General features: G+C 48.2%; 1 long non-coding RNA gene across 1 annotated transcript; it reads right to left on the bottom strand.

The window, feature by feature from the left end:
* Window positions 1-128819: 128819 nt before the first annotated feature.
* LOC140391398 (uncharacterized) lies at window positions 128820-279550 on the bottom strand. Its single transcript, XR_011935042.1, has 4 exons — window positions 279234-279550; window positions 138791-138916; window positions 130465-130526; window positions 128820-129091 (listed from the first exon to the last, which is right to left on the bottom strand). It is a non-coding gene; the product is annotated as an uncharacterized lncRNA (long non-coding RNA).
* Between the last annotated feature and the right edge of the window lie 8808 nt (window positions 279551-288358).

The following is a 288358-nucleotide window of genomic DNA, read 5'->3' as shown; positions in this document are numbered from 1 at the left end:
GCCTGCCATTGACATATTGGAAGGATTTTGCAGGTTGATAGTCTCAATTGTTTGACCACATTATGAATGCACCTTCCTTGGCCATCAGGTCTTGTAGTGGGACCCAAACCCATAGTTTGTGGCTCAGAGGCAGGGACGCTGCCCACTGCACCACAAGACCACCACCTGATTGTACTACTGCTCTTTTATTATCGTCATATAGTCATAAATGAAAAATCCTGAAGTCATCAGCTACTATGCTGTTAATGGGCCTCCCAATGAATTAGGTAAAACATAATGTAAGATCTAATCAATAGTTTTAATAACCTATATGTCACACTTGCGTAATGTTAGAACTGTGAAAATAAGCATGAACCTAAAAATGACGCTTAGCGATATTACTGCATAAATTACTTGGTGCATTATTTTAATGGAGACAATTATCTAGCTGAAGTAATTGGGTTAACACCATCATTAAAATAATGGACAAAATAATTTCACACATATGCATTAAGTAGTCAAACAGTAAAATGGCAGTTAGTCCTACTCTAATATGTCCTTTGTTCATTTTAAGAAAAACGTGTCCTTTATGGGAAGCCTCATGTTAAAGTTACATCACTTGACCAGATGCCCCGGAAATTGCTCAAGAAATGGAGAATTGGAAGGGTTAAGTATTTTTCAATGAGGTCCAAAACTGAGTTAATGAAAACAGGTGCTACCAGAGGTGAGGCCTGACAACTTGACAGACAATAAGAAATAATGGCTTGGACTTTGGAGTCAGCAGCAAAGAAATCATAGAACCATAGAATCATAGAATTTACAGTGCAGAAGGAGGCCGTTTGGCCCATCGAGTCTGCACCGGCTCTTGGAAAGAGCACCCTACCCAAGGTCCACACCTCCACCATATCCCCATAACCCAGTAACCCCACCCAACACTAAGGGCAATTTTGGACACTCAGGGCAATTTTGCATGGCCAATCCACCTAACCGGCACATCTTTGGACTGTGGGAGGAAACCGGAGCACCCCGAGGAAACCCACGCACACATGGGGAGAACGTGCAGACTCCGCACAGACAGTGATCCAGCCGGGAATTGAACCTGGGACCCTGGAGCTGTGAGGCAATTGTGCTAACCACTATGCGACCGTGCTGCCCCATTGGCTGAGAAGAAAACTACCTACAGAAGAGATAGTGAAATCAATCAAATATTTATGGTTCCAGCTATGGAAAAATCCTGGTATCCAGGAATGGTGAAATCATTGAGCAATCTTAGCAGCCAATCAGGTTGAAAAATTCTCACAGATAACAAACCAGGATTAAAAAGATATATATTTTTAGGATCTCTGAAATCTTTATCATGGAAAAAATTGCAGGCTTCTGAAATTATTTTTATCACGTTCAGATAGGTTATTTAGTAGTAATGATGACATAGTATGCCATTAAAAACTCAGTTGCTCCTCACTCAATAAGGCATAACATTATCAAGGGTGTTTCTGCTGGGAATATTAGGTAAAAAAACTGGAATACATGCCAAATCCCTAATTTATGTGCTTCTTGCATTGGGAAGATTGTAAAAGTGCACCCTGTGGAGGAGCAAGGTATTTCTCTGATAGCATTCTTCCACATTTGATTTCACCTGTTCAGATGCCAGAAGTTGCACTCAGCTTCACAGAATAAAGACAGGGAATTCTGAGAATTTTGCCGCCATTACAACTGTAAAACCCAGACCATGGTGAAAATACAAGAAAAGAAAGAGAAACATTGAAAGACAACAGCCAAACTAGACAGGGACACAGTGAAAAGCAAGCCTGAAAAGGGATCATGAAAGGATCTAACTTATAAGAAGACAAAGTGAGGCATTGTAAAGGAGGAATTAGAGGGGAAACATAACTGTGGGAGATGTTGAAAATCGGGGAAATAAAGGAAGGAAGGAAAATGTGCAAATCAAAACTTAAGAGAACAGAAACATAGAGAATGAAAGAAAAAGAATAGAGGCTGAGGGTGAAGCGAAACGGTGATACTTTAATGTTTGTGATAACTACTGACAACAGCTTTTGGACAAAAATGTAAAACATGCAGAGGACATGTTGACAGAAACATAAAATAACGAATGATATTTGATCAAAAACTGAAGAATTACATATCACACTGACTCTTATGAATGTTGAGTTTAATTGCTGATGTTGTTTATACCACATGTTGTAGGATATAATTTATGATTATCGCTCAGTAGAAGGCTAGATTGGCGAATACAAGGCACGATACTCAGTAAGAATTGAGTCCTGGACCTGATTCTCTGAGCCTCGCTCCAGTTCAGTGAAGTTCTGAACTAAACAAGAGAAAATGTGTAAAACATTCAGTGGGCCAGGCAGCATCTGTGGAGGGAGAAATAAAGTTAATGCTTAACGTTGATGACTTTTATTAAAAGAACAAAGAAAAGAACAAAGAGCAAAGAAAAGTACAGCACAGGGACAGGCCCATCGGCTCTCCAAGCCTGTGCTGAACATGATGCCCCGACTAAAAAAAACCTTCTGCCCTTACTCAGTCCATATCCCTCTATTTCCTCCCTATTCATGTATCCATCCAGTATAGAAATAAACTTAGACCTTAAACCATAGAACTATGGAAATATTACCCTGCAGAAACAGGCCATTCAGCCCATCATCTCTGCCAGCAGTGTGTTTGGGAACACACTCTTGAATACATTTCTGAAGTAAGTACATAGATATAGATTGGTTTCCCTAATGTTACTTGCTGCTGTAGCATTGGGCTGGAGGGTTATGCAGATTGAGGAGCTATGGCTGCTTGAAGCACTTTTCTCAAAAGGACTGAGGGCAGCTTGACAGGCAAAAGATGGAATAAGTACGGAAAGATGAGCAGGACATCAAAAATTGTGAAACGAGACTAGACACGAGTTAATCCATAGGAGTCAGCCTTCTTTTGATACATATTTGAGCTGTTTTTATCCTGAACAAGTGGCATTGGAAGTTGCAACATAATTAATTACATTTTAGGCCCAGAAATTCTATGATAATGTTTGGGAGTAAGCTGCCTGTGATATTAGAATACAAATAAATATTTTTAAGACATATCTCTGGCTACTATTTTAGTGAAGATATTAATCTGAAATAGATCACACCTTTATTAAAATGACAGACAAGTTAGCAAGTCTCATGGGTCCTCACAAGTGCACATGTTTTAATATTCTGACTGCAATGCTGGGCTAATAAATAGTAAGGAATAAACTGCTGGCGTTATCCGTTCTTTCAATTCTGCATGTGTACAGAAAAAATTTGAAAAAAAATAATCACAGAGGGAATCTCTGAATGGCCACGCTTTAGATGCTCTTAACCCAAAGTAATATCGGAGTATGTGCAGGATAACTATTGCAACAGAGAGCTACATAAAGGAGAATTGAGAGTTATATACATGGTTAATTCATTCTCGTTGCCCCCACATAGAAGCCTGGCTTTCCTTGCTGCAATTAATGAGACACTTCTAATCGGCTTAATAACTCTATTATTTCCCTGTCCATATAATATTTAATCTTAAATTCCAACAGCCCTTGAACTGACTCTAATCTGTTTACAGCTCTTATTATAACATTATGTATCAACATACTTTTAAATGAGTATTGGTTAATACAATCAGAGAAAAGAAAACAAACTGTGATTTGGTTACTTTCAATTCAGTTATATGATACTTCTTTCGTTCTATGTTCAAAATTTATTACAAGGAATACATCACACTCTTGTGTGTTTAATTGAATATTCACCTGACTCAGAGGGCTGAAGTCTCCTGCCCCACTTTAATGACCTGAGCACAAAATCTAAGCTGGCACTGTAGTGCCAGCCCTGAAAAAATGCTGCACTGTCAGATGTCAATGCCGTCCAAACACTATTTGAAGAAGACCAAGGGACTTCTCCGAGTGCCCCATCATCCCTCAACCAACACCGAAAAATCAGTCATTTCATCACAGCTTGTGGGAGCTTGCTGTGCAAGTTGGCTGCCACCTTTCCTTTCATTAGTACTTAATTGGTGGTAAAGTGCTTTGGGACATCTTACGGTCATGAAAGGCTCTATATAAATGCAATTTTTCTTTCTTATCAATGTTTTCATCGTAAGTATAGCTCACATATTATTTTCTTGGTTTTCTTAATTGGCAGAATTTTCACATAAGAATTCCGAAAGAGAGTGAAATTGTTGCCCATATTTCACATTTTTAACCCATGATCAATGTAATATTAGAATCATAGAATCATAGGAAAGTTACAGCACAGAAGGAGGCCATTTGACACATCTTGTCCATGCCAGACTGAGGACACCCACATGGCATTCCAAATCCCACTTTCCTGCACCCGGTCTATAGCCTTGTAGCTTAGACCACTTGAGGTGCAGGTCCAGGTATCTTTTAAAAGAGACCTCTGCCTCCATCACCAGCTCGGGCAACAAATTCCCGACTTCCCACTACCCTCTGCGTAAAAAGGTTTTTCTTCATGTCCTCTTTACACCTTCTGCCATTTACCTTGAATCCATGTCCCCTGGTTCTAGAATTCTCCACCAAGGGAAACAATTTTAACCTGTCCACAAATGAATATTCTGAATGAATGCAATGGGCCAACAAGTAGAAATCCAAACAGCTTCCTGAAAAATGAATCTTTTATATATTTTGCATTAATATGTAATTTCTTCCTATATTTGGACGAATCAATTAAATTTAACCACTCATACTTGTGTTGTAAAAAATGTATTACCCTTTCCCCATTATCATTAAGGATTTAAGTTTGCTTTTGATCATACATCCCATAGAGAGTATTTTTTAGTGCTTTGATTATTTTCTCTTCAACATTTTAACAGTGGCAAAGTTTTAAAACAGGAAGGATGCCCTGTAACACATCCTTTTAAATGCATATTGCATTAATGACCTAGTAATGATATATTTGCAATATGCAAAGGTCAAACTATCTTCCATAATATTTTGTTGGCACCTAATCCAAGTCTGCTTCACCAAGAATAACAATCTCACAGTGAACTCGTGAAAGCTTCTATTCAGTACAGAAATGCTGCAGTAATTGAGAGGATTACTCCTCCTCCTTAAATGTCTCATGAAGTTCCTTTTACCATGTGCTTCCCTCCCCACGTCTTCCGCTTTTTGCACTGAAATCAAAATAGAAAATGCTGCAAATACTCAATGGGAGTGGCAGGATGTGTGGGGACAGAAATGGAATTGATGGGCCGGATTTTCAAGCCGTCCCTGCCCGCGGGATTGTCGAGTCCCGCCGATGGCCAGCATCCTCTCCCCCGCCATGGATACCCTGGTGGTGGAGGATGCGAACAATGGCAAACCCCCTCAACAGCAGTGGGACATGAACATCCTGACGACGGTTGAATGCTGGCCACCTCTGGCGCTGCAAAACACACCACGGTGGGAGGGTGTCGGGAAATCTTGCCCAATGTCTCAGGTCAATGAATTCTGATGAAAGATCATAAGATAGAATCATCCCCATGCGTTTAGTGGCAGGGACTGTGAGAGGAGACGCTGCCACCTTCTCCCTTCCACACTGATTAAACCAGTGGACAGCCTTTGTACCCTGGTGCCAATGGTTATGTTAAATTGCCCCAAGGTGGGGTTATGGAGATAGGGTGGGAAATTGGGCCTAGGTAGGGTGCTCGTTCAGAAGGTCAGTGCAGACTCGATGGGCCAAATGGCCTCCTTCTGCACTGTAGGGATTCCATGATTCTATGAATTGATTTCATTTGATTAGATTTATTATTGTCACATGTATCTGTACACAGTGAAAAGTATTGTTTCTCGCATGCTATACAGACAACGCATTCTATACATAGTGCCCAGTACCCAGTTAGCGTGCACAAAACTTATATCCTGGCACACTCTGTGGTTCCCGGCATCTTCAAGGCGCTCCCTCGGATAAGGGGCTGGCTCTTGGGCGACAATCGTTACCCACTAAGGTCATGGCCAATAACGCCTGTTCAGAGGCCCCAGACTTAGCGGAGACTCGTTATAGCGACACTCATGCAGCAAACAGTAACGTCATTGAGCGGTGCATTAGCTTACGGAAGATGTGCTTCCGATGCCTGGACTGCACTGGTGAGGCTCTCCAATTTAGCCCCAGAAGGGTCTCAAGCATCATGTTGGCCTGTTGCGTCCTTCACAACATAGCACAGCGAGGAGCGACATGCTGGAGGAGGAAGAATAATGCCAAGCCTCATCTGACGAGGAGGATGGCCAGGAACAACAGGTCATGGAGCTTGGGCTGGTACGGCAGGCTGCCCAACTTGTACTCCAGGACCAGCGCACACGGAACAACTTGATCAATTCCTGATTTACCAACTAGGAGACCTGGCCACTGGCTGCTCCACCACACTGTCCCACCTATCCATATCTCTAATCCACCCTTCCAAGTAGAACCCCCTTCCCCATAGACACTCACAAATCCCTGACCATCCACCTTCACTGCACCTTCCCTGTGCCTCCTCCATTCTCTGCACCTTCCCTGTCATTCCTCCCGTCACTCGACCTTCCCTGGCCCACAGCCCTTCACTCCACCTCACTACCCCAGCTTCCCCCCCCCCTCTAAAGGTCCTAACAGCAGGTGTTAGCCCTGCGCAGGTGTTTAGCCCTGCGCAGGCAGTATCAGTCGGTCTTGTCCAGGGGATGGAGGATGATGACGACTTGCTGTGAGATAAGCTCTGGTGCTCCTCAAAGTCTGACTCCTGCATATAGGATCCTCTTCTACTGCCCGCCCGGGTGACACCTGCATGTGCACTGGCCAATCCATCTCATGGGACCATGTCGCTTTGTGGGGGGTGGTTATGGAGATGGTGAGCGGTGACGGCTCATTCATTCGGTAAGCTGTCATACAAGGGGGCCTCACTCTTCTAGCCCCTTTCCCTGATACCTCTTGCTGAGGGTGACCCCAGGCGGGACGTTCAAGTGTTATGGGGGCCCATTCTCATGTCATCCTCCAGCCCCCCCACCCACAAATCAAACACCACCCCACCCCAAACAAGGCCCCCCCCCCCCCCAACATGACACACCCTCTATACCCTGGCCCAGCCCATTCCTGGATCCCTTCAGACAGAGGAGAGAGGCAGGTTAGAATGTAGGTGAAAAAGTGTTTACTGGTGGCTATATACATTGTTGTGCCCTGACCCCAAACGATCGTCTATGTGCTATAACCGATAGCACTATAGAATTCCTACAGTGCAGAAGGAGGCCATTCGGACCATCGAATCTTCTGAAATAGAACCCTACCTAGGACCACTCACCTGCCCTATCCTTGTAACCCCATAACCCCACCTAACCTGCACATCCCTGGACACTAAGGGGCAATTTTATCATGGCCAATCCACCTAACCTGCACATCTTTGGACTGTGGGAGGAAACCAGAGCATGTGGAGGAGTCCCACACAGACACGGGGAGAAAGTGCAAACTCTACACAGTCACCCGAGGCTGAAATTGGATCCGGGTCCCTGGCGCTGTGAGGCAGCAGTGCGAACCACTGTGAATTAATTTTCCGTGCTCCTTCAAGCTGCTACCCCAGACCGCACATCAGACATGGAGGCGACATGCTGCGTGTCTCGCCATTTAACTTGAGATGCCTTTGGCGGCCGTCATCTGGAGGACCTGGACATAGACGGACGCAATTCTCCGGAAAGACTTCTAAGTGTGGGAGCGAGCTCGAATTGACACGAGCTTCCCGGCACTCAGCCCAGCAAGGCTGGCAACACTATTCAAAGTTAATTAGTCCACTTAACAAGGCCTCACGGGCTTCTTGCCGCAAATTAAGGCTCACCAGCTGTTTCACCGGCACCGCGCTCGCCAGCCCCCCGCTAACAAGGTCGAGCAGCCAAGGAGACCCAAGATTCGGTGATGCTGACCTGGGGAGGTTGCGCGACGCTATGGAGGCCAGGAGGGCTGTCCAAGTGTACAAGAGTGCCAGCCAGAGGGCAGCAGGTGGCACCTAGGACAAGGTGGCAGCAGCAGTGAGCTCGGGGGTGTGACCAGGAGGAATAGCCTCCATTGCATGAAGAAGGTCAATAACGTACAGTGGGTAGCACAAGTGAGTAGACACCAACGAACCCCCCCCCACCCCATCCCCCCACTCCCTTTGAGACCTTTTCACCTCCACGAGAGCATCCACCCCCCCCCCCCCCAACTTTCCATGTGAACCTCAACCCTCCCTCCAACCTCTCCCCCTTCAACAACCCCAGCCCTCCCTTCACAACCGCCTCCCCCCCCAATCCCAGAACTGTCAACCACGCATGTGGCTAACAATGCCCTCTTTGTGTCTCCTCAGGAATAGCTCTCCCAAAATCGCCGGGAGAGGGCCCAGACTGTTGGAGGGGTGCCAGACATCAGAATCCTCAGCATCTTCAAGCAGCATGCCCTGGATGTGAGCAGTGTGGCTGACGACAGGGCGGTCACCAACATGGATGCCGGTGGACATCGCAGAGGTGAGGAACCACTGGGCTCCACCCAGAGGACATGTCAAATATTAGTTCTTATTGCCTTACTGACTGACCCATCCCTTCCACTGCCCGCATGTCCATTCTCCCAGAGGCACTCCAGCCGACGATGCAAGCCCATCCTGGGCAGCACACATTCCAGCCTCCCAGGAGGTCACCTCGGAGGAGAGCTCCGAGGATGCCACCATAATAGTCACATCACAGCTATCATCCCTACCATCCCACAGCACAGATACACCCACCTTGGTGGGACATGTTAGTGGTCAGGCTTCAGGAGCACAATCTGGTGAGGCTGCAAACCCCAGGTGAGTCAGCAATTGGAGGTCTGCTAGATCCCAGGACCCAGCTGGGTCCCAGCCTGATACTGAGCCTGTGGAAGAGGTTTCCCGGAGCTGATGGAGATGTTAGGGAGTCAGAGGGAGATGTCAGCGACTCCAGCAGATTCATAGCAGCTTGGAGGAGCACCAGAAGGTACAGGCGCTGGAGATGTCGCCGGCAATGCGTGATAACAAGGCCAACACTGCTAAGGTGCAGAGCCTGGTGCATGATGTCGGCACCATGAGTGAAGTTGTCCAAGGCGTCATGCCGACATCATGCACCAGGCTATGGCCATGGCTGAGGGTCTCGACAGAATAGCCGCCTCACTGGGGGGTGTCACCCAGTACCAGGCTGACCTTGATGAGATTCTGCAGGACACGTCCCGCTCTCAGATGGGCATGACCGAGGGGCTGCGGAGCTTGTGCCAGTCATAAGTGGTCATTGCCGAGACTCTGCAGAGCATGTCTCAGCCACAGAGGAGCATCGTCGAGGGCATCGACATGATGGTGCGGACCATGGGGAACCATCAGAGCTGGCAGAACCAGATGATACAAGGGCAGCCGAGGCTCAAACCCGCTGCTCCTCCATCCCAAGGTGAACACCAGGGCCCCATGGCACCGATCGGGAGGAGGGAGAGCCGGGTGCCAAGCCAGACCCGTCCCATGGAGAGGGAATGATGGGCATCAACTCCTCCTGCGTTCCACCCTTATGATGAGGCCGCGTCTCACAGCCAAACCACTGAACAAGGCAGCACGTCAACAAGTGAGCCGGGGCCCTCCGGCCCCAGAGGACACCCGCCAGGGGTATCATAGGCCATGAGGCCTGGTAAACAGCTGGCTGCCTCCACTTCAGATCTGCATCCTGGGGATGGATCTAGATGTAATGGTAGATCTAGGAAGGCCTTCCCAGCCTCGTCCACCAGCCCCTGTTGGTTCATCACCACCTCATCACCCTTGTCCTTGTCCTCGTCCTCCTCCTCCTCCTCTTCCTCTGTGGCACATGTTCCTCATCACCAACCACCAGCTCATCACCACGCTGCTGTGCAAGGTCTTCGATGGCACAGCAGATCACCACCGGGCGGTGTACTGCAATACACCATAAACCGTACCTTGAAGAGTCCAATGCACCGCTCAATGACAGCCGGGTGGCTGCATGGGCCTTGTTGTACCGAGTCTCCGCTTCAGTCTTCGGCCTCTGCACTGGCATCATTTTCCAGGTCCTCAGTGGCTATCCCTCCCCAAGAGCCAGCCACCCATCCTGGGGTGGTCCTCAAAGCGGCCGGGGATGACCGACTGCCCCAGGATGTAGCTGTCATGATTACTCCCGGGAAGCGTACACACACAAGCATTATCCTCACCTGGTGGTTGAAGGAGTGGAACCCATTTCTGTGAACATAGGGACCCCCAGATGGCCAGGTGAGCGCAGGGCTATGTGCGTGGCATCTATAACCCTCTGGACCTGGGGCACCCGGTGATGGCGGAGAAACCTGTTGCCTGGGCACCTTGTTGGGCTTGGTCCATGTCAAAGATGATAAAGTCTTCCACCCGGGCATACTGCGGTGACCTTGATGGCCACCAAGAGCAGATGTCCTCCTCCTGTCATGGGAGTGTCCCTTCAAGAAAGGTTTTTGTCTTATCACGTGGCTTCAGTGATGTCATTATGTGGCTCTGTGAGTTTTACTTTCCCTTTCACATTTGGCTGCCGTGGACTTAGAGAACAAAAGTGTTTTGGCCTGTTTCTCTATTTTCATTTTAAAGAGTTGTTCCAAGGAAAAAACCCATTAATTATAGCTACCTGCTGTTTTGGTAAAAAGGGGTTTTTGTTTAATGGGATTTTGTTTCTGAAATGGAACAGTTAAAGGGGAATTCATTAAGGGTAATACATAGACTACTGTAATGGTGTGGGATCTTTATGTTTGTAATTGATGAATATTCTTGCTGTTTGTTTACATATAAATGTTAACTAAGTTCTTGGAATAAAGCTTGTTTTTGATTAAAGTGTCTAGGCAGACTGTTGAATCATACCTCAAGTGAAGGCGCTTGTGCTCACCCTAGCCAAATTCAACAAATTCAGGTGAACTCGATAATGCACTTTGGAGTTTTTAAATTGAGGTCTGACACATGGGCCGCTGCCTCAAGCACCTGCTGCTGTCTCCGGTGTCTGGTCACCCGGCCTAGCAGCAGCATCATTAGGGCAAGTTCTGCGTCCAATATCCCTGCCACAGCATTCAATATCTGTGAGGAATTGGGAGAGGGTGTGAGATTGACAAACAGCAGTGCCTCCCACCCCAGGACCCTCCAATCCCCCATTGATCCTCCCCCATACAGAAAGCCTTGCCCATGCATTATTGGCCGCAGCGGGCTCCCTTTTCCAGACCCTAAATCCGGTACGTGAGACACAAGCTCATAATGTCACCTGGACTGGGTGCTGGCCCTCTCCCCATTGCACTTAACAGCCTTCCGGCCGTGGACATGTCCCCAGAGCTGAGTCTCATCTCCTGGGTGTTTGGCTGTTGGCTGCTGTGTGTGTGGTGTTGCCTCCTGCCGTGTCCAGGCATCAAGGTGTGATTGGGATGCTAGACAATGATTCCCACATGTGACATGGCCCGCTCACCCACAGGAATACACTTGGGTTGTGTGAAGTGTTCACTTAACCATATTGCCAATTCCCTATTACCAATAGCCTCAGCCACTGACCACTGGGGTGGCATGCTGAGCGCCCCCTGGGCTCTTTGCTTGTGAGCAAAGATGGCTACTCTCCTCCTCGGCTCCCCACAGAAGCCCTTCTATCAGGTTCACTCTGGTTCTATCAGGAATAATAATCGGCGCCAGCATGACCACTTGCTGGGGAGGCCGATGAATGATGGGAGGACATTGGATGGGGCTTAAATCGTGATAATTGATTTCTCACCATGCTACGGCGAGATCCTGCTTTTGTCTACGGGAGCGGGTCGGTTGCATCACAAACTGTTTGGCTCCTGATGCAGTGCTCGTTTTCTGCTTCTCCCGCTATTGACGGGCCTTGTTTCGCTTGAGTGAAAGTGTAGTGAGGCCGGAGAATCGCGCCCTTCTAATCTTGCCAGTGCCATATCATGCCGGCACCAAACCGGATTGACAGCCCTCAGTTGGCAAGAGATTTCAAGGTGAGTGCAACAAAGATTTTTGCCATAGTGTTGTGCTGCTCCTGATGTGCTGTTCACCACTCTGCCAGGACAGACTGATTCCTGCCCTCCATCGCCAGGCCGAACTGGTCTTCATGGACAGTGCCATATTGCTGGACCGATAGACCCACCTGTGTCACTGAGTAAGATAAGTATTGTGCCTGGGGTTAGGGAGTACAAGAGTCTCCTTCCTCTGCTGGTGTCTCACACCAGTGTCTAGCACTGTGCTGCAGGGCTCACTCTGCCAGCATAACAAAGGTCCGATGTTGGACCAAGGGTGAAGTGGGAGGTGAAGGGTTTGGGTGGGGAACGGGGGGCTTGGGAGGGGGGAGAATGCTGGTGGCCTAACAAGGAAAAGGGGGAAATGTGGAAGGAGAGTTGCTCAAGGGAGGATGATAGGGTGAGGTCTCACAATGGCAGTCATACGGTGAAGGAGCTGGATGAAGATGAACAATGAAAGGTAAAGGGAAGCTAGTCCTCACCAAGGCTACATGACAAGCTCACAAACAAGAGGTTTAAAGGGATACCACATTGTTTTCTGGAAAGGGATGGATGAAGACTCCACAGGCGGTGGGTAGGTAGAGATCCAAGTTGTAATGTTCTCTATGGTCACGGATGGCGATATCTTTGTGGTTGAATCAATTAGAGAACATATGACTTTGTTAAAGAACAAAACTATTTATTAACTAATTAAACATGATAAAGGTTTCTACAATGTGAATAATAAATACAGTTGGATACTATGGCTAAAAACAAATAATTATGAATAACTAGTATTAATCACTATTGACTAAGGAGTGACTCGATATGCGACTGGGTTCTCTGCCTGCTAGCCACGTTATGCTGCACACCTCGTGCGTTCCAGTAACGTTCTCCTGTCGTCACTCCACCTAGTGGTCGGATGCTTGAAGCTCAGTCTATGCATCCGGCACCTATCTTTACTTCGAGTTCGGTTATTAAATTATGCACAACTGATATTCCACTTCGGCATGGAATGGGGGGAGGGGCTGTTTCCTTTTTGTTCTGTTTCCTTCGTTTGGCTTTGTAACTGGTAATCAGCAGAGAGAGGTCCAGAGTGCATTCTGGGAAGCAGGGAGAAAACCAGGGAGCACCCTGGGAAGGTAGGTGATATAAAATCTTACCCCCAGGTTCCAGCGGCCTTCATTTTCGGGAACGAGAGAGAGAGAGAGAGAGCCGGGGAGCAGCTTGGGAACAGGTAAGTGATAGATATTCTGCTATTCTGAGTGATCCAACTGTGGGGGAGGGGGGGGAGTGAAAAAGTGACGTCACAGGAAATCTGTGACCTGATTGGCTGATAGGGAATCTGCACTAAATTTAAAAATTAAACATTGTTAAACTAATTAAACATAATTAATTAATTACGTAATCGTAATTTAGAGAGGTATCTAAGCCAGAGATTGGAGAGTACTGTATTTAGCATTTACATTTCTAGTAAAAATCTAGTGTTAGGAAACATATAGTTAACAGTAACTTTTGAAAAAAAAATTTAAATTTAATTTACCAATTCATGAATGCAATGTCAATTAGAGGGGTGCAGTGCTCTGACTTTGAGATGTGGCAGGTCCGGGTGGCTTCCAGCGTCCCGGATGGCTACATCTGCAGAAAGTGCACCCAACTGGAGCTCCTCACAGACCGCGTGGTTCGGTTGGAGCAGCAGTTGGATGCACTTAGGAGCATGCAGCTGGCAGAAAGCGTCATAGATAGCAGTTATATAAATCTGGTCACACCCAAGGTGCAGGCAAAGAAATGGGTGACCACCATGAGGGGCAGGCAGTCAGTGCAGAAATCCCCTGTGGTTGTCCCCCTCTCGAACAGGTATACCCCTTTGGAGACTGTCGGGGGGGAACAGCCTATCAGGGGAAATCAGCAGCAGCAAGAGCAGTGGCACCACGGCTGGCTCTGATGTTCAGCGGGGAGGGTCAAGGCGCAGAAGAGCAATAGGCATAGGGGACTCTATAGTCAGGGGCACAGATAGGCGCATCTGTGGGCGTGAAAGAGACTCCAGGATGGTATGTTGCCTCCGTGGTGCCAGGGTCCAGGATGTCTCAGAACGGGTAGCGGGTAGATGTCCCAGAGGACTGGAGAATAGCCAATGTTGTTCCTTTGTTTAAGAAGGGTAGCAAGGATAATCCAGGGAACTACAGGCCGGTGAGCCTTACTTCAGTGGTAGGGAAATTACTGGAGAGAATTCTTCGAGACAGGATGTACTCCCATTTGGAGGCAAGGGGTCGTATTAGTGAAAGGGTTTTGTGAAAGGGAGGTCGTGTCTCACTAACTTGATAGAGTTTTTCGAGGAGGTCACAAAGATGATTGATGCAGGTAGGGCAGTGGATGTTGTCCATATGGACTTCAGTAAGGCCTTTGACAAGGTCCCTCATGGCAGACTGGTACAAAAGGTGAAGTCACACGGGGTCAGGGGTGAGCTGGCAAGGTGGAACTGGCTAGGTCATAGAAGGCAGAGAGTAGCAATGGAAGGGTGCTTTTCTAATTGGAGGGCTGTGACTAGTGGTGTTCCGCAGGGATCAGAGCTGGGACCTTTTCTGTTAGTAGTATATATAAATGATTTGGAGGAAAATGTAACTGGTCTGATTAGTAAGTTTGCGGACGAGACAAAGGTTGGTGGAATTGCGGATAGCGATGAGGACTGTCAGAGGATACAGCAGGATTTAGATTATTTGGAGACTTGGGCGGCGAGATGGCAGATGGAGTTTAATTCGGACAAATGTGAGGTAATGCGTTTTGGAAGGTCTAATGCAGATAGGGAATATACAGTGAACGGTGGAACCCTCAAGAGTATTGACAGTCAGAGAGACCTTGGTGTACAGGTCCACAGGTCACTGAAAGGGGCAACACATGTGGAGAAGGTAGTCAAGAAGGCATACGGCATGTTTGCCTTCAGTGGCTGGGACATTGAGTCTAAAAATTGGCAAGTCATGTTGCAGCTGTATAGAACCTTAGTTAGGCCCCACTTGCAGTATAGTGTTCAATTCTGGTCTCCACACTACCAGAAGGACGTGGAGGCTTTAGAGGGGGTGCAGAAGAGATTTACCAGGATGTTGCCTGGTATGGAGGGAATTAGCTATGAGGAGAGGTTGAATAAACTTGGTTTGTTCTCACTGGAATGACGGAGGTTGAGGGGCGACGTGATAAAGGTCTACAAAATGATGAGGGGCATAGACAGAGTGGATAGTCAGAGACTTTTTCCCAGGATAGAGGGGTCAATTACTAGTAGGCAAGTTTTTTACACAGAGGGTAGTGGGTGCCTGTAACTCACTGCCGGAGAAGGTGGTGGAAGCAGGGACGATAGTGACGTTTAAGGGGCATCTTGACAAATACACGAATAGGATAGGAATAGAGGGATACGGACCCAGGAAGTGTAGAAGATTGTAGTTTAGTCGGGCAGCATGGTCGGCGCAGGCTTGGAGGGCCGAAGGGCCTGTTCCCGTGCTGTGCTTTTCTTTGTTCTTTGTTCTTTTATATCATTACACAAGTCAGGTGAGGGTGCCGTACAGGCAATGGGCTTGTGGGAGGGTGCTTATATCAAGCAACAGACTTCTGCTTGAGGTCTGCTGACATCCCGAGTAGTCTGAAGAAGATAGGTGGGCTGGAGAGAAAGATAGGAGTTCGGGATTTGTATTTGAATATGATGCCAGGACCTTCAGAACTGTCAGCTGAGGTGGCACGGTGGCGCAGTGGTTAGCACAGCTGTCTCACGGCAGTAAGGACCCTGGTTTGATCCCGGCCCCCAGTCACTGTTCATGTGGAGTTTGCACATTCTCCCCGTGTCTGCGTGGGTCTCACCCCAAAAACCCAAAGATGTGCAGGGTAGGTGGATTGACCACCCGAAGTTGTCCTCAAGTGGAAAAAGCTGAATTGGGTCCTCTAAATTGACTTTAAAAAACTGTCAGCTGAAGGCGGGAGGGCAAAACAGCTGCTGGCCAGCCAGGAGAGGTGGAGGGGGACATGTTGGTCCATAATTAATGTGGTTTCAAGTGCAGAATCTGTCGTGTGATCCTGCTTTCCTGGTCAGCAGGATAGATTCCACTGGAGCTGTCTGGCACTGCACTTAATCTCAAAATGGGTGAATTCCCATTTGTAAAGTCAATGCAAACGGAGGGCGCAATTCAGCAACTGCTTTGCGCCTTGAGCAGATCGAGGTGCCCCGGGCGAATAATGGGAAAGGAAAAATAGAGATTCACGCGGGTGCAAACCATTTTGCGGTTCACCCAGTTCGTTTCCAAAGGCGAGTTCATGATCGTGTCCAAAAATGACGAGAATATCATTAACCCTCACTTGCATTCATTTCAATTTCATTAACCAGATTGAAGTTGAATGCAGCGGCCTCCTGGGAATTACTCAACTCTCCAGTGGGAAGCCACAGTCGCACAGTGGTTAGCACTGTTGCTTCACAGCTCCAGAGTCCCAGGGTCCCAGGTTCGATTCCCGGCTTCGACCACTGTCTGCGCGGAGTCTGCACGTTCTCCCTGTGTCTGCGTGGGTTTCCTCCGGGTGCTCCTCCCACAGTCCAAAGATGTGCAGGTTAGGTGTTTTGTCCATGTTAAATTGCCCTTTGTGTTCAAAAGGATTAGGTGGTGTTTCTAGGTTATGGGGATAGGGTGGAGGTGTGGGCTTAAGTGGGGAGTTCCTTCCAAGTGCCAGTGCAGACTCGATGGGCCGATTGGCCTCCTTCTGCACTGCAAATTCTATGATTCTATGATGTGGACATGCACCCTGTGGAGGAGGAAGACCATCGCTTCCAGTGGCCATGAAGGTAACTGCATCCCTCAACCTCTATGCCAACAGGTCATTCCAGGGCTTGAGCAGGGACCTGTGTGGCATGTGCCAATCTTCCACCCACATGTGCATTCAGGAGGTGACATATGCTCAGTATGTCTGGGCATCAGACCACCAAGATACCCGGGCTGCAGTATTTGCTGTCATTACTGCGATGCGATCGATGGAGGCGATCGATGGCACGCACATTACCCTGCAAGCACCGGGGCACAGTGAGTGCCCTGTATTAACAAGAAGGAGATCCACTCCCAGAATATTCAGATCATATGCGACCACCACATCAGAATCATGGATGTATGTGCCTCTTACTCTGGAAGCATGCATGACAGCTACATCCTGGGGCATTCAGAGATGACCAGTGTATTTGGAGACCACCCCAGGATGATGGGTTGGCTCTTGGGGACCATAGGATACCCATTGAGGTCAAGGCTTGTGACACCGGTGCGGAGGCCTGGGACCCATTATAGTGTGCTGTCATTGTGCGATGCACGGCTGCTCAAAATGCGGTTCCGATGCCTTGACCACTCTTGTGGTGACTTGCAGTACACACCCTCGAGGGTCTCAGCCTTTGTGGTGTCTGCTGTGCTCTTCACAATCTGGCACAGCAGCAAGGCGACATACTGGAGGAGGAGGAGGGATAGGTGGAGTGACATGCGTATTCATCTGAGGAGGAGAATACGGACAAGGAGGTGGCCCAGAAGGGGCTAGGGGACAAGCCCGAGTAGGAACCGGAAGATGGAGAACAGACGGCAGCAAGGATCCGACTCACCCTGAGGACCAGGGAGGCCTTCATCAACTTTGTCCATCAACTCAACCCTCCCCCTATTTCCCTTCCCATATTCCCCCCACTCTCCCCATTCCCCTCCCTCCTCCCACCAACCACCACCCTTAGCTCCCACACGACCGCATGCACAACACCCCCTCCATTACACATCCCCCTGCGGCACAACGGGCTGGGCTCTCACGATTGCTAGTGGAAGCGGGTGTGGTCCATGGCGTGGAGGATGTTGGCAACCCGCTGTGTGATGAGCTGTCAGTTCCAAATCGTTAGACAATGTCTGACTCATGGCCACAGTTACACCCTCCACCTGGGTGGTCCGTGTATGTGTGCTGTGCACTCCATCACATGGCCCTGTCGAATCGATGGGGTGCCGTGGACGTCCGGGGGGTGGATGGGCGGGGGCGCATATTACACCCACCGGGGCTCAATGTTCCATCACCCCTCGACCACAGGGACACTCAGACCCCTACACGACCCCGCAGGCATCGAGTACAGTATAGAGGCAGCTTGCATTGGTGTAACAGTGAGTTTAATTAGGAATGTTATATACACGTGCGCTAGCCCCTATAACTAAACTGTGCCCTGCATCTGTGCCAAATTACTAGGGGGGAGTCTGAGGTGCCGCAGTATTCCGGGGCCTCCCCCGCAGGAGTCAGCCGAACGTGGCCCAGTGCCTCCTCCTCCCTCGGCTGCCCAGTGGCCCCGGGCCTCTCTGTGGGACAGGGGTGCGAGTGGAGACAAGCCCCGAGGCACCACCGACACCTGGCGCTGCCAGTCCTGGAGGCCCGCTGTGGTATCGACCAGGGTCCGTACATCAGCAGCAATGGAGCTCACGTAGTGGACCATCCCTGCCTGGGACTGCACCACCTCCCTCTTGGCTTGTGTGATGCCACCCAGTATCTGGGCAAGGCCGCCGATGCTCTCAGCGATGGCCTGCTGAGACTGTGCCAGACTGCGGAGCGTGGCTGAGACGTCCAGCTGGCTCTGCCACATAGCTGCCTGTGAGAGGGCAGCCCTGTCCTGGGCCATGGATGACTCATGCAAATGAAGCCCCACGCCTTGCATGACCTGACCCATGGCCAACACCATCGTCCCCATTGCCTCCACCGTGGACGCCACTCGTGCGGTGTCGGCCTGGGTGGCAGCCATGACCGGCACCACACCCTGCTCCTGGACACGGATGGACTCCTCCACCTGCTTCTGCAGCTGCTGGAAGCCGGCCGTCATCCCGTTATCTAGTCCCTGGGTGTCTAACTGCATCGGGCCTATGGGTGGGTCTGATAAATCCAGGAACCCGAGAGCCTTCTGGGCGGCAGCTGGTTGCTGGGACTGGGCTGCCCTCCGACCGTCTGGCCCCCCGTCTGCTCCTACCTCCACCTGCTGTACTGGAGTGGCTGTGTGGTGCACACCAGTCTGTGCCCCAGAAGCCTCATCACTAAAGTGTCCAACCGAGGTGAGAGTCTCTGTGATGGTGGAAGGTGTGGGAGACAGCAGTGATGAGAAGTCAGGTTCGTCATCGGAGGCAAAGTCCGGGCTCCGATGGCCCCTGTGTCGCCCCCTTCAGCGTGTCACTGTCCGGTCTGTCCGTCCTCTGGGTTTCGGTCCTCTGTGTGTCCGTCCCCTGGGTTGCCGATCTCTGTGTGTCAGTGTCCTGGGTGTCAGTCCTCTGTGTGTCCGTCCCCTGGGTTGCCGATCTCTGTGTGTCAGTGTCCTGGGTGTCAGTCCTCTGTGTGTCCGTCCTCTGTGTTGCTGTGCTCTGTGTGTCAGTGTCCCGGGTGTCAGTCCTCTGTGTGTCAGTGTCCTGCGTGTGAGTCCTCTGTGTGTCCGTCTGCTGGGTTGCCGATCTCCGTGTGGTCAGTGTCCTGGGTGTCAGTCCTCTGTGTGTCCATCCCCTGGGTTGCTGTGCTCTGTGTGTCAGTATCCTGGGTGTCAATCCTCTGCGTGTCAGTGTCCTGGGTGTGAGTCCTCTGTGTGTCCGTCCTCTGGGTTGCTGTGCTCTGTGTGTCAGTGCCCTGAGTGTCAGTCCTCTGTGTGTCCATCCTCTGAGTTGCTGTGCTCTGTGTGTCAGTGTCCTGGGTGTGAGTCCTCTGTGCGTCCGTCCTCTGGGTTGCTGTGCTCTGTGTGTCAGTGTCAGTCCGCTGTGTGTCCGTCTTCAGGGTTGCTGTGCTCTGTGTGTCAGTGTCATGGGTGTCAGTCCTCGGTGCCTCAGTGTCCTGGGTGTCGTGTGTATCTGGGTCCTGGGTGTCCGTGTCCTGGCTGTCGGTGTCCAGGTCATCTCGTTCAGGTCCTTGTTTATTATGCTGACCAGGGTGCGGTGGTCAGTTTCGACCGTGAACCGTGGAAGACCATAGACGTAATCGTGGAACTTGTCTAAACCGGTTAGCAAGCCCAGGCATTCTTTTTCAATTTGCGCGTAGCGCTGCTCTGTGGGGGTCATGGCCCGCGATGCACAGGCCACTGGGGCCCATGACGACGTGTCATCCCTCTGCAGGAGCACTGCTCCAATGCCGGATTGGCTGGCATCAGTTGAGATTTTGGTGGCACGAGACGTGTCAAAAAACGCCAACACTGGTGCCGTAGTGAGTTTGCGGTTGAGCTCCTCCCATTCCAGCTGGTGTGTGTGTTGCCACTGGAACTCTGTGGAGTTTCTGACGAGGTGGCGCAGAATCGTCGTGTGGGAGGCAAGGTTGGGAATGAACTTCCCCAGGAAGTTGACCATGCCAAGGAAGCGTAGGACAGCCTTCTTGTCAGCCGGCTGCAGCATGGCTGTGATGGCGCTCACCTTGTCTGCATCCGGACGGATCACTGACCGGGAGATATGGTCCAACAGGAATTCCAACTTGGTCTGGCCAAAGGAGCACTTGGCTCGGGTGAGGCGCAGGCCGTTCTCCCGTATGCAGGCAAAACCGCGTTGGAGACGATGTATGTGCTCCTGTGGTGTGGTGGACCAGATGATGACATCGTCCACATATACGCGCACCCCTTCGATGCCTTCAATCATCTGCTCCATGATTATATGGAAGACCTCGGATGCCGAGATGATGCCAAATGGCATCCGGTTGTAGCAGAATCTGCCGAAAGGGGTGTTGAAGGTACATAGCTTTCGGCTGGACGGGTCCAGTTGGATCTGCCAAAATCCTTTGGAAGCATCCAGTTTCGTGAATATCTTCGCCTGGGCAATTTCACTGGTGATCTCCTCCCTTTTGGATATGGGATAATGTTCCCTCATAATATTATTATTGAGGTCTTTGGGGTTAATACAGATACGGAGCTCGCCGGAGGGCTTCTTGACACACACCATGGAGCTGACCCATGGCGTGGGCTCCGTGACCCTGGATAGGACCCCTTGGTCCTGGAGATCCTGCAGCTGCTGCTTGAGGCGGTCTTTAAGTGGTGCAGGAACCCTGCGAGGTGCGTGAACGATCGGGATGGCGTCCGGTTTGAGGCGAATTCGGTAGGTGTATGGCAGTGTTCCCATGCCTTCGAATGCCTCCTGGTTGTGGGCGAGGTGCGATTGGAGCTGTGCGTAGAACTCTGCATCCGGGAAGTCAGACGTGCCTTCTGGAGAGAGAGAGAGAATTTGTTGCACAAGGTGGAGAGTCTTACATGCCTGTGCGCCCAGCAGGGAGTCCTTCGATGAGCCAACTATCTCGAACGAGAGTGTGGCCATGTGTGTTTTGTGTGTCACCTGGAGCTGGCAGGATCCCATGGCCAGGATAACGTTCCCGTTGTAGTCGACCATCATGCACCGGGATGGCTGGATTGGTGGTCTGACCTTCATGGCGTAGAATGATGACCATGCTATGAGGTTGGCGGAGGCCCCAGTGTCCAGGTGGAAAGTGATCGGCGATCGGTTGACCGTTAGGGTGGCACTCCATTCATCGCTCGGATTGATGGTGTTGACCCGGTTCGCATCAATAACCGCAACCCGAAAGGCGTCTTGGTCATCTGTGTCGTCGGTTTGGATGTCGTGATGTGGAGGCTGAATGGTCCGCACGTTCCTGCGAGGTTGTCGGAGATGTGGACGATCAACAGGTTGAGCCGCTCGACAGTAGGCAGTGTAGTGGCCCACCTTGCCACAGCGTAGGCATTGTCGGGTTTTTGCAGGACATTGCCCTTTTAAATGTGCAGCTCCACAGTTGCCGCACGTCATGACGTTATGGCGTTCGTTACGCCACTGCGCATGCGCAGTTCGCTCTTGCGTTGGGCGCGCCTGCGCAGCATGTCCCTCAGTGTTGCCGTAGATTTTGGCGCGCACAAACGCGGGAGGCCTTAAAAAGCGCGTGAAATGGCTGCCCTCGTCCGGGCCGCGGTCCGGGAGAAACTCGATTGCCTGGACGCGTTCGGCCTCGTGGGCGGCCTGGCTTGCCGATTCGATCGCGTGGGACCCCCTCCGTGCCGATTCGGTCGCCTGAAATTGGGCATAGCGGCTGGTCGCATTCTCATGCAGGACATAGGCTTCAACTGCAGATGCTAAGGTCAGGCCTTTAATTTTTAGAAGCTGCTGGCGTAGGCCACTGGAGGCAACGCCAAAAACGATCTGGTCCCGGATTAGGTGGTGTCGTAACCGCAGGACTGCGCGAGTATGCGGAGGTGCGTCAGGAAGGACTGAAAGAGCTTATCCTTACCTTGCAGGCGCTGCTGAAAGACATACCTCTCAAAGCTTTCGTTGACCTCAACGTTGAAGTGCTTGTCGAGCTTGAGGAGGACCGTGTCATACTTAGCTTTGTTCTCGCCTTTCGCGAACACCAAGGAGTTGTACACATCGATGGCGTGCTGACCTGTGGTAGTGAGGAGCATGGCAATCTTTGTTTCGGCCGAGGCGCCCTGTTTTTCATTGGCTTGCATGAAGAGTTTGAATCGCTGCTTGAAGAGCTTCCAACTTGTGCCCAGGTTCCCAGCGACTTGTAACGGCTGCGGTTTGTTGCGGGTGTCCATGGCTCAGGATGGCAGATTTGCCGGTAGGTATCGATTCACTCCTGGTATCATGAGGTGTTGGGTGCTCTGAGATACAGACGAACCAACACGGCTGCGATTGGTACAACGCAGTTTTATTCCATCTAACTATTTATACATCAGACTTGGTACTCAGCACGTTGTGACTGTGTGAGTGTCTTGTTATGAGGTCCTGGCCCTGTGCTGTCTCCAGATGGACTGCCCAGGAAGTGTTGTGTTTCTTGTCTTATACTGTGTCTGCTCTTGTCTGTGATTGGCTGTCTTTTTATGTGTGCTAATTGGTCCGTTGGTCTGTCTATCATTATGTATGTGTTATGATGTATGTTTGAATATCATGACAACACCCACACCCTGAATAGGATCTACATCGGAACTTGTGCTTTTGGACCACAATGCCCAGTGGGCAGAGGTTTGGGGAGCGGAGCGTAACAGGGGGTGGGAGTGCAGGGTGGGAGTGCAGGCAAGCTCGCTGTGAAGATTAACGTGACAGAGGCTTCACATGCATGAGGTGTGACATGTTTTAATAGTGAATATTTCACTGTGACAGATTTCCATTTGCCCAGCTACAGATAGTGAGCCCCCCTCCCCAGCCCCCCACCCTGCCCACTCCGCAAGTTCCCACTCAGTGCTCCTCACTCTTCTTGATCTCCCATGGCCTCCTGCTATGCTGAGAGGAGTCCCCAGGATGCACTGCAGAGGTGGCGACAGCCTGCTGCTTTCTGTGGTCTGCGACCTTTGATCCCTTGGCAGACATCATCTGGACGACCTTGAGTTGGGGGCGGGGCCCAGCCAGCTTACTGTTGTCACTGGCGTCGCCATGCCACCCTGTTCTGCCTGCCGCGCTTGTGTCAGGAGCGGGGATTCAAAGAATTGGAGGTCACTGTAGTCTCCTTGGTGGCAGATCCCGAGTTGGCCTCCAGTGCTTCCTCCTCCCTGATGGTGCCCATAAAGCCCAGAGGGATTGAAGGGGCAGCTGACGTGAGCACCAAAGGCCTCTGAGTCATCAGGTGCTGCCAGACTTGGAGGCTCCCCATTGTCTACGCCACGGTTTTGACACCCTCAGCGATGTTCCTCAGTGACTGGGCCATACCTTGCAGTGCCTCGGCAATGTCCACCGGTGTCTGGGACACGTCCCTCAGTGACTGGGCCATACCTTGCAGTGCCTCGGCAATGTCCACCGGTGTCTGGGACACATTCCTCAGTGACTGGGCCATACCTTGCAGTGCCTCGGCAATGTCCACCGGTGTCTGGGACACGTCCCTCAGTGACTGGGCCATACCTTGCAGTGCCTCGGCAATGTCCACCGGTGTCTGGGACACATTCCTCAGTGACTGGGCCATACCTTGCAGTGCCTCGGCAATGTCCACCGGTGTCTGGGACACGTCCCTCAGTGACTGGGACATGACATCAAGGCCCTCAGCCATGATCATCACAGACTGAGCCATGCCTTGGACACAATCACTCAAGACACTGATGTCGTGCTTCAGGTTTTCCACTGCGGTCACCACCCTAGCAGCGTTGACCTCGGTCCTAGACGTTGTTGGCACCATCTCCTACGTCTGCAGCATTTGGGACTCTTCCAATCGGCGTTGCGGTCGCTGGAATGTCACTGACACTGCCTCCTGAATCTCATGGCTGTATCCTATCAGCTGCACCAGCTCTGGGAGAACTTGTCCAGAGGCTCGGCATCTGGCTGCGACCAAGCTGTACACTGGTATCCAGCTCATCTCTCACTGCTATCTCTCTTGGATGTTCTTGCTTCAGCAACTATGTGGCGCTTGCCAGATTGTGTCCCAGAAGCCTGTCCACTAATGTCCGTGTGTATCTCTGCACTGGTGGAAGGTGCGGGTCATAGCTGTGATGCCTCTCTGGTGGTCTCCTCGGGGCTCTCCTCTGAGGTCTCTCTTCCACGGCAGTGGGGAAAGGGACTCTGGATGGCCCAGCCTCATCAGATGGTGATCCTGCGAGATAATGGACATGTGGTCAGTAAGGGGGTAGGACAATTATGTCTGACATGAACAACTCACCTGAATCAGGTCATCTGGGTGAAGGGGCAGTGGATCCTCATCTCTCTGGCATAGACCAACCTTGCTGTCAGTGACTGCTCTCTCCTCGGGCAACCCCACGACTTCCATGGCCCGTTCCTCATCGGGGGTGAGGACTCAGAGCTCTGGGATTCCTCCCCCCGTCTTGGCCCTTGTCCATTTATCATGGGCTATCTTCTCCTGCAGGGACAAAGAGAGGGCATTGATAATCACACGCCTGATGGGTCAGGGGTGTCTATAGCAGGTGGCATGTGTGGACACCACACTGGATATGAATGGCTTGTGCTTGTGGGTGCCAGGGGTTTCTGAGGAACAAGCACGAAGGTTGGATGTGGGAGGGTGCGAGGTGTCAGCCAGTTTATTCTGGCTGGAGGAAGGGGTGTTTTGGAAATTTGAGGGATGGCCGGCGGAACTTACCCTTGCAGCTAGTTGGAGGTCATCGGTCTTCTTCTGACATTGGACAGCGGTCCACCTTGTCATGCTGCCCGCACTGTCAGCTGCTGCCACTGCCTCCCATCGGACGTGCCAACCCTGCTGCTGGTCCTCTGACCCCCGTCGGTGGAACAGGGCCTTGCCTTTCATCCACAGCATTGAGAAGCCTTGTGAGGTCCCCAGCCTAAAGTAAAAAGCAGGTCAGTGTGCAGCCATGCTTGTGTACTGACCAGGAGTGAATGGCGGTGGTGGGGGGGGGGGGGGGGAGTTTAAAAGCAGCACCCCCTTGTTAGTGATGAGCAGCTGAGGTGCAAGTTGGGCAAATCAGATGGCGAGGGAGCCAGTAATGTTGAGAATCTCGTCGGGGCTCATTTTTGGCAGTAAGTGGCGTTGAATACGGGCTGCGATCTCGCCAATGTGGCCACCGTGAAACGTCCCTCAAACCGCGCCCCAAATCAGACCTTAACTTGAGTCCACTGAATGGCGTCCAGCATTTGCTTTGGAGTCAACTCAGGTCTTGATAACTGTTTTAAATTCACAAATTTAAAAGCAGCACAAAGTGGTGTTTAATGTGTCATAGCAAGTATTTTTATGTGCCTTTAAATAAGCTGGAAAAGATTATCAATGATACACTGAAGGAGAGTGGATGCCATTAATAACGTCACAAAACTGTAGTTTTTTAAAAAAAATTTAGAGTACCCAATTCATTTTTTCCAATTAAGAGGCAATTTAGCGTGGCCAATCCACCTGACCTGCACAACTTTGGGTTGTAGGGGCAAACCCCACGCAAAAACGGGGAGAATGTGCAAACTCCACGCAGACAGTGACCCAGAGCCGGGATTGAACCTGGGACATTGGCGGGCTGAGGCAGCAATGCTAACCACTGTGCCACCGTGCTGACCACAAAACTGTAGTTAACTATAACCAGAATATTCCTGCTATAATCAGGGTAGACAACTCCTCCAACGCAGTCCAACTGTGTGGGCAGCAGCACAGAAGCAAAAACCGATCAGTTGTCCATTCAAAGGATTACCAGGATTTACCTGGCTCAGCTGCTGTGGCCTCCTCCATTTTTCTGCAGCAATCAGCTTTCCCGGTGGCACAGCTGAGTCTTCAGAGCTGTTGGTCCTCTGATTGGACTGGAGCCTCAGGAGCATGCCTGACGGCGGTCCTAAAAGTGACCAATAAGGAGGCCTGTGGTAACATTGCCAAATTGGTCCCATTTCTGGCAAAAGATATTTCATGTGCCGTTCTGAGATTTGAACAGACAGTCCTACAGAGAAAATTTGATTAAAAAAAACAAAACATAAAGACTTAACAATCAATTTTTTTGTCTTCATAAACTGACTCCAACTTTGGTTCCAGGGAATTGGAATCAGTAAGTTACCTGCAGTTTCCATTTGTAATAAATACTTTCATGAGTCATGAGTTGGAGATACATTGGAAGACCATATTTAAGGGGCTAATGGGAAAATAATTTCCATTAATATAAAATTTTGACACAAGATAGATATTTTGCAAGGTAAGTGCAATGGATCCTGAGGTAGGTAGGTAGACAGCGATGATTGATTAAGGTGTTGAAGAGATGATATACAGACCTCAGTGTGTTCTCTTTGAAGTGATCCTGGTGAACAAGTTTTGTGGGAGACATTTATCTCTCAGGTGATTATTTGAGGGAAGATTAATGATCAAGGCACTTGCGTTGGGAAAAAAATCAACCTGCTCTTATGCACTTTATGAGCAGTGGGACAAAGTAACACATGCATTGTATTTTAGAAATTCCAGTACCTATCTATAGAAATTTATCAAATAGAATCATAGAATCACTGCAGAAGAGAAGGAGGTCATTCGGCCCATCGAGTCGACACCAATCATTTGAAAGAGCACCCCACCTAGGCCCACATTCCTGCAATCCCGTAACACCAGCTAAACATTGGACATTATGGGACAATTTAGCATGGCTGACCTGCCGAACTTGCTTATCTTTGGACTGTGGAGAAAAACTGGAGCACTCGGAGAAGACCCACACAGACATGGGGAGACTGTGAAAACTCCACTCAGACAGTCACCCAAGGTCAGAATCAAACCCGGGTCCCTGGCGCCGTGAGGCAGCAGTGCTAACCACGTTGCTACTGTGCCGCCCAGTTAGTAAAGATATGTGGCATATCTTTACGAACTGACTTTATATGATGATGCTTTGGCCAGACAACAATCTAATGAGTAATTGGAGTAGGCATTTGCTGAAAGCTAATTTCCACTGGCTGGTGTTTTGATAATGAATGCAAGTAAATTTTGGATCAGTAGAAGAAGCAGAAAGGGTAAGGTTCAAAGCCGGTTTTTCATTAGATTCAGTTGGGTTATTAGAAAACGGGCTGCATTACGAGAAATGTCTTTTGATGACATCAGTTCCATCATTCAATATGGAATTGGATGAACATGAAGAAGAAACATATTAAAGGTTATGTGAAAAGGGCATAAAATGGGACAGAGGTAGACATTTCCAATGTGCAGTGCCACAGGCAAAATAGGCTAAGATTACCTCCTTCTGTGCTTAAATTGCTCAGATTCAGTGAAATGGTTTCACTGCTGGCTTTTCAGCTTTGTAAAACATGGACCTCCCCCAAGCCATGTGAATGAACCTTCTGAAGATAAATGATGTGGGAGGAGGCTGTACACATAAATAATGAAATTGGATACCTTTAAGGCATGGTCTTGGTTGGAAGTAGCATCAAATCTTTGGGGGGGGGGGGGGTCACACCATCCCTAACTGTCAGTTGTAATACTGGGAGAGATGAGTACAGATACGATGGGCAAAACACTCCAAAAATATAATTTCAATAAAAACCTTTGAAAGAAAATATTTCAAAATGTCTGTTGGTTTGACTTTTATAAACTGACTGGAATTAGTGTCAAAGAATTAAATAGCTGAAGAACATTATCAAACAACACTGAATACTGGAAATTCTGATGCATAATTTTCTGAATATTATTTCAGATTGTTGACAGAAATTGTCCATGCTTGAGTAAAGTGAGAAAATTATACCTCAGTGTACATTAGACATGGGCGGTCAGTTTAATAAAAATTGTGTGCTTTGACAGAGTAATGTTCACTTACACCTGTTATCTTTCAATAGGTTTTATATTTCAAATAAAACATTGAGTACAAGTTTTACAAATGGAATAATTTCTTTTCCACGTCTGGATGTCCATCACTTACCAACAAGTCATCATTTGTGAGGTACATGTTTGGTGTTCCTCAAGAAAATGAAACCAAAACCGCGGCTGAAATTTTACACTGGACCAGGATCCCCAAGCCCTCTAGCGCAAATGTTAGGGGATGCCTGCCCGTGCTCTGGCTGCTCGTCCCGCAGCCATTTAACAGTTGACAGGGCATCAACTGGTTTGGAGAGGTGGATGGACAGAATGGGGGTGGCGGGGAGGAAACATGGCCGAATGAAGACTTAGCAATGGTTGGGATGGAGGAGGGTGCGTTGGGGGTGGGTGCAGAACTTTGATGAGCACATTATGTGTCACCAGTCCGAGCAATGGAAACCCCAAGTTTTCAAAGAAGTCCCCGGTCTCCAGCCGTCAAAGGTTAAATCCTAGTTAAGGTGGGAAAAGACCCTGAATCAGCCATTATTTGGTTACTTCAGGTTCTCAATTAGCCCGCAGGTAGGTGGGCCTACAAACATTTTGACCGCCACTGGTAGAATTGTGGGGTGTGGTCGAGTGGCTAGGCAATGGGAAGATTGCCAAAGGCGCTGTGCCCAATTTACTATCTTCACCACCCTCACTCCCCCTGCCACCTGCCAATCCTTCGGGGGCGGGGTGGGGGGCGATGTGTAAACTTCAAGCCCCAATTTCAGCACAACCCACCAATGCAATCAGGGCAGGTTTGAATTGGATGTGAAATGTATATCATCCTGATTTTACATCCTATTTTTGAAGGGCATCTTATTTGAACATTTGGGAAATATATCCTAATAAATTATTTCTTTATAGTTTTGATGATTTTTGTAGTAGCGGTTACCCATAGTTGATGTCCAGCTGTGCAATGCTACAGTGGTGGCATGGTAAAAATTTAGTGGCCCAGAGACCCAAAACCAAATTCCAACACTGCAATTGTGACATCAAATTAAGTCCGGTAATTTGGGGTGGAAACATTGAGAAGGTTAGATGTTGGAAGAAAAGAGACTCACTAATGTGCTTTAGGGAATCACGTTTTGTCGGGCCATTCACTTTCACCTCAGGGCAAATCAGAGCATCCTGAAAATAAATTTTAAAAAATAAATATAGTTCTCAGCATATCCTGCTGGGGATAAATGAGTTGATGTTGGATAACAAAACAAACACTACTACATGACCTGAGCTATGCTGTTGCTCATCTCTGGTACAAAACAATGTCAAACAACTTTACAAACATGCAAAGCCATGTTATCAATGTGTCTTACGTAAAAGACCTGTTGTGAATATAAGAATTAAATCTGGTATTTCATGGTTGGGGAGCAGTGTTCACAATGAGCAATGTGAAACTCGCTCTGTGAAGTAATTGAAGCAGATGGCACTGGTACCATGAAGGGGAAGTTTCTTGCATACATGAAGAAGGGGACTGAAAGGAGTGGGAGTGGAAAGATGAGACGACAATGGGACGAGACTTGTGTGGAGTACAAACACCCACTCAACCAGGTGTGCATTGCAGATGCACGGTAAGCTCAGGAAATTGCAGAATCACTCTTATCTACCACAACTATCTATCATTGTGAAAACAAGTGTATGTTTCTTCAGTTGAGGCTTGATTGTGAGACTTTTGGGCTGTTTTCATGTTTGAATTTGCAATCTGTTTATTTGTAATGATTGACAACTTGGAACAAAATAGTTGAAAGAAGGTGGAGTGTGCTGGCCCATTTTGTGGTCTGCATTTGACATTGTGATCGGGAGTAGTCAGGCACAGGCTATAGTTTTGTTTTCTCTCAGCTCCTGTAGCTTATATTAAGCTTTTTTGTTACCATATGTCTCCATGTGCATTTTACTGCAAACCAGGTGTTTTGAATCTAGGACCTTACCATCAGTGGGAGGTAAATGTTCACAGCTGCGGCTTCAGGTCAAGCACATTTTCATGTTCCACAACAATTGCTGAGCCGCAGGGGGAAAGAAAATAAAACCTTTTTTTGCAGTATGAGGGAGGCAGAACAAAGTACTTCTGCAGGTGCTGGAGAAAGGGAAGTGGGCCATGAACACAGCCGTAGCTGTGGGATCTGCATCAGAACCAGATGTTGCTGAAACTGAGACAGAAAAGTTGCTACCGATCAAAGAACAGAAGCACAATGACAGATCACAACTAAGGCAGACACTAGCAAGAAAGATGTCAGCAGGAATGATCTAAAATATGGATCAAAGAGAGAAGACAATGATTGCTGATTTGCTGACACCAGCTCAGCTCTCCTTTCAGTGAAAGTGGCTTTCTGAGTTTGGCAGTGAAAGTATACTGCATTTAGAATGGAAGTGCGTGTGTGTGGTCTGAAAACTGGAGATATTTCATCACAATTTTGTGAGTCCAGAGTCAAGCCATTCAACCACTTTCCCACAAAAATCACTGAGCAAGTTAAGCCTCTGGTCCACCAAATTTCACAATCACAATTGTATTCCAGCAAGGTCATAAGGGTTGGGACTGCTCGCCACCACGGAAGAAAAGTTGGCTGTAAGCTCTGGCGAAGCCCACCTCGCAGCCATAACATTCTGTGGCTAGCCGAAATTTGTTAGCAGTGGGACGTCAGCCTCTCATTGGGAGGAAGTCCCACTTTCGGGAGCTGCTGGTCAATCAAGTTGAACACAGTAGTGGGTGTGGCTGGGACTCCAAGGAGGAGCGTATTAGACAGGTATGCCCCAGGGTTTAAGGGTGGTCAGAGATCGTGGATGTGGAGATGCCAGCGTTGGACTGGGGTGAGCACAGTAAGAAGTCATACAACACCAGGTTAAAGTCCAACAGGTTTGTTTCAAATCACTGAATAAAAGTAAATTACTGTGGATGCTGGAATCTGAAATGAAAGAGAAAATGCTGGAACATCTCAGTAAGTCTGGCAGCATCTGTAGGGAGAGAAAGGAGCTAATGGTTCGAGTCCGATGACTCTTTGTCAAAGCTAACAGACAGAGAAAGTGGGAAATATTTATACTGTAGAGTGAGAATGAAAGATGAGTCATAGCCACAGAAACCCAGGGAAACCGGGTGCTAATGGCCACAGAAACAAAGGGGAAAGAGTGCTAATGGCAGTCCCCAGAGAGAACAAAAGATGTGAAAGGTCAAACAGCAGAGAAACTAACATCAGAGGATGAACTGTAGATGTTGGGGGAGGGGAAGGCGGAAGCAAAGAAGAGAAAAGTTAAAGATGGGGGGGGATTAAATATATATTAAGAAAGAAAGAAATGGTAAAAGACAGTTAAAATGAAATGGGATGAAAACAAATGGGTCGAGGTGGGGTAGAGCTGATCATCTGAAGTTGTTGAATTCGATGTTGAGACCGGAAGGTGAGATGTTGTTCCTCCAGTTTGCGTTGAGCTTCACTGGAACATTGCAGCAGGCCAAGAACAGCCATGTTGGAATGGGAGCAGGGTCTTTTGTTAAAATGGCAAGCAACAGGAAGGTCAGGGTCCTGAATGCGCTCAGACCGAAGGTTAGCAGCAAAGCGATCACCCAGCCTGCGTTTGGTCTCTCCGATATAGAGGAGACCACATTGGGAGCAGCGAATGCAGTAGACCAAATTGGATGAGATGCAAGTGAAATGCTGCTTAACCTGGAATGAGTGTTTTGGGCCTGGGATGTTAAGCATGGAAGAGATAAAGGGAATTGCATGGGAAGGTGCCATGGGTGATGGGAGAGGTACTGGGTATGGTGGAGGAGTGTACTAGATTATCTCAGAGGGAACGGTCTCTGCGGAATGCTGACAGAGGGAGTAAAGGGAAGATGTGTTTGGTGGTGGCATCACGCTGGTGTTGGCGAAAATGGTGGATGATTTTGCTTTGCATGCGGAGGCTGGTGGGATGAAATGTGAAAACGAGGGGGACTCTATCCTTGTTCAGGGAGTGAGTGGAGGAGGCGAGGGTAGTGGCGTGGAATATGGACCGTACACTGTTGAGGGCCCTGTCCACAGTTGTAGGTGGGAAATCACGGTTGAGGAAGAAGGAACACATTTTCGAAGCACCATTTTGGAAAGTGGCATCATCGGAACAAATGCGACGGAGTTGAAGGAGTTGAGAGAAAGGGATGGAGCCCTTACAGGGTGTAGGGTGCGAAGATCTGTAGTCCAGATAGCTGTGGGAGTCAGTGGGCTTGTAGTGGTTATTAGTGGATAGTATATTGCCGGAAATGGAGACAGAAAGATCAAGGAAGGGAAGGGAAGTGTCTGAGATGGACCAGGTGAAAGTGACGGAGGGGTGGAAACTGGAAGCGAAGTTGAGGAATTTTTCCAGGTCCGGACGAGAGCATGATGCGGCACCAAAATAGTCATCAATGCATCGGTAAAGGAGTTGTGGGAGGGGGCCCGGATAGGCCTGGAAAAAGGAATGTTCCACATACCCCATAAAAAGGCAAGCGTAGCTAGGACCCATGCGGGTACCCATTGCTACACCTTTGATTTGGAGAAAGTGAGATGAGTTAAAGGAGAAGTTGTTGAGAGATAGAACGAGTTCAGCCAGGCGGAGGAGAGTGGTGGTGGATGGGAATTGTCCGGGCCTCTTTTCAAGAACGAAGCAAAGAGCTGTCAGGCTATCCTGGTGTGGGATGGAGGTGTAGAGGGACTGCACATCCATGGTGAATAGAATGTGGTTAGGGACTGTGAGCTGGAAGCTGTCGATATGACGCAGTGCATCAGAGGAATCCGGGATGTAGGTGGGGAGGGAGTGGACCAGAGGAGCGAGGACGGAGTCAAGATAAGAGGAAATAAGCTTGGTGGGACAGGAGATTTCAGCCTGTTCATTTTTGGCTCCCCCTTGCCAGGTAAATTTCCTAAACCTTGAAGCTGGGTGGGAAACAGCCCTTAAGTGGCCAATAATTAGGGCAGCATAAAACTGCTGTGAGGTAGGACAGGCAGGAACCCAGAGAGAATATCAATCCTTCAATTTCACTCCCCCCCCCCCCCACCCCCCCAAGCCCCCACCCCACCTCACACCCTTCCCTGCCTAAAAACCCACAGGCGGGGGAACATTTCAGGGCACTAATTCAACGTCAAGGGGAGTATTGCAGGTAGTTCTGGGTGCCTAACGTTAGCATGGATGTGCAGGCTTTAGAGAGAGTCCAGAAACGTTACATGAGAATGGTTCCAGGGATGAGGAACTTCAGTTACGAAGATGGATTGAAGAAGTGAGAATATTTCCCTTGGAGAAAAGAAGGCTGAGGTGAGATTTGATGGAGGTATTCAAAACTGAGTAGATAGGGCGAAACTGTTCCCACTCATGAAAGGATCGAAATTGAAAGGGTGCAGATTTAAAGTAATTGATAAAAGAAGCAAAGGCAATTTGAAAAAAAATCATGCAACGGTGAATAATGTTTGGAATGCAGTGCCTGAGAGTGTGATGGAGGCAGATTCAGTGGAAGCATTCAAAAGGAAGAATGTGCAAGGGTACAAGGATAAGGCAGGGGAATGGTAATAAGGGAATTGCTTATTTGGAGAACTGGTGCAGTCACTATGGGGCAAATGGCCTCCTTCTGTGCTTAACAATTGTATGGTTCTGTGATTTTTATCTGCCCCATCTCCCCCGTTGGCGGGGGCATGTAAAATCCAACCAATAGAATTTCATAGCATGGAGAATGGCCATTCAGGCCATTGTGTCTGTTCTCTTGGGAAAAGCTATCCTCTGAGTTCCATTTCATTCTCCGTAGGCCGGAAAATGTAACCTTTTTAACTACTTATCCAATGCCCTTTGGGACGAGGCCACTGAAACTGCTTTCCCAGCTTTTTCAGGCAACTAATCGAGATCAGGATAACTCTTTGCTCATGTGATTTCTTTTCATTCACCCTGTGGCTCTTTTTCCAATTATCTGAAATACGGATAGCATTCCCTCAGTCATTGGGAACAGTTGCTCCCGATCTACTTCTGTCAAAACCCTTGGCAGTTTGAACGCATGTATTAAATCCTCACTCACGGTTTTCTGATCTATGGAGTACAATCCCAATGTTTCTCATCTCTTCATACAGAGATGCCAAGTTAAAAGCAGAACCTTGCCCACTGGCAAGGGAAAGGGCAGACTGACTGCAGAAATTGTTGCCCCTGGGCTGATCACATGTGACTCCTGATCCCACTCAAATTAATAAACTTAGCCAGCATTTCTGGCAGTGAAGGAATGTGCACTGAGGGATCCACAAGTGGGGAACGCCATAACTACACTTGATTTAAATTAGATTGGACAAAACTATTGTTTCAGTTTTCACTTCTTCTAAGATTTTGCTGAACAATTGAAGCAGATAAACTGGAATATAAATATCTCAGAACATGGTGTTATATATTGTTGTGAAATAGCACAAAAATATTTTACTTCAGAAAAGCACACCTGTGGGCAGGATTTTCCACACATCTTACCGCATATTTTGCAGGGGCGGAGAATGGACGACCGTTGGCTGGTAACATGAACTTCTGGTCCTAGTGTTGTCAATGGGGTTTCCCTTGAGAAACTGGCCCCAAGGGTGTGCAGTCAGCGGGACCAGAAGATTCCACCTGTGTGATCGGACGGAAAGTTCCAGACAGCGTTATCGAAACACTTAGGAAATTCATCTTTGTTGAAATGTGTATCACAATGCTTCTTTTTTCACGGGCACCCACCTCAGGCATCAAAGAACTTTTATTTATTTTAATAATAATCTTTATTATTGTCACAAGCAGACTTACATTAAAACTGCAATGAAGTTACTGTGAAAAGCCCCTAGTCGTCACATTCCGGTGCCTGTATGGGTACACTGAGGGAGAATTCAAAATGTCCAATTCACCTAACAGCACATCTTTCAAGACTTGTAGGAGGAAAACCGGAGCATCCTGAGAAAACCCACGCAGACACAGGGAGAATGTGCAGACTCCGCACAGACAGTAAATCAAGCCGGGAATCGAACCTGGGACCCTGGCGCTGTGAAACAAAAGTGCTAACCACTGTGCTACCGTGCCGCCCATAAGTGCTGAGCTCAGACATTTGTTGATGATTTTTAATTTGCTTTATCCTGCTTTGGTCTCCTCGATTTCATGCAACTTGGTCAGGTCATTGGGACATAGGAATGGAAGAAAAACTTATATAATATAGAACCTTTCATAGCCACAGGATGCCCCAAAGAGCTTTAGCGCCATTTCAGTGGTTTTGAACTGTTGTTGTAATCTAGGTTAATGCAGTAGCTAATAGCCTGATAAATAGAAATTGCGCATTGACCAGATCTGTTTTTAAATTGATTGGTTGAAAGAAATATTGTCCAAGGCATTGCGCAAATCCTTCTTCGCCTTCAAAATGGTCAAAAGTAAACGGGCAGCTTTTACACCCCATTGGATTTCCTTTTCTATTGACCTTTCAGGAAAATAAAATTGGGTTGTGTATTAGATGGGCGACGGCTTCATTATTATCCATTTTGCCTTATTGCTGACTTTTAGTATCTGTTTGCATGCATGAGATTGAATTGAAAACCATCATGGAGAGTTATTGAGTGGTGGAATGAAATGTGTGTGTGAATTTCTGAAGCAGGGGCATTAACATTTATACAGCGCGAGCAAGCAGAAAATAATATAGTCATTTATTCCTTGTGAACATTTTTTCCAATAACAACCATAACTATCACAATTTTCTGTGAGCCAACGTGTTGACATTGACAGATTGGTTACACAGTCTGTCAAAATCAATACCAGTGTTGATGAACTGATGATAGGATTGGCTGATGAGAAATATACAAAACACTTACAGAAAGAATAAAGAGATGTTTATTGTAACGATATAGCCATCAAGAAAATTTGCTTTAATTTGACAAATTGTTGATTTAAAACTCCCTGTTGGCTGGGAGTGATATAATACTTCATTGCTGTTCGGCATGCATCCAAATGGCCAGTCCCGCAAAGGATATCATAAACTGATCGTGCTGTTAACCTTCTACAACAAGCCACATATGGTAACGACTGGAGATCAAATCAAGTAACACCTTAATTCTGATGAGAAAAGAGCAAGAATGAATTGAAAAGTTTTTAGAAAAAACCTGTTGTAAAATTCTGTGCTGCCATCCTCAATAACCTGCATTTCTCTCACATTTTTAACATCCAAAAACACATTGCAGGATCATTATCAGATAAAATTTGACAAACATGGCTGAATTTCTGCTCCTGCTTCAGGTTGCAGAGTTGGGAAAATTCCTGACTCCCCAAACCCAACTCAGGATAAACTTCCCCTGAACGTTTGGGGATGTATGTTCATTCTGGTTGGATGAGTGCATTCTAGAGTCGGGCCCTCGAAACAGTGGAGAGGAAAGCACAGAGGCTATTGTGTGCAGCGTCACACGGTTTGACACATCTGTCTGGGTGCTGTGCACTTTGTCTCAGTTACAATAAAAACAGGAAGGCCCTCTGACCCTCACAGCTCCCATACTCTCTTTGCTCTATCAATGCCAACCCACGCTATCTAATTCCCCCAACTACTTCCCCATTACCCCTCTTACACTTCATGCCACTTCATGCCCTTCGATTCATCCCCTTGTCTCCTCTTACCTTCCATGCCACCTTAGTGCAAACACATGCCCATCCATGGCCTCTCATACATATCCATGTATCTTTATAGCCCCTATGCCAGTGGTTCCCAACCCTGTGGTCCACAGGCCTCCAGTGGTCCGCGAGAGTAATACAGGTGATCAGTGTGTCATGTGAGAGTACCTTTAAGAAATAGGTGTTTATAAATGGGTGTGTATATAAATATCTGTAGTGAGAGTACCTTTAAGAAATGGCTGTTTATTACTGCAGTGATGTCAGAGAGTGGGTGGAGCTAGGCTGTCTGTCAGCTTTTTACTATCGCTTTAGGCTTTTTGCTGCAGGGTGGGTTTGGTTTCATTTTAGTTTTGGAGAAGCTGCAATCACAGCAGGATGCGTGTGAATCTCTGCAAGCTGATGAATGTCCATTTGCTGATTTCAACGTGGTAACTGTTCTCAGTAGTGCAGTTAAACCTGAGGTGCTTCTGTTAAAGGTGTTTTTAAGTCTTATGGATGTTCAATGGAAAGCTTAAAGGATTACTTAGTGTTGTAGTCTTTGGGGTTGTATTTGAATTAATGGTTGCTAAGATGTTCACTGTGTGTTTTAAAAAGGTTAACTTGAATTCATAGTATAAACATTGTTTTGCTTTAAAAAATACTTTTCCATTTCTGCTGTACCACACCATGTAGAGTGGGCCATGTGCTCACAATACCACAATCTATTAAAAGTTGTGGGTCAGCTGAACTCCATGAAATACTTTGGGGTTCTTTAAACCCTGGCCCATAATAAATTGCGGGCTCGTCTGGGATAAAAGTCTATCTATTGGATTGGCTTAGTGAACTTAAAGCCAGTAAGGGGTGAGCATATTGTGGTGCTTTTCAGATGTGGTATTTTAGTTTAAGTAGGGAGTGTGGTGTGGACAATGGCTCTTTCAGAGGCTCTGAAAGTTTTGGGGGTGGAGTACCTTATGGATAGAGACTAAAAGCAGACTGTTAGATTTGGCAAAAACATTGCAGTTAACATTACCTGACAAAATGCGAAAAGGTGAGGTAATTATGGCAGTGGCTAAGCATTTAAAGTTGCCTGAGTAACAGTCTGACTCATTAGATCCAGTTGCAGATTAAGCAACTTGAACATAAGAAAGAATTAAAGCAGCTTGAATATGCAATGAGAGAAAAAGAAAAGGAGAGAATAGAAAGAAACAAAGAAAGAGATAGAGAGGAAAGGGAAAAAGAGAGAGAGTTTGAATTGCCAAGCATAGCCAAGGTTTGACGAGAAGGAGGTGGAGGCCTTTTTCATTTCATTTGAGAAGGTAGCTAAACAAATGAAATGGCCATAGGACATGTGGGTATTACTGATTCAAACAAGGCTGGGAGGTAGAGCTAGTGAAGTGTTTGCATCACTACCGGAGGAGGTATGTGGGACGTATGAGGAGGTGAAAAAATCCATCTGAGGTGCATATGAACTAGTGCCTGAAGCCTACAGACAAAGGTTTAGAAATTTAAGGTAATAATTTGGTCAAACAGAAATGGAGTTTGAAAGGATCAAACAGAGTAATTTTGATAGGTGGATAAGGGCTTTGAAAATAGACCAAACGTATGAAGGTCTCAGAGAAATTATACTTTTGGAGGAGTTTAAAAATTCAATTTCTGATGCAGTGAGAACTCATGTGGAAGAGTAGAGGGTTAAAACTGTGAGGTTAGCAGCAGAAATGGCAGATGATTATGAATTAGTTCATAAATCAAAGCTTGGTTTCCGACATCAGTTTCAGCCTGTGAGGGATAGAAACTGGGGCCATGAGAAATACTCAAGTGGTAAAGGTAAAGGTGATCTGATGGGAGATAATAAGGAGAGTGTACCTCAGATTAAATAAGAAATCCAGGAGGGTGGAAGAGACATGCAAAGTTTCAAATGTTTTCACTGTCAGAAACTAGGCCATGTAAAGTCTCAGTCTTGGTGGTTGAAGAAAAGCACTGGGAAGGCTGATGTGGGAAAACAGGATAAGACAGTGGGGTTTATTAAAGTGGTAAAGGAAAGCCCACGGGAAGTGAAGGAGGTGCAAAAGATTGTACAGCCTGATCAAGAGGTGTTTGATAAGAAGGCGCCAGATCTCTTTAAAGAATTTACTTGTGTGGGTAAAGTTTACTCATGTGTATCAGGAGGAGCAGGTAATTAAGTCACAATTTTAAGAGATAAGGGAGCTAGTCAATCTTTAATGGTAAGAGATGAGGAGTTATGTAGTTTGGGAAGAATATTGCCAAAAAAGGTGGTAATATGTGGAATTCAGGGTGAGAGGAGTAGTATTCCATTATTTAAGGTAAGGTTGGAAAGTCCAGTGAAGAGTGGGAAAGTGGTAGTAGGAGTAATAGAGAAACTATCTTGTCCAGGAATAGAATTTATCTTGGGTAATAATATAGCTGGATCGCAGGTGGGAGTGATGCCTGCTGTGGTAGATAAGCCAGTGGAAAATCTGACAACTGAAGTGTTGAAGGGCGAATATCCTGGGATTTTTCCGGATTGTGTAGCAACAAGGTCGCAAAGTCACAGGTTAAGACGAGAGGAGAAATCATAGAGTGAAGATAAAGTGGAAGTGCAATTATCAGAAATGATTTTTGATCAGATGGTTGAAAAAGAACAAGAACAGGTGGAGGATGAGGCGGATATGTTTAGTTTAGGAAAATTGGCGGAAAACCCACGCTTAAATAAAAAAACATTTTTATTAGCCTTCACTACATAAAGATGTAGCTAAAATTTGTCATTCATGTCACACATGTCAAGTTATAGGGAAACCTCAAGTAGTGATAAAACCAGCGCCCTTAATACCCATTCCAGCAATTGAGGAACCTTTTACAAGGGATTGCGTAGGACCGCTTCCTAAAATGAAAAGTGGGAATCAATATCTTTTGACGATAATGGATGTGTCTACTAGATTTCCAGAGGCCATTCCAGTACGTAATATTACAGCTAAAAAGATTGTGGAGGAGTTATTTCAATTCTTTACTAGATATATTACCCACAGAAATACAATCGGATCAAGCTTCAAATTTTACCTGAAGGTTATTCAAAGAAGTTATGGATAGTTTAGGAATAAAACAATTTAAATCAACTGTGTACCATGCAGAATCACAGGGAGCATTAGAAAGGTGGCATCAGACATTAAAGACAGTGTTGAGGGCTTATTGTCACGATTATCCAGATGATTGGGATAAAGGAATTCCATTTCTATTATTTGCAATTAGGGATGCACCAAATGAGTCAACCAAATTTAGTCCTTTTGAACTCATTTTTGGTCATGAGGTAAGAGGACCACTTAAATTGATTAAGGAAAAATTGATGAGTGAGATATCAGAAATTACATTATTGGATTATGTGTCAAATTTTAGGGAACGATTAAATAGAGCAGTGAATTGGCGAGACAACATTTAGAAGTTGTACAAAATGTGATGAAAGGGGTAGCGGACAAGAAATCCAAAGTTCGTAGTTTTGCCAGTGGAGAGTATTACCAGTGGTAGGTGAACCTTTAAAAGCACCTTATCAGATTGAAAGGAAATTGTGGACCTTATCAGATTGAAAGGAAATTAAGTGAGGTGAATTATGTGGTAAAAACACCAGATTGAGGAAGTCCCACCGAGTGTGTCATGTGAATATGCTTTGAAAGGGAAGGAGGAAAAAAGAGGTTTTAATGATTCTAACTCAAAGTGACGAACCAAATCCAGATGACTGTGAATTTGACATACCTCAAATTAAATTGGAAAATGAGGATGTTCTTAAAAATTGGGGTAAATTGTTGAGTTATCTTCCGGAGGAAAAACAAACTGACCTGAAAGAGTCAAGGGCAAGTTTGAAACATGGGCAAGTTTGCAGAGATAAATTGGGAAGTACTAAAATGGCTATATGTGATGTAGATGTGGGAAATGCTGTTCCAATCAAACACCACCCAGACAGTCTTAACCCTTTAAAATTGGCACAGGTTGACAAAGAGATTGAGAATGTGCTTAAAAATTGCATAATTGAAGTGGGTTGCATCCAATGCAGCTCACCCATAGTGATGGTACCTAATCCAGATGGTACCCAATGGTTGTGTGTGGATTATAGAAAGGTTAATACAGTTACAAGAACGGACTCTTATCCTATCCCACGTTTGGAGGATTGCATTGAGAAAGTGGAATAATCAGCTTTTATTTCCAAACTGGATTTACTTAAAGGTTACTGGCAGGTAACTTTATCCGAAAGGGCGAACGAGCTTTTGTGACTCCAGATGGTATATACCAATTCAAAGTTATGCCATTTGCTGAACAACACCCTAGCCACATTTCAACGGTTACCTAACAAAATCGGTTCAGGATTGCGCAATTGTGTGGTATACATCGATGATCTGGTAATTTTCAGCCAGACATGGAAAGAACATTTAAAACATCTGATGGAGTTATTCGATCGACTTCAGGAGGCGGGTTTAGTGATAAACCTAGCCAAAAGTGAATTTGGAAAGGCCAAAGTCACTTTCCTTGGCGATACAATTGGACAGGGTCGAATGGTCCCACGGGACGTGAAAATAAAAGTTATTGGTGAGTTTCCGATACCCTCGACACGACGGGAAATAATGTGATTTCTTGGTATGAGTGGATTTTACTGGAAATTTTTACCGAATTTCAGTAGTGTGGTCGCTCCACTGACGGACTTGCTCAAGAAGCGTAACAAATTCCAGTGGACAGTGGAGTGTCAACAGGCATTTGACGGCCTGAAGGCTGTGTTAACCAATGCTCCTGTGTTAGCCATCCCAAATTATACCAAACCATTCAAAGTGACTGTTGATGCGAGTGATGTGGGCGTAGGTGCGGTGCTTCTACAAGACGACGACGAAGGGCTAGAGCGGCCTATTGGTTATTTTTCAAAGAAATTGAATTCTCACCCAAAATAAATATTCAACGATTGAGAAAGAGACTTTGAGTTTGGTACTGGCTTTGCAACATTTTCACATTTATGTGACCAGAAATCCATCTGACACCATTATATGTACTGAATATAATCCATTGAAGTTTTTGGAGCGATTCCGGGATAACAATGCAAGGCTGTTTCGCTGGAGTTTATTGTTACAGTCATTTCATTTCAAAGTAGTACATATGGCAGGATGAGAAAACGTGATAGCTGATGCTTTGTCAAAAATGTGAAGAACAGAAGCAGGTCCAGATAGAGGAAGAAGAACAAAAAACACAAATGGACTACATTATTATTCCAGTGTGCGTGTGTTTGTTTTTTGAAACAAAAATGGAAATTTACTGTGTGCATTTCTTAAAAGATAGTGAAAAATGAAACCACCTTGAAGTTGATGGTTTATTTATTTTCTTGGGGGGAGGTGTCATGTGAGAGTACCTTTAAAAAATGGGTGTTTATAAATGGGTGTGTATATAAATATCTATAGTGAGAGTACCTTTAAGAAATGGGTGTTTATTACTGCCATTTGTACTATTATTACCACAGTGATGTTAGAGAGTGGGTGGAACTGGGCTGACTGTCAGCTTTTTACTTTCGCTTTAGTATTTTTGCTGAAGGGTGGATTTGGTTTCATTTTAGTTTGGGAGAAGCTGCAATCACAGCAGGATGTGTGTGAATCTCTGCAAGCTTATGAATGTCCATTTGCTGATTTCAATGTGGTAACTGTTCTCAGTAGTGAAGTTAAACCTGAGGTGCTTCTGTTAAAGGTGTTTTTAAGTCTTATGGATGTTCAATGGAAAGCTTAAAGGATTACTTAGTGTTGTAGTCTTTGGGGTTGTATTTGAATTAATGGTTGCTAAGATGTTCACTGTATGTTTTAAAAAGGTTAACTTGAGTTCATAGAATAAACATTGTTTTGCTTTAAAACATACTTTTCCATTTCTGCTGTACCACACCATGTAGAGTGAGCCGTGTGCTCCCCATACCACAATCTATTAAAAGTTGTGGGTCAGGTGAACTCCATGACACACTTTGGGGTTCTCTAAACCCTGGCCCATAACAAGTGAAAAGAAAATACAATTACACGTACCTCATAATAATAATAACCTTTATTGTCACAAGTGGGTTTACATTAACACTGCAATGAAGTTACTGTGAATATCGCCTCATCACCACATTCCGGCCTGAGGGATACACTGAGGGAGAATTCAGAATGTCTAAATTACCTAACAAGCACGTCTTTCGGGAGGAAACCGGGGCACCCGGAGGAAACCCACGCAGACACGGGGAGAACGTGCCCACACCACACAGACAGAAACCCAAGGCGGGAATCGAACCTGGGATCCTGGCGCTGTGAAGCAACAGTGCTAACCACTGTGCTACCATGCCGCCCTATGTAGTGTGATTGATGTTACATTATTTTTTGCAATGTAATTTGCTTCACAAACATTCTTGTGTAATATAATTTGCAATGTGCAGACTCGATAGGCCGAAGGGCTTCTTCGACACTATTATTCTGTGATTCTGTGAATGTATTTGTGTGTATATCATAAACCATAAGAAATAGCTGCATTTTTAATACCTGTTGATGCATAAGTTTGACTTCCACAAGAAAGAGACGATGTAAAAAAAATGTTTAAAATGGCTTGCGTACTTTGGGACTACAAAAGCCTTTGATGATAATCTATGGCCCGCACAATGTGGTGACTAGGGGCTTTTCACAGTAACTTAATTGAAACCTACTTGTGACAATAAGCAATTATTATTATTATTATAATAAAGGAAAAGTTTGGAAACCACTGCCCTGTGCCAACTTAGGAGCAACTCAAGCCAACCCATTCCCACCCACCCTTTGCCATTACACTCTCCATACCAACTCAACCACTATCCACAATGGGTGAAAGAACCAGCTGAATTGAAATGAAATACATTTCTAACAACCCATTAAAGACTTTATTGCATGAAAAAACACTCATTCGTGAAAGCTTATTTAATACATTTAATTCCCTTCAAGTAATTAATCACTTATTAGGTCAAATATTTGTATTCATTGTCCTACATCAAAGCAGTTAATTAATTTATAACCAATTGGAGCTGTCACTAAAACAATAAACTTACAAACCCCCCACTGCAATAATGATAGGTTGTGAAACAGTCAGTCAGCACTAATATTATCATGATAAGCCTCAGATTAATGTCAACAATTATCTCTTGAATTACTTCACATCTGTCTTCACCCAAGAGAATCAGGATGGAGGTATGGAACTCAGGGAAAGAGGTTTCAATTTCCTTGAGTACATTGACATAGAGAATGACAAGGTATTAGAGGTGGGCATGCTTAAAAGTGGACAAATCTCCAGGTCCAGATGTATTTTGGCCAATGCTGCTGTGGGAAGTGAGGGAGGAGATTACACGTGCTATGGCCCAAATGTTTAGTTCCTCTCTGGCTATGGGAGAGGTGCCCGAGGACTGGAGAACAGCTAATGTGGTCCCACTATTTAAGAAAAGTTGTACAGATAAGCCAGGTAACCACAGACCAGAGAGTCTCATGTCAGTAGTGGGGAAGCTATTGGAGAAAATTCTGAAGATAAGAATCTATCTCTACTTGGAGAGGTACTGTTTGATCAGGGATGGTCAACATGGCTTTGTCAGAGCGAGGTCGTGCCTCACAAATTTGATTGAACTTTTTGAGGAGGTAACCAGGTGTGTAGCTGAGAGCAGTGCAGTTGATGACGTTTCTATGGATTTCAACAAAGCCTTTGACAAAGTCTCACTTGGGAGATTTATAAATGAGGCAAATGCCCATGGGATACAGAGTAATTTGATAAGATGGATTCAAAATTGACTTAATTGTAGGAGACAGAGGATGACGACAGAAGGCTGCTTCAGTGACAGGAAGCCAATGTCCAGTGGCGTACCACAGGAATTTCTGCTGGATACCCTATTATTTGTCATTTATAAAAAATGACATAGATGACTATGAGGGAGGTAGGATCAGTATGTTTGTGGAAGGCACAAAGATTGGTCGGGTGGTTAACAGTGAGTTTGAGTGACTTGAGTTACATGAAGATTCAGAAGATATTGTCAAATGGGCAGAAAAGTGACAGATGGAATTTAATCAGAAAAGTAATACACTTTGGAAGGAGTAATTTGACAAGGAAGTATTCAATGAATGACACAAGGAAGTTTTGAGGAACAAAGGCACTGTGTCATGTTTGTCCACAGATCTTTGAAGGCAGAATGGCAGGTTAATATTTTTTTAAATTCGGTCATAGGATGTGTACATCGCTGCCTGGGCCACCATCCTCAAGGGCATTTAAGAGTCAACCACATTGGTGTGGGTCTGGAGTCACATTTTGGCCCGATCTGGTGAGGATGACAGATTTCCTTTTTTTTTGTGACAATTAATAGCAGCTTCATGGCCATCATTAGACTTTTTTAATTCCAGATTTTGGTTGGATTCAAACCCAGGTCCCCAGAACAATATCCTGAGTCTCTGGATTTCTAGTCCAGCTGCAATACCGCTACACCACTGCCTCCCCTATAGGGTCATGAAAAGGGCATATGGGACACTTGCCTTTATCAATCAAGGTATCGATTGCAAAAGCAGGGAGGTATGTTGGAGTTGTATCGAACTTTGGTGAGGACGCAGCTGGAGTACTCTGTGCAATTCTGGTCACCACATTACAGGAAGGATGTAATTGCACTGGATGGGGTGCAGATCACCAGGATATCGGCTGGGATGGAACCCTTAAGTTATGAAGAGAGGTTGGATAAGCTTGGGTTGTTTTTGCTGGAGCAGAGAAGGGGACAACCTGATTGAGGTGTATAAGATTCTGAGGGGCATGGACAGGGTGGATAGGGTGCAGCTGTTCTCCTTTGTTGAAGGGCCATTTACGAGGGGACACATGTTCAAGGTCACGGGGCAGGAGGTTTGGGGGGATTTGATGAAAAAATCTTTTACCCAGAAAGTAATATCAGTCTGGAATGCATTTTCAGGGCAGCATGGTGGCAGAATGGATAGCATTGCTGCCTCACGGCACTGAGGTTCCAGGTTCGATCCCAGCTCTGGGTCACTGTCCGTGTGGAGTTTGCACATTCTCCCCGTGATTGCGTGGGTTTCGCCCCCACAACCCAAAGATGTGCAGGGTAGGTGAATTGGCCACTCTAAATTGTCCCTTAATTGGAAAAGGTGAATTGGGTACTCTTAAAAAAAATTTTTTTTTTAATGGAATGCACTGCCTGGGAGGGTGGTAGAGACGGATGCCTCACGTCCTTTAAAAAATACTTGGATGAGCACTTGGCACCCCATAACATTCAAGGCTGTGGACCAAGTGCTGGTAAATGGGATTAGGTCGGTAGGTCAGGTGTTTTTCACGTGTCGGTACAAACTCGATGGGCCGAAGGACTTATCCCGCACTGTGTGATTCTGTGATTCTGTGAAGCTGTTTCCTTTTCTCCAAAATTTAAAGAGCAAGGTGTGCACTGCCAGCGGGAAAAGGGAATCACGATGACCGGAGAATTCCGGCCCTTAACTGAAAGGGGAACTGAACCTTTAGATATTTGTAGGGAAACTAAAACTGAAACAGAAAGTGTGAATCTGAAGTTGGTTGACCTAGTGGTGCAGAACAAACAGTTCTAGGATCATGAAGGCTGGAAATGGATGATAAAGTTATTGCTTCCGTTATTTTGAAGGATTTAATTGACTGGCAACAGCAGCAGTGCAGAAAAGGTTGTTACTGAGGTGTCAGATCAAGGAGCTGGTGGATGCATACTATCAAAACTATTGTGAGCAGAGCTGAGGAGGTTCTGGTGATGTTTGCCATATTTAGTGACTATCATGCTGGTGAGCTCGGGTTGATTGGAAATTGCTTTTGGATGTGAATTAGTGGCTAAATCCTTCAAGGAAAAGGATCTGGAATTCCTCCTGAGAAATATTGATGTCTTGAAGCATTTTGTGACTGAAATTGGTGCCATGTATATTGAGTGGACTGTCCATATATCCATGAGATCTATCTTTGACGTATTAAGTATGTGATGAGTAAATTATAGTTTATAGCAACTGCAATTTCCCTGTTAATTCATTTGCAATTTATGTTGATTTTGGTTTAATTGCGAAATTAAAAGTTATGAAAATGAAATGCTGGATTCTTCATTCAGGACACTATGTTCTCCCATTGGAGCTGAATTGCTTCTGGATTACACAAATAAATAAAATAAAATAAATAACCTTTATTGTCACAAGTGGGCTTACATTAACACTGCAATGAAGTTACTATGAAAAGCCCCTCTTCGCCACATTCCAGCGCCTGTTCGGGTACACAGAGGGAGAATTCAGAATTCTCAGCTGGTACAGGAATTGAACCTGAGCTGCTGGCCTTGTTCTGCATCACAAACCAGCTGTCTAGCCCACTGAGCTAAACCAGCCCTTATGCAGAGTGGGGATCGCAAGGGATTCTGTTGTGAATCACACTATCAGGCTGCCATTTTGCGTGGGCAGCCCAATAGCGAGGTCCGGTGGCTGGCCCCCCTTCCCGCCACAATACAAATCCTGCGCCTCCCCGCATTGTCAAGTTGAGGCATCTACCCCCCCCAACCACAGGAATTGCTGGTTAACCCGCTCCCCACAGAATGCATGCATGATGTTGAGCCAACCTCTTCCACCAACTCTCCTTCAGAGACCCCAGAAGAGACCTCCAGTAGAGACCCCCATCAGACACTCACCAGACTCCCATCAGGCACCCCCACCGGAGACCCCAACATGTCAGAGAACCCCCACCATAATAGAGAATGCCCCATAACAATGATTACTCCCTGCCAGAGAACCCCCAATAGCAGAGATGAGGTCCCCCATCAGTCACCACTGCCTGTAAGCTAAAGAGCAGTCCAGGCAGAAAACAGTGAAAAAAAAACATTGCTTTCTCACTTATCTGTGCCTTCCACTGTTGCCTCAGACAGATGCCTAGAAATCAGCAGCTGTAAGATAACAGAAAGCCAAAACCACATCCCAAGGCTTTCCGGTTTACAAGAATGCTGCCGGGCTTGAAAATTGTGGCTACGATGAGAGATTAGATAGGTTGGGGTTATTTTCCTTGGAACAAGGGAAGGCTGAGGGGTGACTTAATTGAGGTGCAAAAAATTATAAGGAGAGCAGATAGGGTGGACAGGATAAAATTGTTTCCCTCGGTGGATAAAGGGGATCTAGAACCAGGGGACATAAATTCAAGATAAGTGGCAGAAGATGCAGAGGGGCATGAAGAAAAACCTTTCTGCAGAGTGTAGTGGGAGTCTGGAATTCACTGCCCGAGGTGATGGTGGAGATTAGAAAGGGCACCTGGGTGGGTCCTCAGGCTGGCATAGACAAGACGGACCCAAAGGCCTCCTCTGTGCTGTAGCATTTCAATGATTCTTTGAAACTCCCTCAGATCCTTTGGTCCGCATGCTTCTATTCACTTCAAAAATAAATAGCTTTTAATAGCCTGTAATTGGCACCTTCCAGACAGACAGATGTCTGGATTGTTTATTTTGATCTCCATTCATGCTTGAATGCATCTCAAGTAGCCTGCTTACATCCAGCTATGATTGACAGGTCATCACCACATCAAAAGCAGCTAAGTGCTTTCTGCTGAGAAAAAGCGGAAGTGAAAGCATTTAACCCCTAGATGTTTATAAACATTGCAATTCGGTTCAAAGCAGGCTACTTGAGGAGCATTGAAGCATGAAGGCAGATGAAAATAAATAATATGGGGAGTGCTGAGGAGACTTGAGGTGTTATCAGGATTTGCATTGTGGGGTGGGGGGCCCTCTGATGGACTTTGGCGCCTACCTTAAATACTTACCCCCATCATTCATTGCGAGGGTTATCGCGTCAAGGCCTCACTGGCAAATATTTGCACCAATCCACGGCCATCTGAATCCTAGCACCGAGGGCTGGAGCATCACGGAAGCATGGAGAATCTGGTGCCCAGCCCATTAATAGGATGCACATGAGTCATTTGAGCCATTTTCACCCTCCCACTGGCGAGGGGCATGAACATCGATGCTACCAGTTGTGGGAGACTGGAGCATCACGACAGGGCACCAATCCCGTTTCCCTCCCCCACACGGGATGCTCTGCTGCATCGGGAACTCTGCTATCAGCAGTGGGCGGCAGAAATTCCTGCCCGACATCTTGCTCATTTATTCTTTTTGTTGGGGTCATTTGGGAAATTTGGTTCTTTTGGTTTGTTGGGCTCTACACGGGTCATAACAAATGACATCCAAGGTAATTTGGAGGAAAATGTAACTGGTCTGATTAGTAAGTTTGCGGACGACACAAAGGTTGGTGGAATTGCGGACAGCGATGAGGACTGTCAGAGGATACAGAGGATTTAGATCGTTTGGAGGCTTGGGCGGCAAGATGGCAGATGGAGTTTAATCCGGACAAATGTGAGGTAATGCATTTTGGAAGGTCGAAGACAGGTAGGGAATATGCAGTGAATGGTAGAACCCTCAAGAGTATTGACAGTCAGAGAGATCTTGGTGTACAGGTCCACAGGTCACTGAAAGGGGCAACACATGTGGAGAAGGCAGTCAAGAAGGCATATGGCATGCTTGCCTTCATTGGCCGGGGCATTGATTATAAAGATTGGCAAGTCATGTTGCAGCTGTATAGAACCTTAGTTAGGCCACACTTTGAGTATAGTGTTCAATTCTGGTCGCCACACTTTAGAGGCTTTAGAGAGGATGCAGAAGAGATTTACCAGGATGTTGCCTGGTATGGAGGGCATTAGCTATGAGGAGAGGTTGAATAAACTTGGTTTCTTCTCACTGGAACGAAGGAGGTTGAGAGGCGACCTGATAGAGGTCTACAAAATTATGAGGGGCATAGACAGAGTGGATAGTCAGAGGCTTTTTCCCAGGGTAGAGGGGTCAATTACTAGGGGGCATAGGTTTAAGATACGAGGGGCAAGGCTTAGAGGAGATATTCGAGGTATTTTATTTACATAGTGGGTAGTGGGTGCCTGGAACCCGCTGCCGGAGGAGGTGGTGGAAGCAGGGACGATAGTGACGTTTAAGGGGCAGCGTGACAAATACATGAATAGGATGGGAATAGAGGGATACGGACCCCGGAAGTGTAGAAGATTTTAGTTTCGATGGGCGGCATGGTCGGCGCAGGCTTGGAGGGCCGAAGGGCTGTTCCTCTGCTGTACTTTTCTTTGTTCTTTGTTCTTTGTTCTAATGGACAGAATAGCTGAAACAAGAAGGGAGAGGTCTATTTTTAATGAAAAACACCTCAACTTAAATGCTTCATCACAAAATATATTTATAAACAATAAAAGCGCAGGTGCATCAGCTCATCTGTTATAAAAATACACAACAGGAAACAAGGTTCACCCAATTCCCATGTGAATCTTTCATAATCCATTCTTGACTTTAACCACTCTTAAATTGCAAAGTCTCCTCGTATATGCAATCTCATTAAATATTGATATTTGTCTATCACAGAACCTGTTCAACTTTTATTATTACTTGCTGAAGAAATACTGACATTTAAGAATCTTGAGCCCGGGTAGGCGCCTTGGCTAAGAATTTTACATGCATTATTGAAGAATTCAATATACTTCAGTAGGTTTGGTGAGGGAAATATTATTGACTTTAACAGGCTTTGACGGAATCCAACAATATCCAGAGTTCTTTTAAATATTTGATAGATTGCAACAAACAAGAATCTTTCTTGGGACTATAACAAGCATTGGTATCACCATAACAAGTTATATCAATTATTTTAACGTAGGAAAATCTGACGTTTTCAAAACCACTGTGTAAGCATCCACTACAGGGCTTTAAAGAAACATATTAAGTTCAAGAATATGTTTTAAATACCGTTGGTGCCTTGCTTGATATTGACTGCGAGGTAGATGTTTAACACACGTTTGCTCAAAAGCCTTCCCTTCAGGTTTCTAATGGAATGCAGGATACCGTTCTTTTGGTAACAAGAGCAGTTTATTAAACAAATTGTGCTGCAAGCATATCATTCACATTTTGTACAGAAGGCACCACATGGTGATCTCCAAGCTATCTCCCTTTGACACACATCTACTCATCATTTAGCGTGATACCAACACATACTCCCAGGTCAGGCTCAAGGCCAAAGCCTTAAGCCTGTCTCGATAACACTCAGTTAATACTCCATCTGCTGCAATGCTGTTCCCTTATCAAATACTTTACTGCATATGCATATGTGGACCAATCCATTCGAGGCAAAGAATTAATGGGTTCACTTCTTTTTGCTCAAACATCAGCAAGGGACTACAAGTAACCATCCAATAGTACTACAATGCTGTAATAATGACTTATTTAGCACCATTAATGTAATGAAATGTCCCAAGATGCTTCCCAGGAGAATTATAAAAGAAGATGTGAAATCGAGCCCCATAAGGAGATGGGCGTGATTCTCCGTTTCTGAGACTATGGGCGGGATTCTCCGACCCCCCGCCGGCTGCTGAATTCTCCGGCGCCGGTTTTTTGGCGGAGGCGGGAATCGCGCCGCGCCGGTCGGGGGCCGTTGGCAGCGCTAAGCGGCGCCAACCCCGCTGGCACCAGCCTAGCCCCCGAAGGTGCAGAGTATTCGACACCTTCCGGGCGGCCCGACGCTGGCCTCGACTCCTCGGCGCCATTACGGCCCGCCCGGCAGTTACCGGAGAATCCCGGCCTATATGTTGACCCGACGCAGAATCCGTGAAGTTCCACGACAGCAAAACTGGCGGCGCACTTGCAATGATTCAGCTACTGTTAAGGGGCTAGCACCGGTGCCACGTGGAACACAATCGATTCCAATGAGAAACGAAGTGGGATTTACACTCAGGAGGTTGCCACTCAGGATGTTGACAAGCTGCAGCCGCATATAGACACTTCAGCCGCCGCCATTCGCCGTGCCTGCGCCCACCCACACACCACCTCCACCACCCATACTCCACACTCTGCCGACGGTCTAATCATGAAAAATGAAAAAATGAAAATCGCTTATTGTCACGAGTAGGCTTCAATGAAGTTACTGTGAAAAGCCCCTAGTCGCCACATTCCAGCGCCTGTTCGGGGAGGCTGGTACGGGAATTGAACCGTGCTGCTGGCCTGCCTGGGTCTGCTTTAAAAGCCAGCGATTTAGCCCAGTGAGCTAAACCAGCCCCTGCATCTTCTCTTGTGTCTTGCAGGGCCTGCCGGAGATGGAGCGGGTCCATCTGGCGCCCCAACCAGTGCCACAGCCGGAGCGCTCCCCATGAGCCGCGCAGCAACGAGGAGAGCAGCTCGGACACCAGCCTTCCGCCCGAGACCCAGGATTCCCCGGAGCTTGAGTCTGAAGATGACACGTATTCCCGTCACAGCCGTCTCCAACATCCTCCACCATCCCAGAGACACTCACCTCGGTTCGGCACTTTAGTGAAGAGGCTTCTGGGATACTCTCTGGTGCTCACCACACAGCTGATCTGGTACAGCAGATGGCGATAGGAATACCTGAGTGGGCAGATGGTCAGAAGGCAGGCCGACCCCAGGGACTAGCTGCCATCCAGATGGGTTTCTGGAACGGACAGTCCCTTCGATTGTGAAGACGTAGTCGCAGATTCATGAGGGGTTGTTGGCGACCACCCAGTACCCAGTGTCCAACCGCGTGCAGGAGCAGGGGGTGGTGCTGATCTTGTGTGCCAACCATGCCAACACCGCACAGGTGGCGTCCGTGGTGGAGGCATTGGGGGCGAAGCCGTTGGCTATGGATCAGCATGTTGAAGACCTGGGGTATTCTGTGCGGGCACCGGCAGAGGCCCAGGTCAGAGTTGCCGCCTCACAGGCAACAATGTAGCAGAGCCACCTGGAAATGGTAGCGGCGCTCCTGAGCATGGCCCAGTCACAGCAGACCATGGTTAGGAACATCGGTGGCAATGCCCAGGCGCTCACCCAGTCCCAGAGGGAGATGATGTCGTCACTCGCTGATGTGACACAAAACCAGAAGGTGGTCGCACAATCAATAGGTGATGTGGTGCAGTCCCAGCCGGAGAAGGTCCACTCCCTGTGCTCCATGGCCTCCACCATGCAGACCCTGGTCGAACCTAGAGTGGAACTCCAGGACAGGCAGGGCGAGGTGGCGGGGGATAGCTCCGCTCGCACCCCCATCCCATGGAGTAGCCTGGGATCAGGCACCCCGAGGGAGGAGGAGGTAATGGAGCCTGTGGTGGTGACTCCTGCAGCGGAGGTGCTGGAATGCCACAGCAGCTTCGATTCCCTCCCCCCCCCCCCCCCTACCCCCCCCCCCTACCCCCAACCCCCCTCTTGTCCCTGTTGCATTTAGTGGGCAGCGAACAGAACAGGGTGGCTTGGGTGACCCTCCCCCCGCCGCCCATCCCCACCACCGTCGCCCCAGAGATTCGATGGGACCGTGTGATGGAATGTCCAGATCACGTGCAGGGGTCACCCAGGTGGATGAGGGAAAGTGCTACCTGTCATGATATTCAGGTAAACATCATAGCACAAGCATACATACATACTGATGAACAGATCAACGGACCAAATCAACACACACACAACACCACAGCCAATCACAGGCAAGCGCATACACAGTACAAAACAGGGAACACAACACTTCCTGAGAAGTCCAGCAGGAAACTGCTCAGGGCAGAGCTCATGCCAAAGCACTCAGACATCCACCATGTGCTGAGTACCACTACAAGATAGTATTAGGAATAGGCCACAGATTCTAGGGTTATGATCGAACCTCAGTAACGAGTTTACCACTGTAAATAAATGATAGTAATAAAACTGAGTTGTACCATTCGCAACCGTGTTGATTCGTCTGTGTAGCAGAGTACACAACACATCATAGTACCAGGAGTAACTGTGGGACCTACCTACGAATCCTTCGGAATCTGCCATCCTGCGCCATGGACACCATCAGCACACCGCAGCCGCTACAAGTCGCTGGAAACCTCGACGTGAATTGGAAGCTGTTCAAACAGCGCTTCCAGCTCTTCCTGGAAGCCAACGTAAAGGAGAGCGCTTCGGACACCAGAAAGATCGCCATCCTCCTCTCCACGGCAGGTCAACGCGCCATCCATGTCTACAACTCCCTGGTGTTCACGGAAGGTGAGGACAAGACCAAGTACAAGACGGTCAGTCTCAAACTCGACCAACACTTCAGCGTCGAGGTAAACGAGAGTTTCGAGAGGTATCTCTTCCAGCAGCGCCTGCAGGGTAAGGATGAGCCCTTTCAATCCTTCCTTACGCAGCTCCGTATCCTCGTGCAGTCCTGCAGTTATAACACCACTTCCGATTCCATGATTCGGGACCAGATCGTTTTTGGGGTCGCCTCGGGCACCCTACGCCAGCAGCTCTTAAAAATAAAAGGCCTCACCCTAGCCTCCGCGATCAAAGCCTGTGTTCTGCATGAAAACGCGACCAGCCGCTACTCACAATTTCAGGCGGCCGAATCGGCGCGGCAGGGGTCCTACGCGGCCGGATCTGCGAGGCAGGCGTCCTACGAGGCCGAACGGGTCCAGGCTTTTGAGTTCCTCCCTGCCCGCGGCCCGGACGAGGGTGGCCATTTTGCGCGCTTTTCGAGGCCTCCCGCATTTGTGCGCGCCAAAAACAACGTTGACACAGAGAGATGTGATGCGCAGGCACGCTCGATGCACGACCAAACTGCGCCTGCGACCGCCAGGTCGTCACGACGTGTGGCAACTACGGAGCCACACATTTAAGGCGGCAATGTCCCGCAAGAAACCGACAATGCCTCCGCTGTGGCAAGATGGGCCATTATGCTGCCTGCTGTCGAGCAGCTCAACCTGCCAATGTTCCCCAATTCCGACAACCTCGCAGGGACGTGCGGACCATTCAGCCTCCTTACTACGAGTCGTGCCCAGACGATATCCAGACCAGTGACACAGATGACCAGGAAGCCTTCTGTGTTGCGGTCATTGATGTTTTCAGCCAGGACCCACCAGCTGTTGCAAGTGAACACTGTCAATCCGGGTGATGAATGGTGTGCCACCCTAACGGTCAACCGATCACTGATAACATTCCGTCTGGACACTGGCGCCTCCGCCAACCTCATAGCATGGTCAGCCTTCTAAGCCATGAAGGTCAGACCAGCAATTCGGCCGTCCCGTTGCAAGATGGTCGACTACAATGGCAACGTTATCCCGGCTATGGGATCCTGCCAGCTCCAGGTGACACACAACACACACACGGCCACACTCTCATTCGAGATAGTCGGATCATCAAAGGACTCCCTGCTAGGCGCACAGGCATGCAAGGTTCTCCACCTCGTGCAACGAGTCCACGCTCTGTCTCCAGAAGGCACACCTGATTTCACGGATGCAGAATTCAGGGCACAGTTCCAATCGCTCCTCGCCCACAACCAGGAGGCATTCAAGGGCATGGGAACACTGCCCTACACCTACAGAATTCGGCTCAAACCGGATGCCACCCCGGTCATTCACACACCTCGCAGGGTCCCAGTGCCACTCAAAGACCACCTCAAGCAGCAGCTGCAGGATCTCCAGGACCAAGGGGTGCTATCCCGGGTCACAGAGCCCACGCCATGGGTCAGCTCCATGGTGTGTGTTAAGAAGCCCTCCGGCGAGCTCTGGATCTTCATTGATCCAAAAGACCTCAACAACAATATAATGATGGAACACTATCCAATACCCAAACGGTAAGAGATCACGAGCGAAATGGCCCGGGCTAAAATCTTCACAAAACTGGATGCCTCGAAGGGTTTTTGGCAGATCCAACTGGATCAGTCCAGCCGAAAGCTGTGCACCTTCAACACCCCTTTCGGCAGGTTCTGCTATAACAGAATGCCATTGGGCATCATCTCGGCATCTGAGGTCTTTCACAGGATCATGGAGCAGATGATGGAAGGCATCGAAGGGGTGCACGTCTACGTGGACGACGACACCACTGGAGCACATCAATCATCTCCAGCGCGTCTTTGCGCGTATACGGGAAAACGGCCTGCGCCTCAACCGAGCCAAGTGTTCTTTCGGCCAAACTAAGCTGAAGTTCCTGGGGGACCACATTTCCCGGTCAGGCGTCCGTCCGGATGCAGACAAGGTGAGCGCCATTACAGCCATGCCGCAGCCGGCAGACAAGAAAGCAGTGCTACGCTTCCTAGGCATGGTCAACGTCCTGGGGAAGTTAATTCCCAACCTTGCCTCCCACACGACGGCTCTGCGCCACCTCGTCAAGAAATCCACAGAGTTCCGGCTGCCCACACACCAGAAGGAATGGGAGGAGCTTAAAATTAAGCTCACCACAGCCCCGGTATTGGCGTTTTTCGACACATCACGTGACACTAACATTTCGACTGATGCCAGCCAGTCCGCCATTGGGGCGGTACTCCTACAGCGGGATGACACTGCGTCATGGGCCCCGGTCGCCTATGCCTCGTGGGCCATGACCCCCACAGAACAGCGCTACGCGCAGATCGAAAAGGTGTGCCTGGGTTTGCTGACCGGAATAGACAAGTTCCATGACTACGTGTATGGTCTCCCCCAGTTTACCGTTGAGACTGACCATCGCCCCCTGGTCAGCATCATACATAAGGACCTGAACGAGATGACCCCTCACCTCCAGCGCATCCTACTTAAACTCAGGAGGTATGACTTCCAACTGGTCTACACCCCGGGAAAGGACCTCATCATTGCGGATGCCCTATCCAGAGCAGTGAGCACACCGCCCGATTAGGAGGGGTTCGTCTGTCAGGTCGAAGCGCAGGTGGCCTTCACATCGGCAAATCTGCCAGGTGACGACTCCAGTCTGGCCCGTATTCGCCGGGAAACTGCGGCTGACCCCCTTTTACAAAGGGTGATGCGCCACAAGATGGGTGGGTGGCTCAAAGGGCAGTGCCCGCAGTTCTACAATGTCCGAGACGACTTGGCCGTCATTGATGGTGTCCTTCTAAAGCTGGACCGGATTGTGATTCCGCACAGCATGCACAAGCTGGTCCTCGACCAACTACACAAAGGCCATTTGGGAGTCGAGAAGTGCAGACGGAGGGCCCGAGAGGCGGTATACCGGCCGGGCATCAGTGATGACATTGCCAATATGATGCTCAACTGCCCCACCTGCCAAAGGTTTCAGCCAGCGCAACCTCCTGAGACGCTTCAGCCCCATGAGCTGGTGACGTCCCCCTGGGCGAAGGTGGGTGTGGACCTTTTTCACGTGGTCGTTCTTTGCTGCTTTGTATGGCTTCACACACGTGATGTCCAGCCCTCTGCATCCCCAGTCCAATGGAAAGGCGGAGAAGGGCATTCACATCGTCAAGCGGCTCCTCTGCAAGGCTGCTGCTGCCGGATCGGATTTCTGCCTTGTCCTGCTGGCCTATCGCTCGGCCCCACTAGCCACTGGCCTCTCACCAGCCCAGCTGTTGATTGGTCACACCCTCAGGACCACTGTGCCATCCATTCTGGTACCCACAACCAACCATACTCCCGTACTACACAGAATGCAACAGCAGCGCGTTCGCCAGAAGATGGCATATGACACACGGCAACTGATCTTCCCGCCCTGGCGCCTGGAGACGACGTCCGCATCCACCTACCAGAAGGTGGCTGGTCAGCACCTGCCGAAGTTCTCCGACGTGTGGCTCCCCGCTCATTCCTGGTTCGAAAGCCTGATGGCTCCATTCGTAGGCGCAATCGCCGGGCTCTTCGCCTACTTCCACGCTCGCTACGGGAACTTACACCGACACCGCGCCTCCTGTTGTTCCTGATATCGACTTCGTGGAGCTTCCTGACACCAATCCCGTTCTGTCGTCGCCCGTGGCCAGGCCCATTCCTCAGCCGGTGGATCCAGACCCACCCTTGAGGCGGTCAACCCGTATTCGTCACCCACCTACTAGACTGGACTTATGAGCCTGTTTGTACATTGAACTCATAATACCACTGTGTTAATATGTTTCTGTTCTTCCTTGTCGTTACAGGAGTTCGTTTTTGTCGTTCAACATTTCCCCGTTCTTTGCTAATGGTACAGCCTCGTTGTTATGTCGCACCTGACATTGCCCCTTGTATATAGTTTAGCCCCATGTACATGCTGTAGATATTGCACACACACACATTCAGCTGCACTCAGTACACATCTCTATTTATAACCACATAGGCACATGTTCTTGCACAAAAGGGGGATGTCATGATATTCAGGTAAACATCATAGCGCAAACATACATATATACTGATGGACAGATCAACGGACCAATCAACACACACACAACACCACAGCCAATCACAGGCAAGAGCATACACAGTACAAAACAGGGAACAAGACACTTCCTGAGCATTCCAGCAGGAGACAGCTCAGGGCAGAGCTCATGGCAAAGCACTCAGACATCCACCATGTGCTGAGTGCCACTACAAGATAGTATTAGGAATAGGTCCACAGATTCTAGGGTTATGATCGAACCTCAGTAACGAGTTTACCACTGTAAATACATGTTAGTAATAAAACTGAGTTGTACCATTCGCAACCATGTTGGTTCGTCTGTGTAGCAGAGTACACAACACATCACTAGCGTAGGCAGGAGTCGGGCATTGTCAAATGATGCGGAGCATCAGAGCTCATTGCAGAGTGGGCTGTCATCATTCTCCACCCCATGGACCAGACCCGGTGTTACTGCGGCAGGCATGTATCACAGAGGGGGTTGCAGTCGAGGGTGTGGCCGGGGGTGGAGGGAGATGTGTGGGGATGGGGGGTGGTGTCCGTGCCTATGACAAGTCCCCTCCCCCTGGGTTTGTGACTGGGTCAGGCCCACTAATGACATGCAAATAGTGTCTACTGTACCTGCGTTCCGGACCGCATTGATGCCGAGGAGGTGACGAAGAATTGCGAATTGGCGTCAAATTGGCACCCGCCACAATTTCGGCTTCGAAACCTATTCTCCGCCCAATCGTGTTTCACAATTTCACCGTCAGCCAACAGATAATCCTGCCACATAAGTCATCCAAAAGCTTTGTCAAAGAGATGTGTTTATAAAAATTTTTAAAGGAAGAAACAAACGAGTATGCCACCACCATTACAGCTTTCATTAGCAAGTATGTCGAAGATTGCGTGCCAAAGAAGGTAGTACGTACGTTCCCCAACCAGAAATCATCGTTTAATCAGGAGATTCTCTTCCCACTGAAGGCCAGGTCTGAGGCATTCAAGACCAGCCATCCTAACCAATACAAGAAATCCAGGAATGACCTCCGCAAAGCCATCACGGATGCCAAGAGACAACATCAGACTAAGCTAGAGTCACCTACTAACGACACGGACTCTCGTCGGTTGTGGCAAGGCTTAAACAACATAACAGGCTACAAAGCAAAGCCGAGTAGAATCTCCGGCAGCAGAGCACCCCTCCCCGATTAACTCAATGCATTCTATGCTTGTTTCGATCAGGAAACAATAAACTGTTGTCAACTTCCCCAGCAGTGTCGGACACACCATATCTATCATCACAGCTTCCAAATTCAGATTGGCCTTCTTGAAAGTGAACCCTCAGAAAGCAATGGGACATAGAACATAGAACATAGAACATAGAAAATACAGCACAGAACAGGCCCTTCGGCCCACGATGTTATGCCGAACCTTTGTCCTAGATTAATCATAGATTATCATTGAATTTACAGTGCAGAAGGAGGCCATTCGGCCCTTTGAGTCTGCACCGGCTCTTGGAAAGAGCACCCTACCCAAACTCAACACCTCCACCTAACACCAAGGGCAATTTGGACATTAAGGGCAATTTATCATTGGCCAATTCACCTAACCCGCACATCTTTGGACTGTGGGAGGAAACCGGAGCACCCGGAGGAAACCCACGCAGACACGGGGAGGACGTGCAGACTCCGCACAGACAGTGACCCAAGCCGGAATCGAACCTGGGACCCTGGAGCTGTGAAGCAATTGTGCTATCCACAATGCTACCATGCTGCCCTTGAGAACAAATAAATCTGCACTATATCATTTTACCGTAATCCATGTACCTATCCAATAGGGACCTTACGGAGTCCCTGGTCGTGCACTCATACCCTGCGCGGACCAACTAGCGAGTGTGTTCACGGACATCTTCAACTTCTATCTACTCTTTTCCGTTGTTCCCACCTGCTTCAAGAAGACCACCATAATTCCAGTGCCAAAGAAGAACCAGGCAACGTGCCTCAACGACTACCGTCATGGTGGCCTTGACATATATCATTATGAAGTGCTTTGAGAGGTTGGTCATGAGACACATCATCTCCATACTCCCAGAATCCGTTGATCATCTGCAATTCGCATACCGCCACAACCAGTCCACAGCCTACGCCATCTCCCTGGCCTTACACTCATCCCTGGAGCATCTCGACAACAAGGACTCCTACATCAGATTCCTATTCATTGACTACAGCTCTGCCTTCAACACCATAATCCCAGCCAAGCTCATATCAAAACTCCAAAACCTAGTACTTGGCTCCTCCCTCTGCAACTGGATCCTTGACTTCCTGACCCATAGACCACAATCAGTAAAAATAAACAACAACACTTCCTCCATGATAGTCCTCATTAGCAGGGCCCCGCAAGGCTGCATACTTAACCCCCTACTATACTCCACATAGTAAGAAGTCTTACAACACCAGGTTAAAGTCCAACAGGTTTGTTTCGATGTCACTAGCTTTCGGAGCGCTGCTCCTTCCTCAGGTGAATGAAGAGGTATGTTCCAGAAACATATATATGGACAGATTCAAAGATGCAAGACAATGCTTGGAATGCGAGCATTAGCAGGTGATTAAATCTTTACAGATCCAGAGATGGGGTAACCCCAGGTTAAAGAGGTGTGAATTGTGTCAAGCCAGGACAGTTGGTCGGATTTCGCAGGCCAGATGGTGGGTGATGAATGTAATGCGACATGAATCCCAGTTCCCAGTTGAGGCCGGACTCATGTGTGCGGAACTTGGCTATAAGTTTCTGCTCGGCGATTCTGCCGATCAAGCAGAATGCTTTGTGCTGGATGGTGTTGAGCTTCTTGAATGTTGTTTGAGCTGCACTTATCCAGGCAAGTGAAGAGTATTCCATAACACTCCTGACTTGTGCCTTGTCGATGGTGGAAAGGTTTTAGGGGGTCAAGAGGTAAGTGTCTTGCCATGGGATTCTTAACCTTTGACCTGCTCTGGTCACCACAGTATTTATATAGAATCATAGAATGCCTACAGTGCAGAAGGAACCCATTCAGCCCATCAAGTTCTCACCAACCTGCTGAAAGAGCACCCGATCTAGGCCCATGCCAACATACTAACCCCGTAATCCCACCCAACCATTGGACACTAAGGGGCAATTTAGTATGATCATTCCATCTAACCTGCACATCTTTGGACTGTGGGGGGAAACTGGAACACCCGGAGGAATCCCACACAGACACGGTGAGAACATGTAAAATCCACACGGACACTCACCCAAGACCGGAATTGAGCCTGGTTCCCTGCTGGTGTGAGGCAGCAGAACTAACCACTGTGCTACCGTGCCACCTGTGGCTATTCCAGTTCAGTCTGGTCAATGGTAATCTCCAGGATGTTGATAGTGGTGCATTTAGCAATAGTGATGGAATTGAACATCAAGGGGCAATGGTTAGATTCTCACTTCTTGGTGATGGTCATTACCTGGCACTTGTGTGACATGAATGTTACTTGACACTTTTCAGCGCAAACCTATATATTGCCCAGGTCTTGCTGAATTTGCACATGGACTGCTTCACTATCAGGAGTTGCGAATGATTCTGAACATTGTGCAGTCATCAGTGAACATACCTTCTGACCTTATGATGGAAGGAAGGTCATTGATGAAATAACTGAAGATGGTTGGGCCTCACCTGAGGAACTGCTGCAGTGATTTCCTGGAGTGGAGATGATTGACTTACAACCACCACAACCATTTTCCTTTGTGCCAGGTATCACTCCAATCAGCAGGAAATGTTATCCCTGATTGCCATTGCAGTTTTGCTCGGGTTCCTTGATGCTACATTTGGTTAAATGCTGCCTTGATGTCAAGGGGAATCACTCTCACCTCACCTCTGACATTCAGTTCTTTTGGCCATGTTTGAATCAAGGCTGTGGTGAGGTCAGGAGCTGAGTGACCCTGGTGAAACCGAAACTGAGCGCTTCTGAGCAGGCCATTGCTGAGTAAGTACCACTTGATAGCATTGTTGATGACTCTTCCATCACTTTGCTGATAATCAAGAGAAGATTCCATCAGCAATGCCTCTGCTGCTTCCTCCAAGTTGAAGGGAGGAACATCATCCAAACACTATTGTCTCCTTGAAGCCAACTCCACAAGCATTCAGGAAAACTCCTGAAAAATCAACTATAGTGAACAGGACACTGTGGCTTTTATTTTTAGCATGGTGAGTGCTCGGCGCCCGTCACCCTGAGAGTCAACGGGGAATGCATCCCTGCTGATTCTGACAGGCCAGCTGCCATTTTACACTCAATTGAACATTGATTGGCAGTAGATGGGAATTCCATCCTCATTTGTATGGAAGTCCTGCCTTGGATATTGGCCAGTAGCACTCCAACCCCTCCAGGCGGGGGACACTAGATGGAGCCCCCCATCCCAGCAAGTCCTGCAAGACACAAGACGCATGATTAGACCACGGACTGGGGGGAGTGGGGGTGGGCATGTGGATGGGGGTGTGGGTGGTGGTGTGGGGGTGGTGGGGGTGAGGGTGGTGTAAGGTGAAGGTAATGTAGGGTGAGGGTTGTGTAGGGTGAGGGTGGTGTTGGGTGTGGGTGGTGTTGGGGGGCTAATTGACACACATGTCATGGGGAACCGCAACTAAGCGGGGTCTCACTTCCTTGCCCGCGGCTGAGCTCCACCTCGGCGACCTCCCTTTCCTCTGGGCTGCCGACCACATCCAAGGCCCTCTGCTCTGACATGATGAGGTGCTACAGGTCCGGCGGTCCCCGTCCTGTCTTCTCCTTCTCCCAGCAGTTGTGCATGGCCTTCTCCTGGGCAGGGGGTTGGGAAACGCACAAGACGACAGTGTTAGTCAGTCCGACTCAAGCTGGTGGCCTTGGTGGCCAGGCCACCCGGCCATGGAGGCTGGTATGTGTACCGGCATGTGTTGCAGGGTGGGGTTTGCCCACCCTCCGGGCAGGGGCCAGGGGAGGAGGGGGGGGAATGCTATGGGTCTGTGGGACAGGGGTCGGTGCCAAGGGCGCAGTGTTGCCTACTCTCCCTGGCCGCCCTGAGGAGCTCGTACAGTTTTTTTCTGCACTGCTGGCCGGTCCGGACTACATTGTCCATGGCGCTGCCTGTCTCTGCCACCTGCACCCAGGCACGACGAACGGCGGCAGCTGGCAGCCTCCTTCCCGGGGAGGGTCTCCATCTCAGCATCAGTGAAACGATGTGCAGCCCTCCTCGCTGCCACCTTGTTGGCTGGGATGGTGTGTTTGGGAGGTAAAGTGTGTATATGTGGCTGCCACTTGTCAGCCTCCTGAGTGTCAATCGCAAAATGAGTGAATCCGGCACCGTTTTTCATTGGAATCGATTGTGTTCCATGTGGCGCCAGTGCTAGCCCCTTAACAGCAGCAGAATCGGTCCAGGTGCGGCGCCAGTTTTCCTGTCGTGAAAGTCCATGGATTCTGAGTGGGAGGCAACACTTATTCTCAGGAACGGAGAATCCCGCCGTCTATCTTTATTCCCAAAAAGGGTCTCGCTCTTTCTCTCTCTCTCTCTCTCTCTCACTCTAAGCTCCGCCTAGCACTCAAATAAAGCTTTTCCTTTGAGATGGTCAAAACTGAATCTATTCCCATTATTTGGTTGATAGCCCCTTCCCGTCTAAACAAAAGGCCAGAGCTAGGCCATTCATATGCAACTAGATTTCAATTACTAGACCATTAGGTCCCCAGACTTGGTTAATGGGAGGATGTCTGGTCCTGCAGGAATGTCCTGAAGAACAATGGGCCTTTGCTGAATCACATTATGCATTCCCTAATGAAGTTAGGTTTGTATGGGAGCCTGTGACTCAGCTAGATATGGGTGTATCCCTTTCCCTCTGCTGCCAGCAGCTTTCTATTCTGTTTAAAGCTTTAAATTGTTTGCTTAATTTTTGGACTCCATTTCTGAACCCATATTTTTAATCTCTCCCTATCGTGACAGTCTAAACCAGGGTTTTTCAAACTCAGGGTCACGACCTGCGAGTGGGTCACAGGCGGGGATCATGTTGTTCATGCAGTGGTCCCAATCGCTGACTTTTACCAGGAGAATTGCGTTCACTGTCGCCTTTTAAATGGAGGTACAGATTAGTTTGCGTGGAGTCTTCTAGCTAGGGACAGCAGCAGAGAATAAACCACATAGAACATAGAACAAACAGTGCAGAAGGAGGCCATTCAGCCCATCAAGTCTGCACTGACCCACTTAAACTCTCACTTCTACCCTATCCCCGTAACCCAATAACCGCTCCTAATCTTTTTGGTCACTAAGGGCAATTTATCATGGCCAACCCACCTAACCTGCATGTCTTTGGACTGTGGGAGGAAACCGGAGCACCCGGAGGAAACCCACGCAGACACAGGGAGAACGTGCAGAGTCCGCACAGACAGTGACCCAGCGGGGATTCGAACCTGGGACCCTGGCGCTGTGAAGCCTCAGTGCTATCTACTTGCGCTACCATGCTGCCACATGTGGCAGCTCCATCCAGGGACCTGCTTTTGGTGCCAAAGTGGGGAGCAGAGTTGCTTCGATTTTGCAGCTGCTGGCAAGCAAGGCAAGTGAACTATGAAGATCAATGTTTTTTTCAAAGTTAGAGATGGCCAGAGACTCAAATCAGCAATTTATCTATTGGAGAGGATCTCACAACAGAATCTGCTGGAGAGAGCTGCTCAGGAGAGTCCAGGGCAGGACAGATCAGTGGTAGTGTTAAGAGCTCTGCGGCCTCTGGTTAACGGCCCTGAAAAAGCAAGCTTAACTTGGACCAATGGAGTATAAAGATGATATCCTGAGTTCTGATTTTGTCAATTGTGACAATGCAAATAAGGAGGAAAAGCCCATGTGTATTGTATGCAGGGAAGTACTGGCAAATGCGAGAAGCTTCAGAATTTGACAGAGAAGTGGTGTGTGAAAAATTCCTTGTGAAGTTGAGATTCCAGAATCAGTTATTAACTTACAGCTGAACCCAAATTAAAAGAATATGCTGCTGCAGTTTATCTGCAATACCACATTGCGTTTTTACGTCATCTCCCCTTATCACATGTTATGCTGTTCCTTCTGCTCGGTTCCCCACTTCTCTCAGGACATTCAATCTCCAGCCTTCAAACAAGCTCTCGGGCTTCACAGTTCGTGGTTGCCTAATATCACTTGTTTGTACTTGGAGTTGTTTATATTGGTTATTCAGTCTAAAAGCTTCTCACTTCTCATCAGACTAATGAAACATAAAGGACATAATTTTCCAAGCCACTTGGAGATGGACCGGGAGGTGGGAACATGGCAAAAATGGTGGATGTCAGAATAAGTGCCTTGCCTCTCCCCACCGTCATGCCATCTTGCTATGTTGGCAGCTCAGACACCCACCAGGAGGCCAATTGTGCCACTTAAATGGTCAATTAAAGGTCACTTCCTGCCTCTGTCAGCAATTTGCCTGCATCAAAAGGGTCTGTGACTGTGGAAAAACAGCCAAGGGAAACCTGGTGGGCTTCAACAGGTTCCAGTTTGGAGCGGGGGGCGGGCGGGTGCTGGTTATGGGTGATCCATGACCGAAGGACAGGGGCACCCAGTGGCAATGGCCACCCTCATGGCAATGATGCCACCAGTGCTCAATGAATCCTCCCCCACTAACTGGCATCTACATGCTGAGCCCAATGTCCCCCAACTCCACTTACCTATCTTCAAGGGTGACCAGCCATCTCCCAGCAGCTGCAGTTTTAGCAATGGAGCTCCAGAGACTATTGAGCCACCTATGATTGGGCTGGCAGCATTTGAGGGCATCCCACCATCTGGTGGTGGTCTTTTAATTGGCTCTCTGGCAAGATCCCTCCTCTGATCCCGTTATTGGTCGAAGAAAGATCATCTGCTGCCTTTGGCTCTGCTGGTGGGATTTCTGAAATCTCAACAAAATACAGTTCAAAGTGTTTCACTAAGATCCACACACTAATTAACTTCAGCAAGCATATTAATTAGGCAAGGTGAGATGAACAACCTAACACAGCTTTGAAGAATGGTTGCTTTGTTTTGATCATTTCTCTTAACGATCCATATGTCCTGCGGCCTGATATACTGGGAGTTGTTAACAGTTCCAGTTTTGAAATATTCAGATGCTTTTATTTTGAAAAGCCCTTTGGCCTTGCAAAGCATGATGCTACATATAATTTGGTCAAGTTACAACAGTAATCTATATTCTTGCAAAATAGATAAAGGAAGAGGGAAACAAGAGAGATGGGCCATGACAGCATAGCAAGATAAAGAATACTGAAGCAGAAACAATTCAAACAGTGAAGTAAAATGAACCTTGTAAATGAGACAATTCACCAGTTATTCTCGACAAGGTGGAAGCTAATCTCCGACACCCTATAGCGATCACTTCTTGTAACTTGACATTAATGAGACTAAAATGACAAGACAAAAGATTTATTCCGAACTGCAAGCCCTATCAATTCTCTGACCTTCCTTCCATTACTGAAAACAATTTCATCTTCTCTGAAAATAATAGTTATAACATTAATATAGCTGGGGGAAATAAAAGATAATCACAAAATGGCCTCATCACAGAGCCCTTTCACCTTCGCTGGATGCAAGGAAATGCTTGCCTTCATGGACAAGCTGATTTCACTTCATAACAAGTAACCCACGACTATCATGGTACTAAAACCACTCAAATATCAGAACTAGCTTCATGATTGTAACACAAACCTTACAGCAAACTGAAATTTTGGCTGGAAGTCTGCATTTGGGACAGGAAGTGCTGCCTCTGGGATTGAATTGCCTGCGATTTGCAATTCTGTTGGGGGGCGCTATTGGGTAAACAAGTCGGGACATGAAAATGGGCCAGCATTCTATTAGTGCAAATTGAGAGCAATTCCCACCCCAGTGGGCACTCTAACCGTTGCAGCCAGAGTTAGCGCCAAAGAGCATGACACCTGGAGCAGTTTTTAAGCGATCCACTTACCACACGCTCCACGAAGGTGGCTCACAGAAGGCCTGCCCCCAAGTTCGGGAGTCTGACATGGGCCCACAGCTCCATCCAGTGAGGGGCTGGTTTAGCACACTCGGCTAAATCGCTGGCTTTTAAGGCAGGCCAGCAGCACGGTTTGATTCCTGTACCAGCCTCCCCGAACAGGCGCCGGAATGTGGCGACTAGGGGCTTTTCACAGTAACTTCATTGAAGCCTACTTGTGACAATAAGCGATTTTCATTTCATTTCATTTTCGAAAGGAGGAACATCCTTTTCCCCAGGATGAGCCACAGACTCAAGCCTGCCATTTTGTACAGTGCCTGGTAGGTGGTGGCAGAGACAGTCAGTGCTGCCAGCTTCAGGTGACATGGTGGCACAGTGGTTAGCCCTGCTGCCTCACAGCGCCAGCGACCTGGATTCAATTCCGGCCTTGGTAGTTTGTACATTCTCCACGTGTCTGCGTGGGTTTCTCCAGGTGCCCTGCTTTCCTCCCACAGTCCAAAGATGTTCAGGTTAGGTGGATTGGCCATGCTAAATTGCTCTTTAGTGTCGGTTAGATTGAGGGGTTAATGGGGTGGGGGAGTGAGCTTGAGTGAAGTACTCTTTCAGAGGGTGGGTGCAGACTCGATGGGCCGAATGGTCTCCTCCTGCACTGTAGGGATTCTATGAAATTCACCAGGATGAGACAGCTGATGATCTGGAGAGGTGGGGATCACTGGTGATGGCAGAGAACCAGGGAGGGCTCCAAAGGCCAAGGTGCAGGTGTCCTCTGGTTGGGGTGAGATCTGCCGATCCCTTGCTTCTTCTGTGGTGAGGCTGTGTTTCTGAGGAGTGCCAACACCTGGTGAACTCCTGATTGAGCTTGATGAAACAACTTTGGTGAGAGGGTGGCCAGAGGGGCGGACTGGGCAGGCTCCCAGATGACTAGAGGCTCTCTGAGTATTCACAGGACAAAGGCAGCACTCAGCAGGGTAAGCAGCTGTAAGTAGCACCAAAGAGTGCGTTTAAAACACATACTGCATGCAATGGCAGTCTGAGCCAGGCCACCCCTATCCCGATGGGTTATCCTAAGTCCATGAATTTGGCACCAATTTGTTCTCCACCACTGCCCCACCCCAGCAACCACTCCCAAGTAAGCCTGACAATTGTTGAGGCTTTTCTAGAGTATTTTTAGCCTTCCACTCCTTCACCACAGCCCCACTTGTAAATGCATGAATTTGCACCTATGTGACACCTACCTAAGAGGGATGAAGCATCATTGGGAGAGGGGGGGAGGTGGAGCATGAAGTGTCCAAGACACTAATGATATTAAAATCCATGCAACAAATAGAAAACACTTAACTGTCTTTGATGTGGTCTAGAAGTTGTTAAATATTAACTAAATATTTATAAAAATTGTGGTCAGTTTTACAGCTGGGCATTTCAAAGTCCCTCAAACGTGAAGGGAGATGAATTAAACAATGCAGGCAGCTGGGTATGCGTGGAAGCTGTCAATCACAGCCCAGTGAAATCCAATTTCACAGAAAAAGTAATGAAAGGCGTGCAGATCAATGATCTGAGGAAGTTTAAACACAGCTGACTGGTGTTCTCTTACTAGGAATTGATAGGTAATGCTTCCTCTGCTGAGCCAGCAGGCGTCTTGCACAGGTGAGTTTTAAAGCTTTAGTGAGGCAGAGGTTTCGGAGACAACTTTGGAGAGAGGAATTGAATTCAGATCTGCCTGACGTGGAGTTAGGTAGATTGAGAGCTGTATGTTTCTTTTCTTGTTGTTTAATGGGAAATTGAGTAGTAGTGGTTGTTACGGATGCCTGGTCAGCTCACAACAGTATCTAAGAGTCTGGACCAGGCACCTTACTTCTTTAAGTTTTAAGACAGTGTGGAAAGATTGATTCATACCAGAAGTGATAATATAAGCAATAATAATAATCGCTTATTGTCACAAGCAGGCCTCAATGAAGTTACTGTGAAAAGCCCCTAGTTGCCACATTCCGGCGCCTGTTCGGGGAGGCTGGTACGGGAATTGAACCCGCGCTGCTGGCCTTTTTCTGCATTACAAGCCAGCTGTTTAGCCTAATTTGCTAAACCAGTCCAATAGGGCTTGGCTATTTTAGAACACATTTTATTAAAATAAAATAAAAGAAAACAATATTTAAACTTTTACTTCAGCTCTCGCACAAACAGATTACATGCAGTTTCTTAACCTTAACGCAGTAGTTTCCATGAAACAACACTTTAAATATGCCTTTCTCATGCCGCCTACACAGACAGACCAAGGCAATACTTGCATTTATGTTGCAATATTTCTTCTGTTAGATACATTTGTTCAAAATCCTTTTCTAAAGACTGCCTTGTGGGCAACTTTCATGACCTCTCTGGTCAATTTTTACAGCCTTCTACCCTGTAACTGTTCCGAACAGCATCTCCCTCTAAGCTTCACCCAGGTTCTCCACTGAGGTGGCCAGACTTGAATTGATTATCATTATCTTAGCTGTCTTATTTCCCACATCGTTTCTACAAAGGATCAGAGCTATGCCATTGATATGCAACTAACCTTCCATTGATGGACAACTATGTCATCAGAGTCTGTGATGGGTGAATGGCCAGTCAAACAAGGTTTTTCCGAATGACAATGGATCTTGAATGGATCATCCTGAATGAACCGGGGCATCTTGAGTATTCCGACTAACGAGATTAAGTCTGAATGAGACAAGGTAACTCAGGCTGTGTGTATCCCTCTGACTCTATTGCTAGCAGACTTTTCCATGAGTCTCTTTAACCCCTAAATTACCTGCCACATCTTGGACCCTATTTCTGGATCTAAGTTCTGAATAACTCCTTGTCATGACAGTGGTTAAATGGTAAGGTGTTCTTTTTGAGTTTGAAGTTAAAAAGTTTAATGTTGTATTCCCAATAAAGCTTTGTTTTAAAAATATCCAAAGTCCCATTTCTTCATTCAAATCACTCCTGGACCGCATTATTCTTTCCGCACAGTCTTACAAATAAACAAAAATAATGAGGTTTTGGTCCTGTATCCTAGCCACGGTTGAGGTCTAGTCTGGGATCGTAATATTACATAAGAGAATAAATATTTCTTGCTTCTCTGTTCTATCGCTTATTGCAGGGTTACATTTCAGACTAACAACTCCTGATGCTGATTTTCGCCTGGCAGGATCTTAAGTTGGGCATGCAGAGACAGAGATTACCATGTCCCATTCACAGACTGCACTGTGTTCCATCCATTACATTGGTGAGCTTTAAAATTAACAAGCAGAAAGATAGTGCAAGCCACAAAGTGGTGTGCCAGCCTCTGTGGTTGAATTCTCCACTTGTGCTCCCATCACACAAAACCTTTGTTCTGGCAGGGCTGGAGGTGACCCTGAAATTACCCAGGGCTTCTCTTAGTTTCCATTGTAAGGCTAATAGAGAACCAGGTGAAACTCAGTGAAGCTTCAAGGCCGCTATCTCAAATGTAATGGGTGAATTATGACTTGTCTTACAAGCATGAAAGAACCATTACTGAAAAGTATAACAGATGGAAGTTATTTCTGAGTCACAAGAGCAAGAGTTCAGCTGGAACCTACCTCCATGCATGAGATATTGGGAACTATTTTGCTCTTTAGAATTGCCTAAAATAAACAGACATTCTAATCTCAATGATCACATTTTTCTGAAATTGTACCTCTTCTTGCCTCTTGGGGGAGAAAATATGATGTGTGCTATTAACAAATATTCATGTTAAAATGCTCAGAAGAAATTGCTTTGTCTGTTCGTTTAATGAAAATGTCAATCTATTTTATTGCACTCAGTTTAAGGTTTTTAAATGTGCTATTTCTAACTCCTAATCCTGATGGCAGAGAACTGTAGCTTCCCAATTGTGCCTACTGCTCTCATCCAACTGCCTATTTTTATGTGCATCGAGAGGTGGTGGGAGTTTAAAAACTAGTCGGCATGAGACGTATCGCAATAAGGCTTAACATCTGCATGCACTTTGGAGCAAGAATCTGTGCATATTGATCAGGAGCAGAAAGCTCATTGGGAAATTTTAGCCCCCCCTGTAATGGATAGGAGAGGGTAACGGGACAGTAGCCAGGATTTGGGGGTGTCTGAGTAACCTGTCCTGGGGAGGTCGGGCAGTGATTTTACTGTGTTACATGAACCTGTATTTCTCAGGTTTTGGCAGACATTTAAATTTAATAGCGGTGAGCCAGAGTTTTCAGAGTTTGGGAAACCCAGCAGTTCAAAGGGGGTAGGAACTGGCAGATCCATCACATAAACATTTGGAGAGCGCCCGAAAATCAGTTTCCCACCAGCATAAAAATGGTTTCAAATTTTCCACTCCCAACTTTGATGGTGGTTTGAGTAGCCCACCATTTTCATGCTTTTAAATATCATGCCTGCTCATTAAAAAAAACAGAATTTTGCCCCCACTCCAGATGAATGGTCCACACCGGCAGCTAATTAGACCGCCATGATTCAGGACTGCAGATATGTGATGTGAACCTGGCAAGTAGCACTTCACACGTGACCTTGAGGTGTGGGTGCACAGCACCTGCCTATCTTTCACTGTGCTGTGCTCACGGCTGCTCCAACGCCGTGTCAAGGCTTCGCAGGTAACATCAATAGGAAGACAAGGCGTTTAGTGCCAATCAGTGGGGATTTGCACCGATCTCCGGATTCCCACAAGTGCAGGGTGCCATCGATTTCACACATGTGGCTTTAAGTGCTCCCTGGGAGCAGCCACTACAACATGCAGCTGGCTGCAACTACTAGAAGCATATTATGCAGGTCTGTGCGAGATGCCCTGGGACCTCCCATGGATGCGTGCATCGTGAATCACTGACAGATGACAATGATCCTCGAGGCCCCTCAGAGCATCCAGAGTTGGTTCCTTTGTTACAGAGGGTACCCATAAAAGATATGGCTGATGACATCCGTTCAGTGGCCACAAAGTGCCTCAGACGAGAGGTACAACACTACCCATGCTGCAACATGCTCATTGATTCAACAAACCGATGGTATCTTGAAGATGCATTTTTAATGTCTCGACAGGGCAGTGGCGTACTCATATTGCTCTCCTCAGAGGGTTCCCCGCATCATTCTGGTTTGCTGCACTCCACAAAACTTGTCACTTTGGAGAGGGAGGAGTATCTTGGTGGAACAAAAGACGGAGGAGCTTTCCCTGCAATGATGAAGAAATCAAGAGAGCTGAGCTTGATGATGGAAACAAAGCTGAGGGTTATGAGGAAAAGGTCATAGCATGAGGAAGAGCCTTATGAAGCTGGAAGAGCCTTATGAAGCTGGTGTGAAGTGAGATGCTGATAGCCATCAGATTCCAGGAAGATGATGACGACTAACTCTTTCCGCCATGCTGGGTTCACCTTAACACCTTTGCCGTGATCCTCATCATCTCAATGAAACACACCCATCTCTGAACGAGTAGCTCCATTCTCCCATCATGATGTCCTCATCCTTGGAATGTTCGGTAGTTTCTGGAGCATGTGGCCTTTTTGTTTCGGAATGATTACTGCAAGACGGAGTTTTCTGAGCAGAGTTGAGATGGTGCAGCCTCTTTAAACATCTCAGCAACATTCCACTGCCTATGGCAAACTTCAAGGGGCAGGAGTAACACTGTATCCTCAGTGCATTTGTTGCAGTATGCCTGCACTATAGCAAGGTGCTTCCAGGAGAAATCCATAACTCAGTGGTTCTGGCAAGTTAACCCTTTCCACGATGAACCTCCCATTCATTGAAGTCCTGGGTCAGATGGTCAGGATTCCTGGCATGTGTGGTTGATGAGTGATCACTCGGCTGTGTTGAGGGGAGGGGCCGAATGTTAGATAAGGAAGGGTGTGGGAGGGAGAGTGGTGAGACGCCATGAGGTGGCACTGCGTGCAGTCCTAGTGGAACTGATGGGCATGTGAGTGGGTGAATGATGACAAATGAGAAGGGTGACTTACCTTCACTGAACAAAGGAGGCAATTCATCTTCTTCCCACATTGCAGCGAGCTGGCATTCAGTCGCGCTGCCACCACCTTCCATGTGAATTTGGTGGCTTTACTGTTTGGCCTTTTGCCCATTTGAAGGTAAAGGATGTGCTGCCTCTGCTCCATCTAATCCAGCATCATTGCAAGGCTCCCTCAGAGCTGTCTTCCTGGCTATCATCCCCTGACTGGACTTGGAACAAGGGCTGGGGAATACTGGGGAGACATTTGAAAGAAACATCCACCCCCCTTCCAATTCGTGAACCTAAGTGATACCAGCCGGGTTTGGCGAGTCAGAGTCAGCCTGCCATGGGCACAGCGTGAAACTCATGCAAAATAATTTATTTCTTCAAGTGCCTGTAGACACAGCATGACTTTTAACCGCCAACGCCAGTGGGCTCCTTTCTGGTTTTCTTTCTAAAAGCAACACTCACCCACAATAATGGCAAAATCCTCCAATGGGGGTGATTCTCTGCTGACATTCACTGTGGTTGAAAATGACCATGTCGGCAGAAACTCTCGTGAGGCTGTTGAAACAGGAATATCGGCGGCATCCATTTTACTACATTTACAAACACTTAAATGGCTTCAATGCCATATAAACGTGAAACAGTCGAGGAGAAGTATAGGTAAGTGTAGCCATTGGGAGGAGAGGAACATGCCTGGGATGTGCCCTGGAACTGCCCCATGACACTCTGGCAGTGCCAACCCTGATGGTCCCAACTGGGTGGTGTCAACCTGGCTGGCACTGCCAGGGTGATGCTGCCAAGATGACATTGCCAGTGCCATGGCAGGCCTTCTGGACAACTCAATGAATGGGATAACCTTTACGTTTTGTTGGGGGGGGCGGTTTGCCACAGTGCTTGTGGGAGTGTGGTCTCCTTTGTAGTGGGGGAGGGAGTAGTATTGTTTTAATGTAGATTGCGGCGCTCTTTAAAAACAGTGCCCTGATTTCTGTGGAGGCAGCATTGCCGGCTCTACCAGGCCCTACCTGCCAGTGTAACGGTGAAAATCACACCGCCAGATTTTTTGTGCACAGAGTGCCTGGGATTCTGGAGAGAAAACGCGGCGCTGCAGCTGGAGAACTGCATGCCAGTTTTCTCGTCTCAGCCACCTCTCGGTGCAGAGTGCAAACTTTTGTGCATAGTCTCAAGAGTAGAAAGTTCAGCCCTTATGCTTTTCAGCTGGGATTCTTGGATTGGGAATGATCGTTCACAAATGGATTAAAAATATTATGATAAAGTTGAGACCCATGGTTGAATTTAACAGGACTTCTGCGGTATTTCTGGGTTAAAGGTCGCACATACCCAGCTCCCTCTTTATCTCCCTGTAAGCATCAGGACTCTTCCAGGAGCTTACATGCAGAATGCAGACATCAGTTGAGGAGTGAGTTGAGATTGGTTGTGATGCTTTCCCACTGAAGAAATAGCTTCACCTGATCAGCTCATATGTGAAAAATGACTACATTGATGAAGAACTATGACCCAAGAGAGGAGGTTGGAAAACTGACAAAATTAAAAAGGAATTCTGAACACATTGCTGATCATTTAATTAAATTCATGTCTTGGACAACAAAATTATCGTTTGTCACATCAATTTAAGTAAAAAGCTCAAAGATGAGCTGACAACTAATAGTTGAATTTTATACTTTTGACAGCGATTGATTTGTTACTTTTGTTACTTGTCAAAGATTGATTTGGGTCTGCTTATATCCAAAAGAAAGTGAATGCTTTGTCAACTAAGGAGTATGAAATACTTTTAATGGCAAAGTTTTAATGCAGTAGAGGTGATAAATTAATGGCAGGTTGAGTGGCCATGAAATGATTAGGTTCTGCAATCTTGAGCATTGTGATTCCAGATTAAGGAGCTGTTAGTAAGTTGCTTGAAAATCTGAGGACCATCAATTGACAAATTGAACAGACTTGGAGTTCTTTGTTACTGAATGAATGGTCAAACTGCTCCAGACTCGCAGCATGTGTAAATGGCAATGCCTTTCAAACCTCAGCAAAAATTGCCACACGCATTAATACTTGCCCTAAAGAGGCAGGTAAAGGATTTACTTACAGTCTGAAATGAACTGAAGCAGTATATACAGGGAAATAGGCTGAAAATTGATCAGCACAAATGCAGATTTCAGGAAGATTGCCCATTTGTAGCTCTCATTGAGAAGGTGGTAGTGAGTCTCCTGACTGACATCAAAACCTCTCCACCTCCTTCATTTCAACGACTCTTATAACCTACTTCTTCGACGAAACTTTTGATCACCTGTTCTAATATTGCTCACGCGACTCAGTGTCAAATTTTGTTTGATCACTCCTGTGAAGTGGTTATATAATCATAGAATTACTACAGTGCAGAAGGAGGCCATTTGGCCCATCAAGTTTGCACCGAACCCTTTGGAAGGGTACCCTCCCAAGGGTCAAGCCCCAAATCTATCCCCTTAACCCAACAACCCACCTAACCTAACCTGACTTTTGGACACTAAGGGTCAATTGATCATGGCCAATCCACCTAACCTGCACACCTATGGACTGTGGGAGGAAACCCGAGCACACGGAGAGACACGGGGAGAAAGTGCAAACTCCACACAGACAGTCACCCGAGGTCGGAATTGAACCCCGGTTCCTAGAGTTGTGAGGCAGCAGTGCTAACCACTGTGACACCGTGCTGCCTGATATTAAAATACCATATAAATGCATTTTACTGCTTTATCATTCATTGCCCAGTCCTCAATCGTGTAATGAAAGAACTTACATTTATTTAGTACCTGATGTGATTCCGAACATTTTAAAGTGCTGTACAGCTAACAAAGCACCATTGAGATGTAATCATTGTTGCAATGAAGAATTAGAGCAGCCAATTTGTAGATAGCAAATCCCACACATTGCAGCAAGATGCATGACCAGATAATCTGTTCTTGTGTTATGAATTGAGAAACAAATGTTGTTCAAGGCACCTAGAGAAAATCACCTTGCTACTTTTAAAAATAGCACCACAGAACATCATTCTGTTCCAATGCCACTTCATTATTGTCCAGCTGGGTGGGGACTGCACTCTGATTCCATTCTAATCACTCTGATCAGAGGCAGAGTATTGTTTGCAATAGCCAGGGAAAGGGTTGGCCCACTGAAGGATAGGCAAGTGAATCTATGTGTGGAGCCACAGGAAATGGGCGAGGTACGAAATGAATACTTTGCATCAGTATTCACCAAAGAGAAGAAATTGGTAGATGTTGAGTCTGGAGAAGGGTGTGTAGATAGCCTGGGTCACATTGAGATCCAAAAAGACGAGGTGTTGGGTGTCTTAAAAAATATTAAGGTAGATAAGGCCCCAGGGCCTGATGGGATCTACCCCAGAATACTGAAGGAGGCTGGAGAGGAAATTGCTGAGGCCTTGACAGAAATCTTTGGATCCTCACTGTCTTCAGGGGATGTCCCGGAGGACTGGAGAATAGCCAATGCTGTTCCTCTGTTTAAGAAGGGTAGCAAGGATAATCCAGGGAACTACAGGCCGGTGAGCCTTACTTCAGTGGTAGGGAAATTACTGGAGAGAATTCTTTGAGACAGGATCTACTCCCATTTGGAAGCAAATGGACGTATTAGTGAGAGGCAGCATGGTTTTGTGAAGGGGAGGTCGTGTCTCACTAACTTGATCGAGTTTTTCGAGGAGGTCACTAAGATGATTGATGCAGGTAGGGCAGTGGATGTTGTCTATATGGACTTCAGTAAGGCCTTTGACAAGGTCCCTCATGGTAGACTAGTACAAAAGGTGAAGTCACACGGGATCAGGGGTGAGCTGGCAAGGTGGATACAGAACTGGCTAGGTCATAGAAGGCAGAGAGTAGCAATGGAAGGATGCTTTTCTAATTGGAGGGCTGTGACCAGTGGTGTTCCACAGGGATCAGTGCTGGGACCTTTGCTCTTTGTAGTATATATAAATGATTTGGAGGAAAATGTAACTGGTCTGATTAGTAAGTTTGCAGACGACACAAAGGTTGGTGGAAATACGGCTAGCGATGAGGACTGTCGGAGGATACAGCAGGATTTAGATTGTTTGGAGACTTGGGCGGAGAGATGGCAGATGGAGTTTAATCCGGACAAATGTGAGGTAATGCATTTTGGAAGGTCTAATGCAGGTAGGGAATATACAGTGAATGGTAGAACCCTCAAGAGTATTGAAAGTCAAAGAGATCTAGGAGTACAGGTCCACAGGTCATTGAAAGGGGCAACACAGGTGGAGAAGGTAGTCAAGAAGGCATACGGCATGCTTGCCTTCATTGGCCGGGGCATTGAGTATAAGAATTGGCAAGTCATGTTGCAGCTGTATAGAACCTTAGTTAGGCCACACTTGGTGTATAGTGTTCAATTCTGGTCGCCACACTACCAGAAGGATGTGGAGGCTTTAGAGAGGGTGCAGAAGAGATTTACCAGAATGTTGCCTGGTATGGAGGGCATTAGCTATGAGGAGCGGTTGAATAAACTCGGTTTGTTCTCACTGGAACGAAGGAGGTTGAGGGGAGACCTGATAGAGGTCTACAAAATTATGAGGGGCATAGACAGAGTGGATAGTCAGAGGCTTTTCCCCAGGGTAGAGGGGTCAATTACTAGGGGGCATAGGTTTAAGGTGAGAGGGGCAAGGTTTAGAGTAGATGTACGAGGCAAGTTTTTTACGCAGAGGGTAGTGGGTGCCTGCAACTCGCTACCGGAGGAGGTGGTGTAAGCAGGGACGATCGTGACATTTAAGGGGCATCTTGACAAATACATGAATAGGATGGGAATAGAGGGATACGGACCCAGGAAGTGTAGAAGATTGTAGTTTAGTCGGGCAGCATGGTCGGCACGGGCTTGGAGGGCCGAAGGGCCTGTTGCTGTGCTGTACATTTCTTTGTTCTTTGTTTGTTTGGCGCCTCTTCCTGCTTCTGCATCATTACCTCTTGTCCACTAAGGATCGTTCCTTAACCCTTCCATTGCTCAACTACATGCTGCCCCTTGGTACATAATCTGCAGTGTTAGTTCCCACATGTACACTGATGACACCTAGCTCGATCTCAGTCACCACCTCTCTTGACTCTTCCAATGTTGCAAAATTATCAGGCGACACCAGTGCTGGATGAGCAGAAATATCCTCCAGTTAAATATTGGAAAGACTGAAGCCATTATCTTCCGCCACGTTCCAAACTTTGTTGCCTCACTCCCGACTCCTTCCTTCTTCTTGGTGAATAAACCAGACTGTTCACAATCTTGGTGTCATATTTGATCCCAAAATGACCCTCTGCGCCCATATTCACGGCATCATAAAGATCATGGGCGGGATTCTCCGACCCCCTGCCGGGTCGGAGAATCGCCGGGGGCTGGCGTGAATCCCGCCCCCGCCGGTTGCCGAAATCTTCGGCACCAGATATTCGGCGGGGGTCGGAATCACGCCGCGCCGGTTGGCGGGCCCCCCCCAGTGATTCTCCGGCTCGTGATGGGCCGAAGTCCCGCTGCTGGAACGCCTGTCCCGCCGGCGAGAATCAAACCACCTCTCTTACCGGCAGGACAAGGCGGCGCGGGCGGGCTCTGGGGTCCTGGGGGGGGGGGGGGGGCGCGGGGCAATCTGGCCCCAGGGGGGTGCCCCCACGGTAGCCTGGCCTGCGATCGGGGCCCACCGATCCGCGGGCGGGCCTGTGCCGTCGGGGCACTCTTTTCCTTCCGCCTTCGCCATGGTCTCCACTATGGCAGTGGCGGAAGAGACCCCTCCACTGCGCATGCGCGGGGATTCCGTGAGCGGCCGCTGACACTCCCGCGCATGCGTCGCACGGCAAAGTAATTTCCGCACCAGCTGGCGGGGCACCAAAGGCCTTTCCCGCCAGCTGGCGGGGCGGAAATCAGTCTGGCGCGGGCCTAGCCCTCAAGGTGAGGGCTTGGCCCCTCAGGATACGGAGAATTCCGCACCTTTGGGGCGGCGCGATGCCGGACTGATTCACGCCGTTTTTGGCGCCGTCGGCGGACATCGCGCCGATTGCGGAGAATCCCGCCCCACTTACTTCTGCTTCCACAACTTTGTCAGATTTCGCCACTGGCTCAGCTTATCTGCTGCTAAAACTCTAATTCATGCCTATGCTACCTCTAAATTTGGCCATTCAAACCCTCTGCTGCCTAACCTCATATTCTGCTCTCCATAAACTTGAGGTCATCTAAAACTCTGCTGCGTATCTCCTGCACCAAATCCTGCACACCTATTGTCCCTGGGTTCGTTGTCTCTAATTATTGCATGGTCAATCAACGCCTTGATTTCAATATTTTCCCCCTTGTTTTCAATTCCCTCTATAGCGCCACTTTTCCCTATCTTTGTAATCACCGTTAGACCCACAACCTTCCAAAATACCTTCACGCATCTATTTCTGGCTGCTTGTGCATCGCCAATCTTAATTACTCCACCATTGGTATCGCTATTGAACCCAAAGCTGTACAATTTCTTCCATAGTCCTCTGTGACTCTCTGTCTCTCTTTCTTCCTTTGAGATGTTCCTTAAAACCTAACTCTATGTCAAGCTTTTGTCCATCTGCACTAATATCGCCTTAACTAGCTCAGTATCTAATTTTGATTTATAATGCTCTTGTGAAGCGGCTTGCGATTTTTTATTCTGTTAAAGGCACTATATAAAAGTTGTTGTTGTCACTGTATTTCAAGTGGATCACTCACTCATTCACTGCTGACTTATGTTTGTGGGCAAAATAGTTACGTGGTTGGTCCAGTTAAGTTTCTGCTCAATAGTAGTGAGGGTATTAGATAGTGCCGTGAATATCAAGCAGAGGTAGACTCTCCCTTGTTGGAGATGGTAATTTCCTGACACTTGTGTGGCGTGAATATTACTTGCCACTTATCAGCCCAAACTTGCATGTTGTCCAGGTCTTGCTGCATATGGACAAAAACATCTTCAACATCTGAGGCATTCCACATGAAACTGAACATTATCTGTGCAATAATCAGCAAACATCCCTCCTTCTGATGCAGGGATGGACAGAAGATCGTTGATGAAGGAGTTGAAGATGGCTAGGCCTAGGACAATTCCCACATGAAATTGTTGCAGTGATAGGGCGGCACAGTGGTGCAGTGGTTAGCACTGCTGTCCAATGGCACAGAGGACCCAGATTCAATCCCGGCCCCGGGTCACTGGCCGTGTGGAGTTTGCAAATTCTCCCCGTTCCTGCATTGGTCTCACCCCAGAACCCAAAGATGTGCCGGGTAGGCCACACTAAATTGCTCCTTAATTGGAAAAACAAAGAATTGGATACTCTAAATTTATTTTATTTTTAAAAATTGCTGCAGTGATGTCCTGGCGCTGGGAAGACTGGCCTCAATCAAACACAGCCATCTTCCTTTATGCTAAGTATGATTACAGTCAGTGAAGAGTTTTTCCCGATTCCCATCAACTGCAATTTTACTAGAGGTGCTTAATCTTGCACTTGGTAGTCACTCTCACATTACCTCTAGAATGTAGCTCTTTTGAACATGGTTATTTCGATACTGAAATGAGGTTCAGAACCAAATAGTCCTGGTGGAACCCAAACTGAGCATTGGTGGGCAGGATATTGGTTAATGCAAGGAACATTGCCTACCTTTCCTTGGGGATAAGTTATATGAAAAACTCCTCCCTTTCCATCATGATCAATAGACAAGTTTCAGTAGAAGAATGGCCTGTTTCATTTAACAGCCCCCAATTAGCATTTACCCTCCATGCCAGAAAATTGCTCTAAAAACATTGCACATCCTATTTTCATATCTCATTATCACTTTCTTTTCCCCCCTTTAACTCACATCTCTGACCTAATTCTTAATCCTAACTAACAGCAATGGAACCAAATATCAGGGGCGTCATTCTCCGACCCCCCAGCGGGTCGGAGAATGGCCGTTGGCCGCCGTGAATCCCACCCCTGCCGGTTGCCGAAGTCTCCGAAGGGAGAAAAGTCGGCGGGGCGTTAATGGCGCCGCAGACGTCGGAGAATGGCACGGGTGTGCGCAAGGCAGCCGATTTTGGGCCTGCCGATATTCTCCCTTCCGGATGGGCCAAAGTAAATCAAACATCCTTTTCATCGGCGTGAACCTGTGCTCCAGGTTCACGCCAACCAGCGTGGAGGTGAGTGACGGCCTGGGGGGTTGGCCGCTGGGCAGGCGATGGCGTGGCCGCAGTCTGAATGTGTGGGGGAGAGGTGTGTGTAGGGTTTTGTATGTGTGTGTGCGGCGGGGGGGGGGTGGTTCGAGTGGGCTGGGCTCCGGGGGAGTGCCGGGAGGGGGATGGGAGGTCTGTGCCGGGGAGGAGGATGGGAGGTCCGTGCCGGGGAGGGGGTTGGGGGGGGGGGTCCATGCCGGGGAGGGGGATGGGGGGGTCCGTGCCGGGGAGGAGGATGGGAGGGGGGTCCGTGCCGGGGAGGAGGATGGGAGGGTCCGTGCCGGGGAGGGGGATGGGAGGTCCGTGCCGGGGAGGGGGATGGAGGGGGGGGGGCGGGGGGGGTCCGTGCCAGGGAGGGGGATGGGAGGTCTGTGCCGGGGAGGGGGATGGGGGGGTCCGTGCAGGTGGGGGGATGGGAGGTCCGTGCCGGGGAGGGGGATGGGGGGGGGGGGGTCCGTGCCGGGGAGGAGGATGGGGGGGTCCGTGCCGGGGAGGAGGATGGGGGGAGGGTCCGTGCCGGGGAGGGGGATGGGGGGGTCCTTGCCGGGGAGGGGGATGCGAGGGCAAGTGATTTGGTCCACCTGGCCAGGTGCCAGCCTCCAATAGTTGGACCCATGCCACCTGGCTAGGCGGAAGGAGGGGATATGGGCAACGATGACATGTCGTTGTTCCACCCCCCCCCCCCCCACCAGGCCGTCAAGTTTTCCGATCATCCAGCGATGTTGGCTGCCGTGGCGGCAGCCGCTGTGTACCGGCCCCGGCAGTCATACCAGGACCTCACGGACCGGGAATGCAGGAGGTGACTCCGGATGAGGCGGGAAACCGTGGCACACATCTGCCACCTGCTGGCACACCTGTCACCGCGTGGCACTGGTGGGGGACACCCTCTCCCCGTGTCCGTCAAGGTTACGGTGGCCCTGAACTTTTATGCAACAGGGTCATTCCAGGCACCGAGTGGGGACCTGTCCGGCATATCGCAGACATCGGTGCATCGGTGCATCCGGGCAGTGACAGATGCCCCAGATGCCATGGCGCACCGCTACATCCGCTTCCCTGTGGACCGGGCCAGCCAAGATGCCCGTGCCGTGGGCTTCTCTGCCGTGGCCGGGTTCCCCATGGTCCAGGGCGCGATTGATGGGATGCACGTCGCCGTGCGGCCACCTGCAGATAACAGGGCCGTGTTCACCAATAGGAAGGGGACCTATTCGATGAACATACAGGTGGTCTGCGACCACCGCATGATGATCCTGCACGTCTGCGCCCGTTACCCAGGCAGTGTACACGACTCATACGTGTTGTCGCGGTCATCCATCCCCGGCATGTACGAGGGACGCCATCCCCGACTGAGGGGCTGGTTGCTGGGCGACAGGGGCTACCCATTGCGATCGTGGCTGATGACGCCTATACGGAGGCTACACAATGAGGCGGAGAACCGCTACAATGATGCCCATGTAGCGACAAGGGGAGTGATAGAGAGGTGCTTTGGCGTGCTGAGGATGCGTTTCAGGTGCCTGGACCTCTCTGGGGGCGCCCTCCAGTATCGGTCAGATAGGGTCGGCCGCATCATTGTGGTGTGCTGCGACCTGCACAACATAGCCCAACAGAGGGGCGACGTGCCGCAGACAGAGGAGGGCGGAGTGGAGGAGCAGCAGGAAGAGGCCCATTCCTCCTCAGATGAGGGGGATGGGGGCAATGGTCAGGGCAGATGGGCTAGACACAGGCGGGTGGCTGTCCACCGTTACCGGCTGGCCCAGCGGGCATGGGACAGACTGATAGCCGCCCGCTTCACTGACTAGATGGGCGTGGGAATCGGGTAGTGTGGCCACAGACCGCACACCATGGCAACAGCCGACCACCCACACCCCCCACCCATCCACCCACCCAGAACCCTCACCCCCCTCCCCAACCCCACCCACCCCACCCGCATGCACACCACCCCTCCCCATTGCCGATCCACCTGCGGCACAATGGCCGGGTTCACACAGTTGCGGGTGGACGCGTGTCTATCGCAGGCCATGGAGGATGATGACAACCCGCCCTGCGATGAGCTCCTGGCTCCACATCGTTGGATTATGTCTGACCCATGGCCACAGTACCACCATCCACCCGGGCCATCCCTGCATGCGGCTGTGACACTGCAGCGCACGGTCCCGTCCTCTGCCCGGGGGGTTGTTGATTGCGGCCCAGGGGGAAGGGGGCAGACCCACCTGGGGCTGAGGTAAGACCACCCCTCACACACACACTTGCGCTCAACGTACATGACACCCCCGCACGCTTTGGACAGAGCATAAAGGCAGCTTCTGTAGGTGTAACACTGACTTTAATAACCAAAGGAGTTCATGCACGTGCCCTAGCCCCTAAAACTCATCTGTGCCCTGCACCCGTGCCAACTTACTCAGTGTCTAATTGTTTGGCCTTACAGGCCCTTTCACTACGTCTACGTGGTTCCCCAGACGGTACAGCAGAACTGGAGGTGGACTCCTGTGATTCCTGCCCTCTGACACAGGATCCCTTTGGCGGCCGTTTCCTGGGGCGTCCTGGCCTAGATGGGCCAGGCTACGGCCCGGGCGACTGGGATGGCGAGCTGCCAGCCTGTCCTGCCCGTTGCCCACCCGATGCACCTGGAATGGAAGGGGGGGGAGTCCGAGGTGTCGCGGTGTACCGGGACCTCCCCTAAAGGGGGAGCCGGGACGGACCACACCACCTCCTCCTCCCTCGGGGTGCCCGATGGCCCCCAGGCCTCAACATGGGTGGGGGATGCGAACGGACTGGCTATCCGACACCCCCCCGACATCTGGCGCTGCCAGTCCTGGAGGCCCGTGCTGGTATCGACAGGGGTCTGCAGGTTTGCAGCCATGGAACCCAGGGGGTTGGCAAACCCTGTCTGTGACTGTGCGACGCCGGCTCGCACATGGCCACTGGCGCCGATGCCCTCAGCATTGGCCTGCTGAGACTGGGCCATGGCCTGCAGAGACTGGGCCATGGCCTGCAGAGACTGGGCTATGGCCTGCTGAGACTGGGCCATGGCGTTGAGCGCCTCTGCCATCTGGCGCTGGCACTGGCTCATGGCCTCCTGTGAGAGGGCAGCCATGTCCTGGGCCACAGAAGCCGCCTGCAGGGAAAGCTCCAGACCTCGCAAACCGTTCCCCATGTCTGACACCGCGCACCCATTGCCTCCACCGCGGACGCCACCCGTGCGGTGTCGGCCTGGGTGGCACGCATAACCGGCACCACTCCCAGCTCCTGGACGTGGGTGGACTCCTCCACCTGCGACTGCAGCCGCCGCAAGCCGGCCGTCACCCTCTTTGCTCATCTCCGGGTCGGTGGTTGCATCGGATCTATGTGTGGGTGTGGTAACTCCAGGAACCCGGGATCCACCTGGGCGGCAGATGTTTGCTTGGGCTGGGCTGCCCTCCGACCGCCCGGCCCCTCTGCTGCTCCTACCTCCACCTGCTGTACCGGGACGGCTGTGTTGTGCGCACCAGTGAGTGTACCAGACGCCTCATCCGAGGTGAGTGTTTCGGCGATGGTGGAGGGTGTTGGTGACAGCAGTGGCATTGTGTCGTGCTCTTCGTCCCACTCTGAGTCCATGGCACTTTGGGGTGGGGGTTCGTCTCCACCCATCCACTCTGAGTCACTGTCCGGTATTTCGTCTTCCTGGGTAGTGCTGTCCCGGGTAGTGCTGTCCCGGGTAGGGGTGTCCCGGGTAGGGGTGTCCTGGATAGTGGTGTCCTGGGTAGTGGTGTCCTGGGTAGTGGTGTCCTGGGTAGTGGTGTCCTGGGTAGTGGTGTCCTGGCTCGGCTATGACGGGGGCCTGTGGCTGCCCCTCTCGTCGTTGGGTGGCACACGCCTGCGTCGTCGCACCCGCACGTGACGGGAGCATCGTCTCCCTGTTGCTCCAGGTCTCTCCGTCTCCCGTGGTCTCCAAGGGGCATCCTACGGGCGGCGCATGCCAGAGGGTCCGGGTCTCTCCGTCTCCCGTGGTGTGCGAGGGGCATCCTGCGGGCGTCGCATGCCGGAGGGTTTGGGACTCTCCGTCTCCCGTGGTGTGCGAGGGGCACCCTGCGGGCGTCGCATGCCGGAGGGTCCAGGTCTTTCTGTCTCCCCTGGCCTCCGTGGGGCATCCTGCGGGCGTCGCATGCCGGAGGGTCCGGGTCTCTCTGTCTCCCGTGGCCTCCAAGGGGCATCCTGCGGGCGGTCTGCATCTGCGGGGATGGGTGCCTGGACATTTGGTCCTGCGATACACAATGAAGCATGCATGGTTAGACACGCAGGCAGTGATCAGGTGATATGGGGGAGGGGGATATAGGGGAGGGGGGATATGGGGACGGGCTGTCGGTGGCTCACTTGCTAGTACGCCCCCGACCTCTGCATCAGCAACCTCCCGGTCCTCAGGTCCGCCAGCCAGTTCCAGGGCCCTTTCCTCGTGTTCGGTCAGTGGCCTCTCATCAGCTCCTCCAGTCCTCACATGCTCCCTATTGTTGTGTGCGCGCTTCTCCTGTGGGGGGGGTGGTGGTGGCAGGGGTAAAAGGCAACAGTGTTAGGCAGGTATATGAATGCACGCCATCGGTTGCGCGTGTATTGCAGAGGTTAAGGTTAGGGCTGGATTCACTTGGGTATATGGGGGAGGGAGGGATATGGGGGAGGGGGGATATGGGGGAGGGGGGATATGGGGGAGGGGGGATATGGGGGAGGGGGGATATGGGGGAGGGGGGATATGGGGGAGGGGGGATATGGGGGAGGGGGGATATGGGGGAGGGGGATATGGGGGAGGGGGGGATTTGGGGGAGAGGGGATATGGGGGATATGGGGGAGGCTCACCCTGCCTGCTCTGACGAGGTCGTTCACCTTCTTGTGGCACTGGGTGCATGTCCATGGTGTCAGGGCCGCAGCGGTGACGGCCTCTGCCACTTCCCTCCACAGACGCCGGCTGTGTCGTGGGGCAACTCTGCGGCCGTGGCCGGGATACAGGGCCTCCCTCCTCTGCTCCACTGCGTCCAGGAGCGCCTCCACATCCCGTGACTGGAACCTCGAGGCTGAGCGGTGGCCGGCCATCCAGTCGGGTGTTCCGGTCGGGTGTTCCGGTCGGGTTGGGGGGGAGCAGCGCGTCCTTATGAGCCGTCACGCCGTGCGGCGTGCATGACGCTGCACGGCGTGAACCACGTGCGCAAGTGCAGATCCCGTCACGTCGCTGCTAGCCCATTTCAGGCCGGAGACTTTGCAATGATTTTTCCGGCGTGACACAAGTGAGATTTGCGCCGTTTTTTGCGCCGATCAGCGGACTTTGCGCCGATAACGGAGAATTTCGCCCCAGATGTTGCAAATAATGGGCTTCCAGCCATACCGTTTAGTTTGCACCATTACCTGAGGCTAATTTCTAGCTCAAGGCGTATAAATGTGATTAGAATTGTTTGCTGAAATGGGGCATAAATACTTACGTGGTTTGGTAGAGAAGAATGCAGCGATTCCATGTTGCAACTTCTATATAAGCCTATGGTGGTAGGAAGAAAATGCTGTTCCACATATCATACTGTCAAGCAGATGCAGACTACCTTTCTGCTATTTCTCAGAGTATAACTCAATACCGCATTCAAGAAGAAATGTACCACTATTCTATCCAAATGGAGAACTGGGTAGTGCAATGGGTTGGATGGTCCTTCATTTCTGGCACCTCTGTTGAATTTGAATTTAAATTGTTGTGTTGAAAAGATTTTGTGCTGCTTTAAGGTGGCTGGATGTGGCCCGTGAATCCTCTCTGCACAGCCACTGGAGGCAGTTTACAAAGTTCCTGTCAGCCAATTGAGTTTCGACTCAAGATTTCACTTGAAGCTGCTCCTCCAATCACAGGCTATTTCTCGCCCATGTTTGCTATTGATAGGCTGGCTATTGAGCCTATCAGCAGCAAATGAGGGGAAGAAAAAATCTCTGATTGGTGAAACAATGAGCAGTGAGTGTGCTGAAGACTGGTGGGCAATAGACGAGAAGGTACATCAGGGCTGGAGGCCAGTGAGCAAAGCAATGGTGGGCTAGAGGCCAGAAAATGGAGCCTGGGAGACAGATGTGGATATTGTGGCCTGAGAGGGCAAAGTTATAGTGCTCCCAGCAAGGTTAAAGTTTTGTCATTTTGGTGGGATTGAGGAGGAGACGGTGACTGAGTGGATGCATGTGTGTGGGAGTGAGTGAGTTGCTGGGAGTGAATGAGTGGAACTGAGTGAATGAGTGGGTGGAAATAGGCGGATAAGGATATGGGAGTGAGTGTGGGGCTTCGTTTGAGTCTGCCATATGCCCAGTCTCAGTTTTCTCACTTACTCTCGCCACTACCCACATACACATGCACATATACTGATGCTCCAAAATTCTGTTTAATTTTAATTTCTTCCTCCTTTTTAACTCAGCAATTTTCGACTACAACATTGCTTTACATTTGTTCTGCAATTGTTTCATTCTTTAAGGCCTCAACTTTTTTCGAAATTCAGTTTATTGCTTTGCCAAACCTTCTCTTTGCTCATTGGCCCTCAAGTAAGAAAAATATACAAATGTGGAACCTCGGAATGAAAAGGTTGGATAAGTTTGCTTTAGCCAGTCTCAATCGACTTTCAAGTGGACATGGGATCACAGAACAACAGCAACAATAATTTGTGACGTCCCTCGGACAGGCTGAAGGTTGAGATCATCTGGAAAATGGAGAAAATGCCACACTGATACAGTAGCTAGTTCTTTGGTGAATTCAGGAAGAGCAGAGAAATCAACTCTGTATTGAGCTCTTTGATGTTACTATGATACTGCAGGGTTGATTCTCTAATTGGGGGTTAATGATCAAGAGCAGCATTGGCTGCAGGGGGGCTAGTTGGAAAATTACAGGCCGCAGTGTCTGATTTTCTATCCACTTAAATGAATGAATGATCATTGGACTCTGGGAGCCTGCAATTTATCTAGCAGTGTGTGGTAGTATGTATTAGGGGTCATGTGGGACTGGAAGCCCTAATGTCATTGGCTGACAGATCCCGGGTCCTGGTTGGCCGTTGACCTCTAGCTCCGCCCTGAAGGCGGAGTATAAGAAGCCGGAGTCCTCCCCCGCAGGCCATTCTACTATCGAGATGCGGGGGAACAGACACGCTTAATAAAGCCTCATCGACTTCACTCTATTCGTCTCATGGAGTCTTTGTGCGCTACAATTTATTAAGCGTGCCTAAAAAGGACTATGGAGCTCAGGATCATCCCGGAATGCCTGAGGATCAGCCCCCACGCAGTGAACGCGGCAGCAGCCTTCAAGCACTGGCAGACTTGTTTCGAGGCCTACCTCAGAACGGCCACCGGCCGGGTCACAGAAGACCAAATACTACAGGTCCTGCACTCGAGGGTGAGCACGGAGATTTTCTCCCTCATCGAAGACGCGGAGGATTTCCAGATGGCGTTCGCAGCACTGAAAAGTCTCTATGTCCGCCCAGTTAACCAAATCTATGCTCGCTACCAGCTCGCGACGAGACGGCAAGGTCCCAGAGAATCGATGGACGAATTCTACGCCGCACTGCTGATTTTGGGACGAGCCTGCAGGTGCCCTTCGGTGAACGCAAATGAACACACGGACATGTTAATGCGCGATGCTTTTGTGGCAGGTATGAATTCCTCCCAAATCCGCCAAAGACTTCTAGAAAGAGAGTCGCTAGGACTCTCAGAGGCACAGGGCCTAGCAGCCTCCCTAGACGTGGCAGCCCATTGGGCTCCGTACGTACCCGTCGCGACAAACCCACCCCCCCCCCCCCTGGACACCCCACAGGCTTGCACGGTCCAAACGCCAAGTCGCACTGGGGGCGCCCGCTTCTATTTCTGCGGCCAGGCAAAACACCCCCGGCAGCGCTGCCCGGCCCGCGCAGCAATCTGCAAGAGCTGCGGGAAAAAGGGCGATTTAGCGGTTGTGTACCGGTCCCGCAAGGTCGCCGCTGTCCCGGGAGAACAGGGAGCCCTGCAAGCCGTTTACGCTCCCCAATCCCCCCAGCGCCCCATGTACGACCCGCAGGCGCAGCCGCTCTGGGTCCCGACCACTGCGGTCCCGGGAGAACAGGGAGCCCTGCACGCCGCTTACGCTCCCCAACCCCCCCACCCCATCCCCAAGTATGACCCGCCGGCGCTTCCACTTTGGGTCCCGACCACCGCTCTCCCCAGAGATGAGGGAGCCCCGCGCGGTCCTAACGCTCCCCAACCCCCCCAGCGCCCCATGTGCGACCCACAGATGCCGCCATTTTGGGTCCCGGCCACCACGAGTGGAGGAAGGGCGCCGCCATCTTGGACCACCCCAGACCTGTACGACGCGTGGGGGTGGCCATTTTGTCCACCCCCGCCGCCATCTTGTGACCCCCCAGCCATGTGCGATGTATGGGGGCAGCCATTTTGTTCATCCCCGACGCCATCTTGGACGGCAACAACGGACCCCACTCCACTACTACAACCATGTCTCGCTTCAATTACGCTCGATCAAGCTCGGCCCCGGACACTCCAGACGACGACGACAACGGTGCTAATAAACGGCCACGAGACACCATGCCTAGTCGACTCCGGGAGCACGGAGAGCTTTATCCACCCCGACACGGTAAGACGCTGTTCCTTGACCACCTATCCCAGCGCACAAAAGATTTCCCTAGCTGCAGAATCCCACTCCGTACAGATCCAAGGTTTCTGCCTAGTTACCCTAACGTTGCAGGGGAGGGAGTTCAAAAACTACAAACTAAACGTCCTTCCCCAACTCTGCGCCCCCACTTTACTGGGATTAGATTTCCAGTGCAATCTACAGAGCCTTACGTTCAAATTCGGCGGCCCAATACCCCCACTCACTATCTGCGGCCTCGCAATCCTCAAGGTGCAACCCCCGTCCTTGTTTGCGAACCTCACCCCGGATTGCAAACCCGTCGCCACTAGGAGCAGACGGTACAGCGCCCAGGACCGGACCTTCATTCGGTCCGAAGTCCAGCGGCTACTAAAGGAAGGCATAATCCAGGCCAGCAATAGTCCCTGGAGAGCACAGGTGGTAGTAGTGAAGACAGGGGAGAAACAAAGGATGGTCATAGACTATAGCCAGACCATCAACAGGTACACACAACTAAACGCGTACCCTCTCCCCCGCATATCCGACATGGTCAATCGGATTGCCCAATATAAAGTCTTCTCCACCGTGGACCTCACGTCCGCCTACCATCAGCTCCCCATCCGCCCAAGTGACCGCAAGTACACAGCCTTCGAGGCAGACGGGCGATTATACCATTTCCTAAGGGTCCCATTAGGCGTCACAAACGGGGTCTCGGTCTTCCAACGGGAGATGGACCGAATGGTTGATCAACATGGGTTGCAGGCCACGTTCCCGTATCTCGACAATGTAACCATCTGCGGCCACGACCAGCAGGACCACGACGCCAACCTCCAAAAATTCCTCCAGACCGCCAAAGCCTTGAACCTCACGTACAACGAGGACAAGTGCGTTTTTAGCACCAACCGGCTAGCCATTCTGGGCTACGTAGTGCGCAATGGGATAATAGGCCCCGACCCCGAACGTATGCGCACCCTCATGGAATTTCCCCTCCCGCACTGCCCAAAAGCCCTGAAACGCTGCCTGGGTTTTTTTTCATACTACGCCCAGTGGGTCCCCCAGTACGCAGACAAGGCCCGCCCCCTAATACAGACCACGACCTTCCCTCTGTCGACAGAGGCTTGCCAGGCCTTCAGCCGCATCAAAGCGGATATCGCAAAGGCCACGATGCGCGCCATCGACGAGTCCCTCCCCTTCCAGGTCGAGAGCGACGCCTCCGACGTAGCTCTGGCGGCCACCCTTAACCAAGTGGGCAGACCTGTGGCCTTTTTCTCCAGGACCCTCCACGCCTCAGAAATCCGCCACTCCTCAGTGGAAAAGGAAGCCCAAGCCATAGTGGAAGCTGTGCGACATTGGAGGCATTACCTGGCCAGCAGGAGATTCACTCTCCTCACCGACCAACGGTCGGTAGCCTTCATGTTCGATAATGCACTGCGGGGCAAAATCAAAAACAACACGATCTTAAGGTGGAGGATCGAGCTCTCCACCTTCAACTACGAGATCTTGTATCGTCCCGGAAAGCTGAACGAGCCGTCCGATGCCCTATCCCTCGGCACATGTGCCAACACACAAATTAACCGCCTCTAAACCCTCCACGAGGACCTCTGCCACCCGGGGGTCACTCGGTTTTTCCACTTTATCAAGTCCCGCAATCTCCCATACTCTTTAGAGGATGTCTGTACAGTCACAAGGGACTGCCACATCTGCGCGGAATGCAAACCGCATTTTTTCAGCCCGGATGGTGCGCACCTGATTAAGGCTTCCCGACCCTTTGAACGCCTTAGTCTCGATTCCAAAGGGCCCCTCCCCTCCACCGACCGCAACACATACTTTCTTAATGTGGTGGACGAATACTCCCGCTTCCCATTCGCCATTCCCTGCTCTGACATGACCGCGGCCACAGTCATTAAAGCCCTGAACACCATCTTCACACTGTTCGGTTGCCCCGCATATGTCCACAGCGACAGGGGGTCCTCTTTCATGAGTGACGAGCTGCGCCAGTTCCTGCTCAGCAAGGGCATAGCCTCAAGCAGGACAACCAGCTACAACCCCCGGGGGAACGGGCAAGTAGAGAGGCAGAACGGCACGGTCTGGAAGACCGTCCTACTGGCCCTACGGTCCAGGGACCTCCCAGTTTCACGGTGGCAGGAGGTCCTCCCGGACGCTCTCCACTCCATCCGGTCGCTATTATGTACGAGCACTAATCAAACGCCTCATGAGCGTCTCCTTGTCTTCCCTAGGAGGTCCTCCTCTGGAACGTCGCTGCCGACCTGGCTGGCGGCCCCAGGACCCATCTTGCTCCGAAAGCATGTACGGGCACATAAGGCGGACCCGTTGGTCGAAAGGGTTCACCTCCTCCACGCGAACCCGCAGTACGCTTACGTGGAGTACCCCGACGGCCGACAGGACACGGTCTCCCTGCGGGATCTGGCGCCCGCCGGCAACACCCCCCCCCCCCCGACACCATTTACCCAACCCCCCCCTTCCTGCCACCGCCGCACCCCGTGACCGCCCCCTTCCCAGGAGGATCGGTTCCCCTCCCCTCAGGCCCGACCAAGAATAAAGCCCAAGCTGAAACCGTAAGGCTCCCGGAGACGACAACACCGGTACAAGCACCACCACCACCACCACCGGGGCCAAGGTGATCGACACGGACGACCAGACCGCCCGACCCACTCGTGGCGTCGATCTAAATCAATATATGGACTTTTCACAAGAACATTTTGCTTTTCTCCCGATACCTTCTGTAAATAGTTGAAACAGGACAAAATTGTACAATACTGTATTGCCATGTGAATGTTTTCCTCCCAGGACCAGCCCTGTAAACCCTGACCACCATACGAAGCATCACCCCACCGGGTTCATTTTTAACAAGGGGTGAATGTGGTAGTATGTATTAGGGGTCATGTGGGACTGGAAGCCCTAATGTCATTGGCTGACAGATCCCGGGTCCTGGTTGGCCGTTGACCTCTAGCTCCGCCCTGAAGGCGGAGTATAAGAAGCCGGAGTCCTCCCCCGCAGGCCATTCTACTATCGAGCTGCGGGGGAACAGACACGCTTAATAAAGCCTCATCGACTTCACTCTATTCGTCTCACGGTGTCTTTGTGCGCTACACAGTGCTCAGCGTGGACACTGCTTCTCTCTGGGATTAACCAATTCAGTAATCATTCCTTCAGCACATGGACTGGGCTATGTAGATTCCCTCACATCCCTCACCTGGATGAGTACATTTTTCCATATTCAGCAGAGCCACCAGACAAACAGGGCAGAGTTTTAACCCCTGAAAATGGATTTGGATTAGGTGTGATGTAGAAATGTAAAATACTTCAAATCTTATGCCAATTTGTCACCACCAGACCAAGGATGGGCATGTTAGGTGGATTGGCCATGCTAAATTGCCCCTTAGTGTCCGGGGATGTGCAGGTTGGGTTCAGGGTTGTGGGGATAGGGCAGGGTGGACATGGGTAGGGTGGTAATTCGATGGGTAAGTACAAACTCTATGGGCCGAATGGCCTCCTTCTGCATTGTAGCGATTCTATGATTCTCATTTAAACGGAGGAGGAACTGGGGTTGGAAGAACAACCTGCTCCCAGGGGGGACGGATCGCTCACGTAGCTACCTTAATGAGTGTGTATGCCTCTGTTTTTCTTCATATCCCAGCATTAAGGATGACCAGCTGAATTTCCTTGGGCTTGGGCAACCTAACAGTTCAGCAAGACCAGGTCTGTGGCATTCTTTTAAAGCATTGCTTGTGGCCAGAAGGAGGACTGCTTACTCCGCACCATTGAAAATGTGAAGGAAAGTTGGTAACCTCCCAGTGATTGAGCACCCCCCTCCCCCACCTTGTGGTCCAATCTTCCATGATGTCCTCCTATGGGCCACAATCTCTGAATGTCCTTTCCATAATGTTTTTCCTGATGCTTTATCCCCTTTGCCTATAATTGCTCTGCCCATCACAATCTTCCCATTGATTTCTCCACCTTCCCCCCAAATCCCACCCCCTGTTATCTTCTCTTCGCCTCCTTCCATTTCCATGGACCCCTTTCACAATCCTCTTCCATCCTCCCCCTGCTATCTTCTGCCCTTGTACCTAATATCTTTCTGCATTTCCCGACTGCAAAACTGCAAACATTGTTCATATTGAGCCATGGCCCCTCAATGATTATAAACATTACTGCTCTCATCACCACAACAGACCACAAGTTGGCTGGAGAAACGAAAAAATAATTCAGGCATTCGTTGACACATTTAGTAAACACTACACTTGTTAAAAGCTAGATATCTTAAATCTCACTTTATTTCACACATTGAAATGACTTTACAGTTTGCATGCTGGCATTTAATTGAATGGTGTTTTATAGCACATGCTATAGAGTGACAGATAGTCAGCAATTACTATCTGACGCAGAGTTTTAATGGCAACCGGTTTGCTAACCATCACCTACAGAAATGGGACTGAATTTTTGTGGATAGTAACATATGAACATCGGAAATAGAAGCAGAAGTAGGCCATTCGGCCCCTCAAGCCTGCTCTACCATTCAAAAAGATCATGGCTGAACTGTTTGTATTTCGTATTTTACATTCCCAACTCCTGAAGGTGACCTTTGATTCGCTTGCCTAAACAATAATCTACCTCCGCCTTAAAAATATTCAGTGATCCCACTTCCACCACTTTCTTAGGCAGAGTTCCAGTGTTGCATGACCATCAGACAGGAACTGTTTCTCATTGGGCGGGATTCTCTCGGCCTGAGGCCGGGCCGGAAAATCCCCGCGACCGGCACGAATCGGGCCACGCCGACCCGACACCGGCACGCGATTCTCCGCAGAGCCGTGCGTCAGCGTGGTTGGCCCGGCGCCAGTCGGAACCCCCCCAGCCCCCCCACCAATTCTCGGGCCTGGATGGGCCGAGCAGCCCTCGTAAAAAAGCCGAGTCCCACTGACGCCGTCCGCACCTCCTCTCAGCTGGCGGGAACTCGGCGCGGAAGGGTCGGTGGGCGGCCTGTGGGGGGAGGAGGGTCCAACCACGGCGGGGGGCCTCCGATGTGGCCTGGCCCGCGATCGGGGCCCACTGATCTTCGGGCCTGCCTCTATGGCTGGGGGCCTCCTTTCTTCCATGCCGGCCCCTGTAGCCCTGCGCCATGTTGCGTCGGGGCTGGCGCGTTGAAGGAAGCCACTGCACATGCTCGTGTTGGCGCTGGTGACACTGCGCATGTGCGAACCCCGCGGCGCTCAGTTGACGCTGGGATCAGCAGCTGGAGCGGCGTGAACCGCTCCAGTGTCGTGCTGACCACCTGTAATGGCCAGAATTGCTGATCTTGAGGCCGTCGTTTCCAACGGCGCCAACACTTAGCCTCAGGATCACAGAATCCTCCCCCTTATCTTTGTCCTCTAAGGGTTACTCTTATTTTAAATCATTGCCCTGTAGTTCTGGACTTACCCACAAGGGGAAACATCCTTTCCTCATTCGCCTTGTCAAGATCGTTCAGCATCTTATTTACTTCAATCGAGTCACCCCATTGTGATGTTCTTTGTGTTGCTTATTTCAGAGTGGTTGGCATAGTGTTCACAAAGATCACAAATAGCTTTTAACTTAAACAAAGCTATAGGTTTATTAATACTACTAATTTGGATTCAACACGTACTCCTAAAGAATACACAGTTGATTAATAACATTTAAACTACACTCATCTACAACTAATCTTACTTCTGATATAAACTATGAGCTGCTCTAACTGGAGAAAATTACTCAAAAATTAACAAGGATTGTACCAGAACTGCGGAGGTACAGCTCTCAGGAAAAATGGAACAATCTTGGGCATTTTTCTTCAGAAAAGCAAACTCTGCTAGAATAAGCCAACTGCTGCAGATGCTGGAAAAGAAAACGGTGGAAAAAGCCAGCACGTCTGCCAGCATCTGTAAGGAGAGAAAGCAAAGAAAACTTTCTCTACTTACAGATGCTGCCAGACCTGTTGGGTTTTTCAAATTCTGATAGAGCTCTTTAAACTTATCAAGAGTTTCAATAGAGATGTTTCTATTAATATCCAAAACTAATGATCATAAATATAACAATCACCAATAATTCAGTAGGCAGGAGAAACTCCTTTACTCTAAGAATAATGAGAAGGTAGAACTCACTTTCACAAGGAACAATTGAGGCAGGTTGCATATTTACATTTAAGAGGAAGTTAAATAAGTACACGAGGGAGAAATAAAGAGAAGGATATGGGGCGGGATTCTCTGGTCTGCCAGCCGTGTTTTCTGGAGCAGCGGGATTCTCTATTTCTGCAGCCGGACAATGGGGCTTCCCATTATGGCCATCCCATTCCGTCAGGAAACCCGTGGGCGTCGGTGCGCTGCCGGCAGACTGGAGGATCCCGCCAACAGAGAATGCCACGCATGGTTATTAGGTTTAGTTGAAGTAAGGTGGGCAGATGTTCATGTGTGGCATCAAACAGTTTGGTCTCTGTCCTTTATGTTCTTTGCAAACCAATGATTAAGGTAAAAAAATTCATTGACAGTGAATATGTTCTTGCCATTTTCCTATCACTACTTCAAATAAAAATCTAATTAGGTTAATTGATTGCTGGATAGAAGCAATCATAGACATAGACATAGAATTTATAGTGCAGAAGGGGGCCATTTGGCCCATCGAGTCTGTACCGGCCCTTGGAAAAGAGCATCCCATTTAAGCCCACACCTCCCCCCCATACCCGTAACCCAGCAAACCCATCCAACCCCTTTGGTTACTCAGGGCAACTTAGTATGGCCAATCCACCTAGCCTGCAAGTCTTTGGACTGTGGGAGGAAACCGGAGCAGCCGGAAGAAACCCACACAGGCACGGGGAGAACGTGTAGACTCCTCACAGTGACCCAAGCTGGGAATCGAACCTGAGATCCTGGATCTGTGAAGCGACGGTGCTAACCACTGTGCTACACTGTTGAAGTCACCACAGCTTATAGTTTACTTATTAAATTTGAATGATAAAAAAACCGTAAGTATTAAACCAACTGAAGATAATATAGGAATTATGGCCACGTCCCGCCAGAATCAGGACAGATGGGATGAGGCTGGGAGATCCCGGGAGAGGCATCCTCCAGGATTCCTGATGGTTGTTGTGCCTCGCAAGATCTCGCGATCAAGCCCTGCCCTCAATTGGCGGGGCACAGTCGTGCTCGGCTAAGTGAGTATAAGAACCCACTTAGCCACGCTGATGCCAGGTCGATCAGCCACCTGGCATCTATCAGCCTTCTTGAGTAGACCCAGCCATTCAGCATTGGTCTTCACAAACAGGGACCAGGTGGAATGATGGAACTGGAGGGAGGGTCTCCCAGACCCGGGTAGTTGGCCTCCGGGCAGGCTGGTACTCCGGCAGTGACACCTGGGCACCCTGGCAATGCTACCTGGGTGCCAGCCTGGCAAGGACATTGCTGTGGTGCCAGTATGGCAGTGCCAAGATGCCAAGCTGACATTGTGCCCGCACCGGGGCTTGGGCCTGGTCGTGCCCTGTCAGCATGTAGTGGGGTGCGGTGAGGCTCGAGGAGCCCCCCAATGGGTGATTTGCGACATTGGCTGGGTCCAGGGGTCGAGTCGGAGGTAAAGGAATCGGAGCTCCTCAGTACAGGAAATGATGCTAAGTGCGGCCTCAGTGAGGCCGTTCCCTGCCACGGCACTTAAACAAGGTAGAATGCCGTTAGATAGCAGAGTCATTCCTGGCGCTACAAATGGCAGTAACTGTTATATCGGGCCCCGACTAAGGCCTATGGATCGGGATTTGATTTTCCCGGAAGGCCTCTGAGAGTGTGCGTCCCCCATTGAAAGGGGACAAGGCCTCCGAGGACTTCCGGCATAAAGCCAGCCGGGTCACAATCAGCCGGTACTCACTCAGAGTGGAGCTCCTTGGAAGACTCTGTGCTAATTCCTAATAAACTCACTATTTTCCAGGCAACCTGATGTGGACTCTTTCCTTTGGGGGCAGTCTTAATACTGGCAACGAGAATGGGATGGTGGCCGGGCCTTGACGCTGACTTTGGGAAGTCAGCACAGCAGTGCTCCGTCTGCCAAGAACACCAGCCGCTCCATGCCGCCATGCCCCTACACCCCTGGGAGTAGCCGGGCTGCATGTGGGTCCAAGACCACATAGACTTCGCTGGCCTGTTTATGGGTTCCATGCTCCTTCTTTTAGTAGACGGCCATTCTAAATGGTTAGAGCACCATTGAATGACAGCGATCACCTCTCCTTCCTGACACATGGCATTCCGGAGGTACTGGTGACGGATAACGGGGTGTCTTTCAGGATTGCGGACTTCCTGGGGTGTCTTCGGGCCAATGGTATACAGAATGTGAGGACAGCCCCCTACTTCACTTTCTTTTTAAAAATAAATTTAGGGTGCCCAATTCTTTTTCTCTAATTAGCGTGGCCAATGCACCTAAACTGCACATCTTTTTGGGCGGCAGGGGTGAGATCCACACAGACACGGGAGAAAGTGAAAACTCCACATGGAGTGGCATAGTGGTATTGTCACTAGACAAGTAATCCAAGGACCCAGGGTAATGCTCTGGGTTCCGAGGTTCAAATCCCACCATGGCAGATGGTAAAATTTGAATTAAATAATAAAACTGGAATTAGAAGTATAACCATGACCATGAAACCACTGCCAATTATCGTAAAAACCCATCTGGTTCACTAATGTCCTTCAGGGAAGGACATCTTCCATCCTACAGGGAAGGACAACTTCCATCCGTATCCAGTCTGGCCGACATGTGACTCCAGACACACACCATGATGTGGTTGACTCTTAACTGCACCCCCTTTGAAATGGCCTCGCAAGGCACTCAGTTCAAGGGCAATTAGGGATGGGCAACAAATGTTGGCCCTGCCAGCGACATCCGCATCCCAAGAACGAGTAAAGAAAAAGGACAGTGACCCAAGGTCAGCATCGAACCCGGGTCCTCGGGACTGTGAGGCAGCAATGCTAACCATTGCGCCACTGTGCAGGACAGCCCCTGTCATTCAGTATGGCAGAGAAAGACATTCAGACTGTCAAACAGGGCCTCTGCAAACAAAAGATGGGATCCTCAGACACGCATCTGGCCCGATTCTTGTTGATGTCCAGGAATACATCGCATACTGTGACTAGGGAGGCTCCAGCAGAACTTCTCACGGGCCGCGCCTCTGAACCCGCTTTGGGTTGTTACTCCCTGACATCAGGGTGAAGGTGTGAGGTGCCCAAGATCAGCAGCTGCATGCCCCTGCCCCTTGTCATCCGGCCCTTCAGTTTGCCCCGGAAGATAAGATTTTTGCCCGTATTTTCTCCTTGGGCACCCGTTGGCTGTCTGGCACCGTGTTGCAGCAGACAGGCCCGGTGTCCTAGCTTGTCCAGGTAGGAGCTCTGCAGTTCTGATGACATTTGGAACATCAGCGGGTGAGCCGACCACCTTTATGTCCACAACCGGTGGCAAGGCCCGTCCCCGTGGATCCAGGCCCAGGTCCATGCAGCCATCACCCACCCGCAGCCTGGACCCCCCCCCCGGTGTTGATGATCTCCTCAAAGTCGGAGATGGAGCCCGAAACACTTGCTGCATCCAGGGAGGAGTCGAAGGCCCAGGCTCCTGCCGCTGCTGTCCTGCTGTGATATTCAAAGTGTAAAAGATTTTCTCTGGCGTGGTACACCCATTGGGGGCGTCATCGCCTCTGGCTTCAGAGATTCCCCTGGCACCAATGCTGGTTCTACATCCGTCTTCTCCCTTGGTCTCTCCTCCTCCATCTAGTCACCGGTATATGCGGTACATGGAAGGGTTTTTGATCTTTGGCAAGGAGGGATTTTATATCGGGGCCCCGGCCTACAGAGTTGGGGATTTGATTTTCCCAGAAAACCTCAGAGAGTACGGAAAGTGGGCGGGTCCCCTGAGGACTTCCGGTATAAAGCCGGCCGGCTCACAACCAGCCGGGGCTCACTTGGAATGGAGCTCCCTGGAAGATTCTGTACTACTTCCGAATAAATTCACCATTTTCCAGGCAACCTGATGTGGACTCCTTCCTTTGGGTGTGGATGTAATAGGAATGATGCACTATCAATTACGACTAGATGAGAGTAGAATGTAATCAAGGCTTTATTACACAGAAATGTGTGGCCTTTTACAGCAGCTTACGAAATGGCGGCTGTTCGGAGAGCACACACATTTGTGTGGCAGAGCTAGCAGACAGGGATCTACCCCTGTACCTGTACTACACGGGCTTTATCGTAATACCCGTATATACAATATAATACAACAGTGGTGACTACCACATTCACCCCCTTTTAAAAATGAGTCCAGCGGGGGGGGGTTTAGACGATTGAGCGCCTTGATCTGTCGTTAAGAGCGCCGCAGTGCGGGTGGCGACTCAGGCGTCGGCTTGGTCTTCGGTGACTCCGGGAGCATGTCGAAATTATCTTCATCCCCGGGTGGGAGCAAGGGGAGGACGGATTGTCCTGGAGCAGGGGCTGCAGTGGGGTGCGCCGGGGGAGGGGAGGGTGGCGCCGGGGCGGGGGTTGTGGGGGGGGGGGGGGGACCCAGCTGATGCCAGATACCTGAGGGAGACTGTGTCTTGACAGCCGTCGGGGTACGCTACGTAGGCGCACTGCGGGTTTGCATGGAGTAGCTGTACTCTCTCAACCAACAGGTCCGCCTTGTGGAGCCACACGTGCTTGTGGAGGAGAATGGGTCCTGGAGCTGCCAGTCACGTTGGGAGCGTGAGCCCTCCAGACCGTCCCATTCTCCCGCTCCACCTGCCCGTTTCCCCTGGGGTTGTAGCTGGTCGTCCTGCTCGAGGCAATGCCCCTGTTGAGTAGGTACTGGTGCAGCTCCTCGCTCATAAATGAGGATCCCCGGTCGCTGTGGACGTATGCGGGGAAACCGAACAGAGCGAAGATGATGTTGAGGGCTTTGATGACGGTGGCAGACATTATATTGGGGCATGGGACGGCAAAGGGAAATCGGGAATACTCGTCGACTGCATTAAGAAAGCATGTGTTGCGGTCGGTGGAGGGGAGGGGCCTTTTGAAGTCCATGCTGAGGCATTCAAAGGGGTTCTTTTCGTATTACGCGCAGTGGGTCCCAAACTACCAAACTATGCAGACAAGGCCCGCCCACTCATTCAATCCACCACTTTCCCACTGACGGCTGAGGCGGGAGACCTTCACCAGGCACGCATGGTCTGGCTGGTAGAAATGCGGTTTACACTCCGTGCAGACCTGGCAGTCTCTGGTCATCGCTCTGACTTCCTCAATGGATTCGGGCAGATTGCGGGCCTTAATGATGTGGTAAAAGAGGGTGACTCCTGGGTGACAGAGATCGTCGAGCAGGGTCCGGAGTCGGTCCACTTGTGCGCTGGCACATGTACCTCGGGACAGGGCATCAGGTGGCTCGTTGAGCTTACCGGAGCGATACAAAATCTCGTAATTGTAGGTGGAGAACTTGATCCTCCAGCTCAAGATTTTATCGTTTTTGATCTTACCCCGTTGTGTGTGGTTAAACATGAAGGCAATCGACCGTTGGTCAGTGAGGAGAGTGAATCTCCTGCCGGCCAGGTAATGCCTCCATTGTCGCACAGCTTCAACGATCGCTTGGGACTCCTTTTCGACGGACGAGTGCTGAATTTTGGAGGCATGGAGGTGTAGTAGTATGTATTGGGGGTCATGTGGGACTGGAAGCCCTAATGTCATTGGCTGACAGATCACGGGTCCTGGTTGGCCGTTGACCTCAAGCTCCGCCCTGAAGGCGAAGTATAAGAAGCCGGTGTCTTCCCCCGCAGGCCAGTTTACTATCGAGCTGCTGGGGAACAGACACGCTTAATAAATTGTAGCGCACAAAGACTCCGTGAGACGAATAGAGTGAAGTCGATGAGGCTTTATTAAGCGTGCCTGTTCCCCAGCAGCCCGATAGTAAACTGGCCTGCGGGGGAAGACACCGACTTCTTATACTTCGCCTTCAGGGCGGAGCTTGAGGTCAACGGCCAACCAGGACCCGGGATCTGTCAGCCAATGACATTAGGGCTTCCAGTCCCACATGACCAGGAGGGTGCGGGAAAAGAATGCCACGGGCCTGCCTGCCTGGTTGAGGGCGGCGGCCAGAGCGACGTCTGATGCATCGCTCTTGACTTGGAAGGGGAGCGTCTCGTCGACCGCGTGCATCGCGGCCTTGGCGATGTCGGCCTTAATACGGTTGAAGGCCTGGTGAGCCTCGGCCGTCAGTGGGAAAGTGGTGGATTGAATGAGTGGGCGGGCCTTGTCTGCATAGTTTGGGACCCACTGCGCGTAATACGAAAAGAACCCCAGGCATCGTTTGAGGGCCTTGGGGCAGTGAGGGAGGGGGAGTTCCATGAGGGGGCTCATGTGATCGGGGTTGGGCCCTAGAACTCCGTTCTGAACCACATAGCCGAGGATGGCTAATCGGTTCGTGCTGAACACACACTTCTCCTTGTTATAAGTTAGGTTGAGGAGTGTGGCGGTGTGGAGAAATTTGTAAACGGTTAGCGTCGTGGTCCTGCTGGTCGTGGCCGCAGATGGTGACGTTGTCCAGGTACGGGAAAGTGGCCCGCAGCCCGTACCGGTCAACCATTCGATCCATCTCCCGTTGGTGACGCCGAAGGGAACCTTAAGGAAATGGTAAAGGCGGCCGTCTGCTTCAAACGCAGTGTATGGGTGGTCCACCTTACGGATGGAGAGCTGGTGGTAGGCAGATTTCAGGTCCACTGTCGAGAAGACCCGGTACTGTGCAATCTGATTGACCATATCAGATATGCGTGGGAGGGGGCACGCATCGAGCTGCGTGTACCGATTGATGGTCTGACTGTAGTCAACGAACATCCTGTTTTCCTCCCGGTTTTCACCACTACCACTTGGGCTCTTTAGGGACTGTTGCTGGCCTCGATGATACCTTCCCAGAGCAGCCACTGGACCTCAGACCCGATGAAGGGCCTGTCCTGTGCGCTGTACCGTCTGCTTCTGGTGGCGATGGGCTTGCAATCCGGGTTGAGATTTGCAAACAGGGAAGGCGGGTCGATCTTAAGGGTCGCAAGATCGCAAACAGTAAGGGGTGGTAGGGGCTCGCCAAATTTCAGTGTGATGCACGATCAATAACCTCAGAAACGAGATTGGAGACAATTGAAGGCTTTAATACACTAGATGTTTCCCCCAGCAGCGCAGGTACAGAAGAAATCTGCTGGGGCAGCACGGGCTCTTATACCCCACCTTGCAGGGCGGAGCCTACATACAAGCTTATCCAATGGGAAAAAGTACATTCTCCACCAATGGTATTCCGGCATTACTAGGTACCATAATCCTCCTAACACAGACTACCACACAGGGTTAGGCTCTGGAGGTTGCACTGGAAGTCGAGGCCGAGTAGCAAGGCAGCGCAGAGGTTGGGGAGGACGTAGAGCTGGAAGCCGCTGAATTCTATGCCCTGGACGGTGAGGGTGGCGATGCAATACCCCCGGATCGCCACGGAGTGGGATCCGGAGGCCAGGGAGATTCTTTGGTTAGCAGGGTGTACCGCGAGGTAGCAGCACCTTTCCGTATCGGGGTGGATGAAGCTCGCAGTGCTCCCGGAGTCCAGAAGGCAGGATATCTCGTGCCCGTCAACCTTCACCTTTGTCGAAGCGGTCGCGAGGTTGTGCGGTCGAGATGGTCGATCGTGACTGGTCGTCAGCGGTTGCAGGCTATGAGCGGCCCGATGAGGTGCCCGACGTCGGGGGTCCTGAGACGGGTAAGATGGCGGTGCCCACGGGCCGCACGAGTCCTGGGGAAGGCAAGATGGCACCACACTCAGGCCGCACGTGTCCTGGGGCAGGCAAGGTGGCGGTGCCCATTGGTTCTGAGGCAAGCAAGGTGGCGGCGCCCACGGGCCGCACGTGTTGTGAGTGGAGCAAGATGGCGGCGCCCACGGGCCACATATGGTCTGAGGAGAGGAAGATGGCAGCGCCCACTTGCCGTACATGGGGGGTGCCAGGCCAATAGCGGCGATTGAGCGGGCCTGGCACACTGCAGCGAAATGTCCCTTCTTGCCACAGGCCTTGCAGAGCACACTCCGCGCTGGGCAGCGCTGCTGGGGGTGTTTTGTCTGTCCGCAGAAGTAGCACTTGGGTCCCCCGGGGTTGGTTGGCTGCCGTGTGGCGCAGGCGCGGGGTTGGCTGAGGGCGGTCGCTGATGGGGTCCACGATGGGGTGGCCTCTGGCGGGGTCCACTATGCACAGGGGGATGGGCCGTGCGGTCGGGGGCATAAGCCTGTATGTTGCATGAGGCGACAGTGAACGAGAGCGCTAGTTTCTTGGTTGCCGCGAGGTTAAGCGTGGCCCCTTCTCTAAGAGGCGCTGGCGGATGTAGTCAGACCCTATGCCCATAACGAACGCATCTCTCATTAGCAGGTTCGAATGTTCAGTGGCCGAAACGGCCTGGCAGTCACAGTCTCTTACCAGGGCGAGCAGGGCATGCCAGAAATCTTCCACAGACTCACCGGGAAGTTGGTGCCGCGTGGATATGAGGTGCCTGGCGTAGATCTTGTTGGTCTGCTGAGCGTAATTCTCCTTCAGTAGCGCCATGGCCTCTGCGTAGGTAGGCGCGTCCTGGACGAGGGGAAAAACATTGGAGCGCAGCCGCATGTACAGAATCTGGAGCTTCTGTGCTTCTGAGATTGGGTCTGGCGCAGACCCGATGTATGCTTCAAAGCAAGCTAGCCAATGTTGGAAGTCCTTTTTGACGTTGTCTGCTTGAGGATGCAGCTGCAGGCGAACCGGCTTGATGCGGAGGTCCATCTCTGAAAAATCTCTGTGTAATAAATTGATGCACTATCAATTACTCGACGAGACGAGAGTAGAATGTAATCGAGGCTTTATTAAACAGAGATGTGTGGCCTCCTACATCAGCTTACGAAATGGCTGCTGTTCGGGGAGCACACACATTTATACTCCGCCTACTGGGTGGAGCCAGCAGGCAGTGATCTACCCCCGTACCTGTAGTACAGGGGCCTTACCGTAATACCCATATATACAATATAATACAACAGTGGTGACTACCACAAGGAACAATCCTGCTAATCCCGCCCAGAGCTGACTCGGTTTTATTTTGGTTGAATAGCACACAATATATACGAAGAGAAACTTCCCTTTCTCTCAAATCCCAAAATTCCTGATGGCTGACAGCCATTTTAATGTAGAAAGAAAGCCAAAATTAGCAGCCATTTTATGTTCATTTTATGTTCACCACAACTTGGTGCAAAGGCTGATATATGGCACAGAAGCTTTAAAATTATTTTGCAAAGCAATTCCCTAAAAGTGAACTGTAATTACACAGATGCAAAGCACATCTGTGCACACATCTGTGCCTAAATCTGCCATCTAGCAGTGCTCAATGTAAAACATGTTAAACTACAGAAGAATATAATTAAGAGCTCTGTCTAGTAATTGGCGATTTGTGTAATTAGTTCTAAAGCTGCTTATGGATTTACTTTTGGTTCTAAATATTGAAACACACAATTGGAGAGGCAACCAGTCTACTCTGGAAGTTGCACTGATTGGTAATTAGCGTAGAACTCATGTTACAGATTATGCCTGGATGTTTCTTGTTAAAACCCAAGGAAAAATAAAAATTATATGCATTTCTGATTGCAGAATGTGTTTACTGAGCCTGTTTAGTGAGCTGCTGACAATGACATTTTGTGCAAATCTACAGCTGTGCTCAATGCTTCAGAAGCAACAGCTAACTAGGTAGGAGATACGGGGACACCTTCACCTTGTCAAGAACAAGCTTCCCCATGCAGTGGATATCGTCTACAGGATGGACAGAAAACATTTCACTCTCAACTGGTTGAAATCCGAGAAGAAAGTGACACTGACATCATTCGTAGAATTTCAGGATGCAGATAACTGGGAAGCACGGTGGCACAGTGGTTAGCACTGCTGCTTCATAGCTCCAGGGTCCTGGGTTAAAGTCCGGCCTCAGGTGACTGTCGTTGTGGAGTTTGCACTTTCTCCCCGTGTCTGCGTGGGTTTCCTCAGGGTGCTCCGGTTTCCTCCCACAGACCAAAGATGTGCAGGTTGGGCGGATTGGCCATAATAAATTTCCCCTTGGTGTCCAAAAGGTTAGGTTGGGTCACTGGGTTATGGGGACAGGGTGGAGGGTGCTCTTTCCAATCGCTGGTCCTGATGCGATGGGATGAATGGCGTCCTTCTGCACTGCTAATTCTATGATAAAAATTCTATGACAATGTCATCTTGGCTCTCTCAGATATTAATTACCTTAATTTTCTAACTTTCGTAGCCCCAAGGTTATCCTACATTTCTGGTAACAAACATATGTTTATTTTTACTATGAAGACAGACACAATGGCCTTGAACGTCACTGAGGTTGACTCAGGAAGGAGCCCTTTATAAATGACAGGCATGCCCTGATTCCGGGATTCCAAACCCCATTCCCGGGTTAGGCAATTTTCATGAGTGACATCAAAGGGAACAGCCTGGTTCCTATCAAAATCCCACATTCAGCCGTCATAGCCCGGCTGGATCCAATGCGGAAAGAGGCATCTTCTACTCCTCCATAATTTGCATGGATCCCGGGCCAGGTTTTTAAAGAGTTGTGGTTCACGGTCCCTTGGAGGAGTCATGAACCCTCGTCTTCATGAGGAAAAACTTAAGTAAGTAAGTTCAAAAGGTCCCCCTCATGTTCCTGATGCCATGTTACACACCCCATCAACCCCGCCATGGAAGACAAAACATGTGAGATCGTCATGACCAAGCAGGTTCACCTGTCGCATTAAAGGGAAGCGAAAATGGTGGATCACAACGTTTGGGCGGCGTGGGTTGTGAACGTTGACCGGCATGGGTCGAGAAGATTGGCCGGCATCGGTCGTGACGGTCGTCTGGCCTGTGTCCTGAAGGTTGCCCAGTTGGTAAAAATGGACGCCCGGAACAAAAGTTTGAAAAACACTGCCCGATGGTGTATAGCATTATCTATAAAAACAAAATTGAAAAAAAGTCATCAATTGAGAAACTTCTCCTGTTTGAAAAGAAAAGTCTGAAGTACAAGCTAATGAAAATGCCAATTACTCAACTACTTTGAAGTCTTAAAAATCAGATAAAAAACAGAAAGATAGTAAACAGGAGCAGGCCCTTGAAGCCTGCTTCACTATTCATTATGATTATGGCTGATCTTCCAACTCAATAGCCTGTTTCCGCCTTCCCACACATCCTTTGAGTCCTTTCACCTCAAGTGCTACATCAAATTCCTTCTTGAAAACATACAATGTTTTGACCTCAACTGCTTTCTGTGGTAGTGAATTCCACAGACTCACCACTCTCTGGGTGAAGAAACTTCTCGTCATCTCAGCCCTAAATAGTCTACCCCGTATCCTCAGACTGTGAGCCTAGTCCTGCAATCCCCCGCCACCGGGAGCATCCTTTCTGCATCTACCATGTCTAGTCCTGTTAGAATTTTATAGATTACTATGAGGTCCCCTCCCCCCCCCCCCTCATTTGTCCGAACCCCAGTGAATATAATCCTAACCAACTCATATGTCAGTCCCGCCATTCCAGGAATCAGTCTGGTAAACCTTCGCTGCACTCTCTCGACAGCAAGAACATTCTTCCTCAGAGAATGAAACCAAAACTGCACACAATATTCCAGGTATGATCTCACCAAGGCACTGTATAATTCCAGCAAGTTATCCCAGAATCCCTACAGTGCAGAAGGTCGCTATTCAGCCCCTCAAGTCTGCACTGAACCTCGGAAAGAGCACACTACCTAGTCCCATGCCCCCACCTATCCCCATAACCCAGACCTGCCTAACCTTTTGGATACTCAGAGGCAATTTAGCATGGCCAATCCATCTAACCTGCACATCTTTAGACTGTGGGAGGAAACCTGAAAACCCGGAGGAAACCCACGCAGACACGGGGAGAACGTGCAAACTCCACAAAGACAGCCACCGAGGCTGGAATTGAACCTGGGTCCCTGGTGCTGTGAGGCAGCAGAGATAATCACTATGCCACCATGCCACTCCACAGTGGTCCTGTACTCAAATCCTCTCGCTATGAAGGCCAACGACACTTATCTTCTTTAACACCTGCTTACTTCAGTGACTGGTGTATGAGGATACCCAGGCCTCATTGCACCTTCCTATCTGTCATTTTATAGTCATTCAGATAATAAACTGCCTTCCTGTTGTTAGTACCAAAATGGTAACATCACATTTATCCACATTATACTGCAACTGCCATGCATTTACCCACTCACTCAGCTTGCCTAAATCACAATGAGGCCTCTCTTCATGCTCCTCACAGCTCACCCTCCCACCCTGCTTTGTGTCATCTGCAAATGTGGTGATATAAAATTTAGTTCCCTCATCTAAATTATTAATATACAAACAGCTAACCTGTACCAATCCCATTAGTCACTGCCTGCCATTTGGAAAAATACCTGTTTATTCATCCTCTTGTTTTTTGTCTGCCAACAGATTTTCTAACCATCTCAATACACCACCACCAATCGCATGCGCTTAAATTTTACACGCTAATCGCTTTTGTGGGGCTTTGCCGGTATCCCTCTGAAGGTCCAAATAAACCACATCCACTGGCTCCCCCTCATCAACTCTGCTAGTTACATCCTCGAAGAATTCCATTAAATTTGTACAATATAAGAGTCCTTCCTGTTTATGTCCTTTGTTCCCAATTATTTTATTTTATTTTCATTATTTTGTTCTATGAAGTCATAATTGGAATGTCCCTTTAAGCAGAAGATTCAAAGTGAAACAGCCTGCTTACCAGGGCCCTGCGTTCCCAGGTTTTGTATTTTGGAATGAAGAAGCCCGATTCTTCGGCACTGAGTGGATCTTACGAACCAGTTTTAGAGGGAGTTGGGTCGATTGATTAACTGGTGACCAGTGGGTTGCCCGGGGACAGTGTTCTGCCTGACAATGATCAGTGATTGGTTCCTGCATGATGCTTTCAGCAGTAAATTGAAGGGGTGTAGGTTAGATTGACCTTAGATCAGGATAAATGGTCGGCACAACATCATGGGCTGAAGGGCCTGTACTGTTCTATGTTCTATGTTCTAAAACTTGGCAGAAGTGTTTAGGCCTTGGAAGTGAAAGGAACTCTGTTCCTCTCTCCCTCTCTCCTGCTTGCTGAAGTGAAGAACTGCTCAATTGCTCTGAAAGCAGGCAGTGCCTGTCACACCTTTTGCTGTAAACCTGAAATGATGCTGACTTTGCAGAGAAAGAAGACAACCTTGCCAAATAAAACCATCTCAAGTCTAGAAAAAAGAAGGACCAAAATGAAAGCCTGAACTTCAGAAAGACATTGACTGGGATTCATCCAAGCGCATCAAATATCCTTTTCCTTTTAGTTTTATGAATGTTTTATTTCCCTTTTCTCCACCCTTTTCTTTCTGTGTTGCTTGTCTGGGTGTGTGGTATATCTGTGTGTGGAGAGAGTGGGGTGAGTTAGGAAAGTGGGGGGTGTTGGGAAAAGGATATTAATTAGTCAGTTACATTTTCTGTCTGTTTAATTATAATACTGTAATTAATTGGAGGTTGCTTGTGTTTTAAAGCTACAAACCTGGTGACTGTAGTTTATTGGGCTCAACCAAGGACCTTGGGTGTTTTAAATAAAATCTAATTTCACTTGTGTTGTGACTTTGGGTAAAGTGGAGCTGGAATTGACTGCGCAGTAATCAGGGTGTCATAACACAGTTTGGGAGTGCCGTCCTGGGATATTAAGAATGGTAGACAGCAACAATTTGGGGTATAGTATATATTAAAGAGGCACCAGGTTTGCAACAGCTTAAGAGGATGGCTCCGGAAGCTGCTAAGGCCTTTCTTCAGGTGGAGGAGCTGTCTTTGGTTTATATACAAGGCTTCAAAAAATTAATTGAATTGGCAAGTGAATTAAAAGTGTAGGTGTCAGTTAAAGCTCAGAAGGCAGAAATGTTGAGTCCTTCAGTCTGTTATAAGCACAGGAGAGGTCACGGGCAAGTAGTCCAAGTAGTGTAGCATTCAAAACTCTTTCTGCGGGAAATTGATCTGGAGAGAATTTGGTTGCAGTTCGAGCGTAAGAGAGAATTAAAAGAAATAGAACAAAGAACAAAGAAAAGTACAGCACAGGAACAGGCCCTTCAGCCCTCCAAGCCCGTGTTGACCATGCGGCCCGACTAAAGTACAATCTTCTACACTTCCTGGGTCCATATCCCTCTATTCCCATCCTATTCATGTATTTGTCAAGAAGCCGCTTAAATGTCACTATCGTCCCTGCTTCCACCACCTCCTCCGGCAGCGAGTTCTAGGCACCCACTACCCTCTGTGTAAAAAACTTGCCTCGTACATCTACTCTAAACCTTGCCCCTCTCACATTAAACCTATGCCCCCTAGTAATTGACCCCTCTACCCTGGGGAAAAGCCTCTGACTATCCACTCTGTCTATGCCCCTCATAATTGTGTAGACCTCTATCAGGTTGCCCCTCAACCTCCGTCTTTCCAGTGAGAACAAACCGAGTTTATTCAATGTGGGAAAAAGAAGTAGCTTGTCAAAAGGAAATTGGAATGAGGAAACTTCATGTGGAAGTGGAAAGGTTAGAGCGAGAATATCAACTTAAATGATTTGAGTTAAAGACAGAAATTGAGGAAAGTCAAGAGGGAGGAGTAACCCTTCCCAATCCAAATCCTAGTGGGGTATGTTTAAATAACAGGCCACACCAAAATTTGAGGAAAAGGATGTAGAGGCATTCATTATGGCTTTTGAGAAAATAGGAACTCAAGTGAGATGGCTAAAGGAAAAGTGGACATTACCCATGCAAAGTAAACTGACGGGGCAGGGTCAGGAATTCTATGCTTCCCTGGTAGAAGGGGCATCTCACGATCATCATTATTTCAAAAAGGCTATTCTGGGTTAATATGAATTAGTTCCAGAGGCATATAGGAGAAAGTTTTCGAATTTAAGGAAAAAGTGGGAATAGACTTATATTGAATTTTAAAGGGTTAAGCAGAGAAATTTTAATAGTTGGGTACGAGCATTAGGAATTGAGACGACCTATGAGGTCCTGAGAGAAATCATTCACTTGGAAGAATTTAAGAATTCATTACCTTCTGTGATAAGAAGCCATGTTGAAGACCAAAGGGTTATAACTGTTAGACAAGCAGCAGTAATGGCTGATGATTATAAGCTGATCCATAAATTTAAACCTTTTTCTGTCACCCCCATCATTTTGAAAATGATAGGAAGTGGGAGAGTGAAAAAAGCAGGTAGCCAGGGTAAGGAATGGATAGCTGGGAATGGTCCGAGATATCCTCCTCATACCAGGAAGGAGGGTGCTGAGGGTGGAGGTAAGATTCAAAGGCCTAGGTGTTACCATTGCAATAAAGTGGGGCAAGTTAGTTCTGCATGTTGGAAGATGAGAGGAAAGCCCACGGGTCTTGTTGGAGTTCATAAGGAGGATCCTGAGAAGGGAAAAAATGTGGAGATACTATCGGGCAGACTGAAGCTCTAGCTACAACTAGGAGCCTTGAGGTGAACACTGCTGTCGGAGCATGTGTGGAAAATTAGGTAGATGAAAAAAAAGGTTGGGTTTGGTTACTGGGTTATGGGGATAGGGTGGAGGTGTGGGTAGGATGCTCTTTCCAAACACGGTGCAGGCTCGATCGGCCGAATGGCCTCCTTCTGCACTGTAAATTCAATGATTCTATGAAAGATATGCAGGGTTTTTGTCTAAGGGGAAGATCACCCCATTTTCATCAAATGATGTAGCCAAATACATAAGAATTTTAAGGGACACAGGTGCAATGCAACTCTCTTGCTGGGGAGTGATTTGGTTTTCCCTCCGGAGAGGTCAATGAAAACTCTTGAATGTTTGCCATTGCCTATACGCCGTCATCCCTTTAAGTAATGGTCCCCAGTCCATCGTAACCAATTTGTGCCTCTTACCATCAAGTTTCCTTTATTTAGGTTCAGGGCCCTAGTCTCAGAATTAGAACATAGGAATTAGGAGCAAAAGTAGACAATTCAATCCTTCGAGCCTGCTTCGCCATTCTATCAGAACATGGCTGATCTCTTCCTCGTCTCAAACGCACCATCCTACCTGTTCCGCATATCCCATTTTTCAATCTATCAGAAATATATCTATCTCCTTCTTGAAACAATTTATTGACTCAGACTCCATCGCACTTTGGGGCAATGAGTTCCACAAGTTCAGCACCCCTCTCCGAGAAGTAATTCCTCCTCATCTCAGTTCTGAATTTACCGCCTGTCAACCTATATCTGTGACCTCTCATTATAGATTGCCCCACAAGGGGGAATATTTGGTCAATATTCAATTTATCAATCCCTTTTAGCATTTTACATACCTCGATCATATCCCCTCTCATCCTTCTAAACTCCAACGAGTATAAGCCCAAACTGTACAATCTCTCAGGTATGTCACCACCCGCCCCCCCCCCCCCCACCCCCCGCCCCCCCTCATCTGGCTGGAGAATTCTGTCATATTATGGTCGCTTATCCCCCAAGGGGCCGTGCATAATTGGATTGCCAATTATTCCTTTCTTCTGACATAGTATCCAGTCTACGATGGATTCACCTCCAGTTGGTATCTCAATGTATTGATCCTGAAAACCATCCTGTATTAATTATATACTTCAGGGATTCCTCCTCCAGGTTTTGTTTATCAATTTGATTTGCCCAATCAATATGTAAATTAAATTCACTCATAATTCCAAATGTTCCTTTATCATATGCGTCTCTAACTTCCTGTTTAATGCCATTCTCAATATTACCACTACAGTTTGGGGTCTATATACAACCCCCACTTATGTTTTTTGCCCCTTGGCGTTTCTTAGCTCTACCCATGTAGATTCCACATTGTGGGAGCTAATATCGTAATAAGCAGAAAATTCAAAGTGAAGAGTTTGGCTTCCAAAACACAAAACCTGGGAATGTGGTACCCTGGCAAGGCATAGTATTCTGCCTGACAACGGTCAGTGATTGGTTCTTGGGTGATGCTTTCTGAGAGAACTTGGGAGAAGTGTGTAGACCTTGGAAGTGAATTGAATTCTCTCCCTGTTCCGTGCTTGCTGAAGAAAAAGAACTGTTTTATTGTACTGAAAGCAGTGAGTGCCTGTCACATCTTTTGCTATAAACCTGAAATTATGTTGAGTCTGCAGAGAAAGTGGACAATCTTGCCAGAGAAAACCATCTCAAGCCTAGAAGGAACTACAAAATAAAAGCTTGAACTTTAGAAAGATATTGATTGGAAGTCATCCTAGTACATCACAGCTACTTATCCTTTTATTTTTATTATTAGTTTCTTTCCCTATCCACCACTGATATTGTTTGTCTGTGTTTGTGTAGAGTGGGGAAAGTTAGGAACGGGGTTGGGGGTGGGGGTGGGGGGTTGTTGGGAAAGGAGTAGCAGATAGTCAGTTACATTTTTCTGTCCATTTAATTATAATACTGCACATAATAAAAGGGTACGTGTGTTTTAAAGGTACAAACCTGGTGATTGTATTTTATTGGGATCAACCAAGGACTTCAGGTATTTTAAATAAAATCTAATTTCACCTGTGGCTGGAAGTGCAGAAGATTTTAGTTTAGACGGGCAATATGGTCGGCACAGGCTTGGAGTGCCGAAGGGCCTGTTCCTGTGCTGTACTTTTCTTTGTTCTTTGTTTGTTCTTTGGAATTGACTGCGCACTAGTCCAGGATTTGCATTTTGTAAATCCATACTGACTCTGTCCGATCCTGCCATTCTTTTCCAGGGGTTCTGCTATTAAATCTTTTGAAATGGACTCTAGCATTTTCCCACGACCGCGCAGGCTGAATGCTCCCTGTTTCTCTCTACCTCACTTTTTAAATAGTAGGGTTACATTAGCTACCCCCCAATCTATAGGATCTGTTACAATATCGATAGAATTTTGAAATGTGACCACCAATGCATCCACTATTTCGTGGGCCACTTCCATAAGTACTCTGGGATGTAGATTATCAGGCCCTAGGGATCGAGCTGCCTTCATTTTCATCAATTTACCCAACACTATTTCCCGACTAATACTGATTGCCATCAGTTCCTCCATCTCACTAAACCCTGTATTCCCCAACATTTCTGGCATGTTATTTGCATCCTCCTTTGAGAAGCCACAACCAAATAAAATATTTTGTTGGTTAGCCATTTCTTTGTTCCTCATTATACATTTCTCTCTTTCTGACTGTTAGGGACCTACATTTATCTTCACTAATATTTCTGCCTTCAAAGAACAATAACAAAGAACAAAGAAATGTACATCACAGGAACAGGCCCTTCAGCCCTCCAAGCCCGTGCCGACCATGCTGCCCGACTAAACTACAATCTTCTACACTTCCTGGGTCCGTATCCCTCTATTCCCATCCTATTCATGTATTTGTCACGATGCCCCTTAAATATCACTATCGTCCCTGCTTCCACCACCTCCTCCGGTAGCGAGTTCCAGGCACCCACTACCCTCTGTGTAAAAAACTTGCCTCGTACATCTACTCAAAACCTTGCCCCTCTCACCTTAAACCTATGCCCCCTAGTAATTGACCCCTCTACCCCGGGTAAAAGCCTCTGACTATCCACTCTGTCTATGCCCCTCATAATTTTGTAGACCTCTATCAGGTCACCCCTCAACCTCTTTCGTTCCAGTGAGAACAAACCGAGTTTATTCAACCGCTCCTCATAGCTAATGCCCTCCATACCAGGCAACATCCTGGTAAATCTCTTCTGCACCCTCTCTAAAGCCTCCACATCCTTCTGGTAGTGTGGCGACCAGAATTGAACACTATACACCAAGTGTGGCCTAACTATGGTTCTACACAGCTGCATCATGACTTGCCAATTCTTATACTCAATGCCCCGGCCAATGAAGGCAAGCATGCCGTATGCCTTCTTGACTACCTTCTCCACCTGTGTTGCCCCTTTCAGTGACCTGTGGACCTGTACACCAAGATCTCTCTGACTGTCAATACTCTTGAGGGTTCTACCATTCACTGTATATTCCCTATCTGCATTAGACCTTCCAAAATGCATTACCTCACATTTGAAGATTTTACAGTCAGTTTTTATGTTCCCCCCAAGCTTACTCTCGTACCCAATTTTCCCTTTCTTAATCAAGCTTTTTGTCCTCCTCTGCTGAATTCTAAACTGCTGCCAATAATTAGGTCCTCTGTTTTTTTTGGACACTTTGTATACCTCTTCATTGGATCTAATGTTATCTCTAATTTTTCCTAATTAGCCACCTTTTGCATTTTTTTTTGCATCAGACAGGAATGAACAAAGTGTCTCTAACTTCCTGTTTAATTTCCACTACAGTTTGGGGATCTATATACAACCCCAACTAATGGTTTTTGCCCCTTGGTATTTCTGAGCTCTTCTCATACAGATTCCACATCATGTGAGCTAATCATCTTCCTCATTATTGTGTTAATTTACTCGCTAACCAGCAATGAAACCCACGGCCTTTTCCTTTTTTGTCTGTCCTTCCGAAATACTGAATATCCCTCGATGTTCAATTTCCATTTCTGGTCACCCTGCAGCCATGTCTTTGTAATCCCGACTATATACCAGTTTACGTCTTTTTACACACTTAATTTATCCACTATATTGTAAATGCTGTGCACATTAAGGCACAAAGCCTTAAGGCTTGTCTTTTTAACATTCCTTGCCTCCTTCTCATTATTGTTCTCTGTGTTCCTGTTTGATTCTGGCCCTTGATTTATCTGCCCATCACATTTCTTATTCCTCTTTCTGTCTTCTGCTCTTATCTATGTTTCCCCCTCCTCTGTCTCCTTGCATAGGTTCCCATCCCCCTGCCATTTTAGTTTAAACCCTCCCCAATCACTTGAGCAAATATGTACCCCCCTCCACCCCCACCCCCCCCACCCCCCTCGCCACAGGACCTCAGTCCCCTTCCTGCCCAGGTGCAACCTGTTCAGTTTTCTATTGGTCCCACCTCACCCAGAACCAATCCTAATGTCGCAGGAATCTGAAATCCTGCCCCTCACATCATCTCTTCATAGACGTATTCATCTTATATATCCTGCAATTTCTAATCTGACTAGCACGTAGTACTGATAGTAATCCTGAAATCACTACCTTTGAGGTCCTACTTTTCAACTTACTTCCTAACTCCCAATATTCTGCTTTTAGCACCTCATCCCCTTTTTTGACCTTTGTCGTTTGTACCAATGTGTACCACGACCATTAGCTGTTCACTCTCCCCCTCCAGGATGTCCCGTAGCCATTCTGAAACATCCTTGACTCTGGCACCAAGGAGGAGGCATGCCATCCTATAGTCTCATGTGTGGCCACTGGAACACCCATCTATTCCTCTTACAATTGAATGCTCTATATTGCTATTGCTATTGCTATATAACTATTGCATTCCTACACTTTTTACTCATCTCCTGTGCAGCACAGCCAACCATGGTGCAACAAATGTGGTTGTCGCTGCTTTCCCCAAGAGGCCATTCCTCCAACAGTATCCAAAGCAGTATATCTGTTTTGCAGGGGAATGGACTCAGGAAGTTCCTGCACTGCCTGTCCAGTCTTCCTGCTCTGTCTGGTGGTCAGCCATTTACTTCCGGCATGTGGAGTCATAGCGTGCAGTATGAGTACCCCTCGATACATGTTGTACACAATACTCTCTGCCTTGCAGATGCTCCACAGTGTCCCTACCCGCCACTCCAGCTCCAAAGCCTGGGCTCTCAATAGCTGGATGAGGCTTGGGCCACCTTGCTCCCCATAGCCATTCAATGGCATGAGGCATGCATGCCACCATATTGGTGTGGGTGTCTCTCCATAGGGAGCTGTAGGTCAATCAAATAGCTGGTAGCTCTCATCCAAACAGCACCACAGGGAGCAATATCAACTCTCTGCTGGGACTACAGTGAGTCCCAGAGGCAGATGTGCTATGATGAAGCTGGACTTCCATGTAAGTCCAGGGTCTTGCCACGTCAGCCTGGCAGGCCTGGGCAAGTGGGGGCTGGGGAGCGAAGTGGATATAATGGGGATGTGGGGAAACACGGGTCAAATACATTGGGGAGAGGTTTGAAAAGAAAGAAACCTACACTTCCTCGACCACCAGTCGACCAGGTTTCATTCCAGGAGCTAAACATTTGTTCTCATCCTCTACCGCCATAGGTAAAATTGATGCGGCAGTGGGAAGAGGCCTTAAATGGCCTTTAATTGGCGACTTAAGAGCCTCAATTAGCCGATGAATAAGCAAGCCACCCAAACCATCCACATTGTGGCACCCAATTTTAAAGCCCTCTCTCCACTTTTAGAATTATAGGATCCCTACAGTGTAGAAGGAGGTCATTCGGCCCATCAAGTCTGAAAAAGCACCCTACCTAGACCCAATCCCCTGTAACCCCATAACTCCACCTAACCTTTGGACATTTAGAGGTAATTCAGCATGGCCAATCCACCTAACCTGCACATCTTTGGACTTTGGGAAGAAACCGGAGCACCCGGAGGAAACCCATGCAGACACGGAGAGAATGTGCAAACTCCACACGGACAGTAACCCGAGGTCGGATTGAACCTAGGTCCCTGGCATTGTGAGGAATCAGTGCTAGCTACTGTACCATCGTGCCATCCCACACCGTGTCGTATTCTTCCACCTCTTGGAGTGCAAAAATAGTTTAAGAAAAAGTGTAGAAATACCCTCTGAAATTTCTCTGTTCTTTCTTTTACATTTTTTATGGGCACCTTTCATTCCCTTGCAATCTTGAACACGCTACCTCTGGGTATGAAGATTACTCAACTTCCAAAAAACACAAAATCAGGAAATAATATACAGAGCTGAATAACTCCATTTAATAGTGTAGTGAATTTCTGACCTGTGTCATGGTGCGTTGCTCCAGGGTTAGATGCTTTGTTGTACTGTTTTTTTCTTTCCTCTTCTTCTGGGGCTAGGGATAGTGGTGGGGGGTAGCCAGGGGTGGGCTGTGGGGTACGTGGTCCAGCACGGCCGGCGCCATGTTTTCCGGCATGACCGGTGCAGCTTGTCAGCTCTGCACAAATGCGGTCTAGGACACGGTGATTCCCTGGCCATTTTCCGAGTGTTCCACAGGCGTTTCATGCAGTGCGGTTGCTAACCCCTCACCAGAATCCGTGAAGGTTCGTGCCAATTTTCCCATTGTGAAACACCCACGGATCATCCGTTGCCACCGACACTTAGCCTCAGGAACAGAGAATTCCACCCAGCACCTCTCAAAGTGCCGTTGAAGTTTCAGTCAGATTTACATGCCTATGTCTCTGCAGAGGGATTTGAACCAACAATCTTCTTGTAGAAAGTGCTATCACTGAAATATGGCTGAACCCTTCTATCCTTCCCATCCAATTTTCCAATTGGTGTTTAATTCAATTCTCTTGATATATTGGATGAAAGTGATAGAAAATGTTTATTTATTTAATTTTCCAGACTATCATTTTAAATCTAACATTTATTTTGAAGTATCTATGATGTCTGCTGTGCTAGTTTCATTACTACCACAACAGCATGTTTGATAATATCTAGCACAGCAGTGACTAACTTCTAGGAACATAAGTAATTTTAGGAACATCGGACTTAGGAGCAAAAGTAAGCCACTCAGCCCTTCGAGTCTGCTTTACTATTCAATAGGATCATTACTGATTTGGTTGTGGTCTCAACACCACTTTCCTGTCTGATCATCCCCCCCCCCCTCCCCAATAACCCTATTCTTCGTTGTCAATTAAAAATCTCTCTAACTCAGCCATGAATAAATTCGAGAGCCAACTTCCACTGATTTCTGGGGAAGAGAATTCTACGGATGACCCTCTGAGGGAAAAAAAATCCTCCTCATCTCCGTCTCAAAAGAGAGACCTCTTATTTTTTTAAACCTGTCCCCTGGTCCCAGTCTCCCTATCAAGTTCCCTCTGGATCTTACATGTTTCAGTAGGTCAACTCTCACTTTCTAAACTCCAGTGGGTAGGGGCCCAACCGTTCTTCATTAGATAAGCCCTTCATCCCAGGAATCAGTCAAGTAACCCTTCGCTAAAATGCTTCTAATACAACTATGTTAGAATGATCAATTTGTCTGCTCTGAGAGGTGAGGGCTTAATTTTCATGGATGACCTCTAACTGTTTCTTCCATTTGCAAACCTATGTTTGTGTCTCTTTTAAAGCTTGATGCTGGGCAGAGCAGGCACCTGTTGTTGACAATTTTCTGCACCTTGTCCTTGTTTACGGTCTCCCTTCATTAGGCATTTGAAACAATAAAATCCTGATATTTTTCTCTTCAACAGATTAGAGCAGCAACAGACAATTCAATGTCTCCCGTGTCTGCATGGGTTTCTTCTGGGTGCTCCAGTATCCTCCCACAGTCCAAAGATGTGCAGGTTAGGTGTATTGGCAATGCTAAATTGCCCCTTAGTGTCCAAAAGGTTAGGTGGCGTTACTGGGATCCAGGGATAGGGTAGAGGTGTGGGTTTAAGAACATGCTCTTTCCAAGGGCCGGTGCAGACTCAATGCGCCGAATGGCCTCTTTCTGCACTGTAAATTCTATGATTTATCATTCTATGAATCCTTCCACTGTTATCCTCATACTCAGATTTTGTTGCATCTTGAAATATATGTGAGGAGCATAAGAAACGTCCATTTCTCAATGATTGAAGAGAGAGTTTAATGCCACGTAAGAAAACAATTATATTTTACTCTCTTTCGGGCTGTGAGTGACATCAAACAAAGGTAGACACATTTGACACAGTTAATGATGATTACTGAAAAAGTAGCTATAGTGATTTTGAGGTAGGATAAGAAGAAAGTAGTCCTTATATACCCTTATTACTATGCATTGGATTGTAGCCCAAATTGCAGACGATGTAAAATTAATCATTATTTCACAGTTTATTTTGAAGAAACATACATCACTTTAAAAATACTGTAATAAATTCTCACAAAACCCTATATTGCAGGAGAAAACCAGCTTCATTACAATTAAGTCTGTGATAAATCATAACCTGTACTCAGGCCATCAATAATTCCAGAATATGAGTTATTTGCAACAAATTAATTGAATTTTAACTTAAGACTAATTACCCATTAAGATAAATATAAAGAGACAAATTTTTGTTATATCTATCTTTATTGTTTTAATTCCAATCCAAAATGCTTTCTCAATTTTTCGAGTTAACCCTGCATTAGGTTCTCCAGCTCTGCATCAATTTGTCTCTCTTACCCAAGGTTCATCACTCTTGGTCTCTCTCTCTCTGTCTTGGCCCTTCAATAAATTTCACTACTTTTCTTTTGTTAAACTCTTTCTCAATCCATAAGCATCTTCAAATGAATTCTTGACCGTTTTTTTCACTTTTACTTGACTTTAAAAAATTAAAAGCCACAAGATGTCCAAACATCCATCGGTCGGTCTGTGTCATCAAAGTGTAAAATTGGAAAAGAGGATACAATAAGCTGAAATTGAACCAAGCCCTTCAAGTTCAAATTGCTAACAAAAAAATATATAATGGGAAAAATATACTTTACCTTCATGAATGCTGTCAATATGACTGATTGGTAACTGGATGACACAAATTTGAGGTAATTGGCAAAAGAGCAAGTGTGGAGATCAGACCAGTTCTTCGAACATGGCAAATTGTTATGAACTGGAATGCACTGCCTGAAAGGATGGTTGGAAGCAGGTCCAATAATAATTTATCAAATGAATTCGATATATTCTCACAAGAGGAAAAATTGATGGGCTGCGGGGAAAGAGCAGCGGAGTGGGATTAATTGATCGTTCATTCAAAGAGCCAGTTTAGCCCGAATGCCCTCCTTCAGTGTCGTATGGGTTTGTGAGTCTATACTTTCTGAAGATGATGATCTGAGAAATATTCTATTAAACCATAAATATTATATCAGTTCAAGCTGAAATCCTGATTTACTCCGACAATTGCACTTTGGAATACTTTCATCTGGTTACTGGATTTCTGCCATTTTTGTAAAATGAAAAAAAATACGAAATGCTTCTCATGAACATGAATGAATAATCAGCTATGCTGAATAGATATTCTGGTAAATTATTGATTAAATGGTATCATTTTCATTTCTGATATGTTAATAACTCTTCCAGTATGCACAAGCTTAACTTAACACTTGGAAATTCAATAATAACAATATTAATTAAACATAATAGCTGAGGAAAGATGAGCTCAAATGGTTGGGACTCTATACTTTAGAGATGTTTAGACTTTGGGGTGATTTGTTTGAACTTTATCAAATGATGAACAGAATAGTTTATGCTTGCATATTCAGTTCCTTCAATTAAATAGGTTCTGAGGAGAATTGAGGGTCACAGATCTGAGTTAGATGCTCGGGGATATTTCTTTTTCCAAAGGGTAGTGGTCCTGTGGAACAGTCTGCCAGTTGTGCGTTGAACACTCATTTGAAGGAATTCAGCCTTAAGATCTGGATCTATTTCTAGACTGGGATAGAGATCCTTCTATAAAATGGAGGTGAAGAATGATATTAATTATGGTCAAAGTTGTCTCCTGAACAGGTGGTTTTAATCACCTAAGGGATTTAGAAAAAAAAAGTCCAGACTTTCTTCCCTTGATATTGGACTGAATTTTAATCCGATTTCTTTGTATCTCTCCCAGGAGATTGCATGCTTTTAGGTAAACTGTGAGATGATGTATAAAGTGTGATGCACAAGGTATTGCAGTTGTATGGGATGATGAGCCTGTATTTACCTGTTTGTTAATAGCATATGTTAGGATCCCAAACATAAATCTCCAACAATAAGTGCATTAATGCACATCTGTGTCCATTATTTTTACATATGACATCTGTGAAAAGAACTTCTGTCTGTTGTATATTATGTTGTTGGTTTCTGACTTGGTGACAGTACATAGGGTTAAAATAAGTTTCTTTTTATGAAGCATCATGAAAGGACCAGGAAGAGATGCACTATAGGGCACGATGCTTCAATATGCAAATAGGCATTGCAACCATTGTTTTTTTCATGGGACATGTCTCATGGCTCATCCAATCAGTCTGTTTCACTGGAAGGGAGCCAAGCCCTTCAAGTTCAATTGCAAATATCCTGTGGATCTTTTTAATGTAAATATTTTTGATTGACAACTATGATTGTGCTTCCGAGATACTTTTATTTTACGTTACTTTTATGCCAACACATTTTTCAAATTATTTTTGGCAGTCTCTTCAAGGCTGACTTTCTCTCAGTTGCTAGTCATTTTGAGACCATCAAAGAGGAACAGTCCAGGGACTCTCTGGTCAGTTAGAAGTGAACCATCATGTAAATTACTATTTTAAAGTGGAGTTTTATCTTGAGTGTTTGCTCAGAAGAGAATTCTTTGCTTTCTATACTTGTTATAGTTAAGTATATAATTATCAGTTCTTACAACCCATCTGTTCACTGTTCCACAAATCTACCTCGTTGTTTCTAGTCTAAATCAAATTCTAGAAAAGGGTTTGGTCTTCGGTCTTTCAAATGAAGAATATCATTAGTATGTACGATCTGTTCAACCCCAGGGCCTGTAACAGTACTCTAAAAAACAAATTGCATTCCAATAATCATTTATGTACTGCCTTTCACATCCTCCAAATATTGCAAATTTGCTTTATATCCACAATGAAAGTCAATCTGTGCACATCAAACTCCCACAAACAACAATCAAATGAATGATCCATTAATCTGCTTTTGTTAGTGTTGATTGATGGACAAATGTTGGCCAAGACGCTGAGAAACCTCTCCTGCTTTTCTTCTCATGATGCCATGGGATCTTTTACATTCTCCTAAGCAGGAAGGTGGTGGTCTGTTTAACACTGCACCCAATAAAGCAGCACTCCCTCTGTACTCAACTGATGTGACAACCTAGATTACAGAATAGAACAGTCTCAGGGGTATGACTCAAACCTGTAACTTTCTAACTCAAAGGTAAATGCATTACCATGGAGTCATGTCTGATATAAAAAAGGCAACGTTCACAAAGTCATGAAGCAGTCGTGATGGCACCTCGGGTGTGTCTCTGGGGAGGTAAAGCTCCTGGGTGATCATTGATAGAGCAGGGTGGTACCCTGGCACTACCCCGGGCACCTTGGCACTGCCATATGAGCACCCTGACAGTGCCCGCCTGGCACTTCCAGGGTACCCAGTGGAACTGCGAAGTTTGCAGAGGGACCTGGCAGTGTCAAGGTGCCAGTTTGTCATGCCAGGGTAGGGCCCAGGGGGGCCTTGCCCATAAGAGGAAGGGTAAGGGGAGGGCTTGAGGAACCCAGAAGAGGTAAGTTGGGTGAATTAGGGTTGGGGCCTGAGGTCGCACAGCGGGGTCCAAAGATGGAAGCTGTCCTTAAAAATGGCGCACCGATCCTGCATGGTTAAACGGGGAATTGATTCAAAGAATGGTCTCGATAGGGAGTTCTTTGCCAAGGCCAAAACAAATGGCAAAGGGCCTTTGAATAGCAGGCTCTTTCTTGGTGTGGCAGGCACCAAATAACACCCTGCTAAACATGCCATTCAGCGGATGTTAACTTAAGTCTGCTGAATCACGGCCAATATAAAGTAAAGGGTACAATTCCACAGGGTGTGTAGGAGCAGGAGAACCAGGGTGTAGCAGGGCAGGTGGAGTGGCAAGTTAATACAGCATACAGTTGTGGTACCCTCAACAACGACGCTTAGAGTGTAAACGGTAAAGAAGGCTTTACTAAACTAAGAACTAGACTGGTGCCGAGACGTGTGCTAACAGCTACGCCGCCCACAAGTCGGCTCCTTATATACATCTCCCAGATGGGTGGAGCCGGAGGCAGAGTTCCCCACGGTTCCAAGCCCGGCCTTAAAGGGGACATCACCTTACATGATGACAAGGGTACAGTGTTACAGTAACCGTTCATCACATTCACTGTTTAAAAAAGAGTCTGGCGGGGGTGAAGTGCCATCATAAGTCCATCCGTCTCGGTGGCCGAATCGTCCTCATCGACCTCCTCAGTTCGGGCGGTGGTGCGGCGGACACTGACGTCTTGGTTGAGGGTACGTCCGGGAGCACGGCGGTCGGAGCTTCGGTCCGGGTCGGGGCTGGGGAACAGGGCACAGGGAGAATAGGCGGGGCCTGGATTAGCGGTGCCGGCGGGGTGTGTAAAGGGGGGGCGCTAGGGGGCACGTGTGGTAGGTGCTCACCAACGGGGAGTGGGGCTGGGAGGGGGTATGTTGTAGGGGGTGCCGGGTCCTGCAGGGGAGCGCGCAGGAAGGGGCGTCTGTAGTGGGGAATCCAGCAGGTGCCAGATCCCGGAGAGAAACCGTATCTTGCCTGCCGTCGGGGTACTCGACGTAGGCGTAACTGGGGTTGGCGTGGAGTAATCGGACCTTTTCGACCAGGGGGTCCATTTTATGGCTCCTCGTGTGCCTCCGGAGAAGAACAGGTCCCGGAGCCATCAGCCAAGGTGGAAGCGAGACCCCGGAGGTAGACTTCCTGGGGAAGACAAACAATCGGTTGTGAGGCGTCTCATTCGTGGCCGTGCAGACGAGCGACCTAATGGATGGTAGGGCATCGGGCAGGACCTCCTGCCAGCGGGTAGTTGGGAGACTTCTTGACTGTAGGGCCAGAAGGACAGCCTTCCACACTGTCACGTTCTCCCTCTCCACTTGCCCGTTTCCCCACGGGTTATAACTGGTCGTTCTGCTTGAGGCGATGCCTTTGCTGAGCAGATACTGACGCAGTTCATTGTTCATGAACGATGTACCCCGGTCGCTGTGGATATAAGCGGGGAAACCGAACAGAATGAAGATGCTGTGCAGTGCCTTAATCACGGTGGCTGAGATCATGTCGGGGTAGGGAATGGTGAATAGGAAGCGGAGAACTCATCGATAACGGTGAGGAAATAGGCATTATGATTGGTGGACGGGAGGGGCCCCTTGAACTCCACGCTCAGTCGCTCAAAGGGCTCCGAGGCCTTCACGATCCGAACCTTGTCTGGCCAGTAGAAGTTGCACTCTGCACAGATCTGGCAGGCTCTGATCATGACCTTGACCTCCTCGGTTGAGTAAGGTAAGTTGTGGGACTTGATAAAATGGACGAGCCGGGTAACCCCCTGTGGCAGAGGTCATTGTGGATGGCTTGCAGGCGGTCGTCCTGTGCGTTGGCACATGTGCCGCGGGACAGGGCATCTGGGGGCTCGTTGAGCTCCTCTGGACGATATTTGATATTGTACGTGTAGGTGGAGAGTTCGATCCTCCACCTCAAAATTTTATCGTTTTTTATTTTGCGTCGTTGCATGTTATCGAACATATAGGCGACCGACCATTGGTCGGTGACGAGGGTGAACCTCCTACCGACTAGGTAGTGCCTCCAGCACCGCACAGCCTCCACAATGGCTTGTGTCTCCTTCTCGACTGCAGAGTGTCGAACCTCGGAGGCGGTGAGGGTCGGGAGAAGAACGCTACTGATCTGCCTGCCTGAGAAAGGGTAGCAGCCAGGGCGATGTCTGATGCTTCGCCCTCTATCTGGAAGGCGATAGTTTTGTCCACTGCGCGCATAACGGCCTTGACGATATCGGCCTTGATGCAGTTGAAGGCCAATTTATCCTCAGCCGAGAGGGGATAAGTGGTGGTCTTTATGAGTGGGCGGGCTTTGTCCGCATACTTGGGGACCCACTGGGCGTAGTAGGAGAAGAGCCCCAAGCACCATTTGAGGGCCTTGAGGCTGCGGGGGAGGGAGAGTTCCTTCAGGGGGCGCATGCGGTCGGGGTTGGGACCTAGGACCCCGTTTTCCATGACATAGCCGAGGATGGCTAGCCGGGTTGTGTGGAAAACGCATTTTTCCTCATTATAGGTCAGGTTAAGGGCTCGGGCGATCTGGGAGAACTTTGAGGTTTGCATCATGGACCTGCTGGTCATGGCCGCAGATGGTGACATTGTCCAAGTACAGGTATGTAGCCTGCAAACCGTACTGGTCCACCATTTTATCATTCGCACTTTGAAAGACGGAGACCCCATTTGTGAGCTGGTGGTAGGCAGATTTGAGGTCGACCGTGGAAAATACTCGGTATTGGGCGATCCGATTTACCATTTCCGCGATGCGAGGAAGGGGGTACGCATCAAGCTGCGTGAATCGGTTTATGGTCACGACCATCCGTTTCTTATCCCCGGACCGGACTACCACCACTTGTGCTCTCCAGGGGCTATTGCAAGCCTCGATGACCCCCTCTCCCAGTAAATGCTGGACCTCTGACTTGATAAAAGTCATATCTTGGACACTGTACTGCCGGCTCCTGGTGTCGAGGGGCTTACAGTCGGGGGTGAGGTTCGCGAATAGCGAGGGGGGTGCGACTTTCAGTGTCGCAAGGCAGCATACCGTGAGGGGGGCGCAAGGGTCCGCCGAACTTCAGTGTTAGGCTTCGGTGGTTGCACTGGAAATCCAGTCCGAGCAGCAGGGGGGGCACAGAGGTGAGGGAGGATATAAAACTTGAAACGTGTGTACTTGGCGCCCTGGATCGAGAGATCCGCGATACAGTACCCCTTGATTTGTACCGAGTGGGAGGGCTATGGTTTGTGACGCGGGATGGGTGCACAGGGAGCAGCGCCTTACCGTTTCAGGATGGATACAACTCTCCGTGCTCCCAGAGTCGAAGAGGCATGCAGTGTCGCGCCCGTTGACCTGGACCTGCATCATAGAGTTCTGCAGGTGTTTTGGCCGAGTTTGGTCGAGGATGATCGCTCTCACTCGCGGGTCGCCGGAGTCCTCAGCCGAGTCGGACTCGTAAAATGGCCACCGCCATTGGCTGCGCGTGTCGGGTCGAGAAGATGGCCGCCGACAAGATGGCCGCTCCCATGATTTGCAGGAGGCTGATGACGCGTCAGAAGGGGGCGTGTCGGGTCGGTGCGCAGCCGCATTGCGAGGCCTGTGGGTCTGAGAGCCTGATTTTCAGGCCGGCTGTTCTTTGTTCTTCTGGCCCCTGGGTCTGGCCAGGCAGACCCTCGCAAAGTGCCCCTTCTTTCCGCAGTCGCTGCAGATCGCAGAGCGGGCTGGGCAGCGTGGGCGTGGGTGCTGGCCCTGCCCACAGAAGTAGCACGGTGTGCCCCCATGATGAGCGGGTCGCCGCGTGGCGCCGGCCTGTAATATGTCTGAGTCTGAGGAAGTCCGGGGGGGGGGGGCTCGCAGAGTCCGCGGGGTACGTACCCAAGTTATGTCGGGCCACCTCCAGCGAGAAGGCGAGCGTTAGCGTGTCCTGGAGGTATTTTGCCCCGTTTTCGAGCAGCCGCTGCCGGATGTAGGTCGAGCGGATGCCGGACACGAAAGCTTCTCTGATGTGCAGCTTCATATGGACTTCCCCTGTCACATCCTGGTGGTCACAGTCCCTGGCAAGCGCTGTGAGTTTTTCGACGAATTCATCTGGCGATTCCCCTGAGCATTGCCAGCAGGTAGAGAGCAGATGCCTGGCGTACAGCTCGTTGATAGGCTTGCCGAACCACTTGCGGAGTAGCTCGACCGCCTCTTCATAAGTCGGCGCCTTTTCGAGCGTGGCGGAGATTCTGTGACTCACCCGGGCATGGAGTAGACGCATCTTGCACGGCCCCAGGATGGGAGTCTCTGAGGAGTCCAGGTAAGCTTCGAAGCATCGGAGCCAATATTTAAAAATTTCCTTTGCCTCCGGTGTCCGTGCATCCAGGTTGAGCTTCTCTGGTTTTAGGTCTGCATCCATCCTGATGTAGTTTATTTTATTTATAAGGGGCCGCCTTGTGGGGGCCGTAGCTGTTAGCACACGTCTCGGCGCCAGTCTAGTTCTTAGTTTATTAAAGCCTTCTTTACCGTTTGCACGCTAAGCGTCGTTGTTGAGGGGACCACAATTTAATAAACTAAGAACTAGACTGGTGCCGAGACATGTGCGAACAGCTACTCCCCTTATATATGGCTCCCAGATGGGCGAAGCCGGTCGCGGAGTTCCCCAGGGTTCCAAGCCCGGTCTTAAAGGGGACATCATCTTACATGATGACAAGGGTACAGTGTTACAGTAACCGTTCATCACAACAGTATCATCGGCTTTATTCGTAGTAGCACAGAGTACAAGAGCAAGGAGGTTATGCTGCACTTATATAAGACATTAGTTGGACTGCAGCTGGGGTATTGTGCACAGTTCTGATTGCCACAGTTTAGAATCTGGGGAGAGTGGCGTAGATGTTTACAAATATGGTTCCAGGGATAGATACATTAGTTATAAGGATAGATTGGAGGGGATTAGGATATAAGGATAGATTGGATTGTTCTCCTTGGAGAGAAGAAGGCTGAGAGTTGATTTGAAGGAGATGGTCAAAATCATGAGGCGACAGGACAGGGTAGATGGAGAGAAACTGTTGCCACATGTAAAAGGGTTGAGAGTGAGAGGGCACAGATTTAAAGTGATTTTCAAAAGAAGCAAATGTGATGGGAAAAAAAACTAAGTACCAAGCCATAATGCTCATTCGGAGAGCTGGTGCAGATGCGATGGCCGTCTGTGTAACAATTCTGTGGTTCTGTAATTTAGTGATAAGTTGCTATGAACTTTCCTGACACTGTATATTAGTCTTTTGATGCCTGGACAGCAAGTTACACTTCCTGAACATTTTGTCTACACTTCAGCAATCTGGACTCTCACTTCTTCATTCAGGAAAGTCACTTTAGCAGCTCATTAGCTGCTTGAGAATCATGAAACTGACATAATGACAAATGAATCCTGGTTTGCCAATTTTCGGACATATGTTGTAGTTTGTACTGAATTTACTCTGAAATAACATATCACTGCCCACATCAATGTCTGGGACATTTTGCACTATCACAAACATGACGTCAGTGGTCGCTTTGAAATTCAGCAAGTCTGTCTTGAGCAACCTAAATTGAAGAGGGCAAAATTAGTTGGTGTTTTGTAGCAACAATTTAACAACTCAGTAGTTTCAAGACATTTCAATGAAAAGGATGAAGTATCAATTAAAGGGGTAGTTTCATGATCTTGACTCCCAACAGGAAGCCATGCTCCCAGGAAATGACTCAGAGACAGGACTAGAGGATTGGAGCCATGATTCTTCGACACAAGTCTTCCAGGAGCACAGAATCACACGTTAAACTACAAGTACATCAACAGATCATTTAAAATTACAGCATTCATCTCAAAAAAACAATATTTTCCCTGTCTCTTGTAAAAGAGGCTTTGATTGTCTAGTTTCTATAGAAGGAGTGTTCCTCTGTGCAACTATTCCCATCTGTACTCTGGTAAATACCACAAGCCCAACAAGGGACAAGTTCATCTGAAGAAAACAATGAAACGTCTCCACAGTAATCTGACCCAGTGAGGTCTGCATGCAGCTTTCTTAACAAATAGAATGCCAGCCTGACAGTGAAGCACCATTTATTAGGCGTTAAAAGTCTTCTGTTCAAAACATCAAACAGCACAGTCACTGTCAATCACATTTAAGGTTACGCTTTGCTTCATCATGTCAAAATTACTATAAAGTTCTCAAGTATTTCAACACATGTGAAACTTTAAGTCCTGTCTAGTTGGTGATTTGGAGTTAAGCCAGACTAGTGTAGTTATTCTTTGTTCTCAGGTTTCCAGTGTTTCATTGTGAGACAGCTTCCCTGCAGCTCATTGACTTGTGAATATCTGAAAAATAAATTAGCATGAAGACCCCATTGTTGATGGTGAATGTTGACAACAGCTTAAGACTAAACTGAGTATTTCTCAGTTCCATTTTTATTAAAATCGTTATTCATTTGTCTAACGGTGGATAGAAGGCTTGGCTATGGCTCCTTATGCTAATGGTATTTTCATGGCTTTGAAAACTGTGAGAAGTTCAAAGCTTGACCTTTTAACAAAGGGATATTGGAGAAATATATAGAACTGTTCCTTTCTTCATTCACACCGTCTTGCTGATGTTACTTGGCATGTCATAATGTTAGGATAGGCAATTAATTCAGTGGAGTTAATATTGTGCAATGGATTTTCTTGCTTTTTGCACATAAATACTGTAATCAAAATTTTACTCCACCAATGTGCAAAAATAAATTCTCTGACCACTGTTTCACACTTCAGCCTCCTGGCTTGTTCCATTGCATAAACCTTTTTTCCTCACTATCTTGCCGTCAATTATATAAGCAGTTGACTCCACTAGTAAAAAAATGTTTCTCATTGTCCGTAACCAAAGGTGAAAATCATCTTTTTAATTTTATTGGTAGGTTTTCAACTGTGGTGAAGAGCATGAGCAAGTATTCCAACATCATGACTCAGCTGTTATGAACTCTAGCAGCAACATATTACGGTTCGGATTTTCAGACATTTTAAATGATCCACTTTATACTGAGCGACATCGAGAAGGAACAGGACATGAAGGAAAGGTCGCCATATCAAATGTGTAATGTCCCACTTGAATCTGAAGACAGAACATAGAACATGCAGTGCAGAAGGAGGCCATTCGGCCCATCGAGTCTGCACCGATTCCACCCTATCCCCCTAACCCAATAATCCGTCCTAACCTTTTAGGTCACTAAGGGCAATTTATCATGGCCAATCCACCTAACCTGCACGTCTTTGGACTGTGGGAGGAAACCGGAGCACCTGGAGGAAACCCACGCAGACACGGGGAGACCGTACAGACTCCGCACAGACAGTGACCCAGCGGGGAATCGAACCTGGGACCCTGGCGCTGTGAAGCCACAGTGCTATCCACTTGTGCTACCGTGCTGCCCAATTTTTATCTTTCTTTTTATCATTTTATCTTCCCCAATGCCTCACCTTGCTGGATGACATTGCAAATATTTTTCTTTCCTGAAGTGCTGTTAGCAAACTACTTCTTAAAAACTACTCTCGATCGCTCTGTCTTCACAAGTTACCACTCTATATTCAATCTCCTTTCTGTCTCCAAAGTTCTTAAATATCATTGTTGTCTGCAAAATCCATGCGCATCTTTCCCACAACTTTATGAACTTCTAAAGAGTGGCACTCAATGTCGGGATTGTACTCTGCTCCTTTTTAATTACCTTAGTTGGATTTGGAATTGTTTATTGTCACGTGTACCGAGGTACAGTGAAAAGTATTGCTCCTGCGTACAGTCCAGACAGATCATTCCGTACATGAAAAAAAAACATAGGACATACATAAATACACAATGTAAATACAAGGTAAATGCGTCGGGTGAAGCATACAAGTGTGTAGTACTACTCAGTAGTGAAGATGTGTGAAGAAATCAGATCAATCCATAAGGGAGTCATTCAGGAGTCTGGGAACAGCGGGGAAGAAGATGTTTTTTAATCTATTCTGCATGTTCTCAGAATTTTTCAAAAATAAATTTAGAGTACCCAATTAATTTTTTCCAATTAAGGGGCAATTTAGCGTGGCCAATCCACCTACCCTGCACATCTTTGGGTTGTGGGGCGAAACCCATGCAAACACGGGAAGAATATGCAAACTCCACACAGACAATGACTCAGAGCGAGATCAAATTTGGGACCTTAGCGCCGTGAGGCAGCACTGCTAACCACTGCGGCACTGTGCTGCCAGGTATTCTCAGACTTTTGTATCTCCTGCCCGTTGGAAGACGTTGAAAGAGTGACTAAGCCGGGTGGGAGGGGTCTTTGATTATGCTGCCCGCTTTCCACAGGCAGCGAGAGCTGTACACAGAGTCAATGGATGGGAGGCGGATTCGTGGGACCGACTGGGCTGTGTTCACGACTCTCTGTAGTTTCTTACCATCTTTGGACGAGCAGTTGCATACCAGGCTGTGATGCAGCCAGATAAGATGCCTTCTATGGTGCATCTGTAAAAGCTGGTAAGAGTCAATGTGGACATGCTGAATTTCCTTAGTCTCCTGAGAAAGAGTAGGCATTGTTGTGCTCTGTTGGTCGTAGTGTCGACGTGGGTGGACCAGGACAGATTGTTGGTGATTTGTACACCTAGGAATTTGAAGCTGTCAACCATCTCCACTTCAGCACCATTGATGCAGACAGGGGTGTGTACGATACTTTGCTTCCTGAAGTCAATGACCAGCTCTTTAGTTTTGCTGACATTGTTGTCATTACATCACTCCACTATCTCCCTCCTGCAATCTGACTCATTGTTGTTCGAGATCTGACCCACTACGGCTGTGTCATCAGTAAACTTGCAGATGTGGTTCTCAGCCTTGTGGGGTCCCAATGTTGAGGACTAGCGTGGAGGAGGTATTGCTGTTTATCCTTACTAATTGTAGTCTCTAGGTCAGGAAGTCGAGGATCCAGTTGCAGAGAGAAGCGCCAAGTCCTAGGTTTTGGAGCTTTGATGTGAGCTTCGCTGGGATTATGGTGTTGAAGGTAGAGCTGTAGTCAATGAATAGGAGTCTGGTGTAGGAATCCTTGTTGTCGAAATGTTCCAAGGATGAGTGTTGGGTCAGGGAGATGGCATCTGCTGTGGGACCATTTGGTATGCGAATTGCAGTGGATCAAGGCATTCTGGGAGTTACACATTTCTGATCTGAAATTCCATTCCTGCCCTAGTGAGAAATGTACAGTGCAGCAGCTCCAGAATCCTTTCAGTGCAAAGCAACAGCATTGGGGTAAGCGAAGGCGTGTCCACTTTTTACGGCAGTAGCTGCAGTAAAGCAGGTAAGTTTAAAGTTCCAAGCAACTTTGAAAAGCCAGAGAGAAGGAATGTGTAAAGTAATTGGGTGAAGGGTTCGGGTGGGGTGTTAGATTTGTTGGGGGGAGGTGGGACAAGTGGTCAGTGGTATTGGGTGGGTCGGGTGGGGGGTTCAGCCACGGATTGCGGGATAGTCTGGGGATGAGAAGTTCTGGTGATGGGAAAACTGCTGCCCCAAAGCGCCAGGGACCCGGGTTCAATTTGGCCTCGGGTGACTATCTGTGTGGAGTTTGCACATTCTTCACATGTCTGCGTGGGTATCTTCCAGGTGCTCAGGTTTCCTCCCACAGCCCAAAGATGTGCAGGTTAGGTGGATTGGACATGCTAAATTGCCCCTTAGTGTCCAAAAGGTTGGGTGGGGTTCCGGGGATAGGGTGGAGGCCTGACTCCAAGTGGCGTGCTCTTTCAGAGGGTTAGTGCAGATCTGATGGGCTGAATGGCCTCCTTCTGCACTGTTGGGTTTCTATGATGGTCGGGCTGTTTGGGAGTGGGAGATTCTTGGGGTTTTGGGATGTTGATCAGGAGGGTAGTTGAGGTGTCAGGTGGTGAGAGGTGTTGGGAGAGTAGTAGAGATGGTAGAGTACATAAGAACATAAGAACATAAGAACTAGGAGCAGGAGTAGGCCATCTGGCCCCTCGAGCCTGCTCCACCATTTAATGAGATCATGGCTGATTTTTTGTGGACTCAGTTCCACTTTCCGGCCCGAACACCATACCCCTTAATCCCTTTATTCTTCAAAAAACTATCTATCTTTATCTTAAAAACATTTAATGAAGGAGCCTCTACTGCTTCACTGGGCAAGGAATTCCATAGATTCACAACCCTTTGGGTGAAGAAGTTCCTCCTAAACTCAGTCCTAAATCTACTTCCCCTTATTTTGAGGCTATGCCCCCTAGTTCTGCTTTCACCCGCCAGTGGAAACAACCTGCCCGCATCTATCCTATCTATTCCCTTCATAATCTTATATGTTTCTATAAGATCCCCCCTCATCCTTCTAAATTCCAACGAGTACAGTCCCAGTCTACTCAACCTCTCCTCGTAATCCAACCCCTTCAGCTCTGGGATTAACCTAGTGAATCTCCTCTGCACACCCTCCAGTGCCAGTACGTCCTTTCTCAAGTAAGGAGACCAAAACTGAACACAATACTCCAGGTGTGGCCTCACTAACACCTTATACAATTGCAGCATAACCTCCCTAGTCTTAAACTCCATCCCTCTAGCAATGAAGGACAAAATTCCATTTGCCTTCTTAATCACCTGTTGCACCTGAAAACCAACTTTCTGCGACTCATGCACTAGCACACCCAGATCTCTCTGCACAGCAGCATGTTTTAATATTTTATCATTTAAATAATAATCCCTTTTGCTGTTATTCCTACCAAAATGGATAACCTCACATTTGTCAACATTGTATTCCATCTGCCAGACCCTAGCCCATTCACTTAGCCTATTCAAATCCCTCTGCAGACTTCCAGTATCCTCTGCACTTTTTGCTTTACCACTTATCTTAGTGTCGTCTGCAAACTTGGACACATTGCCCTTGGTCCCCAACTCCAAATCATCTATGTAAATTATGAACAGTTGTGGGCCCAACACTGATCCCTGAGGGACACCACTAGCTACTGATTGCCAACCAGAGAAACACCCATTAATCCCCACTCTTTGCTTTCTATTAACTAACCAATCCTCTATCCATGCTACTACTTTCCCCTTAATGCCATGCATCTTTATCTTATGCAACAACCTTTTGTGTGGCACCTTGTCAAAGGCTTTCTGGAAATCCAGATATACCACATCCATTGGCTCCCCGTTATCTACCGCACTGTTAATGTCCTCAAAAAATTCCACTAAATTAGTTAGGCACGACCTGCCCTTTATGAACCCATGCTGCATCTGTCCAATGGGACAATTTCCTTCCAGATGCCTCGCTATTTCTTCCTTGATGATAGATTCCAGCATCTTCCCTACTACCGAAGTTAAGCTCACTGGCATATAATTACCCACTTTCTGCCTACCTCCTTTTTTAAACAGTGGTGTCACGTTTGCTAATTTCCAATCCGCCGGGACCACCCCAGAGTCTAGTGAATTTTGGTAAATTATCATTAGTGCATTTGCAATTTCCCTAGCCATCACTTTTAGCACTCTGGGATGCATTCCATCAGGGCCAGGAGACTTGTCTATCTTTAGCCCCATTAGCTTGCCCATCACTACCTCCTTGGTGATATCAATCCTCTCAATGTCCTCACCTGTCATAGCCTCATTTCCATCAGTCACTGGCATGTTATTTGTGTCTTCCACTGTGAAGACCGACCCAAAAAACCTGTTCAGTTCCTCAGCCATTTCCTCATCTCCCATTATTAAATCTCCCTTCTCATCCTCTAAAGGACCTTAGCCACTCTTTTTTGTTTTATGTATTTGTAGAAACTTTTACAATCTGTTTTTATATTTTGAGCAAGTTTACTCTCATAATCTATCTTACTCTTCTTTATAGCTTTTTTAGTAGCTTTCTGTTGCCCCCTAAAGATTCCCCAGTCCTCTAGTCTCCCACTGATCTTTGCTACTTTGTATGTTTTTTCCTTCAATTTGATACTCTCCCTTATTTCCTTAGATATCCACGGTCGATTTTCCCTCTTTTTACCGTCCTTCCTTTTTGTTGGTATAAACCTTTGCTGGGCACTGTGAAAAATCTCTCGGAAGGTTCTCCACTGTTCCTCAACTGTTTCACCATAACGTCTTTGCTCCCAGTCTACCTTAGCTAGTTCTTCTCTCATCCCATTGTAATCTCCTTTGTTTAAGCACAAACCACTAGTGCTTGATTTTACCTTCTCACCCTCCATCTGTATTTTAAATTCCACCATACTGTGATCGCTCCTTCCGAGAGGATCCCTAACTATGAGATCCTGAATCAATCCTGTCTCATTACACAGGACCAGATCTAGGACCGCTTGTTCCCTCGTAGGTTCCATTACATACTGTTCGAGGAAACTATCGCGGATACATTCTATAAACTCCTCCTCAAGGCTGCCTTGACTGACCTGGTTAAACCAATCAACATGTAGATTAAAATCCCCCATGATAACTGCTGTACCATTTCTACATGCATCTGTTATTTCTTTGTTTATTGCCTGCCCCACCATAATGTTACTATTTAGTGGCCTATAGATTACTCCTATCAGTGACTTTTTCGCCTTACTATTCCTGATTTCCACCCAAATGGATTCAACCTTATCCTCCATAGCACCGATGTCATCCTTTACTGTTGCCCGGATGTCATCCTTAAATAACAGAGCTACACAACCTCCCTTACCATCCACTCTGTCCTTCCGAACAGTTTGATACCCTCGGATATTTAGCTCCCAGTCGTGACCATCCTTTAACCATGTTTCAGTAATGGCCACTAAATCATAGTCATTCACGATGATTTGCGCCATCAACTAGTTTACCTTATTCCGAATACTACGAGCATTCAGGTAAAGTACACTTATGTTGGCTTTTTTACCTCTGTTCTTAATCTTAACACCTCGATCAGTAACCTCTCCTAAGTTATATTTCCTCTTAACCTTTCTCCTAATTTTCCTTGTCGTCGAACCCATATCTTCCTGTAACAACCTGCCGCGTTGCTTACCATTAATGTTTTCACTTCCCGTTTTATTTCTTTTAGTATTCCTGGTCCTATTCATTGAGCTCCCCTCAGTCACTGTACCTTGTACTGTCGCCCTTTTTGATTTTTGACTATGGCTTCTCTGCCTTACACTTTCCCCCTTACTGCCTTTTATTTCTGTCCCTGTTTTACTACCTTCCAACTTCCTGCATCGGTTCCCATCCCCATGCCACATTAGTTTAAACTCTCCCCAACAGCTCTAGCTCCCCCTAGGACATCGGTTCCAGTCCTGCCCAGGTGCAGACCGTCCGGTTTGTACTGATCCCACCTCCCCCAGAATCGGTTCCAATGTCGCAGGAATTTGAATCCCTCCCTCTTGCACCATCTCTCGAGCCACGTATTCATCCTCTCTATCCTGACATTCCTACTCTGACTAGCTCGTGGCACTGGTAGCAATCCTGAGATTACTACCTTTGAGGTCCTACTTTTTAGTTTAACTCCTAGCTCCCTAAATTCAGCTTGTAGGACCTCGTCCCGTTTTTTACCTATATCGTTGGTGCCTATGTGCACCACGACAGCTGGCTGTTCGCCCTCCCCCCCCAGAATGTCCTGCAGCCGCTCCGAGACATCCTTGACCCTTGCACCAGGGAGGCAACATACCATCCTGGAGTCTCGATTGCGTCCGCAGAACCGCCTGTCTATTCCCCTTACAATTGAGTTCCCTATCACTATAGCCCTGCCATTCTTCTTCCTGCCCTGCTGCGCAGCAGAGCCAGCCACGGTGCCATGAACCTGGCTGCTGCTGCCTTCCCTTGGTGAGCCATCTCCCTCAACAGTATCCAAAGCGGTATATCTGTTTTGCAGGGAGATGACCGCAGAGGACACCTGCACTGCCTTCCTACTCTTGCTCTGTCTTTTGGTCACCCATTTACTATCTCCCTCAGTACCTTTCACCTGCGGTGTGACTAACTCGCTAAATGTGCTATCCACGATGTCCTCAGCATCGCGGATGCTCCAAAGTGAGTCCACCCGCAGCTCCAGAGCCGTCAAGCGGTCTAACAGGAGCTGCAACTGGACACACTTCATGCACGTGAAGGAGCCAGGGACAGTGGACGTGTCCCTAAGCTCCCATATCGCACACGAGGAGCATGACACGGGTCTGAGATCTCCTGCCACGTCTTAAACCTTCGGTTAACTTCAACAATTTCAATTTCCCCCCCAAAAAATTTAAATTAATAAATAAATAAACAATGAAGAAAAAAATAAATAAATATACCAATGAAAAGAAACAGAAAAACAGAAACACTACTTACCAGTCACAAAAAGCACTTCCTCCCCACCCAGCTTCGAATTCCCACCTCGATTCAAATTCCCAAACTCACTCTTTGCTGTCTCATTCCTGGCTGTCTTCTCTCTGGCTCACTGGGAGAACTCACTGGGAGTGAGTTTACACGTGGCTCTTTTTGGACTGTCCAGAATTGACTCCCCTCCCCCACCTGCTTTTAGATCAAAGTAGATTAAATTGACTGACACTTAACTGCCAACCAGTTATGTGAGTGGGTGGGGCAGCCCTTGTTAACCTACACTGCACAATACCAGCTTAATATAAATTAATTTAAACTCCTGAAATTTAAAAGGAGCTGCCTTACTGATTCAATTTAATTCAATTCAATTCCCACCTCGATTCAAATTCCCAAACTCACTCTTTGCTGTCTCACTCTGGCTGTCTTCTCTGTCTCACTGGGAGAACTCACTCTCCCAGTGAGTAGGTGGGGGTCTAGTAGGGGAGGGGGTTGTCATCTAGAAATGGGCTTTGTTTAGAGGGGCCCATTGTAGGGGTGGAGGCAGATTCAATACTTTAGTTTTCCAGGAGTTAGAGATAGTTTTAATTCTTCTAAAGGTTCCATGGTAACTATTCTGCGAAGACAAATTGGAACCAACCAAAGTCACGGATTTAAATTGAAGTATCAGATAGATCCCAGCTCAGAGTAATTGTCCATTGGAAGTTTAAACTTCCTGGGAAATTCCTGTGCAGTCCTTGAATTTTGGAGGGGGGGGGAGGTGTGTTTGTCCCAGAGCAAATTCTGGGGTACCTCCCATGTATGACGCCCCCCAGGGACCAGAAGTTCTGATCTCATGTTAAAGTCTCTAAAAGAATTCCGCCTTTGTCACATCACTGGAACAACCTTGATCAGTATCATAAATTATATCCTCTGTCGTAGAGGACATCCTTCTCAATCTATTTGCAGCTTATGCACACCAACCCTCTCCAACCCTTCTCCTCCGCTGTCCAGCAAGTGGGAGTGCCCTCACTTCTGTCCCACTCTAATGGCAGAGTGTTTCCAACAATCTTCCTTCTATCACATTAGTTCTAGTGTTCCCCAAGGATCACTCCTTTGCAATCTCCTTTTCCTAATCAACATGCTGAACCATAGCAACATCACTGTGTTTCAATTGCCATAAACTTAGTATCATTGTCACTGAGTCAATCACCCCTCCCCAGCCACTGTCTCATGTTGAAATTGTAATTTTCTATTTAACCCGGGATGAATTTAAGACCCTCTGTCCTTGCCACAAAGATCTCCTCTTTTCCAAAATAACACGTGTCTCCACCCTTTTATCAAACCATCTTCTGTTGAAACCCTTTTCAATGCCATTAACACATTTTGTATTCTTGTCTGGGATCTCCCACCCTCCATAAATCCAGATTTAAATCCACTGCCCATCTCATATCCCACACCAATCCTCTGCACCTATCACCCCAGTGCTTGTTGCTGCACGTTGGCTCGTGATACCCTCCTGAACGATAAAACCTCATAATTCTGTTACAAATACAGTCATGCCTTCTTCCTTCCCTTTCCCAACAACCTTCCTGTGCTCCTCTTACTCCATCAGATTTTTCCCTCCCTGTCTCCACCTCTCCAGCAGGCTTACGATGAAAGAACCCAGAGACCTGTTATTCAACTGGGGCTAAGCATTGGGCCCGATCCTCAACAGTTCTCCCACTGTCAGGACCTCAGCTGACACAGCTGGAATGTGTTTGTGAAGTGATCACCAAATTTCCCCCTGATTCTAAGCAGGAACCCAAGAAAACCTGCATGTTGGAGGAATATAGAGAGGCAGATGATGGCGCATCTTCGATTTTTAATTAGGTCTTCCTCAAAGGTGAAGTCATCTTTTTGCATTATTGGCTTTGACCTTCTCAGCCTGTGGTGATGACCTGCAGTGGAGAACAATAAGGAGGATATTAATGAGCAGCTCAGTGTATCAGGAAACCCCAGTTTTACTTGTGTCTTTGCATTGACAACGTGCAACACCACCTTGAAAACATTTTCACTTTGCTGACTGGTGAATCCAGCCTTGCCATCGTCAAGAGACCAACCTTCCTGTTCACCCTCAATCTCCAAAACATCCTGCTCTTTGCCTGCCAAAACATCTGAATTAAATAGTAGTTGGGGAGTGAAGTACATTGATAGGAATAGAAGATCAAAGTGGGTGAAATTACAGATGGAAGGAAGTGTGAGGGAGTCAAAGAAGATAAAGTTACAAATGAAAGTGGTTAGTGATGGAGGACAACTGATGGAAGGTTCTGAGAAGAATGGAGGATGTAAATTGCTCAAAATGGCCTGTTTTCAAACTGTCACCAATTCTCCCTTTCTGAAGAAACTGCATGCTTTCAAAGACAGGGGGCTGGGTTCTTCATCAGCCGCAGCAGAGTTCCTGATGTGGCGGAGAATCCAGCGTCAGGCAAAAAACAAAATGGGTGCTCATTCCGATGCTCCAGTCCCCCACTGGCGGCGGCATCAATAATAATCTTTATTATTGTCACAAGTACAGGTGACGAATGTGATATAAAATAGTTACTTTAGAGATACTAGTTAATGTAATGTAGAAATAAGCCACTTTGATTCTGGCAGTTAGGGACAAAGGGGTTTGAGACCGCATGGAAAAAGCAGGAAGAGGTGTGTCTATGAGAGTGATGCTGCATTGATAGGGGCCAGAGAAAGGGATTGGAAGTGAGCCAATCAGAATAGATCAAACAGGTCAGGAGGGACATAGGCTGACCTATGTCCGTCGAGTATGTGAAACTTGATACCATTTGAATTGATTTTACAGAGATCCCTTTGTCTCTTTGTTCAGTCGTTTTTCTGGAGCTTAAGAGGCTGGATGTCTCTTATGTTTCTGTAAGATGAATTAAGCTTGCAAGCTAAATAAATAACTTCTTTTTACGTGCGAATCCATCTCAATTTTTATTGAGGCCAGACTGACAGAGAAAGAAATTTGGGGATCAACATTTGGTGCCGAAAACCGGGATTTCTCAGGGCGATCCTGATCCAACTGCAAAATCAGAATTAGATTGATTATGAACAGGAGGATGGGGAACAAAGGGCCCTCAATGTAGAACTGGAAAACGACCGCGCATTGATTGTTCCCCTCTTCTTATCGTCTGATTAGTCTGGTCACTCGCGGTTGGCACAGAAAGACCGCCTCGACGAAATCACAGGTCAGTCTGGGGATAAGCATTTTAATTGATGGGATTTCATAGAGTTAATTCGGCTGGGGCAGGCTGTACTGTTGATGTAACATTTAAAATATAAATGGTTCAACTTTATTTGTGAGTTAATTCGGCTGGGGTAGGCTGTACTGTTGATGTAACATTTAAAATATAAATGGTTCAACTTTATTTGTGAGTTAATTTGGTTGGGTTACGTTATGAGAGGTAGATGTAACATTTGAAATTGAAAAATGGTTCACCTCTATATGTCTGTGTGTTAAAAATATAGTTGATTAAGCTAAAAAAAATTATTTGGACTGTAGTGGCGAACAAACGCAGTTCCAAGGACTAGTTGAGATTATGGGAAATTCCTTGGATAGCACAAATGATCCAGGCATGCCACTGCAAATATTATGTGATAAGTATCCGGACAAAGCGAAGGACTTTAGAAAATTGTCAGCACAGTTAAGAACTAAAATGGGAGATGAATGGCCACTGGGGGGAACCAAAGACCTAGAAATGGTTAAGAAAATCCAGGGACAAATATGGAAAAAACATCAAGGTATGAAAACTAAAGAATTAATTGGATTATGGAGGCAATATTGTCAAGAGGAAAAAGATAAGATTATGTTGTCCAGCTGGCAGGATAACGCCCTTAAAATGGGGATTTCAATTAGTGAACAGGGTAACCTAAAAACATTACAGATCTTGAAAAAGGAATGTGCATTTAAAAAAAGAGCAAATAGAGACAGGAAGGACCCGGGTCACACAAGAGGTGAACTAGGTAGTTCAATGGCTGGCCTTGAATTGACAGAAGAAGAAAAATTCAATAATTCGGAAAAGTCAGTAAAATTTCCGTCTGCACCCATAGTATGGTCTGCGCTCATTCCAGAACCACCAGAGTACAATAATATATACCCAGCCATTGCTCCCCAGATTTCAAATATGCCAGAAACTCAAGCCCTTTTGGGTGATAGTGTGGGTCCTGATTTACCAACTTCACAACCGAAAGAGCAAAAGGAACTCTGTCCCACAAGCCCAGTTAGCTCTAGGACAAGATCTCGGACAGCGAGAGAGGGGCTTGAAGCTCACCAGAAACAATTAAGCATATCACCTAAGTCTCCCCAAACTAAGGAGAAATCACAAGATTTGGGAACAAAGAAAGCTGAAACAACTTCGGTTGAAGAGAAAGAACTCCCCCTAGTGACAGGGAGAGACGTTGAAGTCTTGGAACAACCAGGGGAAATAGCTAGAGTGCCCCCTGGTGACATTCGGAGACAGTTACCGATTAGGAAGATGCGAAACCCCGATCCAGGGACTGCGGCAGCGAACCCCACAATAGACGTTTACTTCCCATGGACACCCAGTGAGATGATGGCTATTATGGCTACAATCCCAGATAGAAAAGAATCTCCTGCTGCCTTCGTGGATTCATTGAGAACTACCATCTCAATTTATCAAGCTGATTCAAGGGACCTCTGGGCCCTAGTCCAGCAGATTTTAACCCCAGCAGAGTACCGCAATTATCTTAACCACCTGAATTATGCTAGTCATGCCGCACTCCAGCAGGCCTATGTGTTAGACGACGATAGAAGGACACAGATCTTGAATGCGTTGAATAGCACATTTCAAAGGCCCATAAATCTTTCTGTTATCTTAGACCTAAAACCTAAGAAGACTGAAGAGCCAGAGGAATTTCTGGAGCGTTTTAATGAAATCTACCGGGGGCAGTCAGGCGATTTGCTGTATCAAAATGGTCAGAATTCCCCTCAATACTGTGCTATGTTAATGCATTGCCTACCACCTTCTGTGGTTACTGCTGTGAAATGTAATAACATGAATTGGACAGAGAACGACCCTTCCCAGATGGCAAGGGCAGTCAGATTTTACTGGGAGGAGGGTGTAGGCCAAGAAGGAGGCTCAGTTACAAAGGTTAAGACTGAGTATGTAATGAAAAAGGATGATCTGCGACCCCAACAAGCGGCAGAAATGGTAGTTTACCAGCAGGAGCCCCAATATAGTGACTTTGGGTGGGTGGATCAGCGAAGAGGAGGATACCAAACCCACCCAAAGGGACCCTCACCCCATTTTTATGGCCCACCGAATGAATCAACAGCTCTACAACCGCAGCCCCCTCTGAGGGGCCATTGGTCTACTGGAAGACGAGGCCGGGGCAAAAATAGAGGGAGCAATGCATGTTTTAATTGCGGCCGTGTAGATCACTGGCAACAGGAATGCCCCTTTAAAAGACAGACAGTAGAAGGAGATTATTCGACCCAAAGGAGAGGGTACCCACCAAGGGGAGGACAGATGAGATACACTGACTTCTCCCAGGAAAACCCTTTCCCAACACAGGATTGACTAGCTAATTTAGCCATAAGGACTCTCCAATCCAACAGGGAACCTATTATCTCTCTGCAGATAGGAGATCAACGTCACTCATTTGTAATCGACACGGGGCAGCTATGTCTTCTGTGCAATCAACACTTAAATTACCAATATCCGACCACACGCAGCAATTATCAGGGTTCCAAGGACAGGTGTGTGAGTATCCTATTTCTGAACCTGTGACAGTCACTTACGAGAATACGTCTGCAGAACATCAGTTTGTAGTGACTACTGGATTGGACTGTAACTTGTTGGCCCGGGATTTACTGTGTATCTTCCAGCTACAGCTAGAATGCGGAGATGAGGGGGTAACGGTTACATCATGGAGGATGAGACAACAGTGCTATATTTCTATCAGCCCCCAGTGGTGGACGTTAGACGTTGAACAGTCACTGCATCACGTTACCCTGGCCTATGACAGAACTGGACGAAACAGGGAGTTGGAGGACAAATACCGGCCATTACTTGAGACCGAATGGCCAGTCAAGGTTACAGCCACAGTCATGGGAAAAGAAGGTACAGCCGATTTTGTTACAATATCACCACATTTATGGCCACAGTCAGCTTCGGTAAGCCCTCATATTACACGTCAGGTCCATGACCAGTACCATGCCAGGGATATGGGGCGAATGGTCAGGAGGGCAGTGGATCATTCAGATCCAACAGACTACGCACTTCAAGTCATGCCAGACGGCACTACCATAAAATATTTTGAGGTCCCTGAAACGATTAACACTCGACTGCAGCATCACAGGGGACATGATGTGTTGGAATATGTCAATCCACAGGTCTGGGCGCAATACCCATCACAAGTGGGAAAGACAAATGTTACACCTATCAAGGTAATGATTAAGGATCATGCAAAGCTACGTTCCATTCGGCAATACCCCCTGAAATCTCAAGCTGCTCCATCAATAGATAAATTAATTCAAGAACTGTTGAAACAGGGTATTTTGGTCCCTTGCCAATCAGAATGCAATACCCCAATACTTGCTGTGCCTAAACCAGCCAAACCAGACCAGTACCCATTAGTACAGGATTTACGTTCAATTAATGCCATCGCACAGCCGTTACATGCTCTCGTCCCTAACCCTGCCCACATACTGGCTCAAATTCCAGCTCAAGCCCGGGTCTTCGCCGTAATTGACCTTCAGCACGCCTTCTTTGCCCTCCCACTTGCGACTGAAAGTCAATATTTGTTTGCCTTCACTTACAATGGACAGCAGTATACCTGGACCCGACTGCCACAGGGGTTCGTCAATTCACCTACACTCTTCTCCAGATGTCTGCAGACCCAACTCCAGGCCTTGACATTGGAGCATGGTTCCACTCTAGTGCAGTATGTAGATGACATATTGGTGGCAAGTCCTGACGAGTCCAGTAATAGGGATGATGTGATCCAATTATTGAACCACCTATCCTCGTTGGGTTATGTTGTTTCACAAGCAAAGGTCTTGGTGGCTCAGAGAAAAGTTAAGTTCTTAGGAGTTTTACTTACAGCCACAGCAAGAAGTCTCGAACCCAGTAGGATTGAACCAATATGCCAATTCCCCGCCCCTACAATAGCCAAGGAGGTTCGTCATTGGCTGGGTATGGTGAATTATTGTCGGCAGTGGATACCAAACATCGCTGTCTATACAAAGCTGCTGACACCTTACACGAGTAAAGAGGGAAATTTTACTCTCACCACCGAGGCACTCGAGGCCTTTCGTTGCCTGAAGCAGGCCTTGCTACAAGCACCGGCCCTTGGTAGGCCCCTATACGACCGACCATTCCAGATATACTGTACTGTTCTGGAAGGATGTTCAACAGCGGTACTCACCCAGCAACATGGGGACAAGCACCGGCCCGTAGCATATTACTCTTCCAAACTCGACCCAGTGGCGTTGGGCCACCCTGTTTGCACCCAGATCTTGGCAGCGATATACAATAGTTTGCAGGCTGCTGCCAACATCACTCTCCAACAGGATATTACGGTGTATAGCTCCCACTCGGTAATCGCACTATTGGGGCAACTGCAGACTCAGCATCTTACCGCAGCTCGTCAGAATAGGTATGAGATATACCTTTTGAACAATCCATGTCTGACATTTAAATATTGTACCACTATCAATCCAGCCTGTTTTCTTAGCGGTCCCCCTGTCCATGAGGATGCGCCTGGTCACGACTGTTTAGCCTTGATTCAGGAAACTACAACAATAAGGGACGATCTGAGTGATATTCCGTTAGAACAACCTGACATGATTATGTATGTTGATGGCAGTGCATTAGTAAGCTCCACTGGCCGGAGACTGTCCGGTTATGCAATCATAGATCAGGATGGTCTGATTTTAGAAGCGGCAGCTTTCCAGACCCCTTACTCAGCACAACAAGCCGAACTTTTTGCCCTCACCCGTGCATGTATACTTGGGGGAGATCGCCGGGTAAATATCTACACTGACTCCCGATATGCTTTCGGGGTAGTTCATGACTTCGGACAACTCTGGAAGAATAGGGGATTCCTTACCTCGGCAGGCACAGAAATATCCAACCCGGGTTTAGTTAATGACCTACTGCAGGCCCTCCTTCTGCCAGCGCAGATTTCCGTTATTAAATGCGCTGCCCACACGAATGGTACAACCCCAGTTGACGTTGGTAATGAACGAGCAGATCATGCAGCGCGCACAGCCGCACAAATTCAGCAAGTGATGGTGCCTAAAATGTTAAGTCAGACTAAACGATCTACTATAAATATGTCTGCTTCTGACAAGTCAATGCCAACCATCCAAGACATCATAAGGTTACAGGAGGACGCTCCTGAGAGTGATAAACAAATGTGGAAACGGTTAGGTTGTACATATGATTCTGTTTCCTCTTTATGGACCACGCCTGCACATCAGACTTGTATGTCTGATGTGCTGGCTTTATGGGTCATTGAATGTGTACACTTTGCAACTCATTGTGGGGCTCGAGGGACTAGTGATTTGTTGCTGGACACTTGGTGGCACCCTAAAATGCAGGGGTTGGCCCAAAGTATCAGTAATCGGTGTTTGATTTGTCAGCAATATAACACCGGAAAAGGTATCCCTTGTGGGAAGGGGCAAACCCCGTTGCCCAGTGGTCCCTTTGAGACGCTCCAAATGGATTACATTGAGTTGGAAAGGTGTCAATGTTACAAATATGTTTTAGTCATTGTGGATGTGTTCAGCAGATGGGTGGAGGCGTATCCGACTATCGATAATAAAGCTGCTACTGTGGTTAAAGTCTTGATGAGGGAAATCATTCCCCGGTACGGTATACCAGCTCAGTTAAGTTCTGATAATGGGCCTCATTTTATTGGACAAATTAACAAGGAGTTTTGCTCCCAGTTGGGCATACGCCAGCAGTTACACTGTGCTTACAGGCCGCAGGCGGCCGGGTTGGTTGAGAGACACAATCAGACCCTCAAAACTAAATTGGCTAAATTAAGAGCAGACACGGGACTGACATGGCTTAAGTTGCTCCCCGTTGCCCTCTTCCAGCTGTGGGTTACACCTGCGGGACCAGCCCGGCTCTCTCCCGCCGAGATTCTTTATGGCAGGCCTCTTAGAACTCCTTGGAGCCTGCAGGTTCCCAGACGGGTTCAGTTTCATCAGATGACTGAAGAAATGACCACCTATGTTCTAGCCCTTACGCAAGTGCTCAAGGAACTCCATGGCCAAGTCCGCGCGGCTCACCAGCCATTGCCCCCAGTACCTAGCTCACTTTCAGTCCAGCCCGGTAGTTATGTCATGGTCAAAAATTGGACTAGGAAGGGGTCGGAGCCGCGATGGGACGGGCCCTTCCAAGTTCTCCTTACCACCCCCACAGCAGTTAAAGTGGAGGGGCGAAGTGCTTGGGTCCACCTACATCACTGTAAATTGAGTCCATCTCCACTTCTGTAAAAGGTCGGATACTAACCTGCCTCCCTTCTCCAGTGCTATTTTACAGGTGTGGAGCATGATGGAGTGGCTACGCATCGTCTGTCTGATATTTGGCCTCACTTCGCTTGGCGTGTTATTGGCGATGGACATGGAAAAGGGGAATATTATGTATCTGTGTAGCCCCAACCAATCTACAGGGATACATCACCTATGCAAAGGTGATGTCTTCGCTGCCCCCATATACGAGGACATGGTATCGACTCATGGAAGGTCATCAAAGTTAAGGAGAATGCAGGAGTCATGAAGCAGCTGCACCGGTCCCGGCGATGGGAAGGGAACATTATATGGACATTGCCTTGTTTTTGGAATACATGTAAATTTGATTTTGGATGTGTTAAAAGTGGTATAATAAAGATAAAATCAGGCTGTCAGAAGAGTGTAGGAAGAGGCTATGAGAAAGAGAAAGGGACTAGAGAGAGGACGGGGCGTATGAGAAGGGAAGTACAGCTGTAACGTAGGTTACCGGGAGATACACTTAAGTTAATTAAAGGCCAAACTGAGGAAAACCCGGGTAGTATGAATCTCTTCTACCAGATTTACCACCGTCTGTATGGCCAGGGACGGGTTGTCTGCTACCCAAACCCCGCAGCGGTGTCTAGGTTATTTTCTGTTTCACCGCTTTGGGGCACTCCCCAAACGGTGGTTCATTGTCAGCATTCCGAGCCACTGCCCGAGCAAGTCACTCTTCCTTACGATCCGGGTTCAGCACCACCGGCTATTTGCCTTCCCCTTCCTCGGGATAATTCCCATTCACAGTACGATAGGCTGCGACGGTGGAGGGCGTACATACCTAGCCACTTCACTCCCAATAGGGATTCCCGGTCGTACGAGAATTGCTTCAGCAGTGAAGGATATGGCTGTTTGCTGGTAGAGGTGGACACAAATATAACATGTCTGTTTCCCACCTGTACGGACAGGCGGTGCCATATCACCCAGGCGTCTGGCCAATGCGTTTGTTACAACACCACTTGCGTTCCATTGAACGCCGGCCTCCAGCTCCTCTGTGGCTGGGCGAATGTCTCTCATATCACTGTTGGGACTAGGGCTTTCCGCATTGCTGGGCGGCCCGAATGGGCATTTCAAAGTTGGATAAACTGGGCTACTGGGAGGTCCTTACGCAACCGATATGCTGATTGTGATGCTAGTCTCCACACGGAACAAGGATACTACTTTTTATTTAATGGTACAGCGACCAACGTTTTGTCACCCCCATTTCCCCGCCGAATTGCTATAGGGACTCTAGTCCCTACCACAGTCCCCTGCCCTTCGGCGTGGAACCTGCATAATCAGTTAGCACGCCGGGCAGTCTCTGCTGAATTTTGCGAGAACTGGAAAAAACCTCAGGTTCTTGCACCCAACCGGGGCCACTCAGCCGGGTGGGGCATTCTGAGCGTATTGACACTGGGAGGTGTGGGGGGTTCCTTGGCTGTCAGTGATCGGAATTATTTTATTTGCGGCCTTACCATCTTGGGAAATGAAACCTTGGGAGCCCTCAGGGCAATAACTAAGGAGTTGTCTCAGCTACGGTTGTTTGCAATGCAGAACCGGTATGCTCTTGACTATCTTCTGGCCCGTGAGGGTGGGGTATGCGCCATAGTACAGGGCAAGTGTATCATGGGAGTTCAGGACTTGACCGCTAACATCACTAAATTTATGGATCGCATACGGGATCACTTGGACGGGATGCAGGATCCTGGCTCTTGGGGTAACTGGGGATTTGGAGGATGGAAGGACTGGTTGATAAATATGGCCATGTATCTAGTGGTAGCTATCGGCTGCATCTTTGTGGGCCTGGCCATCCTTAAATGTGTGATGGGTAGAATGCGGGGTGCACTGGATCAGATCACCGCCCCAATCACCGAGAAAAAAAATTTAACTGTTAAAATCCATGAGGGTGAGGCAGATGAAGGGGGGCTAAGACAGGAATTGGAAATGCAGCGACGGATCTTTTTAGATGAGGAACCGTAGCTATGGATTGGATAGTTCGGTTATCATGGAATGATAAAAGGAGGGAATGACGAATGTGATATAAAATAGTTACTTTAGAGATACTAGTTAATGTAATGTAGAAATAAGCCACTTTGATTCTGGCAGTTAGGGACAAAGGGGTTTGAGACCGCATGGAAAAAGCAGGAAGAGGTGTGTCTATGAGAGTGATGCTGCATTGATAGGGGCCAGAGAAAGGGATTGGAAGTGAGCCAATCAGAATAGATCAAACAGGTCAGGAGGGACATAGGCTGACCGATGTCCGTCGAGTATGTGAAACTTGATACCATTTGAATTGATTTTACAGAGATCCCTTTGTCTCTTTGTTCAGTCGTTTTTCTGGAGCTTAAGAGGCTGGATGTCTCTTATGTTTCTGTAAGATGAATTAAGCTTGCAAGCTAAATAAATAACTTCTTTTTACGTGCGAATCCATCTCAACTTTTATTGAGGCCAGACTGACAGAGAAAGAAATTTGGGGATCAACACAGGAGGGAGAAAAATCACTTGGTTGCAAGGTGTACCGAAAACAACCTCTCTCTAAATGTTAGAAAAAACAAGGAACTGATCATCGATTTCAGGAAGCGTAGCATGACACATACTCCTGTCTGCATCAATGGCTCCGAAGTAGAGATGGTCGATAGCTTTAAGTTCCTGGGGTCACCATCACCAGTCTGTCCTGGTCCACTCATGTTGATGCAACAGTCAAGAAAGCCCCACAACGTCTCTACTTCCTACGGAAGCTAAAGAAATTTGGCATGTCTGCATCGACTCTCACAACTTCTACAGATGTGCGATAGAGAGCATCCTATCTGGCTGATTCACAGCCTGGTATGGCAACTGGTCGGTCCAAGATCGCAAGAAACTTCAGAGTGTGGTGAACTCAGCCCAATGCATCACTCAAGCTCGCCACCCCCACATTGATTCTGTATACACCTTCCGCTGCTTCAGGAAGGCAGACAACATTATCAGCGACCCCTCCCACCCAGGCATTGACTTCTTCCATCAGGCAGAAGGTACAGAAGCCTGAAGACCCGCACAGCCAGACATAGGAACTGCATCTTCACCACAGCTACAAGACTCCTAACCGTTTTTCGAAGAGGTCGCAAAGATGATTGACACAGGTAGGGTAGTGGATGTTGTCTATATGTACTTCAATAAGGCCTTTGACAAGGTCTCTCATGGCAGACTGGTACAAAAGGTGAAGTCACACGGGATCAGAGGTGAGCTGGCAAGGTGGATACAGAACTGGCTAGGTCATAGAAGGCAGAGAGTAGCAATGGAAGGGTGCTTTTCTGATTGGAGGGCTGTGACTAGTGGTGTTCCGCAGGGTTCAGTGCTAGGACCTTTGCTGTTCGTAGTATATATAAATGGTTTGGAGGAAAATGTAACTGGTCTGATTAGTAAGTTTGCGGACGACACAAAGGTTGGTGGAATTGCGGATAGCGATGAGGACTGTCAGAGGATACAGTAGGATTTAGATCATATGGAGACTTGGGCGGAGACATGGCATAAAACCATAAGACCATAAGACATAGGAGTGGAAGTAAGGCCATTCGGCCCATCGAGTCCACTCCACCATTCAATCATGGCTGATTTCAACTCCATTTACCCGCTCTCTCTCCATAGCCCTTAATTCCTCGAGAAATCAAGAATTTATAAACTTCTGTCTTCAAGACACTCAACGTCCCGGCCTCCACCGCCCTCTGTGGCAATGAATTCCACAGACCCACCACTCTCTGGCTGAAGAAATTTCTCCTCATCTCTGTTCTAAAGTGACTCCCTTTTATTCTAAGGCTGTGCCCCCGGGTCCTAGTCTCCCCTGCTAATGGAAACAACTTCCCTACATCCACCCTATCTAAGCCATTCATTATCTTGTAAGTTTCTATTAGATCTCCCCTCAACCTCCTAAACTCCAATGAATATAATCCCAGGATCCTCAGACGTTCATCGTATGTTAGGCCTACCATTCCTGGGATCACCCGTGTGAATCTCCGCTGGACCCGCTCCAGTGCCAGTATGTCCTTCCTGAGGTGTGGGGCCCAAAATTGCTCACAGTATTCTAAATGGGGCCTAACTAATGCTTTATAAAGCTTCAGAAGTACATCCCTGCTTTTGTATTCCAAGTCTCTTGAGATAAATGACAACATTGCATTTGCTTTCTTAATTACGGACTCAACCTGCAAGTTTACCTTTAGAGAATCCTGGACTAGGACTCCCAAGTCCCTTTGCACTTCAGCATTATGAATTTTGTCACCGTTTAGAAAATAGTCCACGCCTCTATTCTTTTTTCCAAAGTGCAAGACCTCGCACTTGCCCACGTTGAATTTCATCAGCCATTTCTTGGACCACTCTCCTAAACTGTCTAAATCTTTCTGAAGCCTCCCCACCTCCTCCATACTACCTGCCCCTCCACCTATCTTTGTATCATCAGCAAACTTAGCCAGAATGCCCTCAGTCCCGTCATCTAGATCGTTAATATATAAAGAGAACAGCTGTGGCCCCAACACTGAACCCTGCGGGACACCACTCGTCACCGGTTGCCATTCCGAAAAATAACCTTTTATCCCAACTCTCTGCCTTCTGCCTGACAGCCAATCGTCAATCCATGTTAGTACCTTGCCTCGAATGCCAGGGGCCCTTATTTTACTCAGCAGTCATCCGTGAGGCACCTTATCAAAGGCATTTTGGAAGTCAAGATAGATAACATCCATTGGCTCTCCTTGGTCTAACCTATTTGTTATCTCTTCAAAGAACTCTAACAGGTTTGTCAGGCACGACCTCCCCTTACTAAATCCATGCTGACTTGTCCTAATCCGACCCTGCACTTCCAAGAATTTAGAAATCTCATCCTTAACAATGGATTCTAGAATCTTGCCAACAACCGAGGTTAGGCTAATTGGCCTATAAATTTCCATCTTTTTCCTTGTTCCCTTCTTGAACAGGGGGGTTACAACAGCGATTTTCCAATCCTCTGGTACTTTCCCTGACTCCAGTGACTTTTGAAACATCATCACCAACACCTCCACTATTTCTTCAGCTATCTCCTTTAGAACTCTAGGATGTAGCCCATCTGGGCCCGGAGATTTATCAATTTTTAGACCTCTTAGTTTCTCTCGCACTTTCTCCTTTGTGATGGCTACCATACTCAACTCTGTCCCCTGACTCTCCGGGATTGTTGGGATATTACTCATGTCTTCTACTGTGAAGACTGACGCAAAGTACTTATTCAGTTCCTCGGCTATTTCCTTGTCTCCCATCACAAAATTACCAGCGTCATTTTGGAGCGGCCCAATGTCTACTTTTGCCTCCCGTTTGTTTTTAATGTATTTAAAGAAACTTTTACTATCATTCCTAATGTTACTGGCTAGCCTACCTTCAAATTTGATCCTCTCTTTCCTTATCTCTCTCTTTGTTATCCTCTGTTTGTTTTTGTAGCCTTCCCAATCTTCTGACTTCCCACTACTCTTTGCCACATTATAGGCTTTCTCTTTTGCTTTGATGCATTCCCTAACTTCCTTTGTCAGCCATGGCTGCCTAATCCCCCCTCTGATGACCTTTCTTTTCTTTGTGATGAACCTCTGCACTGTGTCCTCAATTACTCCCTGAAACTCCTGCCATTGCTGTTCTACTGTCTTTCCCACTAGGCTCTGCTCCCAGTTGATTTTCGTCAGTTCCTCCCTCATGCCCCTGTAGTTATCTTTATTTAACTGTAACACCTTTACATCTGATTCTACCTTCTTTCTTTCAAATTGGAGATTGAATTCGACCATATTATGATCATTGCCTCCTAAGTGCTCCCTTACTTTAAGATCTTTAATCAAGTCTGGCTCATTACATAACACTAAGTCCAGAATGGCCTGTCCCCGCGTGGGCTCCATCACAAGCTGTTCCAAAAAGCCCTCCTGTAAACATTCAATGAATTCCCTTTCCTTGGGTCCACTGGCAGTATTATTTACCGAGTCCACCTGCATATTAAAGTCCTCCGTGATCACTGTGACCTTGCCTTTCTGGCATGCACTTTCTATTTCGTGGTGCATCTTGTGCCCCTGGTCCTGACCACTGTTAGGAGGCCTGTACATAACTCCCATTATGGTTTTTTTGCCTTTGTGGTTCCTCAACTTTACCCACACAAACTCCACATCATCCAACCCCATGTCGTTTAGTGCCATTGATTTAATTTCATTCCTAATTAACAAGGCAACCCCGCCCCCTCTGCCCACCTCTCTGTCTTTTCGATAGGTTGTGAATCCCTGGATGTTTAAATGCCAGTCCTGAACCCCCTGCAACCTTGTCTCTGTGATGCCTACCACATCATACCTGCCAGTCACAATCTGGGCCACAAACTCACCTACCTTGTTCCGTACACTGCGCGCATTTAAATATAGCACCTTTAATTCTCTATTGACCGTCCCTTTTTGTTTTCTTAGTGTGGTGGACCTTGGTTCACTGAGCCTTTCCATACACTGTGTCATATTTTGTGGGATGGGGACTATTGTAACCTCTCCTGAGTTCTGTCTTTTCGTGCTTTTTTGTATTCCTAAGCAGCTACGCTTCCCACTGATTACTTCACCTCTTGGTTCCCTGACTTTCCCTTCCCCCCCAATCTTTAGTTTAAAGTCCTATTGACCACCCTATTTACTCTTTTCGCCAGAACACTGGTCCCAGCTCGGTTCAGGTGGAGACCATCCCAACGGTATAGGTCCCCCCTGTCCCAAAACTGATGCCAGTGTCCCATGAAAAGGAACCCCTCATTCCCACACCACTCTTTCAGCCACGTGTTAACTTCCCTTATTCTTGCCTCCCTATGCCAATTTGCACGTGGCTCAGGCAGTAATCTGGAGATTATGACCCTTGAGGACCTGTTTTTAATTTGAATCCTAGCTCTTTATAATCTCTAAACAGGTCCTCTTTCCTAGGCTTGCCTATGTTTTTGGTACCGACATGGACCACAACAACTGGATCCTCCCCCTCCCTCTCCAGTATCCTTTCAAGCCGGTCAGAGATGTCCCGCACCCTAGCACCGGGCAGGCAACATACCATGCGGGACTCTTTATCCTGCTCACAAAGGATACTATCTATCCCCCTGATAATAGAATCCCCTACAACTACAACTTGCCTATTTACTCCCTCCCCTTGAATGGCCTGCTGAACCATGGTGCCTTGGTCAGCTGACTCATCCTTCCTGCAACCCTGTTCGCCATCCACACAGGGAGCAAGTGCCTCATACCTGTTGGACAGAGTCAAGGGCTGAGGTTCTTGAGTTCCTGACTGCTGGTTCCCTTTACCTGCCTGACTTGCAGTCACACCCTGCTGTCCCTGGCCACTAACAGGATTTAAACTACTTACTCTGACAGGTGTGACTGCCTCCTGAAACACAGTGTCCAGGTAAGTCTCCCCCTCCCGGATGTGCCTCAGTGTTTGAAGCTCAGACTCCAGCTCATCAACTCTGAGCCGAAGCTCTTCGAGCAGCCAACACTTTCTGCAGATGTGGTCGCTGCAGCTCGCAATGGGATCTGCCAGCTCCCACATCAAGCAGCTCAAGCACATCACCTGACCAGCCATCACTAATTAATTAATTAGTTTAATTTAAGTTTATGATGGGGGCAGCTTCAGCCAATCAGACACTACCCTGCACTTTTAACTGAAAAACAGCACAATTAGATTAACCACTTACCTTTCCTGGTGACCTTACTGCAACAAACTAGCAAATTCTCACTGTCTGTATCTCTCTCACTCCGGCTGTGTCTCCTTGACCTGCGCAATGCTAATAATATAATATAAGAATGCTAATAATAATAATATAATATGGCACTTACCTCATACCAATGGGTCTTATTATTAGGTTAGAAGAGTAGGGCGGGTGGGAGACACTACACGTGTAGTGTCTCGGGTTTTCTCTCCACCAGAATTTATTGGTTGGGGGGGGGGGTCTTCCCAGAAGTCTGCGGGTCGAAAAAAATAAAACAGAAAAGTGTTTTTTTTTTAATGGAGAAACTTACCTCCCAGAAATCACTTGCGCACCGCTCCCGCTGAAATCAACTGGCCTGCTCCTGTGAAGGTAAGTGTTTTTAAAGGGGAAACTTACCTCCCAGAAATCACTTGCGCACCGCTTCCGCTGAAATCGACTGGCCTGCTCCTGTGAAGGTAAGTGTTTTTAAAGGAGAAACTTACCTCCCAGAAATTACTTGCGCACCGCTCCCGCTGAAATCGACTGGCCTGCTCCTGTGAAGGTAAGTGTTTTTAAAGGAGAAACTTACCTCCCAGAAATCACTTGCACACCGCCCCCACTGACATCGACTGGCCTGCTCCTGTGAAGGTAAGTGTTTTTAAAGGAGAAACCTACCTCCCAGAAATCACTTGCGCACCGCTCCCACTGAAATCGACTGGCCTGCTCCTGTGAAGGTAAGTGTTTTTAAAGGAGAAACCTACCTCCCAGAAATCACTTGCGCACCACTCCCGCTGAAATCGACAGATGGAGATGGAGTTTAATCCGGAAAAATGTGAGGTAATGCATTTTGGAAGATCTAATACAGATAGAGAATATATAGTGAATGGCAGAACCCTCAAGAGTATTGATAGTCAAAGAGATCTAGGTGTACAGGTTCACAGGTCAATGAAAGGGGCAACACAGGTGGAGAAGGTAGTCAAGAAGGCATACGGCATGCTTGCCTTCATTGGCCGGGGCATTGAGTATAAAAATTGGCAAGTCATGTTGCAGCTGTACAGAACCTTAGTTAGGCCACACTTGGAGTATAGTGTTCAATTCTGGTCGCCACACTACCAGAAGGACGTGGAGGCTTTAGAGAGGGTGCAGAATAATTTACCAGGATGTTGCCTGGTATGGAGGGCATTAGCTATGAGGAGAGGTTGAATAAACTTGGTTTGTTCTCACTGGAACGAAGGAGTTTGAGGGGCGACCTGATAGAGGTCTACAAAATTATAAGGGGCATAGACAGAGTGGATAGTCAGAGACTTATTCCCAGGGTAGAGGGGTCAATTACTAGGGGGTATTGTTGGGTTTTCTGATGCACAAATGATCCAACACGGCTGTAGATGGTACAATTCTGTTTTATTGTCTAATCAATGGTAACAACTAACTACTGGCTTGGGGACGTGCTTCACCAGCTAACCTGTGGACGCAGCCTATCACTATCTTAGTGAGGCACTCAGCACATGGTCTATGTCTGAGTGGCGCGCTGTGAGCTCTGTGCTCTGAGCTATCTCCTGGTAGAATGAGTGGGAACTGTGGTGTTCCCTGTTTTATAGTGCGTGTGCTCTCACTGGTGATTGGCTGCGATGTTATGTGTGTACTGGTTTGTCCAACTGCCTGTCCATCAGTGTGTGTGTGATTGCACCATGAGATGCTGATCTGGATATCATGACATAGGTTTAAGATGCGAGGGGCAAGATTTAGAGGAGATGTACGAGGCAAGTTTTTTTACACAGAGGTTAGGGGTGCCTGGAACTTTCTGCTGGAGGAGGTGGTGGAAGCAGGGACGATAGTGACATTTAAGGGGCATCTTGACAAATACATGAATAGGATGGGGATAGAGGGATACGTAGAACATAGAACATAGAACAATACAGCACAGAACAGGCCCTTCGACCCACGATGTTATGCCGAACCTTTGTCCTAGATTAATCATAGATTATCATAGAATTTACAGTGCAGAAGGAGGCCATTCGGCCCATTGAGTCTGCACCGGCTCTTGGAAAGGGCACCCTACCCAAGGTCAACACCTCCACCCAACACGAAGGGCAATTTTAGACACTAAGGGCAATTTATCATGGCCAATCCACCTAACCTGCACATCTTTGGACTGTGGGAGGAAACCGGAGCACCTGGAGGAAACCCACACACACACGGGGAGGATGTGCAGACTCCGCACAGACAGTGACCCAAGCCGGAATCGAAACTGGGACCCTGGAGCTGTGAAGCAATTGTGCTATCCACAATGCTACCGTGCTGCCCTTAAGAACAAATTAATCTACACTATATCATTCTACCGTAATCCATGTACCTATCCAATTGCTGCTTGAAGGTCCCTAATGTTTCCGACTCAACTATTTCCACAGGCAGTGCATTCCATGCCCCCACTACTCTCTGGGTAAAGAACCTACCTCTGACATCCCCCCTATATCTTCCACCATTCACCTTAAATTTATGTCCCCTTGTAATGGTTTGTTCCACCCGGGGAAAAAGTCTCTGACTGTCTTCTCTATCTATTCCCCTGATCATCTTATAAACCTCTATCAAGTCGCCCCTCATCCTTCTCCGTTCTAATGAGAAAAGGCCTAGCACCCTCAACCTTTCCTCATAAGACCTACTCTCCATTCCAGGTAACATCCTGGTAAATCCCCTTTGCACCTTTTCCAAATCTTCCACATCCTTCCTAAAATGAGGCGACCAGAACTGTACACAGTACTCCAAATGTGGCCTTACCAAAGTTTTGAACAGCTGCATCATCACCTCATGGCTTTTTAATTCAATCCCTCTGTTAATGAACGCTAGCACACCATACGCCTTCTTCACAGCTCTATCCACTTGAGTGGCAACTTTCAAAGATGTATGAACATAGACCCCAAGATCTCTCTGCTCCTCCACATTGCCAAGAACTCTACCACTAACCCTGTATTCCGCATTCATATTTGTCCTTCCAAAATGGACAACCTCACACTTTTCAGGGTTAAACTCCATCTGCCACTTCTCAGCCCAGATCGGCATCCTATCTATGTCTCTTTGCAGCCGACAACAGCCCTCCTCACTATCCACAACTCCACCAATCTTCGTATCGTCTGCAAATTTACTAACCCACCCTTCAACTCCCTCATCCAAGTCATTAATGAAAATCACAAACAGCAGAGGATCCAGAACTGATCCCTGCGGTACACCACTGGTAACTGGGATCCAGGCTGAATATTTGCCATCCACCACCACTCTCTGACTTCTATCGGTTAGCCAGTTTGTTATCCAACTGGCCAAATTTCCCACTATCCCATGCCTCCTTACTTTCTGCAGAAGCCTACCATGGGGAACCTTATCAAATGCCTTACTAAAATCCATGTACAGTACATCCACTGCTTTACCTTCATCCACATGCTTGGTCACCTCCTCAAAGAATTCAATAAGACTTGTAAGGCAAGACCTACCCCTCACAAATCCGTGCTGACTATTCCTAATCAAGCAGTGTAAGACTAACTGGCCTGTAATTCCCAGGGTTATCCCTAGTCCCTTTTTTGAATAGGGGCACGACATTCGCCGCTCTCCAATCCCCTGGTACCACACCTGTTGACAATGAGAACGAAAGGATCATTGCCAACGGCTCTGAAATGTCATCTCTTGCTTCCCATAGAATCCTTGGATATTTCCCGTCAGGCCCGGATATTTGCCTATCCTCAAGTTTTTCAAAGTGCCCAACACATCTTCCTTCCTAACAAGTATTTCCTCGAGCTTACCAGTCTGTTTCACACTGTCCTCTCCAACAATATGGCCCCTCTCATTTGTAAATACAGAAGAAAAGTACTCATTCAAGACCTCTCCTATCTCTTCAGACTCAATACACAATCTCCCGCTACTGTCCTTGATCGGACCTACCCTCGCTCTAGTCGTTCTCATATTTCTCACATATGTGGAAAAGGCCTTGGGGTTTTCCTTGATCCTAACCACCAAAGATTGTTCATGCCCTCTCTTAGCTCTCCTAATCCCTTTCTTCAGTTCCCTCCTGGCTATCTTGTATCCCTCCAGCGCTCTGTCTGAACCTTGTTTCCTCAGCCTTACATAAGTCTCCTATTTCCTCTGAACAAGACATTCAACCTCTCTTGTCAACCATGGTTCCCTCATTCGACCATCTCTTCCCTGCCTGACAAGGACCTACATATCAAGGAAACGTAGTACCTGTTCCTTGAACAAGTTCCACATTTCACTTGTGTCCTTCCCTGACAGCCTATGTTCCCAACTTATGCACTTCAATTATTGTCTGACAACATCGTATTTACCCTTCCCCCAATTGTAAACCTTGCCCTGTTGCACGCACCTATCCCTCTCCATTACTAAAGTGAAAGTCACAGAATTGTGGTCACTATCTCCAAAATGCTCCCCCACTAACAAATCTATCACTTGCCCTGGTTCATTACCAAGTACCAAATCCAATATTGCCTCCCCTCTGGTCGGACAATCTACATACTGTTAGAAAAACTTCCTGGACACATTGCACAAACACCACCCCATCCAAACTATTTGATCTAAAGAGTTTCCACTCAATATTTGGGAAGTTGAAGTCACCCATGACTACTACCCTGTGACTTCTGCACCTTTCCAAAATCTGTTTCCCAATCTGTTCCTCCACATCTCTGCTACTATTGGGGGGCTATAGAAAACTCCTAACAAGGTGACTGCTTCTTTCCTATTTCTGACTTCAACCCATACTACCTCAGTCGGCAGATACTCCTCGAACTGCCTTTCTGCAGCTGTTATACTATCTCTAATTAACAATATTCCCCCCCCCCCCACCTCTTTTACCACCCTCCCTAATCTTATTGAAACATCTATAACCAGGGACCTCCAACAACCATTTCTGCCCCTCGTCTATCCAAGTTTCCGTGATGGCCACCACATCGTAGTCCCAAGTACTGATCCATGCCTTAAGTTCACCCGCCTTATTCCTGATGCTTCTTGCGTTGAAGTATACACACTTCAACCCATCTCCGTGCCTGCAAGTACTCTCCTTTGTCAGTGTTCCCTTCCCCACTGCCTCACTACACACTTTGGCGTCCTGAATATCGGCTAGCTTAGTTGCTGGACTACAAATCCGGTTCCCATTCCCCTGCCAAATTAGTTTAAACCCTCCCGGAGAGTCCTAGAAAACCTCCCTCCCAGGATATTGGTGCCCCTCTGGTTCAGATGCAACCTATCCTACTTGTACAGGTCCCACCTTCCCCAGAATGCGCTCCAATTATCTAAATACCTGAAGCCCTCCCTCCTACACCATTTCTGCAGCCACGTGTTCAGCTGCACTCTCTCCCTGTTCCTAGCCTCGTTATCACGTGCCACCGGCAACAAACCAGAGATGACAACTCTGTCTGTCCTGGCTTTTAACTTCCAGCCTAACTCCCTAAACTTGTTTATTACCTCCACACGCCTTTTCCTACCTACGTCGTTGGTACCAATGTGCATCTCGACTTCTGGTTGCTCCCCCTCCCCCTTAAGGATCCTGAAGATGCGATCCGAGACGCCCCTGGCCCTGGCACCCGGGAGGCAACATACCTTCCGGGAGTCTCGCTCGCGACCACAGAATCTCCTATCTATTCCCCTAACCATTGAATCTCCTACTACTATTGCATTTCTATTCTCCCCACTTTCCTTCTGAGCCCCAGAGCCAGACTCAGTGCCAGAGACCTGGCCGCTAGGTCCTTCCCCCGGTAGGTCATCCCCCCCAAAGGCATCCAAAACTGTATACTTCTTTTGAAGGGGAATGGCCACGAGGGATCCCTGCACTGTCTGCCTGTTTGTTTTCTTTCCCCTGACTGTAACCCAGCTACTCTTGTCCTGTACCTTGGGTGTGGCTACCTCCCTGTAACTCTTCTCTATCACCCCCTCTGCCTCCCGGATGATCCGGAGTTCATCCAGCTTCAGCTTCAGTTCCCTAACATGGTCTTTGAGGAGCTGGAATTGGGTGCACTTCCCGCAGGTATAGTCAACGGGGACACCGGTGGTATCCCTCACCACCCACATCCTACAGGAGGAGCATGCAACTGGCCTAGCCTCCATTCCCTCTTACCTTACAGATACGGACCCCAGAAGTGTATAAGATTTTAGTTTAGGCAGGCAGCATGGTCGGCGCAGGCTTGAAGGGCCGAAGAGCCTGTTCCTGTGCTGTACTTTTCTTTGTTCTTTGTTGTTCTATATTCTCCACAAGAGGAAGCATCCTTTCAGCATTTAAGCTGTCACGCACCACCAGAACCTTATACATTTCAACAAGGTCACCTCATTCCTCAAAGCTCCAGTGACTAATGGAGGCCCAACCTTTCCCAACATGATAATTCCTTCATTCCAGAATTCAGTTGAATTAACATTCTTTGAAAGGCTTCCAATGTAACTGAGCTGCCTTCTTGAATCACTGGAGTCCACAAAGTGCAGACACACCTCAATGATCTTTGAAAACTAGTTGCAGGATTTTAATCCAGTTATACAAGGCGTGGAGTGCATTCTGCTTGTACCTGTTTCCATTTATGCAATATTAATTTTGTCTGATCATTTTAACCATGCAGGTCTACAGCAAACACTAGAAATACATGCTATTCTTTGGTCACACACGTATGGTAGTGAGGGAGTGGGCATTTGGGATGCCACTTAAAAGGCTGCCAGCACGTCTGAAGGGGAATAAATCAAAATACTGCAGATGCTGGAAATCTGAAATCAAAACAGAAAATGTGAGGAAAACTCCACAGGTCTGGCAGCATCTGTGGAGAGAAGAACAGAGTTGTTTCAAGTCCATATGACTCTTCTTCAGATCTAAAGAGAGGTAGAAATGTGATAGATTTTACATTGCATGGAACAGTTGGATCCGTGTAGAAACTTAGATTGCAGCAAAGAGGTGCAGGGCGCAAGACAGAGGAAGTGTTAATGGTAATGTGAAGGAGTATGGAATTTGGTGATAGTGGCAGGGCTGAAGTGGTAGGTTGCGTGGTTCTATTAACTGGAAACTAACCTGAACCAGGCATTCAAATACTGTGGCTACAAGATCAGGTCAGAGACTGGGAATTCTAAGGTGAATTATTAAACTCCTGACTCTCTAAAACCTATCCACCATCAACAAGGCACAAGTGAGGAGCGTGAGGAATACATTTCATTTGCCTGGATGAGTGCAGCTCCAATAATACTCAAAACGCTTAACACCATCCAGAAAAAAACAGTTTGCTTGTTTGGCAATCTGTCCACTTCCTCTAACATCCCCTTTCTACCATTGGTGCAACTGTGCGCACGGATTTATAAAATACATTGCAACAACTGGCCGAAGCTCCATGCAAACTGGAGACCTCCATCACCTTGAAGGATAAGGGCAACAGACATTTAAGAACACCGCACTAACTCCTCCTCCAACTCACGCACTATCCTGACTTGGAACTCTATCATTGTTCCTTCACTGTCACTCGCTCAAAATACTGGAAATCTCTCCCTAACGGCACTGTGCACACACACCAGCAAAGTTCATGTTCAAAGAACAGATTAAAAAATAAAGCGCCCTGCAATGGAAAACCAGCAACTAACTTTGTAAGTACATCACAATTTATTAAATATTGTCAGTCGGTTATCTTCTTTTTGGATATCGGGTCATGTGAGAGTACCTTTAAGAAATGGGTGTTTTTGAAATGTACCTTTAAGAAATGGATGTTTATCAGTGATGCCAGAGTGTGGGTGGAGCTGGGCTGTCTGTCAGCTTTTTACTTTTGTTTTAGGCTATTTGCTGAGGGTGTGTTTTTGGTTTCGTTTTCAGTGTTGGAGCTGAAGCCAGACAGAGCAGGTGTACTGTTGATCTCTCTGCCATGAAAAGACTATCTCTTGATCATTTGATGAATTCAGAATTATAAATATTCTCAGCAGTGAATGTAAACCTAATGTGCTTCTGTCAAAAGGTGTTTCTTTTGTCTTCTGGGTATTGTTTGGGAAGTTATTAAGGATTACTTAGTGTTGTATTTGTTGGGGGTTCTGTTTGAATTGATGGTTGCTAAGATGTTCAATGTATGTTTGAAAAAGTTGAACTTGGGTTCATGGAATAATCACTGTTTTGCTTTTAAAAAAACACTTTTCAATGTCTGCTGTACCACACCTGTAGAGTAGGCCGTGTGCTCCCCATACCACAATCTATTACAAGTTGTGGGTCAGGTGAACTCTATGATACACTTTGGGATTCTCTAAACCCTGGCCCATAACAAACTGAGGGCTCGAGGGGGATAAAGGTCTATCTATTGGATTGGCTTTGTCAACTTAAAGATGGTGAGGTGTGAGCATATTGTGGTTGCTTTTCAGGTGTTGTATTTCAGTTAAGTAGGGAGTGTGTTGTGGAAAATGGCTCTTTCAGAGGCTCTGAAGTTTTTGGGGGTGGAGACGGTCACATGCAGTACCTTACGGACAGAGACTAAAAGCAGACTGTTAGATTTGGCAAAAACATTGCAGTTCACATTACCTGACAAAATGCGAAAAGATTAGGTAATTATGGCGGTGGCCATTTAAGTTGCCTGAGATGCAGTTTGACTCATTGGAAATGGCAAATCTTCAGTTACAAATTAGACAAATGGAACATGAGAAAGAATTAAAGCAACTTGAATACAAAAGAGAGGAAAAAGAACAAGATAGAGATGAAAAAGAAAAGGAGAGAGGAGAAAGGAAAACAGAAAGAATAGCCCGAGCAGAACAAAAAGACAGAGAAAGGGAGACACAGATCAGGGAAAAAGATAAAGAGAGTGAGTTTGATCTTCAGAAAATGGCCATGAAACATGACAGTCAGTTAAAACTGGCAGACATAAAGGGAAACGTACAGTTGGATGATAGTGATGAGGATCATGAGAAAAAGCGTCAAAGTCGAAGGCTTGGTGGGGATCTATTTAAATATGTCCAAGCATTGCCAAGGTTTGACATGACGGAGGAAGAATCCTTTTTCATTTCATTTGAGAAGGTGGCCACAAGACATGAGGATATTACTGATTCAAACAAAGCTGGTAGGTAGGGCTAGTGAAGTGTTTACATCATTACCGGAGGAGGTATCTGGGACGCATGAGGAGGTGAAAAAATCCATCTTAAGTGCATTTGAACTAGTGCCTGAAGCTTACAGACAAAGGTTTTGAAATTTCAGGAAAGAATTTGGTCAAACATACATGGAGTTTGAAAGGATCAAACAGAGTAATTTTGATGGGTGGACAAGGGCTTTAAAAATAGACCAAACTTATGAAGCTCTCAGAGAAATTATACTTTTGGAGGAGTTTAAAAATTAAATTCCTGATGTAGTGAGAACTCATGTGGAAGAGCAGAGGGTTAAAACTGTGAGATTAGCAGCAGAAATGGCAGATGATTATGAATTAGTTCATAAATCAAAGCTTGGTTTCCAACTTCAGTTTCAGCCTGTGAGGGATAGAAACTGGGGACATGAGAAATACTCAAGTGGTAAAGGTAAAGGTGATCTGATGGGAGATAATAAGGACAGTGTACCTCAGATTAAAAAAGAAATCCAGGGGAGTGGAAAAGAAATGAAAAGTTTAAAATGTTTTCACTGTAATAAACTAGGCCATGTAAAGTCACAGTGTTGGTGGTTGAAGAAAAGCACTGGGAAGGCTGATGTGGTAAAACAGGATAAGACAGTGGGTTTTGTTAAATTGGCAAAGGAAAGCCCAAGTAAAGTGAAGGAGGGGCACAAGATTGTACAGCCTGATCAAGAGGTGATTGATAAGAAGGTAACAGATCTCTTAAAAAATGTACTTGTGTGGGTAGAGTTTACTCATGTAAAGTTTACTCATGTGTATCAGGAGGAGCAGGTAAAGAAGTCACAATTTTAATATATACGGGAGCTAGTCAATCTTTAATGGTAAGAGATGAGGAGTTATGTAGTTTGGGAAGAATGTTGCCAGAGATACGGGAGCTAGTCAATCTTTAATGGTAAAAGATGAGGAGTTATGCAGTTTGGGAAGAATGTTGCTAGAAAAGGTGTGAAAATATGTGGAATTCAGGGTGAGAGGAGTAGTGTTCAATTATATAAGGTAAGGTTGGAAAGTCCAGTGAAGAGTGGTGAAGTGGTAATAGGAGTAATAGAGAAACTATCTTGTCCAGGAATACAGTTTATCTTGGGTAATGATATAGCTGGATCGCAGGTGGGAGTGATGCCTACTGTGGTTGATAAGCCAGTGGAAAATCAGACAACTGAAATCTTGAAGGATGAATATTCTGGGATATTTCCGGATTGTGTCATCACAAGATCGCAAAGTCACAGGTTAAGACAAGAGGAGAAATCAAAGAGTGAAGATGAAGTTGAAGGGCAATTATCAGAAACGATTTTTGATCAGATGGTTGAAAAAGAACAAGAACAGATGGAGAATGAGGTGGATAGTTTTAGTTCAGGAAACTTGGCAGAGTTACACAAAAAGATATAGAAATAAAACGGATGTTTCAGAAAGCATACACAGAAGAGGAATCTGAGTGTACACCACAGTGTTATTACCGTAAAGGTGATGTCTTGATGAGAAAATGGAGATCTTTACAGATGCAGTCGGATGAAAAGTGGGCAGAAGTTCATCAAGTAGTATTGCCAGTAGGGTATAGAAAGGAGGTGTTGCGAGTAGCACATGAGGTCATTTGGGAATAAGGAAAACTCAAGCTAAAGTACAAAAACATTTCTATTGGCCTGGACGACATAAAGATGTAGTTAAATTTTGTCAGTCATGTCACACATGTCAAGTGACAGAGAAACCTCAAGCAGTGATAAAACCAGCACCCTTAATACCCATTCCAGCATTTGGGGAACATTTTACAAGTTCTAATTGATTGCGTAGGACCGCTTCCTAAAACGAAAAGTGGGAATCAATATATTTTGATGATAATGGACGTGTCTTCTAGGTTTCCAGAAGCCATTCCAGTACATAATATTACAGCTAAAAAGATTGTGAAGGAATTACTTAAGTTCTTTACTAGATATGGACTACCCACAGAAATAAAATCGGATCATGGATCAAATTTTACCTCCAGGTTGTTCAAAGAAGTTATAGATAGTTTTGGAATAAAACAATTTATATCAACTGCATACCATCCAGAATCGCAGGGAGCATTCATCAGACATTAAAGACAATGTTGAGGACTTATTGTCAAGATTATCCAGAGGATTGGGATAAAGGAATTCCATTCGTACTGTTTGCAATTAGAGATGCACCTAATGAATCAACCAAATTTAGTCCATTTGAACTACTTTTTGGGAATGAGGTAAGAGGACCACTTAAATTGATGAAGGAAAAATTGGTGAGTGAGAAATCAGAACTTGCATTATTGGAATACGTGTCAAATTTTAGGGTACAATTAAATAGAGCAGGTGAATTGGCTAGACAACAGTTAAAAGTTGCACAAAATGTGATGAAATGGGTAGCGGACAAGAAATCCAAAGTTCATAGTTTTGCCAGTGGAGATAAAGTTTTAATATTGTTACCAGTGGTGGGTGAACCCTTAAAAACAAGGTTTTGTGGACCTTTTCAGATTGAAAGGAAATTAAGTGAGGTGAGTTATGTGGTAATAACACCAGACAGAAGGAAAACTCACCGAGTGTGTCATGTGACTATGCTTAAAAGGTACTTTGAAAGGGAAGGAGAGAAAAAGGAGATTTTAATGATTCTAACTCAAAGTAACAAATCAAATCCAGATGACTGTGAATTTGACATACCTCAAATTAAATTGTAAAACGAGAACGTTCTTAAAAATTGAGTGAATTTGTTGAGTTACCCTCCAGAGGAAAAACGGACAGACCTGAAAGAGTTATTGATATCAACTTGGCAAGTTTGTGGAGATAAATTGGGAAGTACTAAAATGGCTATACATGATGTAGATGTGGGAAATGCTGTTCCAATCAAACAACATCCATATAGACTTAACCCTTTAAAATTGGCACAGGTTAACAAAGAGATTGCGAGTATGCTTAAAAATGGCATAATTGAAGTGGGTTGCAGCCAATGGAGCTCATCCATAGTGATGGTACCAAAACCAGACGGTACCCAACGGTTGTGTGTGGACTATAGAAAGGATAATGCAGTTACAAGAACAGACTCTTATCCTATCCCACGTTTGGAGGATTGCATTGAGAAAGTGGGACAATCAGCTTTTATTTCCAAACTGGATTTACTTAAAGGTTACTGGCAGGTACCTTTATCCGAAAGGGCGAAGGAGATTTCAGCTTTTGTGACTCCAGATAGTATAAGTTATGCTAGTCAAAGTTATGCCATTTGGCATGAAAAATGCACCAGCCACATTTCAACGGTGAACTAACAAAGTCGTTTCAGGATTACCCAATTGTGCGGTATACATCGACGATCTGGTAATTTTCAACCAGACATGGACAGACCATTTGAAACATCTGATGGAATTATTCGATCGACTTCAGGAGGCGGGATTGGTGATAAACCGAGCCAAAAGTGAATTTGTAAAAGCCCAAGTCACTTTCCTTGGCCATACAATCGGACAGGGTTAAATGATCACACGGGATGTGAAGACAACAGCTATTGAGGAATTTCCTTAAGACAAAGGGAAATATTGCAATTTCTTGGCCTGAGTGGATTTGATCGAACATTTGTGCAAACGTTTTGTAGCGTGGTTGCTCCACTGATGTACTTGCTGAAGAAACGTCAACAATTTCAGTGGACAGCAGACTTTCAACAGGCATTTGACTACCTGAAAGCTGTGATAACCAATGCTCCTGTGTTGGAGAATTACATGGGACTCTGTGATCAGATTGAACTAAAGTATCTGACTTTCAAGAAAAATGCCACGGTGTAGAGAAATGGACGGATTGTGCAGAGACCTTTTTGTTCAATGAGACTGTCAACCGAGAAGGAGGAAGACGGACAAAAAAAAATGGACTATGTTATTATACCTGTTTGCGTGTGTTGTTTTTTGAAATGAAAAAGTATATTTACTGTGTGCATTTCTTAAAGGATAGTGAAAAGATGAAAAATGAAACCATTTTGAAGTTGATTTTGAAGTTTGTTTGTTTTTTCTTGGAGCGAGGTGTCATGTGAGAGTACCTTTAAGAAATGTGTGTTTGAGAAATGTACCTTTAAGAAATGGGTGTTTATCTGTGATGTCAGAGTGTGGGTGGAGCTGGGCTGTCTGTCAGCTTTTTTACTTTCGTTTTAGGCTGTTTGCTGCAGGGTGTGTTTTTGGTTTCGTTTTCAGTGTTGGAGCTGAAGCCAGACAGAGCAGGTGTACTGATGATCTCTCTGCCATGAAAATACTATCTCTTGATCATTTGGTGAATTCAGAATTATAAATGTTCTCAGTCGTGAATGTAAACCTAATGTGCTTCTGTTAAAAGGTCTTTCTTTTGTCTTCTGGATGTTGTTTGGGAGGTTATTAAGGATTACTTAGTGTTGTATTCTTTGGGGGTTGTATTTGAATTGATGGTTGCTAAGATGTTCACTGTAAGTTTTAAAAAGGTTAACTTGAGTTCATAGAATAAACATTGTTTTGCTTTTAAAAAATACTTTTCCATTTCTGCTGTACCACACCTGTAGAGTGAGCCGTGTGCTCCTCATACCACAATCTATTAAAAGTTGTGGGTCAGGTGAACTCCATGATACACTTTGGGATTCTCGAAACCCTGGCCCATAACAATAGCAACACTGCATTGTTCGATTTCAGCCTTGGAAAGCCTCAAATAGAAAATGGCTCCTTCAAGAAGCATAGGAGCCCACTTTAAAAAGTCCCAAACTGCGATCCTGACACCAGCTAATCTACCTTGACCAACACAGGAGTGACACACGTGGGGGAGGCAGTGGCGTAGTGGTATTGACACTGCACTAATAATCGAGAGACACAGGGTAATGCGTTGGTGACCTGGGATCGAATCCCACCATGGTAGATGGTGAAATTTGACTTCAATAAAACTCTGTAATTAAAAGTCTAATGATGACCATGAAACTATTGTCGATTGTCGTAAAAACCCAATGGGCAATAAATACTGGCCCAGCCAGCGACGCCCACATCCCATGAATGAATAAAAAACAAACACTTCTTTTCGGAAACATGCTCGTGTTTCCTGCCCGCCGTGTGTGATTTTTGTATGCCAGCCAGCACCCATGGGCATTGCACATTCTAATCTCTAAGCCATCCGGTTACATGAGAATTGAATTTGTTGACATACGCTGTGTGTTTGCTGCAGCCTCAGACTGCAACATGTGCACTGTTGCAATATGGATTTATGTTCGAAAAGCTAATTAAAATTCAAGTGACTCTAAAAGAACGATCAGCCAACAAGAAAAACAAGTGGATCAGAGGAGCTTTTCTCGCAGTCACAGGTTATCAGACAGCAACTAATCTTCTTGCCCTTTTCTCTCGAGTGGTTGCAGTTAATGTGAAACTTCAAGACTTCACCAAGTGTAGCAGGTTAAAAGAAAAATGTTCAGTTTGATCTTGAAGCTCGGGTTTGAGAGAAAGGTGATTTATAAAATAAAATTAAAGAAATTTGACTCCAGGGAATCCAGCAGCTACAGGGTGTGATAGATATATTCAGAGGTAACAGTGTAAAGTGTTTTTCGAGAGCTAATGCTGCTAGAGAGATATCTTTTACTCCACCCAAGGAATGGGTGTATAACGATGGACTTCAGGCAAAGATGATATTGAAGTCAGTAAATGGTGAAAGTATTCACAAATCCAATGATTGTCAGCAAGGTCATAATAAATTTAAACAATTGAGCAGTTAGTTTTAGAGATTAAAAATATTAATAGACAAAGGCAACAAAATAGTGGAAAATAGTCGAGTAGCAGAAACACAAAGAGCATTAAAACTGGATGTCCTAACAATGCAGCATTCTGACCTTTAATATTCAGTTGAAGTATGTATGGCCCATGAGCAGAAACACATGGTAAAAATCAATAAGGTATTCATTGGCTCTTCGGTTTAGGTGGGAAAAGGTAAATGTGGCCATCCCACAGCTTAAGGGTATTCAGGGAAAAGGGGGGATGGGTGACCTGTTTGGGGACTTGAATAAACTGATATTTTTTGCATCATCTCAATTGGTGACTGATGCTGGGTAAGCTACCAGCCCCAGCCCCACCCAAAAAAAGTGTATATATGGGGAGGTTCTGTTGAGGGATCATATAACACTGGGTTGCTGGGAGGTGAAAGTGCTTGTTAGACAACAGCCTCCTTCAGGTGGACCCGATGGAGAGAAGGAAGATCGAGAAAAAAGTTTCATAACACTTCGACTGAGATCAACACACTCTCAACTGTTATTATGGGTATTATACTTCTCCTGTCTAATTAGTTACTGCATTCTGTCTAAGCTTTTATTTCTTAACAGATTTTTAAAAAAAATTTAGAGCCCCAATTAATTTTTTCCAATTAAGGGGCAATTGAGCATGGCCAATCCACCGACACCGGATATCTTTGGGTTGTGGGGTGAAACCCACGCAAGTACGGGGAGAATGTTCAAACTCCACACGGACAGTGACCCAGAGCCGAGATCGAACATGGGACCTCGGCACAAGTGAGACAGCAGTGCTAACCATTGCACCACTGTGCTGCCCTTTTCGAAACAGACTTAATAAGCCATCCTAAAATTACTTAAGACTAGTCAACTGCCTACTTAGCTATCTGTAGCTCCTGAACTCCCTTATCTTACAAGACAGTCAAGTAGAAACTGACAGGTAGTGCAGGAGTACCCTGAGTGCTTCCCACACTACAACTGGTATTTGAATACTGGTGAGAATGATGGTTTATCTGCAGCTAAGACTAGGCCACGACTGGTGACTCAGGTGTGCAGTGGGCTACAAGGAAGACCAAAAGCACAATATTGATTCACAGCGAGGACAGCACGGTTGCACTGTGGTTAGCACTGTTGCTTCACAGTTCCAGGGTCTCAGGTTCGATTTCCAATTTGGGTCACTGACTGTGCGGAGTTTGCACGTTCTCCCTGTGTTTCCTCCGGGTGCTCCGGTTTCCTCCCACAAGTCCCAAACAACGTGCTGTTAGGTAATTTGGGCATTCTGAATTCTCCCTCTGTACCCGAACAGGTGCTGGAATGTGATAACTAGGGGCTTTTCACAGTAACTTCATTGCAGTGTTAATGCAAGCCTACTTGTGACAATAAAGATTATTAAAAAAAAGATGTTTACAGCACAGAAGGAGGCTGTCATGATATTCAGGTAAACATCATGGTGCAAACATACATACATACTGATGGACAGATCAACGGACCAATCAATATACACAATACCACAGCCAATCACAGGCAAGAGCATACACACTATAAAACAGGGAACACAACACTTCCCGCTGATTCCAGCAGGAGACAGCTCAGGGCACAGAGCTCACAGCAAGCCACTCAGACATCCACCATGTGCTGAGTGCCACTCCAAGATAGTGTTAAGAATAGATCCACAGATTCAAGGGTTATTATCGAACCTCAGTAACCAGTTAACCACTGTAAATATATGTTAGTAATAAAACTGAGTTGTACCATCCGCAACCGTGTTGGTTCGTTTGTGTAGCAGAGCACCCAACACATCAGAGGCCATTTGCCCTATCGCGTACATGTCGGCCAACAAAGATCTGACTACACAGTCCCATTTTCCAGCTCTTGGCCCGCAATCCTGGAGGTTATGGCAGTGCAAGTGAATAACTAAATACTTCTTAAATGTTCCCAGAGTTTCTGACTCATGTATCCTTTCAGACAGTGAGTTCCAGGCTCTCACCACCCTCAGGTGAAAATGTTTCTCCCAACTCCCCTCTTAGCCTTCTACCTCTGACCTTAAATCAATGCCTCCTAGTTATTGACCTCTCTACTAATGGAAAAAGTGTCTTCCCGTCCACCCTATCAATGCCCCTTACAATCCTATGCACTTCTCTCAGGGCACCTCTCAACTCAGGACCTCTAGCCCAGGCAGCATCCTGGTAAATCATCTTTGCGTAGGTGATTCAAAACTTAGGGAAATAGATTAGCATTTCTACAGCAGCAGACAGGAACTCAGCATGCTGTGTTACCTCCCAGATACCAGGGTCAAAGATGTCATTAAATAGCTGCAAAGATCCTGAGAGGAAGGGTAAACAGCCAATAGTCATGTTCCACCTAGCTACAAATTACATAGGCAGAATAAGGGATGCAATCCTATGGTCAGAATTTGAGGAGAATTAGTAAGTAAGACCCCAAAAATAGAAATCTTCAGATTACTCCCAGTGCAGGTGAGTATAAAAGTAAAAGATTAAAACATGGCTGATGAGATGCTATATGACGGAGGACATGGATTCTTCGGAATTTGGGACCGGCTCTGGGACCTGTACAGGCCAAACAGGCTCCACCCAAATCGAGCTGGGACTGAGTTCTTTGTTGGTGCGATTGGTTAAGATTTAAACTAACGTGGTAGTGGTGTGGGTATTATCAGAGAGGAATACCAGGTGCACAGAAAACTGGGAAAGATAGATAATATTAGACCAAGGAATAGTAAGTTATTAGGTGGGACCATAATGAAGGACGAAAAGGGGAAAGTCCAAATCAGGGTTAATGTGATTGCTCAGAGTGTGGTTAATAAGGTTGGTGAGTTACCAGGTTCAGATTGCCATGTGGAAATACAATGTTGTGGCTCTGACAGAGACTTGGCTCAAAGAAGGGCAGGACTGGGTGTTCATTGTTCTTGGATATAAGGTGCTCAGGAAATATAGAAAAGAAAGGAAAGGGCAGGAGTGTTGGTATTGACGAAGAAGAACATTGCAGTACTGAAGAGAGACAATGTCTCAGAGGGATCAAGGACAACATTTATTTGGTGAAAGCTAAGGAACAATAAAGGCACTCTTACATTGCTCAGTGTAGCACTTAGTTGGATAAGAGCAGCTCCAAGAACACTCAAAAGAGGTTCACGACTGTCCAGGACAAAGTAGTCATCTTGATTACCACCCTTCCACTACCTTCAACATTCATTCCCTCCACCAGTGATGCACAGTGGCAGCAGTGTGTGAAATTGACAAAATTCACTGCAGTAACTCACCAGGGTTCCTTCAACAGTAGCTTTCAAACATGAAACTTCTACCACCTAGAAGGACAAGGGCAGCATGGGAACGCCACCGGCTGGATGTTTCACACACCATCCTGACTTGGAGCATATCACTATTTCTTCATTGTGGCTGGGTCAAGATCCTATAACTCCTTCCCAAACCGCACTGTGGCTGTACGCACACCACATGGTCTGTAGCGGTTCAAGAAGGTTGCTCACCATCACCGTCTCACGGGAAATTAAGGATGGGCAATAAATTCTGGCCTAGCCAGCAATGCCCACATCCTGTGAAAGAATATTTTTAAACATCCATTGGCCACCAACCAGTGGGAAAGATGTAGAGGAATGGCCCTGGGCCAAATAAATTGGAATCAAAGGTTGGCAGGAAAAATGGGAGCTGAACAATGGACTACCTTCAAAGAGGAGATAAGGCAGGATTTATCACATCACCTGCTCCGTGTTTCATGGTACCTGAAGCCATTGGTTGGATCTTCTGAACCCGCTGTTGTGAACGGAATTTCCGTTGAATACATCCTTGCTGCCAGGAAACCCTTGGCAGGAGTGTGCCATCTGTGGGACTGGAAGACCCCGCCGGTGTAAATGGCCATTGTTCAGGCACAGTCAATGTATATTCCCTCAAAACAGAAAGGTAGGGTAAACTAATCCTGATCTCCCTGGATGACAAAAGAGGTAGAAATTAAGAAGAAGAAAAAAAAAATCACTCATTACTGATGTCAGGTTGATAATACAATGGAGAGCCAAGCAGAATATGAAGTTCAGAGGGGAAGTTTTTATAAGGCCATGAAGAAGTCCACACTGAGTAGTTTGAAGAAACTTAGCTTATTTACAATCCCTATTGTGTACATCACATAGTAGATCCCAACTGAGTCTGCCTTGCGGGTGCCTCACTGGCCGACTTTATTTACCCGACAACTGCGGATTGTTTAGCGGTCCTTAACACTTGAGGTATTAAATTAATACTTTTCATCTGTCTTTACCCAGGAATTAGATTCTATCCAGGCCATGGCGAAAGAGGTGGTAATTAATAAATTACAAGGGTTTAAAATTGATAAGGAGGCGGTATTAGAAAGGCTACTGATATGTAAAAGTTGGTAAAACATCAGGACCAGATGTGATGCATCCAAGGATACTGAGGGAAGTGAGAATGGGAATTGCAGAGGCACCGGCAGTAATTTTTCAGTCTTTCCAAGGGTGGCACCAGAAGACTGGAGGATTCCAAATGGTATAGCCTTGTACAAAAATAAATGTGTAAAGCTAAGCCCAGCAACTACGGGTCAGTCAGTTAAACTTCAGTTGTGGGGAAAAGTCTGGAAACAATCATTTGGGACAAAATTAATAGTCATAGACAAATGTTGATTAATTTAATAAATCAATGCTGGATTTCCTTATGGGAAAATTGTGTTTAACTAACTTGGAGATTTTTGATGAGGTAACAGAGAGCCTTCATGGGTGCAATGCTGTTGATGTGGTATACTTGGACTTCCAAAATGCATTTGATTCCGTACCATACAACAGACTTGTGAGCAAAGTGATATCTTATAGAATAAAAAGGGGAAGTAGCAACATTGACACAAAACTCTCTGAGTGACAGGAAACAGTGAGTAGTGGTTAATGGATGTTTTTCAGATGAGAGGAAGGTTTGCAGTGGAGTTCCCCAAGGATCAGTTTTGGGATGAAAGCAGAAAATCTGGTAAAACTCAGAGACCTGGCAGCATCTTTGGAGAGAGAAACAGACATAATGTTTCAAGTCCGTATTACTCTTCTTCAGAGATCAAGAGAGGAAGAACTGTGGAAGAAATGGATTACATATTGTATAAGAGGGGTGGAGCAGCTGGAGCAGAGTAGAAGGTCAGTGATTGGTGAGGGCTGGGAGAGAGCTGTGGAGGTCATGAGACAGAGGAAGCTTACATGGCAGTGTAAAGGGCAATAGAAGGTGCTAAAAGTGGTATTAAGGTAAGATAACAGAAGGTTAATAAATTAACGGAGGTTGGTACTCAGTGAAAGCAAAGTGGTAGGACATTTGCTCTTACTGACATATTTCCTAGACCTTAAAGTCCAACAGGTTTGTTTCGAATCACTAGCTTTCGGAGCACTGCTCCTTCCTCAGATGAATGAAGAGGTTCCAGAAACAGACACATAGACAAAGTCAAAGATGCAAGACAATGCTTTGAATGTGAGTATTTGCAGGTAATTAAGTCTTTACAGGTCCAAACGGAGCAACTGGAGAGAGGGATAATCACAGGTTAAAGAGGTGTGAATTGTCTCAAGCCAGGGGTTGATAGGATTTTGCAAGCCCAGGCCAGATGGTGGGGAGTGAATGTCATGCAACATGAATCCAAGGTCCCGGTTGAGGCCGCACTCATGCGTGCAGAACTTGGCTATAGGTTTCTGCTCGGCGATTCTGCATTGTCACGCGTCCTGAAGGCCACCTTGGAGAACGCTTACCCAAAGATCAGAGGCTGAATTCCCTTGACTACTGAAGTGTTCCCCGACTGGAAGGGAACTTACTGTGCTCACCCCAGTCCAACGCCGGTATCTCCACATCTTGACCTTAAATTACAGGGTACAATTTCAAAATCCCTGGATGATGTGAAACTTGGAAGCTTTATGAACTGTGAGGAAGATTATGTAAAACTTCAAAAGGACATAGACAAGTTGTTGGAATGGGCAGATAAGTGCCAGATGAAGTTAAATGCAGAAAAATATGAAGTAATTCATTTTGGCAGGAGACACAGTATAAAATGAAGGATGAGACTCTGAAGGGGTGTGCAGGGTAGTGGGACCTGGGCGTATATGTGCACAAGTCATTGAAGGTGGCAAGACAGGTTGACAGCTCTGTAAATAAAGCAAACAGTATCCTAGGCTTCATTAATCGGGGCAAAATGCAACAAGGTTATGTTGAAGTTGACCCTAGTTCCACCCCAGCTGGAGTTTTGCATTCAGTTTTGGTGCTGCACTTTAGGGAAAGATGTGAAGACATTGGAGAAATTGCAGAAAAGATTAATGAGAATTGTTCCATGGATGAGGAACTTCAATTATGAAGATAAATTGGAGAAGTTGGGACAATTTTCCTTGGAAAAGAAAAGGCCAGGAAAATTTGAAATAAGTATTCAAAATCATGAGACATCTGGACAGGGTAGATGGAGAGAAACTGTTCAAATCCATGAAGAACAAGAGGACACGGATTTACTATAATTAATAAAGGAAGCAAAAGCAATATGAGGAAAACTTTCTCTGCAGCGAATGGTCTGGAATGTTATACCTGAGAGTGTATTGGAGGCAAGTGTAACTGAGGTTTCAAAAGGGAAATAGGCTGTTATCTGAAAGGAAGTCTGTGAAGGGTTACGAGGAGAAGGTAGGAGGGTGGCACTAGGTAAAGTGCTAATTCTGAAAGTTGGTGCAAACCTAATGGGCCAAATGGCCTCCTCTGTGCTCTAATTCTGCGATTTTCTGATTCTGTGAGGTAACCAGCAGGTGCCTCACCAAAATATATCAATGGAGGATTAAATAATTTCATGCTCTGTCCAAGCAGTTTAAACACAACACAAGCAGCAGGCAAGTTTGATGATATGAGTGTAAAGAAATAAATAGTGAATAGTCCACTCTGATGTTAGAGATACATAGCAATGGAAGTAACGATGATCATTGTTGGAACAAACTAGCGTGTGGCCAAGACTGGAACTATTAAAGAGCCGCGGTTTACAACCCAAAAATAAATTCCTTAAACAATTTTTAAAATCATGGAATCATTGATTAATATTACACAGAAAAATACTTTTCAGTCCATCGAGTCTGCACCTCTTTCGCAGAACAATCCAGGCATAGATTTGCTTGGCAGAATTAAATTTCAAACCCCCCAACCCCCATCATCAACCACCATGATTGGGAGATTGGGTATGTAGCGTCATTGGTTTAACAACATCCGCTGATTAATTCAGGGGAGTGTGATGATTTTCCCCTTCAGGGCAGCAGAGTAAGGATCACATGGCCTGTATGACCAATCGGACTCAGTGTGTAATCACTCCGTGGTGAGAGAGGATCCTAGGCAGAGACATTTTGGAGCAAGCTACATTCAGGGGGCTGCTGTACAACTCTTATTAATAAATCCCTTGTGTGTTCACTAATGAGTCTGTGAAAGTGCACTGTTAGAGGGTGGGAAAGGTAGTTGTCAAACTTCCCACCCCTCGGCATGTGAGGCGCTTACGTGACAAATTAAGAATCATTTAAAGGCCTTATTCTACTGCTGCTGGCATTTTATCAACAGTGGAGGGCACACACGTATTGGCACCTGTTATACCCGGCAGTCATAGAATATACAATGCAGAAGGAGGCCATTCGGCCCATCGAGTCTGCACCGACCCACTTAAGCCCTCACTTCCACCCTATTCCCATAACCCTCCTAACATTTTTTGGTCACTAAGGGCAATTTATCATGGCCAACCCACCTAACCTGCACGTCTTTGGACTGTGAGAGGAAACCGGAGCATCCGGAGGAAACCCAAGCAGACACGGGGAGAACGTGCAGTGACCCAGCGGGGAATCGAACCTGGGACCCTGGTGCTGTGAAGCCACAGTGCTATCCACTTGTGCTACCGTACTGCCCTGTGCTACCCTGCAAGCGCCAGGCAGGGCCTCCTGTACCCATTGAAGACTTGCCAGCAGCAAAAGCTGCCAGCTTCTCAAAGAGCCCAACTGCCAACCCAAAACCCTCCACACCCGGCCCTGCCTGACTGGCCAAGGTAAGCTGTTCCCTCTCCCCTATTTTCTGGGGCCTACTCCACAGCTTCTGTCGAGAGTCATTCTGCAGCCCCACTTCTCCCAGTGATCTTGCTGATACTGAAGACCTGCTGGCTCTCTGATTGGCCTGAAAGCAGAATCCTCAGCTTTAAAGATGCAGGAACCCCAATGGCAGGCAGATATTTGCCTGTCCCATTAGGCTCCTAGATATGGCTGCAGCCTGATTGCCACTGACCTTCTGGCCAGTGGATGGGGCCATGGCTGCAGTTATTAAATTCAGTCCATCGAGTGCCTTTCATCATCTCAGAACACCAAATGCTTTTTGGCAAATGAAAAACCTTTGAAATGCAATTACCTTTGGCAGCCAATTTGAGCATATCAAGATTTCAGGAAAAGCAATAAATAATGACAAGGCAACAAATGCTTATCAATATTTATATGTCAGGGCTTGATGTTGCAATTCAGACCCAATACAATTTTTACTGTTGATCGGTTTCTTTTAAATACGATATTGTAGTTGTGAATGTCACCCAATGTTAAGCAGGATCATGACCAGAAGAGGACCAGTTTAGTAATTCCTAATTTTTAAAAAAGAATTCCTTGTAAAGCAGACCATGACATGCACCATTCTTCTGAACTCCCCCATCACCTCATGCCATCGATGATATATCTTAATGCTCAGTGTTTGCTCCCTCAGGTCGGTGGCAGCAAACTCCAACTACTAAAGATTCTGTTCCTATCTGCCTGGCTCTATGTCATTCCTGCTGCGTCATAGAACATAGAACATTACAGCGCAGTACAGGCCCTTCGGCCCTCGATGTCGCGCCGACCTGTGATACCACTCTAAAGCCCATCTACACTATTCCCTTATTGTCCATATGTCTATCCAGTGACCATTTGAATGCCCTTAGTGTTGGCGAGTCCACTACTGTTGCAGGCAGGGCATTCCACATACTTACTACTCTCTGAGTAAAGAACCTACCTCTGTCATCTGTCCGATAACCAAGTCCCCTCAATTTAAAGCTATGTCCCCTCATGCTAGACATCACCATCCGAGGAAAAAGGCTCTCACTGTCCACTCTATCTAATCCTCGGATCATCTTGTATACCTCTATTAAGTCACCTCTTAACCTTCTTTTCTCCAATTAAAAGTGCCTCAAATCCCTCAGCGTTCCCTCATAAGATCTTCCCTCCATACCAGGCAACATTCTGGTAAATCTCCTCTGCACCCTTTCCAATGTTTCCACATCCTTCCTATAATGCGGCAACCAGAATTGCACAAAACACTCCAATAGCGGCCGCACCAGAGTTTTGTACAGCTGCAACATGACCTTGTGGCTCCGAAACTCAATCCCTCGACCAATAAAAGCTAACACACAGTATGCCTTCTTAACAACCCTCTCAACCTGGGTGGCAACTTTCAGGGATCTATGTACATGGACACCGAGATCTCTCTGCTCATCCACGCTGCCAAGAATCTTACCATTAGCCCCAGTACTCTGTCTTCCTGTTATTCCTTCCAAAATGAATCACCTCACACTTTTCTGCATTAAACTCCATTTGCCACCTCTCAGCCCAGCGCTGTTGCTTATCTATGTCCCTCTGTAACTTGTAACATCCTTCCGCACTGTCCACAACTCCACCGACTTTAGTGTCATCTGCAAATTTACTCACCCATCCTTCTACGCCCATTTATAAAAATGACAAACAGCAGTGGCCCCAAAACAGATCCTTGTGGTACACCACTAGTAACTGGACTCCAGTCTGAACATTTCCCATCAACCACCACCCTTTGTCTTCTTCCAGCTAGCCAGTTTCTGATCCAAACTGCTAAATCACCCTGAATCCCATGCCTCAATATTTTCTGCAGTAGCCTACCGTGGGGAACCTTATCAAACGCTTTACTGAAATCCATATACACCACATCAACTGCTTTACCCTCACCCACCTGTTTGGTCACCGGGGATTTGGCGGGGGCGGGAATCGCGCCGTGCCGGCCGGGGGATTCTCCGGCCTGTGATGGGTCGAGTGGACGCCCGTTTTCGGCCGGTCCTGCCGGCGTAAATTACAACAGGTATTTACCGGTGTGACCTGGCTCTGCGGGCGGCCTCCGGGGTCCTCGGGAGGTGGCGCGGGGAGGATCTGGCCCCGGGGGGTGCCCCCATGGTGGACTGGCCCGTGATCGGAGCCCACAGATCCGCGGGTGTACATGTGCCGTGGGGGCACTCCATTCCTCCGCGCCGGCTGGTGTAACAGTCCGCGATGTCCGACATGGAGATGGACGCCCCCCTGCGCATGCACTGGGATGACGCCAGCACATACTGGCGCTCCCGCGCATGCGCCAACTCGCTCCGGCAGGCGGTGGCCCTTTGGCACCGGTTACCGTGGCGCCAAGCCCCTTCCAATCCGGCCGGTGTGGTGCAAACCACTCTGGCGCCGACCTAGCCCCTGAAGATACGGAGGATTCCGCACCTTTAGAGCGGCCTAATACCGGAGTGGTTAACGCCACTCCTTCACGCCGCAGATGCCCGCCCCGCCAGTTTCTGAAGAATCCCGCCCTAGGAATCCAATGGCAAGTAACTCACTACCTGACCCCGCAAAGCCTGTCCACCATCTACAAGGCATAAGTCAGGTTGTGGAATATTCTCTGTCATGATATGCAGACATGCAGATAATGATATACAGATAGGCACAATCAGGCAGCTAATGATCACCGAGAACAGGACATGACCAATGAGCTGGCAGGACACTCAGGGTGGTATCTCACAATAAAAGGCACAAGGCACTCACACTCCACCTCTTTCCACTGATGAACATCTACAGAGTGAGTCAGGGTGTATGTACAGTATCACACCTCCAGCATGTGGCTAAGAGCTAGTCTGGTTCAGTCAGACAGAGTAACCACACTTAGGTTAGCAGAGTCAAACTCATAGAGAACTGTGCTAACTGTGCTACTGGTTCAATAAATCAGATTGAACTAACTTCAAAGTCTGGAGTATCTTTTGGTTAAAGCTGCATCTAGTTGCAGCCTGTGTTATCCCAGAGAACATAACACGACACGCTACCAGGAGACTGATTAATCTAGGTCTTTTACCTCAGTCCGTTCCGTGACGACCAGCGAATGTATCCCGGCACCATGGAAAATATTCAGGCTCCTCACCAGCTCAGGACCTCCGGCAATCTCAGTGCCAACTGGCGGACATTCAAGCAAAAGATTCTGCTGTACATTGAAGCTTCAGACCTCATGGGTGCATCTGATGCAAGGAAGATCGCACTTCTCCTCTCAACAGCGGGTGATCAAACCATCGAACTCTTCAACTCTTTTCACTTCACCGAAGGCCAGGACAAGACAAAGTTTCAGACCATCCTGGACAAGTTTGACAGTCACTGTGAAGTGGACACCAATGAAATCTTCGAGCGCTACATATTCAAACAGCGTCTACAAGGTAAAGATGAATCTTTCAACTCCTTCTTAACTAACCTCCGCCTGCTAGCGCTGTCCTGCAACTTTGGTGATATTGCTGACTCCATGATCAGAGACCAAATCGTTTTTGGAGTTCACTCTGATCCTCTGAGAGAGCAGCTACTGAAAATCAAGCAAATGACCCTGGCCAGTCGCGATTGAAACATGCACAGTGCATGAGCACGCCAGAAAACGCTACGCCCAGTACAAATCGGCTGAAAATGAGAAACTTGCCTCCGACGAGGCAGAGAGTATGCAGGCCACCACCCGGATGCAGTGCTTCAGCATTGATGAAAGCGGCCATTTTGTGCACTTTTCCTGGGGCCCCACGCATGCGCGATGCGAACGGGATAACAAAGCAGCCGACACCCGCACTACGCATGTGCGACGATGCACGGAGCGTCAGGACGCCGATGTCATGACGTGCTCGAACTGCGGCAACGCCCACTTGAAGAAACACTGCCCTGCAAGAGGCAGGCAATATTTAAACTGCGGGAAGCCTGGACACTATGCAGCCTTGTGCAGGTCTGCACCACCAGTCAGGGGCCAGCACTCCCAATTCCAATGAAGGCGCATTCAGAATGTGCAACAACGACTACAGGATTCTGATCGTGGCAGCACAATGGATCCTGAGGAAGAATGCCTGGACTCCGCCTACTGTGTGGGCATCATTACCAAATGTGAATATGCCACATCCAACTCATCACAAATTCAATCCATCCTCGCTGTGGAATCTGCGGACGAATGGCGGGCGGTGATGCAGGTCAACCACTGCTCCATCCAGTTTAAGCTGGTGTTGCTAACTTTTGGTTGGCTCTTAAATCGTAATTTGCTCTGTTTGTTTAACCTTTGCTCTAGAGTCGCCAGGTATCTTTATGATACCGCCATGAGGTTCAAGTTCAAGTAATGATCAATAACTCAACACACCAATTAGTAAGAGTCAAATCAAAACACATTTATTATATACAGTAAATCATTACTCATGCATAAACTACTTTCTAGGCTATTCCTATCACTAAAAGGCCTATACTTAGTTTCAGACTGGCCCACCAGGTCAGGGGAACAAATGGCCTTTCGTTCAGGCCCTGAGTCTGCGGGATTCAAAAGCTGGTATGGACTGGTAGCTAGGAGTACCTATCTCGTAGCGAGCATTGACTTGAGACTTACTTGGTTGGCGGCAGCGAGGCGGGTCACTGTCAAGGGTTGGTTTGAGCTGCTGAGTGACCCTGCCAAAGAAGGACGATTTGAACTTGGGGGCTTTACTTTATAGTCCCCAGGGGCTTCCCATCCTTCGGGGCGGACTCCGTACCTGGTTCCAAGTGATTGGACTGCGTTCCGATCACTTGGATCGATTTCCCCAATGCTGGAGCGGTTCCCTGATCGCTGGGCGGTCCCTAAGTGTCCGCTGTGTGGTGTTGGGTGCTCTGAGGTACAGATAACCAACACGGTTGCAATTGGTACAACGCTGTTTTATTCCGACTTGTTATTTACAGGTTTGTCTTGATACTCTGCACGTGGTGACTCCCAGAGTGTGTTGTTAATCAGGTCCTGTCCTTGTCCTGGTCTCTAGATGGACTGGCCACCAGGTGTCGTGTTTCTTGTCTTATACTGTCTCTGTCCTTGTCTGTGATTGGCTGTCGTGTTATGTGTGCTAATTTGTCTGTTGGTCTGTCTATCATGATGTGTGTGTTTGAATATCATGACATCTCTCCTTTTTTACAAGATTATGTGCCTACGTGGTTATAAATATGAATGTGTCCTGAGTGCAGCTAATAGTGTGTGTGCGTGATATTTACAGCATGTACATGTGTCGTAACTATATACATGGGGCGATGTCGGGTGTGTCATAAGGTTGTACCATAACAAAACAAGAAAAAAACTTTGAAGTGTGGTCCGGTCAAACGAGATCTGGAATGATAAAACAGTAACATGTTACAATACAATAGTTGCTAAACTTTGGCGTGTGAACAGTCTCATAAGTCCAGTCTAGTAGGTGTGCGACGAATTTGGGTTGACCGCCAGGGTGGCACTCCATTCATCGGCCGGATTGATGGTGTTGACGCGGTTCACATCAATGACCGCAACCCAGAAGGCATCTTGGTCATCTGTGTCGTTGGGTTGGATGTCCTGATGCGTGGGCTGGACGGTCCTGACGTGTCTGCGAGGTTGTCGGAGATGGGTAGGATCCATCGGTTGAACCGCTCGACAGTAGGCAGCGTAGTGGCCCATCTTGCCACAGCGTAGGCATTGTCGGTTTTTTGCAGGACATTGCCCTTTTAAATGTGCAGCTCCACAGTTGCCGCACGTCATGACATCACGGCGTTCGTTACACCACTGCGCATGCTCAGTTCGGTCTTGCATCGGGCGCGCTAGCGCAGTGCGTCCCTCGATGTTGCCGTTGGTTTTGGCGCGCGGGAGACCTCGAAAAGCGTGCGAAATGGCCGCCCTCGTCCGGGCCGCGGGCCAGGAGGTACTCGATTGCCTGGATGCGTTCGGCCTCGTGGGTGGCCTGGCTTGCCGATTCGATCGCTAGGGAACCCCTCCGTGCCGATTCGGTCGCCTGAAATTGGGCAAAGCGGCTGGTCGCATTTTCATGGAGGACACAGGCTTCCACCGCAGATGTTAAGGTCAGGTCTTTAATTTTAAGAAGCTGCTGGCGTAGGCCACTGGAGGCAACGCCAAAAACGATCTGGTCCCGGATCATGGACTCTGAGGTGTTGCCGTAACCGCAGGACTGCGCGAGTATGCGGAGGTGCGTGAGAAAGGGTTGAAAGAGCTCATCCTTACCTTGCAGGCGTTGCTGAAAGATATACCTCTCAAAGCTTTCATTTACCTCAACGTTGAAGTGCTTGTCGAGCTTGAGGAGGACCGTGTCATATTTAGATTTGTTCTCGTCTTCCGCGAACACCAAGGAGTTGTATACATTGATGGCGTGCTGACCTGCGGTAGTGAGGAGCATGGCAATCTTTGTTTCGTCCGAGGCACCCTGTTTTTCGTTGGCTCGCATGTACAGTTCAAATCGCTGCTTGAAGAGCTTCCAGTTGGTGCCCAGGTTCCCAGCGACTTGCAACTGCTGCGGTTTGTTGTTGATGTCCATGGCTCAGGATGGCAGATTTGCCGGCAGGTATCGATCCACTCACTTGGTACCATGTGGTGTTGGGTGCTCTGAGGTACAGATGAACCAACACGGTTGCAATTGGTACAACGCTGTTGTATTCCAACTTGCTATTTACAGATTTGTCTTGATACTCTGCACGTGGTGACTCCCTGAGTGTGTTGTTAATCAGGTCCTGTCCTTGTCCTGGTCTCTAGATGGACTGGCCACCAGGTGTCGTGTTTCTTGTCTTATACTGTCTCTGTCCTTGTCTGTGATTGGCTGTCGTGTTATATGTGCTAATTTGTCTGTTGGTCTGTCTATCATGATGTGTGTGTTTGAATATCATGACACGTTGGCCTTCCTTTGTCTTGGCTCCTGCTGCGCCGAGGAGTCTGGCTTGGCTTTATTCACCTCAACTGTTGCCATTGTGCCCTGCAATCGCTCATTACTATGCAGATGGCTGCTGCATTACTATGCAGATGGCTGCTGCATTACTATGCAGATGGCTGCTGGTTTTAGTGCTGTCTGGCTTCTTACAAGTTCCAATATACATGATTTCTGTATTTGCTAGTCTTTGCCTGTGTTGGCTGAATTTCCCTTCACCCTTTGCGGTTCTCCATTTTAAGTCGGGAAGTGGTCAACTCAGGTGGCTACACTGGACACAGGTGCTTCTGCCAACCTCCTCTCACAGACAGATTTCAAACGCATCAAGAAGCCCCCACTAGGTCCTGCCAGTAGCCTGCAGGCTCCTGAACCACAACAGAAATGCCATCAGGACACTGGGATCCTGTCATCTACTCGTCTCCAACCGGGGCACCCAAGCATGGTTACGTTTTGAAATTGTCAAGCCAGACAGGGCATCCCTACTTGGCGCGCATGCCTGCAAGCAGCTGAACCTCGTGCAGTGGGTTTACACAGTGACATCCTCCAATGTGCATCTTCAGGCCGGCACTGACGACATCCTCGCTCAGTATCCAGATGTGTTCGACGGGATGGGCACGCTGCCATTTCGATACAAGATTCTACGACGACCTGAATGAAATGAAATGAAATGAAAATCGCTTATTGTCACAAGTAGGCTTCAAATTAAGTTACTGTGAAAAGCCCCTAGTGGCCACATTCCGGCGCCTGTTCGGGGAGGCTGGTACGGTAATTGAACCGTGCTGCTGGCCTGCCTTGGTCTGCTTTCAAAGCCAGTGATTTAGCCCTGACCTGATGCCAAGCCAGTGGTCCACGCACCACGCCGGGTCCCGGCTCCGCTGAGGGAGCGCCTGAAGGCACAGCTCCAGGATCTTCAGCAACAGGGCATCACTTCCAAGGTAACCGAGCCGACTGACTGGGTCAGCTCGATGGTATGTGTTAGAAAGCCTTCGGGAGACCTGCGCATCTGCATTGATCCCAAGGATCCCAACAAGAAAAAGTGCGTGAACACTACCCCATCCCAAAGCAGGAGGAACTCACCAGTGAGATGGCACACACATGTTTTTTCACCAAGTTCGATGCATCACATGGATTTTGCCAAATCCAGCTGGATGAGTCCAGCAGAAGGCTCTGCACCTTCTACACACCGTTTGGCAGATTCTGCTATAATCGCATGCCGTTTAGCATTGTCTCGGCATCGGAGATCTTCCATCGCATTATGGAGCAGATCATGGAGGGCATTGAAGGGGTTCGTGTGTACGTGGACGACATCATCATATGGTCTACGAACCCTGAAGAACATGTTTCCCGTCTCCAGCAGATATTCCGCCGTGTCCATGCCAATGGCCTGAAGCTGAACAGGTCCAAATGTTGCTTTGGCATGTCGACATTCAAGTTCCTAGGTGACCAGATCTCTCAGCAGGGTGTGCGCCCAGACACAGACAAGGTCAAGGCCGTCGAAGCCATGAAAGCCCCTGAAGACAAGAAGGCTGTGTTGCGCTTCCTGGGCATGGTCAATTTTCTGGGCAGAAGTTAGATCCTGCATCAGCAGCCTTGCAGAGGAGCCTTTTTACAATGTGGACACCCTTCTCTGCTTTGCCATTTGACTGAGGGTGCAGGGAACTGGACGTCACGTGTGCAAAGTTGTATGCACTAGCGAAGGAAGACCATTCCTGACTCGCGAAGCAGGGGCCATTGTCTGACATCATGGTGAGCGGAAAGCCGTGGCGAGCAAAGGTCTTTCTTACAGGCCCGGATAACAGCCGATGGCGTGGTGTCGTGCAGGCGTGTGACCTCAGGATAGCTGGAAAAGTAGTCGATGATGATGATGTAGTCTCTGCCGAGCGCATGGAACAGGTCCACGCCCACCTTCGACCAGGGGGATGTGACCAACTCATGGGACTGAAGGGTCTCACGTGGTTGTGCCGGCTGGAACCGCTGACAGGTGGGGCAATTGCGCACAGTGTTGGCAATGTCCTCATTTATTCCCGGCCAGTATACAGCCTCTCGGGCCCTCCGTCGGCACTTCTCAACGCCGAGATGGCCTTTCTGCAGCTGTTCTAAGACAAGACGGTGCATGCTGTGTGGGATCACAATGCAGTCCAGCTTCAGGAGGACACCATCCACGACTGCCAAGTCATCCCGAATGTTGCAAAACTGTGGGCATTGTCCCTTGAGCCGTCCGTCCGTCATGTGGCGCATCACACGTTGCAGAAGGGGGTCAGCCGCAGTCTCATGGCGAATGTGGACAAGGCGTTCGTCAGTGGCCGGCAGATTGGCAGAAGTGAAGGCTACATGTGCGTCGATTTGGCAAACGAACCCCTCTGGGTCGGACGGCGTGTCGACTGCCCTGGACAGAGCATCTTCTATGATCAGGTCCTTACCCGGGGTGTATACAAGTTGGAAGTCGTACCTCCGGAGTTTGAGGAGAATGCGCTGGAGGCGAGGGGTCATGCCATTAAGGTCCTTTTCGATGATGCCAACCAGCGGGCGATGGTCGGTCTCCACAGTGAACTGGGGAAGGCCATACACATAGTCATGGAACTTATCAACTCCAGTCAACAGGCCTAGGCACTCCTTCTCAATTTGCGCATAGCGCTGCTCTGTGGGGGTCATGGCATGTGACGCAGAGACAGGGGCCTATGATGAGGCGTCATCTCGTTGCAGGAGGACCGCCCCAATGCCGGATTGGCTGGCATCAGTCGAGATCTTCGAATCCCTTGCAGGATCGAAGAACGCCAGTACAGGGGCGGTGGTAAGCTTGACCTTGAGCTCCTCCCATTCACGTTGATGAGTGGGAAGCCACTGGAATTCAGTTGTCTTCCTGACAAGCTGCCGGAGAACTGTAGTGTGGGAAGCGAGGTTAGGGATGAATTTTACCAGGAAGTTGAACATTCCTAGAAACCGTAGCACCGCCTTCTTGTCTGTCGGCTTCTGCATAGCCATGATGGCTGCCACCATGTCGGCATCCAGCCGCACGCTCAACTGGGAGATGTGGTCCCCCAAGAACTTGAGCTCGGTTTGGCCAAAAGAACATTTGGCTCTGTTAAGGCGCAGGCGCGTTGGAGGCGACTGATATGCTCCTGCGGTGTGGTAGACCAAATAATCATATCGTCCACGTAGACGCGCACGCCTTCGATGCCCTCCATCATCTGTTCCATGATGCGATGGAAAACTTCAGAGGCCGATATGATTCCAAATGGCATCCTATTGTAGCAGTATCTGCCAAATGGAGTGTTGAAGGTACACAGCTTCCTGCTGGACTGATCCAATTGAATCTGCCAGAAGCCCTTTGAGGCATCAAGCTTGGTGAATATATTTTCCTGAGCCATCTCGCACGTGATCTCCTCACGTTTGGGTATAGGGTAATGTTCCCTCATTATATTGCGATTTAAGCCTTCCGGGTCAATACAGATCCAGAACTCGCCGGAAGGCTTCTTGACGCACACCATGGAGCTGACCCATGCAGTTGGCTCCGTCAACCGGGAAAGCACTCCTTGGTCCTGAAGGTCCTGCAGCTGCTGCTTGAGGCGGTCCTTGAGGGGTGCTGGGACTCTGCGAGGTGCATGAACTACCGGGGTGGCATCCTGTTTGAGCAGGATTTTGTATGTGTAGGGCAGTGTACCCATGCCCTCGAAAGCATCCTGGTTGTGAGAGAGGATTGAGTTTAGTTGCGCCCTGAATTCCGCATCTTGGAAGTCAAACGTGCCCTCTGGAGAGAGAATGTACTCGCTGAACGAGGTTGAGGAGTTTGCACGCCTGTGTGCCTAGCAGAGTCCTTTGAAGAGCCCACGATCTCGAAGGGTAGGATGGATTTACGCGAGTTGTGCGTCACTTCGAGTTGGTATGACCCCGTGGCGGGGATGACATTGCCATTATAGTTGACCAGTTGACAGATGGATGGAAGAATTGCTGGCTTGACCCTCAGGGTTTGAAATGCTGACCATGCGAGGAGATTTGCAGAAGCACCAGTGTCCAGGCGGAATGTGATCTGAGATCGGTTGACCGTCAGGGTGGCACACCACTCGTCGTCCGGATCAATGCTGTGGACTGACAGCGGCTGGTGCGTTCGACTCGGGGACAGCTTGTTCTTGTTGATGACAGCAATGCGGAAAGGCTCCCTGAACTCAGTGTCACTGGTCTGTATCATGTCAGGATCGGACTCGGTGAACGTGGGTAGAATTGCCCGAACATTTCTGCGAAGCTGGTTAAACTGTTGCGAGTTGGCAGGCTGAGGTGCTCGACAGCAGGCAGCATAGTGGCCAAGCCTGCCACAGCGTAGGCATTGTCGCGCTTTGACCGGACATTGCCGCTTCAAATGGGCGGAGCCACAGTTGCCACACGTCATGACGTCAGTGCGTTCCTTGCGCCACCGCGCATGCGCGGTGCGGTCTTGTGCAGTGCGCGCCTGCGCATCTCGTTCCTCCACATCAACGTCCTCTCTTTTGCCGCGTACAAGCGCGGGAGGCCTCGGAAAGCACGCAAAACGGCCGCCCTCCTCCGGGCCACGGGTCGGTAGGTACTCGATCGTCTGGACCCGCTCCGCCTTGTGGGGCCCCTGCCGCGCCGTTTCAGCTGCCTGGAGGTGTGAGTACCGGCCGGTGGCGTTCTCATGCAGGACGCAGGTCTCGATGGCCGTCGCTAGGGTGAGTTCCTTGATTTTAAGGAGCTGCTGGCGCAGGGTGTCCGACATGACCCCAAAAACTATCTGGTCGCGTATCATGGAGTCAGAGGTGGGCCCATAGCCGCAGGACTGCGCGAGGATGTTAAATAAGACTGGAAAGGCTCGTCCTAACCCTGCAGGCACTGCTGGAACAGGTACCTTTCGAAGCTTTCGTTGACTTCAACGCTGAAGTGTTCATCAAATTTTAGGAGCACCGTCTTGTATTTGGTTTTGTCCTCGCCGTCCGCGAATGTAAGGGAGTTAAAGATGTGGATGGCGTGTTGCCCTGCCGTGGAGAGAAGAAGGGCAATCTTCCTGGTGTCCGATGCATTCTCCCTGTCTGTGGCCTCTAGGAAGAGCTGAAAGCGCTGTTTAAAAAGCTTCCAATTCACCCCAAGATTGCCAGCGATGCGTAGCGGCGGCGGCGGGTTGATGTTCTCCATGCTGCAGGATGGCGGATTGCTGATAAGTTGCAGGTAGGTCTCACAGGGGCTAGCATGCGTCCACTCCTGGAACCATGTCGTGTTGAGTGTTCTGGTCTACAAACAGGTCAACACGGCTGGAGATGGTGTAATTCTATTTTATTAACAACTCAACTGTAATAACATACTGTAAGCTTGGGTACGTGCATTATCAGCTTATCTGTGGACCCTGTCCTATCACTATCGAGGTGCGGCACTCAGCACATGGTGAGTGTCCGAGAGGCAGGCTGTGAGCTCTGTGCTCTGTGCTGGCTGCTGCTAGAATGAGCGGGAACTCTGGTGTCCCCTGTCTTTATAATGCGTGTGCTCTCACTGGTGATTGGCTGCAATGTTGTGTATGCTGGTTGGTCCTACTGTATGTCCATCAGTGTGTCAGTGTGTGTGTGATTGCACCATGATATGCTGATGTATATCATGACAGGCAGCACCTTCCAAACCCACAACCACTACCATCTAGAAGGGCAAGAGCAACAGATACCTGGGAACCTCACCACCTGGAGGTTCCCCTCCAGTTCACTCACCACCCCAACATGTAAGTTTATTGTCGTTCCTTCACTGTCACTAGGTCAAAATTATGGAACTCCTCCCCGACAGTATAGTGGGTGGACCTACAGCTCAGGGACTGCAGCGGTTCAAGAAGGCAACTCATCACCATCTTATTAAGGGCAACTAGAGATGGGCAATGTTTTTAGATGCCTAACCAGCGACACCCGCATCCCGTAAATTAATTATTTTTAAAAAATATCTTGTCTGCCATTAGTAAAGTCTTCTGCAAACCCTTAAAAGATTCATTGGTTGTTGTTTACTACCATTTGATGTCTACTTGTTTTTTTTTTACTTCATTGAATGGCAAGGCTGATGCATCACAATTACACTGCCCCACAGTGGGTGTCCTCAACATGCTCTCTTGAAACAGACATATTCTTAAGAAACCCATCAATGCAGCTTGCAGGCTTCTAAAAATGCTTGAAAGGAACTATGAGCATTACATTTAGAAAAGCAAGAGACAATTGAAAAAGAAGGTATCAGGAATAAAGGAATACTGGAGGGGGCAGTGGTATGGCAGACATTTAACTTCGGCCTTGCATTATATCACCTAGAAAATAAAGTGGCCAGTGTTGCAAACTGAGGGGAGTGGTACCGTGTGCATCAGTCACCCCATTTATACCCAAAGAAGGCCTGTAAATGTTCCAGCCAAAAGCCTGATATTTCCAGCCATGCAAACTACCCTTAAAAAGGATCACTGGAGGCCACTAAAAACAAAAATACCCAAATGTTTTATATTTTTTTAAAACTTATGTGCAGCATAATTCTGTAGATCCCATTGCCATTTAATTGGAAAGGTTTCCTGGGAAACCTGGCTGGTCTGCAATCATTTTTAGTCAGCTGCACCATGTCGGCCTTCAGCAAGAATGCATTTAATTTTAAATGAGGCATTATTAAAGAGTCAAGTGGAGATAGTTTGTAAATTGATAACTGTCAAAATTGGCCTCGTTTCATATCCTAGGAACAAATGGAACTATGAAATAAACTTTTAGAATGAGCTGGGAGCTGAAATTATATTATTCACGCTGCAATAATGCCCACGAGGCCCATGACGATACCCAAATTGATCTCTCCATGGGGCTCGTGGAATATGAGCTGCCCACTTGTGGGCGGAGGCCCGCCCAGCTGGGGCTCATACTAATCTACCCTAAAGCCAGTCCTGGTACTGGCTTGTTGGTTGTCCTGAATGGGACTAATACTTTGTGTGTACTTACTGCCTGAGGGCAGATTCTTGAGCAAATACACTAGCGTTCACCGTACTACTAAACTCCCTGACTATTTAGACTGGCGACAAAGTAAAAACAACGATTCCAATTCAGGACGTCCCAGCCGCTCCAAGACATTGCCATGCCGCAACCTGTTGGACAGACATTTGAAAATGCCGCTCTTTGGGATGTTTGAGGCTTGGAAGATTGAGCTCAGTGCGCTGAGCAAATGAGTTACTTTTTCCAGGCTAATGGAATCAGTGGAAAAGACCAACAGAAGGTAATCCTGCCAGCGGGGCCCCCGTGGCAGAACCTACCCGGCTGCTCTGGATTCAAAATCTTTTGACGAGTTGGTGAAGTTGGTATCAAACCATTATGACCCGAAACCGTCTGTGATAGCGCAACGGTACCGATTCAATACTGCGGATTGAGGGGGGAGTCAGTTCCAGGCTTTTTAACTCGACTTTAAAGGCTGGCTTTACTTTGCGAGATTGACCTATCCCTTTTAGAGATGGTAAAGCACCGGCTGGTGTGTGGAATTAATAACATGGTCACTCAGAGGAAGGTGTTGGTGGAACCTACACTTGATTTGAAAAGAGCAATTGAATTTGTGTTGTCCTATGAGAACGCGGCATGGGGCATAGTGGTTCGCACTGCCTCCTCACAGCACCAGGGACCTGGGTTCAATTCCGGCCTCAGGTAACTGTCTTAATGGAGTTTGTACTTTCTCCCTGTATCTGGTGGGTTTCCTCCGGGTGCTCCGGTTTCCTCCCACATTCCAAAAATCTGCAGGTTCGGTGAATTGGTCATGCTAAACTGACTTTAGTGTCCAAAGGTTAGGTGGGGTTACTGGGTTATGGGGATCGGGCGGCGGCTTGGGTCTAGGTAGGTTGGCATTTCCAAAAGCTGATGCAGATACAATGTAATAAATGGCCTCCTTCTGCAGTCTAAAGGGATTCTATGGTCCTGTGAATTCTATGAGAAGGGGGTTCAGGAACGCCACGGTTCCATGGACTACAGCATCCATCGTGTTGGGCAACCCCTATACTAGAACCCAGCACCTTCTCAGGGCAGGCTTGAATCACCAGATCACTGCCAAAACAACAACCAGCTATGCAACACACCGCCTGAATTATGCAACGGTCAAGGGCCACCCACAGACCAGTGTGACACCTCTCCAGGAGATGATGGGGAGTACCAGCAGCACTGCCAAGCCTGTGGTCATAGAACGTGGTAGCAGTAGCGCCACCCTGGACAGACGGTAAGGGCGCCTTGAAACAGGGCCTTGTATGTGGCCCACCCTGAGGCGGAAGACCTGATGCAGTTGAACATCCCTTAATGTGGCACCAATTTGATTCAAACTGCAGGGAAATGGACATCCCCCTAGTAATGGAGATAGAGACAGGTGCTGCATCTCCATCATTGGTCAACAGACCTTTCATTGGCTTTGGACGGGAATCCTGCCATTAAACCTGCGCGACATTAAGGCTAGATTGGCAACCTATATTGGGGATCCACTGAACATTATTGAAACCACTGTGACCCCAGTGACCCATAGACAACAGACAGTCTCGCTGCCACTATGGTGGTGCCAACACTTTGCTTTGATTGGCAGCAGATTTTTCAGATGGGCACCAGCAACATGTACGAGATCCTTGGGAAATATATGGAGATATTTCAGGAGGGCCTGGGCAAAATAAAGGAGCTCAGGCACAAATTTATGTTGAGCCTGAGGCCCAGCCCAAAATATTTCAGAGTACGGCTTGCCCGCTATGCTTCGCTCACAAAGGGTGGACACAGTTATGGCTCCTGGAGAGTTCAGGCATCATACGTCCACTGTGATTTGCAAAGTGGGCTGCGCCAGTGGTCCCGGTGATGAAGCCGGATAAGTTAGTTCTCCTCTGCAGGGATTATAAATGGACCATAAAAAGAGCCTCCCGCCTGGCCCTTTACCTAATGCCGTGTATGGAGAATGTGTACGCGAAACTGGCTGTAGGCTATTCGTTCACAAAACTAGATACAAGCCACGCAGTTTGAATTGGAGAACGCATCGTAAAAGTCCACAAATATCCATAGGGAGCTTTACGAGCACGCTCCCCTTCCCTTTGAGGTTTCTTCAGCTTGTACAATACTCTAGAGAGTGATGGACTCATCTTCCAGGGGCTACCAAAGTGGCAGTGTGCCTGGACGATGGGCCACTGAGAAGGAGCACTTAGACAACTTGGAAGAGGTCCTTAAATGATTCTCCCAAGCGGGCATCCGCCGGAAAAGAGGCAAATGTGTCTTTCAGGCAAAGGCAGTTAAGTCCCTGGGTTACTGAATGAACAAAGATGGTTTGCACCCAGTGGAGGAAAATGTCCCGACCATAAGGGGAGCCCCGGCTCCACAAAACACAACAGAGTTGAGGTAGTTTTTGGGACCAGTAAATGATTACGGGACATTTATTCTGAATTTGGCCACTCTGCTGGCACTTCTTCATATCTTAGTAAAGAGGAACCAAAAGTGGGCTTGGGGAGCTCCACAACAATAGGTGCTCACCAGGGTGAAGAGACAGCTTTTATTCTCCCAGCTGCTGGCCCACTATGATCCTGCCCGGCCACTTGTTCTCACATGTGACGTCTCACCCATACGGGTGGTGTTGTCCCACCGGTGACACGGAGCACCCGATTGCATACGCTTCCAGAACTGTGGCAGATGCGGAACACCATCACACCCAAATTGAAAAAGAAGGCATGACACTGCTACGGTAACTATGTCTATGGGTGGCATTTCTTTCATCATGACAGACCATAAGCCACTGCTGGATCTTTTCAAGGCAGACAAGGGGATTCCCCCATTGCCTCAGCATGAATTCAGCACTGGGCTCTATTGCTAGCAGCGTACATTTCAACATCGCCCTGGGGTTCAAATAGCCCATGTTGACACCCTCAGCCATCTCCCACTGCCTGTGTACACACCCTCTCCACTGCTGGTGGATGAAGTCGCTGTGACTTGAAATTTCATGGATACTCTGCCAGTAACAGCTCGAGAGATTCGCACATGGACTCAGAGAGTTCCTACTTGGTGAAACATTGCCATATTATCCTGCCTGGTGGATTACAAGGACCCCCCCCCCCACCCCCCCCCCCCACCCTCCCCCCCCCCCCACCCCCGCGACATCGAGCAAATGGTGAATAGATTCGCGGCATGAAAAGAGCACCTGAAACTCCCTTTGTCGGTCTCCCTTCGTCTCTGGGAATGGTCAGGACGCCCCTGGTGTGGTTACATGCTGATTGTGCCAGACATTTCATGGGGTCAATGTTTTTGATCTTTGTGGACATCCATTCAAAGTGTACACTGGATGACCTCGGAGTGCCACTATTGAAAAATTACAGCGCTTGTTTATTCCCCATGGGATACCAAAAGTACTGGTTACAGATAACGGGGTTGCGTTTACGAGCGAGGTGTTTTTAGCGTTTGTGCGCACTAACAGGGTAAGACAAATCTGAACAGCCATGCACCACCCATCCTTCAATGGCTTGGCAAAGCACGTGGTACAAATGTTTAAATGAGGCATGGGGAAACAGACAAAGGATTCCCTGGATACACGACTGCTGAGGTTCCCTTTTCATTGCAGGACCAATGCACATTTCAGGACAGGGGTACCACCGACAGAGCTGTTGATGGGCCAATGTCTCCGAACCCGTTTAAGTCTGACATTCCCAAGTCTGGACGGAAAGGCCGACTTAAAACAGGATATTCCAAAGAAATATCATGACAACAGGATGCCTGGGAGAAGTTTCCAACCGCGATATGATGGTTATGTCTGGAATTTTGGAGACAATGCCAATTGCTCCTGGGGATAGTATTGAAGTAAACAGTGACACGATTTTACAAAATAAAGGCCCATGGGAAGAACTTGTGTAAAATATGTGGACCACCTTAAAAACAGAGAGCCTGATGCAGAGGAAGCCGTGCCAGGGACGTTGGTACCTCCACCGCTTATTGGATTACCCCATAGTCAAGGAGTGCAACCAGCAATTGCCCAAGGTCCAGACCTTCAGGATGATGATGACTCAGGCTCAGAGATGGACACTGAGAGTGGCATGGTGGTGCAGTGGTTAGCACTTCTGCCTCACAGTGCCAAGGTCCCGGGTTCTACCCCGGCACCAGGTCACTGTCTGTATGGAGTTTGCACATTCTTCCCGTATCTCTGCGGGTCTCACCTCCACAACCTAAAGATGTAGGTGGATTGGCCATGCTAAAATTGCCCCTTAATTGGAAAATGTTTCAAAAACGTTTTTAAAAATAGATGGACACCGAAACGCCTACGCTCACAGACAATACCATGCCTGGAGCCAAACCGCCAGGCATGTCCCTCTGTCAGTCGGCCCGGAAAAGGCGATCGATAAATCACTATATGCCACCCGACCCACACCCACTGCTGGTAGAAGCATAACCGTGTGCAAAGCAGCGAAGAAGGCCTCCTCAGTTGGTCACTGAGGGGGCTCTTTCGGGTGAGGGGTGTGAGGGAGGTTTGTAATAACTCCATGAGGCGCACGGCAAAACCCAGATTAATCTCCCCCATGGGACTCGTGGAATATGACCTTCCCCGCTAGTGGGCGGAGTCTCATAATAGTCTAGTATAAAGGCCAGCCCAAACAGGGAACAGCATGTTGATTGTCCCGAATGGGACTAATACGGTATGTGTACTTACTGCCTTGGAACAGATTGTTGTGTCCATGAATAAACCAGTATTCACCCAACCATCCGATTTCCAGGATATTTATACAGACAATGACTCAGACTTCATGAATCTGTTAACCAAAAAATAGCTTGTGCAACCAGACCACACAATGGTATGCCCAGATATAAGTTGCTAACTTGACAACTGAAATCTTGCGGTTAAGTTGTTAATAGAATTTATCAAATAATGACCATTATTTCAATCCATCTACAGCCACCACCACTACCCCCATCTCGAAATACGAATCACAAAAATGGTTGAGAAGGTAAAACTCATTCACCAATCTTATGATGTTGATCATCCCAGAATTTCCCACCATCAAAATGCCTTTTCATGTTATTGGGCTATTCATGAAGCCCAGGATCTAGGTGTGATACGAGGTGAAGATGTTACAATCAAAAGTGGGAGCTGCATTGTTCATTGCCATGGGTGTGATCTTTATACTACAAAAACGTGGTTTGGAGACAGTCAGAGTGACTTACAAGGATAACAGTGGGCAGAATTGATCACCTGCACGATGGGAGAATATACCTTCCTGTAAGATCATCAGCGCAAGTTAAAAGAACAAACCTATGTAGGTACAGATTGCAATTGAAGAGAGAAATAAATTGATGTTTCTGTGATACAACAAACAATTAAAATAATTCTTTGAAGAAGAAGAGCCAGACAGACTCGGAATGTTAACTATTTTTCTCTCTGACAGATCTGTTGACTTTTTTCCATCTTTCTCTCTTCATCAGATTTCCAGCATCCTTAATATTTTAATTTGCCTTTATTTTAATTTTTACTTCACTGTCACATCTCTTTCAGGAATGCCTACTTTGAAGTACATTTCTTCACTCCGGCGGGATTTCTGGTTGTCTCTTTCACTGTCTTCACCTTCATTACCTTTCATCTGCCTTCTGGGGCGTCATTCTCCGACCCCCCAGCGTTGGCCGCCGTGAATCCCGCCCCCGCCAGTTGCCGAAGTCTCCGAAGGGAGAAAAGTCGGCGGGGCGTTAATGGCGCCGCTGATGTCAGAGAATGGCACGGGTCTGCGCAAGGCAGCCGATTTTGGGCCTGCCGATATACTCCCTTCCGGATGGGCCGAAGTCCCGTCGACGTGATGACCATTCACGTCGACGGAAATCAAACCTCCTTTTCATCGGCGTGTACCTGTGCTCCAGGTTCACGCCGACCAGCGTGGAGGTGAGTGACGGCCTGGGGGGTTGGCCGCTGGGCAGGCTATGGCGTGGCCGCAGTCTGAATGTGTGAGGAGAGGTGTGTCTCGGGTTGTGTGTGTGTGTGTGCCACGGAGGGGGGGGGGGGGGTGGGGGTGTTAGAGTGGGATGGGCTCCGGGGGAGTGCCGGGAGGGGGGTCCGTGCCGAGGAGGGGGATGGGGGGTCCGTGCCGGGGAGGGGGATGGGGGGTGTCCGTGCTGGGGAGGGGGATGGGGGGGGTCCGTGCCGGGGAGAGGGATGGGGGGTCCATGCTATGGAGGGTGATGGGGGGGGTGGTCCGTGCCGGAGAGGGGGATGGGGGGGGTCCGTGCCGGGGAGGGGGATGGGGGGTCCGTGCCGGGGAAGGGGATTGGGGGGGGTCCATGCCGGGGAGGGGGATGGGGGGTCCGTGCTGGGGAGGGGGATGGGGGGTACGTGCCGGGGAGGGGGATGGGGGAGGGGTCCGTGCCGGGGAGGGGGATGGGGGGTCCGTGCTGGGGAGGGGGATCCGTGCCGGGGAGGGGGATGGGGGGTCCGCGCCGGGGAGGAGGATGGGGGGGGGGGGGGGGGTCCGTGCCGGAGAGGAGGTTGGGGTCCGTGCCGGGGAGGGGGATGGGTGGTCCGTGCCGGGGAGGGGGATGGGGGGGTCCGTGCCGGGGAGGGGGTGTGTGCGAGGGCAAGTGAGTTGGTCCGCCTGGCCAGGTGCCAGCCTCCAACAGTTGGACCCCTGCGGTCCCTGCCACCTGGCTGGGGGTTGAGGAGGGGATATGGGCAATGATGACATGTCGTCGTCGTCCCCCCCCCCCCCCCAGGCCGTCATGTTTTCCGATCATCCAGCGATGTTGGCCGCTGTGGCGGAAGCCGCTAATGTCCATGTAGCCCTGGATGAGGAGGAGGAGGAGCATGCCATAGAGGCGGCACAGGCTGCCGCAGAGGGGCAGGCGGCAGCCGCCCAGGCTGGAAGGACACCTGACCGACAGGACGAGGAGGGGGAGGAGGACGTTGCGGCCCCACGGCAACGGAGGCACCCGAGGGCGCCCCGTGTGTACCGGCCCCGGCAATCATACCAGGACCTCACGGACCGGGAATGCAGGAGGAGACTCCGGATGAGGTGGGAAACCGTGGCACACATCTGCCACCTGCTGGCACACCTGTCACCGCGTGGCACTGGCGGGGGACACCCTATCCCCGTGTCTGTCAAGGTTACGGTGGCCCTGAACTTTTATGCAATGGGGTCATTCCAGGCACCGAGTGGGGACCTGTCCGGCATATCGCAGACATCGGTGCATCGGTGCATCCGGGCAGTGACAGATGCCCTATATGCCATGGCGCACCGCTACATCCGCTTCCCTGTGGACCGGGCCAGCCAAGGTGCCCGGGCCGTGGGCTTCTCTGCCGTGGACGGGTTCCCCATGGTCCAGGGCGCGATTGATGGGATGCACGTCGCCGTGCGGCCACCTGCAGATAACAGGGCCGTGTTCACCAATAGGAAGGGGACCTATTCGATGAACGTACAGGTGGTCTGCGACCACCGCATGATGATCCTGCAAGTCTGCGCCCGTTACCCAGGCAGTGTACACGACTCATACGTGTTGTCGCGGTCATCCATCCCCAGCATGTACGAGGAACGCCATCCCCGGCTGAGGGGCTGGTTGCTGGGCGACAGGGGCTACCCATTGCGATCGTGGCTGATGACGCCTATACGGAGGCCACGCAATGAGGTGGAGAACCGCTACAATAATACCCATGTAGCGACAAGGGGAGTGATAGAGAGGTGCTTTGGCGTGCTGAAGATGCGTTTCAGGTGCCTGGACCTCTCTGGGGGCGCACTCCTGTATCGGTCAGATAGGGTCTGCCGCATCATTGTGGTGTGCTGCGTCCTGCACAACATAGCCCAGCAGAGGGGCGATGTGCCGCAGGCAGAGGAGGGCGGAGTGGAGGAGCAGCAGGAATAGGCGCAGTCCTCCCCAGATGAGGGGGATGGGGGCAATGGTCAGGGCAGACGGGGTAGACACAGGCAGGTGGCTGTCTACCGTTACCGGCTGGCCCAACGGGCACGGAACAGACTGATAGCCGCCCGCTTCACTGACTAGATGGGCGTGGGTATCGGGTAGTATGGCCACAGAGCGCACACCATGGAAACAGCCGACCACCCACACCCCCCAACCCATCCACCCACCCAGCACCCTCACCCCCCTCCCCAACCCCACCCACCCCACCCGCATGCACACCCCCCCCCCCATTGCCGATCCACCTGCGGCACAACGGGCCGGGCTCACACAGTTGCGGGTGGACGCGTGTCTATTGCAGGCCATGGAGGATGATGACAACCCGCCCTGCGGTGAGCTCCTGGCTCCACATCGTTGGATTATGTCTGACCCATGGCCACAGTACCATCCCTGAATGCGGCTGTGACACTGCAGCGCACGGTCCCGTCCTCTGCCCGGGGGGATGTTGATGGCGGCCCAGGGGGAAGGGGACAGACTCACCTGGGGCTGAGGTAAGACCACCCCTCACACACACACTTGCGCTCAACGTACATGATACCCCCGCACTCTTTGGACAGAGCACAAAGGCAGCTTCTGCAGGTGTAACATTGACTTTAATAACCAAACGAGTTCATGCACGTGCCCGAGCCCCTAAAACTCATCTGTGCCCTGCACCCGTGCCAACTTACTCAGTGTCTAATTGTTTGGCCTTACGGGCCCTTTGACTACGTCTACATGGTTCCCCAGACGGTACAGCAGAACTGGAGGTGGACTCCTGTGATTCCTGCCCTCTGACACTGGATCCCTTTGGCGGCCGTTTCCTGGGGCGTCCTGGCCTAGATGGGCCAGGCTGCGGCCCGGGCGACTGGGATGGCGAGCTGCCAGCCTGTCCTGCCCGTTGCCCACCCGATGCACCAGGGACCGAAGGGGGGGAGTCCGAGGTGTCGCGGTGTTCCGGGACCTCCCATACAGGGGGAGCAGGGACGGACCACACCACCTCCTCCTCCCTCGGGGTGCCCGATGGCCCCCAGGCCTCTACATGGGTGGGGGATGCGAACGGACTGGCCATCCGACACCCCCCCGACATCTGGCGCTGCCAGTCCTGGAGGCCCGTGCTGGTATCGACAGGGGTCTGCAGGTTTGCAGCCATGGAGCCCAGGGGGTTGGCAAACCCTGTCTGTGACAGTGCGACGCCGGCTTGCACATGACCACTGGCGCCGATGCCCTCAGTGATGGCCTGCTGAGACTGGGCCAGGGCCTGCAGAGACTGGGCCATGGCCTGCAGAGACTGGGCTATGGCCTGCTGATACTGGGCTATGGTGTTGAGCGCCTCTGCCATCTGGCGCTGGCACTGGCTCATGGCGTCCTGTGAGAGGGCAGCCGTGTCCTGGGCCACAGACGCCTCCTGCACGGAAAGCCCCAGGCCTCGCAAACCGTTCCCCATGTCTGACACCGTCGCACCCATTGCCTCCACCGCGGACGCCACCCGTGCGGTGTCGGCCTGGGTGGCACGCATGACCGGCACCACTTCCAGCTCCTGGACGCGGGTGGACTCCTCCACCTGCGACTGCAGCTGCCGCAAGCCGGCCGTCACCCTCTTCGCTCGTCTCCGGGTCGGTGGTTGCATCGGATCTATGTGTGGGTGTGGAAACTCCAGGAACCCGGGATCCATCTGGGTGGAAGTTGTTCGCTTGGGCTGGGCTGCCCTCCGACCGCCCGGCCCCTCTGCTGCTCCTACCTCCACCTGCTGTACCGGGACGGCTGTGTTGTGCGCACCAGTGAGTGTACCAGACGCCTCATCACTAAAGTGCCCAACCGTGGTGAGTGTTTCTGCGATGGTGGAGGGTGTTGGTGACAGCAGTGGCATTGTGTCGTGCTCTTTGTCCCACTCTGAGTCCATGGCACTTTGGGGTGGGGGTTCGTCTCCACCCATCCACTCTGAGTCACTGTCCGGTATTTCGTCTTCCTGGGTAGTGCTGTCCCGGGTAGGGGTGTCCTGGGCAGTGCTGTCCCGGGTAGTGGTGTCCTGGGTAGTGGTGTCCTGGGTAGTGGTGTCCTGGGTAGTGGTGTCCTGGGTAGTGGTGTCCTGGCTCGGATGTGACGGGGGCCTGTGGATGCCCCCCTCGTCGCTGGGTGGTCGCTCCCGCACGTGACGGGGGTGTCGTCTCCCTGTTGCTCCAGGTCTCTCCGTCTCCCGTGGTGTGCGAGGGGCATCCTGCGGGCGTCGCATGCTGGAGGGTCCGGGTCTCTCTGTCTCCCTTGGCCTCCGAGGGGCATCCTGCGGGCGTCACATGCTGGAGGGTCCGGGTCTCTCTGTCTCCCGTAGCCTCCGAGGGGTATCATGCGGGCGTCGCATGCTGGAGTGTCCGGGTCTCTCTGTCTCCCGTGGCCTCTGAGGGGCATCCTGCGGGCGTCGCATGCTGGAGGGTCCAGGTCTCTCTGTCTCCCGTGGCCTCCGAGGGGCATCCTGCGGGCGTTGCATGCTGGAGGGTCCGGGTCTCTCTGTCTCCCGTGGCCTCCGAGGGGCATCATGCGGGCGTCGCATGCTGGAGGGTCCGGGTCTCTCTGTCTCCCGTGGCCTCCGAGGGGCATCCTGCGGGCGTCGCATGCTGGAGGGTCCGGGTCTCTCTGTCTCCCGTGGCCTCCGAGGGGCATTCTGCGGGCGTCGCATGCTGGAGGGTCCGGGTCTCTCTGTCTCCCGTGGCCTCCGAGGGGCATCCTGCGGGCGGTCTGCATCTGCGGGGATGGTTGCCTGGACGTTTGGTCCTGCGATACACAATGAAGCATGCATGGTTAGACACGCAGGCAGTGATCAGGTGATATAGGGGAGGGGGGATATGGGGGAGGGGGGATATGGGGACGGGCTGTCAGTGGCTCACTTGCTAGTACGCCCCCGACCTCTGCATCAGCAACCTCCCGGTCGTCAGGTCCGCCAGCCAGTTCCAGGGCCCTTTCCTCGTGTTCGGTCAGTGGCCTCTCATCAGCGGGGCCTCCTCCAGTCCTCACATGCTCCCTATTGTAGTGTGCGCGCTTCTCCTGTGGGTGGGGGGGGTGGTGGCAGGGGTAAAAGGCAACAGTGTTAGGCAGGTATATGAATGCACGCCATCGGTTGCGCGTGCATTGCAGAGGTTAAGGTTAGGGCTGGATTCACTTGGGGATATGGGGGTAATGGGGGATATAGGGGATGGGGGGATATGGGGAGGGTGGATATGAGGGATATGTGGGAGGGGGGATATGGGGGAGGGGGGATATGGGGCTGGGGGGATATGGGGGAGGGGGATATGGGGGATATGGGGGAGGGGGGATATGGGGGAGGGGGGATATGGGGGAGGGGGGATATGGGGGAGGCTCACCCTGCCTCCTCTGACGAGCTGTTCACCTTCTTGTGGCTTGCCCCCCCCCCCCCATCACAGGCCGCCACGCAACTCTTGCACGCAGAGTTCCCGCCGGCTGCGAGCAGGTGTGGACGGCGTCGGCAGGACTCGTTTTTTTTTCACGGCCACTCGGCCCATCCGGGCTGGAGAATCGGCAGGCTGGCCGCATAGAGCGGCCCGCAACCAACGCCGCGCCAATCACGCTGGTGCCGATTCTCCGCTCTGAGGAGAATCACGTGCCAGAGTCGGGGCGGCGTGGCCCGGTCGCGGGGATTCTCTTGCCCGGCCAAGGGCTGGGAGAATCCCGCCCAAGGTGTTTACCAAAACAGCTCTGAGTCTTACAGACTCGAAATATTAACTCTGTTTTGCTCTCCACAGATACTGCCATGTTACTGACAGCCTGACGTTGGAAGAAGTCGTTTAGGTTCAAGCTTGGTTTATTGTGAGACACTTCTGTACAGCTATTGACCGACAATAAACTCTCTCACCTCAGAGTGTTCCACATGTCTGTATTTATAGGATAACTGTAATAATTCTCACAAGACCCCCCAGTTGATCTCCCAGTGGGCCTTGTAGTGGGTTCACCCACTAGTAGGTGGAGGCTCATCAGCTGGGGCTCATAGAATTTGATGCATAAAAACAGCCTGGACTGTGTCCAGCCAGAATGGTCGACCTATTTGAGATCTTGGAGCTGTAAGCCATGTTGCAGCCGTAACCTTTGTTGGCAAATTAAACCTTTGTTGGATTTAACTTCTTCGGCCTCCTGAGCTTCTATAATAATCAATGTCACATGCTTAACTAGTCCCCTAACAAGGTAATTTCCATACACATTCCACACAATAGTACATTGATAGATTCCTCTTGTGGTTGGAAGCTGTGTTTCTATGTATGCTCCTGCTTTTTTGCTGCTAGACTACCTGAAGACCTGTTTTCTGTTTGCTGCTGCTACCCCTTCTGTTTCTTTGACCTGGGGTGAGGCAAGGCTATGACGGGGAATTGACTGGCCTACTACGCGACTGAAGAGGAATGAAGGCTTCTTTTCTCACCCCCCCTGCTATGCTCTATGTTAGTGTGGCTTCAAATGATGATGGTTCCTGCCTTGAGTGTCTGCTGCTGAGGCTGCCAGAGGAAGAGAGAGAGGGGGAGTGCCTTGAGTGCTACTGCAACTACCTGGGATTCTGTGCCTGCTTGCTGCTACCCCTTCTGCTTCTTTGCCCTGGAGTGTGGCGGGAATGGACTTGGCTGGCTTCTTACCGTGCTGAAGACATAGGAGGGCCTGTGCTTGCAGCTTGTTGCTATCTTCAAAGGAATATTTTGTTTATTAATTTTTGACCATTTATTGACTCATGCCTTTGTGGGCTAATGGGGATTTTAAGCGTTGGTGGCTATGTGCTGCTCCTGATTTGGGGGCTGTGCAAATTATTGGGGTTTATTCTTTCTTTTTGTACTGTTGCTTGTTTCTGTTTAAACGGTGAGGAATTGTACTTTTGACATTTTGCTGTTGCTGTTAATTGTTTGTTACCTAGCAGCTGTGTACTTCCCTGCTGCAGCCCCTCCTGCTTCTGTGACCTGGGATCTGATGAGCTGGAGAGGGGGCGGACGTGTTCTCTCTCTCTTTCTTCTGCTGTGCTCTGTGGCAGTGTGAGTTTTTCTGGTGGCCTGTGATATTCGTTTTTGAGTGCCTTTCCGCTGATGAGGGTCTGCTGCTGCGGCCGTGCGGGTAGGGGGGGCTGGTGGAATGGGAGAGTGTAAACTGGCTCGTATACTGGTGACTTTGTTATATTGTTGCTTGTTTCTTGTTTAATGTCTGAGGACCGTGTGCTTGTCTGCTTCAGCCCCTCTTACTTCTTGTGGCCTGGGGTCTGGCGGGCAGCTGCCAGTGCTGGAGAGGGGGAGGAGATGTTCTCTCTCTTCTGCCGTACTCCGAGTCGGTGTGAGTTTTTCCAGTGGACTGTGCTGCTCGTTCTTGGGTGCCTTTCCACTGATGTGGAAAGGCTGCTGGGGTGAGGGGTGTGGGGGGCGGAGTGATACGTTGGCTCGGATGCTTGTGGTTTCATTATAGTTTTCATTGTTTATGTTAATGGTGATACCTTCATTGTATTGTTGCCTGTTTTGTGTTTTATGTGTTTGCTGTGTATCTTGCTTTGTCTTTTTGTACGATAGAACTGTTATTAAACTAAAATATATCCCCTTTTTTCCTTGAGTTTTAAAAGAAAAAAAATGAAAGAAGATACTTTTAAACGAAACAAAAATAAATGATGCCACATTTCCACATCAATGACGCATGTAATTCCTTTACCAAATATACATGAACCATTATAAAAGAAACAGAAATTATAATATCAGGCACCCGCCTATTACATTAGAACAGGCACTTTTTATAAAACATTGCAAAAGCTGGTGACTTGTGTCAACCCAGGTTTCCCTTCACTCTTTCTTTTATGCTGGCTTGGTCTAATCATAGCCTTTTCTCAGTTACATTCTTTGTTGAATGAATATTGTCAACATAACATTCCATCATTAAACTTTTTCCACATTGCCCCTTATGTAAACGTTCTGACAATATATTGGATAAGCAAATCCCCATATCCGATGATACTATCAAAGCCAATGTTTCCGCACCTGATGTGTTTTTTACAACCCTATTTTCTTGGCCTTTCAAGCCAATCAACCACACTTCATATTTTTTCCCACAAAGAATATGATAAACCCTGCTGTGCCAGAGTACCATCTGGTAGCTGGCATGTGAGGCATCACTAAAAATGACCAACTTCACGTCGTCTAGCTCAGCCAAGATTGGTAACTTAAACACACATCTTTCAGAATCTAACTTGTGTTTTATTTGCTTTCAGAATTTCCTCAGCTAAAGCATATTTCATCATAGTACTTAGCTCTAACACATTATCGCTAACATCAGATCTGGTTTGAGCGGCTTCCCAGTTCAATTACCCAACCAAACTTCAGTTGTTTGGTATCTCCCAGTGAGTCAGAGAAGACACAGCCAGAGTGAGGCATGACGAAGAGTGAGTTTGGGAATTTGAAGCTAGGTGGGAATTGAATCGGTAAGACTATTCCTTTTTAAATTTCAGGAATTTAAATTAATCTAGAATTGTGCAGTGAACAATAACAAGGGGCTGCCCCACCCACTCACATAACTGGTTGGCCGTTAAGTGTCAGTCACCTTAAGCTATTTTGATCTACAAGCAGGTGGGGGGGGAGTCAACTCAGGCTAATTTAAAAAGAGCAACTTTAACTCACTCCCAGTGAGTTCTCCCAGTGAGCCAGAGAAGACACAGCTGCAGTGAGACACAGTGAAGAATAAGTTTGGGAATTTGAAGCTAGGTAGGAATTCGAAGCTGGGCTGGGAGGAGGTGCTTTTTAACCTTGGCAAGTGACTGGTAAGTAGTTTTTCTTTTCATTTGTCTATTTATTTATTTTTTCTTTCATTTTTTGGAATTGTAGTTGTATAAGTTAACCTAAGGTTTAAGACGTGGTAGGAGATCCCAGACCCATGTCATGCTTCTCGTGTGCGATGTGGGAGCTCAGGGACACATCCACTGTCCCTGGCTACTTCACGTGCAAGAAGTGTGTCCAATTGCAGCTCCTGTTAGACCACTTGACAGCTCTGGAGCTGTGGATGGACTCACTTTGGAGCATTCGCGATGCTGAGGACGTCGTGGATAGCATGTTTAGCGAGTTGGTCAAACCGCAGGTGAAAGTTACTGAGGGAGATAGAAAATGGTTGACCCAAAGACAGAGCAAGAGTAGGAAGGCAGTGCAGATGTCCCTTGTGGTCATCTCCCTACAAAACAGATATACCGCTTTGGATACTGTTGAGGGAGATGGCTCACCAGGGGAAAGCAGCTGCAGCCAGGTTCATGACACCGTGGCTGGCTCTGCTGTGCTGGAGGGCAGGAAGAAGAATGGCAGGGCTATGGTGATAGGGGACTCAAACAGGCGGTTCTGCGGATGCAATCGAGACTCCAAGATGGTATGTTGCCTCCCTGATGCAAGGGTCAAGGATGTCTCGGAGCAACTGCAGGGTATTCTGGGGGGGGGGGGTGAACCGCAGCTGTCGTGGTGCACATAGGCACCAACGATATAGGTAGAAAATGGGATGAAGTCCTACAAGCTGAATTCAGGGAGTTAGGAGTTAAACTAAAACGTAGGACCTCAAATGTAGTAATCTCAGGATTGCTACCAGTGCCATGAGCCAGTCAGAGTAGGAATGTCGGGATAGATAGGATGCATGCATGGCTTGAGAGATGGTGCAAGAGGGAGGAATTCAAATTCATGGGGCATTGGAACCGGTTCTGGGGAAGGTGGGACCAGTACAAACCAGATGGTCTGCACCGAGGCAGGACTGGGACCGATGTCCTGGGGGGGGGGGGGGGTGTTTGCTAGAGCTGTTGTGGAGGGTTTAAACTAACGTGGCAGGGAGATGGGATCCGATGTAGGAAGTCGGAGAGAAGTAAAACGGGGCCAGAAACAAAAAGCAGTAAGGGGGGAAAGTGTAAGGCAGAGAAGCCATAGTCAAAAATCAAAAAGGGCCACAGTACAGGGTACAGACTGAGGAGAGTGTGAAAAGGGAGATGGCCAATGCAGGATTGAGGGTGTTATACCTAAATGCGGGCAGTATACGGAACAAGGTAAATGAGCTTGTTGCGCTCATTGAAATTGGCCGGTACGATGTTGTGGGCATCACAGAGACGTGGCTGCAAGGGGATGAGGGCTGGGATCTAAATATCCAAGGATATATGTCCTATCGAAAGGACAGGCAGATGGACAAAGGGGGCGGGGTTGCATTGTTAGTGAGGAATGAAGTTAAATCGATAGCAAGGAGCGATATAGGATCAGACGGCATAGAATCTCCTGTGGGTAGAGTTGAGGAATCGCAAAGGTAAAAAGACCCAGATGGGAGTTACGTACAGGCCCCCTAACAGTCATCAGGATGTGGGGCAGAAAATAAATCAGGAGATAGAAAAGGCATGTAAAAAAGGCAATATTATAATAATCATGGGGAACGTCAAAGCAGGTAGCTATAATCAATGTGTTTTTACTGGAATAGTTATTTAAAATGACAGTAGAGAGAGATAGGCCAAAACACGTATTTTCTCTGTCTGCAGTCTACAGCAGTCAAAACAAAAGAAAAACTAAAAACCTCACGCAGCCACAGCTCAGCTCCACCCACAAAATGACTGAGGCCATGTGATAAGACAAAACCCTTTATTAAAGGGACTCTCCCATGACAGCATTGCCAGCCTGGCACCCTGGTAGTGCCACCTGGGCTCCATGGTAGTGCCATCCAGTGCCAGCCTGGCACAGCCAGGGTTCCTGGGTGGCAATGCCAGGCTGGAAGGAGCACTGCCAGGATACCAGGCTGGCAGTGCCAAGGTGCCCAGGTGTAGTTTCTAACGGGCTGGAGTCAGGCCCATGGGTGCCTTGCCTATATGAGGTGGGGTGCAGGGCAATTGAGGGCCCCCCACAGGTGAACTGGGACATTGGACGGGTCCAGGGATCATGTCAGAGGGTCTCAAGATTTGGGTGGCAAGTGGAGCTCCTCAGTGCAGGAAATGCGACTGAGTGCGACCTCAGAGGGGCCTTCCCCACTGAGGCCCGGAAAAGAAGCAGAGTGCCATGAGGTGGCGGCATCGTTCGTGTCTCTGCAAGCACCGGGACAGACCCCGCTAATCCGGCCCAGAACGGATTCTGTTTTTATTTTTGTTCCATCGCGCCCCATATCTCCTTGCCGACATTGTATCACCGATGGCCTTATGAGGTGCCATCAGGTTCGTTGAATCTTCTCTGAAACAGCAGCTTGCATGAAAACCATTCAGATGAGCAGAAAAAGTCGAATGAATGCTATTCCCTCTAAAGCAGTGGGAGCAACTGATAGCACAGAAGACTACTTTGGATTTGTTCCGTACATCAACTGGTATGGACTGTACTAGCCCCCCTCCACCCCCCCCCCCCCCTATTTGCATGAATGACACATACCAATGATGTCTGCAATTTGCAATCCGTTGGATCAGTCAATATTTTATGCAACATGTTGTTTCTTACACCATGGCTTATTTTGTTTATTTAAGACCATTGCTAAGTGTCTCTCAGCTGCAGTATGCATAACTACAATGATTACATTTTTGTACCTCTCTTGAAATTCCCGATTTGCAAATTCCCAACCATTATCTGTCAAGAACGTCACTGATATCCCTAATCCTGTTCCTACCCATTTTTCCATGACCTTAACAGCAGTCTTTTTGTCTTTATTGTGTATCACAGTGGATAGGCTAAATCTGGTAGCCATATCTATGTAGTGTAGTATAAAAATACCCCTATCTTTGCCCAAACTTTCAAGTCCATTGCCACTGTGTTGTTAAAGTTCCTGGCTAATGGCAAGGAAGTGGTGGTGTCTTGCAATATTTAATGCAACTTTTGCATTGATTTGTTCAATCAGGTCATCATATCATTCATCAAGTACACCTGCATGTTGAAGTAGAGCCTTCAGTTTCTCTGACATGGATGTGTAACTGTCTGTGCAATATCCAAATTATCATCTTTTTAATCAACCAAATTCTTATTCTCAGTGGTTAACAAAATTTCTGAATAAAGAACAAAGAAAATTACAGCACAGGAACAGGCCCTTCGGCCCTCCCAGCCTGCGTCGATCCAGATCCTTTATCTAAACCTGTCGCCTATTTTCCAAAGATCTACTTCCCTCTGTTTCCCACCCGTTCATATATCTGTCTAGATGCATCTTGAATGATGCTATTGTGCCCACCTTTACCACCTCCACTGGCAAAGCATTACAGGCACCCACCACCCTCTGCGAAAAAACTTTCCACGCACATCTCCCTTAAACTTTCCCCCTCTCACCTTGAAATCGTGACCCCTTGTAATTGACACACCCACTCTTGGAAAAAGCTTGTTGCTATCCACCCTGTCCATACCTCTCATAATTTTGTAGACCTCAATCAGGTCCCCCCTCAACCTCCGTCTTTCCAACGAAAACAATCCTAATCTACTCAACCTTTCTTCATAGCTAGCACCCTCCATACCAGGCAACACCCTGGTGAACCTCCTCTGCACCCTCTCTAAAGCATCCACATCCTTCTGGTAATGTGGCGACCAGAACTGCACGCAGTATTCCAAATGTGGCCTAACCAAAGTCCTGTACAACTGTAACATGACCTGCCGACTCTTGTACTCTATACCCCGTCCGATGAAGGCAAGCATGCTGTATGCCTTCTTGACCACTCTATCGACCTGCGTTGCCACCTTCAGGGTACAATGGACCTGAACTCCCAGATCACTCTGTACATCAATTTTCCCCAGGACTCTTCCATTGACCGTACAGTCCGCTCTTGAATTAGATCTTCCAAAATGCATCACCTCGCACTTGCCATTTCTCTGCCCAACTCTCCAATCTATCTATATTATGCTGTATTCTCTGACAGTCCTCCTCGCTATCTGCAACTCCACCAATCTTAGTATCATCTGCCAACTTGCTAATCAGACCACCTATACATTCGTCCAGATCAGTTATGTATATCACAAACAACAGTGGCCCGAGCACGGATCCCTGTGGAACACCACTAGTCACCTTACTCCATTTTGAGACACTCCCTTCCACCACTACTCTCGGTCTCCTATTGCCCAGCCAGTTCTTTATCCATCTAGCTAGTACACGCTGAACCCCATACAACTTCACTTTTTTCATCAACCTGCCATGGGAAACTTTATCAAACGCCTTACTGAAGTCCATGTATATGACATCTACAGCCCTTCCCTCATCAATTAACGTTGTCACTTCCTCAAAGAATTCTATTAGGTTTGTAAGGCATGACCTTCCCTGCACAAAACCATGCTGCCTATCACTGATAAGTCTATTTTCTTCCAAATGTGAATAGATCCTATCCCTCAGTATTTTCTCCAACAGTTTGCCTACCACTGACGTCAAGCTCACAGGTCTATAATGCCCTGGATTATCCCTGCTCCCTTCTTAAACAAAGGGACAACATTAGCAATTCTCCAGTCCTCCGGGACCTCACTTGTGCTCAAGGATGCTGCAAAGATATCTGTTAAGGCCCCAGCTATTTCGTCCCTCGCTTCCCTCAGTAACCTCGGATAGATCCCATCCGGACCTGGGGAATTGTTCACCTTAATGCCTTTTAGAATACCCAAAACTTCCCCCTTCCTTATGCCGACTTGACCTAGAGTATTTAAACATCCATCCCTAACCTCAACATCCATCATGTCCCTCTCCTTGGTGAATACCGATGCAAAGTACTCATTAAGAATCTCACCCATTTCCTCTGACTCCACGCATAAATTCCCTCTTTTGTCTTTGAGTGGGCCAATCCTTTCTCCAGTTACCCTCTTGCTTCTTATATACGAATAAAAGGCTTTGGGATTTTCCTTAACCCTGTTAGCCAAAGATACTTCATGACTCCTTTCAGCCCTCTTTATTGCGCGTTTGAGATTTGTCCTTCTTTCTCGATATTCCTCCAAAGCTTCATCAGTTTTAAGTCGCCTAGATCTTATGTATGCTTCCTTTTTCATCTTAGCTAGTCTCACAATTCCACCTGTCATCCATGGTTCCCTAATCTTGCCATTTCTATCCCTCATTTTCACAGGGACATGTCTGTCCTGCACTCTAATCAACCTTTCCTTACAAGACTCCCACATTTCAAATGTGGATTTACCCTTAAACAGCTGCTCCCAACCCACATTCCCTAGCTCCTGCCAAATTTTGTTATACTTGGCCTTTCCCCAATTTAGCACTCTTCCTTTCGGACCACTCTCGTCTTTGTCCATGAGTATTCTAAAACTTACGGAATTGTGATCGCTGTTCCCAAAGTAATCACCGACTGAAACTTCAACCACCTGGCTGGGATCATTCCCCAATACCAGGTCCAGTATGGCCCCTTCCCGAGTTGGACTATTTACATACTGCTCTAAAAAACTCTCCTGGATGCTCCTTACAAATTCTGCTCCATCTACGCCTCCAACACTACATGAGTCCCATTCAATGTTGGGGAAGTTAAAATCTCCCATCACGACCCCCCCCTATTGCTCCTACATTTTTCCATAATCTGTCGACATATTTGTATCTCTACTTCACGCTCGCTTTTGGGAGGCCTGTAGTAAAGTCCCAACAATGTTACTGCACCCTTCCTATTTCTTAGCTCTACCCATATTGCCTCAGTGCTCGAATCCTCCATCGTGCCCTTCTTAATATCAGCTGTGATATCATCTCTGACCAGTCATTCAACTCCTCCACCCCTTTTACCTCCCTCTCTATCCCTCCTGAAGCATCTATATCCTGGGATATTTAGTTGCCAGTCTTGCCCTTCCCTCAGCCAAGTCTCAGCAATACCAATAACATCATATTCCCAGGAACTAATCCAAGCCCTAAATTCATCTGCTTTACCTGCTACACTTCTCACATGAAAACAAATGTACCTCAGACCACCTGTCCCTTTGCGTTCATCATCTCTTCCCTGTCTACTCTTCCCCTTCGTCACATTGAGTTTATTATCTAGTACCTTATTGGCTTTAGTTGCTACCTCTTTACTGACCTCTAACTTCCTAATCTGGTTCCCATCCCCCTGCCACATTAGTTTAAAACCTCCCCAACAGTGTTAGCAAAAGCAACCCCTAGGACATTGGTTCCAGTCCTGCCCAGGTGTAGACCATCCGATTTGTAATGGTCCCACCGCCCCCAGAACCAGTTCCAATGTCCCACAAATCTGAACCTCCTCCCTCCTGCACCATCTCTCAAGCCACGTATTCATTCTGACTATTCTTAAATTTATACTCTGACTGTCTCGTGGCACTATTAGCAATCCTGAGATTACTACCTTTGAGGTCCTACTTTATAACTTATCTCCGAACTCTCTAAATTCTGATTATAGGATCTCATTCCGTTTTTTACCAATATCGTTGGTGCCTATATGCACCACGACAAATAGCTGTTCACCCTCGCCCTTCAGTATGTCCTGCAGCCGATCTGAGACATCCCTGACCCGTGCACCCGGGAGGCAACATACCATTCGGGAGTCTCGTTTTCAACTACAGAAACACCTGTCTACTCCCCTTACGATTGAATCCCCGATGACTATAGCCTTGACAGTCTTTTTCCCGCCCTTCTGTGTAGCAGAGCCAGCCACGGTGCCATGAGCCTGGCTACTACTGCCGTCCCCTGGTGAGTCATCTCCCCCAACAGTATCCAAAACGGTATACCTGTTTTGGAGGGAGATGACCGCAGGGGACACCTGCACTGCCTTCCTGCTCTATCTCTGCCTTTTGGTCACCCATTCCCTGTCTCCCTCACCAATCCTAATCTGCGGTGTGACCAACTCACTGAACGTGCTATCCACGACCTCTTCAGCATCGCGGGTGCTCCAAAGTGAGTCCATCCGCAGCTCCAGAGCCGTCATGCAGTCTAACAGGTGCTGCAGCTGGACACACTTACCGCACATGAAGGAGTCAGGGGCATCGGCCACGTCCCTGAACTCCCACATTGAGCACGAGGAGCATAACACGGGTCTAGGATCTCCTGCCATTCTTACACTTTACCTTAACTGATTACAAATATAATATCAAATAATGAATAAGTGAAAGGAATAAGGAATTTACTTACCAATCACAATACTTACCAACACACGAAGAGTTAAATTTCTCTCAGCTCCTGCTAATTGGAGCACTTTCCTTACCAGCCAATCAGGTCACTACTTTGCTGTGATGTCACTCTTCAAGGTAAGTTTTTAAAGAGGTAAACTTACCTTCCCGACAGACCCCTGGCCACTGCTCCCACCGCAAATCTGAAGGCCGCTTCTCCGGCAGCTGTGACCCCGCCGCTCTCCTCGCGCTCTTTTATCCTGTGTCCCCACCGCTCTCCTCGCGCTCTTTTACCCTGTGTCTCCGCCGCTCTTCTCGCGCTCTTTTATCCTGTGTCCCCGCCGCTCTCCTCGCGCTCTTTAATCCTGTGTCCCTGCCGCTCTCCTCGCGCTCTTTTATCCTGTGTCCCCGCCGCTCTCCTCGCGCTCTTTTATCCTGTATCTCCACTGCTCTCCTCGCGCTCTTTCACTGTGTCTCCGCCGCTCTCCTTGCACTCTTTCACTGTGTCTCCGCCGCTCTCCTTGCTCTCTTTCACTGTATCTCCGCCACTCTCCTCGCACTCTTTCACTGTGTCTCCGCCATTCTCCTCACGCTCTTTCACTGTGTCTCCGCCACTCTCCTTGCACTCTTTCACTGTGTCTCCGCCGCTCTCCTCGCGCTCTTTCACTGTGTCCCTGCCGCTCTCCTCACGCTCTTTTATCCGGTGTCCCCGCCGCTCTCCTCGCGCTCTTTCACTGTGTCTCCGCCGCTCTCCTCGCGCTCTTTCACTGTGTCTCCGCCGCTCTCCTTGCGCTCTTTCACTGTATCTCCGCCACTCTCCTCGCACTCTTTCACTGTGTCTCCGCCACTCTCCTCACGCTCTTTCACTGTGTCTCTGCCACTCTCCTTGCACTCTTTCACTGTGTCTCCGCCACTCTCCTCACGCTCTTTCACTGTGTCTCCGCCACTCTCCTTGCACTCTTTCACTGTGTCTCCGCCGCTCTCCTCGCGCTCTTTCATTGTGTCTCCGCCGCTCTCCTCGCGCTCTTTCACTGTGTCTCCGCCGCTCCCCTCGCACTCTTTCACTGTGTCTCCGCCGCTCTCCTTGCGCTCTTTCACTGTATCTCCGCCACTCTCCTCGCACTCTTTCACTGTGTCTCCGCCGCTCTCCTCGCGCTCTTTCACTGTGTCTCCGCCGCTCTCTTCGCGCTCTTTCACTGTGTCTCCGCCGCTCCCCTCGCACTCTTTCACTGTGTCTCCGCCGCTCTACTCGCGTTCTTTCATTGTGTTTCCACCGCTCTCCTCATGCTCTTTCACTGTGTCTCCACCGCTCTCCTCGCGCTCTTTCACTGTGTCTTCACCGCTCTCCTCGCGCTCTTTCACTGTGTCTCCACCGCTCTCCTCGCGCTCTTTCACTGTTTCTCCGCCGCTCTCCTCGCGCTCTTTCACTGTGTCTCCACCGCTCTCCTCACGCTCTTTCACTGTTTCTCCGCCGCTCTCCTTGCGCTCTTTCACTGTGTCTCCGCCGCTCTCTTTCATTGTGTCCCTGCCATTCTCCTTGCGCTCTTTCACTGTGTCTCCGCCGCACTCCTCGCGCTCTTTCATTGTGTCCCCGCCGCTCTCCTCGCGCTCTTTCACTGTGTCTCCGCCGCTCTCCTCGCGCTCTTTAACTGTGAAAGAATCTTCTGATGAGAAATATCTGACTTCCTTACTGACAAGCAATAATGGCCAGACAGAGTAAAATGCAGATCCACATGTTATCCAAACACTTAGGGCGTGATGTCCAGCCACGGTGTGCCCGAATGGGAGTGCGACGCAGCTGGTCGATGCTGGGAAAAGCCTCGCACAGGCTTCCTGGGAGCCAATATGCCTCGTGAGATCTACCCAGATCTCTCAAGGCATTGCGATCTGGATCCTGCTCACAATGGGTGTGACCAAGTCACACAAGACTAAATAGATTTTAAACCTGCTAAGGCGTGATTACTCGGGATCTAACGGCCTCCCGGCATCTACCAACCTCCCCAGGAAGTTCCCAGCCGGGGGCAGTTCAGTACGTGTACCAGGCAGAATGACACCCAGGGGGTCTACTGAGCTGTCAGGTGCCCCTGGGTCTTCAGGGACAGTGCACGGTGGCCCTCTGGCATTCCCCCTGGTGTGCGGGCACATTGGCACTAGCATCCTGGCACCTTGGCACTGCCAATCATGCACTGCTAAGGTGCCCAGGTGAGACTGCAAAACTGGAAGGAGAACTGCTAGATGCCAGGGTGGCAGTGTCAGGGTGTCACTGCCAAGGCCCTGAGGGGGTCCATGCATATGAAAGGAGGGTGGGGGGGGAATGAAGGGTTGGGGGTAGCAGGGAAGGTATGAAGGGACTTCTGGAAAGTTGGGGGAGGGCTGAAGGGTGGGCGTCCTGTCATCTCTTCTCGTATTTATCAGAATTCATGATATATTCTGCCATGGACGATCCTCTGATTTCCTAAACCAACCAAAGGTTGCTCAGGCTTCATATGCTTCCAATAACTCAGCCTTTCTGTAAAACTTATCCAAAAATTGTAATAGAAGGTCCAATTCCTCTTCTTGATCAAGATCATCCACTTTCCACTTTGAAAATACCTTACTCCTTATTTCACTTTTGGTGTTTAATGACAATGCTAATGCCATACCTTGTTTCTTTTGGGGGCTATGGAGGTAATCTGGGTCCACATTTCAACTTTAGCTTTCCATTTTTGATATGGCTCAATGTTAGTTGCAATTTTACATCGTCCTGGCACCATTTCCGTAACTTAAATTGTCAACAACAGTACACTTGGTTTCCTCAGAGGATTGAGACAAAAAGCTTCATGTGCAGCAGTCAATCACCAAGATTGACATTCATCCTCTGCCACCATTGTTACTCACAACCAGCGGTTACGGTGGAAGAATCAACCTAGTATGGTCTTTTAGGTTTAAGCTTGGTTTATTGTGAGACACTTCTTTGCAGTTACTGATCCACAATATGCTCTCAACCCAAAGTGTTCCAGCTGCCTGTATTTATAAGATAATCAATGTCATGTTGAACTGGAAATCTGCTCAAAAAGGTAATTGGCATACAAAGTGATTCATAGTACATTGACAGCTTCTTCTGCTTTTATCTTAAAGGAATACTGAGTAGTGAGCCATGACCATGTTACCCCATCTGCGCAGGTTCAGGTTGAACTCTGAAATTACTATCTAAGAAGGAAGATGCAAGCTCGCCTACCTAGAGCCATGGTGATCTGATTCAAATATTATAAAGATTACCCCCCTCTCTATAGCAAGAGACCGTCATGTTACACAGCCCACCATCATAAAAATAGCAGTCGGCATGTACATAATGAGTTGAGGTTGTGTTTCTGGATGTTTAAATTCTAATTCTCCCCGACTCTCTCCTGCCTATTGTGGCAGCCATTGAGTCCATTGATCAGTCTGTTCTGCAAACCATTTGCTAACCATTATAATTCCATCCCTCTCCCTTATCACTCTCTGAGACTTAAGTAAACTATTTGCAAATGACCCTGGCATCCTCTTTAACTCCTAGATGATCTCCCAAACATATCTTCTCCATTAACAAGACTATCTGCTTCGACTTCCATAATAACCTGTCTCTGGTTGTGCCTCCGGCTGTTGTTAAAACACTTATCCATGCTTTTGCTACCCCTAGACCTGAAAAATCTTTTTTTTTAATTGAGTTTTCATATTTTATATCCAACAAGTTATAAATTGTACATTATCAGAAAATAAACGTCCAAAAATCAACAGGTATATTTACAAGCAAGCATCTTCATAACAACATGTGGTCGTGACCCACTTTAACTGACATACATACTTTACATTCCCCAGTGTGGCCGAGACACATATTTACAGGCATTTATATAAAATTTGGTTGTGCTTTAGCTTGCCATCGGCAGGGTCCCTTGCGGCATTGACCCTTGTATTCATACCTCGCATTTCTTTTTGCTTGCCTTCCCCTACACTGCCCACCCCCCCCCCCCCCCCCCCACTCCCCCTCCCCTCTCTCCTCCCTGCTGACTTCCCAATTTCATAGAATTTACAATAAATAAGGAGGCCATTTGGCCCATTGAGGCTGCACCGGCCCTTGGAAAGAGCATCCCACTTAAGCCCACACCTCCACCCTATCCCCATAAACCAGTAACCCTACCTAACCTAAGGGCAATTTAACATGGCCAATCCACCTAACCTGGACTTCTTTGGACTGCGGGAGAAAACCAGAGCACCCGGAGGAAACCCGCGCACACACGGGGAAAATGTGCAGACTCCCCACAGGCAGTGACCCAAGCCAGGAATTGAACCTGGGACCCTGGAGCTGTGAAGCAACTGTGCTAACCATGATGCTTCCGTGCTGCTCTGTAATCTTAAGGTTATGAGCGTTAGAACCCAGCTTTGTTGGGGACAAAAAAATATTTATTGGCCTTATATAGTATTGCCCCCCAAAAAACAAAACAGGCAGAATATAAATCTGGAAATTAGAGATGAATGTAATAAGTGTAATGTAATAACCATGAGGAACATTTATCGTTGTATATTTTGTGCAAATTTGAAGTAATTGCATTGAAGATAAATTCAAGGAATGTATACAAGATGGTTTTCTAGATAGTAGGAAATAGGGGGCGAGATTCTCCACTCCCGCGCCGGTTGGGAGAATCGCCTGGGCCGCCAAAATTTCCCAGGATGCCGGTCCGACGCCCTCCCGCGATTCTCCCAAGCGTCAGGAACTGCCCCGTCGAGTTCCGCGGGCCGTAGGCCGGAGAATCGCCGGAGACACCCAAATTGGCACCCCCGCTATTCTCAGGCCCGGGTGGGCCAAGCGGCCAGGCCAAAATGGCGGGTTCCCCCCGGCGCCGTCCACACCTGGTTGCTGCCGTCGGGAACAGCGCGGAAACGCTGGGGGGGGGGCGGCCTGTGGGGGGAGGGAGGGGATCCTGCACCGGGTGGTACCTCATATGTGGCATGGCCCGCGAACGGTGCCCACCGATCGTCGGGCCATCCTCTCTGAAGGAGGACCTCCTTCCTTCCGCGGCCCCGCAAGATCCGTCCGCCATCTTCTTGCGGGGCGGACTCAGAGAGGACGGCAACCACGCATGCGCGGGTTGGCGCCGACCAACCCACGCATGCGCGGGTGACACCAGTTATGCGGTGCCAGCCACGTCATCTATGGGGCGCCGCCTTTACGCGGCGACAAGGCCTGGCACGTGTAGATGACGCGGCCCCGATCCTAGCCCATTGTCGGAGCCTGAATCGGTCGGGAAAGGGGCCGTTTCGCGCCGTTGAGGTTCACGACAGCGTGGGCGCTTCGACGCGGGAGTGGAGAATCCCGCCCAGGTTATTTTAGATCCAGAACTCTGCAGTGAGAAGTGGTTAATTAACAGCCTTGAAGAAAGGGAATCTCTAGGGGAAAATGATCTTGATATAATTTTATATTGAGTTTGAGAGTGATTTAATTAAACTGAATACTAAGGTCTTAAATCTGATCAAAGCAAACTACATGGGCATGAGGGGAAAGTTAGCTAAAGTAGATTGGAAAATGGGATTAAAAGATATGGGGCAGGATTCTCCGACCCCGCGCCGGGTCGGAAAATCGCTGCCAGGCTGCGCCAATCGCGTCATGCCGCCCCGACGCCGGGACGCGATTCTCTGCAGAGCGGAGAATCGGCGTCACTGGGGCCGGCATGGTCGGCGCGGCGCTGATCGGGGGCCCCGCGATTCTCCGGCCCGGATGGCCGTAAAAAAAAAACTAGTCCCGCTGGTGCCGTTCTAACCTGCTCTGAGCCGGTGGGACCTCAGCTTTGAAGGGTACGGGGGCGGCCTGTGCCGGGGGGGGGGCCTCCAATGTGGCCTGGCCTGCGATGGGAACCCACCGATTGGGCGGGCCAGCCTCGCTGTCCCCCGGCCTCCTTTACTCCGCTCCGGCCCCTGTACTCATGTGCCATGTTGGGTTGGGGCCGACGCGGATAAGGATACACCACGCATGCGCGGAAAAATCGCCAGTGGGACTGCACATGCGCGGGTTTGCGCCGGACCCACTGCACATGCGCGCATCCCCCGCGCCCATTCCACGGCCGTGGACCGCTCCAGCGCCTTGCTGGCCCCCTGGAGAATCCCGCCAGTGGTAGCAGATAAGCAATGGAAAAGATAAATTCATAACTTGCCCTCAATATACATACCCTCAAGCAATAACACAAGAGGTATAAAAGTGGAATTAGATTGAAGAAGTAGAGAAGCTGTGAAATTGGAGGATTTTAAAATTCGGCAAATGATGATAAAGAAATTGATAAAGAAAGAGAAAAAAAGAAACAACATTAATAGGACTAGTAAAAGACATCTTGCAATGACTTCAATGGGTATGTAAAATGGAAGAAATTCTCAAAAGAATATGTGAGTACTTTAGGGGCAGAAAGAGGAAACACTATAATGGGAATAAGGATATGGCAGATATATTCTTTTTGTTTTCATGGTAGAAGCCACAAAAGAACATTTTAGAAAGATTTCTTAAAAAAGCTTTCATCTTGCACTCATGGGGACAGAATCTCAAAAATTCACCTTATACTGCATAAGAAAAGCGTGCTGATTGGTTGGAAAGTGGTCTCTAATTGGTAGAGGTATTGCCACCGAGAATGCACCAGGGGACAGTTAACTGAAATGTTTTTTGTTTAAATTCAAACCAGCTAGTCGACTCTAATTGGTAAAGTCATTGCCATGGCAAATGAACCAGTGAATGGCTGTCAGCCAAACTTTGCTGTCGTTGAAAAAGGCACAATGCATGGGCATGTTCTTTCTGTCTGCAAAGGACTGGGCCTTATATGTGAATATATGTAGTTTCTAGCACATGAGCCCAAGTAATGAAACTTAAATTGTTAGTGTTATTATTAGCACAATCAGGATTGTTCAGCAAGTTTTGTCCAATTACCGAATCACATCTAATGTTAGACACTATGTTTTGAGTTTTGCTAGCGTGAGCTGGTTGAACACGGTTAGTACTTTGTCCATTGTGAATAGCCAAAGGAATATGTTGTTTAATATGATCCATCGGTCATTATGGCATATGGCCTACATACCTTGTATCACACTGGCACTGAAATTCATGTACCATGTTACTTATTTGTGTGATAGGCAGAAGATCTTTTTGGTTTGACGGCAGCGTCCTGTTAGTGAAGAATACTACTCCTGTTTCTACTGCAGACTGGCACCGTGAGATGGTTAGCTTCATCTGCTGTTCAAATGTTTCAGACATTTTACCCTTCCAGGATAAACTGAAGTAGACTGGACAAATTTCAAGACAAAAAGTGGCAACCTTCATTCCATTCATGAGTTTGCGTGATATACAGTGGGAACACTTATATAATGTGTGTTGCCATCATCCAGTCGAAGAGTTTTGATGTGCCCTATTCCACCATTAAGCTTGCATAATGAGCTTAGGCACTATTTACGAGGTTGTCAACAAGGCAAATCATGATGCATGGAACTGTAGGAATCCCAATGCGTAGATTGATCAGTGAAGATGGGTTTGCAATATTGTCAGAACCAGCACGGGACTTACGGGGCAGCAACAATTTGAATCTCTATTACACCTGCCGAATATGAGCTCCCCGTTAAGAGGGCAGGGAACTCTAAGCCATGTGTAATAATCTCTTGTATAAAGTCGGGCAGTTGTGGCACCAACGGGAAGAGACCAGGCAGGGATCTTCCATGTTGTGCAAATAATAGTGAATTGTAATAAAATGTTGTTTCATTTAAACTACTCAGTGTGGACCACTTCATGGTACACAAAACTGGCGACAAGGGTTCAACTGGTCTGCTATCAATGCTGCTACGCTGTCGGATAGGTAACTTCCTTGACCCTGCTGGATAAAGGTTGGAAATTATTTTTGCTTGAATCATGCGTCCGTTAGATGTGTTTGATGCCTGTTTGGAAGATTGAACTTGGTATGCGGAAAGAATGCACTTAATTTTTCAGGCAAATAGTACCACAGAGAATAAACACCAGTCATTTTGCTAACTGCCTGCATGCATACCTTTGGTGTGATACGAATCCGCACATATCCGATGGCTCCTGACAGTCATATTTTTGAACAACTAGTGACACTGGTGGGGCAACATTTCAATCTAACATCGTCCGTAATTGTTCAGAGATATTGCTTTAATAGAGCAGAAAGGACCCCTGGTGAGTCCTTCGTCAGGATCTTTGTTGAGATTGCGGAAGGTAGCTGCATTCTGCGAATATAGCACCTCCCTGTCAGAAATGCTGTATGACCGTTTGGGCCGCAGCATCAATAATGTGGCTATCCAGAAAGACATTGATGTTGAACCGTCCTTACAGCTGCAGCAAGCAGTGCAGATTTCACAGTCCTACGGAAACACTGAGCGCGAGGTGCAGGAAATCCAGGTATGGAGGTTACCGATTTTGGGCGTGCGCCCTCCCTGCGGGCGACTCCTCCCTAGACCGGTACACTGCCCTGGACCGGGCGCCATGCAGGCCCAATCTGTTGGTCGAAACCAAGTCATCCCGACAGGATACCTCCCCAGGATGTGCAGAGGTGGAACCTGACCATTGTAGGAAATGTGGTCGTAGGTCCTAACGGAAGCGCAAACAGCGAGTCACGACAGAGTTCCAGGAACCCATGTAAAAGAAGGCATTCACCTCAGGCCCACACCTTCCACCTGGATATACTAGAGGAGGACAACTGCATGCAGCTACATTGTGTGGCGGCAGCTTGAGTGGCCCCCATAAAGGTCGCAGTGCAGGTGAACGGGCATCTATTGGATATGGAGCTTGCTAGTGGAGCTGGAGTTTCCGCTGTGGGACAGAAAACCTTTGACCACATAAAGCAGGGGTTACAGAAATTAGATCTAAGTGACACTGAGTCTCAATTGACCACTTATACTGGTGAACCGTTATACTGGCGAACCGTTGGAAATTGTGGGAACCACCATTACCCTGGTGGTTTCTGGACACCAGTCGGTGCACCTCCTACCAAATGTGGTTAAGGTACATGGCCTCAGCTTGTTAGGCTCCGATTGGTTGAGCCGCCTATGTCTAAATTGGCAGCACGCCTTCCAGATGGAATCCAGGGTCTGTGTGAAATTCTAGGGAAGTACCCTGCATTTTTCAGCCCAGATTGGGAAAAATAAAGGGAGCTGTAGCCAAACACTCTCTCAACCTAGATGCACAGCTGAGATAATTTACAGACCAGCCGGTCTCTTATGCATTGCTGGCTGAGGTAGAGGCCGATCTCAGTAGGATTAGGGGTCATCCAACCCGTGTGTTTCACAGATTAGGGAGCGGCAGTGGTTCCATTGCTGAAAACGGACAAGACAGCCCGGTTACGCAGGGATTATAAACTGATTGTGAATAAGGCTTCTCGTTTGGACTGCTACCTGATACCCTGCATAGAAGATCTTTACGCTAAATTGGCAGGTGGACTTTCATTCATTAAACTTTATGAGTCATGCATATTTACAGCTTGGGTTAGACTCAGAATTCTGAAAATACGTGATGATAAACACACATCCGGCTACCCTTCGGCATGTCATCGGCCTGTGCCATATTCCAAAGTGTGATGGAGAATATTCTGCGTGGATTACCGAGGGTAGTGGTATATTTAAATGACGCATTAGTCATTGGAGCAGTCAAGCAGGAACACCTAGACAACCTGGGGGAAGTGATTCGGTGTTTCTTGGAATCTGGCTTTTACCTGCCCAAAGGTTTTTCACACAAAAGTGGTGGTGTACCTGGGTTCGCGTATGGACCGCGAGGGCTTACACCCAGTTGCAGAAAAGGTGTGCGTCATACAACAGGCCCCCTCCCCTACGAACTCAACGGAATTTTGCTCGTTTTCAGGGCCAGTGAACTATTACAGCAAGTTCATTGTGAACCTTGTGACAATGCTGTCCCCCCCTTCATTTACGTTTAAAGAAAAAACAGGCATGTGTGGAGCAGGTCGCTGGAAGCGACATTCAGACAAATGAAATACCATCAATAAGTGTACAGCCGCCATTTCACCATCATCACGGATCACAAACCATGGCTCAGTCTTTTCAAGAAGGACCAGACGATGCCACCCATCGCTTCCATGCGGATCCAGCAGTGGGCTCTTTTGTTCGCTGGCCACGAGTATTTGTGTGAACATCGGCCGTGCATTCAGATTATAAACGGCAATGCATTGAGCCAACTGCCCTTGCTGACTAGCCCTCCATCTCCACCCCCGCGACACATGGCTGGGGGGGCTGGCCGAGGAAAGGGGATGGCTGATCGGCAAAGGGAGGGGCGAAGTTCCCCCCAACCAGGCTGATCTCCTGGAATATTAGAGGGTTAAACGGGCCAGTGAAGAGGGCGTGTGTGTTTGCGCATCTGCGGATTCTGAAAGCGGACATAGTCTTGTTGTAGGAGACGCACCTGAAAGTGGCAGACCAAGTTAGGTTAAGGCAGGGCTGGGTCAGTCAGGTCTTTCATTCCGGGCTGGATTCTTAGATGAGGGGGGTTGCGATCCTGATTAATAAAAGGGTACAATTTGAGGCAGAGAGCACCGTCGTGGAGGGGGGTGGCAGGTGCGTTATGGTGAGGGGTAAGCTCGAAGGGGTGAGAGTAGTCCTGGTCAGTGTGTATGCCCCTAATTGGGATGAAGTGGATTTTATTAGGACGATGCTAGGGAAGATCCCCTACTTGGACTCGCGTAAGTTGATCATGGGCGAGGACTTTAATACAGTCCTGGACCCGAGCCTAGACCTGCCATGCTGAAAAACGGGCAGGTTGCCAGTGATGGCAAAGGAACTGAGAGGGTTCATGGATTAAAGGGGGGGAGCAGATCCATGGAGATTTAGCCGGCCGACGGCGAAGGAGTCCTCGTACTACTCCCACGTCCACGAGGTGTATTCCCGAATTGACTACTTTGTTGTGAGGGAACTGCTGGCCGGAATGGTGGGGGCAGTATATTCGGCAATTGCCATATTGGACCATGCTCTGCACTGGCTAGACCTGCAGTTTTGCAAGGACAGCTTTCAGCGCCCACCATGGAGGCTGGAGATTGGACTACTCGCGGACGAGGCGGTGTGTGAGAGGCTGAGTAAGTGCTTGCAGAATTACCTGCAGGTAAACGATACTGGAGAAGTCTCGGCAGCAGTGCTCTGGGAGGCACTGAAGGCAGTGGTGAGAGGGGAGCTGATTTCAATCCGGGCGTACAGGGACAGAACAGATAGGACAGAGACGGACCAACTGATTAAGGAAATTCTACGGACGGACAGGAGTTACGCGTAATCCCCGAGGCCAGAGTTACTCAGGAAATGACAGAGGCTGCAGGCCGAACTTGGGGTGCTGACTACAGGCAAGGCTGTAGAGCAGCGTAGAAAGGTAAAAGGCACGATTTATGGGAATGGGGAGAAGGCCAGTAGAATGCTCACTGAGGAAGAGGGAAGTGGCCAGGGAAATAGGGAGGGTAGTGGATGGGGAAGGTAATCTAGTGAGTGATCCAGCAGGGCTGAACAAGGTCTTTAGGGACTTTTATAGGAATCTTTACATTTCGGAACCACCCGGGGGACCGGGGGGGATGAGGCGATTCCTGGATGGACTGACCTTCCCAAGAGTGAGGAGGGGTGTTGGTGGACAGACTGAGAGCCCTGGTCAGGATCGAAGAGGTATTGGGGGGCCTGAAGGTCATGCAGTCGGGTAAAGCCCTGGGGCTGAACAGGTATCCGGTGGAGTTTTACAAAACATTTGCCGGGATAATGGGGCCGGTGCTGGTCAGGGTCTTTAACGAGACAAGAGACAGAGGGAGTTTACCCCCAACGATGTCGCAGGCCACCATTTCGCTCATTCTGAAACGGGATAAGGACCCGGAGGCCTGTGGGTCTTACAGGCCGATCTCTTTGATCAACGTAAATGCCAAGTTACTGGCCAAGATTTTGGTGACCAGAATTGAGGACTGTGTCCCGGATGTAATTGTGGAGGATCAAACCGGGTTTGTAAAGGGGAGGCAGCTGGTGGCCAACATAAGAAGGCTGCTCAATGTGATTATGATGCCCCCGGAGAGTAGGGAGGTAGAGATAGTGGTAGCCATGGATGCTGAAAAGGCTTTTGACAGGGTCGAATGGGATTATCTGTGGGAGGTACTAGGACGGTTCGGGTTCATCGACTGGGTTAGGCTATTGTATCAGGCCCCGGAGGCGAGTGTAAGGACGAACAGGATGACACCGAACTATTTTAGACTGCACCGTGGGACAAGACGGGGCTGCCCTCTCTCCCCACTGTTGTTTGCGCTGGCCATAGAGCCGCTGGCAATTGCACTGAGAGCTTCTAGGGGCTGGAAAGGGCTGGTCCGGGGGGGAGTGGAACATAGAGTCTCGTTATACGCGGATGATCTGCTGTTATATGTATCGGACCCAAAGGTGGGGACAGACGGTATTATGGCAACCCTGAGGGAATTTGGCCGGTTCTCCGGATACAAACTGAACATAGCTAAGAGCGAGTTGTTTGTAATTCAGGCGAGGGGCAGGAGAGTAGGCTGAAGGGGTTGCCGTTTAGGCTGGTGGGGGAGAGTTTGCGATATTTGGGGATTCAGGTGCCACGGGACTGGCGTAGGTTGCATAACCTCAACCTGACCCGACTGGTGGAAAGAGTAAGGGAGGAGGTCCGGAGGTGGGATGCGCTCCCGCTGTCATTGGCGGGGAGGGTGCAGACTGTTAAGATGACAATTCTCCCGCGGTTCTTGTTTGTTTTTCCGTGTCTCCCCATCTTTATTCTGGGATTTGTATGGGGAGGAAAGTCCCCGTGGGTGAAGCGGGTGATGCTTGAAAGGAACAGAGGAGAAGGGGGGCTGGCGTTGCCGAACTTCAGCAACTATTACTGGGCGGCCAACATAGCAATGATAAGGAAATGGATGGTGGGTGCGGGGTCGGTTTGGGAGCGGATGGAGGCTGCTTCGTGCAGGGGCACTAGCTTAACAGCCCTGGTCACGGCGCCTCTGCTGCTTCCGCCGGCACGGTACTCCACCAGCCCGATAGTGGTGGCGGCCCTTCGGATCTGGGGCCATTGGAGGAAGCATGTAGGGGAGGTAAGAGCATCGGTGTGGACCCCAATCTGCGGCATCCACCGATTTTCCCCGGGGAACATGGACGGGGGGTATCGACTGTGGAGGAGGGCGAGGATTGTGAGGATGGGGGATCTGTTCCTGGAAGGGAGCTTTCCGAGCATGGAGGAGATGTTTGGGCTGGCGAGAGGGAACGACTTTGGATACTTGCAGGTGAGGGATTTGTACTCAGACTGGTGCCGTCCTTTCCACGTCTTTCCACGTCTCCCAACGAAGGGGAGGCAGGACAGGGTCTTTTCTAGGGGAGAGGTGGGAGAGGGGGGAGTTTCAGATGTCTACAAGGAACTAGTGGGAGCTGAGGATATGCAGACCGAGGACCTGAAGCTTAAGTGGGAGGAGGAACTCAGTGGGGGGGAGCTGGAGAATGGTATTTGGGCAGAAGCCCTGAGCAGAGTAAACACGACCGCAACATGCGCCAGGCTCAGCCTGGTCCAGTTTAAGGTTGTGCACCGGGTCCACATGATGGTGGCTCAGATGAGCAGATTCTTTGGGCTGGACGACAAGTGTGCTAGATGCGCCGGACAGTCGGCTGACCACGGACACATGTTCTGGTCGTGCCCTAAACTCAGGGGGTATTGGCAGGGATTCGCCGATGTCATGCCCCGGGTATTGAAAACTGGGGTGGTAATGAGCCCGGCCGTGGCAATCTTTGGGGTTTCGGAGGACCCAGGAGTCCAGGAAGAGAGAGAGGCCAACGTTCTGGCCTTTACTTCCCTGGTAGTCCGGCGACGAATAGTGTTAGCATGGAGGGACTCAAAGCCCCCCGAGTGCTGAGGTATGGCTATCGGACATGGCGAGCTTTCTTGGCCTAGAGAAAGTCAAGTTCGCCTTGAGAGGTTCGCTACTAGGGTTCGGCCGAAGGTGGCAGCCATTTATTGACTTCTTCGCAGAGGGGTAAGCGTCAGCAGGGGCGGGGCGGCAAGGATAGAGTAGAGTAGAACAGGGGGATATTGAGGCAGGTCCATGCGTGAACAGAGCCGTGGGTTGCACTATGTTTAATTTGTAATTTGTGTCTTAACTTCTTTTTTTGTGCAGTACAATGTCACTTTTTCTATATGCCTAAAATACCTCAATAAAAGCATTTGTTAAAATTTTTAAAAAAAATAATAATAAACGATCCCAAAGTGCTTCGGAAAGGCATTATAAAATAAAATATGACACAAAAACTTCATCCAGTGCTTATGCAGTTACATTGTGTACCATGTGTTGCCCTATTATGTATTTTCTTTTCATGTACTAAATGATCTGTTGAGCTGCTCGCAGAAAAATACTTTTCACTGTATCTCGGTACATGTGAAAATAAACAAATCCAATCCAAAAACACATGATGAGATATTATGAGAGATTACCAAAAACCGAGTGAAAGCTGTAAGTTTTAAGGACTGCCTTTAAGGAGGAAAGGAAGAGTGAGAGGTAGCCAGATGCGGGGAGACAATTCAAGGGCCGAGGGCTTAGCCAGCTAAAGGCAGAGCCATCGATCATGAATCAATTAAAATCGGGAATGCTCAAGAGGCCAGAATTAGAGGAGTGCATTTATCTCGGAGGGGCTGGAAGAGAAAAGAGGGATAGAAAGGAGTCACGTCACAGAAGAATTTAAATCTGGCCAGCTTCAAAGAGAAACCAGAGAAAAGAGGGATAGAAAGGAGTCACGTCACAGAAGAATTGAAATCTGGCCAGCTTCAAAGAGAAAATATTTTTTTAAGATGATAATGAGGTCCTGCTGTTCAGTCCAGCATGGCCTCCATGTCCTCAGGATTTCTGAGTTTCCTCCCTACATCCTTGGGATTTCTGGGTTTCTTTTCCACATCCTTGGGAATTTTGGGTTTCCTCCCGACCTGCCCTTCAATCGTACTTGTCTGCTCACTCCGCAAAAATATTGGGGCCAATGACTCCAGTGTTTCCAATACTGGCGGAAATTTCTGTTCATCCAATGCTGGATAACAGGCGAAGAACAAGACAAATCGGAGTCAATGGAGGGGTTGAGGAAGGTGAGGCAGACCTAAGTGAAACCCGACATTGAACTTTTAGACGGTGTTTGCTGAGAGGCAACACCATGTGAGGGCAGCACGGTAGCACAAGTGGAAAGCACTGTGGCTTCACAGTGCCAGGGTCCCAGGTTCGATTCCCCGCTGGGTCACTGTCTGTGCGGAGTCTGCCCGTGTCTGCGTGGGTTTCCTCCGGGTGGTCCGGTTTCCTCCCACAGTCCAAAGGTTAGGTGGATTGGCCATGATAAATTGCCCTTAGTGACCAAAAAGGTTAGGAGGGGTTATTGGATGAGCGGGATAGGGTGGAAGTGAGGGCTTAAGTGGGTCGGTGCAGACTCGATGGGCCGAATGGTCTCCTTCTGCACTGTATGTTCTATGTTCCACCTTCTAAATACGAGAGGGTTAATGATAGTCCCCTGGTGGACACCAGGTGTAACACGAATGAGGAGGAAGAAAAGCCATTGTAGGTGACTGTCTGGCACTGGCTGGATAGATAGAAATGAAATCAGGCAAGGGCATATTGATTTTAATAACATGCAACGGATCCTACATGTCAACATGAGGCATGCTAGAAGTTAGCTTGAATCATTCACTCTGTGAAATTCATCCCACCCAAACTTCTTCAAAGCCTGTCATGATATTCAGGTAAACATCATGGTGCAAACATACATACATACTGACGGACAGATCAACGGACCAACCAGTGCACACACAGCACCACAGCCAATCACAGGCAAGAGCATACACACTATAAAACGGGGAACACGACACTTCCCGCTCATTCCAGCAGGGGACAGCTCAGGGCACAGAGCTCACAGCAAGCCACTCAGACATTCACCATGTGCTGAGTGCTTCTCCAAGATAGTGTTAGGGATAGGTCCACAGATTCAAGCGTAATGAACGAACCACAGTAATCAGTTTACCATTGTAAATATTGTTAGTAATAAAACTGAGTTGTACCATCCGCAACCGTGTTGGTTCGTCTATGTAGCAGAGCATCCAACATGACAAAGCCTATATCCTGCTACTATGAACACTGACCCCACTCAGAGTGGCCCAAGAAGCAGCAGAGGAGCACTATGAAAATCAATGCCAGTGGAAAATAAGATTGGGCAGATTGTAAAGTGGGCAGTGAATTCTGTATTACCCCTTCTGCACTACCGCCCAAGACTAATTTCATCCTCCTCATTTCTAGAAAATAGGGAAACATGCATTGTAGCAGAGAATACAGCATTTCATACTGGGAGATTTGCAAGTCACGTTGCTGTGTCACATATGTGGTGCTTTGGAAACCCCAGATGATAATTGTATTGGAAGGGGTGAAAGACATTTTACAGTCACTGGAAATTGCTTAAGGAAATCATAAATTGTATCCGATTTAAACTAGCCTTTTCTTAAATTCAAGCAGTGAGTGCATGAGAATACAAAATAAGTATTTCAATTCACATGAAATTACTCAACCATTTTCTCTATTTCTCATTTTCTCACTAGCAGTGAGTCTTCATAACTTTTATAGCCCAGTTTCTAAAGCTTAGCAACGAACATAATGTCTCACTGTGACAAAGAGGCTATAATGGATTAGGCTTGCGCTGTGTTATGCAACTGAGACTGGAAGGACAAATGAAAGGCTTGACCCATTGCTTGTCCTTCAGGTATCTCGCCTGTCCTCAATTTCCTGATACAGTGCCGGCCGTCATCCATGATAACTTAATAGACTAATTACTTTTATTGATTGACATTTAAAGTTCTGACCTGGGCTGTCTCCTAATTATTAACTCCAGCTGGTTCCAATTGTCTTTATTTGAACTCCCTCAACCTTATTTCCTTAGATATGACTTATTTCTCCACTTGTAATACTAGAAGCAACTTAGACTTTTCTAATTGAAGTGAGGGAAAGTGAAACTTTTTCATTCCGGGCAATGTAAAGGTAGAAACACAAAGTTAAGACTGTTGTTTCCTCATCATTACAGAATTATATAGTCTAGACTGGAGATTAAAGGTTCCTCAAAAGAATCATGAGGATCAATTTTACGGAGCCTCACTCAATAGTGCATTTTGTCTGTGGAGGTCGTTGGGCTAGATTTCCAGTCTAATTTACTGGTGCGGATAAACCTATCTAACTGCCTCTGGCTGCTTTCAGTCATCACACCCCACTGCTGTGACCTGCTCATCTGGCTCCTATTCTGGCCCTGCTGTGATTCTTTATCTACATGTTGACATGACTTTTCTACATCCATATGGGAAGATCAGATTTGTTGATGTCTCTCAGCATGTTTTCCCAACAAGTCACCCACTCCAGATAGGCAGCATCTGAGCTTGCTGAGGAAAGTAGGATGGGTACAACAAAAACTGAGCCCACAATTTTTCAATCTTCCTTGGAAATGGCAGTGATTCCAGAAGACTGCAGGGTTAGAAGTGTTACATCCTTGTTCAAAAATGGAGCGAGGAATAAATCTGGTCACGACAAGCCAACCAATCAGTCATGGAAAAACTACTTAAAGTTATTGTCAGGGAAAAAATTCCTTCTCATTGGAGAGGCATATATGATCGTCTATGTTAAATCTAATCTGATTAAGTTATTTGATTTGTTTGGATTTGGATTTGTTTGTTTATTGTCACATGTACCAAAGTACAGTGAAAAGTATTTCTCTGCGTGCATCTCAAACAGATCATTTAGTACATGAAAATAAAATAAATAATCGGGCAACATAAGGTACACAATGGAAATACCTCAACACTGGCATTGTGTGGAGCATACAGGAGTATAGTATTAATCAGGTCAGTTCATAAGAGGGTCGTTTAGGAGTCTTGAACAGTGGGGAAGAAGCTGTTTTTGAATGATGAAGTAATAGAGAGGGTGATGAAGTTGCGCAGTCAATGTTTATCAAATGCCTTTTGAAAGTCAATATATAAAAGTACTATCTTGTAAAATAAAAGTATGTCAAGTATAAATGTCGTGGAGAAAATCAAAATTTTCTGAATGCTGAAAATGAATCACAGAATTTTTACAATACAGAAAGAGGCTATTTGGCCCATTAAGTCTGCACTAGCTCTCTGAAGAGCATTCTACCTAGTCCCTCTCATCTGCCTTAATACTGCACATTCTTTCTTTTCCAATAGTAATCCAATTCCCTTTTGAATACTTCAATCTAAGCTGCCGCTACCCACCCTCTCAGGAATTTCTGGGTGAAAACATTTTTCTTCATATCAATTTTACTCCTTTTATCAATCATTTTGAATTTGTGCCCTCTAGTTCTTGATGCTCTCATGAATGGGAACACTAATTACCCTGTCCATACACCTCAGGATCTTGAATACCTATATCAATTCTCTTCTCAGATGTATTTCTAAAAAAGAAAACAGACCCGACCTCTCCAATCTATCCCCATAGTTGCAGTTTTTTATCCCTGGAATCATTCTTGTAAATCTCCTCTGTACTCTCTCCAATGCCTGCACATCATTCCCAAGTATGTCACTGAGAACTGGATACAGTACTCCAGATGAGGCCTAACTAGTGTCTTATAAAAGTTGAACATGTCTTCTTTATCCTTGTGCTCAATGCCCCTATTAATAAAGTCTAAAATACTATATGCTTTTTTAACTGTTCTCTAAACACGCTCTGCCATCTTCAATGATGTATGTACATATACACTGAGATCCTTCTGTTCCTGCACCTCCTTAAGAGTTTCTCCTTTTATTGTATGTTGTCACTCCATATTCTTCCGGCCAAAATGAATCACCTCACACTTCTCTGCAATAAACTTCTTCTGCCACATGCCTGCCCAATCCATCAATAGATCTATGCCCTTTTGAAGTTCAGAATATCCACATCGGGGTTGCCAATGTTTCCAATCTTCGTATCATCTGCAAATTTTGAAATCGTGCCCTGAACACCACAGTCTAGGCCATTAACATATATCAGAAAGAGTAAGGTCCTAAAACTGATCCCTGAGGAACTTCACACCTAACCTTCCTCCAATCTGAAACACAACCATATCACTGCTCTCTGTTTCCTGTCACTCGACCAATTTCTTATCCAAGTGCTTACTTTCCCTTTTATTCCATGGGCTGGAGTTTTGCTCATAAGTCTGTGGTGTGGCAGTTTAACAAATGTCTTTTGAAAATCCATGTACACCACATCAACAGTGTTGCCCTTATCAACTTTCTCTATTACCTCCCCAGAGAACTCCAGCAAGTTAGGTAACAATGTTTTCGCTTAATGAATTCATGCTGTCTTTCCTTAATTATCCTGCACTTGTCTCAGTGACTATTCATTTTGACCCAAACTATAATTTCCAGAAGTTGCCCGAACATTGAAGTCAAACTAATTGGTCTGGAGTTGCTGGTTTATCCTTGTATCCCTTTATTAACAAGGGTGCAACATTCACAATTCTCCCCCCCCCCCCCCCCCCCCCACATTCCTTCAAACTTGCTCACTTCCTCAAACCCATCTCTCACCCCCTTGCCCCTCCCCAAACCTACCCAGGCCCAAGGCCCCAGACTTAGCTGCTCCAGGGATCCATGGGCCTTGATCTTGTTTTCCTTCAGCAGTCCTGACAGAATTCAATTTCCCAAATTAATTTTCCTGGTCTGGGAACTTCCATCAGAACTGGGATCCATAGATGCTGCCAGACCTGTGTTTCCAGCATTTTATATTTTTATTATAAATGATCTGGCCTTGAGTATAGAGACTATAATTTTGAAATTTTCAGGCAATAAAAGACTTGACAACTGAGTAAATGGTCAGTTGGATATTAGCTGACACCTGGGGCACGATTCTCCGTTTAGCCAGCAGCGGTTTCCAGCGCAGCGCGTCTCCGCCGGTAGCGAGATTCTCCATTTCCACAGCAGGCCAATGGGGTTTCCCATTGTAGCCACCCCACGCTGTTGGGAAACCAGCAGACTTGGGTGCGCTGCCGGCTGACCGGAGGATCCCGTCGACGGAGAATTCCGCTACTGGAGTTTGGAAATATGAGGTGATCTTATTGAAACATGTAAGAACCTGAGGGGATGCAACAGGGTGGATGCTGAGTGAATGTTTCCCATTGTGGGAGAGACTTAAATTAGGGGACGCAGTTTAAAAATAAGGGCTCACTCATTTAAGAGGGTTGTTATAACCTGCCTACTTACCATTGGCTGGGGACTAATGACTATCCCACAATCCTGTGGGAGTATGAGCTTCCCCAATGAGGGGGGCGGAGAAACCACTAGTAAACTCCTAGTATAAATAAAGCTGGCCAGTTCAGGAACCAGCAGGAAGGAGTATGTAGCAAGGGAAGTTACTGCTACTGTTATGTATATATGTTATAGTAAATAAATGTGATTACTTTGTATCCTTAAAACTCGTGCTGGATTCTTCGTGGCCCTTACAAAAAGGGTAAATGGAGAAATGTTTTCTTTCAAAGGGCAGTGCATTTTTGAAACTGTTCCCTGTAGAGCAGTGAAGGCAGTGCCATTGAATATTTTTAAGGCAGGGATAGATAGATTCTTGACTAACAAGGGGGTCCAACGATAATGGAAAAAGGGGGAAATTTGTAGTTGAGGCCATAATCAGATCATCCATGTGCGATAAGGGGGTCTTTCTCAGGTTGAAAGGCAGTAACCAGTAGAGTGCCACAGGGGTCAATGCTGGAACTGCAGCTCTTCACAATACATATTAATGATTTGGAGGAAGGAACAGGGTGCACTGTGGCCAGATTTGCGGATGATACAAAGGTGCGAGGGAAAGCAGGTTGTAAGGAGAATGTACATAGTTTACAAAGAGATATTGACAGTCTTATGTTCTGTGTTATGACTGTGGTAATGATGTACACAGAACATCTAGTTCTTCAACTAGAAAGATGATTTATTAACAAACATGTGGAAAGATAACTAATGAACTATAACATAGACAATGGCTACTAAATGAATTCAGTGAATTCTCCTGGAGCTACGCTAAGTGTGACTATCCTCTTGTACGACTTACTACCAACGCATCATAGATTATCATAGAATTTACAGTGCAGAAGGAGGCCATTCAGCCCATCGGGTCTGCACCGGCTCTTGGAAAGAGCACCCTACCCAAGGTCAACACCTTCACCCTAGCCCCATAACCCAGTAACCCCACCCAACATTAAGGGCAATTTTGGACACTAAGGGCAATCTATCATGGCCAATCCACCTAACCTGCACATCTTTGGACTGTGGGAGGAAACCGGAGCACCCGGAGGAAACCCACGCACACACGGGGAGGATGTGCATTCTCCGCACAGACAGTGACCCAAGCCGGAATCGAACCTGGGACCCTGGAGCTGTGAAGCAATTGTGCTATCCACAATGCTACCGTGTTGCCCAACTGGCAGGTGTCTCAAGTCACATGGTAGATCTCTATCGCTACGAGCTGGTTGGGGTTGCATCGCTAACTCTATGCCTTGACAGCCAGCCGTGCACAAGACTGTGCACATACATATCACCGCAGAGAGGTTAAGGGAATGGGCAGAACATAGGCAAGTAAAATTCGCTGTGGGGAAAATGTGAAAATGTTCATTTTGGAAGAAAGAATGAGAAGGCAGATTATTATTTAAATGGAGAGAGACTGCAGAACGCTGTACCACAAAGTGACTTGGGGCATCCTTGTTCATGAAACCCAGGAGGCTCGCATTCTGGTGCAGATGGCAATAGGGAAGGCAAATGGAATGCTGAGTTTTATTTCAAGGAGATTGGAGTGGACTCAGTGAGTGTTAGATCAGCCATGATCTTAGTAAATGGCAGAGCAGGCTCGAAGGAATAAATGGCCTATTCCTGTTCCTATTTTTTATGATCTGATGGTCTTATTGAATGGCGGAGCAGTGTCAAGGGGCCGATTGGCCTAATCCTGCAGAGAAGATCTACCAGGATGTTGCCCGGGATGGAGAATTGTAGTTTTGAAGAGTGATTGGATAGACTGTTGTTTTTCTTGGCGCAGAGGAGACTGAGAAGGGAGCAGGGGGGGCAAGATTGAGATGTATAAAATTATAAGAGTGGTAGAGAGAGTAGACAGTAATAAAATATTCCCCCTGGTGGGGATAAATGTCCAGGGGCCATAGATTTAAATGAAGAGGAAGGCGGTTGAGAGGGTTTGTGAGGAAAAAGGGCGGGACACTCCGAGCCTCCGTGCAGAAATCGCGCTCAGCGCGGAGGGCGGAGAATTGGGCATCAGACCCACGATCGAGATCGACGCCTTCCCGCGATTCTCCGCGGACCGGGGAATCGCTGCCAGTCGCGCGCACACAGCGCCAGTCAGGGGCCAGTGAAAGAGGCCTCCACGGCGATTCTCAGCCGGCAGTTGGCCGAGTTCCGGCCGGCGTGGTTCACTCATGGTTCCACCCGGCTGGAGCTCGGAGTGGCGACTACGGACCCAGTCTGCGGCTGCCCTTCTGGGGGGTGGGGGGATCCGTCACCGGGGAGGGGCCTTCAGGACGGCCAGGCTCGCGATTGGGGGCCACCGACCGACGGCTGCGCGCGATCTGGGGTGGCCCTATATTGTAGGGGCCGATTTGCTGTGGGGATTTGCCATGTTGGGCGGGGCCGCCGCCGCGCACATGCGCGGACCTGTGGCCGGATGTGCAGGGCCCCGTATCAGCAGTCAGAGCTGCGTGGATTACTCCGGGGCCCTGCAAGCCCCCTTCAAAATGGAGAATCACTCTGGACTTTCCTGGAGAAAGATGTGTTTAGATGTGCACTTACAATGCCAAGACATACAAGTGCTCGGAAATGGGATTAGAATAGTTAGGTGGTTGTTTTTGACAAGCGCAAACACGATGGTTTGAAAGGCCTTTTCTGTGCCGGACACCTCTGTAACTCTATGACTATGACTACAACTAATACCTATATATCATGAGGGCATAGACAGATTGGTGAAATGGATAAACATGCAGCAAATGCAATTTAATCCAGATTAAGTATGATGTTGATTACTTATTTAGTGAACGGAGATCCCCAAAGCTACGCGATATCTTCCTCATTTGTTGAGTTTAAGGAGATTAGTCAATTAAACTGGAGAGGGAACTCTCCTTAGTCATATGCAGTATTGCTTGTGACTTTCCACAAGTGCATAATGAGGTCCAGAAGTAGAAGTTAGCTGCACAGGGGCTCTGGCCTTTTCTCAACCGTTACAACATGGACCACTGTCACTGTGGTAGCTCGAAGCCTACCATCCAATAGATGGTGCTTGTCACAAGGAACTTTTCAGTGACTCCCTGTGTTTCCTATGCCTTGATCCAAATGATGCTTGCTGTTTGAGCCTGCTCGGAAAGGTTGCTCCATAAAGGGTTCTGAGATCGATGGGTTGAACAGGTTATCATGGAGTGGTAATTAAGGTGAAGCATGGATGCTTTCAACCAGCTTGATGGCTTTCATCAGTCAGCAGGTGTTGCAGAAGTGATGCTTGTAAGGATAGAATGAAAGAGGAGGAGTATTGAGCGTAATGCTTCAGTTATGATGCGCATTCTTGACTTCAATTGAATGTCAACAAGATGGATATGCATTGGCAGGTGTGCAGTACTCTGCTGCAGTGTATGATAAGGCACATGCAGAGGTCCAGAGTGTTGTGGCAGCAGGACCCACGTAATAATAATGATCTTCATTAGTGTCACAAGTAGGCTTACATTAAAACTGCATTGAAGTTACTGTGAAAATCCCCGAGTCACCACACTACAGTGTCATTCGGGTACACTGAGGGAGAATTCAGATTGTCCAATTCACCTAACAAGCAAGTCTTTCAGGACTTGTGAGAGGAAACCGGAGAACCTGGAACAAACTCAGGCAGAACAAACTCACGGGGAGAACGTGCAGACCCCGCACAGACAGTGACCCAAGATGAGAATCGAACCTGGGTCCCTGGTGTTGTGAAGGAACAGTGTTAATCACGTAGATCCAGCAAGTTTGATAAGTAGATTGTTTCTGGTTTGGACCATTGCTGCTGTTTTTCTCAGATGTTCCCGGAAGGACAAAGCCCGATGCAGAGTCACCTCCAAGTACGTTGGGTTGGAATCATGCTTTAATCTCTGGCCATCCATGTAGATCTGCATTTCTTTTCTGACACTGACATCTGGGGAGGTGGCGTGCACTGGATATGGTTTTAGAGGGATGCAATGTGAGAGACCCTGTGCTGCAGACTACACAAGTCCATTAACATTACAATGTCTTCGTTGAGGATCTGGTCCAGAGTACAGCAGGATGGAGCTTGGGTTGCACAATAGATACCATCAGCAAAGATGAACCTGTGGGGCATGGTTGTTGGCAGATCATTAGTATATACTTAAATCTTGATTCTATGATTCTATACTCTTTCTATGTGCGTGTATGTCAGGGCAGCATGGTAGCACAGTGGTTAGCACAGTTGCTTCACAGCTCCAGGGTCACGGGTTCGATTTCCAGCTTGGGTCACTGTGTGCGGAGTTTGCACTTTCTCCTCGTGTCTGGGGGGTTTCTTCCGGGTGCTCCGGTTTCCTCCCACAGTCCAAAGATGTGCAGGTTAGGTGGATTGGCCATGCTAAATTGTCCAAAAAGATTTGGTTGGGTGGGGTTACTGGGTTACGGGGATTGGGTGGAGGTCTGGGCTTAGATAGGGTGCTCTTTCCAAGGGCCGGTGCAGATTCGATGGGCCGAATGGCCTCCTTCTGCACTGTAAATTCTATGTCATGATTGCATTTCAAGGAAGTTTACATTCTGCATGCCTGCTCTATATCCCTACTTCCATGTTTGAGATTTTGCATTGTATTTATGGTGTTCCTTTTACGCTTAGTTATGTATGAGGATGACAAATGAGGTAGTAGCATTGGAGGGCTTTAAGGAGTGTTAGGAGTGGAAGGAGTGTTAAATGATGGAACTGTTAGTGTGCTTGAGGAGGGATTGCCTTTGAGAATCTCTCATCAATATCCCATTGCCTAACAGTTCTGATTGCTGGCAGCACTGCTCAGTCTCAGTCCTTCCTCATATGCCTCTTCTTTCTCATCTTCTTGATCATGGTTCCTGCTTTGATCGCTGAACGGATTGCCCCTAGTTGTGTAGCAGGCAGTAAACCACGACAAAATCGGAATCTGTTTTCATGCTAAAGGGCACAACCATACCAGTCCAGGCATTGCGACCTTTGCTTCAGCACACATATGTTTGCTTTGATTTCTGTGTGTCTCTCATTGTATCAGCGTCCAGCATCTGTGCCCAGGTGCCTTACAAGAATCATGAGGCAGTGAGGATACCCCTTGTCTCCAAGGAGTTACTGACTGATCTGAACAGAAGACATTGGGCTGGCTTCTCCGATTCTGAGACTATGTCCTCACGCCAGCTTGGGAACGGTGGCATTTTATGACAGAAAATATGGTGCAAAACGGCCACCGATCCTCTATTTGGCTGGGGGCTAGCATCAAAGCAGCATAGAGCACCCGGCTCCAGCTGCCGACATGGCCCAGAGAATCGCTGGGTCCGTGGCCACACATGTGCACGGCGCCGGCCTGCAGCGGCCGCGCCGTGCAACATGGCGCCGACCACTCGCGTGTTTGCCCCCCTTTGGCTGGCTCAAGTGCACCGGACCGCCCTCCAACAGTTCCCCCCGCCCAAGTCCCTCCTGCCCGCGGATCGGCCCTCCCGCGACTGTGGCAGCACTGGACTGAGTCTGCAGCCACCACACCAAGTTCCCGATGGATGAAATCTCACGCGCCAGACGCCATCGGAAATTCAGCCGGTCGGGGGCAGAGCATCGGGGGGTGGGCCTCGGGATATGACAGAGTATCATGACTACTGCCAGAAAGCCAGTCTCAGAGCTACATTACTCGCTACCATTGGTCACAGACCTGTCTAATATTCAAGAACAGAATCCCTTCCTTTTATGAAACATGGCTAGATCTTGAGGAGACAAATATAGGGCAGCCTGTGAGCAGACCTGGCATCTGGGGAAATTTAGCGATGCGGACAAAATTGAAAGCTCTCTCATCCTGATCAACAACCTGCATTCAGAAGGTAATAAATTGCTCTTTTCATGTGACGAGGTCATCCATCAGCTGCATGATGGGCGTATGGATAAAAATTGCCTGATGTGTTGGCGTCAGTCGCTGCCGCTGGGAATAAACCTCTGGCATAAATGTTGAGGACTCTACTTCACTTGAGGCAGTGCAGCACGCACTCCAATGTTTGCCTCTGATTCCTGCTGAAATAAATGAAATTGTTCGCTAAATTCAATTTTTCGGGATGTGGGCTTCGCTGGCTAGGTCAGCATTTGTTGCCCATCCCTAATTGACTTTCAGAAGGTGATAGTGATCTGCCTTCTTGACCCACTACAGCCTCTGTGGCATAGGTACACATAGTGTGCTATTAAGGAGGGACTTCCAGGATTTTGATTCAGCAACAGTGAAGGAACAGCAATATATTTCTATCTCAGGGTGGTGAGTGACCCGAAGGGAAACTTCCAAGTAGTGGTATTCCCATGTATCTTTGACCCTTGTTCTTCTAAATAGTAGTGATCTTCAGTTTGGAAGGTGATGTGTTGGGTGTCCTGGATCTGTGGAACACATACAGGCCACCAACACTTAAAATAGTGCAACACTATTTTATTAAGTTAGAAACTGTTGAACATACTTTCACTGTGGGTTAACACGATGTTAGATTAAACTAAAGACCTATGCCTGTCCGAACCAGTCTATGCACTCAGCACATGGTGAGGACCTGTGCTATAAGCTGTAAGCTCTGTCCTTGTAGGAGGCTGCATCCCGAATGAGCGGGAACTCTGATGCCCCCTGTCTTTATAGTGAGTGTGCTCTAACTGGTGATTGGCTGCGGTGTTGTGCGTGTTGATTGGTCTTGCTGTGTGTCCATCAGTGTGTGTGTATCTGCACCATGATATACTGGTGTATATCATGACAGAAGGTGCTGCCTAAAGAGCATAGGTGAATTCCTGCAATGCATCCTGTAGATGGTCCACACTGCTGCTATGTGCGTTGGTGATCGAGGGAGCGAATGTTTCTGGAAGGGGTGCAAATTAAACGGGTTGCTTTGTCCTGTATGTTGTCGAGCATCTTGAGTGTTGTTGAAGCTGCACTCATCCAGGCAGCTATCCCATTGAAATCTCTCCCACAGGGAGGCACAGTGGTGCAGTGGTTAGCACAGCTGCCTCACACACTGAGGTCCTGCGTTTGATCCTGGCCTTGGGTCACTGTCTGTGTGGAGTTTGCGCATTCTCGCCTGGCCTGTGTGGGTCAAAGAGGTGCAGGGTAGGTGGATTGGCCACACTAAATTGCCTCTTAATTGGAAAAATAAAACAAAAACCTCACTCGCTGTTCATGTTGAGATAAGATATAAGGCCTTCTTGGATCTTGCTTTATTTGGCATCTTCTGTGATCTCCCACAGTTCTGTGCTTCCATGCTTGCTACTGTGCTGCGGCAGTGTCAATGGTAATCACACTGATATTTCCATTTCCTTCCAATACTCTTATAGCCAATAGAGGAAAATGTAGTAGTTGCACCTGAAGGTCAGCACTGCAATTTCAGTGTAGTATCAAAAATTGCCAATTCATCCAAAAGAAATGACTATTCATAGCTATACCTAAATAGTGGGATCCCTTTAAATATTACTATGTCAACTTGCTTTCAGTATGTTTAATGCATTTTTCGGAATGGGCATAAGAATGAAGAAATCAAAAACTTCCAAGCAACAATTTTCCAAAAAGGATCTTTATAGAAAGAGAAAAAGCTTGCATTTATATGATGCCTTGAACAACCTTGATGAGTCCCGAAGCACTTTACAACCATTCAATGACGGTTACATATGGTTGTATATTTGCATAGGCTGTTAGTAAATATTTTAATGAGCTCACCATTCATTTACAGTGGCTGCTGGGATGTCGAGAAGTGTTGTCGGTGTTATGACCTCCTTTGGTTTCCTGTGACCTCCTGGGAATACGAACCTCCCCGGTAAATGGGGCAGGGCTTCCCCCTTAACAAGGGAGCCTCTCAGTATATAAACTGCATCCTAAGTGCAGGTCGGGGAAGGAGGCCCTTCAGGGAGTGGAGAGATTGCTGTATTGTGAATAAACCTGTGTTCTTTTTGCATCCCCTGTGGTCACTCCATCAGTTTCCACAGTAACTAATATGGCGATGAGCGCCATTTATTCGCATTCACTGTGCGGGAATTCCCAACACAAAATGATAAGTGGAGTGCCCATTTCAAGCACAAAAACATTAGAAAATTAACCAGCTCAATAGTTTGTATGATGCTTGTTTCAACAAGTATCCATCCTGCTGCAACCTGATGGAAAAACAGTACACAACTTTTATTTGCATAAATTTATGAGGCAAGTAAATGTCAGCGATGATGGGAATGGGTCGAGTTTTAGTCAGGTAAAGAGCCGATACCTCAGTAACTGGAAATATATCACCGATCCTTCATTGTCACTGGGTCAAATTCCTGGAACTCCCTCTCTGTTAGCACTGGGTGTACCTACACCTCAGGAACATAGGAATTTGGAGCAGAAGTAGGCAATTCAGTCCTTCGTGATTGTTCAGCCATTCAATCAGATTATGGCTGATCTCTTCCTGGTCTCAAAAGCACCTCCCTACCTGTTCGCCAGATCCTTTTAATTCATTTTTTAAATCAGAAATATATTTATCTCCTTCTTCAAGCCATATAATGACTCAAATGCCACTGAGCAAGTTCCACAAATTCACCACCCTCTGCGAGAAGTTCCTCCTCATCTCAGTTTTAAATCTACCGCCTCTCAACCTATATCTGTGACCTCTCATTCTAAATTGTCCTACAAGGGGGCACATTTGGTCTATGTCTACTTTATCAATCCTTTTTAATATCTTCTATATCTCGATCAGATCCGTTTTCATCCTTCTAAACTCCAGCGAGTGTAAGCCCAAACTGTTTAATTTCTCCTCATACATCAGCCTTTTCACCCCCGGAATCTATCTGGTGAACCTCCTCTGAACTGCCTCCAATGCCACCACATCCTTCCTCAAATAAGAAGACCAAAACTGGACGCAGTACTCCAGATGTGGTTCCACCAACACCCTATACAATTGCAACAACACTTCTCTACTTTTATACTCCAGTCCTTTTGCAATAAAAGCTAACATTCCATTTGCCTTTTTAATTACATGCTGTACCTGCATACCGACTTACTGCAATTCATGAACAAAGACACCCAGATCCTTCTGCCCAGACACATCTTGAATCTGCTTTCCATTTATATAATAATATGCCTTTATATTTTTTCAGCCAAAATGAATTAACCTCACACTAATCTACATTAAACTCCATCTGTCAAATTTTGGCCCAATCTCCTAGCCTATTTATACCCATCTGTAAAATTTTTATCTCCTCTTCACTGCTTGTTTTCCCACCTATTTTAGAATCATCCGCAAATATTGCTATGTTACACTCTGTCCCTGCTTGCAGATTATTTGTATAGATGGTGAACAATTGAGGTCTGAGGACTGACCCAGCTAGTTACAGTTCACCAGCCAGAGAAGGTCCCATTTATCTCAACCCTCTGCTTTCTATCAATCAGTCAATTCTCAATCCAATCTAGTATTCTAACCCCAATCCCCTGCAATCTCACCTTCTGGATCTGTCTTTTACACAGGACCTTGTCAAATGCCTTCTGGAAGTCTAGATATACCACATCCACTGGTTCTCCCTTATTCATCTTGCTGGTTGTGTCGTCAAAGAACTCAAGCAAATTTGTCAAGCTTAACTTACCCTTCATAAAACCACGCTGACAATGGTAGATTGAGCTTTGTCTTTCCAAATGTTCAGTAATTTCCACTTTAATTTTTATTTTTTTAAATAAATCTAGAGTACCCAATTAATTTTTTCCAATTAAGGGGCAATTTAGCGTGGCCAACCCACTTACCCTGCACATCGTTGGGTTGAGGGGCGAAACCCACGCAAACACTGGGAGAATGTGCAAACTCCACACGGACAGTGACCCAGAGCCGGGATCGAACCTGGGACCTCAGCGCCGTGAGGCAGCAGTGCTAACCACTGTTCCACCGTGCTGCCCCATCTCCACCTTAATGATTGATTCCAGCAACTTCCCCACCACTGAGGTCAAACTAACTGGTCAAAAGTTTCCTACTTTTTTCCTCTCTTCCTTTTAGAATAGGATCATCATATTAGCCTGTCTCCAATCCACCCAGACCCTTCCAGAATCCAGGGAATTCTGATATATGAGCAATGCATTCACTATCTCTGCTGCCACTTCCCTTAATCCCCTTGGGTGCTGGCCATTAGGTCCCAGAGACTTATCTGCCTTCAATACCATTTGTTTATTCAATATTGTCTCCCTATTGATGGTTATTGCACCAAGTTTCTCTGCATTAACTGTAGTTTTAGGAAAATGTTATTATATCCTATCATGAAAAGACAGAGGCAAATTATTGGTTCAGTGCCTCTGCCATCTGTGTTCCCTATTATTGTGTCACCAGTATCGCCCTCTAAAGGGACAACATTTACTTTAGCTAATTCTCTTCCTCTTTATTTACTTATAGAAGCTATTGATATATTTTTATGTTTTCTGCTCGTTTCTTTTCATAGTTCATTTTAGTTCTTTTGATTTTATTTTTAGTAGCCTCACTGAACCTTAAAGTTCCCCCAATCCTCCAGTTTACCACTAGCTTTTGCAGAATGGTATGTTTCTAGTTTTTGCCTTCATGTCTTCCTTGACTTTGTTGTTTAGCCATGGAACATTTTTCTCCCTTTTACAATTCCTCTTCCTCTCAGGAATATACTTTAATTGAGAGGTATTTAATATCTGACTGAACATCTACCATTGTTCCTCAACTATCTTACCCTCAATTACGTGTGCCCAGTTTGCTTTGGCCAACTCTTTCCTCAGGCCTATATAATTACCTCTGCCCAACACTAAAGCTCTAGTATGGCATTCTGTCACGCAATCTGAATTTGAAGTTCCAGCATGCTTGGATCATTCCTTCCAAGAGGATCCTTAATGACGAATCTATTTATCAACCCTTCTTCGTTACATAATACTAAATCTAAAATAGCCTGCACCCTTATAGGCTCTATAACATATTGCTCTAAGAAGCAATCCCCCATACACTCTATGAAATCTCCCTCGAGGTTACCCTTGCCAATTTGATGAGTCCAGTCAATATGCATATTAAAATCACCCAAGATTACCAATGTGCCCTTCTCACAAGCCCTCATTATTTCTTGGTTTATACTATGCCCCAATTTGGAAGCATTGCTCAGGGACTTGGAACTTATTTCTACCAAGGAGTTTTTTCTCTTGTTTCTCGTTCCGCCCAGATCGATTCAACATTTTGCTATTTCTTGATTTCACGTCGAGTGAGTCCATGTTTGACCAAGAAATGAAGTCCGGAACCAAGTGGCTCTGCAGGAACCTAATCTGAGCATCAGTAAGCAGGGTATTGCTGTGTACATGTTTCTTGATAGCACTGTTGATGACATCTTACAGCACCTTGTTGATGATTGAGAGTTAACTAATGATATCCTATTTGGATGGATTGGATTTGCCCTGCTGTTTATGGCCAGGACACACATGGGCAATTTTCCACATTGCCGGGTAGATACCAGTGTTGTAGCTGTACTGGAAGAGCTTGGCTGGGGTGCTGCTAGCACAACCACTGGTATTTTAGCAGGACCATGGCATTTGCAATATCCCGTGCCTTCAGCTATTTCTTGATATCATGTGGACTGAATCGGATATGCTGAAGACTGGCATCTTGTGATGCTGGTGACCTCAGAATGAAGCTGAAATGCATCATCCACCAAGTGCTTCTGGGTGAAGATTGTTGCAAATGAACCTTGTGTTTTGCACTAATGTTATGAGCACTGCCATTATTGAAGATGGAGGTACTTGTGGATCCTCCTCAACCTCCGGGTAGTTGTTGCATGGCCAGATAATCTGTTTCTGTATTATTGATGGGGGAATAGTTCTGTGCCAGAACACGAGGAAAACCTTGCTGTTTTTCTTTGAAATAATTCTGTGGGATCTTACCAGTCAAGAAGGCAGACGGGGGCCCTGGTTGTTTCACCTCAAGGGAAGCACCTTTAATGGTGCAGCATTCCCTAACAATTTCAGAAATGATGTGGAGATCCTGGCGTTGGACTGGGGTGAACACAGTAAGAAGTCTTATAACACCAGGTTAAAGTCCAACAGGTTTGTTTTGAATCACTAGCTTTCGGAGCATAGCTCCTCTCTCAGTTGAGGAAGGAACTGTGCTCCGAAAGCTAGTGATTCAAAACAAACCTGTTAAGCCTGCTTTCAGAAATATAAGCCCAGAATTTGCATTCGAGTGGGACAAACGTAATGCATTCTAACTCCGAGGCGAGAATGCTGACGCGCCTGATGCGTATTTCAGTTTCTCCTGCATAATAGCACTTTTGAAGTATCTGAACTTTGGACGTGCATAAAAATAATTGATAGAAGAAAAGTAGAAAAGACAGTCCCCGATTCCCATCACTGCAAATTCATTACGAAACACTGATTGTTTCCAATCTCTAAAACAACAACAACAACAAAAATATCCCTATGCCAATTGAAAATCTATATTAAAATGTTATTCTGCAGAGACTGGTTCCTTCCATTTCTCGTACAGGCAAGTTGAGCAACAGTAGACATGGTTGCAGTTCATGATCAGACTTTGCCTGCGGAGGACACGTATTTCTTTTCTTTCTGTGAATCCTTGATGTTTTGTCTCTGCCTTTTCCTTATACACCCACGGACAGGTTAACAGGCAAGAAGAAAATGATATGGGAACAATAAACCTCGTCTGATATTTTACAAAGTAACCAAGACATAAAATAGTTGCACATGTTAGAGACTGATGTATCTAATTAACTTGTGCATGCAATTCCAAACATAGCTCTCAAACTGAAATAGTTACTTTGAATGCAATATTTAATCTATTCTTTTTCATGCTGCTGGTTACATCAAGTTTTTGAAATGCACTACGGGTGTGTCTCTTGTTGCATTTTCTCATTTTATTCTGATATTTGCAAAATCATGGAATTTCTACAGGTGTCCTGGTAGCAACATCTGAGAGAATAACATTAATCCTCAAAATGGTGGATTTAGATTGGGTGAAATTTAAAATTGAGGTTGGAAAAAAGAAAATGCCTGGGACCTACCCACTTCCAGTTTTTACGGAGGTAGGTCAGGGGAGAAGGCAACAAGCCTGCGGACATCACTGCTTGTGGGCCAAGGGCAGTAGTATTGTTTTGTCAAGGCCCAACCAGCTTCTCTGTGCAAGCACCTGGGTGCAGAGAATATTAGAGACTTGGGCTTGCTGAAATCGTGGTTTTCTTCCATTAATTTACATCCAGTTTTAAATAACTGCAGTGTTGGTGTGAAATAATCATGCCCCTCACTTATTATACAGCGGTAGCATGAATATTGGTCTCAGTAATGCTTGCAATTTAAAGCTAATTAATGCAGCCACAGTTATGGACCCCACATCGGCACACGCCGCATTGGCACTGAAACTCCAGGCACGAGTTTGGCACCCAGGAGATGGTGATGACTCAGAGTCTGATTCCCACCATGCTAACCCCTTTGAGACCCTTTTCGGAATGGAACCTTGAGGAGTCCAGGTGATGAGAGAAAGGAACCGACTGAGATTTCCGGTGTCCTATTCCCTGATGGAACCTGCCCGCTTTCTTCTTGAGTTTGTTTTTTAAATATTGAATGTTCGCTCTCTTGTCCGACTTTGTGTGTCGACCCCAGACACATTTCTTGATACAGTTATGACTACTCCTCTAACTCCACATGGCAGTTAAAGGCACAAGTTTGCTGAAGTTCATACATGCTCAAATTCCCATTCGGAAAATTTTCTTCTGAACTCTTTTGCTGTTCTTTTAAAAATGTGGTTTAAAGAATGCACTTTTACCACAACCTTTGTCCCCTTTCCGGCGATCCTTCGGTTGCTAACACCCACCTGCTATTTACATGTTCAAACACCTGATTGAAATGATTTTGCAATGGTCGGAGAAATTGTCCGCCCATTCAGCCCATCAAACACAGGCTGCGAGAGTGTTCGCACAGTGACATAATTTTTTTTTCCGGATGTCTTGTCTCACAAATGGTTGTTTTAAAAAAAGAGGTAGTCACATCTGGTGACGATTCTAAATGGAAAATTGACATTAAGGAGAAACAGACAGACAAACGAGATATTAAGCAACAAGATAATAACAGATATTGTGCTTGTACCCCCAGGAAGATACGAATATACCAGAAGACAGAGAAAGATACAGACAAGATGAAGATGAACCTGATGATCTGCATCATGATCTTCATTGGATCAATACAGTTGCGTGCGTTACCCTACCCTACACCCCTCACCACACAGGCCCTAGACATGACCACCCAACACGACACCCCTAGCCCAGACACTACACCACACATAGACACAGCCACTGATACCCCCACATGGTGTGATAATATCATAAAATGGTACTCCCTTTCGTACACAGTAGAGGCCCTGGTTATAGCTATACTTTGCAGTTTCATCCAGACGATCAGACTTGGGAAATGGTGAAGGAGAGCCTCCCACCCTCCAGTATACACACTCAAAGCCCCTTTCCTCGGACTCCAGCAAACCCCACACTCTTTCTGAACCCTTCCTCCTTAATAAATTCCGTGATAGTTTTTTAAATTAAGTTACTTTCTTTGTACATTGACATTAGTGTTAAGTAGGAATGTGATGCTGCTATTGTTTATTTTGCATTGTAATATAAGTTCTTTGGCTATTAGAGAGCAGCATGAGTGTAGTTTAGTGAAGGACAGTTAGAGGTTCCCCTTTTTTTTTGTTTGTGTAAAGAGACTGAAATGTATGTTTGAATGCTATCGTGCCCCCTTAGAATTTTTAGAGATGTGTGTGTTGTATTAGGGAAAACTTAGGTAAATGTTTCGATCCATAGGACAGAGTAGGATAGAACCTGTCCTTGGTTGAGGGTACCCGGCATGGCAGAGAACTGGAGAAGATCCAGTAGTGTGATTTTTCACGCTTTGCGTTGAGGATCAAGAGGACGGACTGTAGCCATCTGGGATGGCCACTTACAATAAGGAACATGGACGGTCGCAAAGCATAACGGGAAAAATGGGCAATGCAAGGTTCAGGCAGACTCAGAGCCTGAATGTATATATGTGAGCGAAGAATCCAGACGGTATCGAAACCCCCAACCGATTAGCATTTTGATGGCCCATCTCCATCAGACAAAGGACTGATACTTGAGCGACCAATACAATCCCAGACATTTTGGCGCCACTTCCTGTACTAAGGAAGTGTAAACAACAGGGTCAATGACCGCTTAGGACACGCCCAGCCATCAAGGCACCCGCCCCTTTATTGGTTCAAATCGAACACAGTGATCAAGAATTACCCAATTAGTGGGGTCCAAACTGAAGGACCACCGAAAAGAGTGCAAAAACCCCCAAGGATAAAGAGAGACACTGCCATGTGTTCGGCCTCTCTTGGACCTGGCGCTCCGGCAACGTCAACTTCCAATTGCAGCACCACCAGAAGCAAGTTCAAATTCAATGCACGCTACCAGACGGATGAGCCCAGCTGAGCAGCAGTTACTTCGACAGACCTGATAGACCCAGATTCGACCAACAGTCACTGTTCCTCTGACCTAAGCCGAGTGTTTGAAGTTAAGTACAGGTTGTCATAGTTGATAGGTGTAGTTAACTAGTAGTGTTTATGTTGCATGATAATTGTGTGTGTAAATAAAGTACCCTTGATCTTGAACTAACTAACTGATGTTTGGCTCTTTGATCGATAGCCGGTTGAACCTTGTGGTGGTATCATTTGGTACCTGGCGACTCTGAACAATATAATATAGATATCCAAAAAAGGAGGGCAACCTCACTGACTGCCATATTTACAGTAGGTAAAAAAGGCAACAGGGGAAATGGAGTTTCCATTCTATCAGTGTGAGCGTAATTTAAAACCACTCCCAGATCTGAACAGAAATTTCTATAACCTACCATACAGCCAGTTGAAAATAGAATTAATTATTTGCGTCCATAAGCATGTCACAGAGAATAGAAACATCGGATTGGATTTTCCCAGCGCTGGGGAGGTTGGAGAGGAGGTGGGACGGGAACAAAATCAGAAAATAATGTATTGGGTCAGCGACCTGATGCAGATATCTTAGCAGAGGGTGGGTGAACGTGGCAAAGGCTATCCTCTAGCAATGCCAGACAGCCATTTAGGCCCATTATTGGGCAAATTGTGGGAGAAGTATCAGAATCGCTGGGAGATTCCCAACAGCGGCCAGAACTGCCACTGTTCTGGCAGAAGGACATGTGGGTGGCATTGGAACATCTTCTCCATTATCTGATCGTACGGTTCTCCTCCACAATGATGGCCTATCGGCTGTGACAATGAGATTTTTAACTTCCCATAGTCCTCCAGAGAGCAGCTACATCTCCAGCAGCAGCGGACCTCTCCCAATGAACTCAATGCATTCTATGCTCGGTTCGAGCAGGAAACCAACGATCCGCTGTCGAGTGCCCCAGCAATCCACAACACACCCATAGCCACCATCACAGTTTCCAAAGATCGGCTTTCCTGAAAGTGAACCCTTGGAAGGCGACGCGTCCGGATGGGATCCCTGGTCATGCATTAAGAGCCTGTGTGGACCAGCTGGCAGATGTGTTTGCGGACATCTTTAACCTGTCCCTACTACACGCTGAGGTCCCCGCCTGCTTCAAGAAGACCATCATCATACCAGTGCCATAGAAAAACCAGGCAACGTGCCTCAATGACTAACGTCCAGTGGCCCTGGCTTCAGTCGTAATGAAGTGCTTCGAGAGATTGGTCATGAAGCGCATCACGGCCATACTCCCACAATGCCTTGATCCACTGCAATTCGCATACCACCGCAACCAGTCCACAGCAGACACTATCTCCCTGGACCTACACTCATCCCGAGAGCATCTCGACAACAAGCGCTCCTACATCAGACTCCTATTTATTAACTACAGCTCCGCCTTCAACACCATAATCCCAGCCAAGCTCATATCAAAGCTCCAAAACCTAGCACTTGGCTTCTCACTCTGCAACTGGTTCCTCAACTTTATAACCCACAAACCACAATCAGTAAGAATAAACAACAACACCTCCGCCACGATAGTCCTCAATACCGGGGCCCCACAAGGCTGCGTACTTAGCCCCCTACTATACTCCCTGTACAAACATGACTGCGTGGTAAAATTTGGTTCCAACTCCATCTACAAGTTTGCTGACGATACGACCATAGTGGGCCGGATCTCGAATAACGACGAGTCAGAATACAGGAGGGAGTTAGAGAATCTAGTGTGGTGGTGCAGCGATAACAATCTATCCCTTAATGCCAGCAAAACTAAACAGCTGGTCATTGATTTCAGAAAGCAAAGTACTGTACACAACCCTGTCAGCATCAACGGGACCGAGGTGGAGATGGTTAGCAGTTTCAAATTCCTAGGGGTCACATCTCCAAAAATCTGTCCTGGTCCACCCACGTCGACGCGACCACCAAGAAAGCACAACAACGCCTATACTTCCTCAGGAAACTAAGGAAATTCGGCATGTCCACATTAACTCTTACCAATTTTTACAGATGCACCATAGAAAGCATCATATCTGGCTGCATTACTGCCTGGTATAGTAACTGCTCGGCCCAGGACCGCAAGAAACTTCAGAGAGTCGTGAACACAGCCCAGTCCATCACACGAACCTGCCTCCCATCCATTGACTCCATCTACACCTTCCACTGACTGGGGAAAACAGGCAGCATAATCAAAGACCCCTCCACCCGGCTTATTCACTCTTCCAACTTCTTCCATCGGGCAGGAGAAACAAAAGTCTGAGAACACGCACGGACAGACTCAAAACAGCTTCTTCCCTACTGTTACCAGACTCCTAAATGACCGTCTTATGGACTGACCTCATTAACACTACACCCCTGCATGCATCACCCAATGCCGGTGTTATGTAGTGACATTGTGTACCTTGTGTTGCCCTATTATGTATTTTCTTTTATTTCCTTTTCTTTTCATGTACTTAATGATCTGTTGAGCTGCTGGCAGAAAAATACTTTTCACTGTACCTTGGTACATGTGACAATAAACAAAACTTCAAATCCAATCCATTTGAGACACCCTCTTGGTCTCCTGCCTGCCCAGCAGGGCCAGCCTCTCCAAGTGGAGTTGGCAGACCATGCACCACAGAGGCACTTTGATTGGGCCATGAGTTTCACTGGTCCCCCACTTTTAATAATGTATACATACATCTGTCCCCAACTGCCCCATGTCCCGCAGCACCTCGGCTTGTCCACATCGGATTGGGAGAATTCCCCTAGCGACCAGGACGTGCTCTGGAGGGCCTCGGCAATTGCCATCTGAGACTGGGACATGTTCTGCACCACCTCATCAAGGTCCACCTGGTACTGTGTCAGGTAACCCAGAGATCGGGGCACGCTGTCAAGGTGCTCAGCCATGGCCGTCACCGACTGAGCCACATCTTGGACACCTCCACTTATGGTGCTGCCATCATACATCCGGATTTCCACTGCGGTCGCCACCCTAACAGTGTTGGCCTCGGTGCCACGCGTTGTCGGTGCCATCTCCTGTGTCCATTGCCTCTGGGACTACTCCAATCAGCTCTTGTCCTTGCTGACAGCCCCCTCTGAATCTTATGGCTGCACGCTCGTGTCTGCATCAGCTCCGAGTAGACCTGATCCAGAGGTTCAGCATCTAACTGGGACCCAGCTGGGTGCTGGGATTCAGGAGACCTCCGACTGCTGTCCTGCTTGGGCGTTCCTGCATGAAGAACTGTTTGATGCTCATCAGAATGTGCCACAAAGGCCTGTCCACTACAGTTGCCCACCAATGTTAGTGTCTCTGTGCTGGTGGAGGGTGGGGAAGACAGCTGTGATGTATTGATGCTGGCATCCTGAGAGTTCTCCTCCGAGGCATTCTCTTGGGAGGAAGAAGGGGGACGACACCGGATGGGCCGGCACTGTTGCATGAGGATGCTGCGGGAGAATGGACACGTTGTCAGTGGGAGGGATGGGACATTCTGCACTGTATTAACAATCGATGTGACAGTTCATCCGGGTGGGGGCTGGGGAACGGGTGGTTTTGGCTGGGGAGGGGGGGTGGGGGGGGGGGAAGGGGGGCATTCAGGGGAAGAAGGGCATATGGGAGAGGGGGTAAGAATATGGGGTGAATGGGGAGTATGGGGGGTGGATGGGGAGTATAGGGAGGAATAAGGAGTATGGGGGGCATGGTTGAGCATGGGAGGGAAAGGGGAGTCGGAGGATGGGGAACATGGGGAGTTTGGCTGTTTGGGGGAATGTGCAGTATGGGGATGGGGAAAATGGGGGAGGGGCAGTGTGGGCGGCATGCTGGACATGGGTGTGCAGGAGCAAGGAACAGTGCTGGGTTGGGACGGTGCCTGGTGCATTCTCAAAGGTGGAAAGGGGGCTTTGGGGGGGGGGGAGGTTGGGGTACAGTGCCAATCCAACTCTACCCCCGGTGGAGGTCATTGATCTTCTTATGGCATTGGGTACCCATCCTCCTGGTGACACTCCCCGAGCTATTTGCCACTACCACGTCCCACCAGGCGGCACTGGCTGCCCTGTGGCTGTCCTTCCAACACCCTTGGAGGAACATGGCAAATTGCCTGGCCTCGACTGTGTCCAGTAATCTTCTTGGATGAGCATCTCCAAATCATGGGGCTAGTCTTCTCGGAGGCATTGCTGTGAGCTGAGTGGGGTTGGCTGTGCAGGAGTGGTTTAAGTGCTTCTCTGTGTTGTTAGCAGAGTGCGGTCCTGCTAAATCAGTCGGCAGGACCATCATTTGCGCCGTAAAGCCTTTAGGGCCTCATTAATTTGACCAATTGATGTTTTATACCGGTGATAGCCTCACAGGTCCGAGAGTCGGGAAGCTCGCGGCAGTTCCCGTTCACTGCCATACCTTTCCATTAAACCACGCCCATGGTCTTGTTAATAATGATCATGAATCCCCGGGATTGCCATCAAAGCCATCTGGGTGGGCCATGAATTGCCCTGCGGGTGTGGAAATCTGCATCCTTACCCAATCTAGCCTACATGTGATTCCAAACCCACAGTAATGTGATTAACCTCTAACTGCCCTCTGAAATGGCAAGTAACTGGTTTTATAAAACTGCTCCAGAGATGCTTTATAACAAGAAATCTGGACAGGCTTTCTGCAAAGTCTTTCTCATCATAAGTTCAAAAGATATAGGAACAGAATTAGGTGATTTGGCCCATCGAGTCTGCTCCGCCATTCGATCATGGCCTTAACTCCACCATCCTGCCCGTTCTACATTACCCTTCAACCCATTACCAATTAAAAATCTGTCTAACTCCCCCTTAAATTTACTCACTGTCCCAGCATCCACCGCACTCTGAGGTAGCGAATCCCACAGATTCACAACCTTTTGGGCGAAATTGGGCGTGAATCACCCGCCACGTTGGGCTCTCGCTTGAGTGCAACACAACCGGAGAATGCCGGAACAGGTTTGCAGTGAGCCTCCCGACAGCCTCCGTGCGTCCCGGAATTCACCGGAGTCCCGCGAGACGTCGGAGTCGGAACCCCGCCCCAAATGGATGGGACCGAATGATGCTCGTGGAAGTAGGTCGGAAACCTACTTGTAACCTACCTGCACGGGATCCAGTGGCCTCCCTCAATTCTTCGGCCTCTCCAGGGAGGCTGAGCCGGGCGCCAGTTAGTGCTGGTCCACATAAACGTGGACCGGGCGGAACGGTACCTGGGGAGTCTCCCGGGCCATCGGAGATGCCAGGATGGTCAGGGTAAGTGCAGGATGGCTTCCTGACCCTCCCCCTGGAATACGGGCATGTTGCCACTGCCCAGCTGGCCCCTTGGCACTGCCACCCTGATACTGCCAAGGTGCCCGGATGACACTGCCAAGTCAGCAGGAGCAGTGCCTGGGTTCCAGGGTGGCAGTGCAACGGTGCCAGAGTGTCAGGGTGGCACTGCCAAGAGCCAGGGGTGAGTGGGGCCTTGCTCATAAAATGAGGGTGGAGGGGGGAATTTGAAGGGTGGAAGAGTATAGGGCAGGTAAGTCGGGGCCGTGGGAGGTTGGGGGGGGGTGATGGGTGGGGGTCCTGGAAGGGAAGGGGGGGGGGTTTGGGAGCTTGGGGTGACCTGAAGAGGGGGAACCCCCAGTGACCTAATAGCAGGGTGTCCTCATTTGGGGGGGGTGGGATAGTGTTCATGTGTGTGGAGGGTGACATTTCTCATGAGTGGGGAACCCACAAGCTCACTTAGAGATTGGGGCACCCTATCAAAATGGCGGCCCGATCCGAGTTCAGCTCCCCAGCGCTAAATAAATTCTCAGTGTGGCCTCAACCGGTGAGAAACCCCCCAGGGCACAAAAAAGTGTAATTGAATAGTGGTGGGGAACTCGCCGATAGAGCCGGCAGGAAACTCCCCGAAAAACATGCCATAAAGGGCAGCACGGTAGCATTGTGGATCGCACAATTGCTTCACAGCTCCAGGGCCCCAGGTTCGATTCCTGGTTTGGGTCACTGTCTGTGCGGAGTCTGCACATTCTCCCAGTGTGTGCGTGGATTTCCTCCGGGTGCTCCGGTTTCCTCCCACAGTCCAAAGATGTGCGGGTTAGGTGGATTGCCCATAGTGTACAAAATTGCCCTTAGTGTTGCGTGGGGTTTCTGGGTTATGGGGATAGGGTGGAGGTGTGGACCTTGGGTAGGGTGCTCTTTCCAAGAGCCGGTGCAGACTCGATGGGCTGAATGGCCTCCTTCTGCACTGTAAATTCTATGATTCTAATTAACTTTGAAATTTTCGGGGAGAATCGGGCCCATAGTTTCTCCTCAACTGTGTTTTAAATTTGCTACTTCTTATCTTAAGACTATAACCTCTATTAACATCAAGGGGCTGCCTGGCTCGGGCCAGATCTGTGGTTGGCGATATACAAATGTGTTTGGGCAGAAACTAGAGAAATAAAGTACGTCTCAAAATTTCGGGTGGATCTATTTTGCCTCATGACTGCACATGCCTCCTTAGAAAACTTTCTTTACAATTTATTGCAGTATGTACCATGCTTCCATCATTTTCTTTCGGCATTTAACAAACAGGCCAGTGGATGTTAAGAGAACCAGTGGAATGTGCCGTCCAGAAGGTAAGATACATATTTTATTTCTATCTTAATGCAATGACCTCTGTTACTTCCGACTCCACATTAAATTCCTGTACATTTACAGCCATTGCTAATTTGCCTTCTGATCTTCTGATTGCCTTTCCCCTCCAGTGTTCTGCTGAGAACCTTAGATAATACATTAGCCAGCTAATTCCACTGTCCACAACTGGTCAACAAGCAACCTTTGTATTCAACTGACACCCGCGATCGCTGGTAAGAGCTACATAAAACTGAGCGACTGATTTGACATGGACCTTCCTGCCAGCTTCATTAGAAACATGAAGTGTGCTTAACAACTGGATTAATTCCTCGATCCGAGCATGATCCTATCTGTGAGTATAGTGTCCTTTGGGAACAGCTGTCAATTTCTCCTTTATGGTTAAATGCATTGTTTCTCCTCATTGATTAACTCTGTTCCTGGAATCCAGCTACAGTAGTCGCCTTGTATCACTCGTTTTTTAACAAAGTTAATAATTCACTAAAGTGGCTGCCGTTTGTCATTCTCAAGTTTCTGTTTTGAGAGTTAATGCTTACTGCAAGCAATAGATATTTACACTCAAATCAATAGCAAATAAGAAGAACATCTAATTTTTCTCATTTTCATTGAACCAAGGTCAGACTTTTGTCTGTGTCTCCTTACAGGTCAATACTGACAACTTATTTGCAAGAAGTCGGATGGAGTTTTGCCTTTTGAACTCACATCAACCAGTGTCTTGTTTCAACCTAAATTTGAATCTCCCTTTTGGCTGCAAAACACGAAATGAAAACATTTCTAACATTGACAGCATGAAGTAAAATTGACTGGAAAGTTTAAAGGAACAAATAAACAAAGAAAGTTATAGTGTGTTGGTAACATCAATATGATGCAACTTAAAATGGATCAGGGTAAGGGCAGCACAGAGGCGCAAGTGATTAGCACAGCTGCCTCATGGCACTGAGGTCCCAGGTTCGATCCCGGCTCTGGGTCACTGTCCGTGTGGAGTTTATCAATATGATGCAACTTAAAATGGATCAGGGTAAGGGCAGCACAGTGGCGCAAGTGGTTAGCATGGCTGCCTCACGGCACAGAGGTCCCAGGTTTGATCCCAGCTCTGGGTCACTGTCCGTGTGGAGTTTGCACATTCTCCCCGTGTTTGCGTGGGTTTCGCCCCCACAAGCGAAAACATTTGCAGGGTAGGTGGATTGGGCACGCTAAATTGCCCCTTAATTGGAAAAAATGAATTGGATACTCTAAAAAAAATTTTTTAAATGGATCAGGGATGCACCAAGATTTTAATGGATATCAGGGTCTGAATTCTCCATTTTTGGGACTGTGTCCCACGCCGTCGTGAAAACTGTGGTCTTTTACGCCAGGAAAACTGGCGTCAAAAGGCCACAGATTCGCCGTTTTACAGGAGGCAACCAGGCAGCTGTAGTGGAGCTCGCAGCTCCAGCTGCCAATACGGCCCCCTGCACTTCCGGGTCAGAGGCCGCGCATGCGCACGGTGGCGGCCTCCAGCGGCCGCGCTGTGCTCCTTGGCGGACTCAGCCCGCGGACCTGGACTGCCGAAATAGTGCCCCGCATCGGCCGCGTGCCGGACCCGGGCTGCCCGCCCACATAGCCCCAGTTCCGAATGAAGCCCCCCCGATCAGCCCACCCCCGACTGTGACGACCCAGGACTGAGTCTGCAGCTGCCACATGAGGTTCCCAAACGGCAGGACCATATTAGAACCACGCTGCCGGGAATTCGGCCGGTCAGGGATGGTGAATAGCAGGGTGGGCCTCAGGCAATGGCCTGATACGGCCACCCGTACCTCTGGGTCAGAGGCCGCGCATGCGAGTACGCCGCTTTTCGGGGGCGGAGAATAGCGGAATCAGCACCGGTCTTGATTTCGTGCAGGAAAACAGATTCTCTGCCCCGTCGCCGAATGCGATTTTGCCGTTGGAGTGCGGAGAATCCATCCCCCGTTCTCTGGCTATACAACCTGTCAAAACCATTGACATTGAATTTCAGAGCTCTGTTCTGATAACTGTTTCTAATAATTGTCATAATATACACCAGTATATCATGGTGCAGACACACACACTGATGGACACACAGCAAGACCAATCAACACACACAACACCTCAGCCAATCACCAGTTAGAGCACACTCACTATAAAGTCAGAGGGCATCAGTTTTCCCGCTCATTCGGGATGCAGCCTCTCAGAAGGACAGCGCTTACAGATTGCAGCACAGATCGTCACCATGTGCTGAGTGCATAGACTGGTTAGGATAGGCATAGGTCTTTAGTTTAATCTAACATCGTGTTAACCCACAGTGAAAGTATGTTCAACAGTTTCTAGCTTAATAAAATAGTGTTGTTCTATTTTAAGTGTTGGTAGCCTGTGTGTTCCACGGATCCAGAGCACCCAACACATCATGGTACCAGTTGTTGAGGGATGTTAGAACTTCTTAGACCTACCTGCAAGTGATCTGCCTTCCACCAGCATACAGCCATCCTGCAAAATGAACAGCGTCCGCCCGCCGCCGCCGCTCCGCATCACCGGTAACCTAGAGGCCAACTGGAAGATATCCAAACAACGCTTCCAGCTCTACCTGGAAGCCAAAGACCGGGAAGCTGCCTCAGACACCAGGAAGAGCGCTCTCTTCCTATCCACGGCCGGGGACCATGCCATCCACATTTTCAATTCTCTCACCTTTGCTGATGGTGAAGATAAATCAAAATTCAAGACGGTCCTCCTTAAGTTTGGCAGTCACTGCAACATCGAGGTGAATGAAAGTTTTGAGCGCTATGTATTCCAACAGTGTTGCAGGGGAAGGATGAATCTTTCCAGTCCTTTCTCACCCACCTCCGCATCCTTGTGTAGTCCTGTAATTATGGATCCATCTGCAACTCCATGATACGCGACCAGATCGTTTTCGGTGTTCAGTCAGACCCCCTACGCCAGCAGCTCCTCAAGGTAAAGCAGCTCACCCTAGCGGCTGCCATCGAGACCTGCGTGCTACATGAACACGCCACTAGTCGGTATTCCCACATCCAAGTGGCTGAAACAGCGCAGCAAGGTCCCCACGAGGCAGAACGGGTCCCAGCACCCCTTAAGGACTGCCTCAAGCAGCAGCTGCAGGACCTCCAGAACCAAGGAGTAATTTCCAAAGTCACGGAACCGACAGACTGGGTCAGTTCCATGGTATGCGTAAAAAAGCCTTCCGGCGAATTGAGAATTTGCATTGATCCCAAGGATCAAAATCGCAATATTATGAGAGAGCAATTCCCAAGCGCGAAGAGCTCACATGTGAGATGGCTCGCGCCAAGCTCTTTGCCAAACTCGACGCCTCAAAAGGATTCTGGCAAATCCAGCTTGATAAATCCAGCAGGAAACTCTGCACGTTTAACACCCGCTTTGGAAGATATTATTACAACAGGATGCCGTTTGGGATCATCTCTGCATCAGAAGTGTTCCATAGGATTATGGAACAAATGATGGAAGGTATTGAAGATGTTCGCGTCTTTGTCGATGAAATAATAATTTGGTACACCACCCCGCAGGAGCATCTTAGTCGCCTCCAGCGCATATTCAGACGTATACATGAGCATGGCCTCCGCATCAACAGGCCAAATGCTCTTTTGGTCAGACAGAACTTAATTCCTCGGGGACTACATCTCCCAATTGGGTGTGCAGCCAGATGCGGACAAGGTAGCTGCCATCACAGCTATGAAAACACAGAGGACAAGAAGGCGGTCCTCCGATTTCTGGACATGGTCAATTTTTTAGGGAAATTCATCCATAACCTCGCCTCGCATACCACAGCTCTCAGGAACCGTGACAGGAAGATGACAGACTTCCAATGGCTCCCTGCCCACGAGCGCGAATGGAGGGAACTTAAGGCAAAACTGACCACGGCCCCGGTCTTAGCTTTCTTTGATCCAGCAAAGGAGACTAAAATTTCGACCGATGCCAGTCAATCCGGCATTGGGGCAGTGCTCCTTCAATGTGATGAGGCCTCATCATGGGCCGCCGTTGCATATGCGATGACCTCCCGCTCGTTCCTGGTTCGTCTACCGGATGGCTCTATTCTGCACCGCAATCGACGCGCCTTCGTCTCGTTCCACGCTCGCCACGTGATCCTCCAGTGTCGCCTCGCCTTCCTGCTGACCCTGCCACGGACTATGCAGAGCTCCCTGTCACTCTGCCTCGCCCTGACTTTGATGCAGTCCAGCCCGCTCCTGAACCGGCGGCTCTCGACCCACCCTTGAGGCGGTAAACCAGAATTCGTCGCCCACCTCAGAGACTAAATTTATGAACTTTTCGAATTTATGGATTCTCTGAATTGTTTCGTTGCTTTGTTTGATCGTTTCCCTGGTTTACATATAGTGTTGATCTCGTTACTCTTGTTACATACTGCTTCTCTGCACCAGGCACCTTCCCATGTAAATATCTTAGTTCTCATGTACATAGTCCTGTAAATATGTCTTCGCACCCCACACGTAGTTCGGAACATTATCACCACAGATTATTTATTGCCACACACATACATTTTTTTATAAAAGGGGATATGTCATAATATACACCAGTATATCATGGTGCAGACACACACACTGATGGACACACAGCAAGACCAATCAACACATACAACACCACAGCCAATCACCAGTTAGAGCACACTCACTATAAAGATAGAGGGCATCAGTTTTCCCGCTTATTCGGGATGCAGCCTCTCAGAAGGACAGAGCTTACAGCTTACAGCATAGATGTTCACCATGTGCTGAGTGCATAAACTGGTTAGGATAGTGTGATATGGTACGAATAAAGTAATGGCATGATGGGAAAACTGGTCAATGGGAAGACTGGTCAAAATATTTGATACAGTGTAAGAAATGCTGCCCTAACCATTTCAGACCCCTGTAAGACTAATAAGGCCGACTTTGCATAACTTGAAGTATGAATAAGATCAGAGAAGGTCAAGCCATTCTAAAATACCGGATCTCAGCATCTCCTGATAAGACTAACTCGTCATAACCCAGGGCCGTAGGAATAAGACAAGGTAAGGTCAGGAAGAAATAAGCCTCCTCCGACCTCTCAATGTTCCCTTCACAGACAAGATAATGGTATGAGTGATGCGACAAAGAGCCCAATAAGGTCAGCAGGCATTGCTTCCGTTTCTACTTCCGATCGAATTCCTGACTAAGCTATAGTCACGCAATCTTGATAATGATAATGTATAAATACTGAACTGATTTTCTGTAAAAGCACGGACTTGAGAAGGAATCAGCAAGTTTCACTAACTGCTCTCTGACCTCAAGTTTCAGCCATTACTGCATGCAGTCGTTTTGTAAATAAAGCCTTGTTATTTTGTCTCAACGAGCGTTGTTGAATCTTTCTACTACAGAAGCAGGAAAATATTGACTACAACATAGGCATAGGTCTTTAATTTAATCTAACATCATGTTAGCCCACAGTGAAAGTATGTTCAACAGTTTCTAGCTTAATAAAATAGTGTTGTTCTATTTTAAGTGTTGGTGGCCTGTATGTGTTCCACGGATCCAGAGCACCCAACACATCAACAATGAAACCAAAACTGCCTGACTTTCATTGCCATTAATTTGAATGGTAACAATTGGGAATGGTGGCAGCATTCAGAGAAACCTTGCACATTAATTGATTGGTAAAATATGCACCTGAGCCTGCTGCTTCATTGAAACCTTTCAAGGAGTTTACTGGTAATTGGGGGTACAATAAGGATAAAGAAGATTATGAAATTAAATGTTTGTTAGTATTGCTTGAATTGTTACAGAAAGGAACGTGATGAGCAGCAGTGCAAAGTGCCAAATATACAACTAGTGAGACAAACAGAACAGTACACTAGTCACAAAGTCATGTGAAGGCTACAACCAAAGATTACCAATATTTGTCACATCACATCACATGAGGCATATTCTATTCAGTGCACCGATATATTTCCAAAGGAAAGAAAATTCAAGTGACTGATCGAATTGCGGAATACTGTGGATGCCGAAAATCTGAAATAAAAAACAGAAAATGCTGGAAATACTCAGCACATCAGGCAGCAGCTGTGGAGAGAGAAACAGATTTGTAGGGCACAATCTGATTGCTGCGTCGCGTCGAGCACAAATCCGCAAGAGCCGGTTAGATTGCGGGAGAGGCAAAACTGGAAACAGTGCCGATTGATTTCCGATCTATCCGGCCAGCACCCATTCGCGAGATTCGGGTCCCACCGCAACATGGTGAAAAACTAATAATCACCAATTAAGGCCAATCTTGATCTCATTAACGGGGAAGACCCCCTATTGAACGGCCTCCCGTGATCTAACCACCTCCCCAGCGAGGGGTCAGGCAGGAACCCTTTAGCAAACCTATTTAAAGATGTGAAGCTAGCGCCATGGCTGCTATGGGGATCAGAGGAGATGAGTATCCATCTTCGAAATTGGGCAATCAGTTTGGGGGACCGGGCTGCTGCCCCGTGCTTGGGGCGGGTGGGGAACACCTGGGGGGGTCAAGCACAATCGGGGGGGGGGGGTCGGCTGCCATCGGTGGGGGGTCGCCCCTGGGCTGGAGGGTGATGGGCTCAGCGCCCGTGGGTCCAACATGCCACCCCCCAGGTTTGTATACCCATACCCAAGGCAACTTCGGCTGCTGACTGTCCATTCCACCTAACACCCCCAGGATAGAGGCCTGTCTGTGGAAATGTGGTGCAGGTCACCTTAACTCCCAGTGAGTGTGGAGGCCTCTGGCTGTACAGCTGAAGACTTATTGCTAATAGGTAATTGGCAACATTATTAACAGTATATGTCGCAGGAAGCTCCGCCTCAACAAGGAGATGGTGCGGCACCTATGCCACATCCTTGCTGATTTGGCATCACGTGGAGGAGGAAGATACCACTTCCGGTGACCATTAACACATCACAGCTCCCAAGTGGATTCCTGTGGGTAGAATTGCCATGTCTCAGGCGAGTGTTGCTGCCTAGCATCCCACTCAGACTGTGAGGCCTGGACACTTTGCCTGAACACTGGAGACATCAACACCACAGAGGCAGCCAACAATCAAACACCCAGGAGCTGGGCCTCAGCACTGGGACATCCCGTGACCAGACGTGGGTGTGTGGATTGGGGAGGGATCCTGCACCCGGTCCAAGTGATATTCCCTCTGGGGCCCTGGGGTCTGGGGTCTGATGTCCAGAAACACCCCTGTGGCCGGGGCTACATGTGCAGGGTCCCCAAGCACAACTGGCTCATTGGATGACATCGTGGGGGAAGGCAGGGAACGTAAGGGTGGGGGAGGGTTGGGGGACTCGAGGGTCCCGGGGTAGAAGTCATAACTTATTATCAATCTCTCACCCTTTCTTACAGATATCACATGATGGATGATATTCTGGACCCCACAGCAGCTGCCCTCAGAGTGCTGCTAACAGGCCAGGCAGCCAGACACCAGAGAATGAGGCGGCACCAGCGTCGATGGAGGCTTGAGGCGGCAGCCCATGCGCAGAGGCCCGCCCCACATGCTGAGGACCCGGCTGCCCATCAGGCCATGGAGGGACCCAGAGGGGGAGGCCAGCACAAGGTGCACAGGCATCGCTGGTCGTCTGAGGAGATGTCAGACAGTATATGTCGCAGGAAGCTCCGCCTCAACAAGGAGATGGTGCGGCACCTATGCCACATCCTTGCTGATTTGGCATCACGTGGAGGAGGAAGATACCACTTCCGGTGACCATTAAAGTCATCATGAGGCTGAACTTTTATAATGTGTGTTCATTCCAGGGCTCAAGAGGGGACCTATGTAGCATATCCCAACTTCAACCCACAAGTGCATCCGTGAAGTCATGGATGCTCTGTTTGCCCGGGCATCGGACTCTGTAAACTTCGACCTGGACCAATCCCATCAAGATGCGCAGGTAGCAGGATTCTCCACCATCGCCAGGATGCCCCAGTCCCAGAGGTAATTGATAGCACTCATGTTGTCTTGTGTGCATTGGGTGATCCGAGAGCACTCTTCATTAACAGGAAAGGGTTCCACTCCCTGAACGTTCAACTTGTGTGTGACTACCACCTCAAGATCCACCCTTCCCAGGGACTGTACACTTCAGCTACATCCCAGAGCAGTCGGAGATCCCCATTGTCTTCGAGGAACACCCCAGGAATGACCGGTTGGCTCCTGGGGGACAGGGAGATCCCGCTGAGTTCCTGGCGAATAACACCAGAGATTGATACGGAGACTCAACATAATGAGGCACATGTCGCCACCTGGGCTGTCATTGAACGGTGCATCGGACTTCTGAAAATGTGGTACCGATGCCTCGACTGCTCTATTGGTATACTGCAGTATACCCTCCCAGAGTGTTGCACGCTTTGACGTGGTCTGCTGTGGCCTCCACAACTTGGCACAGCAGCAGGGCTACCTGCTGGATGTGGAGGAGGTGCAACCTTCGGCCTTATCCGTGGAGGAGGAGGAGGAGGATGAGGAGGAGCCAGGGCTGGAGGTAGAACCGCGGGAACAGCCGGAGGATGGAGGACAGGCGGTGGCGGCGAGGGTCCGGAATGCCCGGAGGACCAGGGAGGCCCTCATCCTTGCCTGCTTCTCAGAGGGCGTGGCTTTGACTGTCACCTGACCCCTTCCCCCCTTTCCACCTACCATCCCCCCCCCAACCTGTCTCCCCTCCCCACCCATCCCACCTCCCCCTCCCTATCCGCCTCTCCCTCCCCCACCGATTCCACACCCCAATCACCTTGTTCCACCTTCCCAGGCTCTGTGCTACATCACTCCAGGATGAAAGGCCTGTGTTGGCACTGTCACCGGGTCAATATACAAGGCAGGAGAGTGATGATAACCCACTGTGAGCTGCGCTTTGGGGCTCCTCAATCTATGCCATAACCTGACTCCTGTCTGTCTGCTAACAGGATGCTCTCACCCATCACCTGCTTGTGGTATGCCTCGGGGGAGGGATCCCAGACCTAGGACCACCGTGCTCAGGGGGGTTGGGTTGGGGTGGGCCTGGGGGCAACTGGGGAAGGGGCTGTAGGCCGGCCCGCAGTGTGGAATAACGTGACAGAGGCTTCACATGTGTCAGGTGTAACGTGTTTCAATGGTGTACCATTGTGATATGAACTGTCCCTTGCTACTGATAGTGCTGCTCCCCCTCCCCACCCAGTGCCCTCTCCATGATCCTCAAACTGCTCAGCCTCCGCTCTCTGCCACTACATCTAGGTGTGTCCCAGGCTGCACATCAGAGGGGGAGGCAGCCTGCTGCTTACCGCACCCTGTGGCCTTTGATGCCCCTGGCAGGCGTCTTCTGGAAGTCCTGAAGCCGGATGGCCCCAGCTGACTTGCCGATGGCACATGCCTCGCCGTGCATCCCTATTCCGCCTGCTGACCCTGAGACATGCCATTGTCGGGAGAGGGGGACTCGGGAGAGCTGGTGACTGCCGTTGTCTCCCTGTAGGGAAGCTCTGGGTTGGCCTGCAGTACTGCTTCCTCCCAGTCCGTGCCCATATGGTCCTGGGACATGTTGGGATGGAGGGGCAGCTGGAGTGAGCTCCAAAGGCCCCTGTATCATCTGCTCCGTCAGCCCTGGTGACTTCACATTGATTGCATTATGGTGTCGACACCCTCAACGATACCCCTCTGTGACCGGGCCACACTTTGCCGTGACTCGCCAATGTCCACCTGTGTTTGGAACACGTCTCCCCCAGTTCCTCCATCTCTGTTCCAGTGGTGCAACCTTACATATCAATATTTTAGTGGTGCCTTTTTCCCTCAACCAAGGATGTCACCACAATGTGACAGGACCCTAAATCTCATTCTCCACTTTTCCCTCATTTCTGCTGTTACCCATTCCTCTCCCTCCCGGAATCATGATGGGCTACTCCATGCTCTCATCCTCCAGCCTATCAGCCTCTGTATTCAACAGATTATTTTCTGTCATTTCCACCACTTCTGGCATGATACCACCTCATCTTCTCCTTCCCTCCCCTTTCCACATTCTGAAGGGGGACCGTTCCCTCCATGATCTGCTTCTCAATCACTCCCACACACCATTCCCTCCCCATGGTACCTTTCCATACAAACATAAAGATGTAACATGATGGCAAGGTGGCATAGGGTTAGCACTGTTGCATCACAGCTTCAGGTACCCGGGTTCGATTCTGGCCTTGGGTGACAGTGTGGATTTTGCACGCTCTCCTTGTGTGTGTTTCCTCCGGGTGCTCTGGTTTCCCCCCACAATTCAAAGATTTGCAGGTTAGGTAGATTGGCCATGATAAATTACCCCTTAGTGTTCAAATTTGTGGAGGGGTGTTGTGTGGATGGGCGCGGGACTGGGCCTAGGTAGAGTGTTCTTTCAGAGGGTCGGTGCAGACTCGATGTGCTGAATGGCCTTCTTGTGCACTGTAGGGATTCTATGGAACACCTGCCCTTTTATCTCCACTATCCTCACCATCCAAGGTCCTTTCAGGTGAAGCTATTTTATATGCATACTTCTTTCTGTTCAATCTACCGTATTCGCTGCTCATAATGTGGTCCCTAATCTAGGGAAACCAAACGCAGATTGGGAACCTCTTAACGGAACACCTCCGTTCAGTTTGCATGATCCTGAGCACTGCTACCCTGTTATTTTAATTCTCCACCTTGCTCTCACGCTGAATTCTCTGTCCATGATCTGCTCTGTTCAAGTAAAGCTCAATTTAAGCTTGACGAACAGCACCATATATTTTTCTTGTGCATTGTATACACTTCTGGGCTCATCATTAAGTTCAAAGTTTCATAATGCAAAGTCTGTCATACCTCAGGGGTTTGGGGTAGGAGTGGTATGATGGGGCACGGGTTTTGGTTGGTTAAGAGGGGGGGTCGGGAACTCAGTTGAGGGGGTGTGGTTAGGAGGTTCAGCCAGATGGGTCTGGGTGGTCACCTCGGCTCCAGGACATCACTGCATGAGTTCCTGAGGGTAGAGTCTTAGCCCTAATCATCTGCAGCTGCTACATCAATGACTTTCTTTCCATCATGGTCAGATGTGGGATGTTCACTGATAACTGCACAATGTTCAGCACCATTCGTGACTCTTCAGAAACTGAAGAAGCCCATGTCCAAATGCAACAAGATCTGGGCAATATCCAGGCTTGGGCTGACTAGTGGCAAGTAACATTTGAGCCACACAAATGACAGGCAGTGAACATCTCCAACAAGAGAGGATCTAACCTCCGTCCCTGACATTCAATGACATTGCCGTCGCTGAATATCTCCAGGATCAACATCCTGGGTGTTACCATTGACCAGAAACTGAACTGGACTCACCATATGAATATTTTGGCTACCAGAGTTGGTCAAAGTCCAGGAATCCTGGGCAAGTAACTCACATCCTGACTCCCCATAGCCTGTCCACCTTTTATAATTCACAAATCAGGAATGAAATGGAATACTCTCCACTTACCTGGATGAGTGCAACCCAACAGCATTTGAGAAGTTCAACGCCATCCAGGACAAAGCAACCCACTTGATTGCCACCCCTTTCACAAACATTCAATCCACTACTGACGAATAGTGGCAGCCAGTTTTACCATCAACAAGATACACTGCAGGAAATCACCAATGTTCCTTCAGCAGCACTTTCCAAACCCACGAGGACGACTAACCAGAAGCAGCAGATACCCGGAAACATCACCATCTGGAGGTTCCCTTACAAGTCACTCACCATGCTTACTTGGAAATATATCACAGTTCTGTGGGATTATCATAACTATCAGCATTGCAAGGATTAATGTAGTGTCGATAGTAGCCACTAGAGGGTGCTACAGTTACAACTATATAAGGCAGTGATGCTAGACCTTAGAGGCGGAGTGTATGCAGGAGTTAGCTAGTGAAGGTTAGAAGAGCAGATAGTACAAGTGAGTGCAGATCATAGTTTAAATCAGTGGTGAGATTAGCTGTTGATGAGTGTAGTTTAGATGTTATTAATCAACTGTGTATTCTTAAGGAGTACATGTCGAATCCATGTTAGTAGTGTAAATAAATTTACAGCTTTGATTCAATTAAAGCTATTTTGTGGTCTACTCCAACCATCCTGAAATAAGCCAGATGAAGAAGACCACAAGTTCCTTCACTGTCACTGGGTCAAAATCCTGGAGCTCTTTCACTAACAGCACTGTGGGTGTACCTATGGTTCAGGGACTACAGCAGGTTAAGAAGGCAGCATACCACCACCTTCTGGAGGCAACTAGGAGTGGGTAGTAAATGCTGGCCTAGCCAGCGATACCCACATCTCATAAATTATTATTTTTTGTAAAGTTTGGGAGTCAGGTGACCATTGTAGGGGTGGGAGTGGAAATCTGGTTGGGTGGGTAAGATGTGCTGGGAGGTTCGGCTGGTCAATAGGTTGGTGTAGGATGGATCGGGAGGTCAATGGTGAAGGTTAGGATGGATAGTGTGGGTAGTAGGAGGGGTTAGTAGAATGGTTAGGATGGGTAGGATGGGGGCGGAACGGTAGCACAGTGGTTAGCACTGTTGCTTCACAGCGCCAGTTTCCCGGGCTCGATTCCCGGCTTGGGTCACTGTCTGTGCGGAGTCTGCACATTCTCCCTGTGTTTGTGTGGGTTTCCTCCGGGTGCACCGGTTTCCTCTTACAGTTCCCGAAAGACGCACTTGTTAAGTGAATTGGACATTCTGAATTCTCCCTCAGGGCACCTAAACAGGTGCCAGAGTGTGGCGACTTGGGGAATTTAACAGTAACTTCATTGCAGTGTTAATGCAAGTCTACTTGTGACACTATTAAAGATTATTATTATTAGTGGGGGAGCCGGGTGGTCACTGTAGGGTTCAGGGGGTAGTTGTTGGGCTTGGGGTGCAGTCGCGGTGGGTGGAGGGTAATCAGGTGGGTGGGCTGGGTAGTCACGAGATTCGGAAGGATGCTCGGGGTCAGGAGATAGTTAGGGGTGAAGGCTAGGCAGGGCGTCAGTGCTCTTGTCATCCAGTGGTTTTAATTAGTTGAACTTTTCCTGGGTACCTATTCTGGTAAGATAGTCAGAACCATTTTTAATCTCTGATTTAAATTGGAGATTCAGATACATCCCAATGGAAGGTAATTGTCCTCTCCGGTCTGTCATAATATCCACTCATGTATAGAATGAGATGCAGACAGGCAGTGATTGACACACAGGATAACCAATGGACACACACGACACATAAGAACCAATCACCAGACAGGACTACTATAAAGCACACAGGGCATTAAGACTCTCCTTCTCTCAACAGGACACAGCTACTGAGATAGTAAGAGTGCACAAGCTAGTGAGCACTATCACCATGAGGTAGAGAGTTAGTCTGGTCAAGCCAGTAGGAGGTTATCAGTTAGATTGATAGAGTGTCAGCTCACAGCAGACAGTGTACAGCAATCAGGAAGTTCAATAAAATCGTGTTGGACCATCTCCTGTGTCAGAAGCCTGTTTCTAGTTTCACTGCATCCAGTTGAAGTCAATGTTGAACCAACTTACTGAACACATCATGGTACCAGAGTGCTATTAATCCTAACGAACCTACCTCGAGTGCATCTGCAATGACCAGCCATTCAGCGGCATGGAAAACATCCAGCCTCCTTCGCAACTCCGGATCTCCGGCAATCTCGGCGCCAACTGGAAAGCCTTCAAACAAAAGTTCCTCCTGTACATCGAGGCCTCCGACCTCAAGGCAGCATCGGATGCCAGAAAGATCTTGCTGTTCCTGTCGACTGCGGGGGATCACGCCATCCACATCTATAACTCGCTTACATTTGCCGATGGCGAAGACAAGACAAAGTTCAAGACAGTTCTGCTGAAATTCGACAGCCACTGCGACATTGAGGTGAATGAAAGCTTTGAACAGTACATCTTCCTACAGAGGCTTCAGGGTAAGGATGAATCTTTTCAGTCCTTCTTGACCCATCTCCGCAGCCTAGCGCAGTCGTGTAATTATGACTCGACGACTGATTCCATGATCCGGGGTCAGATCGTTTTCGGGGTCCAGTCCGACTCCCTGCGGGAGCAGCTCCTCAAAATCAAACAGTTGACCCTCTCCGTCGCCATCGAAACGTGCGTTGTCCATGAGCATGCCAGAAATCGCTACTCCCACATCAGGGCGGCAGAAACTGCAAAACTGGCCTCCCGCGAGGCAGAAAGAGTGCAGGCCATAGGGAAAATGCAAGAATTGAGCATTGAAGTGAGTGGCCGCTTCGCACGCTTTTCTCGGGTCCCAATGCCATGAAGACACTAGAGGACAAAAAGGCGGTCCTCCGCTTCCTCGGGATGGTAAATTTTCTCGGAAAATTCATTCCCAACGTGGCATCCCACACCACGGCCCTCCGGCATCTCGTTAAAAAGTCGACAGTATTCCAGTGTCCTCCCGCACACCAAGCGGAGTGGCTTGCGCTGAAGGCGAAGCTCACCACAGCCCCAGTACTGGCGTTCTTTGACCCAACCAAGGATACCAAGATACCCACAGACGCAAGCCAGTACGGCATTGGGGCGGTGCTCCTCCAGCGAGATGATTCCTCGACCTGGGCTCCAGTGGCATATGCCTCCAGGTCCATGACTCCGACCGAACAACGGTATGCCCAGATCGAAAAGGAGTGCCTGGGTCTCCTGACAGGAATAGTCAAGTTTCATGATTCCGAAGTTCACGGTGGAAACAGACCACAGGCCTTTAGTCCACATAATCCAGAAGGATTGAAATGACATGACACCTCGGCTGCAGCGAATTCTTCTTCATCTCCGCCGATATGACTTCAAACACGTCTATACACCGGGCAAGGAGCTGATCGTCGCGGATGCACTTTCCCGATCCATCACCATGCCATGTGAACCGGGCGACTTCAGTCACCACATCGAGGCACAGGTGCAGTTATGTGCCAGCAACCTCCCAGCCACTGATGAACGAGTTGTCCAGATACACGTAGAAACTGCCAAAGATCCTCTACTGCAGTGCGTGATGCAACACCTTGCGCATGGCTGGCAAAAGGGGCAGTGCCCCCAGTTCTTCAACGTTAAGGACGAGTTAACTGTTGTCGAGGGGATCCTTCTGAAACTAGATAGAATCGTCATTCCCCAAAGCATGCAAGCCAAGGTGCTCAGACAGAACCATGAGGGTCGCCTTGGGGTCGAAAAATGTTGACGCAGAGCTCGGCAGGCAGTCTACTGACAGGCCGTTGCCAACACGGTCCTCAACTGCACAACATGCCAGAAGTTTCAACCAGTTTAGCCCAAGGAAACACTGCAACAGCACGAGATCGTGACTTCTCCGTGGTCCAAGGTGGGGATAGACCTCTTTTACGCAAATGGGCATGATTACGTGCTCTTGGTCGACTACTCCTCCAGCTACCCGGAAGTGGTGAAACTGTCGGACCTCACGTCCAAGTCAGTGATTAAAGCCTGCAAAGAGACGTTTGCCAGGCACGGCATACCACTCACAGTAATGAGTGACAACAGCCCATGTTTCTACAGCCAAGAGTGGTCGGACTTTGCGCGATCCTACCACTTCAGTCACATCACATCCAGTCCCCATTACCCGCAATCGAACGGGAAGGCCGAAAAAGGCGTCCATATTGTAAAGCGGTTGCTGTGCAAGGCTGCAGACACAACCTCGGACTTCAACCTGGCGCTGTTGGCATACAGGGCAACCCCTCTGTCGACTGGTTTGTCTCCGGCGCTGCTGTTCATGACCGCAACCTGAGGATGACTGTTCCAGCCATCCATGTTCCAGACCTTGACCGCCTCACGGTGCTGCAGAAACTGCAGTGATCCAGGGACCATAAGAAGATCACGTATGATGCTCATGCCAAGGATCGACCTGCGCTGGCTCCAGACGATGTTGTTCGCGTCCAGTTGCCTGAGGGAGGTTGCTCAGCCCCAGCTATTGTCGTCAGGCAGGCTGCCCCTAAGTCCTTCGATGTCCAAATGGCTGATGGCTCCATTCTACGGCGCAACAGGAGGGTGCTACAAAAAGTTCCCTGCCCACCGCCTGGCCGCACTTCTCCGCATGTCATCATGCCTCCTCCGGACATCTCGCATCATGAAGCCACTGACATGGCAGCAATCCCGCCTGTCCAAGTGCCGGCGACCCCCCCCCTCCTCCTCTGAGGCGATCGACAAGAATTCATCGCCTGCCACAAAGACTGAATCTATAGACTTAAATCTTGTAAATTTTGTTCAGTTTGCTCAGTATCTGCACAATAGACACCTTCCCATGTTCATATGTTCATTCACTCACCACTTGTATATAATCATGCATGTATATATATTTCCACGTACCAAAATTTACGTCAAAATGGGGAGGTGTCTTAATACCCACTCATGTATATAATGAGATGCAGACAGGCAGTGATTGACACACAGGATAACCAATGAACACACACGACACATAACAACCAATCACCAGATAGGACACCACCACTATAAAGCACACAGGGCATTAAGACTCTCCCTCTCTCTAGAGGACACAGCTACTGAGATAGTAAGAGTGCACAAGCTAGTGAGCACTATCACCATGAGGTACAGAGTTAGTCTGGTCAAGCCAGTTGGAGGTTATCAGTTAGATTGATAGAGTGTCAACTCACAGCAGACTATGTACAGCAATCAGGAAGTTCAATAAAACAGTGTTGGATCATCTCCTGTGTCAGAAGCCTGTTTCTAGTTTCACTGCTTCCAGTTGCAGTCAACATTGAACCAACTTACTTAACACATCGCGATCAACTGCCGTGCAGTCTTTGCATGAGAGTTTCTGGGGGCATCTCCCAGTGTATCTTCAGGGGTTGCTCTCGGGTAAAACCTGAAGTGTTGGGTACTCTGCCACACAGATGAACCAACACGGTTGTGAATGGTACAATGCAGTTTTATTTGAAACATCTATTTACACTGGTAAACTGTTTACTGAGGTTCGATCATGACCCTTGATTCTGTGGACCTATTCCTAATTCTATCTTGTAGTGGCACTCAGCACATGGTGGATGTCTGAGTGGCCTGCAATGAGCTCTGTGCCCTGAGCCGTCTCCTGCTCGAGTGCCCAGGAAGTGTCGTGTTCCCTGTTTTGTACTGTGTATGCTCTTGCCTGTGATTGGCTGTCGTGTTGTGTGTGTTGATTGGTCCGTTGATCTGTCCATCAGTATGTATGTATGTATGTGCTATGATGTTTACCTGAATATCATGATATCCCCCCTTTTGTTTTACAAGAACATGTGCCTACGTGGTCATAAATAGAGATGTGTACTGAGTGTAGCTAAATGTGTGTGTGTGCAATATTTACAGCATGTACATGGGGCTAAACTATATACAAGGGGCGATGTCGGGTGCGACATAACAACGAGGTTGTACCATAAACAAAGAACGGTTGAACGATAAAGTGAATTCCTGTAACGATAAGAACATAAACATATTAACACAGTGGTAGTATGAGTTCAATGTACAAACAGGCTCATAAGTCCAGTCCAGTAGGTGGGCGACGAATTCGGGTTGACCGCCTCAAGGGTAGGTCTGGAACCACCGGCTGAGGAATGGGCCTGGCCACGGGCGACGACGGAAGGGGCATGGTGGCAGGCAGCTCCACGAAGTCGATGTCAGGAACAACAGGAGGGCGCGGTGTCAGTGTAAGGTCCCGTAGCGAGCGTGGAAGTAGGTGAAGAGCTCAGCGATTGCCCCTACGCATGGATCCATCAGGCATGCGAACCAGGAACGAGCGGGGAGCCACACGCCGGAGAACTTTGGCAGGTGCTGACCAGCCACCTTCTGGTAGGTGGATGCGGACTTCGTCTCCAGGGGCCAGGGTGGGACGATCAGTTGCCCGTGTGTCATATGCCCTCTTCTGGCGACCGCGCTGCAGTTGCATTCTGTGTAGTACCGGAGCATGGTTGGTTGTGGGTGCCAGAATGGAAGGCACAGTGGTCCTGAGGGTGCGACCCATCAACCTGGGCTGGTGAGAGGCCAGTCGCTAGTGGGGCCGTGTGATAGGCTAGCAGGGCTAGGCAGAAATCCGATCCGGCAGCAGCAGCCTTGCAGAGGAGCCGCTTTACAATGTGAACGCCCTTCTCCGCCTTTCCATTGGACTGGGGATGCAGAGGGCTGGACGTGTGAAACCATACGAGGCAGCAAAAGATGACCATTCCTGGCTGGCGAAACAGGGCCCATTGTCCGACATGACAGTCATCGGAATACCGTGGCGAGCGAAGGTGTCTTTGCAGGCCCTTATGACAGTGGACGATGTCAAATCGTGCAGGCGTATGACCTCTGAATAGTTGGAAAAGTAGTCAACGACGATGACATAGTTCCTGCCGAGCGCGTGAAAGAGGTCCACACCCACCTTCGCCCAGGGGGACGTCACAAGCTCATGGGGCAGAAGCGTTTCAGGAGGTTGCGCCGGTTGAAACCTTTGGCAGGTGGGGCAGTTGAGCACCATATTGGCAATGTCATCACTGATGCCCGGCCAGTATACCGCCTCTCGGGCCTTCCGTCTGCACTTCTCGACCCCCAGGTGGCCTTCGTGTAGTTGGACGAGGACTAGCTTGTGCATGCTGTGCGGAATCACAATCCGGTCCAGCTTTAGGAGGACACCATCAATGACGGCCAGGTCGTCTCGGACATTGTAGGACTGCGGGCATTGCCCTTTGAGCCACCCTCCCGTCATGTGGCGCATCACATGTTGTAGAAGGGGGTCAGCCGCAGTCTCTCGGCGAATACAGGCCAGACTGGAGTCGTCAGCCGGCAGATTTGCCGATGTGAAAGCCACCTGCGCCTCCACCTGACAGATGAACCCCTCCGAATCTGGCGGCATGCTCACTGCTCTAGATAGGGCATCCGCAATGATAAGGTCCTTACCCGGGGTGTAGACCAGTTGGAAGTCATACCTCCTAAGTTTAAGTAGGATGCGCTGGAGGCGAGGTATCATCTCATTTAGGTCCTTATTAATGATGCTGACCAGGGGGCGGTGGTCAGTCTCAATGGTAAACCGGGGGAGACCATACAGATAGTCATGGAACTTGTCTAACCTGGTTAGCAAGCCCAGGCACTCAACAAACAAAGAACAAAGAACAAAGAAATGTACAGCACAGGAACAGGCCCTTCGGCCCTCCAAGCCCGTGCCGACCATGCTGCCCGACTAAACTACAATATTCTACACTTCCTGGGTCCGTATCCCTCTATTCCCATCCTATTCATGGATTTGTCAAGATGCCCCTTAAATGTCACTATCGTCCCTGCTTCCACCACCTCCTCCGGTAGCGAGTTCCAGGCACCCACTATCCTCTGCGTAAAAAACTTGTCTCGTACATCTACTCTAAACCTTGCCCTCTCACCTTAAACCTATGCCCCCTAGTAATTGACCCCTCTACCCCGGGTAAAAGCCTCTGACTATCCACTCTGTCTATGCCCCACATAATTTTGTAGACCTCTATCAGGTCGCCCCTCAACCTCCTTCGTTCCAGTGAGAACAAACCGAGTTGATTCAACCGCTCCTCATAGCTAATGCCCTCCATACCAGGCAACATTCTGGTAAATCTCTTCTGCACCCTCTCTAAAGCCTCCACTCCTTTTCGATCTGCGCGTACCGCTGTTCTGTGGGGGTCATGGCCCGCGAGGCATAGGTGACCGGGGCCCATGACGCAGTGTCATCCCGCTGTAGGAGCACTGCTCCAATGCCGGACTGGCTGGCATCAGTCGAAATTTTAGTGTCACGAGATGTGTCGAAAAACGCCAACACCGATGCCGTAGTGAGCTTAAGTTTGAGCTTCTCCCATTCCTGCTGGTATGTGTGTAGCCACTGGAACTCCGTGGACTTCTTGACGAGGTGGCGCAGAGCTGTCGTGTGGGAGGCAAGGTTGGGGATGAACTTCCCCAGGAAGTTGACCATGCCTAGGGAGCGTAGCACTGCTTTCTTGTCTGCCGGCTGCTGCATGGCTGTAATGGCGCTCACCTAGTCTGCATCCGGACGGACCCATGACTGGGAAATGTGGTCCCCCAGGAACTTCAGTTCGGTTTGGCCGAAAGAACACTTGGCTCGGTTGAGGCGCAGGCCGTTTTCGCGTTTGCGCGCAAAGACGCGCTGGAGACGATAGATGTGCTCCTGTGGTGTGGTGGACCAGATGGTGACGTCGTCCACGTAGATGCACACCCCTTCGATGCCTTCCATCATCTGCTCCATGATCCTATGAAAGACCTCGGATGCCGAGATAATGCCAAATGGCATTCGATTGTCGCAGAACCTGCCGAAAGGGGTGTAGAAGGTGCACAGCTTTCGGCTGAACTGATCCAGTTGGATCTGCCAAAAACCCTTTGAGGCATCCAGTTTCATGAAGATTTTAGCCTGGGCCATTTCGCTCGTGATCTCTTCCCGTTTGTGTATGGGGTAGTGTTCCCTCATAATGTTGTTGTTGAGGTCTTTTGGATCAATGCAGATCCGGAGCTCGCCGGAGGGCTTCTTAACACACACCATGGAGCTGACCCATGGCGTGGGCTCCGTGACCCGGGATAGGACCCCTTGGTCCTGGAGATCCTGCAGCTGCTGCTTGAGGTGGTCTTTGAGTGGCGCTGGGACCCTGCGAGGTGCGTGATTAACCGGGGTGGCGTCCGGTTTGAGCCAAATTCTATAGGTGTATGGCAGTGTTCCCATGCCCTCGAATGCCTCCTGGTTGTGGGCGAGGAGCGATTGGAGCTGTGCGCTGAACACTGCATCCGGGAAGTCAGATGTGCCGTCTGGAGAGAGAGAGTGGACTCGTTGCACGAGGTGGAGAGCCTTGCATGCTGTGCGCCTAGCAGGGAGTCCTTTGATGAGCCGACTATCTCGAATGAGAGTGTGGCCGTGTGTGTGTTGTGTGTCACCTGGAGCTGGCAGGATCCCATAGCCGGGATAACGTTCCCATCCTGCAACGGGGCGGCCGAATTGGTGGTCTGACCTTCATGGCGTAGAAGGCTGACCATGCTATGAGGTTGGCGGAGGCGCCAGTGTCCAGGCGGAACGTTATCGGTGATCGGTTGACCGTTAGGGTGGCACACCATTCATCACCCGGATTGATCGTGTTAACTTGCACCGGCTGGTGGGTCCTGGGTGGAGACATTCGGTTCCCATCAATGACCGCAACACGGAAGGCGTCCCGGTCGTCTGGATATCATCTGGGCACGATTCGTAATAAGGAGGCTGAATGGTCCGCACGTCCCTGCGAGGTTGTCGGAGTTGGGGAATATTGGCAGGTTGAGCTGCTCGACAGCAAGCAGCGTAGTGGCCCACCTTGCCACAGCGGAGGCATTGTCGGCTTCTTGTGGGACATTGCCGCTTTAAATGTGCGGCTCCACAATTGCCGCACGTCGTGATGTCATGGCGTTCGTTGCGCCACTGCGCATGCACGGTTCGGTCTTGCGTCGAGCGCGTCTGCGCATCACGTCCCTCAGTGTTGCCGTAGTTTTTGGCGCGCACAAGCGCGGGAGGCCTCGAAAAGCGCACAAAATGTCCGCCCTCGTCCGGGCCGCCGGCCGGGAGGAACTCGATTGCCTGGACCCGTTTGGCCTCGTAGGGCGCCTGCCTTGCCAACCGGCCACGTAGGACCCCTACCGCGCCGATTCGGCCGCCTGAAATTGGGTACAACGGCTAGTCGCGTTTTCGTGCAGGACACAGGCTTCGATTGCGGAGGCTAAGGTGAGGCCTTTTATTTTTAAGAGCTGCTGGCGTAGGGTGCCCGAGGTGACCCCAAAAATGATCTGGTCCCAGATCATGGAATCGGAGGTGGTGTCGTAACCGCAGGTCTGCGCGAGGATACGGAGATGCGTAAGGAATGATTGAAAGAGCTCATCCTTACCTTGCAGGTGCTGCTGGAAGAGATACTTCTTGAAGCTCTCGTTGACCTCGACGTTGAAGTGTTGATCGAGCTTGAGATGGACCGTCTTGTATTTGAATTTGTCCTCGCCTTCCGCGAACACCAGGGAGTTGTAGACATGGATGGCGTGTTGACCTGCCGTGGTGTGGAGGATGGCGATCTTTCTGGTGTCCGAGGTGCTTTCCTTTTCGTTGGCTTCCAGAAAGAGCTGGAAATGCTGTTTGAACAGCTTCCAATTAACGCCGAGGTTTCCAGCGACTTGCAGCGGCTGCGGTGTGTTGACGGTGTCCATGGCACAGGATGGCAGATTCCGGTGGATTTGTAGGTAGGTACCAAAGTCACTCCTGGTACTATGAAGTGTTGGGTACTCTGCTACACAGATGAACCAACACGGTTGTAAATGGTACAATGCAGTTTTATTTCAAACATCTATTTACACTGGTAAACTGTTTACTGAGGTTTGATCATGACCCTTGATTCTGTGGACCTATTCCTAATTCTATCTTGTCGTGGCACTCAGCACATGGTGAATGTCTGAGTGGCTGGCAATGAGCTCTGTGCCCTCAGCCATCTCCTGCTCGAGTGCCCAGTTTAGTTGGGGTTGTTCCCTGTTTTGTACTGTGTATGCTCTTGGCTGGCTGTCGTGTATGATTGGCTGTCGTGTTGTGTGTGTTGATTGGTCCGTTGATCTGTCCATCAGTATGTTTGTATGTATGTGCTATGATGTTTACCTGAATATCATGACACATCCCTCTGGAGAACATAAGTTATGGGCCATTGTTTCTCTTTCCAAAGATGCTCTCTGACCTGCTGAGTATTTCCAACATTTTGTGCGTTTATTTGAAATTGTATAAGGTTCTTTCACATCAATAGAAATATAACCAATTTCTCATCTGCTATTCTAGCAAACATGCAAACCGAGATATGTTTAGCACATTCATGTCACCACTAAAATAGCAGAGGGATAGATTATAGATGGGCTCATTCAGCACACAGTCGTGCAGTAAATTCAAATAATTCTCCACATGAGTGTTGCAGAGAGAGGATGTGATATTGATCCAATCGGTATATTTGTGTTGTAATAAATTGTGACTAATAAAAATGTCAAAGTAAATGTCATGATTCCACAACTGGCAATGTTCAATTTTACAGAAAGCTCGCTGCCGGGAAATTAGAGTTTCTGAATTTTGCCAGCAACTATTTGATGTGTTTATATAATACTCCTCCACTTTTTAGCAAAGTTTCTAATCCATTTAAAATATACAGGTTGACATCTGTATTGAGACAATTCCAAAAATATCACAGAATGAGACTGATATTAGCAATAATCAATGTAGGCTTAAGTCAGAACAAAGGCGAGTAAAATAACTCTGTTGAAAACAATCAGCATGAAAACTTCCATTGTATATTGTGCTTTTTTTATGGAAAGAAAATATTTTTGTGGAACATATCACTGGAATGTTGCCTCATGCGCTGATAATGAAGTAAATGAAGCAATTTTATTGTTTTCTAATAATACTCAATCTCACTTGTCCAATACCATTGCCAGAAACGGTGAGCATATGGATAGAATCCGGTCATAGAATCCTTACAGTGCAGAAGGAGGCCATTTGGCCCAGCGAGTCTGCACCGGCCCTTGGAAAGAGCACCTTACTTAAACCAGCACCTCCACCCTATCCCCATAACCCCAACTAAACTTTTGGACATTAAGGGGCAATTGAACATAGCCAATCCACCTAACCTGCACATCTTTGGAATGTGGTAGGAAACCGGAGCACCCGGAGGAAACCCACGCAGACATGGGGAGAAAGTAAAAACTCCACACAGACAGTCACCCGAGGCTGAAATTGAGCCCGGGTCCCTGGAGCTGTGAGGTAGCAGTGCTAACCACTGTGCCACCATGCACTCACAATTAAAACTGTCCCCAGGAATAGTTACGAGTATTGGCAGCCCATCAGTGGAGGTGACCAAACAATCTGTTTCATGTGGTGTTGGTTGAGAAATCTTCTCTATTAAAGTGGCTGAAGAATCTCACATGAGAGGTCAAAACAGAAAGCGCTGGAAAAAGTCAGAAAATCTGGCAACATCTGTGAAGGGAAAAATAGAGTCCTATTATGATCCCAGAGAAGACCTAACAGTCACTCGGATACCGGACAGAAACCCCATTATTTTATTTTAGTTTTGTAAGACTGTGAGAAAAGGATGCAGTGCACCAGGACTGATTCCATGCACAAATAGGGATATGGTATATTAAAACAAACTTTATTACTAATACAGTATTGCAAACTTTAACACCAGAAAGACAAATAGCTTTCAAGTACCAGTTAAACAATGCTTAACAATAACATGAAACACCAACTACAAACTGCTATATTTTACCTCCAGTTAAGCAAGCCCCATATCAGGTCAAAATCCACCTTAAATTCATTTAGCAGACTCAGGAATACTTTCTGTAAAGATGTCTCTTGGTTCAGCCACTTTGAGAAAAGGATATCTTTCAGACCCAGCTTGCAGATTCTTGCCTGTCTCAACTGACTTTCGAACCGTGGGCTTTTTCAGAAACTGCTGTTCTATTCAGGGGCAAAATCTTTTTACTTAAACTGTTTTGAGAAAAGTGGTTGGTCCTTCCACAGTCAAGTCTTTAACTGACTGTTTCTCCAGAAACTGCTGGTCTGCTCACAAACAGACATTTAACTGAACTGTATTGAGAGCACAGCTTCTTGTCATTCACATCCCAATCTAAAACTAAACTGAAAACCTCAATAACTGACTTCTTCAGCCCCTTGCTCCTTCCCACGGGACCTTCTTTATATAAATGATTAGCCAAACTTTAGCAAACAATATCCATGGCTGGAATGAATTATGATCTTACTTTTATGATGCTTTAATTGCATCAATATCTCCAAAAGATCCAGCTGCCCTTCAAACCAGGACTTTTAAAAACATGACTGCAGGAGTTACACACTAACCCAGACTTTTAACCCATGCTGCACAAAATACACACAATACATTCATCACAGTCCAATATGACTCTTTTTCGGAACTCAGGTGAAGGTTGATGTATCATCTGACCATCAATGGAACACAGACAATAAATGGCTAATCTAGTTAAGGGATAAATTTTGGTCAGATGACTGGGACTATATTCTTCTTTGAAAGGCATATTTGATGTCCGCTTGAGAGAACAGGTAGTGCTCAGTTTAATGATTAACCCAAAGGGACATATATTTAGGAGCATCTCGAGTGAGTTTAACATTTGTTGATGTTTTTCAGTCAATGAAGCTAGTCACTTTGCTGAGTTAGAACAATTTAGGAATTCTGCAGTTACACAATACATGTGGGAATACAATTCCCTTTCTCACAGTTACTTTCCAGAAGCACATTGATCGGCACCTGGGAATAGACTAAAACAATTTTGTCCAGCACTTCAGATCAACTCAGACATAGTGAGAGAGATTTTCCCATCTCCATGGTTCCAGGATTGGAGGTGGAGGGGACCAGGGAAAATAATGTGTTTTGTGTAGTTGTGTTGGGACTGCATTCTTAGGGTGAATGGTGAACTGGATTGGCTGTCTGAACCACGAAGATAGGCAGAAAATTAAGTTACACATGTGCAGAGGCCGTCAATTCTATGGCAGCGGCCTTCCTGTAGCAGGCGTCACAGCAGTCAGAACCAAATTCTCCATGCGTGCCCTAATTGTGGGTCGGCGGGCATGAAACGCTGAGCCTGCAGCCCAAGCTAATCCTCTTGCGCCGATTCCCTTCCACTTCATGGGCCTTACTGACCTGGAGTCACATCACTTTTTAATTTACTGACCTCCTCCAATGGCTCTGTCCCTTGCGGTCCCAAGCCTGCCTCAGCAGTGTGCACCTCTCCCACAGGGGTTGCATATTTGAAAATATAATGCTGGATCTCTGCAAAAGTGACAGGAAGCAGGAGATGGGAACATTCCCAACTCTGCAAAACCCTTGAGTGTGGAGTTGTGATGGAGGAGTTAGGCCACCACTTTTGGAGGCAGTCCTCAGGTAGCAGATGGTAAGCTTGGCAGGCTGAAACTCTTGTCTCCATTTACTGGGCAATCAACCCAGTTACAATGATGAATAGTAGGTACGCAACCCTCCCACTCTTACTCCTCCATTCATCCCAAATGTTCATAATGAGCCCCTCTGGGAACTGTATCAACAATATCAGACTAAGCAGATGACCTCATTATGAATGCTCTGCTGAACTCCAAGAGTGGCTAATCTAGTTAGATCTCAGCAAGCAAGGTTTATACAGTTTGAAAGGGGAGGGAAAGCTTTGTTCAATTATTTTGTGATAATTTGCTGTTTCTTTGAAAAATGTTTCAATAATAATGTGTTTACAAGATTAACAGGTCTGAAGTGGATCAAAATTCTGCCATGGATGCTATGAATGACTGTGATTTACAGCTGTTTGATGACTTGAAGCTTATCCTCCATCCACCCCAGCCTCCCCTGCCACCACCACATTATGCATGGCCCCTCTGAAAGGCAGTGAACTATTTCTGCTTTTCGGAAGAGCATGATTTCATCAAAAATTAGAAGGTGGGAGGGAGGGATGTTGCATTGTTCCCCCCACAATGAAGTCGGCAAGGTTTGGAGTGCTGCGTGCAGGCTTTTAAAAGATATTAATTTACATGATGTGGACATGCTGGCCACACGCACCATTATTCTGCATTGGCAAACGTTATTGGATTGTTGGAAACGGGATTAGAGGGCAGGTATCCTAAAATAAGGACCCGTCCACCATTGTTAAATGCCTCCCGAGTTGACCTGACTCAGTATAAATCCAGATCACTGTTGCTGAGATACCTGTCGATGTGAACATGTTTCTGTGAGGAACGTAACACTTAATCAGAAAAAGTTTGCAGTTTGATTAAAATTGCCATAACTGCTAATCGCAATCACAGAATGATTCACATTTACAGGAAGGAATCACGGGCAATTGACAGACTAAACAAAACAGGAATCTGAAGTGAGGACATATAGAGCTGAATTTAATAGAGGCAATAGGAATCGTGCCTGCCCACTGGAAATCCAGAAGGCTCACCACATTTAGCGCCACTCAGGCACCTAGCTGGGCTGTGGTTTGTCTTCCCTCGGTAAAGGAACATGGGCAGAAGTCCCACCCAGTCAATCAAAGATGGTGGCTGCTCCCAGTTTGATTGTCGTTGGATCCCAGGTACCGGTGTGTGATGGCAGGAGGGGTCATGGGGAATGAGGATCGAAGTAAAGGTGACGGCTGGCGGAGGGGGAGGGGGGGTGTTCAACAGCAGGGTGTGGCTCTCAGCAGACACCTTCCCCCGCTCCCGCCCCCCAACTTCCCGATGCCTTTTCTCTCAGTCAGGCACAGTGAGCTAGATTCTCCAGTCGCCGATACCGAAATCACATTCGGCGAAGGGCCGGAGAATCCATATTCCCAACAGAATCGGGCGTGGCGCCGCTTTCGCGATGCACCGCCCCCACCAAAGCGGCGTACTCACCCTGTATCCACGACCACAGACTATTGCCTGAGGCCCGCCCCTCCATACTCCACCCCCGACCGGCCGAGTTCCCGACGGCGTGTGTCGGTGTGGTCTCACCTGTCGGGAACTTAGCGTGGCGGCTGCGGACTCCGTCCAGCATGGCCACAGTCGGGAACTGCTGATCAGTGGGTAGGGGAGACATTGTTCAGGGCTGTGGTGGGGTGGCCTGGGGTGTGCGAGCCGGCAAAAGGGAGGACTATTTCGCGGGCCAGGTCCGTGAGTGGCATCTGCGATGAAGCACGACACGGCCGCTGCAGGCCAGCGCCGTGTGCATGCGCGGCCACGTGCCCAGTAATTCTCCAGGCCATATTGGCAGCTAGAGTCAGGTGTTTTACGCTGCCCCCCTGCTAGCTCCCAGTAAAACGGTGGCCGTTTTGCACCAGTTTTCCTACTGTTCTCATTTGGTGTGGGGACATAGTCTCCAAATCGGGCAATCCAATGTCTTTGAATGAGGTACCCACCTCAGGAGCCTGCAAGGATCCCACACAGATTCACTTGCTGTACTTCCCGCATGGTAAGCTCCCCAATCTTTAATACCAGCAGCAGTGGAATGATGCCCTTAAGTAGACAATTGGTGCCCAATGAAAAGCCTCAAAAGATCCCATCCAGAAGGTGTCCGACAAGGTACCTCACAAATGGTTAAGTCAGAAGATAAGAGTCCATGGTGTTGGAGGTAGTATATTGGGCAATGGGTGGGAAACAGCTAGTAGAGATGAGGGTCTTTTTTTTCAGGTTGCCGATCTGTAGCCAGTGGGGTTCCACAGGTATTGGTGCTAGAACCGCAATTGTTTACAAAATATATTAATGACTTGGAGGAAAGAGGTGAATGTACTGCAGCCAGTTTTGCAGCCAACGCAAAAATAGGTGGAAAGGCAAGTTGCGTGAGGGAAACAAGTAGTTTGCAAAGGGATATCGATTGGTTAAATGGGCAAAAAGTTGGCAAATGAGTATAATGTGGGAAAATGTGAAGTTGTTTATTTTGGAAGGGAGAACAAAAGAAAAGAGTGGGCATGATCTACCGACCAGATAATGCCGGGTCGGTTATCAGAAACCACGCTGGGCGCCGTTCGGTTTCCGATCTAACCGACCCTCTCCCGTTGGCGAGATGAGAAACTTGCCATGGTGTGGTGAGGAACCAATAATCACCAATTTAGACCAAGCTCCATCCCATTAATGGGAAGGACCCCCTAACAAATGCCCCCCGTGCTCTAACCAGCTCCCTATCGAGCGGTCTTGCGGGTGCCGTTCAGTACACCCATTTAAAAATGTGAAGCTGGCAGAGTAGCTACTGTGGGGATCCAAGGAGGTGAATAGCCATCTTCGGAATCAGCCTGGAGGTATCGGTGCCACTACCCCAGTGCGCGGGGTGGGGGGCAGGGGAGGTGGCAATCCCGCTCAGGGTGTGGGCCACCACCATTGGGAGGTGGGGGGGGATTTGCCCGAGGGGGGGCATGGGGGGCTGCACCTGCGGACCGGCATGCTACCCCCGAATTGTATCTACCCATAATAGAGGCTGCTCCAGTTGCTGCCTGTCGGTCCCACCGAACACACCCGCGGCAGAGCCCCGACCGTGGTAATATGGTAACGGTCATTTTAACTCCCACTGGACCTTGGTGGCCGCTGGCCATGCCGCTGGCCATGCCGCTGGAGGATATTGTTAATGGGGAATTGGCAAATCTAGCAATGTGAAGGCTTTACAGCTCCCAAGTGGATTCCCATCGGTTCACGTGCAATGAAGCAGACGGTTATTAAAGCCTAGCATTCCAATCAGCCATTGAGACTTTGACATGCTGCACGAACACTGGACGCAGCAGCATCACAGAGGCAGCAGCCAACATACGAAAACCCAAGTGCAAGGCCATAGCACTGGGTACATCCCCGCGACCGGAGGTATGTGTATGGACTTAAGAGGGTACCAGTGCCCCATCTAGTTAATGGTCTCAGCGGGTGTCCGGGTGCCGCAGTCCTGCTGCGGGCAGGGGAGTGTGTGCAACGCCTGTTGGATGGCACCATGAGGGATGGCAGGGGATGTGAGGATGGGGAAGCATAGGAGGTCCCCGGGTCCAGGGTGGAAGCCACAGCTGATTGTCCATCGGTCACCAATTTCTCACAGATATCAGAGTATGGATGCTATCATTAACCCCGCGGAGGCTATCATCCCGGTGCTGCTGGAAAGCCAGGCAGCCAGAAGCCGGAGAAGGTGGTGGCAGCAGCATCGGCAAAGGCTCGAGGAGGCGGCTCATGTGCAGGGCCCGCCCACACACATTCTTTATTGCACCCTTACGATTGGGCAACAGCAAAGCCAAGCTAAATGAACAAAAACTATAAGAATTGACGCATATTTTATCATTGACAAATTATAGTGGTATGAAGCCACTAGAAAAACATAGACATTTTTCTTTTTTGATTCTCTAAATAATAATCATTTAAAAATAATAATTGCTCATTGTCACAAGTAGGCTTCAATGAAGTTACTGTGAAAAGCCCCTAGTCGCCACATTCCGGCACCTGTTCGGGGAGGCCGGTACGGGAATTGAACCCGCGCTGCTGCCTTGTTTTATGAATTACAAGTCAGCTGTTTAGCCCACTGTGCTAAACCAGCCCCTGCAAATAGTGCTCGCAATTCTTCTTTCAATATAACCACCCCCCTTGCTACTCTTTCATCGAACAATCAAATTATTACTTTTGAAACATACTATTTTACAACCAACAGGTTTATATTAATAATAGAACATATAGTAAATGCATGATCATAATTCCACTGCACTTAAGTGCATCAGGTAGGTTGCTGACAGATCTTTGGGGTATATTAGGGTGTGCCCTCATTACTGAAACACTTCAGTTTAAACCATAATTACTTTGATGCTATTATAAAGATGTTTTTCAAAATATACAGTATTAAGTACATGCATTTAATTTTTGAACTTGGCAGCCCTCATTCTAACTACTGATAAAAAAGACTCACAGACTACATCTTAATTATACGTTACCTGTCTAAATTTGCATATAGAGTAGCCTTTCTCGCAAGAGATTTGATTTATGTAAACAGCTTATTTAGAATATCATTTGGTGCAATGTCTGGATGTGTCAAAGAATTCGAAATCATTTTATTGAATTCCAGATTAAAATGTCAGTCACTCCAGGTGGCATTTTGTCATTAGAGCAGAACCAGAGTTCCACAATCCTCCTCATTCGTTTTTTCCTCGTTATTTTAAAATGAAGACTTACAGCTCCATCTCCATTGCCACATCGAAATCCAGCACCTCAAAACACTGGAAACCCCATCAGCCTCAGTTTTCCTTTTCTTCTATAAGCTACAGGCTCCAGAAAAAATCTGACTGGTTTCACCTCATCATCCAAATGTGAAATTGTATTTTACTTCAGCAGCGAATTAGCCAGTTGGTGTTTCATATTGAAATTTGAACACCCAGCACTTGTTTCTTGATTACTTCTTTAGCTATTCTAATACATCTTTCAGCTGTTCAGTTTGGTGCCGGACAGTGAAGACGAGTGAGGGGAAGCTGCCTCATAAACTGGAACAGAACAAAATGGAGGCCCGTTATAGAAGGCAAACTCCTCAGGTAATCCATCAGGCAAAACTGGACTGCTACTGACCTGCTTTACGTTTTCCGCTGTGGTGCTTTGACCCATGTGCTTTACTCTGATCTGCTTCAAGCGACTATCAATGAAATTAAAATTTTCCTTTTCAAAAAAACTCGATGTGAAATCTTTGAATTGGGCCGTGGCCGTGACTTGGTGGGTCATATCTACAGTTTTGTTAGATGATACATTTGTTTACCACAGATTTCAGAGCACTATTTAGATCATTACAGTAAGTGCTGGAAATAAACAGAAGGTTCAATCGCATCTGTGGAGGGATAAACAGAGTTAATGGCTTGAATCCTCTAGCAGTGGCAATGTTGAACAGATTGCACTGCGTGCAAAGATTCTCCTGATGTAACACAGTTGTGCATTTATTCCGGGATCTTCTGGTCCTGGTTATAAAAGGAATACTGTTCCCTTAGAGAACTTCAGTGAAGTGGAGTAGAATTGGGGGAAGACAGAACACGTTTCCTTCTTACGGCACTAGCTGCGAATGGTAAGCTTAAAACTCCATGTTTCAATATTACTAAATGGATGAGTGAGTCGGTGAATGAAAAATGGGTAAGTGCGTAAGTTGTACATCTGCCCTCGGATGATTCAGAGACCAGAAGATTTGGCCCAATGTTTCAGAACTGACCTTTCATCAGAACTGACAAATCCTTTTTGCTCTGGATTATGTACTGATGGAGTATGGAGTTCTGGCAGTATCCTATCTCTCAGATGAACTGGGTACCACCACTCTGTGAGCCCACTTGATGCAACCTTGTACAGATGACTACTTATTCTGATGATTGTGGAAGGGTTTCAGTTCCTCATCTGTACATAAGTGAAGCTCTGTCCAACCATACAATGTCCATGCGTGGACACTTTAGAGCAGAGGGCACGATTCTCCGGCCTCGTTGCACTCTCGCTCAAGCGAAACGAGGCCAGTGAATAGTGGGAGACTAAAATGAGACCCGCACCAGGAGCAAAACAGTAGGCGAAATCAGGATCTCAGCGTGGCGAGAAACCAATTATCACCTCTTAAGCCCCATTTCCATCCAAGTAATGAGAGCCAGCCATATCGAACAGCCTCCTGTCATTTAGCGGCCCTACCAGCAAGTGGTCACGCTGGCACCGATTTGCACTCGTTTTGAAAAACGTGTGATGTGTTGGGTGTTCTGGATCACAAACAGGTCACCAACACTGGAAGTGGTGCAACTCTATTTTATTATAAGGTTAACTATATTAACATACTTGAATTGTGAGTAAATGCAATACCAGCTTTAACTGTTGACCCTTGCCTAGTCCTAACCAGGTGATGTACTCAGCACATGGTGAATGTCTGTGTTGCAGGCTGTGAGCTCTGTGCTCCGAGCTGGCTGCTACTAGAATGAGCGGGAACTCTCCTGTCCCCTGTCTTTATAGTGCGTGTGCTCTCACTGGTGATTGGCTGCAGTGTTGTGTATGCTGATTGGTCCCACTGCATGTCCATTAGTATGTGTGTGTGTGTGTCTGCACCATAACATACTGGTGTATATTATGACAGGTGTGTTCTCAGTGGGCGTCCTCTGGAGGCTCTCAGGCCACCGGCTCACTTGTCAGCAGTACATGCACAGCCATGCTGCCCTGTCCGTGTGCTGGTTGTAAGACACAGCCTCATCAGAGGGATGGAACTCGGGGGCAGCTGGTGGCCGCCTTTGCCACTCCATGGGATGGGTCCGGGTAGGCGCCCAGTGCTCCCTCCACCCGCTCGGTGCCTATAGGGCCCTGGGATTCACCTTGGGACGGAGGGGTAGCTGGTTTGAACCCCGGCTGTCTCTGCATCATCTGGCTTTGCCAAACCTGGCAGTTCCCCATGGTTTGCACCATCATGTTGACGCCCTCGGCGATGCTCCTCAGTGACTGGGACATGCTCTGCAGTGCCTCGGCAATTCCTGCGACTGGGACACCTGCGGCCGCATCCTATCATTTCCATCATCTGCAGGATGACCTCTTCCACAGACTCAGCATCAGGCTTGGATCCTCCTGGGTCCTGGGATCCAGCAGACCTCCGACTGCTGTCTCACCTGGGGGTTCCTGCTATCACCTGATGTAGTGCTCACCAGATTGTGCCCCTAAAGCTTGACCACTAACATATCCCATCGAAGTGTATGCATCTGCGTTGGTGGAGGGTGGGTATGACAGTTGTGATTCGACTATTATGCTGGCATCCTCGGAGCTCTCCTCCGAGATGATCTCCTGGGAGGCTGGAGAGGGGGCCATCTGGCGCCGTTGGTTGGAGAACCTGCGGAAGAATGGTCATATGATCAGTGGTACGGAAGGGACAGTCAGTAAGCCAATCATTACTCATGTTTGACAGGTCCTCTGGGTGGA

Source organism: Scyliorhinus torazame, chromosome 15 (genome assembly GCF_047496885.1).
Source record: "Scyliorhinus torazame isolate Kashiwa2021f chromosome 15, sScyTor2.1, whole genome shotgun sequence".
Classification (NCBI taxonomy): Eukaryota; Metazoa; Chordata; class Chondrichthyes; order Carcharhiniformes; family Scyliorhinidae; genus Scyliorhinus; species Scyliorhinus torazame.
This window is presented reverse-complemented; position numbering and strand designations above follow the sequence as displayed.